Source organism: Mytilus californianus, unplaced genomic scaffold (assembly GCF_021869535.1).
Source record: "Mytilus californianus isolate M0D057914Y unplaced genomic scaffold, xbMytCali1.0.p SCAF_6, whole genome shotgun sequence".
In the NCBI taxonomy this organism is placed as follows: domain Eukaryota; kingdom Metazoa; phylum Mollusca; class Bivalvia; order Mytilida; family Mytilidae; genus Mytilus; species Mytilus californianus.
The window spans coordinates 8,808,852-9,054,821 of NW_026262712.1; the positions used below are offsets into that span (position 1 = coordinate 8,808,852).

General features: G+C 32.6%; 1 protein-coding gene and 2 pseudogenes across 7 annotated transcripts; 1 reads left to right on the forward strand and 2 right to left on the reverse strand.

Annotated features, from left to right (window-relative positions):
- Positions 1-13,886: 13,886 nt before the first annotated feature.
- On the reverse strand, positions 13,887-16,706 carry LOC127706968 (uncharacterized; annotated as a pseudogene).
- Positions 16,707-34,131: 17,425 nt separating this feature from the next.
- Positions 34,132-70,520, forward strand: LOC127706962 (daf-12-interacting protein 1-like). 7 transcript variants are annotated; one of them, XM_052211695.1, is made up of 9 exons: positions 34,145-34,258; positions 48,035-48,114; positions 48,792-48,912; positions 49,231-49,283; positions 52,398-54,221; positions 55,534-56,484; positions 57,807-58,757; positions 66,797-66,843; positions 69,485-70,520. In XM_052211695.1, the coding sequence occupies exons 5-9, from the start codon at positions 52,400-52,402 to the stop codon at positions 70,220-70,222; spliced, it is 4,509 nt and encodes a 1,502-aa protein (XP_052067655.1). In that variant the 5' UTR covers positions 34,145-34,258; positions 48,035-48,114; positions 48,792-48,912; positions 49,231-49,283; positions 52,398-52,399; the 3' UTR covers positions 70,223-70,520. The 7 variants fall into 7 exon arrangements, with proteins under 7 accessions (XP_052067657.1, XP_052067661.1, XP_052067655.1 ...); XM_052211700.1 differs by having other exon boundaries at positions 58,533-58,757; XM_052211699.1 differs by having other exon boundaries at positions 56,260-56,484.
- A 4,264-nt stretch (positions 70,521-74,784) lies between these two features.
- On the reverse strand, positions 74,785-229,161 carry LOC127705503 (uncharacterized; annotated as a pseudogene).
- Between the last annotated feature and the right edge of the window lie 16,809 nt (positions 229,162-245,970).

Here is a 245,970-nt window from a genome sequence, read left to right on the forward strand (position 1 = left end):
GTGTACGCTTGACAATGCTGACTCTTTTTGACACGAGTATGCATTAAAACACAACAAATATTGTTCAAGAGCACATTTCAATATGTTGAAGTCTATGATTCGATAAAGAAATGTTCACTTATGTTAGATATGCAGTTGCTTTTATTGCTTTATTTGATACAAGGTGTATAATGGGATAAATAGTGGCCATATATCGAGTCTTATATAGCTGAAATTATTTTTATAAATACTGCGTTGAATACCGATCGAACAGCAGATCGAAGGAGGTTTTATACAGGTATATTGACTTAACTTAAACTCACATTTTAATCAATTCATTGCACTTTTATATCGGTTAATGTAAACATTACAGTTATGAAGGTGAACGACCTGAACTTGTCATTTTATTTTTAGACGCGATTACTTACAGGTTAAATTACGCAATCGTTTAGTGAAGATACTGGATTAAGCATGATAAGGGAGGAAACTCTAATTTCAAAGCAAGTCTCGTGACCTTGATATAATATTTTTTTTAACTTGTATACTGCTATTGGAGATATATTTGTTAAAGGATCTTAAAGTTCATAAAGGCCATAAAACAACCATTGCTATTCAGAGAATTGTGTCTTGAAGTAGGAAAACTTATCTTCATCTTTAATATGTGCAAAACAAGAAATGTACGACTAAAATTCGTAGTTTAACCATTACTAAGAAAATAATTTTTACAGAAACTTCGATTTAATCCGGGGGTCACTTACTGTGTACTAAGGGGTAGGGATAAGCAACTTGAACAGGCAGTTAATATCAAGCATTGTACCACAAGAACTCGGTTAGCAGATTAAAAATGTTTTTCAAATCTTTTTTTGTATTCCCTGTCTATTTGTATTACGTTATTGAAGCCCTCATGAAGTGTCCAAGTCATCATATAATCACAATTTTTTGGCTAATATAATCACATAAAATCATTTATTATTATTAAATTATCATCAAATTACTATGAAATATTTGGTTTGGTAATCAAATAATCACTATAAAAACGGCCAAGTAATCACATAATCAAAAACCCCATTAGGAGGTTCATTATTAACGTTAACTTTAGCATCAATATTTTTCTGTTTTGTAACAATGTGCAGTTTACTTTTCATATCCGTATACTGTACTTAAAATTTTTAAGGGATCTAAGTCACCATTTTGAATAGCCTACCCTTCTTTAAATATTTCTTTTTTACAAATATATCTATGTGACTATATACCTTACACAGACACTCATTTCCTTCCTAATTGATTCTTCTTTCAGAAGCATGCATTGATTTTTCGATCAACGACATGCACCCTTACTTGGTTATCGCTTCATTCAGGCCAACATTTTAAAATTTCCTGGCGAAAGCAATATTAATGGAGGGAAAAAATGGAGATAACTCCGATAAAACTTCCGGGTTGATGGGTTTATTACAACGATAATTATCATAGATTGACGAGAGCTTTCCCTGACTTGAAACCTTCATTTGTTTCGGTATATTTGTTTTAACTTTTTATGGCTTATTGTACGGCTTTGTATTGATCATTACCGCATGGTCATCTGCTAGTGTGAATAACTTGTTAACTAGTATCCAGTTATCCAAGCTGCACAAACTTAATCACGTGCACGTTGTGTTTATCTTATTCAAAATATATTGAAGAGTTATAATGTTAAATTGTATTATACAGTTGTGGATCGCTAAATGTGTTTTCCTTAAACATACAATCTTATCGTCGTCAAATTTAACAAATTTCCGTATGAGTTACCATAATTTGAAAACTAAAGTACATCGATACAAAACAATTCCAAGAGAATATACAGTTTTAGACATGCAAAATCATTTATAATATTGGAAATACTCATATATAACCCATTATCCTAATCTAAACCAGACTCACTCAAACTGTAAATATAACGCTATTTTAGATTCAAACAAAGATATTTTGTCTATTGTTGTAGGGTTCATAGAGAAATTCATGGAGTTTCGAAAAAAGTCCACAATGTATAATTATAAAATTACTAACATGACAAATTTAGAATCTTGTGCTGTGTGCTTCTTTTCTACATAGCTGTAATTGACATAATTGATTGATTATTTATGTGTTAACACCACTTTTAAGCGCCACTTTTGGACTATATCGTAGCAGCCGGTTTAAATTTAAGGAGGAAGCCGGAGTGCCCGAAAAAAAACCCACCGATTATCGATACATGTAGGAAAACTGACAATCCTAGTCAATTAGGATTGGAGTCGAGTGCACCCGCACGAGCGTGATAAGAACTCACAACCTCGATTTTAACTAGCACATAATGATTACATTTAAACCCATGAGGGTTTTTTTATAATAAAAATTAAGCAGAAGATAAAAAAAAATCCACAAACCATCGGTAAATAATATTTTGTAATGTTAACATCTGTGAATCATTGGATTTTACCTTTAGGTTCATGTTAGTTCATCTTTAGTTTTAATTATATGCTCTTTATCAATCTTTTTAATCTTTCATCTTTGTTTTAGAAAACGAAAACTTAATCAAACCAAGCATCGGTCCATTAAGGACATGTTACTTCTGATGACAATTAATACATACACTAGTATGTATGGACTATAAATACATATATATCATGGATAGATACCCATATCCTTTGTTTTTCTATTATATAAGTAAAGAAATGATAACAGTAATGTATATGTATAGTCTCACTTGTAACTATATTTTAGCGTTCTCCTATGTCAAGCTAATGCACTGTTCAATTATGCAACCTACATTTTCTCTGCATGACTTTTCATGTTGAAATGTTGAAATGTTTAATGTAATGGGTTCATGTTAGTTATCAAAGGTACCAGTCTTATATTTTTATACGCCAACGCGTGTTTCGTCTACACAAGACTCATCAGTGACGCTCAGATCGAAATAGTTATAAAGCCAAACAAGTACAAAGTTGAAGAGCATTGAGGACCCAAAACTCTAAAAAGTTGTGCCAAATACGGCTAAGGTAATCTATGCCTGGGATAAGAAAATCCTGAGTATTTCGAAAAATTCTGGTGGAGAGTTGTTTCATTGGCAAAAATCATACCACATCTATTTATTTTTACATATATTGATCTGATCAGCTTTTAAGAGCAATTTACACATTTGATTTTGATAGTTACTTTGAAAAAATAACTATCAAATCATTTTAATTCTTCTGAAGTTATGTAATATCAGTTTCGCAGATAACGACGAATATGGTCAAAATATCCTATCCAGAATGACGTTCTCTTTTCATCGATTTTAGACTTTCTGAACTATATTTTTATACTTATACTCAAATGAGCAACAGGACTGGGCCACATGTTTAGCAGAATTTGGTTTCCTTCCGGCACCTGAGATCATTCTCATTTTTTGCCATTGTATTGTCAGTTTATTTTTCTAACAATAAGTTAAAATGTCCCTCTTCGATCTTTAGCCTTTCTTTCTCATGCAATTTCCAAATGCATTCATAGCGGAAAATTCATTGCTGTTCAGACAATCATCTTGCAGTAAAAAAAAAGATCGGTATAGGCTATTTTAACACTGTTTAGAAGATATTATTTATACCTATAAACATCAGAATCATACTGAAATAATCTGATTAATTACTGAACGCAGCTGAATTGACTGCAAACAAAATGTCTCAGCAGTACTGAAATTGCCGCTGTGGATAAGTTCGAAAATTGAATGAAAAACTAAATATGACTGAATAATTTATTGTTTTGAGTTTTCGGTTGAGTTTTAGAAGAAAATGACGGTTATAGGTTGCAATTCTGTAAATATAGACAATGCAATTTCCCATAGGAACTCCCTTTGCGGCTAAAACTGTGACACTTTTACTATTAAGTTTCGTGAAAAATTATATCCCAGAACGGAAAGTTAATATGCACTACTATTTTATTCAAAGTTCAAAATATAGGACTGTGCGGCATATTTTCAACATGTATTTGCCCTGCACTTCTAAGAGTTTAAACTTATACTACCCTTACCTCCATGTTTGGACCTCCTGAGAATTAAATTTCAGGCGCTACCATGTTTTTCTATACTGGTAATATTCCTAAGTTATGTCTCTATGAGATGAAACACAGAGATCATATATAAGAACCAGTACGTCAACAAATTAACATATCTATGAATATTATATATCTCCCCAAAAGAGGCGTGGTTTGAGAAACAGCTGTATTTACAAAGTGCAACCTGTACAAACATTTATTCAAGTAGAAAACTCTCTAAAACTCTTTTTCTCACAACAATACTTATCTATCAGAATTATTGCCTTAAAGAAATCATTGCATATACTCTAAGTTTCCTTTCACAGTACTTTCATACCCTACCCCTGTTTCATTTTTTTTTTAATTTGAAAACAAGACTTTAATTATTGCCAGCTTACCCACTGTCTAAAACTTGTTTGAAACTATTCTGATAACAGATTGAAAGCATTTAAGAATACAATCAATTTAATGTTTAGAAATTAATCATTCAAACATTCAATACTATAAAAAGTATCCAATCCTGCTTCTGTTTCCAGTCCACATCTTACTGTATGCCTATTTGCCAATGAAAGTTCACAATTTAGGCCTCAAATGGTCAGTTTAGAATTCCTGTCACAACAGTATCATCCCTAACCATATATCTAACATAAGTTAGTTTATATATGAACTAGAAGTGTTTTAACAAAGCCATATTTGCAAAAGTTGTATTTATGAAGATATCGGTCTGGTGCATAAATTCACTAAAAGTTTGATAGAAATGACTGCTTACATCTGCTTTTTGCATACCTTCCTAGCACAGCTATTGTTTTCTATACAAAAGACCTTTGAACTAAAAATATGGTAGCATTTACAAGTTAAAATATCTATTTTATGAGAGGCATTTTTCTCTGTTTTTTTGTCCCTGGGGCCTCACATTTCCTAAATTATTCCCCAGTTTCTAGCAATGTGGAATATTTAGTACATATTTAGGAAAGAACATACTATTGTAAGTTTAATTGAGGTCTTTTTGTAATATTATCTTGTACTTTTTTATGCCGCGGTCATAAAAAAGCACATTTAGGTGTTACGGCTATGTTTGGGTTATCGACAGGACACAAACACCCCACTAAATTATTTAGGAAGGATCAATGAGTTGCAATGACTGGGAACAGTAAATATAAGCACTTCTAAACAATTTAAATTACAAATATGCAAATATTATGAATTTATTTTGAATTCAGGGCTTTAAGTAAACCATGCATACTGTAATGTGTAAATTTATGCTGAATCATCATAGTTAAGGTCCAGGATTTTTTCAATCTTCATGAAATATTAATAAAACTTCATGTTTGAGTTAAATTCTTTAAAATCTCTGATATAAATCAGATTTTGTGAAATTCTGTATCTTCTCTTTTTAACCCTATTTATAATAGGTTGCAATTCTGTAAATATTGACAATGCAGTTTCCCATAGGAACTCCCTTTGCGGCTAAAACTGTGACACTTTTACCATTAAGTTTCGTGAAAAACTATATCCCAGAACGGAAAGTTAATATGCGCTACTATTTTATTTAAAGGTCAAAATATAGGACTGTGCGGCATACATTCAACATTTATATGCCCTGAACTTCTAAGAGTTTAATCTTATAATTAAATTCTATACTACCATTACCTCCGCTTTTGGACCTCCTGAGAATTAAATTTTAGGCACTACTATGTTTTCTATATAGGTAGCATTCCCAAGTGATGTCTCTATGAGATGAAACACAGAGAACATATCTGGGAACCAGTACGTTAACAAATTAACATATCTATGAATATTGTATATCTCCCCAAAAGAAGCGCGGTTTGAGAAACAGCCGTATTTACAAAGTGCAACCAAAAGACTCAAACTCATTTACACATTTCATAGCACAGATACTCAAAGCACAATACCAGCTAATAAATACACTACAGATACAATGTACCGATCTTAGAATGTTCGCAGATCCTGACAACTATTTCAAACAAATATCAATAACCAATCATGTTTTCAAGAAAAAAAAATACCCCTTTACTTACAGTTGAAAAGATGTCAACGAATCTTCCTATTCGATAAGCATGATCACCGACATTGACGAATAAATCGTGTAACGCAAATAAATTGCAACAGATAAAACAGACATAATAGTTGATGTGTTCATTTAATGCAAATAACAGGAAGTCATCATCGTGTTTCTTGTATTTTTATGTGATATCATTTGTTTAGTATAATAAGTATAATTGTTCTCAATTCATTTAAAAATTTGAAATCACTCGTTTAACAACTTCCCTTGATCTTTTGGTGAAATTATTATTTAGGTCTTTCAAAATATTATGTTTCAAATTGATAGCTATAAAGGTATAACGAACATACATTTCTTTTTTAAATTAAAAACAATTTTTTTGTATTAACTGGAGTTTTGTAGGAAATTATATTCCTTATATCGTTCGTGGATTATTTTGAATTCATTTTTGTACCTTTTCTAGCAGATCAACTAAATAAATATTCGACTAAATATTTTTTCAAATAGTAGCATTACACAAACGAAACTAACTTATTCAATGATTTGACGCTAAGGTGATACATAACTATACAGGGAGATAACTCAGTAAAAATCGGCTGAACATTTTAATGACGTGCTATCGTTACGGATATATTAAGCCTCTGAATGAACAATATTATTGTTTGTCAAACTGCTATATATTCAATGAATCTTTTTTTTTATAAAGTCATGAAAGTGTGTGGTTTAAATTTTGAATTTGTTCTTTTTTTTTTTCGTCATAGGATCAAAGATTTTTTTTTAAACCAGCCAAACTATCTAGTCAAGTATCCTTGTTGGTAGTAACACCTTAATATAATATACAATTTAACAACCATTCATCAAGTTCAGTTCACTTTATTAAAGTTTCCAACCAGAAAATGATGATCTAGACCAACCACTGCTCCATATATCTCCAATGTCATAACTTTGAGTTGGTGCAGTTCGCAGAAAACAGGCATCGCCTTGTTTCAAATTAACAACAACTATTGTTGAAGCAACTGGATAAAGGGAACTTGAATAGCTGTCAGCTGTAACAGAACCAACAACATTACTATTCACTACTAATTCTGTCGGAACCCTGTGTCCATGATAGGAAACTATGGTAAAGGAAAAGACGTAAATACCTTCAGTAGGAACTAAAAATGTTCCGGTATGCTTGTTGTATCCGTTTCCAGAATTGGTAATTTCAGTATCGAATATAATGGTATGATGGTGCCCTGGGTCGACTTCAGTTTTTGTTAGGTATGCGTAAAATGCGATCTTCTGTGATGTATCGACAGCTGGACTAGAAAGTAACATTCGAGCTTGCCTTCTTATTCCTAAAATGTAAATACATATAAATATTTTTTATAAATGAGAATTTTGATTTTCAAAATAAATGCAATAATCTAATTCCTCAAGCTTCTCAGTGAACGAACTCCTACATGTCCTAAAGTTAATAGACAGATTTTACCAAGGGGGCAATGAAATACTGTATGTCAATAAAATGAAGATGATTTTATGTTTAAAAAAATTAAGAAATAATAACTATGTGTGTAGATAGAGTTTTAACTAAACATAAAGGTAGTTCCAGAAAAGTGCTTCGGACGGATGAACTCTATACCCTGTTGTTTTCATTTATTACAGCACTGAGTCGACACTTCTGCTGGTGGACTATCAGTCCCCGAGGGTATTATTAGATCAGTAGTTTATACTTTGGTACTGACATGACTTATAACAAACTTTCTGACACTGTCCGTTAATACATTTTGAAATTGTTAAAAACTAAGATTTCAATACCCAGGCAGGTTCTTTTTGGTTGGATAGCTCTTCAACTGTTTCGTTTCATATACATCCTTGGCTTTCAAATATTCGGATTTGAGTGTTCCTGATGAAGGTAAATCATATACAGCTCTTCGAACGCATGATATTTGTATTTTTTTTGTACAAATCCACAGAAATATTATATGCTAGATAACTTTCGTTGCAATTTCAAAAAAATAATTACTAACTTCAAGAGCCTTTTTAAACATACCTATATCAACTTCTTCCTTCCATGTCTCTTGATTTATTCCATTCTCGAATTTTTTGTTTAAGTACGGTGTAGTTGTCGAATAATCTGGTTCGCAAGTGCAATTTGAAAGTAATTGGATAATTCCTAATTGAGTTTCCAAATGTTGGGTTTTCAACTTTTGTCTCCTTAATTCTTTCTTCAAGTCGTGAATTTCGGCAAGGTGTGTTATAATATTCCCATTAAATTTATTTTCCAAAAACTTTATTGTGTTCTTCAAAACTCTAACCTCGGCAACCTCATTCCTCAATAACATAATCTCGGCATTCTGCGATTCCACAAATGTCTCCAGCCGTGCAATTCTGTTGTTATTATCAGACTCTGCAGAAGATCGTATTGTACAAAGAGAAAATAGCAAAAAAAAAGAGCCGTTAACATTCCTACAATTGAAGGCATTTCAATCAAAAACTATTTTTTCTTCTAATACGAACTGTCAACGTACTGGATGCTTTACACTATTTAAATTGAGGTATCAAAAGCAAAATATTCTTAAATCGTGTCACAAGTTAAAGCGACTATCTCAAGTCACTATTCTTGTGAGTGCTTATCTTCAATCACACCGTATTGCATATTCAATTTAAGGTATATGGCTTGATAACAGTAGATAAGTGTCCATTTTTATTCAGGCATTTCATGGATTGTGGCATTTTAGCATTATTGTTGTTAGATATTTTCAAATGGCAATTTGTTTAAAGCCCAGTTATAAACTTTTCCCTTTTGGATTTCAGGTAATATCCTTGTCTTTAGATCATTAGATGACCTCCTGATATGAATGTATATATACTTTGTGGCAGGTGTGTTTAAATTCACTTATTTAAGAAGGGTGCTTAATGCTCTTTTTGGTTATGCATGCAAAAGCAATTATACTTCGAACTTTTCATCTGAGAAGGCAAATGACATTGAATGCGGTCATAAACTATTATAAGTTAGCAAAGCAATGAAATGAGGAATACAAAAAGCAGTTTCCTCCGTCACTTGTTATGTTCAAAATAACAATTTTTTTCTATGATAATATATTAAATTAAATCAAAATGATTTTAAATTTTTTTTTTTCAAATTTAGTATCGATGAACAATTTTGTTATATTTGTTACCTGAGAAAACATTTTTAGACTCGAAGCTCGTGTCAGATTGTAAGCTTGACACGATAAAACACCCTCTGCCCAATCACTGTTTGATACGTCACCGACATGCATAATAACGCCATACGGACTTCCAGTATGTCATGTGCTCCTCTGAAAAACGCTACTTCAACAGAGATATAAAAAATATGAATAAAAAAGTATAAAAAAAGTACCAGACTCCAAGTAAGTACACAGGACTGATCAAATGTTTAAACAAGGAACGAATGGAAACAACTGTCATATTTCCGACTTCGTGCATGCATTTCCAAAGACAACGGTGTGTTAAACCTAGTTTTATAGCTAGCAAAACATCAAACGTGTATGTCAGTTGTTTTAGTTTCGTTATATTGATAAATTGGGTGATGAAGCCAAACGACATCATATATTAATATAATGTGACAATAATTGGGATCCAGCAGCCAAAAACTGGGAAAACATACTTCAAAGAAACACAAAACAGTGACATAGACGTCAACAAATTATGTTTGTAGTTGATAGTATATAATTTCTTCAGACAGTGCAAATTAAATTAAGTACAATATAAATACAAGCGTAAAATAAATGAAAAAAAAAATTAACTCCCTCTTTCGTCAGAATCGCACCTCAGGGCCCACCAGCAACAAGAACACCATAAAAAGTCAAGAACCCAATAGCAGGATATATAAATACCAATTAATAAACACAAATCATACCAACAAAAGAACTATAATAGCACAAAGTCAAATAAAGAAAAAACTATTAAGTTTATTAAAAGATACACAAATACGGCACACACAATCTATGTTTTAAAACCATCTTGTAATGCTGGTGTTTGAAAAAGTAAAATAAAAAAATATATACCAAACTCCACGGAAAATTCAAAACAGAAAGCCCATTGTGAAATGGTAAAAAAAAGCTTTAGCATATCAATCGATAGAAAAAAAACCTGTCATATTACTGATTTGGTACAGGCATTTCCGTATGTAGAAAAGGTGGATTAAATCTTGTGTCTCAACTCCGCAGCGACAGGTTTTCATCACATGTTTTGCCGAATTGTTTCCCATTCCCCATATTTACATTTTAAATTCATGGGTGGTGTATTAATAGCTGGAGACGTTCGGCCTTTTGGTGTAACTTGTTTCGCTCCTTTTGAATGTTTTGGGGTTCTTGCGATTGTCTCAGTTTGTGTTCGTTACATTGATTTTTCCTCTGAATCTGTTTATGAGATTTTAAATGGGTAAACTACTGCCACTTTGATTCGGTCAGAGTGTAGTTCTCTTATCTTCTCTCCTCAACCCTGGAGATATTCTCATGCAAGTATGAACACTACTGTTAAAAGACACTTACCGGTACTTATTACGATGACCATTTTGATTTGTTAGAGGTTTTGTTTAATGCACAATTAACGACAGGAAAACATATATCATACCAACTAAGTATGTAAACATAGAAAAAGACCTCCCAAGCTAAGTTCGTTTTGATAAACCATGAAGGTAATACATTAAAAAGTCACAAAAATCATAGACTGAATGAAATATAAAAATGTTCATGAAAAAAAAGTACTGTGATTTGTGCAAAATACTAAGGATTTTCTACTCCAGAATTGAGTACTAGTATCTCAGCTCTATTTTGAGAAATCCGTTCGAAGTTGTTCGTCCTCAATACTGTTCAACTTTGTACTGTATTTGGTTTTTAGAAATTTGTTAATCTAGTGTCTCTGATGATTTTGATGTAGCTAAACGCTCGTTATAAGCCAGCCATATATTAACATATTCTTTAAAAAAAATGCATACTAAGACGAAATATAGAATGTGATAATAAATTTATATATGATATAAACTTTTCTATATAACAAGAGCCTCTTGAATTTTCAAGCCAAAATGGGTATGGTTTCAAAGGAAAACATTTTTGTAACGTTTTGCAAGCATAAGGTTTTTTTTATAAAATCTGTGTTCTTCGAAGTTCTATACTGTATTATTAAAAGCTGATGTACACAATATGTGGTTTATTTTTGTTAGGAACTGCTCCTTGTATTTGTGTATTTTATCTGACTTTTTTCAACTTATAATGTTGCTTGTCTATGTGTTTTTTATAATTTCCTTTTTCTCTTCTACTTGCAGTGTACTGTCATGATGTTCACCGTAATCGATTGTATCTGTCATATTTTTTAAGTCAACTGATGTTTTTGGCACTATTGAACTCTTATATAGTTACAAAAGCCGTTAGGCATTCATCACATTCGCACGAAACTGTATTTATTACCACTTTCAAAACTCTTTCTCTGTTTAATTTATGTTTGGAAACCACTGTTACAAACCCTCATTCAAACCAATACAAACTTACAGCTATCATTTCGGATATGGCAAGTCACATTGGAAAAGGTGAAAAAGAGAAAAGATCTTTTCTTAAACTTTCCTTTGCCAACAAAGGTCTCGATGGCGTCAACTTAGGCAATATCCTTCATCACAAATTAGTTCAGTCGAAAATACCACCTTATTTTAAAGATCAGTCTGTACCAATAATTACCGGAGACCTCAACATTGTCAATAACACTTCCCTGCGAAATTTGTTATCCAAAGGTACGAAATATCGTGAGCCTAAATCCATCAATTGGAAATACAACTTCAAAATACTGATGAATTCAGTCGAGGATTATGCCAGGCAATGGGCTAAACGCGAGAAAGAAGACGTAGATACTCTTTCCGAATGGATTAAGGCTGTGAGGTCGTTGATACAAATCCGAATTAAGAAACTAAATGGGCATATCAATACCCACGCTACGTCAATTTTTAAAGACCCAAATGTTGCAAAACACTTGTCCTACCTCCATGACAAATATGTTGTTGTTTCCGCAGATAAAGCCCCAAACAACATCGTTTTTGTGTGTAAATATCATTACATAGACTGCTTGATAAATGAATTAGGTATTGACAATTCACTTGGAAACTCAACATATACCCTCACGACACTTACCAAAGAGGAAATCCTGGATATTCATAGGTCTGTTCTATGTTCCTTTGGAACTTCAACCAAAGATGAAGAACTGGATCTTCCATCACTGTATTGGATACCTAAAATACATAAGTGTCCTTACAAACAACGGTATACTGCAGGGTCTTCCAAGTGCTCCACGAAACCTCTTTCTAAATTATTAACATCCATTTTATCAGCTATCAAAGCCGGGCTCCAAAGTTATTGTGAAACTGCCTATTCTAGAGGTGGCGTGAATTGATGTTGATACTAAAAAATTCCAAAGATCTTTTAGAGTACATACAATCTAAGACTCTCTCATCTTGCAATAGTATTAAAACATTTGACTTTTCTACACTTTACACAATAAATCCCCATTCCAAACTAAAAGACAAATTGAAAGAGTTGGTATTACTTTGTTTCATTAAAAAGAATGGCGAACGTAGATACAAGTATCTTGTCTTGGGGAGGGATAAATCCTACTTTGTACAGAATCACTCTGATTCAAACAAAAAATTCTCTGAAACTGACATTATCAAGATGCTTGATTTCTTGATTGACAACATATTTGTTACGTTTGGAGGACGTGTTTTTCAACAGACTGTCGAAATTCCAATGGGAACCAATTGTGCCCTCTTCTTGCCGACTTGTTTCTTTATTATTATGAGGCTGACTTCATACAGGAACTTCTTAGGAAGAAAGATAAGAAGTTAGCAATATCCTTTAACTCTACGTTCCGCTATATAGATGATGTTCTCTCATTAAATAATACAAAATTTGGTGACTATGTTGAACGAATCTATCCCATCGAACTAGAGATAAAGGATACTACAGATACAGTTAAGTCTGCCTCATATCTTGACTTACATCTAGAAATTGACAATGAGGGTCGGTTAAAAACAAAACTTTACGACGAAAGAGATGATTTCAGCTTCCCAATTGTGAACTTTCCATTTCTATGTAGCAACATTCGATCAGCGCCTGCATACGGAGTATATATCTCCAAATTGATACGATTTTCCCGGGCTTGTGTTTCCTATCATGATTTCCTTGATAGAGGATTGCTGCTCACAAGGAAGCTATTAAACCAAGAGTTCCAAATGGTGAAGTTGAAGTCATCCCTTCGTAAATTTTACGGACGCCATCACGAGTTGGTTGACCGTTATGGAATAACCGTTTCACAGATGATATCGGATATGTTCCTTATGTCGTAACTACAATACCCTCCATTTTCACGAATGTGACTTACCGAATTAGACTATTTACCGGATTTGTAATAACATAAGCAACACGACGGGTGCCACATGTGGAGCAGGATCTGCTTACCCTTCCGGAGCACCTGAGATCACCCCCAGTTTTTGGTGGGGTTTGTGTTGCATAGTCTTTGGTTTTCTATGTTGTGTCATCTGTACTATTATTTGTCTGTTTGTCTTTTTATTTTTGGCCATGGCGTTGTCAGTTTGTTTTCGATCTATGAGTTTGACTGTCCCTCTGGTATCTTTCGTCCCTCTTTTATATATTTAGTGTAGACGTTTTCTATTAATGTCTTGAAATAATGCTTTTACACGAATAATTGTCTATCTTGCTCTTTTTGTGGTTATGATCCGGTCGTTTTTTAAATTCCTTTGTTTTATCCTCTTCAAAATGACATGTCCTGTCAACTATTAAAACAGACAACTTCTTTTAATAATGCATTTTTTATTAAAAAATTCGATTAATCCAAATCAAAGCTTCCATGCAGAAAATGATGATCTAGACCAATCACTGCTATACAAATTGCCAACAATCGAACCGGTAGTTGCTGCAGTTCTTAGAAAGCAAGTATCACTGTGGTTCAAATAAACAACGACTACAGATGAAACTGATGGGTACGGAGTATCTGATAAACTATCTGTGGCGGTAGCGCCAACAATGTTACTGTTTACAACCAACTGAACTGGCATTCTGCTACCTGGGTACCCAACGACGGTAAAAGCAAAAACGTACATTCCATTTTCAGGAGCAATGAATGTCCTTGAGTGATTATTGTAGCCATTCCCGGAATTCGCAAGTACAGAATCAAAGATTATGGTATGTAGTGTCCAGGGTCTATTTCCGATTTTGAAAGGTATGCGTGAAATATGATAATCGGTGGGGAATCAACGTTAGATCCGGACAGCAGTAATCGTCTTTTTCGTGTGAAATCTGAAAACCAAAAATAAATATATTTGGAATATGGAAGTGAAAAGCAGAAAGATTACTGATCTGACACTTCAAAGGAAAGATTTTTAGCCCATATGAATGAATTTAAGCTAAATGAAAATCACACATCTATGAACCTCAATAGTCTAACATCAGTTCCTATCAATGCTAAATTATATAACTCTTGTGGAATTTGTGGAAATCACTAGTCAGTTTAATAGGATATGTTTTTGATAATTTTTATATTTCTAAATATATACTTTAATACCCATTTGGTTAGCTATGGTACGATCAGATACATTCCTTTGCTCAATATAGGTGATTTATTAGTAGCTGATAGTGAAGCCAAAACAGCTGACCATTTTTAAGTTCACCTCTGTGTTATCGCCTTAATCGTTTTGTCCATTTATCTAATTCTTAAGTAGGTCTTTGCCTTTTTTCTTTAAGCATGTTTTTTTTTGTTTATTTTTCGAATATTACTGTTTTAATGACCTATTGGTAACTTTTCCCGTCTTGAGTTCATTAAAGGACTTTTCTCACAAAAAATTGGGTGACTCCCATATATGTGCTATGGTAAAAGAGTTAAAATTCACATATTTCAGAGGGGTGCACGATGAAAGCTGATTTTGTTCTGCTTGCAGGTAAGCAGACAGGCAGTGTTTTCTTTGATCATTTTGAAGTTGATAAGACTTTAAATGTCTCTATAGAGCTTTATGGACTGTCGTGTCATCGTCATTTTTTTTTTTTTGGCTAGGGTGTTTTCTTCCTGTTTCTGACTTTGGTACTGATTGCTCAATTTTGAATTATCTTACGTTGTAAGATTACACACACACACACAATACTTAGATAACACACTAGACGGGAATTGAACCAAGAATAACCCGAATCGAGTTAAAGACGTTGCCATGAGACTACCAATGTATTCATTAATGTGGGATATTTGTCTACTAGTATTAACGTTAGACATAAATCTGTGAAGGTATGATATTTGTCTACTAGTATTAACGTTAGACATAAATCTGTGAAGGTATGATATTTGTCTACTAGTATTAACGTTAGACATAAATCTGTGAAGGTATGATATTTGTCTACTAGTATTAACGTTAGACATAAATCTGTGAAGGTATGATATTTGTCTACTAGTATTAACGTTAGACATAAATCTTGTCTACTAGTATTAACGTTAGACATAAATCTTGTCTACTAGTATTAACGTTAGACATAAATCTGTGAAGGTATGAGGCTAATCTGAATTATGTTCAATTCCAATTGCAATATGTTTGATACACGATCCGTTGTACAGTAAATGGCCAAGCACATGCTTAAGGATAATTGCTCCACTTGTTTTTGATCTTTTGCCAGTTATTCGGGATCCTATGGTTTTATCCATTTAGTGCCATTAAAATCTTTTACCCACTAACCCCTACTGTTCGTTTTTTAATCTTATTACACTTCTTTAAAAAGCCGTATATGAAAATGCTATGAAATCTTTGTTATTTGGTCTTAATTTTGTAAAGAAAAATGGTGACAATGTTAAATTTATAAAAAGTCTAGATAGAATTATTTGCCACCAAATTTTCAATGGCTTATATCTCGAAAACAAGCACACGGACCCTTAATCATTCTGTTTTTCTATTTCCTTTACTAATATATACTATCAATTTATTACAGTCTGTTAAAAAGATTGTTATTTTGAAACAGAGTAGCGAACATCCTTAATGATGAGTTCAGCATTATAACTTATAATCATATGAACTCTACTTATCAATTATATATTGAGGATTGATTTATACCCGTTGGTTTCTGATTTTCTTGGATTTCGTAGGAACGCAGTAATTGCAAATATAAGTTTTACCGATATTCAGAAAATTTTATTAGAAATAGCTAAGTGTTCTCCAATCACGAAAGTCGAAACCAACGAAAATAAATGATTTCACAATATTACCTTTCTGCAGTCGGTTGGTTTGAACACTCACTTTATGTTGTGGTGTCTCGACATTCAGTTTATCCCGAGATGGTTAGATAGGTTTAGAAAGCGGTGCACCAGTGGTATTGGAACCCTTAAAATCAAAACAAGCCTTACAGCTTTGCAATTGATTTTCCAAGCTGTCAATTTTGATATTTTGAATCCTAACGGTTTCTTTCAACACATCAAATTCTATCTTAAATCCAAGAATCATAACATTCTGTGCTTCAACAAGCTTCTCAAGTCTAGAAATTCTATCATCACTACCAGAAACCGAGTCCAATTTAATGCAGCAAATTACAAATAATACAAAGATGACTACCATGTTTAGTTTCTCGCTAGATTACAAGGACACTGATAACCTATAAAATGATGATAAGAGTTATGCGTATCTGTTAGCGTTTAATATAATGTCAATACAAAAGAGAGGCGAAAACTACGAAAGGGGCATTCATAAAAATACACTTGCAATGCCATTGCAAAAAATGAAACGACGCAAAGACAAACAATAGTACAGAAAACACAATATAGAAAACCAAAGACTGAGTAACACGAATCACACCAAAAAATCGCTGGTGATTTCTGTCCTCTGCAAATGTAAAGAGATACTTCTGCACATGTGGGACCCGTCCTGTTGCTCATGTAATTACAAACCGTGATAAGTCTAATTCGGTAGGTCACATTCGAGGTAAAGAGGACAGGGTTCTGGTTGCAACATATCCGTCGTCATCTGTGAAACAAATATTCCATAACGGTCAACCAACTCGTAACGGCGTCTTAAAAATTTTCGAACGGATGATTTCAACTTCAACACTTGGAACTTTTTAAATATAAATTAGAGTTTATATCAGAACAAAATAGAAAACAATTGAATACATTAAAATATAACATGAATTAGACAAAAAAGATATAGAGACACGGAAACAAAACAAACACTTCATAATAGTTTAGACTTATCTCATTTTCACCGGAAGTCGCAAAGAAATACGTATTGGTTGATTTTTCGGACGAAAAGTATTCCACGATCAGTATATAAAACAAATAATATGGATCCGTGGTCAAGGTGGCATTGAGTAAAAATCCAAGATTACAACTCAAACATCCTGATCAAAGACACAACATAGCGTGACTAATTAAGGAATAACTGTAATATTTTTTCTGTCTATGAAGAAATAACATCAAACATGTGATGCACACTGAATAACCCGCGTAGCGGGTTATTTTAAAGTGTGCATCACATTTTTTATGTTATTTCGAATAGACAGATAAAATATTACAGTTATTTCTTATAATTTAATTCTAAATTCCATTTTAAACCGGAGTAAACAATGAAAAAACGTTGATGACGTCACGGTCACATGACTAAATTATGTCTATGAGCTGATAAACAAAACAACGTCAGCCAATCAGCAGACGCGTTACATCCAAAATTAAATTATATATATATATTATTATTTGTTATCAAGGCTTGTGATGTTATAATAGCTTCATCAACATGATTTGGAAAACTATAACCGACTGACAGTATCACGGAAATATATTTACAGCTTGCTTTTAAAGTACAGTAAATGAAAGTCACTTTTTTCAAATCGTGCTCTTCTGAACGACCACAGTCATCAGAAACGTACTTCATGTATAGTGACAGGCAGTCGTATATATAAATATACTTTTAAATGTCCAGTGGTGCATATTTCTTGCATATTCAAGGTGATTATCTTATCTTGTTTATATGTTCTTTTATTTTTTTTAAATATATCCTACTTTGCTAAGAAAAATAACATTTGAAGTGGGTTTTTCGCAGTGCGAACTCATGATGATAGTCCATAAGCAAACATGCATATGTGACCCTTCACGTATACATTATTCTAAATTCCTTACTCATGCATGTCTCTTGTACGACTGAAAACCAACACTTACCAGTTTTAGATTTATTTGTAAGATCCGGCAGGGATTCGAATACACCCCGACTAAGATTCGAATACACGACCGCCTTCATGTGAGAGTGTCATGCTGTCCCAAGACCTCTTAGGCGGTTTCTTTTGTATGAACTGTTGTACTTTTATCCTCCCATATATATTTACGTCTCAAAGTTTAAGGAAAGGGTTCCATAGACCACCTCCATGTAACAAACATTAAGTTATGTTAATTTCGTAGGGCGGGGTACCAAAATGGAACTCTTACCAATGTAATAATGCATGGAGTTTTTTTCTTCTTGTTATCATGGTTTCTTAATGATTTTCAGCCATTTAACTGAATTTTTTTTAAAGTTCTCTGTAAACGTAATAGTACAATATCGATTCACCGTGTCAGACCAATACACAGTCACTGTGGTAATATATCTAACAGATCATAGAATGTGAAACATTGTGAAAAAATTGCAAAACAGTAAATTAGTACGTGACACGAGCAGCTCTCACTGTAAGCTTGGTATAATAAATAAACAAATAACACAATATTCTTCGACTAAAAATGTAATTTTTTAATTCGTCTTCAACGTCATATGATGACGTATGTTGAACACGTGTGTGTTGTGTATAACACTTGCTGATTGACATGTATGCCAAATTCTAATTCCCTCATTTTGCATTAATTTTCAACAATATTGTTATGAAAATCTAGCATTACTTTGTTATTGACGTGTATGAAATTCGTCACTTTTTTATAGAATGATACTTTTCATTCAGCACGTTTTAAATATATCTGCAATGAATGTAAGTGTGACGGTTAACCAAACAAAATAACGATTACGTGTAATACAATCTAAGGAATTATGTGTAGCGCTATGGGGTGGGGGTGGGGGTAACAGTTGTTTATTATTTTCTGTTTAGAAGTTATGCTAGAAGTGGATTTGGGGGGATCTTCATGTCTGTAATATGTCTGTAATGTTTTCTCCCATTTTTCTGAATTCTAATTTTTTGGCCCACTATTCTCTATTCTTTATATATAAGCACTCCTTTTTTGCTAATACATGTAATGCTCTAATCTGTTAACACCATTGAGACCCACCAGTTATGGGTTTTTTTCTGTCCTTTTGTCTTATAGTTTTGATTGTCTCCTGACTTTTTTGTCTGATTTTAAGATAGTACCGCTAAGATTTGATATCAAAATATCGCTTAGTCTATAAAAGGAATGAAAAACAAAGAACGGCTTACTTCCGTAAAGGGAGAGAATATCAGACTATCGCTTAATTCTGAAAAAATAGCAAAAATCAAAGTACCGCTTCAGTCTACACGAGAGAGTTGTAAAAATACAATAAAAGGGAAGCATGTCTACTATAAGGGGAATCAAAGGGAAAAGCCTACAGTGTAATCTGTTACAAGAAACTATAAAATTGCGTAGTATTGTAAAGATGAAATATTCTCTCATGAACAAAAAAAAGTAACTGTAAAGTACATTGACAGCAAACGCATCGGATTACGCCTGTTTTTAAAACAACAAAACAAACTAGTGTTATAAAAATCAGATCTAAACAAAAACTAACTCACCCCCTCAATTTGCAAACTCCCTTTATAAATGGCAGGGGAAGAGAAAGCAGAATGATTCAGTATAACGCAGATGCTCCGGAAAGATAAGCAGATCCTGTTCCACGTGACACTTATAGCACTTTTAGTTTCGTTCTTCATCTAAAATGTATTTTAAGGTCATAAATTCATAGGCTATTTAACAAACATTGCCCATAATAGATATAGAAAGATAGTTTTTACGGTTATCATACATATTCACGTTTTTTTCTGAATATCATAATAAAAGTACTTTAAGTTGACTGTGTATGCAGGTCCTGGTTGAGTGTAAGAAAGTGATGAAAATTCTAGGCTATCATTATCCTTATGGACCAGAAAATACTACTGTTCCGCCTATATGTATACGCGTCATTTAAACAAAATTTCAGGTCAAATAATTTTTTTTATGTCAAATAATTTTTGTTTCGGTATTTCGTCTGTATATTTCTAACAGCTTAAATTCTTATATTAGATCTACCATTAAGTGAAATGGACATAAAATCGATGTATTCGTGAACTAGTTTATGTCTTAATGAAGATAAATTCTCCCAATAACGCCCACTGAATGACGTCCTAAGCCAGTATTTCTGAGATGAATAAAATGAAGCCAGGTCAATGCCAACAGATCAGAGACTGTGATTGTCAATCTTCGCTTTGATTGATAAAAACAATTGTCAATTAAAAAAGAAGTACATTTACATTGATGATAACTTGTTTTCAGACATTACATTCGAATTTATATAAACTTTGGGCTCAGTATAGAGTAGAATGTAGTATGTTTACTGCTTTACTAAGTCTGTATTTTTCTGACCTTACATGTGAATTGATATGAACACAGTATAAAATAAAAACTTATATATTTACTGGTTTGTTAAATCTTTTATTTTGATTTAAATTGAAAATGTTGATCTCCAGAATATTTGATTTATAGATAAAAAAAACATCTAACGTGAAAGTGACACAACGTTTGGTTAATGAGGGTCTTTAAGAAGGGTTTTACAATTCTGTTTTCTGTTTTATCCCATTTTTCTCAACTCTTTATATTTTTGGACCATTATTCTCTTTTTCTTTATATTTTAGCACACTAATTCTAGTCTATATCTTTATTTTACACATTTCTTCTCTAAAATTGTCATTAATATTTATTGTTTCTTTTGAAAATACGTGCGTTTTTATGATAATTTATCTTCTTTTCAAAATAATCATTATGTTTCATTTATCATGATTATTACGCTCAATAGAGTTTATGACACATTTTATGATAATTAATTTTCTCTTTCATTTTTGATTGCTTTGCATAATAATCGTTATAACTGTTTGTCACAATTTATTAAGATTCAAAGTCAGCTTCGTATTTAAAGAACATTGGATTAAATTCCTTTAGTCGTACAGTATATTTAGAAACAATAAACCAATTAATCCTTTTGAATTTGTTTCACACGTGTATATAAACACTGAGCATTTGGTATCAGAAATAGACTTTGGATATTTAACTTTTTTCACGGTTTGGTCATGATGTATTATATATTTTATGATATATTACGAAATCAGAAATGGGATGTATTGTTTGATTTTAATACTTCCAATTGAAAAAAAACCAACATATATCGTAACATAAACATGAAGTATATAAAAAAAATAGTAATAAAATTGAGAAGACATTTTTGTATTATTTTTTATTTTCCGTTTGTTATCTTATTTTGTGGCTGTAAGAACAGAAGAATATAAATTTGCTTGTAAAAAATCGAAATATTGAGAGAGAGAGAGAGAGAGAGAGAGAGAGAGAGAGAGAGAGAGAGAGAGAGGTGAACTTTGAACAACGCTTGTATTTTTCAATCCTTTGAATTCACTTTGTCATTTCGGACTTAAACAATCATTAATTTACCGTATCTTAAAATCAACAAACCCATTAATAATGTTGAATAATAATTTAAGATATATTTCAAATATGGCGTCTTTAAAAAGCAGTGATCAAAATTAATTTGCATTAATTTCAAAATGTGGAATAGCGGTTGGAAATGCATCGTTCACCTAAGGTTCAAAGTCCACGTCGTAATTAAAGTTCATGGCTTTTTAATTAGTTTAAAAACCCGTTTAATATATATTTAGTAACAGTTTATTCATTTCTTACTATATCTTTATACGTTGGTTATTTGATTTCAAAATATCTTTGGACTTTGAACTTATTTTCGATAGTTTTGTCATGCTTTCAGCGTGTACGGTATATTTCCTTATTTCAATTTGCATACACTTATTCTATTATGAGCAAATGTATATATTGTTCAACTTCAAAACGTCTATAATACAAAAAGATAGAACAATGTTTTAATTTAAAATATTTCAATGCGAATATAATTCGAAAAACAAAATAAAAATAGGTCTATCATTTCATGGGAACAAAATGGAAACTGTAGCTTCTTTTAATATTTTATCGAGTTTAAATAAATTAATGGAGAAAGTGGGTAAACGTCAATGAAACAGCAACCCATGCCAAGGACTGAAAAATTACACCTTATCTAGACGACAACATACTATATTTAATGATAGCCATATGAAGAAAATCCATACGTTGGGGAAAAACCGAACCGAACCCAGATCCTCAAATTGGAAGGTTGACTTTACTAGAGAAATGTAAAATAATACATGTACTTTCATTGACGTTGATGGACGTTAAAGATAGCAACACGTCGGATGTGTGTTAGATGAGGGTCTAGGTTGGTGGGCCTTTCTTTATTCTTTAACCTTTTAAACCGTTTTCCCTCTATTTCTTATTTATTATCTATTCTTTATATTTCAGATCCCTTTTATTCTCTACTCTTATTTTTTTTTTGGGGGGGGGGGGGGGGGGGGCTATTTTTCTCTATCCTTTATATCATTTGTCCTTTATTCTGCACTTTTTGCCTATTATTATTTATTATTTAATCCACATCCAGACCCTCTTATTTGATATTGTTCGTAATGATAAATTAGCCAAGGCTGTATAAATTCAGAGAGCAATTGCAAATCGATAGTAAAATGGTTATTTCTTAAAATACATTGACTTTATAATTCTTTGTTGACCTAATATTTAAGGCAAAACACCGTTATTGTAGTTGGTTAGTTTAAACATATTTTATTTGCTAAATCTAAGCAAATGGACGAGACACAAGTAAATCATATTTGTGAAGTCGTCTCCATATTATAATATAAGTATATATAAAATGATAATAATGCATATAAAAAGAACAAATTCATTAGATATCGTACGAACTATAAATAAAAAGAAGAAAAGAAAAAGAAGCAAATCATATTATTCTGTGATGATGACTAAGGTTTTGATGATGATAAAATTGAGAATGGAATGGGGAATGTGTCAAAGAGACAACAACCCGACCATAGAACAGACAACAGCAGAAGGTCACCAACAGGTCTTCAATGCAGCGAGAAATTCCCGCACCCGGAAGCGTCCTTCAGCTGGCCCCTAAACAAAAATATATACTAGTTCAGTGATAATGAACGCCATACTAAACTCCAAATTGTACACAAGAAACTAAAATTAAAAATAATACAAGACTAACAAAGGCTAGAGGCTCCTGACTTGGGACAGGCGCAAAAATGCGGCGGGGTTAAACATGTTTATGAGATCTCAACCCTCCCCCTATACCTCTAGCCAATGTAGAAAAGTAAACGCATAACAATACGCACATTAAAATTCAGTTCAAGAGAAGTCCAAGTCTGATGTCAGAAGATGTAACCAAAGAAAATAAACAAAAGACAATAATACACAAATAACAACAGACTACTAGCAGTTAACTGACATACCAGCTCCAGACTTCAATTAAACTGATTGAAAGATTATGTCTTCATCATATGAATATCAGGCACAATCCTTCCCGTTAGGGGTTTTGTATCATACCATCAGAACATATATGAGAAGAACATAACCCGTGTCATGCCAACAACTGGTTTTTAAATTAATGTGTTTAGTGCCGATGCAAAGACCCTATAAGTGAATCAATATTAACGCCAAAATATGCAATCTTTAATGACCTGACAACAGTATCGTAACTATATCCCTTCTTAATAAGTCTATTTAAAGGTTTTGTTAGCTTCAGAGGTGAATACTGACATTTTTGTGCTTTATAAAGAATATTTCCATAAAAAATTGGATGTGAAATACCTGAACGTATAAGAAGTCTGCATGTTGAGCTATATTTACGAATGATGTCCTTATACCGATGATAAAATTTAGTAAATGTTTTGACTAGTTTGTGATATCGAAAACCCTGGTGTAATAATTTTTCAGTAATACATAAATTTCTCTCGTTAAAATCTAAAACATTGTTACATACACGAGCGAATCGTACAAGTTGAGATGTATAAACACCGTAAGATGGTGACAAGGGAACGTCACCATCTAAAAATGGATAATTAACGATAGGAAATGAAAAATCATCTCTTTTATCATATATTTTAGTATTAAGCTTTCCATTAATGATATAGATATCAAGATCGAGGAAAGGGCAGTGGTCATTGTTAGTATTAGCTTTATTTAAAGTTAGTTCAACAGGATAAATTTGTTTAGTATACATACTGAAGTCGTCATTATTGAGAGCCAAAATATCATCCAAATATCTAAAAGTATTATTAAATTTGTGTATCAGATGTTGTTTCGATGGGTCTTTGCTGATTTTTGTCATAAATTGTAACTCATAGTAATACAAAAAAAGGTCCGCAATAAGTGGTGCACAGTTAGTCCCCATTGGAATTCCGATATAACCTGACGATATACGGAATCTCTCAAGCGAACAAAAATGTTATCTAGTAAAAATTCAAGGGCATATATAGTATCAAAGCATGTCCAATTGACATAGTTTTTTTGTTTATTGCTACTAAAAAATGACCTAAAAGGTTTTGAACATATATATTCACATTCTGACTATTTAAATGCCCATTTAATTAGGTGTGTGAATTTTTTCTTAATGAGAATGTGAGGCAATGTGGTATATAGGGTAGAAAAATCAAAACTTTGAACAGATTCAAAATCACCAATATATGCATGTAATTTATCAAGTACTTCCAACGAGTTCTTGACACTCCAAAAGTAATTAATTCCACTATTTTCGAAGGCCTTATTTGAACAATTTATTATCAGGTTTTTGATTGTACCAAGTGTACTGGTAAGAAGAATAGACAATTTAGTAGTGGAACAATGGCTTGAAGACGAAATAAATCTATATTTGTAAGGTGTTTTGTGTAGCTTCGGAAGCCAATACATAGTTGGGACTTTCATTGTATTTGGTTCTGCTTGTAAAGCGGTAGCTAAAAGTTTATGTTTGTTACAGATGTCGTTTTCTGAAAATGGAGTCAGTTGGAATGTTGGTGAATTGGTGATTTCTTTTTTCAGAACCTCAATGTAAAATGTACGTCAAACAATAATAATATTATTAGCAGCTTTATCGGCCGGGACAAAAACAAATTCCTTGGCTAGTTCTTTTAGTTTATGTTTTATGATAATCTGTTCCAGTATCAATAACACTTTATGAACAGTACTAGAAATCAGTTTGACCTTTTAATAAAATCTTGACCATGTTTGAAATTAAGGAGATTTTGTTCATTCGAAAGTTCAAAGTCTCTGCAAGTTAACAGTTTAGTATCTATAACAATTTTTTCGGTAAGCCAATTAAGATGGTTGTTTAAAATGTCTCTACATGTAGTGTATTTTGGGCAAAAAGAAATGATGATCATTCTCAATATCAGACCCACACTGACACGAATGATCCATTATAATGTTATCTTTGACCTGTGGATTGAATAAAAGATTCGGTGGTAGGAGAAGGTCTACAAATGGAATAATGATATTTTGACCGTTTCGCAACGGATAGTTGTTTGTAATTTGTACACATGAAGGGACAAGATAACAAAGGTACTCAGGTGCATGTTTTATAAACCATTGTCTTCAAGGTATTTATAAACTGTAAACTGTAAGGTGATTATCCGATTTCTTATTATAACATCTTCTTTATTGATTGAATGATTGGTTGATCGATGGATTGATATGTTGATTGATTGATTGGTTGGGTTTAATTTGTTGTCCTGACATGCAACAGATAATGCATTGGCCAAATATTTTGAGTTGTTTTTTATACGTCAACAAGGAAGCATGCCAACAACAACCAAAACACAGAGAGATATTTTTTTACCTTATGGACGACCATTTGATTTACGGGGTTGTAGAGGGTTTTCAGGAGGACATTGTTTCTGGCTTATGAAATATGTTCACCTGTTGGTAAGTCTACTTCCTTATTTATGTTTTACTTTTGTACACAATTAACTCCTGTTTTTTGTGGGTCAGCATTCATTTCTCAAGTCTCGGTGAAGATTATTTGAAAACCTATACAGAAAAAACTAGATGTGTCTGAACGACACGAATGGCCCCGTCGCAAAAAGTCGAAAGTCCGAAATTTCAACAACAAATGTGGACACAGACATGACATAATCTTTCGATCAGTTTAATTGAGTCTGGAGCTGGCATGTCAGTAACTGTTAGTAGTCCTTTGTCAATTTATGTATCATTGTCATTTTGATTAGTTTCTTTTGTTACCTATTCCGACATCGGACTCGGACTTCTTTTAAACTCGGTTTTACTGTGCGTATTGCTGTGTGTTTCTTCATTCTACATTGGGGGGAGAGTTGAGATCTCACAAAACATGTTTAACCCCGCCGCATTTTTGCGCCTGTCCCAAGTCAGGAGCCTCTGGCCTTTGTTAGTCTTGTATGTTTATTTAATTTTAGTTCATTTATATGTTTTTGAGTTTAGTATGACGTCCATTTTTACTGAACTAGTACACATTTTTATTTAGGGGCCAGCTGAGACCCACCTCTGGGTGCGGGATTTTCTCGCTGCGTTTCAGAACCATTTGTGGCCTTCGGCTGTTATCTGCTCTTTGGTCGGGTTGTTGTCTCTTTGACATATTCCCCATTTCCATTCTCAATTGTATGGATAGTAATCAGCATTCAAGACCAATACTGGTTTGACGAACAATTTCCTTTAACAACGAGTAGTTAAATTTCAAACTATCGGCAAACAGGAAGTAGATGCACTGTAGATCTAAAAATTGTTAATGCAGTACAAATCAACATGATCAAGCTCTGGGCCAAATATATAATTATTCCCTTTCATAGAAGCCAAGAAAATTTGATGAAAATTTTACTTGTACATTTAGATAAAGTTCAAGGAAAAATTGGATGTAAAGAAATCATTAGCAGTATTGCGTATTACATTAATTAATATTACTGAGTTCAAAGTAACAATTAAACTTATCCTTAAATGTTACTTGGTGGCATATACATTAAAAACATGCATCACACGAACAGAGAGTGCATACAAAATAATTACCTTTCGCAACTGCTTGTGTGAAAGTTCTAAGCCTATGATATCGGTGAAAAATAGCGGAGCGCAACAACTTGATCTCTTTGTCATCATGGAAAAATCACATATCAAAAATGAGCCCAATATCTGAAGCGGTGTTATTTTCAAGAAATTTTCTCTTGGGGAGAGTTGTCTCATTGGCAATCATACCACATCTTCTTTTTATATCACACACCGAAAATCAGTCCAATATCTAAAGCGGTTATGAAAAAAAGTCCGTATAACTATTATTTTCAAGAAATTGTCAAAGTCTAAAGCCTGTTATACCGGCTAAAATCAGCGGAGCGGAACGAAACGTAAACTTGATATCTCATCATGGAGAACTCACATACAAAAAATTATCCCAATATCTGAAGCGGTTTTGAAAAAAACTCCTCCGTATAACGACAGAATGACAGAATGACGGAAAGACAGTCAAGGTCCCCGACCACTAAGTGGCGGGGCCATATAAATTATCATGTGCGCTCAAAAGATATTTGAGCGCATCAACAAATAATGTTGTGCGCACAAAATAGTATATTGTATTCCTACATAGTTCCCTAACAGGATTCCATACTTAGGAAACATGATTTTGCAAAAGGTATACAGAAATCATGCATGCGTAACCAAATAATTGTACATTTCATTTGCTTATTGAACATAATTTACAATAAAATAATAATATATGACCTCGTAAAAATTATTGACAAATTCAATGCATGCCACTGAACTTGGAGATATATTTCAGTCTAACCCAGTTTTGAAGTATTTTTGGTGCACATTTTATATCGGTTAATGTTCACAATTTCTATTGCCAAGTTATTTTTGAGGCAGATTCCTCTATTGAAGATTATGTAAGATAAACGCACTCTTCTTTTTTCTTGCAATTAGTTTTTCCAACCATGCACAGAACAGACGAATGCAAGAAGAGAGACAACTCAATTATTTTTAGTTAACTGTAAAATATGGATGTTAGCAATCAGTGGCGGATTTAGAGGGGCCGGGTGCCCGGGCCACACCCTTTTGTGGAAAAAAATTGGTTGATTATTTAGGGAATCACTAAAGCATGACTGGCAGTCAAATTCTCTTCAAGTCGTTTTTCTATATTTCTATAAAGTATTCGTTTTGAAAACCTACTTTATGAAGTATGATCTTAATAAATGTGAATATTGAAATCTTTAGAGACGTCGATTTACCATGTATACGTAAAAATGCTGGAGAGAAAATTTCATTCCGTTGTACATGTTGTAAGCATGTGTAACCGGAGAGCATGATTTTTCATTACAAAATCACATTGTCTCCACCGGTACTCGAACCTGGGACCTCTGTGTTACAAACTAAGCAGCGCGTTAACTTACTTCCTTAGCTCAACCGCTTACGGCTAACTAAGTATCTACTATGCAAGGGAAGCAATCTCGTCACACATGAATGAGAGAAGAATATTGTTGGTCAATATGTGTGCTTCTTAATTTATCTTCCTTTTAAAGATTAATGATTGTTAAGACGTGAACTAAAAAAAAAATATTATCAAGGCCACAACTTTGTCCGACAATAACATATAATTTACATACTACACCCAAACAGTGAATCAATAAACTTACTTAATGTACTCTATTTGACCCCAATGAAGGGCTTACCGTTGTATCCTTGTATAGTATTAAGATAAGGAATAAAGAAGGAACCATACCAAAATGATTTTTTTCCTATTTAAAGATTTGTTTCGGTTGTGATCAACGATAGGAAAAAAGGGATATGTACGTTCTGTTTTTGTTTATAAGTAACACATGTCGTGGCCTCAGAGTGACACACGGGTGAGAGACAATGTTGTTTCCTGTTTATTTGCTCACGTTTCCAAATCATCACACCACGTGACATACATCATCTAAAAAATATGCCACAAACAACTTTATATACAAAGCCTTAGAGCAATCATGATTTTTATGTAAACAATAATATTGCTACACAATGATAAGAAAAATAAGAACAGAAAGACTCACGAGCTAAACTTTAACAGTTACAATTCAAACAGAACGTTGACTTTAACAGTGCTTATTTGTTTTCAAGGAGGGGGATTCGTACGAGCCCCTTGAAATCTCCTGGCTACGGTTGTGATTGGAAATGCATTCGACCTTTTGTTCGTCATGAGTCCATATATCTTATCAACCTCTGTTCTTATATATTTAATTCTCGAGACGAGATTTAAGGGGGCGACAATTGGATATTTGGAGGGCATGAATTCCATACGAATTTTCTGACTTTGAAAATATTCTGAGCTGAAAAAAAAAAACAGTTTGCCCAAAACAGGATGGAAATGCATATTTTGCCCTGATGAATACAGGAACAAATTGTTTCAAGTGAAAATATATAAATGATCAGCCTAACATCAAGTGAAGATGAAATTCCTATTTGAAGAACAACCTCCTTCTCCCCCTCTCCCTAAAATCATATGGTCGTCTACTAAATATCAGTCTCCAATTTTTGACAGAATGATGTTTGATGTCTTTACATTACAAATTAAAATACTGACTTCGCCATATCTACAATAGGGGCTACGCATCGGATGTGAGGGTCTGGGTGAGGGATTGGAATATCTTCATTCTCTCTTTAAATTTAGGTCATTTTCTCTATTCTTATTTTTTGTTCATTATCCTCTATGGTCTATATTTAGACATCTCATTATTCTCTTCTCTTTTTTTGCCACCCGAGGGTCACTGGGTAATAGAAATATGATATTTTTTATTCCTCCAACCGGCATTTAAACCCTTGTCAAAATTGGGCGACAACGTTAGGTTGTGAGGGATGTATAAATACGCAGACATGTCCGTTCCGGTTAGGAACTTTACATCCGACGAAGAGAGAGTGTCATGCTCTCTTCACGTTGAGAACACTTCCAACAACTCTTTGATGTTCCTTATGTGACATTTTGCAATGTCAAATTTCTATTCCTATCTTCTATTTCCCCCATTTTCCATTGGCATTCCAAATTTACTGCCATTAATCATTTACCATCATGGTCGACCCGTATTGCAGGACCTACCCCACGAATTCATTGTAATATGCTTTTGTCCTAAACATGTAATATTTATTACTTGTTACTGGACATAAAACAAACAACTATCAAGCAATTAATTTATTTTTTCCGGAATTACTTGTTTTATTGATTACTTGCCTATAATATTCTATTCAGTTATCTTAGTACCAAATTGTATCTATAAATCATCGATAGATTTCAAATAAACTTTGAACACATCTTGTATTAAATTTCCGGGAGAGAATACAGGAATCATCAAATATTTTACCACAGCTAATTAACATGTAGACACGATGAGGCTTTGTTATATTTTCATATGCAGTTATATTTTATTATTATGAAAAGTAATGAGGTCTCTATAGAAAAAAAGGATTGAGGCAATTTTTCCCCCTTAAAAATATAATTATAAATAATAGCAAAGGGTGTGGTATGACTTCGAATACCAATTAAATTTGTTTGAAGTTTTCTTGTTTCCGTACATGTATTAGATACAATACAAAGGTAACAAAGAAACAGGCCGGTAACAACCGTTGCCGGATAGTTTTTCTGCAAGAGAAGTCATGTCAAGGTCACAGGCGATAGCCGAGGACCTTGACCTGACTACAAGTGCAGAGAAACTATACGGCAGGTTGTTTCCGGCCTGTTTTTTGTTACCTTTGTTTTGTATCTGACTTGTACGACGTTTCGAGAAAGAATTAGTACATTTTGCATTTAGAAGAGGTAGCAAAACTAAACATATTGGAAACTTAAATGGACATATACCAGTTAATGTAAGTTACAGTTCAAACATTCAAAATAAACAAGCTTAATCCTTTTTTGGTTGAAAAAGTTCAGGATGTGCCATTCCATCCCCCCATTCCCCCTTAAAAAAATCGTACGTTTGCCGCCAAATAAACGATGAATTCAATAACAATATAAATGTATCAAAAGAATGAATTTACTATCTCATTAGTGAATGAAATGATATGGAAAAAATGGATTTTGTCTTGTTATAAGATAAATATAGGCATATATTTTGGATTTTTTTTTAAATGTTCAGGTTTTTATATGTCTCTGATAGTGTTGATCAGGATTAAACACATGTCACTATATGATCCAATCGCAGCTTAGTATACCGTCCAAAATTGATGACATAAGTTGAATGATTTTCTTCAAGATTTGCTGCATATTTGAACATGTATTATGTTACACCGACACTTTTTATTCATAGGATCAATCGTGCATTGGTGAGTTGATAGGGATTTTACCTTTTGATTAGATTTGATTTTTTTATATATATTTCCTGTCTTTTTTTATTGATATATAAACGTCGGTACCAGCATTTCGTTACCATTTCAGCATTGTCCAGAATACTATTTATGTCCATATTTAAAAAAAAATACATTTACGGACCGACCATTTAGCTTCAAAAGGGGGTTATGTTCTTTTCTGAGTAAGAAAATTATTTAGTTTTTTCAACGCTATCACACATTTTTTTTCTCTCGAAATTACAACTATTATATACGGTATTCGAAAAATCAGGAATCAGAACATTATTTTGTTATCTGCTTGACAACATTATATTTTTTCTCACAAAATTGGGGATCAAAATATTTTTTTAGGAAAAAACCATAACCCCTCTTCTGAAGTTAAATAATCAATCCCTTAGTGTACTGATATGAATAGTCATTTACTGGAATTGTTTGGAAAACAATATTTATTGGTGCTTTAGTAAATATTTTAATCAAAAAGACAGGAATTATGTCGGTGAAACAAAAAGTTCAAATCTAATTGAAATTTAAAGTGACGATGAACTCACTGATCATACACGGGTGATTCAATTCATAAAAAGTGTCCGGTAACAACTAAAAAGTGTCCGTGTATCATCTAAAAAGATTCCGTGTAACACCCGTTAATGTACTGTTTTTCTATAGCTCTGCTGGGGGCAAAGTCGTACAATGCAGTTTTATACAGTTTTGTGTCTTTCTCTTTTGATTATGGCGCTGTTATATCTAGACAATAATAGAGTACTGACTTGACATATCAACGATATAAAGATGAGGCTTAGAAACGGGGAAATGCGAGGCTCTGCCGAGCTATTTCCCCGTTTCGGGCCGAATCCTTATATCGTTGATATGTCAAGTCAATACACTATTATTGTCTTAATACTGCAATTTAGAAAAAAAAATCATTTTCAATTGTTGTTTATTGTGTTATTGTTATTTATTTCATTTAAATATTGGGGGAAATCCCCCTTTAAAAAGGCCTCACATCTGGCGGAGAAATATTCAACACAATGAAATGTACATTACCTGTTGAAACCAGTCGATGGTGAACGAATTCGTTTGAGTATGGACTAAAATATCAACAATAAGCATAAAACATAATGATTTATAGGTTTTAAACAAAAAATATAAACAAGTGAAATATGTTATTTCCAACAATTGTAAAAGAAATAAGTTTGAGCCGTTCCACGCTAGAGGTTGAAGCGGTCGTCATGAATATTTAAATATAGTTGCGGCTCTACTATTTAAATATTCATGAGGAAAAGTGATATTGGGTCAGTGACTGTATATGACATAGAAATATACAGTCAACGCATTTTGACTGCTCAAATAGAACGAGTGCAGTATAAATCGTATTGTATGTACCTTTAATCAGTCCAATGATTTATATCAAATAAGGTTCAAGAGGGGGCGAGGATGGGGAAGGGGGATAGAGATTAATAAACTATAGGTTAAGTTAGAAAACAAATTCTTCAGCCTGTCACAAGTCAGAAATTACGTCATTTTTTTTTTATTTGGACCCCTAAATTTTGTTCTTACATGATGATTTTGTGATTATAGGGTATATCTTTGATTGTCTGTTTAATTGACTAATGTCTGTCTCAGGTTCTGATATAGAGCTGATACTATGGGATCGACACCCTTGTAGTGGTGAAGAATGATTACATTAATGGTGGTCTCTAGATGTCTTTTGGAATTTTTGTAGTTGGGTTGCCAATTCATTGTCCAATATCCAGACCTATTATGCGCGAGTTAGTTAGCACCTAACAACTAATTTACATTGGAATACAGCGCCCTCTGGCGGTCAGTGTCCAGAGGTTATTATGACTTGTAGTGATCTAAGTGAGCGGAAAAGAACGATTGGATTATTCGGGTTAACATCATCACGAAAAAAAGGAATTAGCTTTCAGTATTTGTTGACCAAGTCTTATTTGATATTGTTGTATTTATTGCACTACGATGTCTTTATAATTCGCACCAACGCTGGCGTAGTAGAAACGAAACTAAGGGGATGGTCATTCGATTTTTAGGGGTGGGTAGGAGGATTTTGAAAATGAATATCATAGCCTGTAAGAGCTGATAATAAACAACATTTCGTAAGACAGAATGAAAATGAATATTCTGCAACAATCTTGAATCAATCGTTTACTAAAGTGCAAATTAATTTTCGCACAGCGAAGCTGCGAAAAAAAGCATACACAGCAACAGATGAAAATAGATAGCATTTCAGAAATAAAAATCCTCCTCCCCTCTTTCTTCTAGAATAGCAATGGTCCCCCTATTTAAAAGAAATGAATTTTCTACAATCACTATGAAATGTTGCAGGTCGAATTTTTTCCCGATTTATTTTAAAAAAAATGTCGGAACAGAATTAGCATCCACTACATGTATATACATTACAATATGCACTCTGTTTTGTTTTGTTTTTTTTTGTTTTTTTTTGTTTTTCTTTTGCATAATTATGAGATAGTTTCTGTGTTGACATGGTTGATGAACAGAATCCCCGATTTATTTGTAAAAAAGAACAAAGAAAAATTAGTTACGAAGCGAACATTATAAATAAATAAATACATTACAAAAGAAGTTTAGACAAAATGTGAAGAGCAAATATTGTACTTTCGTATTTGTGTTGCGTTCTTTGGTATCAAGTTTTATCAATTTATTTTTGCGGAAAAGACAAATCCAGATTGAGTTTTCATACTAAGTATCCAACAACTATTTTGATATCTGCTTTATAAGGGAGCATACGTTTTCAACTTAAAGGTAACCTTATCCTTAATTGTATTTACTTAATTGTCGCAATAAACATTTAAAATTTGAATATAGGTTTTTTAATTTATAAATTCATTTTCTTTAAATAGATTTTATCACTGAGTCAGACATTTCAAGTTATTTGACCTAGATTTGATTTTCGGAAAACCTTACTAAGGATGTAATGTTATCTTGAAGACAACACTGTTATATTTTAAGAGAAAAGAACTATTAAAACAACATATGGAAAAATGAATAAACGGTGATATAAGATATACATCAAAGACAGCAACCCGATTACACAAATAACCAAAAGACTGTTATAATCTAAATATGAAATTACATCTATGCTACTCGAGATCTACAAGTTGTAAACAGTGCGGTTAAAATTAAGTTTGAAATTGAATGCCTTTTAAAAAACAATTTTAACGTTGGAAAATTGTTACAACATACTAATCCTTCATATATGTGATTCATTATAACGACATTGTTATTTACAAATATGAATAAGACGTCACGTGGGGTATATATATAGAAAGAGCAATCTTACAACACACAAAGTTAAATATTGAAACACATCTTTTATATACTCTTCGCCGGTATAGAATAAGCCGCCTTGAATCTAGAAAGTTTCAAATGCCTTTAAGAGAGACTATTAAGAGTGCTACAAAGACAAAATTACCAGGCTGAGCGTAACAAATAATATAAATTTATTTTTTAAGATAAAAATATTACCCGTATTTGTCCGAAACATAATTTCGTTTACGGTTACCTCTGCCTAATTTTCATGTGCGAAATTTTCGTGGCGTTGCATATTTTATTTCTTGAATACTACACAACTAGAAAAATGGATAGCAGTTCTTTTTTGCAAAAAATGTCAGCGATGCTACAGCCAAAAATAATAATATGAGCATGCAGCAAAATTCAAATTAATTAATGGCAGTTGAAAAACATCATCTAATTCTTTTGCATAACGATAAAGGAATTTTTTTAACGGCTCCTGTGTGCACAAATTGAATTTATTTTGTATAATATGAATTTGAATTTCTGGATTTTTTAAACATAATTAAAATAAGCTTTCGATTAAAAATATTAATGTAATTCAAATCCTGTCTAATCCAATAAGAAGCCGCAAAAGATTATATTCTTACCAACTTGAAAGAAAAATTTCGGTAAAATTTTGATAGATAGTTGCGCTCTTGTAACCTGATATACTATGCTGCGTCTTTTAATTTTTTAAAATTTTTTTTTGCCAACGCCGCGGCGGAGGGGGACATTAAGTGTTACCCTTGTCAGTCTGTACGTCCGTCCGTAAGTAAGTCCCGAAATAGGGTTCTCTAACATTAGTTAACCTCAAAAAAATATTTATGGAATTATACACAACGCTTATAACTACAAAACACAGATCCAGTTTGAATTTGGGTGGCGTAACTTTAAACGTTCTAGAGTTATGCCCCTTTACAAACGAAAAAATGCTGAAATTTTCGTTTCCGTTTTCAAACTTAAGTTTGCCTCAACCAAATGTTATGACACTTATACAATGCTTATTACCACAAAACTCAAGCCAAGTTTGTATTTGTGTGGCGTCACTTTTATCGTGTTTGATTTATGTCCCTTTATTACGTTACATGTAAGAGGGGACATCATCTGTGTACCATTGATGTATTCTTCATTTTTTATTATGTTTATGAGAATCAAGGTATTGTTTCTGTATTTAACATCCGAATTGATGGTCAGTGTATTACAGTATTCGTATAGTTCGATCAAAACGGCGGCAAGGTCAGTCTTGAACTTGCTGTGACAGTTTTTGATCCATGATGATGCGTGTAATTTCAAACAAGACTAAAAGCCCTCTTTCTTTCCTTTTGTGTGTTTTGATTTTGTATCCTTTGTATCCCACCATATCCCTTCTTTTCTATCGTATCAAAGAATCTACATAGTAACTAAAATTATAGTGGCAGTATTGTCTTCTATTTTGAAACTGTCATACAAAGAGAAAATCTGATACGGTAAAACTGTTAAAAATCTGCATCTATATCTATTTTACCAAATTTTAAGACGACATTTTATGGGAGTTTTTTATTGCCCTGCTAACTAAAGGCAACAGTAGTATACTGCTGTTCAATAGTCATAAATCGATTAAGTAGAAACAAAACTGAATCACAAACAAAAACCGAGGGAAACATATCAACTATAAGAAGAAATGAAATAAAGAATTAGTCCCCAGGGGTCACCCCCTCCTGCCATTTTAGAAGATTTTAATATCTTGTAAATGGTTGAGATCCCCACCCCAAAACCATATATATTCCTGTTCGTCATGTCACAAAGATTTGAATGATATAAATAATGTCAGTCACCAGGGTTCCCCCTCCCCCAATATTCATATATCTTGTAAATGGTCTAGATCCCTACCACTAAATCATATATATTCTGGTTTGTCATGATACAGCACATCAAATTAAATAAAGGATTAGTCCCCAGGGATCACGCCACCCCCTTCCATTTGAGAAAGTTCTAGCATCTTGTAAATGGCGAAGATCCCCACCCCTAAACCATATATATTCTGGTTTGTCATGCCAAGATGATTTTAATGATATACAGGGTAAGACCCAAGGGGTCATCCCCATCCCTGTCATTTGAATATGTTCAAATATTTGTTTGTCATGTCACGAAGATTTGAATGATACATAGGGTCAGTCCCCAGGGGTCACTAATGCATATCACTTTACTGGACCAAACCAATTTTTACAACATAATAACATGATTTTTCTATGACTGTTAATGACGTCTTTACACTAAATCCGATTGGATGTTGGATGTGTACTGATTGCTAAGCTAGACTTAGATACATGCATTTTTTATTAGTTGTTACTGGCTTTGGACTTGCTGTCAGTAACTGTGAGAACTCTCAGATCTGTACTTAGTGTTTTTTTGTTGTTGTAAGGGATGATGGATGGATAAATACCCTGCCATGTCCGGTCTGTGTTTTTGTTTTTTGTTTTTCAACTGATTTTTATAGTTTGTTGTTATGTTGTGCTGTTACACCACAGTCACAGATAGGGAGAGGGTTGAGCGCTCACAAACATGTTAAACCCCGCCACATATTTTATGTACCTGTCCCAGTCAGGAGCATTTTTAACAGGATTTTCGAAGAAAAAATCGGTTATTGATTTGGGGATGTACGGCTGGTGGGCGGCTGCCAAACAGTGTCCGTTCATTTACATGAAAATACTTTGATAAACTTTTTTCAAATTTTGATATGTTGTTTCCTGTGACTAAATAAAGGTCAAGTTTAATTTTCACGACTTTAGCTTTTCTTGAATTTTGAACTCTTTTAGAAACCAGAAATTTACTTATTGTGTGATTGAGTTATTTCCCTTTGAACAGAAATTAATAAGTCTGTAAATAGCTGAGATGTATAGATAGTCTATCAATGATTATATCTGTTCACTTGATTAGTCAGGATTTGTCAAAAATGTCTTTATAACTATTTTTTTAAGTCATGTGTGTTTTGAAGGTAGATGTCACAGTTGTTATGTGGTATTTAATTTTTTTTGTGTGTGTTAATGTTTAATTTTTACTTGAACCTGTTTGGGTGTCCTGCAGATTTGCAAATATCATTTTCATTAGATAATAATCTATTTTTATTATAGGATATATTTCATTTCATTACATTGTGTAGGTAAAGTTGTTGACACTGGTTATTTATATTTATTTATAATTTGAAAACATCATGTCTAATTTTAGAGAACAAAATTAACTTGTCTATCAGTTTGAATTAAAAATTCAGGATTAATGCGCTCCATAGTATACTAATTTAAGATTTTCAGAAAACCAGGGATTATTTTTTGTAGTTCTTGTGTTACGAAGGACAGTTCTTTCTTATAAGACTTTAAAGGTAGGTTGAAAATTGGCATGTAGAAAGGTGATACATGTACAATTCAGAATATACCTGGTTTCTGTGAAGTTAAACTTAAGGTAAAATGTTAAGAAAGCTGTGAAAATTGCAAATTTTGGTTGAATATTGCAAAGTTTGGTTGAATAGATAGGGATTTTGAATTGGTGGTCTGACACCTTAACGCCATTTTCAACTGGTACCGTATGTCGACGTTCGATGTCATCATTAGCTCATACCGACTGTTAATATTTGTATATTCCTAAGGCATAATGATTTTTTTACGGCGGGAACCAACCTAATCAAATACTAAGTAAACGCTCATTAAATTACGATGTCAATGATCAATGGAAGAAGTTTCCTCGCAAATGTCATGTGTTAAAAGGATAGACCGAAAAGAATTTAAACAATATACATTATCTCGTCATTGAATCTGAAAATCCCCAAAACATAATGGTTTATGGTATCGAAACAGGTTTTCCTAACATTGATAAAGGTGAAATCCGTAGAATCAGAATTGTGCACAAAGAAAAAAAAATCGGAGATAAAACCATATGTAAAGTGAAAAAAAAATTGCATTGAATCATTGTTTTATAATTTGCTACCATAAGAACCTTGAAGTTGAAACTACGAACGATTACTTGTATCCTGTCAACCCCTAAAAAAATAATACTGTCTTCTTGTCTACTTCCGCGCGCCACTAACTGAATTTTTGATATATTGTTATAGAGTTTGTTAACAATAAAAAAAGGATTGAATGTTACGTTGCATTAATGAGATAAACAAATAAACTCAAAACTAAAGTAAATATAAAAGAATGAGACTCTTTCTATTATCAAGTTTCAATGAAAAATATAATTACACAATATAAGATAATAACCTTAATAAGATAATTATATTATCGAAAGGAAATTGATTTATCCTTTGAAGGTGTTAAATGTGTTTGTATATATTATCATTTGTTGTAAACTATATGATACGACTTCGGTGTTGAGACAACATCAACTTCGTTTCTGCTTTTAAGAGCCAAGCCAGTTCCACCAAAAATCAATATACGACAAAGGTAACAGAGTCCGTTAAATACGACCAGGACAAAAAAAGTCATAATTAGTTTTAAAATCATTCCAGGAGAGCGCCATGTACAAAAGGTACATGATAAAAAGCTTTATAGGTTTCACTTCTGTAAAAAAGACAATGAAATTCCCCTTTGGAACTCCTTGTACGGCTAAAATTTTGCCACTTTTACTATGACGTTTCGTAAAAAAATATATCCTGGAATTGAAAGAGCACATACATACTACTTGTGTTTTGCAAAGGTCAAAATATAGGGTTGTGCTTTCAATGTATATTTGTTCCGCCTAACAGAAGTTCTTCTGGAAACTTTGGTATAAACAGTGCCATAATATCTGTTCTTGTATGAACTAATATTTCTTCATTTTTCCGTAAGGAACTAATTTTGTAATAATTGTCCCATTGGAAAAATATAAAAGACTATTTCACCTGGAACTTATATTATGAAGGAACTTATATTTCGTGACAGTTCGACATATTTACAACAATTTCATGCCTCGAACTCCTAAAAGTTTAAACCTTAACCAAAGTTCTGTACTTCCCCTTACTTTGAGTCTTCCTGAACATTCAATTTGTCCGCTACCCAACATTTTATATACTGGTTATATTCCTAGGTTCTGTCTCTATGAGATGAAACATGGAGATAATATCTAGGAACCAGTAGGTAAACAACCCAATTTATCTATATACAAATATGTATTTAAAATGCAATCTATAAAATTGAGGATGGAAATGGGGAATATGTCAAAGAGACAACAACCCGACCAAAGAGCATATAACAGCCGAAGACCACCAATGGGTCTTCAACGCAGCGGGAAAATCCCGCACCCGGAGCTGGGCCTCGGTTGGCCCCTTGATAAAACTGTGTGCTAATTCAGTGAAAATAGACGTCATACCATACTCCAAAACATATACATGAACTAAAATTAATAAAAACATACAAGACTAAAAAATACCAGAGGCTCCTGACTTGGGACAGGCGCAAAATTGCGGCGGGGTTAAACATGTTTAGTGAGACCTCAATGCTTTTTATAAATAATAGTTTTCTTTCCAGTGTTAAGGTTTGTGCGTTCCTGATGAAAGGAAAACTATAACATCGTTACGTACTCACAAAGTTTTTATAAAGTGTTATGCTATTTGATTAAGGAAACGTTAAGTTTGTATTTGAAATCCTCATGTCTAGTCACAGGACTTATGTTCTAGTGTTCATCAATGCCAAAGTCTCATCAGACTGTGCACATCAGGCACAGTCTGGTAGGCCTGTCAGTCTATACTCATTTGGTTTGTATCCTGGTCTATTATGTTGATAAAATATTGATTATTATGATTAATGCCTTACTACAATCAGCTTTGTTATGTATATATAAAACTGTTTATTCAAACAAAATCAAATATTGTTTGTCTAAATATGATCAAATATGATTTTCTGAATTCTATGGTCAATAATTTCTTCATTTTTACTTTTGAAATATTTTTATTGAATAAAATTTATCATATATATATTATAAAGCAACATAATAACGTAGGGAAACGAGGTACTGGTTGTCTTGGTCCCGAAATGTCTCCAATAGTGCCGAACTGTCTATTAAACATGGAGCCGAATTGGTTCTTTGACGGTGCCGAATATACAAAGCGCACGGCTACTTCCGATTGGTGAAGACTGGTTTTCCTGAGAATAGAATGCCTTTTATCTGTTATAAAGTATCTGACAAAGAACCTGTTTTAAATTATCGATCCGAATTAAACATGTCAAATTAATATTTGTTTTTATCTTCTTTTCTTGTTTTTTTTTATTACTTTGACCATCAATGTTTGATTTAATTCATTTTCGAAAGAATGACTTTACTTGTCAGAAGTTCCTTAATAATATAAGTTCCAAGAGGAAGAAATATTCTGTATTAGTATTTCCATTGGAACAAATATTACAGTATTTTTACGGAATAAAGGGTATAGAATATTTGTTCCAACAGGAACAGATAGTATAACATTGTTTATAACAAAGCTTCCAGTGAATCTTATGTTAGGCGGAACAAATAAACGTTGACAGTGGTTCGGTTCTCTTGCAGTGTAGCATCGAGTTTATGGGCTCTGAATAGTTGCTCACCACATTTTGTCAATATAAGGGAACTATAAACAACTGTCATACAAGTTGGAGATTTTGCTAGCTATAAAACAAGGTTTAACCCTCCATTTTCTTCTGAAAATGTCTATACCGAATCAGGAATATGGCGTTTGATTTTGTCAGTTTTTATGGATTTCCTATTTTGAATTTGCCCTGGAGTTTGGTATTTTTGTTATACTTTTTTCCGACCTCCGGAAATATCAATCATTACACATGAAGTTTGGTATTTATTGCTACTCCTCTTCGAAAGAGGCATTTGGTAATGAAAGTTTGAAAGGCACAAAATCAGAATCATATGTTAGAAGAGTGTAGCATGTCTTTATTATGACTGTTAATTGAAATTAAATAACCTGGCTTCTTTGATCTTCTTGTTTTTTTAAAAGTGTCTGAAGGAACTCCGATTCATATGAAAATTAGATGAGGACGGCAAGGAGAGGCGCACAGTTCGTTCCAATAGGAATGCCGACAATTTGTTGAAAAAGTCTACCTCCAAATTCAACAAATATGTTGTTCAATAAGAAACTCAAGCATACTGATCATTTGTTCCTCTTTGTAGCATGTTTTACCCTTTTGTTCCCTATTAACAAAATATGGCTATGGTATCCCAAAGTAATTCATTTATAGCATATGGTACCATTTTTGTCGAGCCTGCGACTTTTGTCGCAGAAAGCTCGACATAGGGATAGTGATCCGGCGGCGGCGGCGGCGGCTACGGCGGCGGCGTTAGCTAACTTCTTAAAAGCTTTATATTTTAGAAGGTGGAAGACCTGGATGCTTCATACTTTGTATATGGATGCCTCATGTTACGAAGTTTCCGTCAGTCACATGTCCAATGTCCTTGACCTCATTTTCATAGTTCAGTGACTACTTGAAAAAAAAATTTAACATTTTTTGTAATGTTAAATTCTCTCTTATTATAAGTAGTAGGATAACTATATTTGGTATGTGCGTACCTTGCAAGGTCCTCATGCCCGTCAGACAGTTTTCACTTGACCTCGACCTCGTTTCATGGATCAGTGAACAAGGTTAAGTTTTGGTGGTCAAGTCTATATCTCAGATACTATAAGCAGTAGGTCTAGTATATTCGGTGTATAGAAGGACTGTAAGGTGTACATGTCCAACTTGCAGGTGTCATCTGACCTTGACCTCATTTTCGTGGTTCAGTGGTTATAGTTAAGTTTTTGTGTTTTGGTCTGTTTTTCTTTTACTGTATGCAATAGGTCTACTATATTTGGTGTATAGAATGATTGTAAGGTGTACATGTCTAGCTGGCAGGTGTCATCTGACCTTGACCTCATTTTCATGGTTCAGTGGTTATAGTTAAGTTTTTGTGTTTTGGTCTGTTTTTCCTATACTGTATGCAATAGGTCTACTATATTTGGTGTATGGAATGATTGTAAGGTGTACATGTCTAGCTGGTAGATGTCATCTGACCTTGACCTCATTTTCATGGTTTAGTGGTCAAAGTTTAGTTTTTGAGTTTTGGTCTTTTTTTCTAATACTATATGCAATAGTTCAACTATATTGGTGTATGGAAATATTTTATGATCTATATGTCAGTCACGCAGGTTTTATTTGACCTTGACCTCATTTTCAAGGTACATTGCTCAGTGTTAAGTTTTTTTTGTTTTGGTCTGTTTTTCTTAAACTATAAGTAATAGGTCAACTATATTTGTTGTATGGAAGAATTGTTAGCTGTACATGCCTGCCTAGCATGGTTCATCTGACCTTGACCTCATTTTCATGGTTCATTGGTCAATGATTAATTTACTTGGTTAATGTTAAGTTTATGTGACAGTTGTAATAAAGCTTTATATTTAGGACTATCAACATAATATCAATGATTAGTAAAGAAGGCGAGATATTTCAGCGTGTGCACTCTTGTTATGTTGAAAAGCATTGTGGATTATTTCTTTTAGACAGTTTTCCAATTTCACATTGGGAATGGTGGTATACAAGGTTGAAAAATCAAAAGTTTTGATAGAACTAATTTCAGAAAAAGACCGAGATTTAAAATTATCCAGAAGTTCTTTGGAGTTTTTAAGAATCCACATATGATTAATACCATTACGCGAGTAAACAGTTTCACAGTATTTCTGAAGACCATCTTTCACTGCGGACAGAATTTTAGTCGATATAATGGACAATTCTTTAGTGGAACATGCAGATGAGCCGACAATGTACGGATTTTTGTGAAGTTTAGGAATCCAATACAAACAAGGTAAGTCCTCCGATTTGTTGCTCAATGCAATGTTCATTGAAACCATGAAGGACTTATGATTCGCCAAATATTCATATATTCTTGACCTTTGTTATTGAAATTCACGACAAGACGTGAATTTCACGTCTTGTTGTTAATTTCACGTCTTGTCGTGAATTAGGTAAGTATATATATAAACGTTCTAGAGTTTGCTAATCGCTAGTGACTCATTGGTTCTTTTGCACTTGGTTATAAGACGAATGATCTTGAAAAAGGTCAACTGTAAATTTGAATGTGTGTTTAATAACTGTGTTAATAAGGTCCCATGATATCGATTGATCAACGTCAATGTCATGTGAGAGTTTACCTTGAACACCCTGCTGGTTACCGCATAGATAGGTAAGTATATATATAAACAGAAAGTAAATATGCATTTTTTTCTTTATTTTTCCAAGAAGTTTTATATTTGTTTTTCGAACACAAAAAATATAAATATGTTGTAAACATTTAAAACATTTTTTCAGGCATTGTTCAAAATAATCTTTTCAAAGATACCAGGTTTATTATTACCATGTAGGAAATCGATTTGGACAAGTTCTTTAAGCTTGATTAAGGATAAGATTGAGTTTATTAAAATCTCATCTGTTTCTGCGGAATTTAGTAGACTCTATAAACTGTCGTTGTGGTGACTTGGAAACAAATTATCATTTCCTATTATCCTGTCCAGTATATACCAATTTAATTCAGGAACTTTTGGCTTCAATTTCAGATCTTCTAGTTTAGTTTAACATAAATACCTTGCTACTTGGTTTAACCGTACTGTCGGACTAGCAAAAAAAAACCTTATTCATTTTAGTACTGACATATATAATAAAAACCAAACGATTCAATCCTAGATGTAAATGCTCGATCATTTATAAAACCAAAGTATTTCATTCTGCACACAACACTCTATGCTATTTTCCACGTTTATTCAGTTTTTTTAAATTTTTATTTCAATGAAACTTCAATCTTATATTTTCTTTTCTTACAATCTGACTATCTCAGAACATGCCATACTTATGACCATACAAGACATTTATTTGTATACCAGGAGACCGATAAATAAAAGCAATTTTTGTTTGTTTCTGAATCCTATTTATTTCATGTATTAAAATTGTATACCATGTTTAATTTATTTGAATAAACTATTGTTTAAACTATAATTTTGTAAGCCAGAGGCGCATTTTGTCTACAAAAGACCCATCAATGGCGCTCGAGTAAACACAAATTGTAGTTTATTGATGTTTTATTTTTAAATTCGGTTTTGAAAGATAAAACAATCATATTTTTAATTTAAAAAAATCATCCTGTTTATATATAATCACAGTGTCCTTGATTGTATTATTTTCAATTATAGCCATTAAAATTGATATGCAATCACTTGCTTGTCCATTCATGGGTTTTAAATCTTTCGCAAGTCATCGTCTATCTCTTTTTTTAATTTCCTAGACTTTTTTGTACTTGCAAAGATTAAGTATCTCATTGAAATCAATCGTCTTTAGCTAAATTATTATGTTGATTGCCTCTTTTGTATTATTGTACATAATGCTTATCTATCCCTTATCAACATCATTTATTACATGTTAAAGCATACCAACAAAAATACGCGTCATAAATAGTGCGATGTCTTATATAAACTTTTATAAATAATTTCAAATCATACATGTATCATTTCGCTGAACTAGTATACATAATTGTTTAGGGGTCAGCTGAAGCACGATTCCAGGTACAGAATTTTCTCGCCTCGTTGCAGACCCATTTGTGGCCTTAAACTTTTATTTACTTTTTGGTCGAGTTGTTGTCTCTTTGACTTATTCTCCGTTTCAATGCTCTAGTCTATCATATTATGTTTTGTTTTAAAGGTTTTGTTGAGTAGTTACAAAATTGTATTTTTAACTTTTTGGAACAAGAGCTAATTTCTGTTTGTACCAGAATAAGCCTTTATTGATGTTCGTAACTCTAATACAGGTTTATGCCAAGTTTGTTTGAACGACTGGACATATGATTTAACAACTTGATTTGAAGCCTTATCATGAAAGTAATTTGTAACCTCCTTATTAAGGAAGTTCGCTACTCAGTTTCAAAATAACAAGCTTTTCATAACACTAGTATATATTGATAGGGGATTAATAAAAGAACAAAAAGAGCAAAAATAAAATATAGGTCAATGTGCTTGTTTTCGAGATATTAGCCATTGAAATTTTGGCGGAAAAATATTCTCTCTTGATTTTTCATAGCTTTATCATTAACAATTTAAAGTTCTCAAAAACTATTAAAAAATAATTAAGATTTTATAAGACTTTTACAGATGGCTTATAATTATGCATGTAAAAGATTTTTAAAAAGAAAAATGGGAGTCAATGGGCAAAATTTTTTAAGGCATTCAAATAGATAAAACCAGAGGATTCCGAAAATCTGACAAAAATTCCAAAACATGACAAGCGAACTTCCTTAATCTATGATCTATAATTTATTGATATTTTTATAGATATATTTTTATCCGAATAGAAACAGAATGCAATATCTATAATTAGTTCAAACAGTTTTCGTCAGATATAGTCCAGACTCTTGACAATCATTATATGTTTCAGTGATGAATGTGACATTTTTGTCAATATGTCAGTTTCTCGAAACCTAATAGAGATTTAAAATAACTGTCAGACCCAGAACAATAGTACAAGTATGGCTATCTATCGTACAGGTAAATACTAGGGACATTCTCGTGAAACCCTTGACGCAAATTAATGCACCATGCTCAATGTTTGTATCAGAATGTGGTCGTTAATGAGACTATAACTTAAACTAGCTTATCTGAATAAAGGTTTCAGTACTTAAAGTTTGATTTTATAGAAAGTGGGTAAGCTTTTCGTCATAAACAGTTTTTTTTTCTTCAAAATTACACACCATTCCTTTGTTAAAAGTCTACAACCATATTTTTTTTCCTCTTGTAAGATTATTTTTTGTCGTCCAAATCTTGAACAAGAAAAAAAAGGAAAAACACCCTTCCTAGTTCAATGGTCTTAATTGATTTCTGCATAATCAATCTAGGATATAGATGATAGTAGGATATTGTAGTTCATAGCAATTTATTTGTTGTTGTTTGTCTGACTGTTTGTGTGTTTGTTCGTTTGTTTTTTTTTTTTATTTGTGTTGGTTTGTTTTTTAACTGTATTCAAACTTGGAACAAAATGTTTACAATTAAATGATTGCCAATTATATCGAACCGTTTTTAGGTCCAATCAGTGATCTGCATTTTAGTCTTCCTTTTTGCAATAATGTCAATGCTTTTTTTCTTCATATTTCAGTCAGTGAGATTACCTCCTTAGCCGTGGAATTAATTATTTAACTCATAAACCTGGTAGAGGCAATGAAAATAATCATTCAATCAGTCTAGCTTACAACTGGTTGAATATAGATGATAAAATACTGTTTAAGATAAACATAATGAAGTTAAATAGAAAATAATATGATCCTCCAGAGAAGACATTTATAATAGCTTAAAGAATCTGATAGAGTGTCATATGTGACTCATTTTTTCAAACTTCTATTTCTATGCGACTATGATATATCATCCAATCGCTGTAGCTCTTTTTACTTCATCCACATTAAAACAATTGAAAGGATGTCTAATGAAAGCATTCTTGCATAGTGTAAAGTGCCGAGATAATTTCAAAAGAAAAGGCTAGAAACAATACACAAAGGAACTAAACTAACACAAACTGATGAACTTACAAAGTCCTTAACAAGATATAATTTAACAAGGGGAATGATAAAAACAAGTTAAATTCAACATGTTAATGAGATGGACAATAATGAGAAGAAAATATTTCGTTTGCTGTTTTTGTCGTTGGGGTATGATTTAGTGGGCGTGGGAGGTGATATTAGAGGTGCTTGAGATCAAACAAAATTACGTCAATTAATTCAAAGCCATAATATGGTGTTAATATCATAACATTATTTTTTCGAAGTATCACGAACCACTTTTAAACAAAAACGACCACACAGTTCTCAATTACACCACACTTAGCCACAATTTACTGCTTGATACAGCTTGAGTGTATTGATGTTTTGTCGGCATTAACTTTTTTTATTAAAAGTTCCAGCCTGCAATGTTCTGTGAAGCATGGAGAACAAACTTTATTAATAAATTTGGTCGAATATCTTTAAATTATGTTCTTTTAAAATTTGTGATACATATTTAAAAATATGTAGATAGGTAAAAACTACATTTAATTAGTTCAATTTGTAATAAGGTAATTGATTTAGATTCATTGATAAGATTATGTAAGAAAATATTATTTTACTTCATACATGACTAGATTTTTTCTTTATGACATATAATGCAAATAATACCCATTGTAACTCAATCTCAAACTAAAAACAAATCATACTTTTTTAAAATTCGAATTTTCTGGATATAAATATAATCTTTATTTTGACTGAACAACACTTTTACAGAAAAAAAAACATGGAGATAAAACAGCAAGGTTTTTCACAAATCTTCTGTTGGAGGAAATTACCGTAATTTGATATTACAGGTAAGATAATTGTTAAACAATGTTGTATTAGATTGAAATATAGTATTGTAATATTGTCATAAATATTGAAAAGGAATGACAGTCATGCTCTCATCGTAAATGAATATAAACTCAAATCAAATAAATGATGTCCTTATTTTCTACGCAAACGATAAGAATACAAAGGCATCGTTTTCAATTTTTACATCATTTGTTTTGTCCTATCGAAGTAAAGCCAGACAGATTAAGAAATAATTCATTGGGGCTTGAATTTATCGTAATTTTACCACGTCTTGGCCCATTATGCTGAATATTGTAACACGCGCGAAAGCAAACCCGTGGTACAATCAATATATATTCAAGCCTTCATGAATTATTTCTATAATTATAGGACAAAGACAGCAATTTCTTTCGGAATGAAGATCTACATATGAAGGCAAACGTTTGCAGTTCCAGTGATTGAACACACAATATATATTATATCGACATTAACAACGTCAAAAATTGAATAAGTGACATTTGTTTTAAAACAATGATAATTGATTTATTTGTCTAAAGCTGTTACAAGTTGGTAAATAATTATTAGTTAATTGCACATATAAATATAAGCCAATATAAACATATATAATTGTAAATCATTTAAATGTTTTTATAATATTTATTTTCCGTATTAGACCTTTACTTTTAAATCCTTATAGCATAAAATCTACCTGACACTCGTGCGTGTGTCCAGTGTGATCAAATAATCGTAACCTGACATGATTGAAGGATAATATAGTTCTTGTGTTAATCTTTTCGCTTTTTGATTATTATCAAAAGGTAAGATATTATATGTTTATTGTTATCGAAATAGAAATTTATTGTCTTTCATAATATTGTTTGAATTTTTGTGTTATGATTTAAAGTTTTGGAAAAAGTATAATTTAAGGGTTTTCCAAAGGTTCACCTAGTATACACTTTAACAAAAATGGCTGTGTTTACACATTGAAATTTTCTCTGAAGGCAGACACAACTGTGTAATTCTAATAGTTTTAAATCCTGGCAGCACCTAGATATTTACAAATTGTATACATTTTGTGTTTTAAAAAGAAAAAAACTTTTGTGGATTTTGCTTAACATTTTCTTTGCTTTCCACAGGTAGTGTAAAAAAGAACAAAGTCATGTGAAATCTTTGAGATGATCCCCCTCAGGTAATGATCGTATTGTATCATTGATTGATATGGACAATAGAAATCTACTCACAACAAAGGTGATTTAAATAGTGTAAATGAGTGGACTGTATCAAAGAAAACTCAGGTGTTTGTTTATTTCACCATCTTGTGTGGCAAGGAAAGAATATGTTCATCAAAATCCATAAAGTGTTTTAACTTTTTAGAACATAAGTTGGATGTAACAATAATTTATCTAGGTGGTGCCAGGCATTAAAACTTTTTAAATTACACAGTTTTGTCTGTACTCAGAGAAAATTTTATGGTGTAAACACAGCCTTTTTTATAAAAGTGTACAGTAAGTCATAAGGAATTGACAAATATGGCAGTGTTTACGCCTTAAAATTTACTTTGAGTACAAACAAACTAATATATTTAGCAAAGTTTTAGGGCATGGCAGGAACTAGATATATAAAAGTTATATGTAGTCTACGTTTCAGAAAATTAAAAACTTACCTGGATTTTGATGTGCAGTTTTTTCCAGTCTGCAGAAGATAGCAAAATAAACAAACACCCGAGTGTCATTTGATACGGTCCACTCAGTTACACAGTTTAAATCACCTATTGTTTGCAGATGTCTATTGTTCATCTATTGTCCATTTAAATCAATACTACTCACAACATGTGTTATATGAGGGGAGATCCTCAAACCTCTTTCCCACCTTAGTTAATTTTGGCAACTTCTGCATTGAGGTCCAAAGGGTCCCAAATTAAACTTAGTTTGATTTTAACAAAAATCGAATTCTTGGGGTTCTTTGGTATGCTGAATCTAAACATGTATTTAGATTTTTGATTATGAGCCCAGTTTTCAAGTTGGTCCAAATCGGGATCCAAAATTAAACTTTGTTTGATTTCAACAAAAATTGAATATATGGGGTTCTTTGATATGCTGAATTTAACCGTGTATTAAGTGTTTTTGGATTTTGGGCCCCGTTTTTAAATTTGTCCACATTGAGGTCCAAAGGGTCCAAAATTAAACTTTGTTTGATTTCATCAAAAATTGAATTATTGGGTTTCTTTGATATGCCGAATCTAACCGTGTATTTAGATTCCTAATTTTTGGCCCCGTTTTCAAATTGGTCTACATTAAGGTTCAAAGGGTCCAAAATTAAACTTAGTTTGATTTTAACAAAAATCGAATTCTTGGGGTTCTTTGATATGCTGAATCTAAACATGTATTTAGATTTTGGATATTTGACCACAATAGGTAAATGTCCAATATAAAATTTTTAAGTCTTTGACCACATTCATTCTGTGTCAGAAACCTATGCTGTGTCAAATATTTAATCACAATCCAAATTCAGAGCTGTATCAAGCTTGAATGTTGTGTCCATACTTACCCCAACTGTTCAGGGTTCGACCTCAGCGGTCGTATCAAGCTTCGCACTGCAGAGCATTTTATTCAAATTTCAAATATTGAAAAATTTCAAGAAGTAATCTTTAATTGCACAGTATTGCGCATTAGATTTGTAAAAATCTTTGACCACATTTATTTCGTATCAGAAACCTATATTATGGCAAAAATTTGATTACAATCCAAATTCAGATAGTATCAAGCTTGAATATTATGTCCAAATTTGCCCAAACTGTTCAGGATTCGACCACTGCGATCGTATTAGGCTGCGCTCAGCGAAGCATTTTATTTTGAATATTATTATAGATAGTTACCAATTCAACACTGTAATTAGATCATTAAATATTGTTTTTATTGGTACTAATATTGATTTTGTTATCAGTAAATTAAAAGCAAACTAAATATTATTGTTATATACATATACACATTCATGGATCTACAATCTGTCGATACCTGTATCTTGGCATTGTACAAGGTCATGTTTTTCTCTGACTGTTTATGACGTCTTTAAACTGAATCCATTGAATGTTGGATGTGTACGGAATGATAATTTAGTCATAGATGCATAATTTTTTTTTATTAGTTGTTAGTGGCTTTGAACTAGCTGTCAGTAACTGCGAGAACTCTTAGATCTGTACTTAGTGTCTTTTTGTTGTTTGGATGTACAAGTACCCGGTCACGTCCACTTGTATTTGTAGTATTTGTATTTTTATCCATCTGATGAGTTAAGCCTCTTTCAACTGATTTTTATAGTTCGTTCTTATGTTGTACTGTTACACGACTGTCCTAGGTTAGGGGAGGGTTGGGATCCCGCTAACATGTGTAACCCCGCCACATTCTATATGTATGTGCCTGTCCAAAGTCAGGAGCCTGTCATTCAGTGGTTGTCGCTTGCTTATGTGTTACATATTTGTTTTTCGTTCATTTTTTTGTACATAAATTATGCCGTTAGTTTTCTCGTTTGAATTGTTTTACATTGTCATTTCGGGTTCTTTTATAGCTGACTGTGCGGTATGGGCTTTTCTCATTGTTGAAGGCCGTACGGTGACCTATAGTTGTTAATTTCTGTGTCATTTGGTCTCTTGTGGAGAGTTTTTTCATTGGCAATCATACCACATCTTCTTTTTTTATATAAACTGTAAACAGCAATAATGTTCAGGAAAGTAAGATCCACAAATAAGTCAACATGACCAAAATGGTCAATTGACCCCATAAGGAGTTATTACCCTTTAAAGTAAATTTTTAACAATTTTTCGTTAATTTTTGTAATCTTTTACAAAAGTCCTCATCTGAAACAACTGAGACAAATTTAACCAAACTTGGCCACAATCATTATTAGGGTATCTAGTTTTAACAATGTGTCCGAGGACCCTGCCTGCCAACCAACATGACAGACATGGCTAAAAATAAAACATAGGGATAACATGCAATTTATGGCTTATATCTCTGAAACTAACGCAAACGTATAACAGCTGCATTGATTTATGCATCAATTGTAAATAAAAATATCAGGTGAGCGACACAGGCTCCTTGGAGCCTCTAGTTTCAATTTACCGGAAAAGATATTTTGGATTCCCATAATAAAATAATAAAGCATGGACTTTAAACTTAAAGCTGTTAAAACTATGTTAATATATTTTTATGTTTGAATTATCCTTCTTTCTGAATCAATTTTATCTTTGTAATTTTTTTACCTGAAATATTTATGAAACTATGTTCAACTGTATTTTTCATGCTTTAAGAAATGGACGAACAAAGAATGAAAGAAGAAGAGAAACAAAGACAAATAGAAGAAGAAAAAAAGAAAGTTTTTAGAATTTCAAAGAAACCTCGTCCTCCAGAAGAAATCACAGAGCAAACAGATAAAAGTGCAAAATTATCTGCACAGGAAAAACTTGAGAGAGCTAAAAAACTAGCTGCAAGTTTTGGAAAAGCTAAAACTGTTGTATTCTCATCAAAGTTTGATTCAAATAAAAGTTCAGCAGTAAGTGACAAAAGTTCCTCAGAACATAAACACGATAAACCTTCTCATTCAGAGCAGAAGAGAAAATCTGGAAATGACAAACATTCAAATGACAAAGATGTTTCTAGACAGACAGTCAAGAAACCATCAAATGATAAACATTCAAATGACAAAGATGTTCCTAAACAGTCTGACAAGAAACCATCATATAAAGATAATTTAGAAAAAATGTCAGACCAGGAAAAACTTGCAATTATCAAAAAGATATCAGGGAGTCTTGGGCGTGTAGGTGATAAAATATCGGATACAGAAAAACTTGACAAAATTAGGAAGATTTCAGAAACAATTGGAAAGGGGTCATCAAGTAATAGTGACAAGAATGAAAAACCAAACGGATATCCGAAGTATTCTCCTCTATCCAGTAAAATAGACCGAGATAAAATGACAGGAAATTTTGAAAGTCTTCAGAAAATAAAAAAAAAATTCAAGGAAGCTGAGGAAAGAGTGAATGGAAAAACTATCACAATGCTTGGGAAAACTGATGAAGGAATTAAAAGAGAAGTTATATTTGACAGAACACATGCTGAAACAATGAGATATGCATTGCAAGAAAAAGCAGCACAAATAAGGGCCATGATAAACAAACCTGAAAAACCTAAACCTAGAGAAAGAAAAAAGGGTAAGAACAGAGCATCTGAAACTGAGGCAAAGGGAAAAAAATCTGAAACTTCTAAAAATGAAGATGATGAACAAAGGAAATATTCTGATTTTAAGAAATCTTCTAGTCATTCCAGTGATACTAAATACAATTATAAATATAGTGATGATAAAAGTTCAGACAGATCTTCAAGGGAGGAGAAACCTGTTAAGAAGAAAAAACCTCCACCGCCTACATCAATGAATTTTAATCATAATAATGATTTGTTAAAAATTGCTGAACAAAAATCACAAGAACCTGTCAAAATTGAAGTAATTAAAAAACCCAAAAAAGAAGAGGAACGATTTTTAACTAAAAGAGAGATGGCATCTCAAAGAGAATATCAAGAATATTTTAAAAATAAGAAAATAAGAAGAGAGGCTGAAATTGAAGAGAAACAAACTGTGGATGTTAAAAGAGAAAAGCAAATCTCTAATTCATTAAAAAGTAAATCCACTTCAAATTTAGTGACAAAATCAGCAAGTTCTTCACAAAATACTGTAAGGAAAAATCCTTATCCAGAAAAATTAGATACTAAATCTTCGTCGCCTGTGCCTAGTTCATCTAAACTGTCATCAAGTAGCAAGTTAGGTAAATCAATGTCATCTTCTTCAATTCCCTCAAAACCTTTTATAAAACAGTTCAAACTACACTCAGCAACAAATTCTCAACACAATTCAGACTCAAATCCAGCAAAGAAAATAAAACGGGAACATATAGAAAAAGAAAGAATTTCCCAAAAAGGTGAGCATCGGAAGAAATCAAATGGTGCTAAAAGAAGTAGTCATGATGATGTACGTGAAAATGTGCTGGTGTGTGGACCACCAAAGAATGAAAAACCAGTATCTTCCAATCCGTTTGATAGAATATATGGAGAAATTAAGAAAAATCAACCAACAAAGCCAGGTATTTAAATATAAACACCATTCAAAAATGTAAAGCACACTTTTAAAACGGTAATTCAGAGCAATGAAATTGATTTTAAAATCGCCCTTACAATGAGCAATGCTTTGTAAGTTTAGTTGACCAAAGGTTAGTCATAATTTTCATTTTAGTAAAAATACAATGAAGAATTTAGCCATAGTCCTTTGATTTTGAAATAGGGATTATTCTGTTATTTGAAAGTTGCTTAATATGTATTTGTCAATGAAGCAGCAAACACAAAACAAAAAATAACCAACGGCTATATAAACATTAGTCTTCAGCAATACCAAAGCATCCATACGGGTGTCAAGAACTGAATCACTATGAGAGACTCAGTGAGTCTAGACATGCTAGAGAAAGTGGTAAATGTATTTAAAAGAAGCTATCCTTCATCTATCAATGACAATAAATTTTTCATTATACATGTACATGTAAACAATTCCCTAGAAAGTTTCCTGATATGGGAAAGGCACATCAACAAATAGTTTGGTTCAACTAGTTCATTTTCTGATCAAGGAGTTGAAACGCCCCCCCCCCCCCCCTTTTTTTCCTCTTTTTTTTACTCATGTGAAAGTTTCATGGTGTTCCAGGGATGGAACCCCCCTTATCAAAATGTCTGGATCCGAAACCTGTAGTTATTTAAGCACTCACATTCCCCATATACATTGATATAGGACTTGACTAGTTGAAGAACAAAAAGTAAGTTGTAGAGGAGAGACGAAAGATACCAAAGGGACATTCAAACTCATAAGTCAAAAAAACAAATTTGACAATGCCATGGCTAAAAAAGAAAAAGACAAACTAACACCAGTACACAAAACATTACATAGAAAACTAAAGACTAAGGAACATGAACCCCACCAAAATTGGGGTGATCTCAGGTACTCAGAAATGGTAAGCAGATCCTGCTGCACTTGTGACACCGGTCGTGTGGCTCATGTTACTAAGTACAACACCCATGATAACTCTAATTGGGTAGGTTACATTCAAGGAAAATGAGACGGAATTGCAGTTACGACAATTGGAACATATCTGTTGTCATCTGTGAAACAGATATTCCATAAAGGTCAACCAATTTGTGATGTAGAAAAGTAGAATATATAATAATCAGTTCAGAAAAATTGCCTTAGAGTTCAATGATACTGATATAATAAAGGACAAAATCATAGATATTGTGCATTTATTATTGGGATTGTTAAACAATGGACATTTGACACAAACGAGGGATTGATAATTATTATTCCCAAAAATGCTGCATAGAAATAGTGTAATCAAAATTTTTACATGCATAAAGAACCCAAACCTAGAGAAAGAAAAAAGGGTAAGGACAGAGCATCTGAAACTGAAGCAAAGGGGAAAAAATCTGAAACTTCTAAAAATGAAGATGATGAACAAAGGAAATATTCTGATTTTAAGAAATCTTCTAGTCTTTCCAGTGATACTAAATACAATGATAAATATAGTGATGATAAAAGTTCAGACAGATCTTCAAGGGAGGAGAAACCTGTTAAGAAGAAAAAACCTCCACCACCTACATCAATGCATTTTAATCATAATAATGATTTGTTAAAAATTGCTGAACAAAAATCCCAAGAACCTGTCAAAATTGAAGTAATTAAAAAACCCAAAAAAGAAGAGGAACGATTATTAACTAAAAGAGAGATGGCATCTCAAAGTGAATATCAAGAATATTCAAAAAATAAGAAAATAAGAAGAGAGGCTGAAATTGAAGAGAAACAAACTGTGGATGTTAAAAGAGAAAAGCAAATCTCTAATTCATTAAAAAGTAAATCCACTTCAAATTTAGTGACAAAATCAGCAAGTTCTTCACAAAATACTGTAAGGAAAAATCGCTATTCAGAAAAATTAGCGACTAATTCTTCGTCGCCTGTGCCTAGTTCATCTAAACCTACATCAAGTAACAAGTTAAATAAATCAATGTCATCTTCTTCAATTCCCTCAAAACCTTTTACAAAACAGTTCAAACTACACTCAGCAACAAATTCTCAACACAATTCAGACTCAAATCCAGCAAAGAAAATAAAACGGGAACATACAGAAAACGAAAGAATTTCCCAAAAAGATGAGCATCGGAAGAAATCAAATGGTGCTAAAAGAAGTAATTATAATGATGTACGTGAAAATGTGCTGGTGTGTGGACCACCAAAGAATGAAAAACCAGTATGTTCCAATCCATTTGATAGAATGTATGGAGAAATTAAGAAAAATCAACCAACAAAGCCAGGTATTTAAATATAAACACCATTCAAAAATGTAAAGCACACTTTTAAAACGGTAATTCAGAGCAATGAAATTGGTTTTAAAATCGCCCTTACAATGAGCAATGCTTTGTAAGTTTAGTTGACCAAAGGTTAGTCATAATTTTCATTTTCGTAAAAATACAATGAAGAATTTAGCCATAGTCCTTTGCTTTTGAAATAGGGATTATTCTGTTATTTAAAAGTTGCTTAATATGTATTTGTCAATGAAGCAGTAAACACAAAACAAACAATAACCAACGCCTATATAAACATTAGTCTTCAGTAATACCAAAGCATCTATACGGGTGTCAAGAACTGTATCACTTTGAGAGACTCGGTGAGTCTAGACATGCTAGAGAAAGTGGTAAATGTATTTAGACCAAGCTACCCTTCATCTATCAATGACATTAAATTTCATTATACATGTACATGTAAACAATTCCCTAGAAAGTTCCCTGATATGGGAAAGGCACATCAACAAATGGTTCAACTAGTTCATTTTCTGATCAAGGAGTTGGAACCCCCCCCCCCCCCCCCCCCCCCCCCCCCCCATTTTTTTCTTCTTTTTTGTAATAATGTGAAAGTTTCATAGTTTTCCAGGGATGGAACCCCCCTTATCAAAATGTCTGGATCCGAAACCTGTAGTTATTTAAGCACTTACATTCCCCATATACATTGATATAGGACTTGACTAGTTGAAGAACAAAACGTAAGTAGTAGAGGAGAGACGAAAGATACCAAAGGGACATTCAAACTCATAAGGCAAAAAAACAAATTTGACAATGCCATGGCTGAAAAAGGAAAAGACAAACTAACACCAGTACACAAAACATTACATAGAAAACTAAAGACTAAGGAACATGAACCCCACCAAAGTTGGGGGTGATCTTAGGTGCTCAGAAATGCTAAGCAGATCCTGCTGCACTTGTGACATCGGTCGTGTGACTCATGTTACTAAGTACAACACCCATGATAAGTCTAATTGGGTAGGTCACATTCAAGGAAAATGAGACGGAATTGCAGTTTCGACAATTGGAACATATCTGTTGTCATCTGTGAAACAGATATTTCATAAAGGTCAACCAATTTGTGATGTAGAAAAGTAGAATATATAATAATCAGTTCAGAAAAATTGCCTTAGAGTTCAATGATACTGATATAATAAAGGACAAAATCATAGATATTGTGCATTTATTATTGGGATTGTTAAACAATGGACATTTGACACAAATGAGGGATTGATAATTATTATTTCCAAAATATGCTGTATAGAAATAGTATTATCAAAATTTTTACATGCATAAAGAACCTAAACCTAGAGAAAGAAAAAAGGGTAAGGACAGAGCATCTGAAACTGAGGCAAAGGGAAAAAAATCTGAAACTTCTAAAAATGAAGATGATGAAGAAAGGAAATATTCTGATTTTAAGAAATCTTCTAGTCATTCCAGTGATACTAAATACAATGATAAATATAGTGATGATAAAAGTTCAGACAGATCTTCAAGGGAGGAGAAACCTGTTAAGAAGAAAAAACCTCCACCACCTACATCAATGAATTTTAATCATAATAATGACTTGTTAAAAATTGCTGAACAAAAATCCCAAGAACATATCAAAATTGAAGTAACTAAAAAACCCCAAAAAGGAGAGGAACGATTATTAACTAAAAGAGAGATGGCATCTCAAAGAGAATATCAAGAATATTTAAAAAATAAGAAAATAAGAAGAGAGGCTGAAATTGAAGAGAGACAAACTGTGGATGTTAAAAGAGAAAAGCAAATCTCTAATTCATTAAAAAGTAAATCCACTTCAAATTTAGTGACAAAATCAGCAAGTTCTTCACAAAATACTGTAAGGAAAAATCCTTATTCAGAAAAATTAGTGACTAAATCTTCGTCGCCTGTGCCTAATTCATCTAAACCGTCACCAAGTAACAAGTTAGGTAAATCAATGTCATCTTCTTCAATTCCCTCAAAACCTTTTACAAAACAGTTCAAACTACACTCAGCAACAAATTCTCAACACAATTCAGACTCAAATCCAGCAAAGAAAATAAAACGGGAACATAGAGAAGACGAAAGAATTTCCCAAAAAGATGAGCATCGGAAGAAATCAAATGGTGCTAAAAGAAGTAATTATAATGATGTACGTGAAAATGTGCTGGTGTGTGGACCACCAAAGAATGAAAAACCAGTATCTTCCAATCCATTTGATAGAATGTATGGAGAAATTAAGAAAAATCAACCAACAAAGCCAGGTATTTAAATATAAACACCATTCAAAAATGTAAAGCACACTTTTAAAACGGTAATTCAGAGCAATGAAATTGGTTTTAAAATCGCCCTTACAATGAGCAATGCTTTGTAAGTTTAGTTGACCAAAGGTTAGTCATAATTTTCATTTTAGTAAAAATAAAATGAAGAATTTAGCTATAAAACTTTGATTTTGAAATAGGGATTATTCTGTTATTTGAAAGTTGCTTAATATGTATTTGTCAATGAAGCAGCAAACACAAAACAAAAAATAACCAACGGCTATATAAACATTAGTCTTCGGCAATACCAAAGCACCCATACGGGTGTCAAGAACTGAATCACTTTGAGAGACTCAGTGAGTCTAGACATGCTAGAGAAAGTGGTAAATGTATTAAGACGAAAACGAAGGACGAAAGATACCAAAGGGACAGTCAAACTCACAGATCGAAAACAAACTGACAACGCCATGGCCAAAAATAAAAAGACAAACAGACAAATAATAGTACAGATGACACAACATAGAAAACTAAAGACTAAGCAACACGAACCCCACCAAAAACTGGGGGTGATTTCAGGTGCTCCGGAAGGGTAAACAGATCCTGCTCCACATATGGCACCAGTCGTGTTCCTTATGTTATTACAAATCCGGTAAATAGTCTGATTCAGTAGGTCACATCTATCAATGACATTAAATTTCATTATACATGGACATGTTAATAATTCCCTAGAAAGTTCCCTGATATGGGAAAGGCACATCAAAAAATGGTTTGGTTCAACTAGTTCATTTTCTGATCAAGGAGTTAGAACCCCCCCCCCCCCCCCCCTTTTTTCCTCTTTTTTTTAAAATGTAAAAGTTTCATGGTTTTCCAGGGATGGAACCCCCCTTATCAAAATGTCTGGATCCGAAACCTGAAGTTATTTAAGCACTTATATTCCCCACATACATTGATATAGGACGTACTTAACTAGTTGAAGAACAAAAAGTAAGTAGTAGAGGAGAGGCGAAAGATACCAAAGGAACATTCAAACTCATAAGTAAAAAAAGCAAACTTGACAATGCCATGGCTAAAAAAGAAAAAGACAAACTAACACCAGTACACAAAACATTACATAGAAAACTAAAGACTAAGGAACATGAACCCCACCAAAATTGGGGGTGATCTTAGGTGCTCAGAAATAATGGTAAGCAGATCCTGCTGCACTTGAGAAACCGGTCGTGTGGCTCATGTTACTAAGTACAAAACCCGTGATAAGTGTAATTGTGTAGGTCACATTCAAGGAAAATGAGACGGAATTGCAGTTACGACAATTGGAACATTTCTGTTTTCATCTGTGAAACAGATATTCCATAAAGGTCCACCAATTTGTGATGTAGAAAAGTAGATATATAATAATCAGTTAAGAGAAATTGCCTAAGAGTTCAATGATACTGATATAAAAAAGAACAATATCATAGATATTGTGCATTTATTATTGGTATTGTTAAACAATGGACATTTGACACAAATGAGGGATTGATAATTATTATTCCCAAAATATGCTGCATAGAAATATTGTATCAAAATTTTTACATGCAAGTTATTTTTTGCATACAACCTGTCGCAATTCTCACCACAATATCTGATCAAAGGAAACACCAAAATCACTTAAATAGGTGATAACTGAAGTTATCAAATCAGTTAAATAGGTGATAAATGAATTTATCAAATCACTGAAATAGGTGATAATGAAATCACTTGTATAAGTAGTGACTGATTGTTGAATAGTTGAAAAGGCAATTTTTCTAAGCAATGAACTTTATCAAAATTGATAACAGCTATATTATTTTTTTTGTAATTTATCCACACAACACTAGAATTCTGAATCAATGTTTTAAGTAAGGAGGGTATAAGGCTTACCTTTCAGAAGGAAATGCTGCAGTTAAAAGTTGTATTCTTATCACAAGTGCATATAGTACAGTACACATTTAGACTTTGTGTGTGAAATATGTTTGGCATTTATTGTATCTCTGACATGCTGGATATATCTTGTTAGACCACCTGTTGTGATCAAATGACCAGGTGACCTTAGGTGAACTATAATTGTCAGATATTAATTAAGAGCAATAGATTAACAACTGGGATTATGACAGGTAAAACAGTGTAAAATTTCATATTCAAGAGTTTTAAGCAATTAAAATATCTTGTTCGGAATGTCATCTTAATGTTTACAGTTATTAGACAGTTTTATAATCTTTATCATTATTACATTTTTTTTTCTAAGATTTATAAAGAAATATATACACATGCAATATAGTAATAACTGTTTATACATGTTATATATATATATATAATTGAGAATGGAAATGGGGAATGTGTCAAAGAGACAACAACCCGACCATATAACAGACAACAGCAGAAGGTCACCAACAGGTCTTCAATGCAGCGAGAAATTCCCGCACCCGGGGGCGTCCTTCAGCTGGCTGAATATATTATATATATATAATCAGTGATCAAAATAATGTTTCCCAAAGTAGTTAGTATTGTTTTAAATTGTCTGCGATTAAACAAATGGAATATAGGACAAGAAGTCACAGGACAAAAAGTTGCAATTCAGTTTTGAGATGATTTTTTTTTCAATGGAAAACGCTTATGTTTTTAAAACACTTTTGTATTTTTCTTTGAACTATTATATAAAGCAACATTGTGAACTAAATTGGTTCTAAAAAAATCAAAAATGAAAAGAATTGTCAAAGTGGCTCATGTTACTAAGTACAAAACCCGTGATAAGTTCAATTGGGTAGGTCACATTCAAGGAAAATGGGATGGGATTGCAGTTACGACCAAAGGAACATATCTGTTGTCATCTGTGAAATAGATATTCCATAAAGGTCAACCAACTTGTGATGTAGAAAATAAACTCATCATAGATACCAGGATTAAATTTTGTATTTACGCCAGAAGCGCGTTTTGTCTACAAAAGACTCATCAGTGACGCTCGAATCCAAAAAAGTTAAAAAGGCCAAATAAAGTACGAAGTTGAAGAGCATTGAGGACCAAAATTCCTAAAAGTAGAATATATAATAATCAGTTCAGAAAAATTGCATTAGAGTTCAATGATACTGATATAATAAAGGACAAAATCATAGATACTGTGCATTTATTATTGAGATTGTTTAACAATGGACATTTGACACAGATGAGGGATTGATAATTATTATTCCCAAAATATGATTTTTAAAGAAATATATGCATGCAATTTATTTAAAATAATGATCAAAATAATTGGATTTTTCCCCAAAATAGTTGGTATTGTTTTAAATTGTCTTCCCTTAAATAAATCGAATGTAGGACAAAAAGTCACAATTCAGTTTTGAGATTATTTTTCTTTCAATAGGAAAACGCTTATGTTTTTAAAATATTTTTGTATTTTTCTTTGAACTATTATATAAAGCATCATTGTAAACAAAATTGGTTTTAAAAAAATCAGAAATTGAAAGAATTGTCAAAATGGCTTGGTAGATTAATGACTTCATGGTGCAAAGAAATATTACCTCTGCATTCATGTAACGTGTACATGCAAGTGTAGTCAAAATTGATAGTCATAATCAGGAATCAATATATGAATATTTATGGGTACAAGATATTTAATACTTAAATTAAAGAATGTCAAAATGTATATAGCAAAATTTAATTACCTGTCAAAAGATGTGATTAAGGTCATCTCCCTTTGGGGTCAGCTGTCTGTTATAAATGTAGGACAGAAAGTCACAGGACAATAGTCACATTTCAGTTTTGATATTATTTTTATTTGAAAAAAAACACTATATTTTAAATAAACATTTTTGTATTTTTCATAACTTTGATATATATAAAGCAATTTGTACTTGAAATTTATTGAATAAATAGAAATTGAATAAATATCAATAACAAGCAAATAATTGTTAAGAAAACAAAATGTCAAAGTGGCTTGGTACTTAAACGGCTTAGTTGTGCCAAGGAATTATATCATTTGCAAGATTAAAATTTAATAAATGTTCATTTATCAAGGCTAATGAACAATTTTCAAAACTGTAAAATGAATATATGTAATAAAAAATATTTCAAGGTTTTTTTTCTTATATATTCAAACAATTATTATCAAATTATTTTTGACTTTTTGTCTTATTAAATTTGTTACTTTTTGTCCTGTGACTTTCTGTCTGTTTATCGTTTTTTATACGCACCGAAAGGGTTAGCATCTATAATTGTTAAATTTATGCTTGTATAGTTATGATTGACACATCTTTCCTGTTCTCAAGCCTCTTTTTTCTTCAAGTTTTTATACGACGGCAAAATTTCTGCGGTCGTATATTGGTATCACGTCGTCGTCGTCGTCCGAAGACATTTGGTTTTCGCACAATAACTTTAGTATAAGTGAATAGAAATCTATGAAATTTAAACACAAGGTTTATGACTACAAAAGAAAGGTTGGGATTGATTTTGGGAGTTTTGGTCCAACAGTTTAGGAATTAGGGGCCAGAAAGGGCCCAAATAAGCATTTTTCTAGTTTCAAGACAATGACTTGTGGAATGGTGTATGAATCTCTCTGAAATTATACAACAAGTTTCCATACCACAAAGTAATGGTAAGAATTGGCTTTTGGGGGTTATGGCTCAAACCATTAAGGAATAAGGGGCAAAAAAGGGGGAAAAACAAGGGTTTCTAGGTTAATTAACAATTTCTTAAGTAAAAAACATGATTTAAAAGCAGTGTAAGGGAGGTTATTCAAACACATTTGAATTACTCCACTTACACTGCTTTTAAATTATGTATATTGGAAATTTGCCAATAACTTTAGTATTAATAAATTCCATTGGAAATTTGCCAATAACTTTAGTATAATAAACTCCATTGGAAATTTGCCAATAACTTTAGTATAATAAACTCCATTGGAAATTTGCCAATAAATTTAGTATAAGTAAATATAAATCTATAAAATTTAAACACAAGGTTTGAAACCACAAAAGTAAGGTTGGGATTGGTTTTGTGGGTTATGGTCCCTATGGTTTAGGAATTAGGGGTCAAAAAGGGGTCCAAATAAGCATTTTTCTAGTGTCCAGACAATAACTTGTGGAACAGTGTATGGAATTGTCTGAAATTGTATCGCAAGTTTCCACACCACAAAAGGATGGTTAGAATTAGCTTTGGGGGGTTATGGCTCAATCTGTTTAGGAATTAAGGGCAAAAAAGGGGCAAAAACAAGGGTTTCCTGGTTAATGGACAATTGCATTAGCTTTGTTGCTATATATGTTGGTACTTTTTGCTATTTGTTTGCTAGTTCTAGTATGAAATATTTTTTAGCTGCTTCTAGAAACATCAAATACTGTGATTTAAATACATATAATATTACACTAGTGTATATCAAAGGGTTCTGTGGTAATAAATTTTTACTCAGAATTGATTATGCTTTGTTTGGTTTTTTTTTTGCATTAGAGTTACCTCCCTTACAATGGTTCCATGGCTCCAAGGGGGATTCGAAAAGTTTGGGGGGGGGGGGGGGCGGGGGTGTTCCGATTTTTTTTAAGGGGTTCATATTTTTTTCCAAATTTTTCGACAAAGTGCCACACCAACGCCTTTTGTACAAGCTAGGATTTTATGGGATTAGAGGAAACAGCCAAAAAGGGATTTCATCATTTTTTCATCTCGAACACAAACAGTGATAGTAAAAGGCTCTACCTCAGAGATGCTAGATGTTCTTGCTGGAGATCCTTAAGGCACCGTCCTAGGTCCGCTCTTGTTCCTGGTATACATTAACGACCTGCCTAATTGAGTTTCATCTTCCGCAGTTCGCATTTTTGCTGATGACAGCTTGTTATATAAGCACATCAGGAATCAAGCAGATGCAAACAACCTCCAACAAGATCTGGCTGCCCTAGAGCATGGTAACATGTATGGCAGATGAGCTTTCACCCTGCTAAATGCACAGTCATCAGAATAGGCACCAACCGAAAAAAAAATCTTAGAGACACAGTACCACCTACATGGACACCAACTCGAAGTTGTGGACAGCAGCAAATATCTTGGCGTTACTCTCAGCGAAGATCTAACTTGGAAAAAGCATGCAGAGATAACTGCAGCCAAAGCTTCAAGAACTCTAGGATTCCTGCGCCGCAACTTCAGAGACTATAACAGAACAGTCCGAAAAACAACATACAGATCCATGGTCCGACCATCATTGGAGTACGCGTCTGCTGTGTGGAACCCATACAAAGTGGAAGACATAAACCGCCTCGACAAAGTGCAAAGAAGGGGAGCCCGTTATGTCTAATAACTACGGAGATAAAACCCCTGGATGTGTCACCAACATGATTCAGCTTCTCAAATGGGAATCATTACAAGACCGAAGTAAAGACCATCGCCTGTTGATCATGTACAAGGCCATCAATGGCATGCTTTTCATCCCAGAAACCGACAGTATCATCAACAAAAGTGACAACAGAACCAGAGGGGCAAACAGATTGAGGCATATATACACCAAAACAGAAGTGTACAGACAATCCTTCTTTCCACGCACTATCCAGAATTGGAACCATCTGCCAACAACGGTGACCAACTCAACGACTCTGGACGACTTCAAGGCCAGCCTCCATGCAGCTGCGGCCCTGAGGACAACCACATAAACCACCATTTGATGTAGATAGTTTTAACTGTAAATACCAGCTTTTTATTTGTACATATTAAACCTGTGTGGAGAGTGGCTCCCTCAGACCTACGCCTGGTCAATATTCATAGTTGTCTACGACTCCTGACAATTATTGGAAGATTATGAAGATGTTTCTTTCAGTCTCTATGTTTGGTGCATATATGTTAATGAGCGAATAAATTATATTTTCGATTTCTGTTTAACATTAGTAGTCTGCCGTCTTTGTCTTTGTTTTCATTGATTACTTTGCCATCTAGTCTATTATCAATTATAATGGCTACACCTTTACTTTGGGTTGTACCATGACTAAAATAGAAATAGTTAGTAGTTTCAGTATATAATTTTTGTTCTAGATTTCATCAAAATTACTTTCTTGTATAAAAGTTATAAGACTTTTTTTGAATTTTTATCCATTGATAGAATCTGGTTCTTTTCTCTTTATCTCTTAGTCCTTTAACATTAAGCGTACATATATGGATGTCTTTTATCATATTGGGTATTGTTTTGATTGTTCTTAAATTTGTTATTTACTTTATTTAAAGTACGCTTGACTGGCTTGTAATTACATTCTTGGTTGATAAATTTGAAAGGTTTAACACGTGACAAACTGATGATAAAGTTGTTTAAAGCTGCCGGCTTACTTATAATGCCATTCATTAAAATCTTAAAGTTGTTTATAATTTTGATTTTTATCTTAGGTGGTTTAGGTATTCTTTCCTTCCTAAGCACACTTTTACTTTTAAAAAGTAAAGATTCAAATAAGCGTTGTATTATTTTCACACATACACACTTGTTGACTTATAATTTAGATTTTTTTATTTCATTAGCTTAAATATGTCTAGTTTAGTTGAGTCCCCGGGTGAGGTGTATGGTATTTTAACATGTTTGTTCTTACTTTAAATATAAACTTTATGATGTTTTCTAATCTTATACATGTTATATGAGTTTTACATACTATACAATGTATACAATATATAAATACGAGTAAATAGTAAAAGCGCAAGCATGCAACCCATGCGCGTACAATGAAGGTAACATACAAACTGTAACACATGATGATAAAAACAGAGAGTACCTATACGATGTTAAAAAGTCTTTTGGTTTTTCTGTTGTGTTCTCGTAACGAAGAGTATTCAACAAATTACATATTAACCAATGTCTATATAGCTGTAGATGTTCACATTGCGTTATAGTGATACAACAAGTTCTAAAACATAAAGTCATTCGTTTACTACACGATTTCATTACCGTGATACATAACTTTTGTTTATGTACCTGAACACATCTATCTACAAACAGTATCATCATGTACAAATAATATGAAATCTTATTTATATAAATATGTAATACTTTAGTTACTTTAATTGATTTTTTGTAGGTTCATTAGACCAGATTAGACAAGCGGTAATTGTCAAAACAGATAATGTAAGTATTACCGTTGTTTTCATTTCTTTAAATACTTTTTGTCGCGATTTTGTTACATTGTACCTGTTGTTAATAATGTTTGATTTGTTACTAAAAATAGTTATGGGAAAACCCATTTTTGAAAATGTATTTCAGTTGATACATTTCTAAGAAGTAAATGTGTTGATAAAATACAAAAGTGCTTGTATCATCAATGTTAAATACTTGAGATAGGTGACATTCTTAGACGATATACAATAATATACTATGACTGATTTGGATTATTTTGACTGACTTTCTTACTTTTTTTAAGAATATAATGAAATTATACAAATTATTTGCACCGTTTGTTTATGTGTTCGTGTCTTCAGTTTCCCATTCATGCATTTTCCCGTAAAATCCGTACATTCTTACGTTATTTACACCATATGACGTGAGGTTATCATTCATAAAATGCATACGACATGGGAGTACGATTGGAACAGCGCAAACAAATCATGACGTTGTCTATCAGCTGACATATATAGATAGATATAAGAAGATGTGATATGAGTGCCAATGAGACAACTCTCCATCCAAGTCACAATTTGCAAAAGTTAACCATCATAGGTCAAAGTACGGTGTTCAACACGGAGCCTTGGCTCACACGGAACAGCAAGCTGTAAAGGGCCCCAAAAATACCTAATGTAAAACCATTCAAACAGGAAACCAACGGTCTAATCTAAGAAACGAGAAACGAGAAACACGTATGAGCTACATCAACAAACGACAACTACTGAACATCAGATTCCAGACTTAGGACAGGTGCAAACAAAGTTAGCGGGTTTAAACGTTTTAATAGGTATCAACCTTCACCCTTGTCTGAAACTATAGTGTAACATCACAACATAGAAAAATATGAATATTTCTGAATCTTATCACCAGTGTGTAATCAAAGCGTTTGAAGAACGTCATATTAGAATGATGTACATGTATTATCATTTACGGATCAAAGATTTTGTAAAGCAATGCACTTTCCTATGAACAACCATCCAAAGTTGAGTTCCTTCACCTAGGTACACAAAAGGCCATACTAAAGCAAGGAAAATGAAAAACTACTTTCGGTTTTATAAAGTTCAGTATTCAATTCTACAATATCAAAGAGGGGCGAAAGATACCAGAGGGGCAGTCAAACTCATAGATCGAAAATAAACTGATAACTATATATTAAAAGAATGTAAACTGCTAAAGGTTTTTAATGAATTATGTGTAAAAGCTTTACACAAATAATTTATTATAATAAAACCTATTATTTGACACTGCCATATATTTGGGTATACATTTTCAAATTTATTTATCAAAAAATGCAGCGTGTTTATGAACAATATAAATGTTGAAACATGACAATACTTGATTGGAATTATCTGTAAAGGCTTCTGAATCTTCTATATTTTTTTTATATTTAAGCTTGAATTTGATCGTCTTTAATGACCAAATGAGTTCAAATCTTTCACAAAAACTAATTGAATCGAATGAAGTAGACACTTGAGTGTTTAAAAAGTGTCCAAAATCTTTCATCAGATGAAATTGAAGTTTGAGGCCAAAATCTGCCCTTACTGGATCTACTCCTTTGATGTAAATGACGGCTGTCATGAATAGGTATTATACAAATCGCACTAGGAAAGGGATCATATCCACGTGGTCATGTCACCATTTGTCTTCAATTTCTAAGACAGAATAATAAAGTTTTGATATAATAAACAACTGTATCGGTGTGGGTTTATGATAAAAAGCAGCCAATTAAAAAATGTTACTATAATGTCTTCTTTGCAGTAATATAAAGCTAGTTTAAAGCCAATTGCAACTGATAAATAAACCAGGTTCTCCCAGACTAAAGTATCAATCAGTAAACATCAAACTGATTTAGTGTTAAAACACAACAAATAATCTGACAAATGCTCAACCTTGTGCAGTATCAAGATAAAAGTAAAGAGTATAGACAGGCTTAAACTACAATAGCTGAGACAAGCTATTAACAGCGCATATTGAAATAAATCACCCGGAACTACTACACATCTGGTATAACAGCGTAAATTGTACACATGAACATGCATCTGGGGTATTTATGTATACGTGACAATGTATTTCTAAAATTATTTTGATAACATTTTGGGTTCTGTATTTAAATTGGGTACAGATTAACTTTTGATATGTGAATCACACAAGGTTGTGTTATTCTGGTTTTTTTTTATCACATTTCTTTATGACATTTACATCCAACGACATTGTAGTAGATGATAAAATGATATGAAACCACTAGATCTTACCTCACTTTTGGTAACTGTGGGATTATTTTATGACAGAAAAGAATTAATATGGTGCATCATTTCAAGGTTTACTTATTCAGGAAGAGGGCTTTTATTGCTGTTTTTCATTTTAAAACCAAAACAAAAATGGCCCAGAAACGTTCACATTACTGTCAATCTAAGCCAGGCCGAACCACCATTGTTTTGCTATTTAGAACCTGGCTGCAATGAAATGTAGTCATACCGCCAAAAATATCTAATAGTTGTAGTGACCATTGTTGAAGATGCTCATTGATATAGGTATGCGATACTGGCTCTTTAGGGCCATTAGTTTTCGAGATGACCGTTAAAGTAATTGACGATTTCTGTTGTTGTAGATGGCTACAAGTAACAAAAGAAGGGCGACAGATACCAGAGGGACAATCAAAGGTACCAAACGATCCAAAGGTACCAACGATTTGGATCAACCAACTCCACCAACATCCGAAATTGTATTGAGGATAATTGCAAAGACAAACATGAACAATGGTTATTGTTACTTAGGATTCGATGAAGAACATGAGAGAATATTCAGACCAATTTTCAACACAAATACTTGTTGTTGGCCGTTTGAGAAAGACTTCTGTTGGAAAAAATCTTATCGTTTTCTAGTGACCTTAAATCCAGATGAAGATAAGGTCGATTTCTTAACTCCATATCCACATTGCAATGAAGATATGGTAGTTACTTCAATTGTTAAGGAAGAAAAAACAGTACCATTCAATGTCCAAGTTCTAATTAGCGTAGCAAAGCTTGATATCAATGATATTTATTTAGATATCAAGGAGGAAAAATATTTGTTTAATAATGCCCAGTCACCATCTGTGGGAATTTTGAAATGCAGGTCTAGAAATGTATCAATATGTTCAGACGATCATTCTAAAGATAGCAGATTTAAAATACATTTACCATCAGGTCACTACGTCTTTCCAATGAAAGGAATTAACATTGACGAAATACCTAAGGTTGACAGAGAAGTGCTTGTCGTTTTTGGCCTAGGTCGACCATACACTAATAGAAGGTCATTCCACCCTGCGAGATGCTATATTCTAGTTGTAGGTTTATTTGTTGTGTAAAACATTAGTTTTACTTTGATACTTTGATTACAAGCTAAATTCTTATATGCTTATCATCTCAAAATTAAAATATGCATATCTGCCTAACCTTTCCATATTTTAAATTTGCTTTGATAAATGATGTTTATTTTGTTCCAAAGTTTATGTTTCTTTAAGTGCACTCAAATCTCATTTTGAATTTTCTTTCACATATCTAAAAGCGAGATTAGATATATCGTTTAAATGATTCAATCGATCAAATCATGTTGTTGCTGATTATATAACATATACTTACTAATAAACTCCTCATATATACAAGGATTATATTTTTGTACGCCAGGAGGGGTTCAATCTGACATACACATAAAGAAAAGTTGTTACTATATCATTATATCATCGTATGCAAATATTTAAGTTTTACAATACAGAAATAAGAAGATGTGGTATAAGTGCCAATGAGACAAACCTCTATCCAAGTCACCAAAAAGTAAACCATTATAGGTCAAACAAGGAGCATTGGCTCACACCGAACATCAAGCTATAAGGGGCCTCAAAATGACTAGTTTAAAACAGTCAAACAGGACATCCAACGGTCTAAACTATACAAAAAAATACGCAAAACATTTATGACACAGGACAGGTGCAAACAAATGCAACGGGTTTAACGTTATAACAGACATCAACCTTCACCCTAACCTTAAACAGTAGTATAACATTACAACATGGAAAGACACACTTTAAAATATCAATTGAAATGGCTGAATTCGAATAAAAAAATATTAACAAAAACGAGTAATCACACAATGAACGAATAAATTTTATCTATGACACAATATAAATACAATATGTAAACAACGTCAAAAAGACAACTATAACCTGTTACAAAATGTCGGTAAATAAGATAACGTACACAGGTAACAATAAATATGATAATTTTTCCATGGTGTTTATCAATTTATTTTGGAGAACACCATGTCGAATCAGGTGGACAAGTGATTCTTTTTTAAATTATAAAGCAAATAAAACAAAATCATAAACATTTCTTTCATGATATTTTTTCTTCAAATTTTAGGTTTTTAGCGTAATAAAGGTAAATCCAGAAAAAGCATTCCGAACGCACATAGTTTAAACTAACTTTTATTCTCATTCGTTGACATCTTCAAACTATTTTCTCAAAAGTTTGTCTTTTTAGTAGTACGATTTCATGGGTCCTAGGTTTGATAAACGGCAATGAATTACACATGAATTATAATATTTGTTGCTACTCTCTTTAGAAATATGTATTGGGAACATAATCAAATGGAAATGTCGGAGTATGATGTCGTGTATTCCAGTAGAATTTTACCTTAAAATTAAACGTTCGAAACCTGCTCGTCAGTTGAGTACAAAGCGAGGTCTATATTCATTTTACTTCGACAACTATCTACCTAAACTGCATAATATATTTTTAATTAAGCTAATTATGTCATAAAAATGAAATAACTACACATATAACACTTCAGTAGAACGATGCATTAGCTGAAGACCAAAAAATATGTATCACAAAGTGACATGCAAACAGCTATCAAATTCTATCCAAATGTTTTTATTCCAACATCAAATGAAATCGGATGAGACACATAGATTCATCCAATGCTGTGTTGGCAAGACAAAGGTGAGACATTTCAAAGATCCTAAGAGGACAAGCAATTACCTTAAGTGTAAGGAAGACAGAAAGCACTTCAATCCAAGAAAAACGACTAACAATAGTGAACTTCAGTCTAAAACTAGACAAATAGTTAACAAAGGTACCAGGCTTATAATTCAATACGCCTGACGCGCGTGTCGTCTACATAAGACTCATCATTCACGCTCAAAACAATATTGATGCCCCCCACCCCACTCTGAAGTAATTGTTTTATAACAAAGTCAATGTGAGACTTCTTCGAGATATTATTGTGTCTGTGAGACGTAAATGAAGCCCTCTCAGATGCAAAATTTTATTTTAAAATACATCAAAGTTGAGCATAGGAGCACTTATGTTTGTGATTCACTTTCGGACTATTTCTTATACAAATAAATACTCCAAAAATGACAAAGATCAACTTTCTCCCAAAAGAGCAATTATTTATAAAAATCAAAACCCTAACCACATGCACACCTTTAATATATGTACAAACAGCCAGCAAAGTGAAAACTTCCTTGCATTCAAACTGTAGGAGGAGTTATGCGGAATAAATATATAACCATAATGGTTAGGACGGAAGGACAGACGGACAGGGGTCAAACAAAATGCCCCCCAACTTTTAGTTGCAGGGGCATAAAACTGAAGATTGAGGAACTCTGGCACATTCCGAACCAGAGAAAATGAAGATGCTCCAAAGCGTCAGGTTTTTTTTATCCACAAGTGACACTGTGTTTTCTACTCATATAATACAAATTGTTGATGAGTCACAAAAAAATGCTCTAACCTGAAAGATAAGTGAAAAAAAAAGAATACTAAAAATACGAATACTAAAGATACTGCAGTTCCTGTTTCCACTCTCTAACGTCCAGATAACAGATTGACCTTAAGGAAAGAGTGTTGAAATTTCTTATGTATGTATTTTGCTTGGTAAGCGATAAATTCTTTATGTTGATCCATTGCAAATTGCAAAAGTTGTCTGGTATTGTATAAAATAACACATGATTTTTACTTTACCAATAATTTGATTCTATCTTTCAATAATTTGATTCTATCTTTCAATATTTGACCTAAACAGTCTTCACAATGATTGATACTTCATATACAGAAGCTAAATGTCAGACTTAAATCATCTGCATCAAATGAAGTGTGTACATTTAAAAAGCCTAAACATCATTCTGTAACAAAACTTTTTTTTTTTAATTTATACAGCTGTGAGGTCTCTTTATGTTATTGTCCCGACAACATTTAACTGACTTGTGCTTGTTGTATATAACAAAGACTTGCTCAAATCATATATTCATCTATGTTAAGACACTTAAATATGATACAGTTCTGCTTTTATACAGTATTCATTAAGCAATTTGATTTTTTATTAATATTTTTCTATATTTTAACGTTGTGAATCATTCGTTTGATTAGTGATTAGTTATCTACTTTATTTAATTTCAATTTATCTAAAACCATTAGCTTTCGAACCTTTTCAATCTCGAAGCCAACATTATTTTTTTTTAAAAAAGAAAACATGAATTTAATCAACGCATTACACATAATACATTTATGATCTATTCGCAAAATCATAAGAAAAGGATCAGTGCTATTAATGTTGCCATATATCTAAAATCACAATTCGGTTCTATTACAATGAAGTAAAAGCTCAATCCCCACTGCACCTTTAACAGGCCCTACCAACGTCTTAAATAAAGTCGCTTCAAACAACAGAATTTCTCCCAAAAAATAAACACTTAATAGACAAAGACAACAGTAGTATACTGGTGTTCAAAAGTCATTAATCGATTGAGAGAAAACAAATCCAGGTATTATACCAAAATTAAGGGAAACACATCAACTTAAACATGTTAAAGAGGAAAACAAAGGAACAACAGGAACACAAAAACAACAACAAACGAAAAACACACATAAACGAACTATTTGAAAACAACTGCCATATTCCTGACTTGGTTTAGGACACTTTTAGAAAACATGAAGGATTGAACCGGGTTTAATGGCTAGCCAAACCTCCAGCTTTACGAAAAAGTTAAAAAGTATCGCTTAAAGACTACGCGAATAATAATTCAGTTTTAAACAAATATAATTGTTTAAACACTATCGTCGGTGTATATGGTTATACAGAGTTACCATTCGATTTCGAGTTAACCTTTCACATGTTTCACTAAAGGTTAGACTTATTTTTGTTATTTTTTATAGAGGATGTTAATGCCGTATTCAACAGACCCATGTTATGAATAAACTCATCATCGATGAAGGCTATGAAACGTGATGGGCCTTTCCAACTCACATCAAAAACATGATAAATGAATAACGATAGAAAAAGGTAGATAATTGATGTTTCTCTATTTAAAGCAACTAATTGTCTGATTGTAGGACAGTTACTATCTTCGGGAACAGTATAACCAACAGCTGTTGATGCCTTAACTATTTTCTTCTAGTTTCAAACTAATTCGGACCCTGTTTTATTATTATAATGTGTTGTCTATTACTTCCTTGTGATTGAATGGCGATTCTGTTCGCAGCTGCACGGTGTTGTTAAGAATAAAATAACAAGAAGGTAATCCATATATCACAATCAGTAAAATTGAGATAACTGTCAGACAGTCAATCTATCAGTAAAATGAGTAAATCACCGTCAGACAATCAATCAATCAATACAGTGCAAAGATAATCGTCAGACAGTCAATCTATCAGAACATTGAGTAAATAACCGTCAGGCAGTCAATCTATCAGTTCATTGAGTAGATAACCTTCAGGCAGTCAATCTATCAGTACATTGAGTAGATAACCTTCAGACAATTAATCTATCAGTACAGTAAGTAGATAACCTGTAGACAATCAATCTATTAGTACAGTGAGTAAATAACCGGCAGACAATGCATCTATCAGAACAGAGAGTAGATAACCGTCAGACAATCAGTCTATCAGTACAATGAGAAGATAACCGGCAGACAATCAGTCTATCAGTACAATGAGAAGATAACCGGCAGACAATCAGTCTATCAGTACAATGAGAAGATAACCGGCAGACAATCAGTCTATCAGTACAATGAGAAGATAACCGGCAGACAATCAGTCTATCAGTACAATGAGAAGATAACCGGCAGACAATCAGTCTATCAGTACAGTAATGAGATAACCGGCAGACAATCAGTCTATCAATACAATGAGAAGATAACCGGCAGACAATCAGTCAGTCAGTAGAGTGAGTAGATAACCGTCAGACACTCAATCTATCACTAAAGTGAGTAGATAACCGGCAGACAATAGTCTATCAGTACAGTGGGTAAATAACCTGTTGGCAATCAATCTATCAGTAAAGTGAGTAAATAACCTCTAGCCAATCAATCTATCAGTACAGTGAGTAAATGAGCTGTAGAAAATCAATCTATCAGTAAAATGAGAAGATAAACTATAGAAAATCAATCTATCAGTACAGTGAGTAAATCACCTGTAGGCAATCAGTTTATCAGTACAGTGAGCAAAGAACCTGTAGACAATCAAAGAGGGGCGAAAGATACCAGAGGGAGAGTCAAACTCATAGATCGGATATCAACTGACAATCTATCGGAATAGTGAGTATATAACCTGTTTAAAATCTATCTCAGTACACTGAGTAGATAACCTGTAGAAAATCGATCTATCAGTACAGTGAGAAATAACCCATAGACAATCAATCTATCAGTACTGTGAGTGAATAACCTCTAGACGATCGATCTAACAGTACAGTGAGTACAAAACCTGTAGACACTGAATCTATCGCTAAAGCTAGTAGATAACCGTTAAGACAATCAATCTAACAGTACACTGATTAAATAACCTAGAGAAAATCAATCTATCAGTACAGTAATAAAAAACCCATACATAATCAATGTATCAAAACTGGGAGTGAATAACCTGTAGACAATCAATCTATCAGTACTGTGAGTACATAACCTGTAAACAATCAATCTATCAGTTAAGTTAGTAGATAACCCGTAAACAATCAATCTATCAGTACAGTGAATAGATAACCAGCAGACAATCAATCTATCAGTGCAGTGAGTAGATAACCTACAGACAATCAATCTATCAATACAGTGAGTAGATAACATACTGTCAATCAATCAATCTAACAATACAGTGAGTAGGTAACCTGCAGACAATCAATCCATCAGTACAGTGAGTAGATAACCTGTGGACAATCAATCTATCAATACAAAGAGTAAATAACCGGTAGACAATCCGTCTATCAATATAGTGAGTAGATAACAGTTAGACAATCAATCTATAAGTACAGTGAGCAGATGACCTACAAACAATATATTTATCAGTAAAGTGAGTAGTTAACATGTAGACAATCAATAAATCAGGACAGTGAATAGATAACCTAAAGACAATCAACCTATCAGTACAGAGAGTAGATAACTGTTAGCCAATCATTCTATCAGTACAGTGTGAAGATAACCACCAAACAAACAATCTATCAGTACAGTGAGTAGATAACATACAGACAATCAATCTATCAGTACAGTGAGTAGATAACCGACATAATACATTTATGATCTATTCGCAAAATCATAAGAAAAGGATCAGTGCTATTAATGTTGCTATATATCTAAAATCACAATTCGGTTCTATTACAATGAAGAAAAAGCTCAATCCCCACTGCACCTTTAACAGGCCCTACCAACGTCTTAAATAAAGTCGCTTCAAACAACAGAATTTCTCCCAAAAAATAAACACTTAATAGACAAAGACAACAGTAGTATACTGGTGTTCAAAAGTCATTAATCGATTGAGAGAAAACAAATCCAAATCTACAAACAATATATTTATCAGTAAAGTGAGTAGTTAACATGTTGACAATCAATAAATCAGGACAGTGAATAGATAACCTAAAGACAATCAACCAATAAGTACAGAGAGTAGATAACTGTTAGCCAATCATTCTATCAGTACAGTGTGAAGATAACCATCAAACAAACAATCTATCAGTACAGTGAGTAGATAACATACAGACAATCAATCTATCAGTACAGTGAGTAGATAACCGACAGACAATCAATCTATCAGTGCAGTGAGTAGATAGCCTATATACAATCAATCTATCGGTACAGTGAATAGATAACCTACAAACAATCTATCTATCAGTAAAATGAGTAGTTAACATGTAGACATGTAGACAATCAATATATCAAAACAGTGAATAGATAACATAAAGACAATCAACCTATCTGTACAGTGAGTAGATATCCATCAGACAAACAACCTATCAATACAGTTAGTAGATAACCAACAGACAATAAATCTATTTGTACAGTAAGTTGATAACCTACAAACAATCAATCAATCAGTACAAAGAGTTGATAACCGTCAGACAATCAACCTATCAGAACAGTGAGTAGATACCCTGTAAACAATCAATCTCTCAGTACATTCAGTAGATTACATGAAGACATTTAATCTATCAGTACAGTGAGTAGATAACCTAAATATAATCAATCTATAGGTACAGTGAATATATAACCTACAAACAATCTATCTATCAGTAAAGTAAGTAGTTAACATGTAGATATATATATATTAATATATAAGAGCGGTGAATAGATAACCTAAAGACCATCAACCTATCAGTTAAGTGAGTAGATATCCATCAGACAAACAACCTATCAATACAGTTAGTAGATAACCAACAGACAAGAAATCTATCAATACAGTGAGTGGATAATCTACAAACAATCAATCTATCAGTGCAGTAAATAGATAATCTGTAGACAATCAATCTATCAGTACAGTGTGAAGATAATCGTCATACAATTAATTTATCAGTACAGTGAGTGGATAACCTACATACAATCAATCTTTCAGTACAGTGAGTGGATAACCGTCAGAAAATCAATCTATCAGTACAATAAGTAGATAACCTAAATACAATCAATCTATCAGTACAGTGAATAGATAACCTACAAACAATCTTTCTATTAGTAAAGTGAGTAGTAAACATGTTGACAATCAATATACCAGTACAGTGAATTGATAACCTTAAGACAATCAACCTATCAGTACAGTGAGTAGATAACTGTTGGACAATTAATCTATCAGTACAGTGATTAGATAACCTACAGACAATCAATCAATCAGTAATAAGTTGATAACCGTCAGACAATAAATCTATCAGTACAGTAAATAGATAACCGTCAGACAATCAATCTATCAGTACAGTAAATAGATAACCGTCAGACAATCAATCTATCAGTACAGTAAATAGATAACCGACAGACAATCAATCGATCAGTACAGTGAATAGATAACGTACAAATAATCTATCTATCAGTACAGTAAATAAATAATCTGTAGACAAGCAATCTATCAGTACAGTGAGTAGATAACCTACAGACAATCAATATATCAGTAAAGTGAGTAGATAACCTATTCAAAATCAATCTATCAGTACAGTGAGTAGATAACCTGTAGACAATCAAATTCAATCTATCTGTACAGTGAGTAGACAGTTCATCTATCAGTAAAGTTACTAGATAACCGTCAGACAATCATTCAATCAGTTAAGTTAGTAGATAACTTGTAGACAATTCATCTATCAGTTAAGCTAGTAGATAACCTGTAGACAATTCATCTATCAGTTAAGTTAGTAGATAACCTGTAAGACAATTCATATATTAGTTTAGTTAGTAGATAACATGTAGACAATCAATCTATCAGTAAAGTTAGTAGATAACCTGTAGACAATCAATCTATCAGTAAAGTTAGTAGATAACCTGTAGACAATCAATCTATCAGTAGAGAGAGTAGGTAACCTACAGACAATCAATCTATCAGTAAAGTTAGAAGATAACCTGTAGACAATCAATCTATCAGTAAAGTTAGTAGATAACCTGTAGACAATCAATCTATCAGTAAAGTTAGTAGATAACCTGTAGACAATTCATCTATCAGTTAAGTTACTAGATAACCTGTAAGACAATTCATATATCAGTTAAGTTAGTAGATAACCTGTAGACAATGCATCAATTAGTAAAGTTAGTAGATAACCTGTAAGACAATTCATCTCTCAGTTAAGTTAGTAGATAACCTGTAAGACAATTCATCCCACAGTAAAGTATGTAGATAACATGTAGACAATTCATATATCAGTTAAGTTAGTAGATCACCTATAGACAATTCATCTATCAGTTAAGTTAGTAGATAACCTTTAAGACAATTCATATATTAGTTAAGTTAGTAGATAACCTGTAGACAATCAATCTATCAGTAAAATAAGAAGATAACCTGTAGACAATCAATTAATCAGTACAGTGAGTAGGTAACCTACAGACAATCAATCTATCAGTAAAGTTAGTAGATAACCTGTAAGACAATTCATCTATCAGTTAAGTTAGTGAATAACCTGTAAGACAATTCATCTAACATTAAAGTCTGTAGATAACCTGTAGACAATTCATATATCAGTTAAGTTAGTAGATCACCTGTAGACAATCAATCTATCAGTAAAGTTAGTAGATAACCTGCAGACAATCAATCTATCAGTACAGTGAGTAGATAACCTACAGACAATCAATCTATCTGTAAAGTTAGTAGATAACCTGTAGACAATCAATCTATCAGTAAAGTTAGTAGATAACGTGTAGACAATTCATCTATCAGTTATGTTACTAGATAACATGTAAGACAATTCATATATCAGTTAAGTTAGTAGATAAGCTGTAGACAATGCATCTATCAGTAAAGTTAGTAGATAACCTGTAAGACAATTCATCGAACAGTAAAGTCTGTAGATAACCTGTAGACAATTCATATATCAGTTAAGTTAGTAGATAACCTGTCGACAATCAATCTATCAGTAAAGTTAGTAGATAACCTGCAGACAATCGATCTATCAGTACAGTGAGTAGATAACCTATTCAAAATCAATCTATCAGTACAGTGAGTAGATAACCTGTAGACAATAAATTCAATCCATCTGTACAGTGAGTAGACAGTTCATCTATCAGTAAAGTTACTAGATAACCGTCAGACAATCATTCAATCAGTTAAGTTAGTAGATAACTTGTAGACAATTCATCTATCAGTTAAGCTAGTAGATAACCTGTAGACAATTCATCTATCAGTTAAGTTAGTAGATAACCTGTAAGACAATTCATATATTAGTTAAGTTAGTAGATAACCTGTCGACAATCAATCTATCAGTAAAGTAAGTAGATAACCTGCAGACAATCAATCTATCAGTACAGTGAGTAGATAACCTATTCAAAATCAATCTATCAGTACAGTGAGTAGATAACCTGTAGACAATAAATTCAATCTATCTGTACAGTGAGTAGACAGTTCATCTGTCAGTAAATTACTAGATAACCGTCAGACAATCATTCAATCAGTTAAGTTAGTAGATAACTTGTAGACAATTCATCTATCAGTTAAGCTAGTAGATAACCTGTAGACAATTCATCTATCAGTTAAGTTAGTAGATAACCTTTAAGACAATTCATATATTAGTTAAGTTAGTAGATAACCTGTAGACAATTCATCTAACAGTAAAGTATGTAGATAACATGTAGACAATTCATATATCAGTTAAGTTAGTAGATCACCTATAGACAATTCATCTATCAGTTAAGTTAGTAGATAACCTTTAAGACAATTCATATATTAGTTAAGTTAGTAGATAACCTGTAGACAATCAATCTATCAGTAAAATAAGAAGATAACCTGTAGACAATCAATTAATCAGTACAGTGAGTAGGTAACCTACAGACAATCAATCTATCAGTACAGTGAGTAGATAACCTGTAGACAATAAATTCAATCTATCTGTACAGTGAGTAGACAGTTCATCTGTCAGTAAATTACTAGATAACCGTCAGACAATCATTCAATCAGTTAAGTTAGTAGATAACTTGTAGACAATTCATCTATCAGTTAAGCTAGTAGATAACCTGTAGACAATTCATCAATTAATAAAGTTAGTAGATAACCTGTAAGACAATTCATCTCTCAGTTAAGTTAGTAGATAACATGTAAGACAATTCATCTAACAGTAAAGTATGTAGATAACCTGTAGACAATTCATATATCAGTTAAGTTAGTAGATCACCTATAGACAATTCATCTGTTAGTTAAGTTAGTAGATAACCTGTAAGACAATTCATATATTAGTTAAGTTAGTAAATAACCTGTAGACAATCAATCTATCAGTAAAATAAGGAGATAACCTGTAGACAATCAATTAATCAGTACAGTGAGAAGGTAACCTACAGACAATCAATCTATCAGTAAAGTTAATAGATAACCTGTAGACAATCAATCTATCAGTAAAGTTACTAGATAACCTGTAAGACAATTCATATATCAGTTAAGTTAGTAGATAACCTGTAGACAATGCATCTATCAGTAAAGTTAGTAGATAACCTGTAAGACAATTCATCTATCAGTTAAGTTAGTAGATAACCTGTAAGACAATTCATATATTAGTTAAGTTAGTAGATAACCTGTAGACAATCAATCTATCAGTAAAGTTAGTAGATATCCTGCAGACAATTCATATATCAGTTAAGTTAGTAGATAACCTGTAAACAATGCATCTATTAGTAAAGTTAGTAGATAACCTGTAAGACAATTCATCTATCAATTGAGTTAGTAGATAACCTGTAAGACAATTCATCTAACAGTAAAGTATGTAGATAACCTGTAGACAATGCATTTTTCAGTTGTGTTATTAGATCACCTGTAAGACAATTCATATATTAGTTAAGTTAGTAGATAACCTGTAGACAATCAATCTATCAGTAAAGTAAGAAGATAACTTGTAGACAATCAATATATCAGTACAGTGAGTAGGTAACCTACAGACAATCAACCTATCAGTAAAATTAGTAGATAACCTGTAGACAATCAATCTATCAGTAAAGTTAGTAGATAACCTGTAGACATTCAATCTATCAGTAAAGTTAGTAGATAACATGTAGACAATTCATCTGTCAGTTAAGTTACTAGATAACCTGTAAGACAATTCATATATCAGTTAAGTTAGTAGATAACCTGTAGACAATGCATCTATCAGTTAAGTTTAATAGATAACCTGTAAGACAATTCATATATTAGTTAAGTTAGTAGTTAACCTGTAGACAATCAATCTATCAGTAAAGTTAGAAGATAACCTGCAGACAATCAATCTATCAGTAAAGTTAGTCGATAACCTGTAGACAATCAATCTATCAGTAAAGTTAGTAGATAACCTGTAGACAATCAATCTATCAGTACAGTGAGTAGGTAACCTACATACAATCAATCTATCAGTAAAGTTAGTAGATAACCTGTAGACAATCAAATTCAATCTATCTGTACAGTAAGTAGACAGTTCATCTATCAATAAAGTTACTAAATAACCTTAAGACAATCATTCAATCAGTTAAGTTAGTAGATAACCTGTAGACAATTCATCTATCATTTAAGTTAGTAGTAAACCTGTCAGACAATTCATATATTAGTTAAGTTAGTAGATAAACTGTAGACAATCAATATATCAGAAAAGTTAGTAGATAACCTGCAGACAATCAATCTATCAGTAAAGTTAGTAGATATCCTGTAGACAATCTATCTATCAGTAAAGTTAGTAGATAACCTGTAGACAATCAATCTATCAGTAAAGTTAGTAGATAACCTGTAGACAATCAATCTATCAGTAAAGTTAGTAGATAACCTGTAGACAATCAATCTATCAGTAAAGTTAGTAGATAACCTATAGACAAACAATCCATCAGTAAAGTTAGTAGATGATCTGTAGACAATTCATCTATCAGTTAAGTTAAAAGATAACCTGTAAGACAATGCATATATCAGTTAAGTTAGTAGATAACCTGTAGACAATGCATCTATCAGTCAAGTTATGAGATAAGCTGTAAGACAATTCATCTATCAGTTAAGTTAGTAGATAACCTGTAAGACAATTCATCTAACAGTAAAGTATGTAGATAACCTGTAGACAATTCATATATCAGTTAAGTTAGCAGATCACCTGTAGACAATTCACCTATCAGTTAAGTTAGAAGATAACCTGTAAGACAATTCATATATTAGTTAAGTTAGTAGATAACCTGTAGACAATCAATCTATCAGTAAAGTAAGAAGATAACCTGTAGACAATCAATCTATCAGTACAATGAGTAGGTAACCTACAGACAATCAATCTATCAGTAATGTTAGTAGATAACCTGTAGACATTCAATCTATCAGTAAAGTTAGTAGACAACCTGAAGACAATCAATCTATCAGTAAAGTTAGTAGATAACCTGTAGACAATACATCTGTCAGTTAAGTTACTAGATAACCTGTTAGACAATTCATATATCAGTTAAGTTAGTAGATAAACTGTAGACAATGCATCTATCAGTAAAGTTAGTAGATAACCTGTTAGACAATTCATCTATCAGTTAAGTAAGTAGATAACCTGTAAGACAATTCATCTAACAGTAAAGTCTGTAGATAACCTGTAGACAATTCATATATCAGTTAAGTTAGTAGATCATCTGTAGACAATCAATCTATCAGTAAAGTTAGTAGATAACCTGCAGACAATCAATCTATCAGTACAGTGAGTAGATAACCTACAGACAATCAATCTATCAGTAAAGTTAGTAGATAACCAGTAGACAATCAACCTATCAGTAAAATTAGTAGATAACCTGTAGACAATCAATCTATCAGTAAAGTTAGTAGATAACCTGTAGACATTCAATCTATCAGTAAAGTTAGTAGATAACATGTAGACAATTCATCTGTCAGTTTAGTTACTAGATAACCTGTAAGACAATTCATATATCAGTTAAGTTAGTAGACAACCTGTAGACAATGCATCTATCAGTTAAGTTTAATAGATAACCTGTAAGACAATTCATATATTAGTTAAGTTAGTAGTTAACCTGTAGACAATCAATCTATCAGTAAAGTTAGAAGATAACCTGCAGACAATCAATCTATCAATAAAGTTAGTAGATAACCTGTAGACAATCAATCTATCAGTAAAGTTAGTAGATAACCTGTAGACAATCAATCTATCAGTACAGTGAGTAGGTAACCTACATACAATCAATCTATCAGTAAAGATAGTAGATAACCTGTAGACAATCAATCTATCAGTAAAGTTAGTAGATAACCTGTAGACAATCAAATTCAATCTATCTGTACAGTAAGTAGACAGTTCATCTATCAATAAAGTTACTAAATAACCTTAAGACAATCATTCAATCAGTTAAGTTAGTAGATAACCTGTAGACAATTCATCTATCATTTAAGTTAGTAGTAAACCTGTCAGACAATTCATATATTAGTTAAGTTAGTAGATAAACTGTAGACAATCAATATATCAGAAAAGTTAGTAGATAACCTGCAGACAATCAATCTATCAGTAAAGTTAGTAGATATCCTGTAGACAATCTATCTATCAGTAAAGTTAGTAGATAACCTGTAGACAATCAATCTATCAATAAAGTTAGTAGATAACCTGTAGACAATCAATCTATCAGTAAAGTTAGTAGATAACCTGTAGACAATCAATCTATCAGTAAAGTTAGTAGATAACCTATAGACAAACAATCTATCAGTAAAGTTAGTAGATGATCTGTAGACAATTCATCTATCAGTTAAGTTAAAAGATAACCTGTAAGACAATGCATATATCAGTTAAGTTAGTAGATAACCTGTAGACAATGCATCTATCAGTCAAGTTATGAGATAAGCTGTAAGACAATTCATCTATCAGTTAAGTTAGTAGATAACCTGTAAGACAATTCATCTAACAGTAAAGTATGTAGATAACCTGTAGACAATTCATATATCAGTTAAGTTAGTAGATCACCTGTAGACAATTCACCTATCAGTTAAGTTAGAAGATAACCTGTAAGACAATTCATATATTAGTTAAGTTAGTAGATAACCTGTAGACAATCAATCTATCAGTAAAGTAAGAAGATAACCTGTAGACAATCAATCTATCAGTACAATGAGTAGGTAACCTACAGCCAATCAATCTATCAGTAATGTTAGTAGATAACCTGTAGACATTCAATCTATCAGTAAAGTTAGTAGACAACCTGAAGACAATCAATCTATCAGTAAAGTTAGTAGATAACCTGTAGACAATACATCTGTCAGTTAAGTTACTAGATAACCTGTTAGACAATTCATATATCAGTTAAGTTAGTAGATAAACTGTAGACAATGCATCTATCAGTAAAGTTAGTAGATAACCTGTTAGACAATTCATCTATCAGTTAAGTAAGTAGATAACCTGTAAGACAATTCATCTAACAGTAAAGTCTGTAGATAACCTGTAGACAATTCATATATCAGTTAAGTTAGTAGATCACCTGTAGACAATCAATCTATCAGTAAAGTTAGTAGATAACCTGCAGACAATCAATCTATCAGTACAGTGAGTAGATAACCTACAGACAATCAATCTATCAGTAAAATTAGTAAATAACCAGTAGACAATCAATCTATCAGTAAAAATAGTAGATAACCTGTAGACAATTCATCTATCAGTTAAGTTACTAGATAACCTGTAAGACAATTCATCTATCAGTTAAGTAAGTAGATAACCTGTAAGACAATTCATCTAACAGTAAAGTCTGTAGATAACGTGTAGACAATTCATCTATCAGTAAAGTTAGTAGATAACCTGTAAGACAATTCATCTATCAGCTAAGTTAGTAGATAACCTGTAAGACAACTCATCTAACAGTAAAGTCTGTAGATAACCTGTGACAATTCATATATCAGTTAAGTTAGTAGATAACCTGTAGACAATCAATCTATCAGTAAAGTTAGTAGATAACCTGCAGGCAATCAATATATCAGTACAGTGAGTAGATAACCTACAGACAATCAATCTATCAGTAAAGTTAGTAGATAATCTGCAGACAATCAATCTATCAGTAAAGTTAGTAGATAACCTGTAGACAATCAATCTATCAGTAAAGTTAGTAGATAACCTGCAGACAATCAATCTATCAGTATAGTGAGTAGATAACCTACAGAAAATCAATCTATCAGTAAAGATAATAGGTAACCTGTAGACAATCAATCTATCAGTAAAGTTAGGAGATAACATGTAGACAATGCATCTATCAATAATGTTAGTAGATAACCTGTTGACAATTCATCTATCAGTTAAGTTGCTGGATAACCTGTAAGACAATTCATATATCAGTTAAGTTAATAGATAAGCTGTAGACAATGCATCTATCAGTAAAGTTAGTAGATAACCTGTAAGACAATTCATCTAACAGTAAAGTCTGTATATAACCTGTAGACAATTCATATATCAGTTAAGTTAGTAGATAACCTGTAGACAATCAATCTATCAGTAAAGTTAGTAGATAACCTGCAGACAATCAATCTATCAGTACAGTGAGTAGATAACCTGTAGACAATTCATCTATCAGTTAAGTTACTAGATAACCTGTAAGACAATTCATATATCAGTTAAGTTAGTAGATAACATGTAGACAATGCATCTATCAATAATGTTAGTAGATAACCAGTAAGACAATTCAACTATCATTTAAGTTAGTAGATAACGTGTAAGACAATTCAATTATCAGTAAAGTTAGTAGATAACCTGTAAAACAATTCATATATCAGTTAAGTTAATAGATAACCTGTAGACAATCAATCTATAAGTAAAGTGGGTTAAATACCTGTAGGTAGTTAAACTATCATTTGAATGACTAGAAAAAATAGAAATCGGTATTACTTTTAATGAATATCACAGAATATTAATACAAAAAACAAAAAGAATTGTCATCCTTCATCTTTAAAAGATTTTAAATAATATGGAGTGGCATGCAATGCTTTATAATCTCTAAATATCGAATTCTATATTATCCTTAAATATCCAGGAAATATAACAAGTAAAAAATTCTAAAACTGCTAATACGACAGAAACGTAATTACAGGAATATGTAAAACAAAACACGAAAGTAATTTATTTTTCAAGCTGAAATGATTAACGCAAAAATAGCAATAATTAAATGTGCTCTAACATGTGATTCAAAACGACAGGTATAGTGTTGACAGCTTCTCTTAATAATAAGGCGTGTCTTAGAAGGCGACGTTAATGGTTAGATCGATAAAGTTGTATGTGTGTTGCTGAATCAATGAAGCTTTCTCTTTATATATTCAAGAACTGCTGTTTTAAGATTTTCCACTTAAAGTCTTGCTGTGTAGGCAAAATATAATTGTTAATTTGATGTTTCATGCATTTATTATATAAGGAAGACTGACTGAAACGGAATGAGAGAAAGATACTATATATTCAAAGGAAAAACCGAATGGATATACACATAGGAACATTCTACAAGCATAATTGATAATTGTCAATACGTTATATTCTTGTACATAAGGAAATATATTCACACGGGATTTATAGAAAGTATATATTGCGCTCGTGGGAAGAGAAGATCGTCTGAGGTTATTTGACATTCAGGAGAATAATGTTCGTATTTCCTTTATTACCGTAGAAAAATATAGATGCAAGAAAATATATTAAACTTAACTGATTTTGATAGACATAATATTTAAGTTCAAGTTCAAATTTTTGATTGACAGTATGATGTTATTCAGATTATAGTTGCAGTAAATATCACTGTGGTCAAAGAAGATTTTCATATGTTAGATGTGTGTCAATCTAATATAAAGACCTAATATGAAGGTCCGCCAAATTACTTCAGTCTGAAGAACGCGCCTGTTAATCATAGAGTAGCTAGCGGATATAATTGAAGACAATTTGATTCAAAAGAGAAAAAACAAGCACACACCTTGTTTGAAGAACAGATCATCGTTCAGTTGAATATTGAAGAACACAGAAACCTGGATATAATTGAAAACACAGAAACAAGAACATTTTTGAGAACACAGAAACCAGAACGCAAGTGAGAACACAGAAGATCCAACTTTCAAAAACAATATGCGGAACACAACCTCAATGTATGAAATTGGAGTGTATAATGTTAGTAGTAACTATGATATTTACGATTTTAACACCAACGTGAAGGCAACAGTTCTTGTGCAAAATACAAGTGTGAGTTATGTAAATATATCACCTGATATGTCACATGACGAATTCGCATCCACTAGTATGTATTTGATACTGATGTTCTTGGGTATTATCATTATATCCACTTGCAGTGTATTTGCTATGAAAATTTTAACAAACATCAGACTCCGGGCTTCAAAGTGTTAAATGTACGTGTATAGCCATTAGTTTTCTATGGTAACAATCAACATTTATCATCGGATAATCTGTGTATACGTGTATAAAGTGTATGTAAACTACTTTTTATTATTTTGGAAAAGTCTTAAAACTCACGTGCATAGCCAATTGCGTTTAAAGGGAAGGGCGGAGGTCACGAAAATTCGGGTTTGTACAATATGTGAATAAGTGTATTACTTGTTTTGAAAACCCATGAATGCTCGACTCGGATTCAAGTAAGGGCTGAGTTGACTTCTGAAAAATATTTTTATATTTTACTTATTTTACACTCTTATAATGAAATTAGTATAAATGTGGAGAAAATGTTTAGCTGGTAAGATGCATATACAATGTAAGTAAAGTGATTTGTTCTCGCGAATTTGATTTCAAACCATTCTATAAAAAGGCAAATTGCCTGTTATGCATGTTGACATTTGTAAATTTGTAAACAAACGATTTAGTGTTTACAAAATGATCTCACTGTAAATAATTATTCATTTTTGTTCGATAAACTCCAATGCAACTTTGTCGTTGGTTTATCCCATCAACGTGTATACACGATATCTCCTCTTATTTATGATAAAACGTTTATATTAAAAATTTGCAGTTATTTAATTTGTTCTAACGTGAGCGACAGTTATAGTGCTGATGTAAAACCAATTTGTCAATGAGTGATGAACTAATAAGGCTTTTCTGTGAAGACGACCTTAACGGTTCTATCGAGAATCTTATAATTTTCCATGCTGCTATATCGATAAAGATTGTTTCTGAATTATTACCGTACTGCTGATTTCAGATTTTTCACCTAAACTCTCATTATGTAGTGAAATATAGTTGTAATTTTGATGTTTTTTCAAAAATCATTGAAATAATCAAGGCGGACTGAAACCGACAGCGAGAACGATACTTATGCATTCATTATAAAAACAAGATAAAACCACACAGCGGAATCTTTCACACAGATAATTGACATACAATATATGTAATATTCTAATCTTGTACATAGGAGTTACCTTTACAAAGGATTTATAGAATATTTCTATTGCCATCATGAGAAGAGAAGCTTGTCTAGTTATTTGACATTCAGGAGAATAATTTAATCTTTATTTTTTCCTATCATTACTAGAGAAATAATATAGATGTAAGCAAATCTTAGTTGTATTTGGCTTTGAACAACTGTCAGTACCTGCGAGTATTCTCAAATCTGTACTTCGTGTCATTTTTTTGTGGGGATATATAACTACCCTGGCACGTCCACTCGGTGTTTTTGTTATATGTATTTCTGTTTGTATCCATCTGATAAGTTAAGCCTTTTTCAACTGATTTTTATAGTTTGCTTTATGTTATACTGTTACACAATTGTCCTAGGTTAGAGGGAGGGTTGGGCTCCCACTAGCATCTATAAACCCTGCAACATTCTATATGTGCATGTACCAATTCAGGAGCCTGTAACTGAATGGCTGTTGGTTGTTGCTATTGATCAGCTGTGTTTATTGTTTTGTACAGTTCTTATTGTGTTCTGTTGTACCCCTGTCCCATAATTAGGGAGGTTTGGGCGCCCGCTAACATGTTTAACCCCACCACATTCTGTATGTGCCTGGCCAAAATCAGGAGTCTGTAATTAAGTGGTTGACAGTTGTTTCTGTGTATTATATTTATTTTTGGTTAATTATTTTGTACATAAAGAAGGCTGTTAGTTTGTTCCTTTGAATTTATTTTACATTTGTCATTTCGAGGGCTCTTTTCTCATATGTGTATAACAAAAGTGTGAATTATGTAAACGTATCACTTGGTTTATCACATGACGCATCTACTAGTATGTATTTGATGCTGATGTTCTTGAGCATTATCATTATATCCAGTTGCAGTGTATTTGCTATGAAAATGTTAACGTACATAGCCAATTGCTTTTAAAGGGAATGTCAGGGAATATTTAGTTTTGTACAATCTGTGTATAAGTGTATTACTTGTTTTGAAAACCCATGAATGCTCGAATCTGATTCAAGCAAGGGCTGAGTTGACTTCTGAAAAACATTTGTATACTTTACTAATTTTACAACCTTATACTGTAATAAGTATAATTGTGAAGAGAAATGTTTACATGGTAAGTTGCATATCCAATGTAAATAAAAAGATTTGTTCTTCTGACTTGGTTTTCAAGCCATTCTATAAACCAGCAATTTGCCGGTTATGAATGTTGACATTTTAAATTTTCTTAACCAAAATGATTTATGATTTAGGGTTTGCTAAGTCTTCTCACTGTAAATAATTAGGCATTTTGTTGATTAACTTCAATGCAATTTTGTCGTTGGTCTATCCCATCGATATGTATACATGATATCTCCTCTCATCTAAGGTAGATCACTTAAGGATGTTCGCGCCACTTTTTTTGGGGTTTTTTGAATTTATGCCAGATATTCTGAACCCTCTAGTTTTATCCATGTAGTGCCATTAAAAAAAAATTCCCCACTAACCCCTACTTTTCTTTACATAATTTTATTACACATAATTTAAAAGGCCATATTTGAAAATGCTATAAAATCCTTGTATTTTTTTTATAATTTTTTAAAGAAAAAAGGGTGTCAATGTTAAATATATGAAAAGTCTAGATAGTATTATTTCCCGCCAAATTTTCAATGACTTATATCTCGAAAACAAGCACATGGACCTTTAATTATTTTCTGCTTTTTTATTTCCTTTATTTATATACCATTAATTTATAACAGTCTTTTGAAAAGCCTGTTACTTTTAAACAGAGTAGCAAACATTCTTAAACGCAACATTTGCAATAATTAAATTTGTTCTAACCTGTTCGACAGTAACAGTGCTGACAGTTTCTTTTACGAAACCAATTTGTCAATGAGTTACAAACTAATAAGGATGTTCTAAGAAAACAACCGTAATGGTTCAATCGATAAAGTTATTATTATGCGTGCTTCTATATCGATGAAGATCGCTCGTTGATTACACACGTACTACTGATTTAAGATTTTTCACTTGAACTCTCGTTATGAAATATACTTGTAATTTTTAGGGTTTTTCAAAAATCAATGAAGTTAGCCAGTCGGACTGAAACCGAATGAGAGAAAAATAGCTATGTTTTCACGATAGAAAACAGGTTGTTGCTATTGATCAGCTGTGTTTATTGTTTTGTAGAAAACAGGCAATATACACAGCGGAACCTTTTGCAAAGATAATTGACATAGAACTTTAAGTAATATTCCTGTACATAGGGAAGTTTGTCCAGGTATTTGACATTTAGGAGAATCACTGAATTTATATTTTCCTATTCTTACCAGAGAAATAATACAGATGTAAGCAAATATATTTAGTTGATTTTGATAGACAAAAACTTTTTGCAAGTTCAAAGTTGAATTCTTGATTGACGATGTTATGTTATTATGATTAGAACATATTGGAGGGGTGTGTCAATCTAACAAAAAGACCACAGATGGCGGAACCCCAATTTACTTCGTTATGAAGAACGTCCCATTTAACCATAAAATTCCTAGTTGATATAATTGAAGACAGTTTGATTACAGAGAAAACAAAAATCATACCTTTTTTTAATACCACATCATCGTTCAGTTGCATATAAAAGAACACAGAAACAAGAACGCCATTGAGAACACAGTGGATTCAACTTTATATAAAAATAATATGTGGAGTTCAACCTTAATGTACACTATTTGGGCGTTAAATGTCAGTAGAAACTATGATATTCACGATTTTGACAAAATGTGAAGGCTTAAGTTGATGTGTAGATAAACTCATCATAGATACCATGAAATTTTGTATTTGAGCCAGACGCGCGTTTCGTCTATAAAAAACTCATCAGTGAAGCTCGAGTCAAAAAATTATAAAAAAGCTAAATAAAGTACGAAGTTGAAGAGCATTGAGGATCCAGCAGTTCCTTACAGTTATGCTACATACAGCTACGGTAATATATTCCTGAGTTAGAAAAAACCTTAGTATTTCAAAAAAATAGAGTTTTGTAAACAGTAAATTTATAATGATGACCATATCCATGATAATTCATGTCAACACTAGTGTGAACTATGTAAACGTATCATGTGCCATATCACTACTACTACTAGTATATATTTGATACTAAAGGTCTTGTGTCTTATCATTATATCTGGTTGCAGTGTATTTGCTATGAAAATGTTAACGTACATAGCCAATTGCTTTTAAAGGGAATGTCAGGGAATATTTAGTTTTGTACAATCTGTGTATAAGTGTATTGGCTATGAAATTTTTGACAAACGTTAGCCTCCGGGCTTTAAAGTCTAAAATGTATTTGTTTAGCAATTGGGTTTTCTTTAGGTAACGAACAACATTTAGTTTTGAACAATCTGTGTATACGTGTATTAAAAAGTAAAATCACATAAATACTGAACTCAGAGCAAAAGTCAAACGGAAAGTCCCTAATCAATGGCAAATTCAAAAAGCTCAAACACATCAAACGAATGGATAACAACTGTCATATTCCTGACATATTATTAAATGTGTGTTAAATAATTTTGATTGTTTTGTAAAAGTCTTAAAATTCACGTACATATCTAATGGCTTTTTAGGAAAGGGGGGTTATTCAGTTTTGAACATTATGTGTTAACGTGTATTACTGGTTTTGAAAAACCAGGAACGCTCGTCTGGTTCAAACAAGGTGTGAGTTCGCATATGGAAAAATATATACTTTGCTTATTTTACACTTTAAAACTGAAATGAGTATACATGTGAAGAGAAATGTTAACATGGTTTGTACAATGTTAGTAAAGTGGTTTGCTCTTCTGAATTCGTTTTCAAGCCATTCTATACAATAGTTATTTACCTGTTAAGCATGTTGACATTTTAAACAAATGATTTATTTTTGCAAAGTGTTCTCCCTGTAAATAATTATGCATTTTGTTGGATGAACTGTAATGCAACTTTGTCGTAGGTCTGTCCATATCAACGTGTATACATGATATCTCCTCTCATTCATGTTCATAAATATATAAAGGACATTGCGTAATCTGTATTTGCGTAAATAAAAGATATTAATAAAAGTACTAATTTTTTTTTTTGTGTGTGTACATGAACTGACAAATTATGGTTGTACCAGATCTTGTTTGTGTAAATCACGAAAAAATTTATCAAAATATCACTTGAAGCCTATGGCAGTCTCCCTTTTTCAAAATTTTCTGGATTTGTCTCTGGTGATGATGATGAGGATAAGAAAGGAGCAGCAGGATGATGCTGATGATGTGTAATTTTTAACACAATTTTGCCAGCACGGTCGGCTCCAATACAATAACTACTATAAAATGTCCTAATGAGTGCGTATAGATATGAAAAACCACGATTTAAGTATTCTGCTGATATTTCATTTTGAATAAAAGGAGATATGGAGTATATGTGTATGAGACAGCAACCCAGTGACACAAAACACTTATCATAATATTCGTACCACAATACATAGTAAACCTTTAAAAAAAATATATAGAAGATGTAACAACGAAAATATTACATTATATATAAATCATTTTTGTTTCCTTCAGTAAATTACGCAGCATGAAGTGTGAACCATGTGACAAGTACGATTATTTTGTTGTTATGTTATAAGAAGGTAAGCATCCGTATTCCATTCCTATTGAGAGTTCATTATCTAATTGGCAAATCTAGAAGGGTCGGAACACACTCTTTTCTTCAGATTGTTTTACATAGATCCATAGTTAAACTTCAACTTACTATCCCTATGAAACTTCCCTGATCTGCGCTTGACCATTAAGGAGTTTTATTCAAAGAGGAAGTATTTTGTGGCTAGAATTTTAAATCAAGTCGTGCTTTCAAGCCCCAACATGTCACTGATATTTGCACGAATAAAGCTCTTTATCTTGCAATCAGCCAACTATTGTTCAAATAACAGATACACAAATAAATTTTTGCTCTGTGTGAACTTGTACAAATAAAGTCTCCTGTTACCCCGATCCATGTTGAGAAAGCGGTTATGTGGATAATTCTTTTTGCGTTACAGTTTATTTTGAGGTCCTCTTGTCGGCCTCCGTTTAAAATATGTCGATTTATTTTAAAAAAATTACAGTCAATGATTTGGATTTTAACAACCAAAGTTTCAAGTGTCGGGTGTAGATTGCAGAATAAAAACAATATATGTACATTGTCGGAAACTATTAAATATATTAGTACTCGCTGCGAAACAGGAGAAAAGCTTGGCGAGACTCGCTTTTCGTGCTTTTTTTTTAAAGCTCATACAAATACATTTTATAGTTTCCGACATATATTGTACATTTATATACTCTTCATGACTAACTGAGGTTGAAATTAATTTATAACTTTGCTTGTATCATGTTTGTGACATCATTCCTTTAGATAATAAAAGTAATTTCAAGCGGCATAGTGATTAGTAAGAAATCTATTTAACGCATCAAATGAATTGCTAATCCTTTTAGGACGTCTTTCTTTTCCGGTGAATTTATAAAAATTACATATAATCAAAATATCGATTCCTCCAAGGTTATACTGGCAGGTAAAACAATCTCCACTGAGAGACAATGCGCCTATGTTTTAATTATAATTGCGTCAACAATGTGGAGGTAATGTCAAATTTTGGCAAATCCTCTATGATATCGTAAAGAACAGAAAGAAAAGAAAACAGAACGCTGTTAATTTCTTGTCATCGAAGCGTAACCAAAGGTTATGAAAGGGAATATTCCACCACTGCAACAAATGTGTTACGATATTTCTCCACTCGAGACAGTTCAATTCTGTTACTTAAAGCGAGGCTTGTCGAGTTTTTTGAATAATTAAATTTTAATGTTGGGAGCGGAGAAATATCATAATACACAAGTCATAGTGGAGGAATCTCTAATGATTTTTTTCCTTCCTTTTCGAAGAATTGCAGAAAGTTGTGTTCTGTTTAATATGTGAGGTCATTAGGCATAGACATTCATTTGCAGGGAACAGATATTTCACTAGTGGGAAGAAATATTTGTTCCCACATCGATCAAGAAATGTGATAATAGCAAAGAAATTAGAGAAAATAATTTTTTAATTTGTAAAATGCAATTTCTTAATTTATAACATGTATTTTTTCCATCCGTTACATGACTTTCTACATTTCTTGATTTGAAAAATGTAATTTCTTAATTTATCACATGTATGTTTTTCCCTCCGTTACAGGATTTTCTACAAATCTTAATTTTTGAAATGAAAATACTTTATTAATCAATTAAATTTCTAAATTATAAATCGTAACTTTAAAATTATAAATTTCTTAATTTGTAAAATTGAATTTCTATGTTTGTATAGGAAGTATATTTGTTTTTCAAACGAGATATTTAAACTATCCCGCATCTGTGAAATGTAATTCTTGCTTAAAGTCACGTTTTTTTTTAAAATATGTGAATGTAATTGTTATTCCTGGCAGACAATAATAAGTTCCGTTTCTTAGGTAAAACTACAATTCACACTATCAAAATTCAAGATCATGTGACCGCAACTTCGTGGGAAACTACCTTTACAATAAACTTTAACTCGTGATTTTGGCATAAATGAATAAGTTGACTTCAAAATGAACATGTGAAGTAAGATTCTATTGATAAGACAACTCGAACTTCATGGTGAACTATCTTAACCAAAAACATGTAACCAGAGAATGTATTTATTTTGCACCATCACATGACTATATTCTTGAACAGTGAAATAGGCGTAGTTTGATATATATATTAAATAGTGCTAACCATAATGATCATGTGTACTAAGTTTAAAGTTTATGTGACCTCAACCTCATGATAAACTTCTATTAGCCAAGCTCTGTTCTTTACCTATAAATAAATTAAATAAAATTTTAGAGGATTGCAACACAATTTCATATTGCAGTCCTAAGTATGAAATTGTTCAAATTATAATGGCATATTGTTATTCTAAACTGTTTCCCAAAATTGATCGCCCTGAAGATCATAAAAAACATTTTATTAAAATAAAGTATGTCAATAAAGGTTTTGATTTTGTAAATATTGCCGGTATTTTTAACGACCATTCTGTTAAAAAACAAATTCCTGGATATTTTGATAATACTGAACTCCCTCTTATTTGTTACATTTACAAGAAATCTACCCGAAAATTTGTGTTTAATTATAGCCAAGTTTGTAAAGATGTAAATATCAGTGAAAATACACCTCCGTCATGTAATTGTAGTAATTCCGAATACACTTATGGCCCCATTTCCCATGTTATAACAGGAGATCTTAACATCGTTCGCGACCGAGAGTTAAAATCATTCCTCAGTAAAGGACCTAAATATCGTCCCCCGTCAATTATTAATTGGAATGAGTGTCGTAATATCATCCACGACTCACTTCGTGCTTACTGTTTGAAATGGATAAAACGGGAAAAAGCTGACAAAAAATCTTTGGACTCTTTTTTTAATTCAGTAATGAAGATAGTTGATATACGTATACAACATTTTAAAGAACATTTTACTCTTAACAACAACCATAAAAATCCTATTTCTCGTATCAAACATAAACTAAAAGTACTAGCCAAGGAATTTGTTTTTGTCCCGGCTGATGAAGCTGCTAATAATATCATTATAGTTCGACGTAAATTTTACATGGAGGTTCTGCAAAAGGAAATCACGAATTCACCAACATTCCAACTGACTTCATTTTCAGAAAATGATATCTGTAACAAACATAAACTATTAGCTACTTCTTTACAAGCAGAACCAAATACAATGAAAGTCCCAACTATGTACAGGCTTCCGAAGCTACACAAATCACCTTACAAATATAGATTTATTTCGTCTTCAAGTAATTTTTCCACTACTAAATTGTCTATTCTACTTACTAGTACACTTGGTACAATCAAAAACCTGATAATAAATTGTTCAAATAAGGCCTTTGAAAATAGTGGAATTAACTACTTTTGTGGAATGTCAAAAACTCGTTGGAAGTACTTGATAAATTGCATGCATATATTGGTGATTTTGAATCTGTTCAAAATTTTGATTTTTCTACCCTATATACCACTTTGCCTCATATTCTTTTTAAGAAAAAATTCACACACCTAATTAAATGGGCATTTAAAAAGTCGGAATGCGAATACATATGTTCAAACTCTTTTAGGTCATTTTTTAGTAGCAACAAACAAAAGAGCTATGTCAATTGAACATGCTTTGATACTATATCTGCCCTTGAATTTTTACTTGATAACATTTTTGTTCGCTTTGGAGATTCCGTATATCGTCAAGTTATCGGAATTTCAATGGGGACTAACTGTGCGGACCTGTTTTTGTATTGTTATGAGTTACAATTTATGACTAAAATCAGCAAAGACCCATCGAAACAACATCTGATACAAACATTTAACAATACTTTTAGATGTTTGGATGATATATTGGCTCTCAATAATGACGACTTCAGTATGTATACTAAAGAAATTTATCCTGTTGAACTTACTTTAAATAAAGCTAATACTAACAATGACCACTGTCCTTTCCTCGATCCTGATATCTATATCATTAACGGGAAGATTAATACAAAAATTTATGATAAAAGAGATGATTTTTCATTTCCTATCGTTAATTATCCATTTTTAGATGGTGACGTTCCCTTGTCACCATCTAATGGTGTTTATATATCTCAACTTGTACGATTCGCTCGTGTATGTAACAACGTATTAGATTTTAGCGAGAGAAATTTATGTATTACTGAAAAATTATTACACCAGGGTTTTCGATATCATAAACGAGTCAAAACATTTACTAAATTTTATCATCGGTATAAGGACATCATTCGTAAATATAACTCAACATGCAGACATCTTATACGTTCGGATATTTCACATCCAATCTTTTATAATAATATTCTTTACAAAGCACAAAAATGTCAGTATTCACCTCAAAAGCTGAAAAAAACCTTTAAACAGACTTATTAAGAAGGGATTTAGTTACGATACTGTTGTCAGGTCATTAAAGATTGCATATTTTGGCTTTAATATTGATTCACTTATAGGGTCTTTGCATCGGAATTAAACATATTTATTATAAAACCAGTTGTTGGCATGACACGGGTTATGTTCTTCTCATATATTTTATGATGGTATAATACTAAACCCCTTACAGGAGGGATTGTGCCTGATATTCATATGATGATGACATAATCTTTCAATCAGTTTAATTTAGGTCTGGAGCTGGCATGTCAGTAACTGCTAGTAGTATTGTCATTTTGTTTATTTTCTTTTGTTTCCTATTCTGACATCGGACTCGGACTTCTCTTAAACTGAGTTTTACTGTGCGTACTGTTGTACGTTTGTTTTTTCTACATTGGCTAGAGGTATAGGGTTAGGGTTGAGATCTCAAAAAACATGTTTAACCCCGACGCATTTTTGCGCCTTTCCCAAGTCAGGAGCCTCTGGCCTTTGTTAGTCTTGTATCATTTTTAATTCTAGTTTCTTGTGTATAATTTGGAGTTTAGTATGACGTCCATTATCACTGAACTAGTATACATATTTGTTTAGGTAGGGGCCAGCTGAAGGACGCCTCCGGGTGCGGGAGATTCTCGCTGCATTGAAGAGCCATTTGTGGCCTTCGGCTGTTGTCTGCTCTATGGTCGGGTTGTTGTCTCTTTGACACATTCCCTATTTCCATTCTCAATTTTACCTTAACCCAAAATTTTAACCTAAAGGACGAACTAGAAAATAAAAATGCTACTGTACTGTCGTAGACAGGGCATTAATATGGATCGATGTCAGATCGTTTTCAGCGAAACGTGGTAAAGAGAACTGTACTGCAATCGAACTGGACATCTTCTCAATATAACATTCAATATAAATAATTTAAATGGTTTTTTTTTCATAAAAGAACTTCCTTTCCAGAAACCCTTAACATCCCATGTGTGGCAGACAGATATTTCATGTATATTTCATATCTTGATCGTATAGATTAATTTAAAGCAAGAATTTACTAGTTTAGATTAGTCTTTTCTAGTGAATGTTTGAAAACTTTAACCCAAGACTGGACTGTATTGTATTCTTACTGTATAATTTCAATCTATTAGTTAGTCATGTTTTATTCAACTATTTCTGGTTTCTGATTGGTTAGTTAGTTTTGGGTCTCAAGTATTTTACCGAACTTTTGAGAACTCTTTGTTATGAAAAATAGATGGAAAAATTACAAATACATACCATATATATTGCTTTCATTGAAATTGACACAGTTTGTTGATTTGGAATCCTTATTCCTAATCAAAAAGTCAGTTCTTACATTTCTAATCTGTCATGGTTCAAGATTTTGATGCATCTGCTGGTGGACTGTTAGGCATGAAAATACGGATTTTGTATTATTCAAATTAATGTTACAATATTGTGGAAAATATATTTTAAATCAAGGAATATATCATCCTCATGCAAAGCTCTGATTCCTTGTCCGACTTTGGCTACACTTTTTTGGTCTTTTTTTTTTTTTGGTTTATAGCTCTTCATCCTTTTATAATACACTTTGGATTTTCAAATTTTTTGGTCTCTAGCATCACTGAAGAGACATTGATTGTCTCATTGCGCATCTGGTGCAGCAAAATTGGGACCGTTTATTTTATTGTTAGAAAACTATTTGTGAATAAATGGATGCCAGCCTGATTTTATTAATAATAGTACATACTAGTAATAGATTATATTAAACAAAAAGAGGTTGAATAAACACAAAGCTTGTAATATGAATATTTATATTTATATCTATGTATTTGAACCATATCGAGTTGTCCGAATATTGATAAGCTAATGCTGATATATATCAATGTAAAGGTGATTGTATGTTATACTCCTTTTAAGTGTTATGTTCTACTTTGTATAGGACAGGAACACTAGGTAATACAAATGATGATGTAAAACAAATTTAGAAGTCATAAACTTTGCACCATTTGTAGGCTTGGCATTGTTCGTTTAGTATATGTCAGTGTTACTGTTTATTTAAGTCCTGTTTCATAATTGTATCAAATACATTGTCAATTTTGTTTATTTGTTTATTGTCTCCGATAATGGCCGTTACGTGAATGTTAAATGAATTATTATTTAGACTTAGTGCTGTGCAGATTTCTAACTTGGTGTATAAAGTTGATACTATGTATCAGGTTTTTGTGTGTATTTTAGTCTAGACGCCATCTATTTACCCATCGAGGTGACCTCCGAAGACTGCCGACAGATAAAGAATTCAGGCAATTGAATTTTCTAGGTCTGTTTGATTTCATATTACAGTTTGAAACAATATGTTAATAATTGTTTTTACCTGTATGTGAATGAGTTTTTGTAGACTGAATCATTCAACTAAATGGTTTATCCTTGTTTCACTTACAATGTTGACTTCTTTTCCTTTTAATAGCTGAACACCTTTTTCATGCGTAACCCTACTTTAACTTAGTGGTTCATTTGAAGTTTACATGAATACGGAATTTATGAGGTCGAATTATTCACTTGCAAGTGAATAATTCATTAGAGATGTTTCTTTGCTTGATTAGACAAAAATGAACCAAACTAGCAGCTCAACGCGAATTATTGTTTCACTATTTCCATTTCATTTATGTTTAAACAAAAAAAAACATATTTTATTTTTTTCTATATTACGTAGCTAATGCCCCATCAATGTTTATAAGGTTCCAACTCACTGAGGCAAAGTTGTGTAACACAACAAACGAGGTTATAAGGGTTCGTTTAATCATGCACAAATATATAAACCCTTAAACATACACCTATTCACATGACGAGACAGTTCATGTTTCATATTGCCAAACGGAATAACTACAATTTCACAAATAATGCATGATGGTCTTAAAGTAGATTCTGCTTATCATCTTAATTTCGTGTTATAGTGCTCTTTTATTTGTCTTAGTAAATTATCAACCTTTACTGTTTAGTCCATTTTTGATAAAACCCTTTATGCGTGGCTCGTTACTTATTCATCTTGTCAATGTGTTGTGCTGAAGTCATTTTGTGTATTTGTGTCTTTCATTTTTGCTTATGTGCTTTGTCTATATACCTTTTTGTTTTTCTTTATTGACATACTTGTTTGTTTTTATTGGGATTAAGATTATAATACAATGGTGACTGCTGTCCCCATATTTTTGAGATTTTTACCTTTTGGTCTGTTTGTTTTGTTCACACATTGTTGTCAATGTAATGCAATTTTTACAACTGTCATACAAGTGAGAAGTTTAGTTACCTATAAAACCAGGTTTAATCCCCCATTTTAGACATAAGAAAATGCCTTTACCAAGTCAGGAATATGACAGTTGTTTTCTATTCGTTTGATGCGTTTGAGCTTCTTATATTGTCATTTGATAAAGAACTTTCCGATTTGATAAAGAACTTTCCGATTTGAATTTGCCTTGGAGTTCGGTATTTTGGTTATTTTACTATTTATATAATTCTTATATGTATATATGCCCTTTACCCTTTGGATACATTGCGAACTTGGGTGATCCTTGCCTTTTTTTAGGTACCGTTTGGTCACATAGCTCCTCAAGAAGGGGTTTACAGAATAGAAATAAAGGACTAAAACAATGAAGAATTCATTGATTGATTGATTATTTGGTGTTTAACGCCACCTTCAACACTGTTATGTTATTTCTTGACGGTAAGTTTTTATTGGTGGAGGAAGCCGGAGTTGACTGGTTAGTGATACAGTAGTTCAATATTTTTTGTTGTTATCTAAGACTCATCTGTCAGTGTATAAAATAGAGAGCCACTCTGTACAGATTTATAAGAGACTATAACATTAAAATATCACAGCTTTCTCTATTAGAAAACAACTATAATTGTTTATCATATACTCAAATAAATCTCCAGACATTCCAAGTAGTACATGGTTTGATTATTTTAAAGAGCTAAATAACAGTAAAATTAATACAAGCGATAACAATTTTATGCGATTTAAGCAATTGGAAAAGGAAAAAAACATTTTCGGAACTTAACTTTCAAATTAATGATAAAGAAGTAATTGCAACTATATATACTTTAAAAAATAAGAAATCAAGTGGCTTTGACATGATCTTAAATGAAATGCTAAAATGTAGGCAGTCATTTCTATTAACAAGTTTAAAAAAAATATTTAATCATATTCTTTTATCTGGTTCCTTCCCTACTACGTGGGCAAAAGGATTTATAGTGCCAATATTCAAAAGTGGTTCTACTGATGACCCCTCAAATTATAGGGGGTTTAACCATTAGAAGTGCACTAGGAAAACTATTTGCAAAATTATTAAACACAAGGTTAGATAATTGTTTATCCAAGGGAAATATAATATGTAAAGAACAGATTGGTTTTTGAAAGAAAAAGAGAACACGTGATCATATGGTTTGTTCTCAAAACATTAATAGAAAATATACTCAAATGGGTCCTAAGCTTCTCTTTTCTTGTTTCGTCGATTTCAAAAAGGCATTTGATGCAGTGTGGCATATGGGACTCTTCTATAAATTAAGACAATATTGCATAAGTGATTTATATTATAATGTTATTAAAAGCATGTATAAAAAGACTGAGTTGAATGTGAGAATTGGCAAATCGCGCATGACAGACTCCTTCTCATCTAATATAGGTGTTCACCAAGGGGATAATATTAGCCCTAACCTTTTTAAAGTATTCATTAATGACCTCCCTAAAATATTTGATAAAACTTGTGACCCAATTCAACTTGACTCAATTCAATTGAACTGCTTATTATATGCTGATGATGTAGTTTTGCTATTTAAAACAGCAGAAGGCTTACACAATTGTTTAGATAAGTTATGTCTGTACTGTAATAAATGGGGATTAGAAATTAACCTTAAGAAAACAAATAGTTTGGTTTTCAATTGTACAGGAAAAATGCATTACTCAACTTTGAAATTGAATAATTGTCCTAAAAATAAAGCTAGACAGTAAGAACATACAGACTTTTTGAGAGAAATGAGTTTTGAACCTTATCTGTCTATAGGTAATAGGAATCTGAGAATTCCGATAACAAAATTCAGAATAAGTAACCATAATCAAGAAATAGAGAGAGGAAGATACAGGGGATTTAAGGCAATGGATAGAATTTGAAATCTTTGTAAAAAAGGAGTGGAAGATGAACTCCATTTTCTACTACAATGTTCATCTTTAGAAAGTGAGAGAGTTTCCATCATTTCAAACGTAGTTAAAAGTTATAAAAATTTTCACAATTTAGATTATCAATCACAATTTATTTGCATAATGTCCAAAGAAGATAGTCACATTTTTAATCAAGTGAGCAATTGAATTAATAATTTAAATATTGTTCGAAAACAACTATTAGAAACTTAGTAAATTTAAAGATTTTACCGTTAAAAAGACAGATGCATAATTTAGATATTTATACTTGTGCTTATTATTGTGTGCTTACACACATCGGACATTGATAAATTTGTTATCGTTTGTAGTTGTAATTCTAATCTTTTAGTTTTCTATTCGTATGTAAAAGAAAAGATAATTAATCATCCAGTTCATTTATAAGATTTTAGTTTGGGGCAACTTAACGTACACGATTTATTTGTTTTATAGTTTGATTTAGAAGAAATACCAACATAGCTAGATAATTCAATTAATTATCTAATTATTGACACAATGCTATATTAATTAAATTGTAATTGTTATAGTATACATTAAATACCATAATTACAAACCTGATTTTGAACTATATCCAAATTTTAGAAATTTACCTGTGACGTCACTTTTGTAGCGTATTCAGTCGGTGAAAATGCATGGTTCTTTTGTGCTGTTTTATGTACAGTCCTATTTTGTTTTGCGTGTTCGTTTTTATTCTGTGGTTAGTCACCACTTCTGTGTTGACATGAACATCAATTATATGGTCATTTTTTTTAACTTACTGTTTGCAAAAGTAAGAATTATTCTAAATATTAAGGATTTTCTTATCCCAGGTATAGATAACCTTTGCCGTATTTGGCAGAACCTTTTAGAATTTTGGGTTATCAATGCTCTTTAACTTTGCACTTGTTTGGCTTTCTTTACTATTTTGATATGAGCATCACTGGTGAGTCATGTGTAGACGAAACGCACGTATGGTGTATTAAACTATAAGCCTGGTACCTTTGATAACTATTAGCATGTCGAAATGTCCTATTGTAATGTTTATTTGTGTATTTCTCTGTCCTGAATGTTCTTCCATTTTGTTTTACGTGTTCGTTCTTATTCTGTGGTGAGTCACCACTTCTGTGTTGACATGAACATCAATTATATGGTCATTTTTTTTTTAATTTACTGTTTTCAAAAGTTAGAATTATTCTAAATACTAAGGATTTTCTTATCCCAGGCATGGATTACCTTAGCCGTATTTGGCAGAACCTTTTAGAATTTGGGGTCATCAATGCTCTTCAACTTTGCACTTGTTTGGCTTTCTTTACTATTTTGATCTGAGCGTCACTGGTGAGTCATGTGTAGACGAAACGCACGTATAGTGTATTAAATTATAAGCCTGGTACCTTTGATAACTATTAGCAAGTCGAAATGTTCTATTGTAATTATAAAAAAGAAGATGTGGTATGATTGCCAATGAGACAACTCTCCACAAGAGACCTAATGACACAGAAATTAACAACTATAGGTCACCGTACGGCCTTCAACAATGAGAAAAGCCCATTCCGCACAGTCAGCTATAAAAGGCCTCGAAATGACAATGTAAAACAATTCAAACGAGAAAACTAACGGCCTAATTTATGTACAAAAAATGAACGAAAAACAAAAATGTAACACATAAACAAACGACAACCACTGAATAACAGGCCCCTGACTTGGGACAGGCAAAACATACAGAATGTGGCGGGGTTAAACATGTTAGCGGGATCCTAACCTGGGACAATGGTGCAACAGTACAACATAAGAACGAACTATAAAAATCGGTTGAAAGAGGCTTAACTCATCAGATGGATAAAAATACAAATACTACAAATACAAGTGGACGCGGTCATGTACTTGTACATCCAAACAACAAAACAACACTAAATACGGATCTGAGAGTACTCGCAGTTACTGACAGTTAGTTCAAAGCCACTAACAAGTAATAAAAAAAATCATGCATCTAAGACTAAATTATCAATCCGTACACATCCAACATCCAATGGATTTAGTGTAAAGACGTAATAAACAGTCAGAGAAAACATGATCTTGTGCAATGTCAAGATAGAGGTATCGACAGATTGTAGATCCATGAATGTGTATATGTATATAACAATAATATTTAGTTTGCTTTTAATTTACTGATATCAAATTCAATATTAGTACCAATAAAAACAATATTTAATGATCTAATTACAGTATTGAATTGGTAACCTTTTAGAATAAGTTTATTTAAAGGATCGAGAAGTTTACCAGGATCGTTTCTAAATTTCCGGGCACGGTAAACAATATTGCCGTAAAAATGGGGATGTGCAATCCCATTTGAAGTTCATCGGAAGGTATCAAGACCTTGCTGATAGATATTCCGTATCAACTTCAAAAATAATACACTATGGTCTTGATGTATAGATTCTGCGTGCTGACGTTGCTTATCATCTTAATAACGTCTTATATTGTTCTTTTATTTGTCTTTGTTCTATTATTAATATCAATTTTACTGTTTGGTCTGTTTTCTGTGATATCCATTTGACGTGGCTAGGTACTTAAACATCCCGTCAATGTGTTTGTATTATCTTTCATTTTTGCTGGTGTGTTTTGTACGTGTGACTTTATGTGTTTCTTTGGTACATATGACGTGGCTCTGTACTTTTAAAGATCCCACAATTTTATTATTGTTCTATTATAATACCATTATGTTATTGTTCTATTATAATTTTGAAAATACTTTGAACGACAAAATTATTTTACTCGCGTAGTGGTATTAACCATATGTGGATTCTTAAAAATCAAAGAACTTCTTGATAATTTTAAATCTCGGTCTTTTTCTGAAATTAGTTCTTACAAAACTTTTGATTTTCAACCCTGTATACCACCATTCCCCATGTGAAATTATGATTTTGAAAATACTTTGAACGACTAAATTATTTTATATTTCTTTCTGTGTTACTTTTACATTTTCTGGCGTCAAACATTGTTAAATTTGATGCTTTTTTGTGCTTCTTTGTTAAGTGTTTGTTTGTTTTGAGATTGTGACACAGTGATGACTGCTGTACTCATATTTTGACAATGTTACCTATTATGTCTGTTTTGTTAACGCATCGTTGTAAATACAATGGAATTTGATGCGACTGTCATACAAGTGAGAGGTTTAGCGCTATAAAACCAGGTTCAATCCACCATTTTTCTACATTTGAAAATGCCTGTACCAAGTCAGGAATATGGCAGTTGTTGTCCATTCGTTTGATGTGTTTTATCAATTGATTTTGCCATTTGATTAGGGACTTTCCGTTTTGAATTTTCCGCGGAGTTCAGTATTTTTGTGATTTTACTTTTGAAATAAGTTTTCTACAGGTACAACCAAACTTCAAAACCAAATCTTTATATCTGTGGAAGAATTTAGTAAAGATTTTAAGTAATTTGTGGTAACGAAATCCCTTGCTCAATAATTTATCAGTAACTCATAGATTACGTTCGTTAAAATCAAAAACGTCACAACAGATACGGGCATAGCGAACGAGTTGTGAAATATAAACACCGTAAGATGTTGCCAAAGGAACATCACCATCCAAAAAGGGAAAATTAACAAAAGGGAACGAAAAATCGTCCCATTTTTCGTAAATTTTAGTGTGGAGTTTAACGTGTAAAACCGAAATATCTAAATCTAGGAAAGGACAGTTGTTACCGTTTAAATTTGATTTATTTAAAGTAAGTTCCTTTGGATAAATTTCGGCAGTATATTGAGAAAATTCTTGATTATTTAACGAAAAAATATCATCAAGATAACGGTAACTGTTGTTGAATTTATCAATTAAATGCAATTTAGACGGGTCTTTACTGAGTTTGGTCATAAACTGTGATTCATAACAGTACAAAAACAAGTCTGCTATTAAAGGGACGCAATTAGTGCCCATAGGAATACATACAACCTGTAGATAAACTTTGTTGCCGAAACGTACATTAATATTATCAAGGAGAAAATTTACAGCTTCAATCATCTCATCACACCTCCAGTAAGTATATCTAGCATATTTACCTTTCTCATTAGAGAAGAAGGCTCTAAATGAGTTGTAGCAAATATATTTGCATTCAGATTTACCAAACGACCATTTAATTAAATGGATTTTGTGGAAGTGTAGTGTAAAGAGTAGAAAAGTCAAAACTGTCAACAGAATCAAAAGGACCATTAAAAGCACGTAATTTATCTAAAACATCCAAAGAATTTTTTACACTCCAAAAATAGTTAATTCCTCTATTTTCATATATTTTATTACAATAGTTTATGATAAGCTCTTTGATAGTAGTTTAGGAAATTGTTAAAAGCACTAAAAGATTAGTTGTAGAACTCTTACTAGAGGACGAGAGGAAACGATATTTTACTGGGTTTTTGTGTAGTTTAGGTAACCAATACATAGTACGGACCTTCAAATGTTCAGAAGAAGCCTTAAGCTGTAATGTGGTTATGATATGTTTGTTAAATATATGACTCTCTGTGGGGCGCATGGACTTGAATGTAGATGAATTTAAAATTTCATTCTTAAGAACGTCCGTGTAGTATTTACGGCAAACCACCACCACATTGTTGGCTGCTTTGTCGGCCGGTACAAACACAAACAGCTTTGAAAGTACTTGAAGTTTATTTCTTATTCTGGAAATAGGCGTATTATGTACTCTATTATTTACTTCTAAATTATTTTCAAAATGTGATATTCTATTATCTACCACATTCATACATTTATTCAAATAAGAATCAAGAGATTTTTTAGCAGAATTTTACCGTTTACACCAATGTTTACAAAACGGGGAAAGAGCATCTTTGGTGACCTGACGACACCGTTTGCAATCTATTTTAGATGGAGGACGATATTTTTGGTCCTTTTTTCAAAAAGTTTGTAACCTCTCTGTCCTGGACGATATTGTAATGTTTATTTGTGTATTTCTCTGTCCTGGATGTTCTTGCATTTATTTGTACTGTAATCCTGTCATGTAATGTTGTCATTTTAGTGTTATTTTCAACATCGCCATAAAAGCGCGAGGTTTTGCTAGCCGCAAAACCAGGTTCAACCCACCATTTTTTCTTAAAATGTCCTGTACCAAGTCAGGAAAATGGCCGTTGATATCTTATAGTTTGAATCTGTGTGTGTTGCATTGTCGTTTTGGTTTTTTGTTGCACTCAGTGTTTCTGTTGTTTCGTTGTTTTCCTCTTATAGTTGAAATGTTTACATCATCTTTAGTTTGTAACCCGGATTTGTTTTTTCTCTCAATCGATTTATGACTTTCAACCAGCGGTATACTACTGTTGCCTTTATTTACAAAAGCACCAGGGGGAAAACCGGAAAATATAAATTCAGTTTTCTATATATTTTTTTAGGATCCCTGTATTTGTGAAACATAATATTCATTAATATACATTACTGTGTGCCTTCTCGTGTCATTGTTTTCAGATAAAATTGTATTCAAATCATTTTAATCATTTGTATCAAATTTAACTTGATTATTCTGCCTGTAATGGGCGTCTTTAATTGACAATAACATATATTTGATTTGATTTATACATGTAAACAATAATATACTGTAAAATAATACAAAAAATCAAACTTTAGAAGCTGTCGTTGAACATTGGCCTTAATTTGCAAACATTTTAAGATTTTAAATATTGGTTTTCGAACTACAAAGTATGATTTTAGTGCAAAATTTATGTCTACAAGCCCCTACTCCTTTTATCACATGCCATTTCTATGGCAGTTGTGCAGTTGAGTACTCGGAAAATAACTTCACAATTTCTGCATGCCGATTTTCTAAGGCTACCTCCATTGGAGTTCTACCATCTTTGTTACAAATATTAACATCAGCATTTCGCATTAATAAGCATTTAACAATTTCTACATAATTGTCATTTGACACTTTCATCACTATGATAGTAAATATACGTAAAGTCATTTCAAAAGTTTCCCGTACAGTAGAAGTAGGGTCATATTTATATTCAATACAACCTATACATTTTGAGGCAGCATGCAAGGGAGATTCCCTCTGTTTATTTCAAATGTTTATATTGAAATTGTTGTCTAATAATAATATTACAATGTCAACATGTCCCCATTTTGAGGCTACAAACAAGAGGGATTCATTATCTTCATTACACATGTTTATATCACATCCATGCTCTAACAATATTCCAACAATTTCTACATGATTACAAAGTGTTGCTACATACATGGGTGTAATAGGGAACCAGTCATGCAGATTAATATTACAACTTTGTTTTAATAATAATTTAACAATATCTGTATGGCCAAAAGCTGTAGCTAAATATAAGGATGTCTCCCAACATGTTCCATTTTTTAAACCTCCATCAGTCTTGAGTAAATGATTGACAATTTCAGTACAATATATCTTTTTTTTCAATGTCGACGGAAAGAAAATGTGTTTTAAAAAAACAGAAACAAGTTGTGCTAACGCGAAATTCGAATTTAAAGAATGCTCAGGTTTGTGTTGTTTATTTAAGAGAGCATTGTTTTTTAGCAATAATTTTACTGTTTCAAAACAACCTCCACCGGCTGCATAAGCTAAAGGAGTTAATTCAAAACCATCATATGCATTAACATTCATCCCCATATCTAACAAGACCTTTATGATATCAGTATAACCTCTTGCTGCAGTTATAAATAATGGTGAAGATTCAGTATCAGATAATGATAGACATAAATCATAGCATACTAGGTCTTCAATTAAATATTTAAGAAACTGCCGACGAAATGTTTTGTATTTCAATTGATTGTGCCAAAATATGTTGGCAAAATAACCTGAATCAGAAACATGAAATAAAAGTACTTTGCTTCTTTTTCCACTGGGATTTTGATCACAAATTCATTTGTTTTTTTAACAGATTGTAATTGGAACCTTGTAAATATAACAGGGTAATTACAGTGAGTAAGAATTATGTCTAGAAGATGTTCACCATAAAAGGACAGAAAAATATCAAATAGTTTGTCATGCATTATCATATAACTAGATCCAATTTTCTTCACATACGAATGAAGAAAAATTTCTAAGTGTTCCCTTACAACTTTGATATTCAGTTGGGCTGACATTTCACATTCTTCAGCAATGTCACTTAGTATGGTTTTAACACCAGATGTTGGAGACAAACTTTCATCGGTTATACGGTTGTTATAAATTACAAATAGTGCTAAGACAGCAAAAGACGTTTGATCTTTTTCCTCTTTCATTAAGGTCAATTCTTCTTTGATAACTTTCACAGGCTGTGAGAAAAATTTCTCAATGTTTCTTTTTTTTTCAGTAGCAAATATTTGACACAGAAGGGGAAAGAAATCATACCTGTTAAAAAATTTTGCTTTTCTGAGGATTTCAGCTGTTTTAGTTCCTATATGAGCTTTTGCAATAAGAAAACGTTCATTGTCACATAAGTTATATTCATTTGACAACACATCGAATTGTGTTGTGAACAGAAATTGCACATCTTTGAACTGATAGAATATATCTGACCTACCTGACACCAGTATTATAACAATTCCACACTGTTTGATTTTGTCTAGCTCTGTACTTAATTTTTTCCACTGTTTAAGAAGATCATAATCAAGCGAATATTTGCCACAAACATCATCAAAGACAAACACTTGTTTTTCTGTTTCATTATAATAATGTGTGATGTCTGTGGGAAAGTTTGAAGGTATGATCTGGTAACCTTCATTTCTATGTAGCAAAAGAGCAATATGATGAGCAGCAGAAGACTTCCCACAACCAGATGGTCCAATTACAGCTATGAAATTACTCTTTTTGGTCACCTTCATCAACTTTTTTATGGCATTTGTCTTAACCATTTTTATTTCTATTTCTTTCCAATCTTCAATAATTTCTTTATGAATATCTGTAATATAATGTTTATTATGATAAAATTATCGACATCCTATGGATATTAATGTTTTTCCGTGAAGTGATACAAACGAGTAAAACACTCAAGGCATACGTCTACGCAACATGTATTTGAAAAAGTATCGAAAACTGTTATCTTTCTAACAAGTAATCCAATCAACAATTTCTACTTCAAATTAATTAAGTGGACTATTGCATAGAAATTCTATTAACTATACAACACATATATTCATTAAAAGAGGGGCGAAAGATACCAGAGAAACAGTCATAGAGACTCATAAATCGAAGATTAACATGCAACGCAATGGCTAAAAAAAATACACGTGTTGAATGTATATAAAAGGATAAATGTTTTTCATTGGTTGAGTTAGAACTGACCATGATATATGAATAAGGTCAAGTCAAATATTTTGTGCTATACTTTTGGCGGTGTGTGAAGTTAAGTTATTGTCATTCGAGGTCCGCATTTGGTGCAGTAAAGTTGTATTTTTCTTATGTTATTTTTTATTTATATGATCAATATTGTGTGTAAAGATTGAATCCTTAATTTTTATTCTTGAAGATTAGTTTTTGTGCTTGTTACCTGCAGCGACCTAGGCAGACAGTAACCGATTGCACTTTCTTTCATTTGTCTTAAATAAAATTTAACCTTTGGTGCACACTGTCAGACGAGCTGCTGATCCCTTACAAGGGTTGAATTTATTTTGTAATTATTTCATGGTCGTTTGAAGTTTTGAATAAGAACATAACAGAAGATTCGTCATATAAACTTTTTAATACATCGTTTTAATACAGACGATGCATTTACAATCTATTTCCTTTGTAATTTGCTTAAAATGCAAAATGATTTTGAACAAAAAAAATTGAAGGACAATATCTCTTTTGGGAATAATCATAAAAAATATTTTACCATACTGATATTTTGCCAACATTTACAATCTTATTTTATTGATCATTATGCCATTTACATTTTCTATTTATCAAGTAAAGGCTTGACGATAATAGCCCAAAACTGCAAAATTTGCTAAAAGTGAATATTTCAGGGGTTATTATATCTGAAATAGGTTGACTTTCAGCCATTCATTTTATATAACCATTCAGTTGACACATGTTTACTAAAAGGTCAATCTGACAGATTTATACAGAATCATGAACCAAGTATAATTTTTGTATACTGTAAATTCAGAAATTAGTGCATTCATTTAATATTGCGAATCTCTGATGACCGTCCAAAATGTTTGTTTTAATAAATTTGAATCAAGTCCATATTGATTTTTTTAAAAAGAATAAAAAGATCATAATAGTTTCTTATTTTCAATAAGCCTTAAAGGAGTTACTACAACGTCAGAGTAAACTGGTTTTGGAATTTGACACATCCCAATCACATGTTACTATTGCATACAAGGTTTCTAAAATTTAAGTCTCATTTTAAGTGCTACGATACAAAAGTTATGCACCGAAAGCAAATCAAATAATGATTTACTATCAAAGACGGGTTACAGTTACTGTACTTTGAAACATGACACCCCCAACCATTCCATGATACATCAGAATACCAAGTTAGATTAACCTAAGTTATGCAGTACCAATACACAGGACACAAAGCCGAAATGTTTTGATGTCATAGGATCAAAGGTCAAAGTCCAGGTCAGAGTGACTTGACTTTCGTAAATGACATACCCCAGCCCAAGATACATCTGCTTAACAAGTCTGGTAACTTATGTTTTAAAGTTATTAATCAAAAACTATTCGGACAAGGATTTTTTTATTAAGGGTCACATGTCAAAGTAAATATGGATGACCTTGATTTGGTATATGACACACCCCAGGCCCATGATCCATCTGCTTACTAGTTTTGAATAACCTATGTTCAAAGTTTCATCACCAGACACATAGTAGGACGGATGGACGGAGACACAGACGAGCGTAAAAAAGGACAGACAGATGGACAAACAGACATTCAGATAGATAATTCAAATAAAGCTGACTGAATACTATGCACATGATGTAAAAAATATTGCTTTTTCTTTATTTGGGTTAGTGTTGGTTTTTAAGCTTATAAATAAATCACTGGAAGTAAATAAATGTTTTTTATAAACATATTATAAATACTAAAACTATGAAATTAAATAATTTTGTAATAATTAAACATGAACAAAAATAACTTTGAAGAAAGATAATAATAAGTTTGTTTAAGAGAGACACTTTATAAAAATATCATACTAATTCTCACTTCTCATTCCATATCCTTTCCCACTTGATAGAGAGGTAACTCTAAGTTGTGCACATATTTCTTTGTAATTTTCACCACCAAGTCTTACTAAAGCCTGTTAAAAGTGATTAAAAAACATTAGAAATTATACTCTGTTATGATATTGTAACTATCGTATTTATTTAGTTGGCCTAATTTGATTTGTGTCGCCTATTATATAATTTTACATTTTGTACAAAATAATACACATTGTGTTACAACTATGCAGTTTAGAAATCACTGGAACAATCATAGATACTCATTGAATGATTAGAACTTTCTATTTACTTACACAACGTTTCCAGAATGCTCATAACAACAGATGCGTAATTTAAACATCTCCAGTTGTCTAGAAGTTTCCTTTGCAAGCATATATAAATGCAGACCATTAACTTAGACACAGACATAGATATAGACTTAGACATCAATAGACATCAACATTCTCAGCAGTTGGATTGACACTTTTTATTTGCAAACTACATCATACTACATTGTGACCCATTGGACGTTATACTCTCTGTGGATTCCGAGAAGATTTCCGGATAAAGAAAAGATAAAAGATTGGACTCGTATTTTGACAGTTAAGTTGACATTACTATTTGTGTAATACTTCTTGTAAACTTGTGTATAATAAATCTTGTTAAATTTTATTATTGATTTGTGTCTTTTGTTGGCTACAATTAAAAGTCGATTTTTCTGTCGTAACAACTCTGAATGTTCAGAGTGTTGTCGTCTCTTTAAAACCATTTGCAAAATACCGGTAATAAGCATGAAAGGTCATTGGTTTTGCGTTTGAATTGGTTATAGTTTATTATATTTTAGCTTTTAAGAATGTACTATACAGTATGGATTTGATCATTGTTGAAGGTTATATAGTGACCATAATTGCTTTTTTAACATAATTTCCTCTCATATTGGTAGTTGTCTCATGTGCAATATTATCATCATCATAAAAATGCATTCTTAGTTGTATAAAGACAAGAACAAACGTTTTTATAAAGTAAGTCTTACATTTTCACAAGGGCAAATATAAGTAGTCAACAGATGGTCCAAGTTCTATTACATTTTCTGTATATCTTGTATTATTGATTATTTTTTGCTGTTTTAAGTTTGTGCTTTTTCTAATAAAAGTATATTGATGGTTGAGGCCATGCTTAATAAATGTTATTTTCCCCTTACACTGCCAGTTCAGTTTTTACCCTCCGGGTCCACTTTTTTTAACAGATGAATAAAAGTGCAAAACTGTCTATTAAGACAATATTCAATGATCTTTAATTTTATAGAGGGGCATTAGCTGTCAAATTTGTGTTCACCAATTTGACTCTAATTCTTATATTTGATTTATAATATACTGAACCGTATATCCAAATTATAAAACGTCTAAAATAAACGATTTACAATGCATGGGCACGATAGTATGTATCAGCATTTCTTATGATTTGATTGGTGTTTGCTTAACGCCGGTATTTCGTATGTATTCTAGTCTAGACGTTTTCTAATTAACTATCCACGTGACCTCCGAAGACTGCCGACGGTCATATTATCCGATGTCAACATAAATATAGATATTAATAGATATGGCGATCTCGTGCAATTGGATTTTTCTAGGTCTGATTGATTTCATATTTAAAGTTAAAAATATATAAAATCATCGATTTTACCTGTTTAAAAATAAGTTTTTGTGGATCGAATCAGTCAATCAAATGGTTCATCCTTTTTTCACTTTCAATGTTGACATTCTTTCCTATTCAATAACGTAACACGCATAGTTCATGCGCAACCAATCTCTAGCTAAGGGGTTAAATTGAAGGCCACATAAATACAAATTCAGTGAGGTCTAATTATTCACTTGCAATTGAAAATTCATCAGGGATGTTTTTTTATCTTATTTGACAAAATCGGACCAAACTGTCATCATAACAGTTTGAATTAGCCTATATCACAAAATTTATGATATATATCAAAAAATTCTTTCGTCAATAGTATTTGTAATTGGTTTAAGAAAACAATCTCGGAAAAACAAAACTGTGTGTCCCTCGTTTGATTTTTGCCAAAAAAGTGAAACGAAATAAAAGGTTATTCCTGTCTGTTGGCCATTTAAAGTATCTTGTGTTAGGGGAAACTAAAATTCATTACTTATTGCTTCAGTATTCAAGAAAATATGCGAAAAGTCACATTCGTTTATTAATAAATACAATGATATAAAAAATCGCTCGATTTACATTTTCATAGATCTTTTTACCAATTGAGCATTGCTGATATATTTGAATATAACTGCTTTTCATCTATCCATCTAGTTTTTAATATAAAAGACATAACTGCTGAATCTGATAAATAATAATATGTCATTTAAGGGCAATATTAGTAGGCAATGAATTATCATAAGTCATTTGGCATTCGAATCCCAATCTTATGCACTCAAGGGAACCAAGCTACCATAAGACCACAGAGGTGGTAACAGGCTTTGGTCAGGTATCTCAATATTAACATATTACCAGGTTAATTAAATCAAGAGAAGCACAAAAATAATTGAGATACACTGTATATTGGATAATCATGTTGCGACAGTTTGTTTGTTTGAAGTACATTGCAGTCCTTTCAATAACATACCTGACAAATTTCTACCCATTGCTGCTCGAATTCAATGTCAGATATGATCCCATTACCATGTGCCAACTCATTTCTATAGTATTTTATCCTAGAAAGATCTGCTCCTGAACTTATATCATTGGGAACAGGAAGTATGTCTGATATTTGAATCGGTGTTAGATTTCTAATCAATAATATCATCAATGTCAAATCAAAGTCACTGGAGCAAACTGGTTTTTGATCTGAAATTACAATACCTCAGTTGAATAGAAAGGAATGGGATATACCCCCTTGGAACCCTTTGGAAAGTGGTGAACTATGTATTGCCTACCCTTCCTTTTGATTTTTTTTTTTTTCAAATTTGGTTTAAATTGACCTTGTAGTGTAAAGGGTGGATGTAAGATTGTATTCAAACTTGGTTCTCAACAATTGTGTTTTTGGCAAATGAAATGTTGAATAGATGCACTTAAACAAAACATTGCAATATTGGTATACAATGTATCCCTTTTATGGGTTAAAACAGGTCATATAAATATTACAAAAATGCACGTAATCTATTTGCCTTTCACATGCTTACAAATACTTTAGACTTAATGAATGATCCCAACCGTCGCCACTATGATGTTTAAACAGCAAGCGTTTTGATGTTTATTTAAGTAATTGTGGATGTTACTATTGTTCTATTCTAATTAAGTAAATATTTTGCTAAAGCAAATAGTTCTTTACGTTGTCACGTTTAAGACATCATAGATAAATTGTGTCATCAACCAGTATTCGCATTTTCTGAGAGCATTTCTGTTCAAGCTTAAAGAATTTGATTAATTGTGATTATCTTAGTTACTGTTCATTTTAAATAATCCCTAAAAACATTTAATTTTCTTTAGACGATTTTAAACAGTAAGTTATATAGAGGCAGACATAAAGAAAAAAGATGCCAAATGATGCTGCTATCTCGAATGACCTGCTGTATAAGTCAGAGGTGAGCAAAAACAAATGAAAAATTTATGGAATAAATGAAAAGGTCAGCTCAGTATGCGATACTTCAGTACTGATATCATTTATAAGAAACTTTTCTTAAATTGTCTATTAATTTTATCATTTTTATAAATTTAGGAATTATTAGGAAACAAAGGGTTCAATCCGTCAAGCAAATTTAACTTGAGATGGATTTGTCTATCATTTTATGTCCTTTTTTGGTCTTTATACATCCTTCGCTCTCAAATAATAGGTTTTGGTTTCAGTTGAACGTCAATCCAGAAAATTGCTTCAAATGTATGAAATTCATAAAGTGTTGTCTTAAATCTTTTTTGTCACATATAATAATGCAAGACTACTCTTTAAACAAACCAACAAAACCCATTGTAGAGTTTGTATGCAATGGGCATTCTGTGAGTATTTCCTGACATAGTCCCCTACCGGTTAAAAATTCTTGTACTCGAACAAAATGCTAACTTGATCTATAACTTGTCATGGTGTAAACTATATAGCAACCTTCAAGCATGACGGAAAACAAATGTGGAAAATTGATTAATTGAGTGAATTTTGTATGTTCAAGGGCCATAACTCTGCACAAAATCATCAGATTGGAACAAAATTCGAACTTGACCTGTAACTAGTCATGATAAAACAATACACCAAATATCAAATCAAGCACGAAGAGAAAAGTGTTGGAAACTGATTTGCCGGACTGACGGACGGACAGATAGACGAGACGGAGTGCAAACCTAACATCCCCTTCGACTTAGTCGGTACGGGACTAACAACACCGATCATACTTTTTGTCAGTAATAATCAATGACATTTATTCTAAAAAAAAATATTTACCTCGTGTTGGGAATAATATGTTCCATTGTTTTCTATTTACAAGTTTCTTTAATTTCAATGACTCTTTATGTAAGGTTTTCTGTAACGCTGACGGATCAAACTCTATGTCAAATCTTTTCCTAACCACTGTTTCAGCCACGTCCTTCAAAAGTCTGTCCAATGTTACATAGTTTTGAGTTTCTCTTGGACGTGGTTCATTTAAACACGAAGCCATCTCACCTAAAACATAAATTGATAGAATTTAATCAGTTAAAAGAATATTATTGATTTTTTTTTTTTTTGCCAAATCGTGCATGAACATTTAGGACATGCAGAAATTAATGTTCAAATAGTTATCAAAGGTACCAGGCTTATAATTTAAAACGCCAGACGCGCGTTTCGTCTACATAAGACTCATCAGTGACGCTCAGATCAAAATAGTTAGAAAGCCAAACAAGTATAAAGTTGAAGAGCATTGAGGACCCAAAATTCCGAAATGTGTGCCAAATACGGCTAAGGTAATCTATGCTTGGGATAAGAAAATCCTTAGTATTTTGAATAATTCATACTTTTGTAAACAGTAAATTTATAAAAATGACCATATTATTGATATTCATGTCAACACCGAAGTGCTTATAAACATGTATATAAATATTGTCTTAAATAGCATCAGAAAAGATAATTCTCGAGGACAAAAGGCAAATAGAAGCGTAACACAATGATATATTTGGATTTTTGGTATTTGTAAACTTGTTTTCCTTTCTCTGTGTCTGTAAACAATGGTGTTACATAACAGATGCATAATGCTGACGATACTTGCAGTTTAATTCATGCAAAATTGAGGATGAAAACATGGGAAATGGGGTATGTGTCAAAGGGACAACAACCCAACCTAGGAGCATAAAGCACAGTAGAAGGTCACCAATAGGTTTTCAACACAGCGAGAAAATTAAGACTTTACAAAGGCCAGAGGCTCCTGGGTTGGGACAGGCGCAAACATGCTTCTACTTTTGTCCCATTTTGTTTGGTCTATGGCTTGCACGTAAAAATTGATATTTCAAAACCATTCTACTTAAAATGAAACGGGAAAAATGAGAATATGTGAAATGTCTTAATCCTTATGAAGCCCCTGATATGTGAAATACAGATTAAATTAAGTACTCAGAGTTATTTACAAGAATTATTCAAAAATGATAGGAATTCATTACTTTATATATCTGTTAAATGCAGCTCTTGTAAATTTTGTTATTTACACACATCATCGATGAAAAGTGCCACATTTATGTGAGAGGACTTAAATATCACTGTGAGGGATCATATTTGACTTTCAGTTGGTTAATATGTCAATAGACTGTAATATATCATTAGATAGTATTTTGTGAGTTAATCGCCCCGGTATACACATCAATAACCTCTAGAAAAAATGTGTTTAATCCTATATTAAATTAGTGAATTGAATATTCATTGTAAACAATATAAAAAAATCAATACACAAATCCTGCACCCATCTTGAGGCACCCATACTCCTGTTCTGATTTAATAAATCGAAGTTCGAAATTCGCCTTTTCAAATCTAAAAGACTATGGGTATTTTCATTGTTCGTACACGAAAATAACGCTACGTCATTGGTTGACATTACATTGGTAAGAACGTTTTAAGCCAATAACAACGTTTGTGTGCACGATTTTGAAAATATTTCCCAAAATGCATTAGATTCAGAAACGGCAAATTATGTAAGGAAGAATCCGGTTTTATCAAAATAGTAAACATCTTCCTGGTTTATATCATCGTTTATACTGCAACTAGTTGTGTTTATTTCCTATTTGTGCAATGTCAATTTCATCATGGAACACTTTTTCAACAGTCAGGGATTCATTCAGGGATGAAAATAAGTTTGAAATTTGTGTTCCAATTTAATTAGCTATCAATTAATAAATCTTAGTTGCAGCATAAAAACAATATTAGGTCAATGTCAGAAAAAATATAAATTTTTTTTGTACTCGGCACAAAACTGGGGAAGGGCTCGGTAGAACCTCGCCCTTCCCCAGTTTTTCAGCCTCATACAAAAAAGTTTATATTTTTCTGACATTGACCTAGTATTGTATATTTATTATCTTTCCCATTCAACTAACTATAGTACGTCTACTTACCAATATAATGTCGTCACAGAAAATCATCAGTTATGCGATCTTTTCACTTGGTCTGGTCTTAAAGTCTTTAATACAAAATGTATAAACTATTTCTCTGGTACGAGTTAGCCATTTTGACGATCGGAAATGTGTCACTGTTGAATAGTAAGGTATAAAACGAACTCGGCCTTTAATAAACTCGACCCACTATTAACTATATAGAAATAACATGAATAAACTCGGTCTTTGTTCGTATATTTGTTTTGTGTTGAGTTTATCTAGTTCGGTTCTTTTTTTGAATTTTCATATTTTTAACAACTTTACATACAAATTAACGAGATAAAATCTGAAAAAAAACAATTTGCTATTTACTAGTAATTCTAAGTTTTCTATCCACAGCGGTATATATATATATTAGCGACCGCTGTGAATTGTAAACCTCAGACCTCTTTTGACTCATTCCTCTTGGATTGCATTACGGTTATGTGGTTCATCTAATTTAATGAGTGATTGAAGCTAATGTTTCAATGGTATACCTGCCAGGTATGAGTTTAAAGGTAATCAAAAGGTATCGACAGTAAACATGGCAGTATTAAGTATTATTAGGTCATGTTTATTAAAAAAAATCATGCATATCACACATGATTTAAAAGAATAAAAAAAGAAAATAAAGGAAAAGATGGGAAAAGAAAAGAAAAATAAGCGGTTTCTTTAATATAATAGTATACAATTATTTAATAGCTTTTCGGAGAATAACAAGTTGTCCCCCCTTGACACTAACTACATCAACTATATAATATTGCCCCCAGCTTCACATTGGGAAAGTGTTGGGGACTCCTTAGCAAGTAAATAAGTGTTTTATTTTATATAAAGTATAGATTTGCTTCTAATAAATATTTTTTTGAAATTATCAACCCGAAAATAGTCTACAAATGGGAACATGTAAAACTTTGCTTCCAGTAAATACTTTCTACTAAGTAAATTTTTCAAAACTATTAACCCGTAAAAAAGAGATGTGGTATGATTGCCAATGAGTCAACACTCTACCAGAGACCAAATGACATATAAGTTAACAACTATATAGTCTTTTGAAGACAATTTTGCAAAACCGTTCATGTATTCGTCTATAATTTTTTAGATAAAATACATACTGATGTACAATAATAATGTTTAATATTTGATGTAGCCTTATGGACATATGTTCTCGTGTCCTAATATCAACAACGTAAACCTTTTCCGTTACGTTCTAAACATAATCAAGTAAATAAACTCCTCATAGATATCAGCAAACGTTTTCAGTGCTCTGGTTTTTCAAACACCTCTCCTTAGTTTTCCGTGTTGCAGAATTTGAGGCTTCATATGCAAGTATAAAAAACTGCTTTTGACAATTTTTCCCGTATGGTTTCAATAGAAATTAATTCCTATCACGGGATTTAACCAAATGCCAGCTTCTTAGTTTAAAATTATTGGTTTTAAACCTATTTTCATCAAAATATAACGTGTCCCTCGGGGTGTCCGATTTTGCGTCTCAAAGGGTTGAGGCACTTACTTAAAAAAGAATAGATTTGCATTTAATTCGGCCTTTATCTGATACTTTGTAATTCAAACGCACCTACTTTGTTATGACAAATTACATACTTTGGGTATTTAATTTTGCCCATTCTTTAAGGTAATATTGGAATGGACCATCTCTTAGGGCTGTCAGTGCACCCTCCAAATAACAGTTTGAGAAAAACAACTATAATGTCAATGTATGAACTGTGTATGGTTGGTGACTAACATTATAATGTTATATATACATTGTAATCAAGATATTTGAAATGAGAACTTTATAGACGAGGCATGTTGTCAAAATAGTATTGTAATAAATATTAATAATCTTTATTTTTTCAATGCTACGTGTTTGTATTGTTTTCTGTCTATCGTTTTGTTATTCATATGTTTTTTTTGTTTGTTTGTTGTTTTGTTTTGTTTATTTAGTAACAATCCTATTGTTAGGATTTTAAACTAATAAAATTCTTAATCTTGTTCCTATTCTTATTCTTATTCTTATTCTTATAAATTTGTTTAACAAGTTTACATGTAAACGGATCATTCGGTATCAAAATTAGACTATGGACATTGAACTTTTTTCTCGGTTGGGTCATGATGTATTATATATGTACGTTCTGGTATATTACTAAATCAGAAAGGAAATGTTTTATTTAATATTAATAGTTCCAATGGAAAAAGAACAGCAAAATGTGGTTTACGTAACGGTAAGAAAAGCATCGTCCTCTGAGGTACAAAGTCCACGTCGTAATTAATCAATTTAAAAACCCGTTTAACATAATATAGTTAGTAACAGATTATTTATTTCTTTAATATATCTTTATGCGCTGGTCATTTGATTTCAAAGTATCTTTAGAGCTTTGAACTTATTTTCAATAGTTTCGCCATGCTTTAAAGCGTGTTCAGTATATTTCCTTATTTCAATTTTCATACGCTGATTCTGTAATTAGCATAATTATGTATATATTGTTCACCTTATTGTGTTATAACCATAGAAAAGAACTGTCTGGTTGTGATTTATTTTGTACTAAGGGCAGAATTTCAAAACGTCTGTGTTACAAAAAGAAAGAACGATGTCTTTAACTGAATTAATTCAATGCAAATTAAAATGAAACTTTAACTTCTATGAATATTTATCAGTTTGAATTAATCAATGACAAAACATAACATCAGTGAGACAGCATCCCAAGGACTGAAAAAGTTGTACATTATCTAGACGAAAACATACTGTCTTTAATTAAAGGAGAGGCGAAATATACCAAAGGGACAGTCAAACTTATAGATCGAAAATAAACTGACAACGCCATGGCTAAAAAAGAAAAAGACAAACAGACCAAACAATAGTACACAAGACACAACATAGAAAATAAAAGACTAAGCAACACGAACCCCACTAAAACTGGGGGTGATCTCAGGTGCTCCGGAAGGGTAAGCAGATCCTGCTCCACTTGTGGCACCCGTCGTGTTGCTTATGTTATTACAAATCCGGTAAATAGTCTAATTCGGTAGGTCACATTCGTGAAAAGGGAAAGGGATTGTAGTTGCGACATAAGGAACATATCCGATATAATCTATGAAACGGTTATTCCATAACAGTCAACCAACTCGTGATGGCGTCCGTAAAATTTACGAAGTGATATTTCAACTTCACCATTTGGGACTCTTGGTTTAATAGCTTCCTTGGGAGCAGCAACCCTCTCTCAAGGAAATCATGATAGGAAACACAAGCCCGGGAATATCGTATCAATTGGGAGATATATACTCCGTATGCAGGCGCTGCTGGAATGTTGCTACATAGAAATGGAAAGTTCACAATTGGGAAGCTGAAATCATCTCTTTTGTCGTAAATTTTTGTTTTCAACCGACCCTCATTGTCAATTTCTAGATGTAAGTCAAGATATGAGGCCGACTTAACTGTATATGTGGTATCCTTTATCTCTAGTTCGATGGGATAGATTCGTTCAACATAGTCACCAAATATTGAATTATTTAGTGAGAGAACATCATCTATATAGCGGAAAGTAAAGTTAAAGGATATTGCTTACTTCTTATCTTCTTCCTAAAAAGTTCCTGTATGAAGTCAGTCTCATAATAATAAAGAAACAAGTCGGCAAGAAGAGGGACACAATTGGTTCCCATTGAAATTCCGACAGTCTATTGAAAAACACGTCCTCCAAACGTAACAAATATTTTGTCAATCAAGAAATCAAACATCTTGATAATGTGAGTTTCAGAGAATTTTTTGTTTGAATCAGAGTGATTCTTTACAGCGTATTATTTATCCCTCCCTGAGACAAGATACTTATATCTACGTTTGCAATTCTTCTTTATGAAACAAAGCAATACCAACTCTTTCAATTTGTCTTTTAGTTTTGAATGGGGAATACTTGTGTAAAGTGTAGAAAATTCAAATGTTTCAATACTATTGCAAGATGAAAGAGTCTTAGATTGTATGTACTCTAAAAGATCTTTGGATTTTTTAAGTATCCACATCTGATTCCCGCCACCTCTAGAATAGGCAGTTTCACAATAACTTTGAAGTCCGGCTTTGATTGCTGATAAAAGAGATGTTAATAATTTAGAAAAAGGTTTCGTGGAGCATTTGGAAGATCAAGCAATAAACCGTTGTTTGTAAGGACACTTATGTAGTTTAGGTATCTAATACAGTGATGGAAGATCCAGTTCTTCATCTTTTGTTAAAATTCCTAAGGAACATAGAACAGACCTATGATTATCCAGGATTTCCTCTTTGGTAAGTGTCGTGAGGGTAATTTATTTATTTAGTTTAATTATTACGAAACAAACAAAAACCAATTTTGGTAATAGCAAATACAGAGAAAAAAAACCAACATACCCATATTAAGTAAATTCATGCATTGAAGAAAACCCGAACCTAAATCTTTAAATTGGAAGGTTGACTTTACTAAAGAAATGTAAAAAAAAAATCCATGTACTTGTTGGACGTTTAAGGAAGAAAGACGTCAGATGTGTGAAATATGTGGGTCTAGATTGGGGGTCTACCATATCTGTTTTCTTTAACCGTTTTAACCATTTTTTCTCTTTTACTTTATTATAATGACACTTATTTCAGTTCCCTTTTTTCTCTACTCTTATTTTTGTGTGGCCTATTTTTCTCTATCCTTTAAATCATGTGTCCTCTTTTATGCACTTTTTGACAATTACTATCTATTATGTATTTCACATCCAAACCCTCTTAATTGGTGTTATTCCTAAGGATTAATTAGCCAAGGCTTCATAAGTTCAGAGATCAAATGCAAATCGGTAGCTACATGGTCATTTAAATAAATTGCATGACTTCCTAGTCCTTCGTTGACCTGAGATTAAAAGGGTAATGCCATCATTGCCATTGCAGTTGTTTGTCTATAGACTACAATTATAATGGCCACCTGTCAAAGTTGACAATGTTGAGACATCACCAAATACGACGTATCTCCATGTAATTGACAATAAAAGCCGATACTAATGTGAGAGCCGATACTAATGTGAGAAGGACTGCGGCCGGCGAAACTTCCTTGTGGATCCTGTATGTTAGTGTGTATTCTGTCAACCGAGGGGAGTTCAAAAGGAAGACTGTACGGATTTTTTTTCATCCTTTCAGAGAACCTGAGTTGACCCCTTATTTTTGGTGCAGTTCCGTGTTGCTCAGGCTTATTTTGTGCAGTGTATTGTGGACTGTTGTTTGTCTTATTGTCGTTTTTCTTTTGGCCTCGGGTGTGTTTGTTTTTCTTCGATCTTTGGTTTTTGATTGCTGCTTAGAAACATCTTCCCCATGTTTGGTATTTTTTATTACTACCTGACCTAGTTCACGATGAACTTTTAGCATAAGTACAGCGTGGTAATTCATACCTTTTATTTATTTATTTATTTTACTCATTGAAAATGTATAATTGATTTCTGCATATAACATATAGGAATTTGGTTAACTTATTTGAATTGTTTGTACACAATTTAGGTAAATGAAATAGAAAGGTAACAATAAAAACTTATTTTCTTTTTGATTTTGTATTCATAGCTTATATTGAATAAAATGGGAAGACGATATATATATATCAAGAACCTCATGTCTGAAGGATATACCACAGGAACCTTTGATCTGTTCTCACATATCTCAAAAGGCGAAATGCCGCGATCAATCCTAATAATTATAAACAGACTTATTACAAATTTAAAACAGGGACCTATACAGACAAAAATATATTATGCGCTCAAATTATAATAAAGCGCACGAAATTGTCTTTCGTGCGCACAATATATGTGTTTTCTGCATCGGTCCCTAACAGGAGTGGGTTTCACAAAAAATACTTACAACTAAGATTGATCTTAAGTATACCATGGAAGTATTATATTGACAGGAACTCCAACAAGCGGACTTCAAACGTTTATAGTGCGATGCCGCAAAATCGTTAAGTATCTGTTAATTAACTCGACATGTCTTATGGATGCATGGGTTCCGATAAAATTTTTGGAACCTCGTGAATGATCGTAATTACGGAACCCGAAATAACCGGATGTGTACTTAATTGTCAAGGAAATGACATTTACCGACCATGTGAATTACAAATATAATGTCAGTTTTTACGGGTTTTGCTGCTTAATAACAAATAAAAAGAAAAGAAACGAAATTCCCGCGACTGTTTTCACCGATTAAAAAAACAAAAAACAAAAAAACTGAAGAGTAAAAATACTCACAAGCCATAAACATTTCAGTTTAAGTTACAATCAATTTTAAAATAGTAAGATTTTTATTCACGAGAGGGCCGTTGGCTAAACACGCGTAACTGTTAGATACATGTTAGGCTTGAAAATCATAAAAATTCTCACGATGTCTGCACGTTGATTTATATTTACGAATGATGTCCTTGTACCGATGATAAAATTTAGTAAAAGTTTTGATAAGTTCTTGATATCTAAAATCCTTGTGTAATAATTTTTTGGGTTAAAGAGCTTTAATCCGAAAAAATATCAAATATTTTGATTTATTGTTTACTGAAAGTCCAATGGCAAATATTTCATGCAATTAAACAAGAAACAAAAACATAAATTGTTTAGCATACGGTGTAAGATGTTTCAGAACTGTTAAGCTTTTAAACACATAAATAAATTCTAATTTGGTTTCCATGATAAAAAAAATTAAACTGCTTAAGGCCCATCATCATGGTGATCGTTCTTTAAATGCATCCATAAATATTTAAAGCCATCCGTAAAAATTAATCTGTCAGACGTCAGAGTAATCTCGGACTAGGTTGAATGTTTAAGGTTGTTTACAACTTTGGATTAATTATAAAAGGTGTAACAATTCATCTGCATGTCTCGTAACCTGATATTGCTATGTAGAGGTCATCACATGCGTGTAATTATTAACCTCTTTTAGTCTTTAAAACATATTTGATAAATAAGTTAATAACATTTTACGATATTTTACGATAGAGAAAACCATAAATATTTGTGTTCCACTCGATAACAGTTTACAATCTTTAACTTAAAATTTGAGTTATCAGGCACCATCCGGCTCCCTACACGCGCATCACATTATTTTCTGCAAACACTCTACTTCAGAATCATGTAATTTTAATAATCGGATATTTCCCGATTTCCAAGTTCCAATGATTAAAACATACTCAACAAAACTAAAAATAAGCTTGCCCTCTTTCCGAATGCAGTTAATTTTCTTATGTCATTCTGTTAAATATGGACCGATTTTTTCGATCTTTTCAGCTTTGTTCTTCATTTATTGAACGGAAACAGGTGTTGTTATTCATGTGGCGATTCACAAATAACCACGGGAGTTTCCGTGTTTATTTACATTGGTAGGTAGATAAGACAATCGATACCAAATCACGTGATAAGACCAGCTTCAGTTTAAAGAACAGGCGAAGGCGGCATCACAGATACCCCACAAAGGAGTTATCACGTACTTGACAAACTGAGTCGGAACCTTTTATTTTCTTAAAGAAATCAGTGGGATGGGAATGTGCTAACTTTTCGTTGGAGTTCCTGTCAATATAATACTTCCATGAGTATACTAATTGTTCATGTCACTTACGATCAATCTTAGTCGTAAGTTTTTTGTGAAACCGACGATTTTGTACAAAGCATACATGAATAATGCATACGTAACAAAATTATTGTACATTGCATTTGCTTATTGAACATAATTAACAATAAAATAATGATATGACCTCGTACAAATTAATGACAAATTCTATGCAGGCGACTGAACTTAGAGATATATTTCAGTCTAACCGATTTTTCAAGTATCTTTGATGCACATCTTATATCGGTTAATGTCCACAATTTCTATTGCCAAGTAATTTTTTAGGCAGATTCCTCGATTGAAGATTATGTAAGATAAACGCACTCTTCTTTTTATTTTTGCATTTAGGTTTGTTCCAGACGAATGCAAGAAGAGAGACAACTCAATTTATTTTTAGTTACCTCGCTGTAAATTTAATACACTAAAAATAACATGTGAAAATTAAAAGATGTTGTTTGATCGCCAATGAGACAATTATCAGCAAGTGCAAATGATGCACACGTAAGCAACCATTAAAGGTCAACGTAAGGCCTTCAACCAAAAGTAAAACGTCTTCTTCACAGTCACTGAAACATAATAACAATGTAGGAATGCACGAACTTTTCAAAATAAATTAAAAATTGAAAAATTGAAAAATTATTTATTTTCAAATGCCTAAAGGAACAATCGTGCATAAATCAGGAATACATTTAGAAGTATGGTCATTCCTGCCAATAGAAAAAATTAATTTAAGTTTGTGATGTATAAATTTGCTACAACATCTGGATGGAGTCAGACTTTAAATTCGATACCTCATTTAGGATAAGTGCAAAAATCTGTATAGCTTGCTGTTCGGTGTGAGCCAAGGCTCCGTGTTGAAGACTGTACTTTGACCTATACTGGTTTACTTTTATAAATTGTGGCTTGGATGGAGAGTCTCATTGGCACTCATACCACATCTTCTAATATCTATTAGCACGTTAAATAACCATTGGAGAAACTCTCAGAGGGATTCGTCTGTAGTCTGTTGGATGGCACTCCGCTTTATGCATCCAGCGTACCTTTATTTTAACTGGTATTTCATACTTCCAGCCCTTCATTCCAATTGTTCCACCGTGCACAACCTACCTATTGCGTTGTAGTGTTTTTTTATCTTTTTTCTTGTTCTGAAATTGCCTGAAATATTGGCCATTGGACATAGTACAAGCAGAATCAATCATTACTTCAACATTACCGAGGCCCCTCACGAGGGTGTCCAAGTAATCACATAAACACAATTTTTTTGCCAACATAATCGCATAATCATTTATTTGTTTTGTAAACAAGATAATCAAAGAATCAAAAATACAGTCCTATAGATTATCAAATAATCAAATATTCAAGAAATATTTCGTCTGTTTATCGAATAATCACTATGAAAATGGCCAAGTTATCACATAATAAAAAAACTCGATTAGGGGACTCATTATGTGTATCTCAGCCTCTGCCGTCTCGTAGTAGCTAGTGTACCATGAATGCAAGAAGACGTTTTTCTATATTTCTATTAAGGTTTCGTTTTGAAAACCTACTTTATGAAGTATATGATCTCAATAAATATGAATTGAAGCCTTTAAGGGTTCGTGCTGCTCAGTCTTTAGTTTTCATTGTTGTGTTTTGTGTATTATTGTTTGTCTGTTTGTCTAGATCTTTTTCTTTTTTAGCCATGGCGTTGTCAGTTTATTTTCGACTTATGCGTATGACTCTCCCTCTGATATCTTTCGCCTCTCTTTTAGAGACGTCCATCAACCATACGTAAAAATGCTCGAGAGAAAATTTCATTCCGTTGTACTTGTTTGTTATCATGAATGAGAGAATATAGTTTGTCAATATGCGTGCTTCTTGATTTATCTTCCTCTTAAATATTTATGTTTGTTAAGACATGAACTAAACAAGAAATATTATCAAGGTCACAACTTTGTCCGACAATAACATATAATTCATATACTACACCAATGAACTCGGTTTGACCTCACAAATGAAGGATTTACCGTTGTATAGTATTAAAATACGAAAAGAAGGAAACATTAAACAAACGAATAAAACTTTCCTATTTACTTAAATATTTTTTTTGGACAAATTAGATGTTTTAGTCAATTTTGGGAAGAAAGGATATCTGAGTTTTGTTTTTGTGTAAATAGCACAGGGAGTGGCAGCATAGTGACACGTGGGAGAGAGACGATGTTGTTTCCTGTTTATTTGCTCACGTTTCAAATAATCTCATCACGTGACATAAATCCTCTGGAAAATCTGTCATAAACAACTTTATATACGAAACATTAGCATGATTAGGGCAATCATGATTTCTAAGTAAACAATTGCTACAGAATGATAATAACTATAACAATAAAAACGAAGAGCAATAATTATGATAATAATATTGAGGTGAGTGATTCGAGGTGCTCCATTCTGTTTTTTTTTTTTTTTTTTTTTGTTTAAGGACATTTTCTCTATTATCCTTTTTTTTGTGCATTGATTATTCTCAAATTTACTAAAAAATAAAAAAAATACGAATGGCTTAATCATTTTTTTGTCAGATCTCACTACTATTTACAATAAAAAAAAGTTAACTACTGCTATGTAAAAAGCAAAAAGAAATTCACAAGGAATACAGAATAGAAATTTAGATCAGAAATATAGTTATTAATTATTATAAAGCCAAGCGAGTAAAAACACGAATCTATCACTTCATTGGTCAAAATTCGATTATGAGGTCAAATTTTCTTGCTTGAAATCCTCTGAATTTCCTATTGTGACGTCATGAAAAAAAGGTGACCATGCATGATGACGTCACATAGAAAGAACACAAGATAGGGTTGCATTATGGGTCGACCGGGATGAATGCCGGTAATTTTGGACTGCCACTAGAAAATGAGAGTATATTGAAAAGGAACAGAAATCTAGCCTTGTAACAGGTCACCTATGAACCCCTTAGAGAGTTGTTGGAAGCGATGTTCTTAACTTTTATTGGGCGTGACACTCCCTCTACATCGGATTTAATGTCCGCCATTCTGACCGAACGTGTCTGCGTATGTATACAGTATACACCCCCCACAACCAAACGCGCGCCCCAATTTGGCAAATTTTTAAAACCTGATCTGAAGAGGATCTTTTCTATTCCTCAGTGATCCTTGGAGCAGGGGTAGAGTTTTTGTCTTTTTAATTTCATCAAGAAAGAGCACAGGCAATTGTTTCTTAAAATATGGGTATGCCCTAAAATAACTACATGTGTTATATTATAGGGTTTATATGATTTTTTTCAGGGACTAGTGCTTGTGGTAAAGTCAGTTATCACGTCAGGTATATTCTTTTACCATACATTAAAGTGTTTATGCGATCCGTACGATGATTCGGTTTTGATGGTAAATCTTTGATTAAAATTGAGAATGGAAATGGGGAATATGTCAAAGAGACAACAACCCGACCAAAGAGCAGACAACAGCCGAAGGCCACCAATGGGTCTTCAACGCAGCGAGAAAATCCCGCACCCGGAGGTGGTCCTCAGCTGGCCCCTAAATAAAAGTGTGTACTAGTTCAGTGAAAATGGACGTCACACTAAACTCCAAAACATATAAATGAACTAAAATTAAACAAAACATACGTCTAACAAAGGCCAGAGGCTCCTGACTTGGGACAGGCGCAAAAATGCGGCGGGGTTAAACATTTTTTGTGAGATCTCAACCCTCCCTCTATACCTCTAGCCAATGTAGAATAAAGAAACACATAGCAATACTCACAGTAAAACTCAGTTCAAAAGAAGTCCGAGTCCGATGTCAGAATAGGTAACAAAAGAAACTAAGCAAAATGACAATGATACATAAATGAACAAAGGACTACTAGCAGTTACTGACATGCCAGCTCCAGACCTCAATTAAACTGATTGAAAGATTATGTCTTCATCATTTGATTGATTTGACTTTGATTGTCTATTTAATTTTTTTATGATTTTTCAGGTGCGGATCCAGCCCTCGGGGGGTCCACTTCCTATATACAAGGTGATAGGACGTGCCGCTGGAATAGGTCACCTCTTCAAGCTTGAAAATATGTGAATAGGTCAGGAAAACTATCAGAAACATATGATAAGGTCAATAAAGTTATCATAACTTCGTCTGTCATCTTTCTTTATGTTCCCGACTGTGTTTTATCAACAAATTTTCTGTCTTTTGGCACTTTGTTATTCCACTGTTACATTACAAACCAAACAAAACCCAAACAATATGAGAAAAGGTAACATTTTTACCTACGCAATCTATGAAAAGGTATACATTTTTGAAATCTAAATTATATGAAAAGGGTGGGGTAACAGAAACCCATCGGCACCCCCTATCAATTAAGTATTGAAGTGGTCCCCCCGAGATCAAGCCATATCTAACAGGGAAGGGTTCCAACACAACACATGCAAGTCATTTAAAAAAGGGGGTTCCAACCACATGTCCCAACAATAAAGCATTAGCTGTCAAACAAAATGCGGGTTCCATCCCCCGGAACATCCCCCTGGATCCGCCACTGTTAATTATTTCATGATCGGGAATTCATAGAGGAAAACACCTATATATTGGTGATGAATAAATAAATAATGGTTTAGACAAAATGTGAAGAGTAAATATTGTACGTTCGTTTTAGTGTTGCATTTTTTGGTTAATAGTTTTATCAAATCATTTTTTGGCGGAAAAGACAAACACAGATCCACAATACAACAACACAATTTTTATTTAGAAATCTGCTTTATCGTGGAGCATAAGCTGAAACTCATACACTTGAAGGTAACCTTATTCTTAATCTGATTTGCTAAACCTTTTAACGATATATTTAATTTAATAAATTAATAAATGATATCACAGCTTATGTTTGTAAATAAATTTATCGTTATTAGTCAGACATTTGACCTAGATTTGATAGTTTTCGGAAAACCGTACGCTGATGTTATTGTAAACATCAGTTATATAATCAAAATCCAGAAATATTTAATATAGAATACATATAAACAAATGAATAAAAGTCGCATAAGTTAATAACAGTAACCCAACAACAATACAGTTTACATTTTATCTTCTCTTATCTTCTCTTATCTATTCATGTATTTTTATAAATGCTACTGTTACAATATACAAACTTGATAGTAAATAAGTTTAGAATTGACAGATTTTTTCTGTATTGAGTGTAAGAAAAAACAAAACGAAAGGTGAAAATGATTCAAAAAGAATAAATGTCTAGTTTATTTTTAACAAAATTGTTATTGAAAATGAAAATGAAACGTATGACATGTGTAGTAGACGTCTTCAAAAGAGAAACATTACGACATATAGAGATGATTTCAGCTTCCCAATTGTGAACTTTCCATTTCTATGTAGCAACATTCCAGCAGCGCCTGCATACGGAGTATATATCTCCCAATTGATACGATATTCCCGGGCTTGTGTTTCCTATCATGATTTCTTTGATAGAGGATTGCTGCTCAAAAGGAAGCTATTAAACCAAGACCTTCAGTCCTGGATAGATCTTTTTGAGGAGGAATTTAACGCAGCTCTTTCAGAAAACAAAGAGATCATTTTAATGGGAGACTTTAATATTGACTTGATAAAAATTGAAAATAAAAAATGGATGAATTTCATAAACCATTTTAATCTTCAACAACAAATTTGCACTGCAACACGTATTTGTGACAAATCAGAAACTCTTATTGATCATATTTACACTACTAATCCTGAAAATGTTGCTCATTGTCATGTTCCTTCATATGCTTTAAGTGACCACTACCCTGTATGCTTAAATAGAAAAATCAATATAAAGGTAAAGAAAGAACATCATATCGAAATAAAGTATAGGTGTTTCAAAAACTTTAATGAGGATGCCTTTTGTGCAGACCTACATCAAACCCCTTTTCATATTGTTAAAATGGAAGAAGATATTGATATTTCTGTCGACAAATGGTATGAACTTTTTAATCAAGTTATTAACAAGCACGCACCAATGAAAACTAAAAGAGTAAAAACATTTAAACAAGCCGAATGGTTCAATGAAGAAATTAAAAATTCCATTCAATGCAGAAATATGTATCATTCAAAAAAAGATTGGGTAAACTTTAAAAAGTGGCGTAATAAAACAACGTCGTTAATATTTAATGCAAAAAAGGAATATTATCAAAACGCTATATCTAGTTCCAAAAATAGTAAAGAACTTTGGAATCACATTAAAGAGTTAAATCCAAAAATGGATAATATTTTTCCACCTAAAATGCAGTATGAAAATCAAACTGTTTATAACCCCAAAGATATTGTTAATACACTAAATGTTCATTTTTCTTCCGTAGCTGAAAAACTTATTGGAAATAATACTTCAGATACGGATTTTTCTAAGCTACAAACTTTTACTAGTACAAAATTAAAGGAAACTGAATTTTTTAAATTAAACTCATTTCTGTTGGAGAGGTGTGTTTACAACTAAAACACCTTAATATTAATAAATCCGCAGGTTTAGATGGAATTGGTCCAAAACTTTTAAAGCTAAGTGCAGAGATAATATCGCCATCACTAACTTTTCTAATAAACAAAAGTATAACGTCGAATCGTTTTCCGCAAAAATTTAAACTTGCAAGAGTAACTGCCATACATAAAGGAGGACCAACAGATATTCCCTCCAATTATCGTCCAATTTCTATTTTAAATACCATATCTAAAGTTTTTGAGAGACATGTATATGCATTCTTAAATAATAAAAAATTGTTACATATCGCTCAGTCAGGTTTCAGGCAAGGTCATTCATGTCAAACAGCGCTGACTAAACTAATTGATGAATGGTTAAAATATTTAGACAATGGAGAAATAGTTGGTGCTGTGTTTTTAGATTTCAGTAAGGCTTTTGACCTTATTAACCATGCCATACTTTTAGAAAAGTTAAAATTTTATCATATCGGAGAACATTCGATAGATTGGATAAACTCATATTTGTCTGAGAGGCAACAAGAAGTTCAATACGCTAACATTAAATCTGATAAATCGTTTGTAAAATATGGAGTGCCTCAAGGTTCTATTTTAGGTCCTCTGTTATTTTTAATTTATATAAATGATTTACCACTTCATGTTAAACAATCCGACATGGATTTATATGCTGATGATTCAACATTGCATTTTCATAATAAAAACATTGAAAAAATAAACAGCATATTGCAAAATAATTTAAATGCTATACAATCTTGGTGTAACAATAACAGTATGAAAATTAATGCACAAAAAACAAAGTGTATGAAATTGGGTTCAAAACAAAAACTTACACAACTATCAGAATTATGTATTACCGTCAATGAAACATGTATTGAAAATGTCCATTCTTTCAAATTACTTGGAATTGACATTGATGAAAATTTAAGCTGGGAGGATCATGTTGATCGTCTATGCAAGATTATCTCATCTAAAATATCACTTTTGTTTAAAATTAAAGTATATTTGCCTATACACACAAGACAACTATTTTATAATGCATATATTCTACCATATATAGACTATTGTAGTTCAGTTTGGGGAAATTTATTACAAAAAGATTCAGATAGAATCATAAAACTTCAAAAAAGAGTAGCAAGAATTATACTTGAATGCGATATTTCTGTTCCATCTAATTTTATGTTTTCATCTTTAATATGGCTATCTTTTACAAAAAGAATAAAATACCAACAATCAATTCTAATGTATAAAATTGTAAATGGACTAACACCTGATTACTTAACAATGCTAAATATTAATGATGTGCAACACCACAACTTACGATCTGTCTCTAATAATGATCTATTTGTTCCAAGACCAAACACAAATTTTTATAAAAAATCTTTTCATTTTTCTGCAACAAAAGTATGGAATAATTTACCACTCAAAATAAAAAATTGTCGAAATGTGGAATTATTTAAGAAACATTGTTATAATCATTTTCTTGAAAATTCTATGCAAGTCGAATAATTTGTTTTCTTTCTTTTATTGTAAGAATAAGAAAATTTAATCAAAACTTTACCAATTATTGCCATTTGTATGTTTGAATGATTGAATTGTGTATATACTAGTAATATATATTGTATTTTAATGTATGAATCGAATGTATGAATGTTAACTGTATACATGTATTTTGTTTGAGGGCCTCAATGAAAATTAGACTACTTCTAATTGAGTTACCCTCTTTAAATAAAGAATTTATTATTATTATTATTATTATTATTATTATAGTTCCAAATGGTGAAGTTGAAATCATCCCTTCGTAAATTTTACGGACGCCATCACGAGTTGGTTGACCGTTATGGATTAACCGTTTCACAGATGATATCGGATATGTTCCTTATGTCGTAACTACAATACCCTTCCCTTTTCACGAATGTGACTTACCGAATAAGACTATTTACCGGATTTGTAATAACATAAGCAACACGACGAATGCCACATGTGGAGCAGGATCTGCTTACCCTTCCGGAGCACCTGAGATCACCCCCAGTTTTGGTGGGGTTCGTGTTGCTTAGTCTTGAGTTTTCTAATTTGTGTCATCTGTACTATTATTTGTCTGTTTGTCTTTTTATTTTTGGCCATGGCGTTGTCAGTTTGTTTTCGATCTATGAGTTTGATTGTCCCTCTGGTATCTTTCGTCCCTCTTCTATACATATCGAGGTAATAATACATGTATGAGGGTGTTGATAGAGTTTACAGTGTAGAGAATAATGGTAAAAAAATATAAAGAATAGAGAAAAACGAACCAAACAAATAAAGAATAGAGAATATTGAGGTGTTAAATTATAAAAATAGAGAATAATGGGCAAAAAATATAAAGAATAGAGAAACATTACCTTCATTACGCGTAATAACTTAGAACAGAAGAGAAATTATATCTGCTTTCATGATTTTATATTCTAGTTTTAACCTTTAATATTTGATTGCAATATTTATCGAAAACTGCTACAAAATTTAAAGGGAAAGAAAAAAAACCATTCACACTTTTACACATTTAAAATGAAAACAAACAAAAGGTGGAAGGAGAAGTTCTCAGATCCAGAGATGCGCTCCATGAAGTTGTGTGAATAATGCAAGGTAATCGAATACCTGTAGATAGTATTGTTATTAGCATTATATTACCGCTGAAAAATTATTCGATTTCATTGGTGACTACATAGGCGCAGCTGAGTTTACACAGGTTTTAGGGATCTCGTAATGTTCAATCTTTTGTTTTCTGTGTAATTTTCTGTAATTGTTATATATGTCTTTTCGTCGTTTTCTTTGTTGCTTGGTTTTGTCCGTTTTAATTGGACATATGATTTTTGATTTTGTTATGTACCGTACATCCGAAGGATGATCTCGTTTAAAAGTTTTAATGAGTAAGACACGTGGTATATATAATTTGTAATATAAAAAAAAATGATTGACAGCTTGAACTTGTATTAAATACTGAGTGTGATATGAATAAGTGATACGAACATTTCTTAATTTGGTTGGTCTTTATATATCCTGCAATACGTTATCGGGAAATTGCGATATTTCCATTGGCTCTTCGTCAGGCGACTTTCAAAGGTCACATTTTTACTTTGGCAACAGATTTATGATTTCTTGAAAATTATGCAAATCATTCAAAATAAACTTTTTGTCGTTTCCATTCGGAAGCGTACAACAAAGCATTTTTTTTTTCGTGACATATAGGCCTAACTCGAAAATATGTTAAAGCGTGCAATCTGCTCGACTTAATTGTGATCGAAAACCTACATTAAATATTTGCTTACTTACTGCGCGTACGTAGTTTTCCATGTATTTTTTATTAGGCCAAATGTTTATTAGATTGTATGTACATGTAAAGCATGTACATATTTGAAATGAATAAATAAATATCTAGGAAGACGTAGATTATCCCCCTTAAAATGTATACGTACAGTATATCACAGAGTCACAACTTGCATTCACACATAAAGAAAAATAAGCAGCGAAAGGCGTGATATAGAAAGAATTTCCAATTAAACGTTGATTCAGGTTATTTGTGAGAAAAAAAACGAAAACCTTCCCATTGCATTGAGCAGCGGACGAATCAAAAGTCTATGTCATCATCAATGTGCATTTTGACGCGGCAGCTGTCCATATGACTTATGTTAGTACTTCATACAAACGATATTCTTTTTGGCATTGGTTTTCATTTTGCAAGTTTACTCGTATATACCTTTGAATATGGATACTACATGCAATCAAATAAATAGCTCACACCTCCTATCATGACATGCATCCAGGAAAAATAATAAAACGACGAAAATGTGTCCATGACGAATATGAGTCATCCACTCTATATGTCTTAGTATTCCTTCATTTATTCATTCTTATGTTTGTATACGAGTTTTTATAACAATATACTGTATGTGGTTTTTTGTACTGAAATTATACCATGACTGGACAGTGTTTTGAAATAGAAGTCACTGTTTCTTCGATCATTATAATTTTTTATTTAAAAGAAAAAACACCAAAAAACCATTTCTGGTCATAGCGATACAGACACAAAACAAACATAAGAAAAAATAATAAGATACATTATAAAATTAACGTCAATAGCTCAGTGTTTGAACTTCTTGTTCTAAATAATTTAGTTCAAGGAGCACATAATTATTTCTTTTGATATTATAATGTTTCATTATTCTAGATGGCCAGCATCATAAAACAGTCACCATATAACCTGGAGCGACAATATTCTGAAGATTTTAGTTTAGAATCATTACCATCAACTCCATCTATATCCGAAATTGTTTTAAGAATCATCGCTAAGACTAGAATGAACAACGGTCACTGTTACTTGGGGCTAAATGAGGAGACCGGGAGGATTTACAGGCCTATAACAAGCACACAGCCCGGAACTTGTTGTTGGCCTTCAAGCAGAAGTTTCAGTTTACAAAAATCATACCGTTTTCGTGTAACTTTCAATCCCGATCACCCTATTGAGTACTTCTTCACTCCACTTCCTCACAGATTTGAAGACATGGTTGTTGCGTCATTTGTTTCTGAGGAGGATACCGGGCAATTTGATACACGATGTCTATCGAATGAAGCAAAGAGTGATGTCGATGAAATATTTTTCGGAATCCAGGAAAAAAGATATCTGAAGCAAAATGCTGACTCACGTTCAACGGGAATATTGAAATGTAGGCCTTCAAATGTTTCCATATATTTAAATGATTGGGAAAAGAGAAGATGCAGCATACAGATGGATTCCGGAAGTTACGAATTTCCAGTGACAGGGATTGACATGAAGTACATTCCGGACGAAAGAAAAGATCTTTTTGTAGTCCTTGGGCTAGCTCGCCCCTACGACAAAGATGGCGAATACGTTCCTGCTCGATGTTACATTTTGGTTGTTGGTTTATTCATTCTGTAATAACACACACACATATGAGGTGTTCAAATCTTATAACATCAAATCAAGAGTTGCTATATTGTTTATAGTGTATATGGCAATAAATATTTGAATTGAATTATAGAAGTACAAATTTGCTTAAATGTTCACAAAGTCGAGTTTTCTGAAGACAAGTTATATTTACGTGTTTCCTTATCAATCTTTAAACTTGAACAATTGCAAGAGGATGTTTTCACGAAATTGGTTTCATCGAGAAATAAGTGAAAATAAAATCTTTGGAAAATATGCAGTAGTATCTTTGAATTTAAAAAAAAGCTAGAAGTACTATTTAGATAACACCAGAGCTGTATATGGTCATAAATTCATTTATTTAAAATTTACTTTTGACTTGCTTTTTTATTATTGCGATTGCCTTGCACTTTCATTGCAAATGTTCTGTTTTTTATTAACAGATTTTAATTCCTTGTAATTATATTCATGTAAAAAGACGATATGTTGTCCTCCTGTTTATGGTGCTTGAAGGAAAAATAAATAACAGCTTTATTTATTTCGTTGAACTCGCTATGAATATGTTTAAACGACATAAATTAATTCGCATTTTTAAATGTATGCGTCTAATTTGTATCTTCAACCGCATAACTTATTTTAAACAGCTGGTTATTTCATTGAGACAACAATCACAACATCGACGATTTTATTGAATATAGTTTACTACTTTACTAGTATAAGCATACAACTTAAAACCGATTAAAAATACTGTAATTGAAAGTCCTTTGAGACTAAGAGTGAATGTTAGTATTGTATTAACTAACACTGTAAAAATAAAGATTCCATATCAAGAACAAAAATATTTAACGTTTCTGATTTCCTCATGCAAAGTTAACCTGCGATCTGTTTGGCTGTCTTTTAATGTCCCTGTTGATCAAATAGCTCCTTAGGTTTACACTCCTTCCACTGCTGGACTATTCTTGTGTATTACTGTGTGATGTATGAATTTTTATGCCCTCAGAATGTGTATACTTTCTGCTCACACACTCGACTGGAAACAGGAGTAATAGCTCGCCGAAGCTTGAATTACAATTGTTTCGTAGCCATGTACAAATACATCTGATATTTAAAGATACTAAGAAGTTATTGCTTAATTAATTGATAAATACGCTATTGGCTTTCAAAGTTTTAGGTTTAAGCGTTCCTTTTATAGCTAAACCTAGAAACAGCTTCATACTCGCGAGATGTTAGTGTAATTTTCATTTACTTGCACTTGGTCGGGAGTGATTATCATCAGCTCTGACATAACGTACAGTACTAAATTTTCATTCAATTTCCCGCTGATAAAAAAGAAATGATAAAAAAATAAGGTTTCAACTTTCGTAGGCCCAATTTGCCTTTGATGAATTCGGCTGTTCTTCTTAAGTTCTTCGTATAACTCTTCGCGATTTTAGGTAATTATACATCCTAAGCTTTACATTTGTTAATTTATAGCGCTTCTGATGAAGGTACATACATTGTTATTACCGTTAAAAACGGTTCTTTATTGTATCCATCATTGAAGGATTTGGTTTTACAGAATAGAGAATAAAAGATTATAGAAAAAAAATTAAGAACAGATAATAGCGGGATGCCAAAGGCTAATGAAAAGAGGATGATGGAGAAAAAGCTAGAGAAAATAAAAAAAATCTAAATATTTTTTATTTGAAAAATGACGATTCCGGTCTATCTAGACCCCCACTATCGACGACTGGATGTGGTTATAAGAAGTAGAAGATGTGATAGATGCAAATGAGAAAACTATCCAAAGTTTTGTCCCTGCTTGTGTTTATTTTGTTAACGAAAAAAACAGGCGAAAGATACCAAATGAAATGGACATTCAACGCAAGTCGAAACCAAACTAAGAATGACATGCCAAAAAACCCGACAAATAACGGTACACAAAACACAAGAAAGAAAACTATACACTGAGCAACACGAACCCCACCGAAAACTTAAAATCTCAGTGTAAGCAAATTGTGCTTCAAATTTTGCACCCGTCGTGTTGCTCATGTACGTACAAACCCGATAATACGTCTAATTCGATAGGTCACATTCAAGTAAAAGTGAATGAGACCTTTGCAACATATCCGCTGTCGTCTGAAACAGATTTTCAATAACGAACAACCAATTCATGATGGCGTCCGTAAAATTTAAGATGGTGTTGAAATCAACTTCACCAACTCACCACTTAAAACTCTTGATTCAACAACTTCTTGTTAACAGCAATCCTCTTCCAAGGAGGAAATAATGAGACAAGGAATATGTTGCTACATAGATATGGATCACAATTGGAAGCTGAAATCATCTCTTTTGTCATCAAGTTTTGTTCTCACCCGACCCTCATTGTCAATTTATAGATACATATTTTTAAAAAAAACTAGAGGCTCTCAAGAGCCTGTGACACCTTATTCTACTTTGGTTTTGAAAATCATGTAAAAATAGTTTAAAATCATAACAGATACCCTAATAATGATTTAGGTTAAATTTGGTTTAATATTGGCCCCGTAATTTAATAAAAAAAATCCTGATGACCATCTTGAACAGTAAATTGACGACAAGGTAGCCACACTTCATGCACCTCAAAAGGAACATTTATGCAATGTTTGGTTTCATTCCATTCAGTGCTCCTCTAGAAGAAGCATTTGTATGTATTTCCCATAGGGTCTTGTGTTAAACCAAGTCTCCTGTTGGTGGCCATCTTGAATGATGGTTCGGCTACAAAGTAACAACACTTGGCCAGCACCCCAAAAGAAACATTCATACCATGTTTTGTTTCAATCCATGAAGCGGTTTTCCAGAAGAAGACATTTGTATATATTTCCCATAGGGTCCTTTGTAAAACAAGGCCCCCCATTGGCAGCCATCTTGGTTGATGGATTTGCTACAAATAACAACACTTAGTCAGCACCCCATAAGGAACATTCGTGCCATGTTTAGTTTCATTCCATTCAGTGGTTCTTCAAAGGAAGACTTTTGTATGTATTTCACATAGGGTTCTTTGTTAAACTAAGTTCCCCGCTGGCAGCCATCTTGGATCATTGATTGGCTACAAAGTAACAACACTTGGTCAGCACCGCATAAGGAAAATTCGTGCAATGTTTGGTTTCATGCCATTCAGTGGTTCTCTAAAAGAAGACATTTGTATGTGTTGTCCATAGGGTCCTTTGTCAAACTAGTAAGTTCCCCGCTGGCGGCTATCTTGTATGATGGATCGCCCACAAATTTACCACAACTGGTCAACACCTCATAAGGAAAATGCATGCCATGTTTTATTTCATTCCATTTAGTGGTTCTCTAAAAGAAGACATTTGTATGTATTTACATTGGTGTCCTATGTTAAACTAAGTCCCTCTCTGGCGGTCATCTTGGATGATGGATCGGCTTCAAAGTAACGCCACTTGATAAGCACTTCATAAGGAGCATTCATGATATGTTTGGTTTCATTCCATTCAAGTGTTCTCTAAAAGAAGACATCTGTATATATTAATGTTAAACGAAGTCCCCCTTTGGCGGCCATCTTGCATGATTGATCGCCGACAAAGTAACAACACTTGGTCAGCACCCCATAAGGAACATTCATGCCATAGATATAAGAAGATGTGGTATGAGTGCCAATGAGACAACTCTCCATCAAGGTCACAATTAATAAAAGTAAACCATTATAGGTCAAAGTACGGTCTTCAACACGGAGCCTTGGCTCACACCGAACAGCAAGCTATAAAGGGCCCCAAAAATTACTTGTGTAAAACCATTCAAACGGGAAAACCAACGGTCTAATCTATATAAAAAACGAGAAACGAGAAACACTTATGAACCACATGTTTGGTTTCATTCCATTCGGTGGTTCTCTAAAAGAAGACATCTGTATTTATTGTCCATAGGGTCTTTTGTTAAAGGAAGTCCCTCTTTGATGGCTATCTTGGATGATGGATCGGCTTCAAAGTAACAACACTTGGTCAGCACCTCATAAGGAACATTCATGCCATGTTTGGTTACATTCCATTCAGTGATTCTCTAAAAGAAGTCATTTGTATGTTTTGTCCGTAGGGTCCTATGTTAAAGGAAGTCCCCCGCTGGCGGCCATCTTGATTGATGGATTTGCTACAAAGTAACAACACTTGGTCAGCACCCCATAAGGAACATTCGTGCCGTGTTTGGTTTCATTCCATTCAGTGGTTCTTCAAAGAAAGACTTTTGTATGAATTTCACATAGAATTTCCCAAATATAAATTAAAGTCCCCCTCTGGCGGCCATCTTAAATAATGGGACGGCTTCAAAGTAACAACAACTGGTCAACACTTCATAAGGAACATTCATGACATGTTTGGTTTCATTCCATTCAGTGGTTCTCTAAAAGGTGACATTTGTATGTATTGTACATATGGTCCTATGTTCAACGAAGTCCCCCGCTGGCGTCCACCTTTGATGATGGATTGGCTTCAAAGTAACAACTCTTGGTCAGCACACTATAAGGAACATTCATGTCATGTTTGCTCTCATTCCATTCAGTGGTTCTATAAAAGAAGACATTTGTATGTTTTGTCCGTAGGGTCCTATGTTAAAGGAAGTCCCCCGCTGGCGGCCATCTTGGATGATGGATCGGCTACAAAGTAACAACACTTGTCAGCATCTCATAAGGAACATTCAATGCTATGTTTGGTTTCATTCCATTCAGGAGTATTCTAGAAGAAATTCAATATGTAAAAAGTTAACGAAGACGACGGACGACGACGATGGACGACGAACGCCAACTCATGAGAGAAGGTCACTTGGGTGAGCTAAAAACTGCTGAAAAGTGAATTTTAATTACGTACCTACATGTACCTATGTAGTAGACATACAGATACATAAATGCAGGTTCTACAGACATTAACACCCTCAGACAATCAATCTATAAATACATTGAGGAGATAACCGATCAATCTATCAGTATAGTAAGTATATAACCTACAGACAACTAATCTAAAGATAAGCTGCAGGTAGTCAAGCAATCATTTGAATGAGTAAATAAGGTAGAAAATGGTAATACTTTTAACGAATATCACAGAATATTGATTAAAAAAAACAATAAGAATTGCCATCCTACCTCTTCAAAAGATTTTGAATAATATGGCTTGGCATGCAATGCTTTATAATCTCTAAATATCGAATTCTATATTATCCCTAAATATCCAGGAAATATCACAAGTATAAAATTACAAAACTGCTACTACGACAGAAACGTAATTACAGGAATATGCAAAACAAAACACGAAGGTAATTTATTTTTCAAGCTCAAATGCTTAACGCAAAAATAGCAATAATTAAATTTGCTCTAACATGTGATTCAAAACGACAGTTATAGTGTTGATAGCTTCTCTTATTAATAAGGCGTTTCTCAGAAGGCGACGTTAATGGTTCAATCGATAAGGTTATATGCGTGTTGCTGAATCAATGAAGAATTTTCGTTATATATTCACGAACTGCTGATTTAAGATTTTTTCACTTAAACTCACGTTGTGTAGTGAAAATATAATTGTTAATTTGATGTTTCATGCATTTATTGAATAAGAAAGACGGACTGAAACGGAAAGAGATAAAAATACTATATATTCAATGTAAAAACCACACGGATATACACATAGGAATATTCTACAAGCATAATTGATATTTAACTTTAAGTAATTTTCTTGTACATAGGGAAATATCTTTACAAGGGATTTATAGAAAATATCTATTGCCATCGTTGGAAGAGAAGCTTGTCTGCAGTTATTATACATTCAGGTGATTCATTTACGTATTTCCTTTTATTACCAGAGAAAAAAATATAGATGTAAGTATGTATAATATACTTAGCTGTTTTTGATAAACAAACTATTTCTCAAGTTCAAGTTTAAATTTTTGATTGACTGTATTATGTTATTAGGATTATAGTTGCAGTAAACATAACTGTGGTCAAAGAAGATGTTCACATGGTGGAAGTGTGTCAATCTAATATAAAGACCTAATATGACGGAACGCACATTTACTTTAGTCTGAAGAGCGCCCAGTGTAATCATAAAATACCTAGTGGATATAATTGAAGACAGTTTGATTAAAAAGAAAAACAAAACTAGATCCCACCTTTTTTGAAGAACAGAACATCGTTCAGCTGCATATTAAAGAACACAGAAACCAGAACATAATTGAGAACACAGAAACCGGAACGCCATTGAGAACACAGAGGATTAAACTTTATAAAAAAGTATGTTGAATTCTACTTCATTGTACCAAATTGGAGTGTACAATGTCAGTAGTAACTATGATGTTTACGATTTTGACACAAACGTGAAGGCAACAGTTCGTGTGCATAATACAAGTGTGAATTATGTTAATATATCAAGTGACATGTCACATGACGAATACGCATCCACTAGTATGTATTTGATACTGATGTTATTGGGTATTATCATTATATCCAGCTGCAGTGTATTTGCTTTGAAAGTTTTAACAAACATTAGACTCCGAGCTTCAAAGTATTAAATGTATGTGTATAGCCATTGGGTTTTCTATTGGTAACCAGCATCATTTAGCTTCGTATAATCTGTGTATACGTGTATTTAGTGTATGTAAACTACTTTTTATTATTGTGGAAAAGTCTTAAAACTCACGTGCATAGCAAATTGCTTTTATAGAAGGGAAGGTCAGGGTCACGAAATATTCAATCTTGTACAATCTGTGTATAAGTGTATTACTTTTTTTGAAAACACATGAATGCTCGACTCTGATTCAAACAAGCGGTGAGTCGACTTTTGGAAAATATTGTTTACTTTGCTAATTTTACACTTTAATACTGAAATGAGTATAAATGTGAAGAAAAATATTTTCATGGTAAGTTGCATATATTATATAAGTAAAGTGATTTGTTCTTCTGAATTCGTTTTCAAACCATTCTATAAAATAGCAATTTGCCTGTTGTGCATGTTGACATTTGTAAATTAGTAAACAAATGATTTAGTATTTGCAAGTGTTCTCACTGTAAATAATTATGCATTTTGTTGAATGAACTCCAATGCAACTTTATCGTTGGTCTATCCCATCGACGTGTATACCTGATATCTCCTCTCATTCGTGATATAACGCTTAAACGCAAAATTTGCAATAATTAAATTGTTCTAACGAGTGCAACACTTATAGTGCTGACAGTTTCTTTTATGAAAACAATTTGTCAATGAGTGATAAACTAATAAGGCGTTTCTAAGAAGACGACATTAATGGTTCAATCGATAAGGTTATATGCATGCTGCTTTATCGATGAAGACTGTTCGTTAATTATTAACGTACTGCTGATTTCAGATTTTTCACTTGAGCTCTCATTATGTAGTGAAATATAGTTGAAGTTTTGATGTTTTTCGAAAATCATTAAAATTAGCAAGACGGGCTGAAGCCGTAAGAGATATATAAACCACACAATATACACATAGGAACCTTTTACAAAGATAATTGACATATAACTTTAAGTAACATTCTTGTACATAGGGAATTATCTTTACAAAGAATTTATATAAGATTTCTATTGCAATCATGGGAAGAGAAGCTTGTCTAGTTATTTGACATTCAGGAGAATCATTTAATTGATTTTTTCCTATTATTACCAGAGAAATAATATGGATGTAAGCAAATATACTATAAGCTGATTTTGATAGACAAACTATTTCGCAAGTTCAAATTTGAATTCTTGATTGACGGTGTTATGTTATTTAGATTAGAACATATTGGAGGGGGGGGGGGTGTCAATCTAATATAAAGACTAAATATGACGGAACGCCAATTAATTTCATTATGATGAACGCCCCAATTAATCATAAAATACCTAGTGGATATAATTGAAGACAGTTTGATGAAAAAAAAACCCAAGATCATGCCTTTTTTGAATAACACAACATCGTTCAGCTGTATATTACAGAACACAGAAACCAGAACGCCCTTGAGAACACAGAGGATTAAACTTTATAAAAAAAATATGTGGAACATAACCTTAATGTACAATATTGGAGCGTACAATGTCAGTAGAAACTATGATATTTACGATTTTGACATAAAAGTGAAGCCAGCAGTTGGTGTGAAGAACACAAGTGTAAACAATTAAACGTATCACGTGGTATATCACATGACGCATCTACTGGTATGTATTTGATACTGATGTTCTTGGGTATTATCATTATATCCGGTTGCAGTGTATTTGCTATGAGTTTTTTAACAAACAAACTCCGGGCTTCAGAGTCTTTAATGTATTTGTATAGCCATTGGTTTTCTTTGGATAACGAACAACATTTAGTTTTGGACAATCTGTGTATACGCGTATTAAATGTTTGTTGACTACTTTTTATCATTTTGGAAAATTCTTAAAACTCACGTACATATCCAATGGCTTTTTAGGGAAGGGGGTTAATTTAGTTTTGTGTTAACGTGTATAATTTGTTTTAAAAACCCATGAATGCTCGACTTTGATTCAAACAAGGTGTGAGTTCACTTTTGGAAAATATGTTATACTTTGCTAAATTTACACTTTAATACTGAAATGAGTATACATGTGAAGAGAAATGTTTACATGGTAAGTTGCATATACAATGTAAGTAAAGTGATTTGTTCTTCTGAATTTGTTTTCAAGCCATTTAAACAATAGCAATTTGCCTGTTATGTATGTTGACATTTGTAAATTTGTAAACAAACGATTTAGTGTTTGCAAAGTGTTCCCACTGTAAATAATTATGCATTTTGTTGGATAAACTCCAATGCAACTTTGTCGTTGGTCTATCCCATAGACGTGTATACGTGATATCTCCTCTCACTCATGATTTAACGCTTAAACGCAAAATTTGCAATAATTTAATTTGTTCTAACATGTGCGACACTTATAGTGCTGACAGCTTCTTTTATAAAACCAATTTGTCAATGAGTGATAAACTAATAAGCCTTCTAAGAACACGACATTAATGGTTAAATCGATAAGGTTATATGCATGCTGCTATATCGATGAAGATTGTTCGTTAATTATTAACGTACTGCTGATTTCAGATGTTTCACTTGAATTCTCGTTATGTAGTGAAATATAGTTGTAATTTTGATGTTTTTCGAAAATCATAAAAATTAGCAAGATGGACCGAAACTGAAAGAGAGAAAGATAACTATGTATTCATAATAAAAACAAAACAACATACACAGCTAAACCTTTTACAAAGATAATTGACATATAATTTTAAGTAATACTTTTGTACATAGGGACTTATATTTACAAGGGATTTATAGAAAATTTCTATGGCTATTGTGTAAAAATATTTTTCCTATTATTACCAGAGAAATAATATAGATGCAAGCAAATATACTTAGCTGATTTAGATAGACAAACTATTTCCCAAGTTCAAATTTAAATTCTAGAATGACTGTATTATGTTATTAGGATTAAAACATGTTGGAGGTGTGTCAATCTAATCTAAAGACCAAATATGACGGAACGCCAATTTACTTCATTATGAAGTACGCGCAACTTTATCATAAAATACCTAGTGGATATAATTGAAGACAGTTTGATTAAAAGGGAAAAAAACAAGATCATACCTTTTTTGAATAACACAACATCGTTCAGCTGTATATTAAAAAACACAGAAACCAGAACGCCATTGAGAACACAGAAACCAGAACACAATTGAGAACACAGAAACCAGAACGCCATTGAGAACACAGAGGATTCAACTTTATATAAAAAATATGTGAAATTCAACCTCAATGAATAAAATTGGAGGGTACAATGTCAGTAGTAACTATGATGTTTACGATTTTGACAACATACTGTAACAGTTGTAATGGCAACAGTTCATGTGTATAATACAAGTGTGAATTATGTAAATATATCGTGTGGCATGTTACATGACGAATAGGCATCCACTAGTATGTATTTGATACTGACGTTCTTGTGTATTATCATTATATCCGGTTGCAGTGTATTTGCTATGAAAAATGTAACAAACATTAGACTACGGGCTTCGAAGTATTAAATGCACAAGTATAGCCAATTGGTTTTCTTTTGGGTACAAGCAACATTTAGTTTCGGACAATTTGTGTTTACGTGTATTAAGTGTTTGCTTTCTACGTTTTATTTTTTTGGAAAAGTTTAAAAACTCACGTGCATAGCCGATGGCTTTTAAGGGGGTATGGTGGCATGGGGCGGTCACGAAATATTTTGTTTTGTACAATCTGTGTATACGTGTATTAGGTGTTTTAAAATCCAGAAATGTTCAACTCTGATTCAAACAAGGTGCGAGTTCTCTTTTGGAAACTTTTTTATAGTTCGCTAATTTTACACTTTTATACTGAAATTTATATAAATATGAAGAAACATGTTTACATGGTATGTTGCATATAAAATGTAGGTAAAATTATTTATTCTTCTGAATGTTTTCCATACCATTCCATACAATAGCAATTGTCTGTTATGCATGTTGACCTTTGTAAATTTGTAAACAAATGATTTAGTGTTTGCAAAGTGTTCTCACTGTAAATAATTATGCATTTTGTTGAATTATCTTCAATGCAACTTTGTCGTTGACCTATCCTATCGACGTGTATACATAATATCTCCTCTAATTCATGCTAATAAATATATAAAGGATATGTGTAATCTGCTTTTGCGTAAATAAAAAGTATTAAAGTAATCATTTAATTTATTATATGTGTAAATATACTGACAAATTATGGTGGTACCAGAGCTAGTTTTGTGAATCACGTAAAAATCTGCATGAATAACTCCTAAACCTAATAATAGTCTGCCGTTTTCAACGTTTCCGATGATGATGATGATGATAGTTTTGACAGCAAAATCGACTCTAATTCAAAAAGTATTTCAGTATGCAATGAATAAAATAACGCAGCACTTCGTCCCATATAGTTGTCACAATATATTGTTTATGCTAAAAAAAATCAAAACTCTAGTATATGTTGAGCTTAACCTTGATATTAACCCACGCTTTGCAGAGAAATTTTCAATTTAATGGCGACAATGGGGATTATCTCCATAAATATCAAAAATCAAAAGTCTGACATAAGTCTATTATGGTCATTCGAGAAAAGATCGATTATGAAGCACTCGGTTTCAGTTTCCACAAATTTGTCAAAATGTTTCGTGTTTAGGTTGAAAATGTAAAGTTTATTTAAAAGAAAAAAACGAAAATTCAGAAAATCTTCATTTTCACAAAATTTCATGTTTTTTTAATTCCGAAAAATTGTGTCAAAGTTTTGATTCATTTATTCCACGTTTTAAAAAGTTATAAGCGATATAAATTTTTAATGCATAGATATAAATGAGGACGGTGTGTTTCTTTTGTTGTTGAGTATACATCGTATATAAGGACATAACCTAAAATGAATTAACTTTATATAAATTATTTGGGATCAAAGGTGATGTTGAGCATACGTCAATGAGACAGCTACCGAATAACACAATCTCAAATACTTATCACCATACTAATCTAATCACAATACCTACTGAGAAATGTAAATACAAAAGATGTAACAGAAAACAAGATACCAATTAAAAATATAGATCAAATTAGTTTCAGGGGAGGGGGGGCAATTAAATCATTTCACTGTAGGGGTGAGCAGCTGAGACATCCAGTACCACACCCTCTTCTTATACTTTAAGTAGAAAAAATACATACCTTATCATATATTTTAAACAAAAAATATGCCTATAGCTACCACGATTACGCTATTTCATGAATGAGATAAACAGATTTGACAAATATCTGATGCATATACGACTGTGGTTTGAATGTCATCCGTGAGAAATATCAACATATGTTAAGTTTCAGATACTATTGTTTCAATCGGTAACCTTGCCATATCACAATTTCTAGATCTTATTATATATCATAAAGCTTGAAATAGTGACCTATTCTAACGCCCTAACACTCATTACATAGTAAGTGGCCCCGAGCAACTCTGTTACAAGTCCGAGTATGTCGTTGTTATGTAAATAGAAGGAAAACACCCGAATTTAATTGCGATTGAAGGTTGGTTAACCCCGTGGTGGATCCAGGAGTGTTTAAAACAGACTCTTTTACCTCGGATTTCTATTTTAAATCAAACAAAAGTTAACCTAGGACTCGACAACCCTTGATCTGTGCCAGAATATTCAATAATTTGAAGGGGAGGTATTTTCGTGGCAAGAATACTAAAAGCCAGTCGTGCTTACAGCCCCCACATGTCGTTGATCTTTGCATGAATAAAGCTTTTATTACACTCTTCATGACCAACTGAGACTACTTTAACATAGTAGTAGTCTTGGGATTGAAATTATTGTATAATTATGCTTTTATCATTCATGTAACATTCCTTCAGATGATAAACGTAATGTGTAGCAGCAAGTAAGAAATATAGTTAACACATTAGATAGATATGGCTAACCCTTTAAGGACGTCTTTTCTCCTGTCCATTTTGTAGAAAAATTATAGATAACAAAAAGTTGATTCTTTCAAGGTTATACTGGCAGCTAAGACAATCTCCGTTTACTGACAATGCTCCTATGCTTTTCTATTTTATTATTGCGTCAACCATGTAGAGGTATGAAACATTTTAACAAATCCCAGAGGATGCCAAAAAAGGTCTTAAGAACAGAAAGAGAAAAACACGGAACGCTTGAAATTTCTTTCATCGAAGCGCAACCAAAAAATAACTTAGATATAGAAATACGTTCACTTTGATCTACTTCCCATCGGCAGTAAAACCCTTGCCAAAGTAGGGCGTCCATTAAGTTGTGCGGGATGTCCAAATTCGCATCCACGTCAAGTCAGAATGGGGGCGTTAAATTTTATGTCCATTGTAGAGAGAGTGTCATGCAAAGCACAAATATCCCGACCTTCATCCCAACCGTCACCTCTTACAGAACCTGGCTTTTGTGATTATTAATAGTTTCTTGTCCTGAATATGCATGAAATTATTGCCACTTGTAGTTACACTAGCAGCACTCCCCATATCGGAGAGGGCTGCAACTCATTCAGATTGAACCAATTACGAGTCGAAAGCATATTTGATTAATATAAGCAATATAGATATGCTTTTTGATCAATCTTATTGACATACAGAAGCTGTGAGCACTTCGCTAACAATTATCTGGCAATATTCTGTTCTTATGAGTTTGGTTGTCCCTTTGGTATCTTTCGCCTCTCTTCTACAATGTTCTACTTATTTACTTATTAATTTAATCATCAATCCGACAAACAATGAAATTCCTGACGCAAAATTTGTAAAGATTTTATGTATCACTATAGCAAATACTGAGGGTGCCGAAAAGGTCTTCAGAACAAAAAGTGACAAGAATATATGTCAATAGAACACCATGCCCCGCTCGAATCTAATGTGTCCACGTTCAGTGAATCGTGAAATTGTCATTCAAATTGTTATTTGGCATAACATTTGGAAAGTTAGCGTTACTATGGAAATGTGTATTAACTTTAAAGTTGATGTGACCACAATTTCAGGGAAAACTACCTCAACCAAAAATTTAAACTTGACCGGGGATTGTCTATGTCCGTCAGTGAACCATGAAATCGAGGTCAAAATCGTAATTTGGTATACAATTCTAAGTTCGCATCATAATGATCATGCGTACTAAGTTTCAAGTTGATGTGAACACAACTTCATTGTAAACTACCATAACCAAAAACTTTATCTTGATACGGGACGGACAAGCCGGACTAAATCGACTGAAACACATAATTTCCCATACTGTCATAGGTTAGGCATAAAATGAATCGTTGTCAGATTCCTTTCAGCGAAGGTTGAAAAAGGAACTGTATTGCAATTAGGCTGGACTGATAATCAATTTTGTTGACTTATATAAATATGTAAAAAAATGTTTTTCGATAATAATTTCTTTCCACAAAAGAACCGTTTTACTTGATCAGTTATAGTTCAATCATATAGATCCACAGTTTCGATATACCGAAAGACAAAGTATGTTAGTATAACTTGTATGACGGTTGTAACTAGTAGAGCAGGAACTGATTACCCTTCCGGGATTAATCTCATTGGAACCACATGAAGATGTTTTATGAGAACCTATTGTACATCTTTTCTGACAAAAATGGTTAAATTGGCCTAGTAGTCAAGAGAAGTCGACATTTGGACTTTCCATAAAGTTATAATGGAAACTATATGCCAACAATGCCGTCGTATTAGCCACCCAATCGACATTAAATAAGGATCATGTGTAAACGGTCTCCAAATCATCAATCCTATTACAGTTTCTTAGGTTTCAACTCCCTCATTCAAAGTTGTGTAACAGGGTTTGAAAAAAGGGGGGGGGGGGGTAAAACACAACACACGATGGACTAAGGATTCGTTCATTTATTACACAAATATATTGACCCTTATTCAAATGACAAGACAGTATATATCACATATGAGCAAAGGGGTATAACTACAATTTGTAAACATTCAAATATGCCCATTAAACACAAAACTCGAGTCAAACCTTGAAATACCTTGATAACTTAGGCGGACTTGACTTTTCTTTTTAGGTCCTGTTTGGTCACATAGCTCCTCAAGGGTTTAACGATTAGAAATAAGGGACCAAAATAATAAATAAAGATAACTTTTTTTTAAAAGGGCACAGCTTGATACAACCGCAAAGGTCGAACCCTGAATAGTTGGGGCAAGTATGGACACTACATTCAAGCTAGAGAACCCCTCATATTTCAAGATTATTTAAACCACATTGAAATTGGTCAGAAATCAGCAATTCAAACAAAGTGTAAAAAATTGCTTGTTTTTTACCCCTTTTTGGCCCCTAATTCCTAAGCGGACACGGTCATATCACTCAAATTCAATCCAACCTTTCTTTTGATGTATGGTACCTTGTTGTACAATTTCATACAAATCCATACACTTATACACAAGTTATTATCCGGAAACCAGAAAAATGTTTGCTTTTTGCCTCTTTTTGGCCGAAAATTTTTAAACGGTTAAGGCCAAAAACCCCAATAGTACAATTCAATAGAGATCCATACTCTTATACTCAAGTTATTGTCTGGAAACCATATGTCTGAGGAGGAAGACGACATCGCAATATACAGCCGCAAATTTTACAAAAAAATGAGCAAAAATAAAGAAAAGAAAATATTTGGGTACTAAAATAAAAAGATCCGAGAACAATGTACCAACAAAAAGAGAAAAATGGACTACAAAATATATAAATACAGAAATGAAGATCCCCTTTCCGGACACTCTATTCAAGTATTTATACATCATTAAATTTTAACTTTAGGGATTCAAACATTGTTTTTCGCCTTGTCGTTTTAGGGAAAATTTTGTTTTTAATTGGCCCATCAGAATAACAGATTGCCTCTTGCAGTAATGTCTTCCATCCAATCAGTACCCATAACTAGATTGTATTACATCGTTTCTGCCGAGTCTATTTCACATAATCCCAGTGGTTTCAGAAAGACAAACGTAACACTTTATACAGTATTTCAATGGTTACTATGTGGCCACCAAATCAACATGAAGAAGATACCTAAATCATCAATTTCCTAAAGTTTTAAATATTTTGCCTCGTATTTCATAGAAGACAATCATTGAAAATTAACCATTCAGTATCAAAGATTGCCTCTAGTGTTCGTTGTTATTTTTTGTTTTTTTTTTTATTTAATAAGAACTAACTTTACATGAATGAATGAAAAATGACAATCATTCAAATGTTGCTGCTGATTAGGAAGAAATTTCTGTCCTTCTTTTGTAAAATTTCATGAAGGTTGAACTAATTAATTCAATTTTATAAGTCTTTAACCTCAGACGGTATCTAAATCTAGACGCAAACAGAGCTGTGAAATACATAAAAATGGGGATCAAACGTTCACTAGATGGTGTTTCTTGACTGAAGATTCGAACCTTCAGAAACGTTTCCTGATTTTCCATGAAGTTTTTCAAAGATTACTAGTGCTCAAAAACTTAAACCCTACACAGTATCTAAATTTTAAGTAAAAAATCTATTTATTGGTAAAATATGAAAATTAAAACAAAAATTCAAAAGTTTTCTTTAGTTGCTATTTCTAGAGCATGAAGGAGCATCTGTCCAAGTTTTCCAAAATACCATGAAGGTTTGGGAAAGTTAATGATGTTAAAAAAACTTTATCTTCAGACTGTTCCTTAATGCCAAAAATGTGTCCAAAACAGAAAATGATTCCAAAATTTGCTCCAAATACTATCTCTCAATAATGGAGAAGCTTCTGGCTAAGTTCCATAAAAAGCTGTGACTTTTGACAAGATTATTGAAATAATTTGTTTTTTTATACAACTTATCCTTAATTTTGACAACACGGCAATGTCAACGAAAGAGGGTGTAGGATTGCTTGTCTTGTCTTTAAGACTTATGTCACAGGTGAGACAAAAGGTGATTTTTTTGACAGATGAAAAACGTCACCATGTGATAGCAAGAACTCATTTAACCATCACGAGTTGGTTGGCCGTTATGGAACATCAGTTTCACAAATGACATCGGATATGTTCCAATTGTCGTAATAACAATCCCGTCCCCTTTTCCCCGAATGGGACCTGTCGATTAAAACTTATATTTTTATCACCGGTGTTGTACTAACATGAGCACCACGACGGGTGCCACATGTTGAGCAATATCTGCTTATCCCTTAGAAGCATCTGAGATCACCCCAAGTTTGTTTGTGGGGTTGGTGTTGCTCAGTCTTTTGTTTTCTATGTTGTTTTTGCGTACTGTTGTTCTGTCTTTTTCTTTTTTAGCCATGACGTTGTCCGTTTATTTTCGACTTCTGAGTTCGAATGTCCCTTTGATATCATTAACCTCTCTTTTAGGTCAGGTGGGCTACAAATGGTAACAGTGATAAGAGACAGCGGTATTCGGTATTTGTAATATCATAGATATTGTATGGTATTATAATAATCAATCTGTCATTTAATTGATATTTTTATAATTTTTTTAAAATTAAAAAATACATTAAAATATTTACTTTTTTCGAATGAATGATATGATAACATGTTTAAATGACTATCAGAAACTCATAAACATATGTTTTAGATATAAATAACGCTTATATTTGAAACTGAAAGACGTGACATGTTCACTTGTCAAACCAAAGGTTCAAATTTAAAATAAACACTTTAAATCTAATTGATTTTTTTTCAAACTTCAAAAAGAAAATTTACATTAAATTTAGAGAAATGGTATAGGGTCGTGAAGGGTTATTATTGGTCCTAATATATCCTGAATTTAAATCAGTAAAAATAATAAACAATCCGATAAATACAAATCAGCAAGCTCCGACGCATTTCAACAGTAATGCTATAATTATAAAATCATAATTTTGACTCATTTTGTGTTAAATATTTTGTTAGTTTTGCTTCAGACAACATAGTCCAAATGCAAGAAACACCATAATTTTATTATTCGGATGTGTATCTCACCTATATAAATCATTATATAACAATGTTCCATTGATTGAGTTTTGAAAAAATAAATGGGGAATGTGTCGATGGCACACAGATGATGCCCCCGCTTGCATATAACGTTATAAAGGGACATAACTCAAGAACGATAAAAGTGCCACCCCCAAATTCATACTTGATCTGAGTTTTGTGGTAATAAGCATTGTGTATAAGTTTCATAACATTTGGTTGAGGCAAACTTAAGTTAGAGAACGGAAATAAAAAATTCAGCAATTTTTCCATTTGTAAGGGGGCATAACTCTAGAACGGTAAAAGTGATGCCACCAAAATTCAAAATTGATCTGTTTTTTGTGGTAATAAGCATTGTGTATAAGAGTCATAACATTTGGTTGAGGCAAACTCAAGTTAAAGAATGGAAACGAAAAATTCAGCATTTTATCCATTTGTAAAGGGGCATATCTCTGGAAAGGTAAAGGTGACGCCATCCAAATTCAAACTTAATCTGTGTTTTGTGGTAATCATCATTGTGTATAAGTTTCATAACATTTGGTTGTGGCAAACTAAAGTTAGATTACGGTAACCTATTTTGGGACCTACAGACGGACAAGGGTAAAACTTAATGCCCCCTCCACTACGGCGGGGGCATAAAAAAGATGTTCAAAATGCAATTCAATTCATTATTGTTTTTTATTATTAAGTCTCATCTCTATAATACAACATTACAGTAAGTGTATAATATAAATACAAACTAGAGTGCAATTCTATACAGAATTATAAGAGGCTAAAACATTAAAACGTAACATCATTTGTCTATTTAAAAATAGAATGCAATGAAATAATACATATATATATAATATATGTGTACATCATTATACGTATGTAAACAAGAAATATGGTTAAATACTCCAAAATCATTTTTTTGAAGCTTTTAAAGTTGATCCAAATTTGCAAAAATTTTGAGGACGTCAATATTAGTTTTAGTATGTGATATTACAAAGAACAATTATAAGGGCAAAATTTGGTCTTCATGTCCCTACTTCTTTCATTACACGTCATTCCAACTGCAATTGAGCAGCCGAGTGTTCGAAAAATAACTTCACAATATCTGCATGTTCATTTTCTAAGGCTACTTCCATTGAAGTTTTATCATCTATATCACAAATATTAACAGCAGCATTGCATATTAGTAATGCTTTAACGATTTCTATATAATCGCCATTTGAAACTTTCATCTTTTGGCGACCGAATAAACGTAAACTTCTTTCAACAACTTTCTCGATAGAACCAGAAATTTTACGTTCAATACCCGCAATGCAATCCATACATTTTGAGGCAACATGCAAGGGAGATTCCCTTTTTTTATTACAAATGTTGATATCACAATTGTTGTCTAATAATAATTTCACAATATCAACATGTCCCCATTTTGAGGGTACAAACAAGGGAGATTCATTTTCGCTATTACAAGTGTTGATATCACATCCGTTTTGTAACAATATTCGAACAATTTCTACATGATTACAAAGTGTAGCTATATACAGGGGTGTAAGATGGAATAAGTAATAGTGATCAACATCACAGTTTTGTTTTAACAATAACTTTATAATATCTGTATGGCCAAAAAATGTGGCTACATATAAGGGTGTCCCACAATATGTCCCACTGCTTAAATCTACATCATTCTTTGGCAAACGTTTGACAATTTCATTAAATCTCTTGTATTTTTTAATGTCGGTAAAAGGGTACTGATGTTATCGAGGACAGAAAAAAGTTGTGCTATTGCGAAAAGCAAAGAATGGTTGGATTGAATGAATGAAGGTTGTTTATTTTTGTCACCATTGTTTTCTAGCAATAATTTAAAAGTTTCAGAACAACCACAACCAGCTGCATAAGCTAAAGGAGTTAATTCCAAATCATCACATACATTAACATTCATCCCCATATCTAACAAGAACTTTATGATATCATTATAACCTCTTGCTGCAGATATGAACAATGGTGAAGATTCAGTATCAGATAATGATTGACATAAATCACGGCATACCGGGTCTTTAGCTAAAAATTGAAGAAACTGCTGACGAAATGCTCTGTATTTTAATTGACTGTGCCAAAATATTTTGGCAAAGTCACCTGAATCTGAAACATGAAATAAACGTTCGAAGTACTTTAGTTCTTTTCCTACTGGTACTTTGATCATGCATTCATCTTTATTTTCCACAGATTGTAACTGGAACCGTGTAAATATAACAGGGTAATTACAGTGAGTTAGAATAATGTCTGGAAGATGTTCACCATAAAAGGACACAAAAATATCAAATAGTTTGTCATGCATTATCATATAACCAGATCCAATTTTCTTAACATACGATTGAAGAAACATTTCTAAGTGTTTCCTTACAACTTTGATATTCAGGAGGGTTGACAGCTCACATTCTTCGGCAATGTCACTAAGTATGATTTAAATACCAGATGTTGGAGACAGAATTTCATCGGTTATACAGTTATTATAAATTACAAATAGGACTAAGACAGCATAAGAAGTTTGGTCTTTTTCTTCTTTCATTAAAGTCAATTCTTTTTTGATAACTTTTACAGGCTGTGAAAAAAATTTCTTGATGTCTCTTTCTTTTTTCAGTGGCATATATTTGAGAAAGATGGGAAAAGAAATCATACCTGTTAAAAAATGTACCTTTTCTGAGGATTTCAGCTTTTTCAGCTCCAATATGAGCTTTTGCAATGTGATAACGTTCATTGTCACATAAGCTATAGTCGTTTGACAACACATCGAATTGTGTAGTGAACAGAAATTGCACATCTTTGAACTGATAGAAAATATCCGACCTACTTGACACCAGTATTATAACATTTTTACACTGTTTGATTATGTTAAGCTCTGTACTTAATTTTTTCCACTGTTTAAGAAGATCACAATCCAGGGAATATTTACCACATACATCATCAAATACAAACACTTGTTTTTCTGATTCATTATAATAATGTGTGATGTCTGTGGAAAAGTGTGAAGGTATGATCTGGTAACCTTCATTTCTATGTAGCAAAAGAGCAACATGATAAACAACAGTATCCTTTCCACAACCAAATTCTCCAACTACAGCTATGAAATTACTCTTTTTGGTCACCTTCATCAACTCTTTCATGGTATTTGTCTCAACCATTTTTAAAGATATTTTCTTCCAACGTTCAATTATTATTTGATGAATATCTGCAATAGAATGTTCATTATGATCAAATTAGAGACGTCATATGAACATTGAAAAAAGTATAATAACAAAAATACTGAACTCCGACGCTAATTCAAAACAGAAAGTCCCTAACACTACACGAAATCCTGGATTTGAAGAGGTATGCAAATGTTAGTAAATGTATTCAGAGACCGACATTTACATATATTTACAAACCGCTGCATTTAGTTTATCTTGTCTTTACATGTAGTAAATATCAACATTTCTTGTGCTATACCCTCCTATGGGCGGTTATGAGAGACCGCGGTTGATAAAATATACTAACACCTAATCAAACCATTTTAAAGTTTAGAATTTGCATATATTTATGACCATCTCAAAACTTTCGCAAACTTATGTATTTGTATACCTCTGCAAATGGAAATCTTTGTCATGTATTTTTCTATGATGTAAATTTATCCGCAAATGTGTTTCTTTGTCTAGGTAGCAAAGCATCATCATTCAAATAGTTTTATAGGGGTTATAAAGTGTAAGGTGCATCTACATTTGCCTGGTATGTAAACCAATTCAAAACGAGAACTTTATAGAGGGGTGTAAAGCACCATTTCCTTTAATATGCAGAGACCTGTCAAATGTATTGTAAAGGAATATATTTGTTAGTCTTTATAGTCGGCTGAAATGTATGTCAAATCAGAACATATCAAAAGCCTTTGAACATATTCCTAAATGTATGGTAAATACATAGATTTGCAGACAATTTGTTTAATTAAGAAATGTGGTCAAATAATAATATCAATGACATGTGTAAATATATTGGGCATATGTAACTTTGAATACATATGCAAAGAAATGATAACGAAAGATATTTCAGACAGCTAGAAGTGTATGTGTAAATATATTGGGCATATGTAACTTTGAATATGTATACAAAGATATTATAAAGAAAGATATTTAAGACAGCTAGTAATGTATGGTAAATAGTTATATTTGCTTTCAATTTGCTGATATATTTGAAAGGTGCAGAGATTATATGGACAAATATTGCCATAGCTTTACTGTTCAAGCTATGATATGACAAATATAGCTGCTTTGGGATTGGTTGTGGCATATTGGTGATACCATTTATTTTACATGTATTTTAATAATTTTGTTTTAATAAAAAAAAATCGGGTCTACAAAATCGATTCTTGATCTCTTCTCTGTTTGATGTACTGCGTGAATTTCTTTATCCATCAAACTCTTCTATTCTCGGGAAGTTTTGATGGTTCATTCGCATAGCATAAAACGATCGTTTCCTTTGAGTATCTCTTTGAAACTTCTGGAATTGCACGAGTCATAATTCACTTTGTTTATAAAACATAGAATTTAATTTTTTTTAAAAGAAACATATACTACAATATGTGTTATATGTTACTGCAGAGACATATATACTATATGTATATGTCTCTGGTTACTGGTAGAAATAATACACATATACAAATTAAGCCTAAACAATACTAGATATGCGGCCTCAGTATCAAATTTAAAATCGGTAGCATTCGGAAGGTTATCGAGCGATTTATCAAGTTTTTATAAAAAGTCCAAGTTTCTGAAATAGTCTAGAAATATTCCTTCATCGGTAGATTAGTTGCCACATAATATTTGACACAAAACACATCTTGAGAGAATGGTTTTTTTTTTTTTAAAGAATCGGCTAATTTGCACACATATATAAACGTTAAATCTATTGACGAATATTTGTAATATTTGTTTTCCTTATCCGTTAAGTCCAGTCTGTGTGCTTCAAAAAGCGTCCTCTGCAAAAACTTGTATGAGAAAGAAAGTTAAAAATTACAAACAAAGAACCAATGAGTCACGTGTCATAATTGACACACAATTTACCAATGAAATCAAACAAAATCGATAGATAATATTATTCCATCGACGAGATGTCGCCCTTCCTCCGATCAACGGGGTTTATCAGCAGTTAAGTGTGACAATTATCACCTTTTACAGAAAGATCTGGTCCGAAAAGATCAATAGAAGACCACCGCTAGTATCAATATTCATCAATATAATAAGGCACAAATCATTATCATTTCTTTATGATTTATAAATTGTCTTAAAACAATGTTCCCGTTGTCATTAGATTGTGTTGTTTTTAAATACGCAAAACTAAAATAAGTTATCGAACTATCAGTCATTCGATATCTCATTTACCGCCTATTTTATCCTAAAAATTTACAGCTTTCATATGTACTTTGACAGGAATCGTTTTTTTTTATATCATGATCAAATAAGTTGGGTTTGTTTTTTTTTTTTTTTTTGCAATAATTGTATTTAACATATACGTTGCACACATTTCAATTGAAATAACATTGAAACAAGATTGAAGGTCATATAAGTCACAAAATTGATGTGACGAAGTAAATTTGTTTTAACATAATTCAAGAAGATTTGTAAACGACAAATAGATATTACACTAATGTTGATAGGGGCTCGTATCATGGAAAACCTATCTTTAAAAAATATAAGGCAATTGTACCCTGTACAACAAGACGAAGTCTAGACATATAGTTTAAGCGGAAATGAATATGATTCGTGTTTGAATAATGGAATGTCTTGCACTTCTTTCTTATACATATTTTACCCAAAGTCTTAAAATAACTTCTATTACATGTATCATTTGTCCTTTAACAGCCGAGTCTAAAAACATGTATCATTGAACTTGCTTTCAACACAGACGGAAAACAAGGAAAGAGGGGCAACATACATAAACTACCGTTATTGTTAAATCGCATTGATAAGTGTTTAAAACTCTAAATATGTTGAAAAATTAAAGAATATTTTCCAATAAAAAATAAAACAAAAAAGGTGACAAGCCCCTGTGTCTATATATATATATCTAGGCACATTTCTGATTTTACAATCTTTAACTCGCATCATGCTTATCGTTGAAGCTGTTAATATCAATTCCTTATGTCCCTGGCAGATAAAAGTATTCGTCCCATTGGCTATCATACGACATCTTTTATTTTACATACAACTCCCCCGTTCACGATGTTGTAATACCTATGCAGGTTGAACTTCATTTTAAAGGTTTATCTATTGAAGTTTTAGTTCTTTGGGTACCAAACGTGACCTTAATAATTTAATTAATTTAAAATTTGTAATTAGTTAATTACGCAAGTTGCAAATCTGCAAGAATCTATCAATGCAAATGCCTATATATTCAAATGACTATTCAAAATGTGAGGTTATAATATAGTTCATAATAAATTAATAGTCATTGTAAAATATGCTTCAAAAATAAAAAATCACAGGTGGATCAAATGTAAAAAGAAATGTTAAAGTGAATTGCTTTTAGCAAGAGACGCACACTCATTTCATGATTGTATCTACTAATCAATGCACATAAGTTATGGACTAATACTGCACCCGTATTAACTAGCATTGGTTGGCGCAGGTCATCTCCAGGTACTAACAACAGTGATTTTTTCTTATTGTATTTTTTTGTGTTTGTAATTTTTTTTTTTTTTTGGGGGGGGGGGGGGGGGAGGAGGTGGGTATGTGAAATACTGCTTTCATGTGAAGCATCTTCTTGTTAAGTTTGATGAACTTAGGTTCTAGTCTAGTTTATTATGACAACAGTTATGCGCTGGAAAAAACTGCAGTTGCTATTTTCATTAACTAGGATAAAGATTGGGGTGCCCCTGCATGACCATTCTTACAATTTTCTGTAAAGTTTTCAGTAAAAAAAGAATGTGGACACATATCATATGCTATGAGAATTCAAAGACGATTCAAGTAGATCAAATAAAAATTAACCGAGCGTTCCGAGAAGGGTAAAGAGGTTGCAAGCGCAACATGAGTTTAAAGGCTTCCAATCCTTCTAAATTTGCTACTAGATACACTCTTAGCAGATGAGATTAATCTTTAGCACTAAGATTGTACCAAAACTAATTTAGGAGGGAGGTGTGTGTTCTTCAATTCTTAATATTATTTACGCCATTTTTTCTCTATACTATATAAATTTTGCCCATCATTCTCTATTCTTTATATTCTAGAAGCCCACTATTCTCTATTCTTAAATTTTTGGCCTATCCTTTTCTTTTCTATTCTTTATCTTTCTAGCCCAATTTTCTCTATTCTGTAAACTCCATCCACACCCTCATAGAAGATGTCATTCTAGTTATCTACGTCTTTTTTATTTGCACTAAATTATTATGATTTTATCTCTTAGAGTTAATTTTTTTCATTTCTTTTTTAAAAGTAGTGTCTTTTTCTAACCTAGGTTTGTATGTTTGATTTTGCTCCAGATTTTTTTCATTTTCAATGCAGTTTCGTGTTCCATGCAAGTGGGCAATTTTTCTTCATAATCCAAAACTGTGTACTTATATATCAAGATAACACGATACCGAATGGCATATCTCTCGATTTGTAAAATTTTCGGCACACTTGTACTTTGAATCGAGTTACATCGGAATATGTAATAAAAAAATGAGGGTCATCATTTTTGTTTTTTCGTAAATTTGATTAGAAAACGTCAATTTTGATGACAAATTTACATAGGGAAAATGCCTTGTTTTAACTTTTTTTTTTATTTTTCAATACATGGATTTGTTCTTATATACGGAGAAAGGTCTCATTGTCACTCATATCACATCTTCTTATATCTAAAGACTAAAAACTAAAAACTAACATAATATCCAGGATTGTATACTGAATCCATGCATCTAAGATGCATGATTTTTGTATTAGTTGTTATTAGCTTTCAACTAGCTGTCAGTAACTGCGAGTACTCTAAGATCTGTACTTAAAGTCTTTTGGTTGTTGGGATGTATAAGTACCCTTCCACGTCCACTCTGTTTTTGTTATATGTATTCTATTTATATCTATCTGATGAGTTAAGCCTTTTTTTAACTAATTTCTACAGTTTATTCTTATGTTGTACTGTAACACCACTGTCCCAGGTTAAACTGGTTCGCCATCCCATCTTAAGCTTAGCACCGTTAGTGTAGCAATAAGTGAACACAACAGGGGTCCAGTTTATGTCCCAGGTTAGGGGGAGGGTTGGCGCCTTTAAACGAAGTTAACCTCGCCACATTCTGTATGTTCCTGTCCCGAGTCAAGAAGCCTGTAACTCAGTTTGTTGCTATGTAACATAATTGTTTTTCGTTCATTATTTTGTTCATAAGTAAGGTCGTTAGTTTTCTCGTTTGAATTGTTTTACATATGTAATTTCGGGGCCTTTTATAGCTGCTTATGCGGTATGGGCTTTGCTCATTGTTGAAGGCAGTACAGTGACCTAAAGATGTAAATTTCAGTGTCATTTGGTCTCTTGTGGAGAGTTGTATCATTGGCAATCATACCACATCCTCTTTTTTTTTATATATATATATATATAGAAACACATATGTTATCATCCCTGTTTTTTTTATATACATTGCTTCAAAGTTGACCGATACGCTTAGAATTTGACAGAAAACGTGTGACGTTACAGAATAACGTAATTTGGTAAACAGTGATATTGAGGTACAATTTGAATTGATTGATTGATGGTTGCTCAACGTCCGGTGGCAAATATTTCATGCATTTACAGGACGATAAAGTGCAATTTGAATTGTTGTGTCTGAAAAACCCATTTGGTGCAGCAGTCAAGAAAGGTTGAACATTCTGTTAGTTGTGAAAATTAAAAAGAAAATCAACATCCTGATACAATACACTATCTAAATATAGGATACTCCGTATGATGTAAACGTGTGGGTTGTGTGCGTAGTTAGTCGGACAAACCTTGCAAACTGTATGCAAAATTTCACTCAAATACACGAAGTTCAACATTCTGTCGTTCGTGAAAATTTATTAAAGAAAAAATTGTCCTGAGAATATATATTCACCCTCAATATAGGTAAAAAATAAATCGGCGCAATATATTTCAAAATGCCAAATTTAGCAACCTGTCATAAAAAAAAAGAAAAAAAATGACAAGATGCGAATCTTTAGTGTATGTACTAACACCAGGTACATCATTTAAAAGTTTAAGCTTAAAAACTGTACATAATCCTACGAAATCAGCCGTATAAACCTATACTAGTATACCAAGTGCGGGATGCATGGACTGTCGAAAGGATACTGGTTAAACAATATGATCCCATTTAGCCAAGGGAACACAATTTATATTAGCATATATAATGATGTTCTATTTTATAAATTATTATAAACCATTTGTTGACAAAATATCTTTTTGTATAAGCAGTTCATAGTGGGATGGTAATTGGGAGATCTCAAATATAGCAAGCTAACATGTACGTCATTTGGTCTTTGATGGAAAGTTGTTTAATTGGCAACAATATCACATCTCCTTATGTCATAATGGTTTGAGGTTTTTCAAGACTAACAAATACGTACTAGGAGACTGAACTATGTTGCTGTTATAGCTTAAATTTGACTATTGTTGTGAACATGTGATGTTATAATTTGATATATTTAATACTGGCTATACTAAATATAGTTATTAACTTTCATATTCAAGAGACCAACGAATTTTTACTAAAACTACTGTAACAGATTAGCAGTAAAAAAATACTTGTCCATCCTGCATTAGTCACGTGTTATCTATATGTCTTTGGTTTTGATTGTCGTTAATTGACCGGTTGCTGTGTATATCCCACATTTCCATTTATGCAAATAAAGAAATAGCAACCCTTTTAATTTGCATAAACACTTGTATACTTGTTAGAAAAACTTCTTATTAGACTGTGAATACTCTCGGGATTTTCCCGACGCCTATGTGACAATATGCCCCAACAAAAAGGCACCTCTGCTAATCAGCTGTACCAGGCCTGTTCATCATGTCAAAAATAAAACTCAAAACACCAAAAACACACCCATCCCCGAAGACCAAAGTGCAAATTAATATGAATCTATCACAATTCAAAATGATTTAAAGATGTCGTGAGATTTTTGTCCCCCGCGCGACGCGTTGATGGGGACATAGAAATACCGGGCGTCCGTCCTTCCGTCCGGTCTTGTTAGCTCTCTAACGTGTACAATTCTTGCCAGATTTTTATTAAACTTATATATCAGGTATATATCAGCCTTGTTGCTGACAAGTTTCAAAAATCAGTGCCGACACACTGCTTATTGCATTGAGTAAAAACAAAAGGCGACTCAAAGACAAACACCAGTTTACAAGTATACGACATAAACATGAGGATGTCAGATGTTGACAGTAAACCGGATTTATTTTACATTTATTAATGACTTGCTATTTCTATTACCGGATTTCCCGTCCCGTTATTGATTTATTGTTATACTGTTATACTGCGGACGAGCGGGCGGGCTGCTCCAGTCGTTTCCGTGCGATGACTTATGAACCTTTCATCCAAAGGTTTTCAAATTTTAATATGTTGTCACTGATGACAAAATGGAGGTAGAGTTTGATATTGACGATTAACTTTACACCATTCAGTAAGAACATTATTTTGATTTGAAATGAAATGCTTATCTTGATAAGAAATGTTTTAAAAATTTTGAGCCTTCGATTGGAACAAATACATGTACTGGGAATTTTGTTTTATATCATTATACCTTTAAATAGGATAAAGTCAAGATCGGGAAACCAAGGGGCACCAATATTTTTTTATTAAAATTTTGAATTGATTAAATACTTGCATATATCATTAGAATAAAACTGATACAGGAGCAGGAAGATTATTGAATTCGATGAAGTTTTTTTCATTAATGTTGGTCATTTTTTATACTTGTTAAAACACGAAATACAGAGATTATACCTGATTCAAAAATTAAATTACTTGCTTTGCATCGAATCTATTATATCTGCTATGAGAAGCGGGGAAACGAGAATGTTTTTATATACAAAAGATAATTGTTTAAAAACAGTTTTACTGTATATAATTTAAACATATTTTTAGATACAATGTTACAGTAACTGTTCTTATTTCTTCTTTAATTTTCTAGCATGTAAACTTTTAAGTTATTTGAGTTTTTCAAAGTATTAACACGTTTTCACGAATACAAACTGCATGTTTAATTACAGAATGATACCGATGTCTTTATCTGGCATATTCTTGGCTTGCGTAATTGGTATATTTGTATATTATCAATCTCTTTACAACATCTGGATTTTATTATACACAATTATCGTTATTAGATCAATTTTGGTAATTAACACATACGGTTTTCCTTTTAAGGTACCCCGTAGTGCTAAATGATGAACCTTTTCACAGTCAGGAAAATCCCTTCATTTACATACAAGTGACACTTTTATCACCTAGTAAGGGATAGTTGATTCATGCTCCTTCTTTATTGTATTATTAGACAATTTCAATTGTAAACATAAACATTCTGATAAAATACATGTACATGTATGTGCATACTAGTGTATTTTCAAATTATAGAATCATGCAAAACACACGCCTTGGCTCAAGTTATATTGAAATAATTAATTTGTATTCTCTTGTTTAAAATGAAAAAAGATCACAAATAAGCAGAAGCTAAACTAACTTTTTTCCAAGTCTACACCAAGATTGATAGACGTAAGCTTGGGTTGAGAAAACGTACCGTGTTTATCGATTTGATATTATTTATTCTAGTTTAGATTTCATTCCTGAATGACATCGTTCTTTTCATATTTTGAAGTACAAAAGGTTAAGCTGCTTACAATTTAGTACAGTGTTATTATAATAGTGCATTTCTTCCAACACCTGAGATTCATGTAGTATTTGCAACTGGACGTTTACACAAATCAATCCATCAACCCATTTATTATGTGTCTATAAGATGTGAAAAAAAAATATCAGTTTACTGTTACAATTCATCGTCTCAGTTAAAGTTTCCGTTCTGATACAAGCATATCGAATTGTAAACTCTGTTGTAAAGAAAGTTATGAACATTTTAAAGCATTTGTGTTTTGCAAGCAAGATCTTAAAAAAAATCCCCATTACTGTTTTAAATACTTTCCATGGTTCTGGAGTAAAGCTTTGGAGATTTTCTAATTTATTCAAATAGAAAAAAAAATATTATCGGTCCGACATTTAAAAATAACCCTGCCATTTTTTAATATGATTAATTATATCTTCAATCAATTCTGTTTTGAATCGGGAAGAGCGATATCTACTTCAATTCAAATATTCGCTCGGTGTGCCTCTCTGATACGTGAACTTTGCTGCAAAAATTACTACACAATACATGGATTTTTTTTTTCCGTAAATGCGAAATAATCGACACATCTTACAGCATTTACTAGGGTCTGGATGGGGTCTTTCATATCTGTATTCTATGATAATTTAGGTAATATTTCTCTATGTTTTTTATATTTTATGTCCATTGTCATGATTATTTTCTATTCTGTATATATTAGACCCCTTTTATCTAATTTTTTGGGAGTACATTATTTTCTTTTTTTTTTTCTTCTTTTAGCTCTAATCACGACCCTCATTTACGTTTGTTGTGCATGCGAGATATACACTGCAGTCTCGTAAAACTATACCTCTGTAAAGATAACTTAACAGTATCAATGTTTAATATGATAACTATGGAGTAAATAAAATGCATTTCTTTACGTACATGAATACATCCGACAAATGTTTGCAAAAATAAGCAAATATTTGTCAGCATTTACTTAGGTTGTAAATGTTTTATAAACCGCGGTCTCTCAAAACTTTGCATACGTCTGTAAAGATATGTAGCAAATATCGATATTCATCAAAATATTTATGATAATGGAAAGTATTAGTAAATAAAATACACTTCTTTACATACATAAACGATATCGACAAACGTTTGCAAATATAACACAAACATTTGACAGCATTTACATTGGTTGTAAATATTTTTTAAACCGGGGTCTCTCAAAACTTTGCATACGTCTGTAAAGATATGTTGCAAATATCAATATTTATCAAAATAACTATAATACTGGAAAGTATAAGTAAATAAAATACATTTCTTTACATGCATGAACGATATCGAGAAACGTTTGCAAATATAACAGAAACATTTGACATCATTTACATTGGTTGTAAAAGTTTTATAAACCGCGGTCTCTCAAAACTGCCCACACCTCTGTAAAACAGTTATGCAAATTTTAAACTTTGCATATATCTCCTATCCTGGAAAGTGCATGTAAATCTAAGGCCTATCTTTACATATCTTTGGAATATGAATAAAGCTATGGAAATAAAATAATTATCTTTAGTATATCTTTGAGGACGTCCTAAATAATGCCAAAGAAATAATACATTTACATATACATTAGTAGGTCCGCAAATATATCTGGCAGAAAAGTAGTTATATTTGTCAAACATTTACATGACTGTCCAAATTGTTGTAAATCTGCCTTTTCGTGTAGTGTAATCAAATGGCAAAATCAAAAGCTCAAACACATCAAACGAATGGATAACAACTGTCATATTCCTGACTTGGTGCAGGTATTTTCTTATGTAGAAAATGGTGGATTGAACCTGGTTTTAAAGCTAGCTAAACCTCTCACTTGTATGACAGTCGCACCAAATTCTATTATATTGACAACGATGCGTGAACAAAACAAACAGACGTAATAGGTAAAAATGTCAAAAATAGGGGTACATCAGTCAACATTGTGTTATTATCTTAATCACTATTAAAAAACAAATATGTAGCAAAGAAGCAGAAATAGGCATATATCAAATTTATCAACCATTCATTGCTTTTTTATTATACAATTTGATTTATCTATGTTAAAAAAGGTAAAATCACAAAAATGCTGAACTGCTGAATTCAAAACGGAAAGTCTCTAATCAAATGGCAAAATCAAAAGATAAAACACATCAAACGAATGGATTAGTTTTGAAAGTTGAGACGACGTTGAAATTCTGACGTTGAATCAACGTTGCAGTTACAACTTTGTATTGACGTTGATAACATGTTGAAATCAGGTCAAGTGAGGTTGATAACATGTTGAAATCAGGTTGAAATCTAGTCAAGTTAAATTGACATCAGGTCGAGTTGCGTTGAAATCAGGTTGAGTGAGGTTGAAGTCAGGTCAGACTAGGTTGAAATTAGGTTGAATTCAGGTCAAGTTAGGTTGAGATCAGGTCAATTGTAGGTTGGATGAAGTTAGGTAAGTAATTGTTCTCGATGTAAATTAATCCTGATTGGCACTTGTTCAAATACAATAGAGGTATCTAAACTATAAAATAACAAAAGCCATTTTTTTTTATTTCACGTTAGTATACCATCATACTTTCTTTATATCTCTACTAGATTTTTATTTCACGGTAGTATACCATCATGCGTTCTTATCTCTACTAGAGACTAACTAAATAAAGAGAATAGAAAACAATAACAATCAAAACCAAGGAGTAAAGACAGTAAGAATATCAAGATAAGTACCTCAATATTAACAAAGCCTTTTATTCTAGCACATTATTAATTTCTCAAAGCAAAGGAAAACATGTATCATGCAACTCCAGCACATTGTTTCGATTCTGGTTGATCCACGTTTTCCCACTTACTCCAAAACTCCAAAATCATGTAAAGGTGTAATACCATCATTGATTTTCCCCTATTAGTCTTTGTTAAATTTGCACTTTTCAAAAAATTTTCCCCCTTTTTTAACCTGTGTACAAGCTTCAGTAACCATGTAACCTCAAGTTTCCAAAATATTCTATAGAAACCCCAAATAAAGAAATAATGGTGCTTTGAAATACCCAAGATATATGTTTATGACTCAGAAATGTTTTACTGCAATGAAATGTAGGATCAATTACCTACAATTGTCAAATTCAAGGGAATATTTTTTTTCGACCTATTTTCGTATGCAACCGGATGTGACGTACTATGATTTGGTGGTATTACACCTAAAGAAGACTTTTTTGTTAAATAAACTGAATGTGACTTTTTTCCTTTGTAATACTGGTTATTTCAAGCATTCCTGTCAAGTTTTGTCATAATCAGTTCAATAGTTTGAGAAAAATCTAGTATAATGTAAGACGACATCTACAGCGATTCGAGCAAAATTTCTTTGAAAAATTCAAACCAAGCCGCATCATGATAGAATATAGTGTGGACCAATAAATGATCAAATATTTATCTCATCTGCCTACAAACAGTTGAATATGATACAAAAGATGACTTTAGGATGATAAATACTACTAATGGACCTCTTATTCTTCCTTATAAAGTCTCTTTTGGTCCATTTATACCTCTCATTTCCTCAAAATTTCTACTTTTTAGGCCAATAAATAAAAATTTTGGGGTAACTTTCACTCATTTATGATAGAAATGTTATTATAAATGATTAATTGAAGTATTCAAGCTGCTTGAACTATCCGTATAAAAGTTTACTGTCTCCAAGGAGGTTTCAATAAGTCCTTGCGTAAAACTTAAATTTACGCTGCGTTCCAGAGAGGGACATTAAAAACTTCTCCTTTTGTGAATAATTTGTTGTTACTGCTTTTAAAATAATTTCATTTACTTAAAACTATATATTTATTAAAGTATTTCTTAGGAAAAATTTTCTAGTATAGCAGAATATAAGAAATAAGGAGAAAAAGCTCCCCAAGACTCTAAGTATGGCTTGTTCTGTCAACTTATATTCATGGTAAAGTCCTATTTCAAGGAAATTTTCTCATAAAATGTATTTTGGAGACTCAATCCACTCAGAATATTTCATTATTTGTAATATTTCACTTAAATAGCAAGAAATTTTAACACGTGAGAGTACTCACAAGGTCAAAGGTGCATGTACAGCTTCCCATATTAGGTGTAATACCACCATTGATTTTCCCCTATTAGTCTTTGTTAAATTTGCACTTTTCAAAAAATTGTGCAGAATTTATCTTTGTTTCAAATAAAGAAATACTTGGCACGAGTAAAGTTTTATCCTGTCCAGTACTATAGAAAAAATTTCACATAACATTTCATTGCATATAAGAAAATAACCATCACTGGAAGTTAACCAATCAAATTTCCTCCCTTTTTTAACCTGTGTACAAGCTTTAGTAACCATGTAACCTCAAGTTTCCAAAATATTCTATAGAAACCCCAAATAAAGAAATAATGGTGCTTTGAAATACCCAAGATATATGTTTATGACTCAGAAATGTTTTACTGCAATGAAATGTAGGATCAATTACCTACAACTGTCAAATTCAAGGGAATATTTTTTTTCGACCTATTTTCGTATGCAACCGGATGTGACGTACTATGATTTGGTGGTATTACACCTAAATGCAGCAAGTTTGGGACAGAAACACAAATACATAGCAAGACAATTTCAGATATCTCATCTTATTAAAATTTTTTGGTTGTCAGATTTTATGTAGGTTTTTAGTGTCTTTTTTTCTTTTATATGGACTTTTTGTCAATCTGAATTTTACTTTTTGTGTGTTATTTCTGCATATGTGGTTCTTGAGTTGTCTCATTGGCACTCATTCCACATCTTCTTATATCAACTTATATGTATCTTGAAGTCTTTGGTACGACTGGTGATCAAAACTGCAATTTAGCAGAAACTATAACATCACCAAAGCTGTGTACTTAACAATCATTATATAAGCAGCTTGAGTAAACCAAAAAAAAAAGATGAAGAACACCAAGTAATGTATTTCTAAATTTCACTGCACTTTTTTTCCTATCAACTAACACTCAACTGGCCAATGTTAAAAAAAAAGTTTTTAAAAAAAAATTTTTTTTTTTTGAAAAGAAAAACTATACTTTAGTTTCAGTTGACTCTGTGTGGCAGGTTAGAACAGCATCTGACAGAAAAGAGAACATAAATTTGACTTGCATAATAAAAACTGTTACAAAAATGTGATAGAAAAATGAACATCATAGCTTTAATACATAACAAACAAGAATGTGTCCCTGGTACATGGATGCCCCACTTGCACTATCATTTTCTATGTTCAGTGGATTGTGAAATTTAGGTAAAAAAACTAATTTGACATTTAAATTTGAAAGATCCTACAATAGGGAACATGTGTACTAAGTTTCAAGTAGATTGGACTTCAACTTAATCAAAAACTTCCTTGACCAAAAACTTTAACCTGAAGCAGAACAGACGAACGAACAGTTGCACAGACCAGAAAACATAATGCCTATCTACTATAGTAGGTAGGGCATAAAAAATACTTTGCACAATATCATGCCCAAAAAAAATTTTGAATAAAATAATTGTACATTAATCTGATATGAAGAAGTTTCTACCATTAAAAAATAAAAATAAAACAGTAGACATGTCCATTTGAAACCAATGTCCAAGCTTTTTTATGGCATAAAATTTTTTTCTATGCATGAATTTTAACTTAAGTTGCACTTTGTGACAATAAAGGTAATGTTGAAACAGATGATGACTGAAAATTGACTCACTAACAGAAAAGAAAAGAAATAGCAGTTGACATTAACATAATGATTTCAGATACTATAAAACTGAAACAGAATTCCAATGGGAAAGTTTTTTACAATTATATCAAGACTTACTTACCTCTTATTATCTTGAACAGATTGGAATCACCAAATGCCTCTTTGTTTTTCTTCCCCTTCATATTCATTGTGGACATGGGTTTTTTGGTGGGACACCTTTAAACAAAAACAAATGATGCAAGTTTTATTTAGTTAAAAATATCAGCATTTACCTTTAAAAACATTAATGAAAAATGTGGTAATGGTCATAAGTATACTTTTCCAAAATGATATGAACCCCTTGGAACCATTTTTTTCTTCATCACAATGTTTTTATAAATTTCAGCAGACAGTCACAGTTCTGGTGTTTAGTTTCAATGTTTTATCTATGTATTTTGCAACAAAAACAAAAAAAAAGAGGATGTAAATAACCACTGCAGCGATTAAAGGATGTATTCAGTACTTTAATGTCACAAAGATTTTTTTTCATTATATGGTTTTACATCCAATTGTTTGAGAATGGTTGGATGGATTGGTGTTTAATTTCCAATGGCATGTAAATTCTGTCCAAAAACATGATAATCAGAAATAACAACTGACCCTGTTTTCACTAGACTGACTGGCCGAGCAGGGTTTTAAACTAGTAAGTCTGCAAGAAGACATGGTTCCCCACCTGGCCACCATATCTAATACGTTAATGGTAGGTGCTTAGCAAAGAAACAGCAATACCAATTTTCAAGTCTTTGGTTTGCCAGCACGCTAACCATTACATCACTGCGACTGTATTGTTTTTAGGTAGAATATACACATATCAGATGTTTACCTTTGCATGGCTTTATGTATGTGCTCTTTATAGTCCTTCCCACCAATCTGCATGATGAAAAAAATGCCAGTACATTAAACCTTTATTTGCAATGAAATTATTTACAAGTATATATAAACTTACTCTGAAATTCATAGTATTACATAGTAAACATAACTTATAAGCATCGTTAATTTTCATACCTCATTGGTTATAATTTATACCAACAACTTTTAATCAAAATTTTAGATTGAGGAAGTTACTATTGTTGTTATAACTTGAATCCATTCCCTTTTGCTACTTTTGCAAATAATATAGATTTAAACAATCAGGATTTTCCCTGCTGTTAAGGCCATTTTATCAAATAATAACATTTGACTTCACAAGTTTCATAACGTACAATTTTAAATACTTTACTTACGCATAAAGCATACTCTTTTTCTTCACCCAATTGTATGTCCTTTTCTTTAAGTATGTCGATCTCATCTATCTGTTGGAATCTATATTACTTCTGACCTCTTATGTAATCCTTCTTCAACAAATCCCTTATCTCGGTCAGAATGTACAACATTCTTCTACACTTAATTATTGAATTTGTAATATGAGTTCATGCTAAATTAAACAAATACAACTATTATCTGTTGTATTCAAGCTCAACGGAAATGACGTGTCTTGGGGTAACGTTAACTATAAACATTTTTTTGGGGCTCAAGAACGTGGATTTCTACAGCCACCAATCTAATACCAAAGCATTGTAATTTAAGCACCAGGATCTTGACAGTCACCCATCTTATACTAAAATATTGAAATGTAAGCACCAGGATCTTGACAGTCACCCATCTTATACCACAACATTGTAATGTAAGCACCAGGATCTTGACAGTCACCCATCTTATACCACAACATTGAAATGTAAGCACCAGGATCTTGACAGTCACCCATCTTATACCACAACATTGTAATGTAAGCACCAGGATCTTGACAGTCACCCATCTTTTACCACAACATTGTAATGTAAGCACCAGGATCTTGACAGTCACCCATCTTATACCACAACATTGTAATGTAAGCACCAGGATCTTGATAGTCACCCATCTTATACCACAACATTGTAATGTAAGCACCAGGATCTTGACACTGACAGTCTACCATCTTATACTTGGTCTAAGATAATAAGGATAGAAGGTTTTTTTTTTACTAATATTGTTAAATCGCATTGAAAAGACTTGGAACACCGTAAATAAGTTAAACTAAGTTTAAATATAAAATAAAAATAATATTTTCAAATAAAATATCCAAACCAAAAATGAAAAAGGGGGTCCACTCCACTAACACCTGAGATTCTTGCTTTTATTAATACCAAGCCGACTAGACTAGTTTATCAAAACAAAACGTTGTTTTAATTATTAAAGTAAATCCTTCAGCTTCACATGCTAGTATTACAACAATCAGTTAGAATTATTGTCATTTAAACATTTAAATCAATATTTAGCAAAAATAGAGAGAACGAACCCAGGGCGAACGGACTCTACAGACCACCAAACTCAGAGCGAACATGTAATCAGGGCAAACGGATCCGACCCCCCCCCCTTTTCTGGTATGATTGGATACATGTCCAGATATTTTTTGTTAATGTTAGTTCGTTAATTGGTGGATACATACACACGATATAAGTAGGTTTCTTATAGTAAGTCATGTTTATTTCTAATAATTTGTTAGGCTTGTTAGTTTTAACCTTAAAGGTCTCTGAACAAAGTCAAAGACAAAAGTAAACAAATATAAAGATTATTTTATTATTTGCGGTATATCTCATGATTCATCGTTAATGTAACTGTACAAAAACTTACGCTAAATTCCAAAAGGTTTTTAGAGATTAATCTTCTTTTGTCTTTATATATATCGTTTTAAATATGGCGAAGTTGTGTATTCTTTGTTTCTCAATCTTGCGCGATAATTTTCAAAATGGACGTCGAAAGGATTTGCCCGTGGTGATTGCGTGCGCATCCGAAAGGAAATTTTTTTCGGAACTCAACTTGAAATACCGCGAAAATTTAAAATTGCTCTAATGATTATACTGCGTACAAACATTTTTTAATAAAACAAATCCTTGCATTTATTCATTTTGATAAGAGATAGCAGCAGCAAAAATCGATTTGTTTTAAAAACATAAATCGTAAAAATATAAATTGAGAAATGATTAAAGGTCATTAAACACAAATCGGATAATAGTAGTTTTTATTGTTGTTTTTTTTATATTTAAAATACCTTAAAAAATAAACAAAGAAAAAAAATGAAATGGAAAAAGCAGAAGTTTTATTGGGGAATATCTGAAGCATGACTGGACGGGCCCTTCTTAATGGCAGTCAGTTGCCCCATCAAGTCTTATAACAAGTTCTGGATCAGCCAATGATCATTATCCTGCAATCGTTTACAATACTACTGATCTTCCCCTTCACGTCTGCTCTGCTCATCACAGGGGCGAATCTAGTCATTTTCAAAAAGGGGGATGGTCCCAACCCTGGATTAAAGAGGAGTTCCAACCATATGTCCATTCAAGTGCATATTGATCGTCACGGACCACCGCCACCCCCACCCCCTTCCCCAATCTGAATCCGCCACTGCCTCAATAATATTTGTATGTTTCAATTTTAGCAACTATATATACATTTGTCTGTCCTGAATGACTGACGTTAACCCGACGTTGAATAAACGTTGTAGTTTTAACGTTGATTTGTAAAACGAAAATTCAACGTTGATTCTACGTTGAATGGTCAACGTTGAATAGCTTGACGTTGAAACAACGTTGAATTTAAGTTGATCAACGTCACGACCAAATTTCAACCAAATTTCAACGTTGTATCAACGTTGAGTGCCCACTGGGCTGACAGGCACATAGTTAGGTTAACATTAACTCTGACGTAGGACCGCGCGTTTGACGTACATCAGTTGATCAGCATGTAAACGTCATACAGGTAGATATAAAATATTTTTTTCGTTCAAAGTATGAACCAAATATAGTCTATAGTTCTTTCAGGCATATCCTCTGCAGAATCTAAATTTGAAGTTTCCCTTGACTTTCTTGCCGCTTGAGGTTTTACCGTAAAGTAAGACAAACTAGCAAAACAAACTAAAGGCATGCATCTATGCAAAAGGTATTTGAAAAATTTACGAAAACTGTATCTCACAAGTACTCAAATCATCAATTTTTACTTGCAATGAATCTTTTAAATACATCGTCTTCAATACACAAGATATATTTTTAATTTATTTCTAATGCATTTTGAATGTTTGAAAAAAGTACTGAGGTACTGATCATTTGACACATGGTTACTGATAGTTCAATGTAACATAGTTATGATGACTCAGAAACAAAATATTAGGTTTGTATGTACTGTAAATTCAGAAATAATAAATCCATTTAATATAGCGAATATCTGATGACATTCACAAAGGACAAGGTTCACTTTAGGCTAAATTTGGCCTTAAAATTCAACTAAATTCATAAATAATCATAGTGGCTATAATTTTTTCTCTTAAACGGATCTATTTTAAAATACTTGTACTATTATATTAAACGAATCCCTTCATTAGAGTACATTCAAGGCCTCAAAGTCAGCACTTTTAAAAGAAAAACCATTAAATTCAAAGGACCAATTTTAACCCTTTGTAAACTTACTCCTTTGAGTTTTAATAGATGAGAAAACATTCATTGTCACATAAACTATAGTCAATTGATGACATATGGAATTGTGTTGCGGACAGAACTGGCACATATTTGATCTGATCAAAAACATCCGACCTACTTGACATCAATATTATAACATTTTCACATTTTTTTATTGTGTTTAGCTCTGCACTTAATTGGTTCCACTTTTTAAGAAGATCCATATCAACCGAATGTTTACCACATACATCATCAAAAACAAACACTTGTTTTTCTGATTCATTATAATAATTTGTGATGTCTGTTGCAAAGTGTGAAGGTATGATTTGATAACCCTCATTTATATGTAGTAAGAGAGCACCATGATGTACGACAGTATCCTTTCCACAACCACAATCTCCAGTTACAGCTATGAAATTACTCTTTTTGGTCACCTTCATCAACTCTTTCATGGCATTTGTCTCAACCATTTTTAAATCTATTTCCTTCCAATGTTCAATAATTGGTTTATGAAATCCTGCAATATAATGTTTATTATGAACAAATTATAGACGTCCCAAGGACATTGGAGTTTTACCGTAGAGTAAAACAAACTAGTACAAACACTTCAGGCATACATCTATGCAAGAGGTATTTGAAAAATTTACGAAAACTGTATCTCTCAAGTACTCAAATCATCAGTTTTCACTTGCAATGAATCTTTTAAATACATCGTCTTACATACGCATGATATATTAATAATTTCATTCTTATGCTTTTTGAATGTTTGAAAAAAGTACTGAGGTAAATGCTTTACTGGGCAAAACATATACACGTAACATGGCAATGCAAAAATGCTAATTTAGTGCCAAAATGACTAAGCTGTGAATTATACTGATTGATTGATTGATTGGTTAAAACGCCACTTTCAACAATATTGTACTATTTCATGGCGGTGATTGATACAGGTTGATTGATTAGTGTTTAATGCCAATTTTAACACTATTGTACTATTTCGTGGCGGTGATTGATACTGAAAGGAATGGACTAAAGATTTCAGTAATGCTGACTGATTTGTTACACATGTTTAGCTGATCGTCTTTGCTGTTAATATTACATTCTAAATAATGGTTTGAAAATCATATTTCAAGGGCAATATATCTTTCGAGAATAACCATAACAATGTTGATCATGCTGATATCTATGAAGATATTGTTTTGTTGATCATTTTTGTTATTAAAAGTATCTAACTGTCTATTAAAATCTTCAATATGATGGCCAAGCAATGCAAAATGTGCTGAAAATGAATATTTAAATGGTACGAACTTCAAAAATGGGTTGCCTTCCAGCCATTCATTTTATATAATGATTGCTTCTGTGTTCAGTTGACACATGGTTACTGAGAGTTCAATGTGACATAGTTATGATGACTCAGAAACAAATTATTAGTTTTTTATGTACTGGAAATTCAGAAATAATGAATCAATTTAATATAGCGAATATCTGAAAACCATCACAAAGGACAAGTTTCACTTTAGGCTAAATGAAGCCTTGAAATTCAACTTAATTCATACAATATAAAAGTGGCTTTAATTTGGTTTTTAAATGGATCTATTTTAAAAGACTTACTACTAGATCAAACAAATCTTTTCATGAGAGTACATTCAAAACTTCAAAGTCTGCACATATTTAGAATATGGTATAAAAAAATGATGATTTGGGGCATTTTTCTGAAGTGGTAGCTTGCGGAAACCCTTGTCCGCCAACAAGGATCCAAAATGTTCTGTAGCCAAAAGTTGACAAGAATTCAATTGAATCCCGAGACGCAAAAACTTTCTGGGTCATGGTTGGCCAAAGTAAATATAAAATTATCAATCAGTACACACCTAACATCCAATGGATTTAGTGTAAAGACGTCATAAACAGTCAGAGAAAAACATGACTTTGTGCAATGCCAAGATACAGGTATCGACAGATTGTAGATCCATGAATGTGTACATGTATATAAAAATAATATTTAGTTTGCTTTTAATTTACTGATAACAAAATCAATAGTAAAACCAATACAAACAATATTACGTTAAAAAATGATACGAATTATTGAAAACTAGACAAAAACTGACATTACAACACAAACAATGCATACTTGAGAGGTCGTTACTTTGTCATTTTAATATGCAAAAAAGAAGTTATTTCTGCATGAATCGTTATATCACAACTATTTCTATGTGGAAATTGAGGTTTTTTCGCTAGAATAAAAAAAAATCAAATTTTAAGGGCCAATTTTTAACTCATTCCTTTGAGTTTTATATTAAATGTAATTCCTGTCCATGTTGCATTTTTCATATGAATAAAAATTTCTCAATTAATTCTTAAAATTACCATCAGCTTGTAAGAGTCAATGGTCAAGGTGAGATTGACCTCATTTTGGAATTTGACACATTCCAATTCCATGATGATTCTGCATACAAAGCCTTCAAATATACATGGTAGCGTACAAAAGTTAGGCACCGTATACAAGTCAGACAATGTTTTCACTCTATCTAAGGGGACGAAGTTCAAATCATGGGTAGCATGATTCTTCTGAATACCAAATTTAAACAATGTACAAGCTATTACCAAACTACAGCGATAGGAATATCAACTTCCCATGAGCAGAAATAGGGTAGATAAACAGACCATGGTACAGATGGTATGTGGCAGATGCACTTTCCTTGACTGGTAGTCAGTCCTCAGACTTTTTGACAAAGTCAGCTAAAATGTATGTATCAAAATATTGAATTTTCGTAAAGTTGGTTCATAATGTTTTAAGCTAATAAATATATTGCTGCAAGTAAATAAATGTCTTTTATAAACAAACGGTAAATACTTAAACTAATGAAATTTTGAAATAATTAAGCATGAACAAAAATGACTTTTAATAAAGCGAAAAAGTGATTTTTTTTCAAGAAAGACAACAAATTAAATTATGTTACACTTATATTAAAATATCTTACTTTTCATTCCATATCCTTTTCCACTTGATAGACAGGTAACTCTAAGTTGTGCACATATTTCTTTGTAGCTTTCACCACCTAGTCTTACAAGAGCCTGTTGAAACCATTAGAGATTTGTATTTGGAATGTTCATTGTTATACATTTTTTTCAATCTGGAAACTCATTCCAAAGTAAAACATTAAAGGAAGAGACTAATTCATGAATAAATGGACTATGAGTATAACCATTGTGTGAATTTGAATATTTTGCTTATAAATAATAACTTATGATAAATGTGAAGGTATAAATTATACCCCCGATTACATATACTATTATGCAGTGGTAAGGCAGGATACATATATAGCAGTGCTCCAGCTAGGATTTCAATAGGGCCGGAAACCAATCATGAAAAGCGCACTTTAGCACGCTGATTGATAATTCAAAAAGGGCATGTCAAACATTGTCTTTTATTATGTAAACAGTAATAAACATTGCATCTATATAAACTAACATGGACAATAATTATAAAAAAGAAGATGTGGCATGATTGCGAGTGAGACAACTCTCCAAAAGACACAAAATGACACAGAAATTAACAACTATAGGTCACCCTACGGCCGTCGACATTGAGCAAAGCCTATCCCGAATAGTCAGCCGAAATGACAAATGTAAAACAATTCAAACGAGAAAACTTACGGCCTAATTTATGTACAAAAAATGAATATGTCAAAAAATAATGTCAGTTGTTAAATTATCTACCAAGATATAATTGATCTTTTCCGTTTGGTTGAGGTACACTTAAGTTAAACAAAAAAGTCAGCAATTTTACCATTTGTAAAGGGGCATTTAACATTGTGTAAAATTTTCCTTCCAATTGATTCAAAATAGAGAACAGAAACAAAAAAATTCAACAATTTTCCATTTGTAAAGGGGTATAACTCTAGAACGATAAAAGTGTTACCATCAAATTTCAAGTTTTGATCTGATTTTGTGGCAATAAGCATTGTGTTAAGGTTCATAACAAAGTGTTAAGGCAACTAAGGTAAGAACAAAAAATTCTGCCATATTTCCATTTGTATAGGGCATAACTCTAGCAAGATAAAAGTGACGCCACCAAAATTCAAACTTGACCTTTGTTTTGTGGTAATAGGCATTAACGTATAAGTTTTCTAACATATAGTTTTGAGGCAACAAACTAAGAGAACGGAGACTAATGTTAGGACGTAGGACGTACGAACGTACAGACGTATGGACGTACGAACGGACGTAAAGACGGATACTAAAATTTGTACAAGGTCGTGTTTTTTTTCAGATAACATCTTTACGCTAAATATATTGGTAGTTCACTAATTGATAATTAAGTAAACATTATTTTATGTATCAAAGGTTTAATTGGCTTTGAACTAGCTGTCAGCATGTTCAGTAACTCCAATACTCTTAAATCCATACTTTGTGAATTTTAACTTTTTTTGTTGTTTGTTGGTTTTTGTTGTTTTTTTGCTTTTGCTTTGAGTAGAGCTTAAGATTCAAGAACTTTCAATAAAATTTTCTAGTTCTTATGCCGTTCTATTACACCCCTGTCCAAGATAAGGGTTGGGTTTTGCACTTGTAAACAGTCTTAATCTTGCCAAAATATATAATATGTGCATGTGTCAAGTTAGAAGCATATAATTCTGTAGAAACTGTTGTTGTTGATTGCTGTCTTTTAAACATGTTATTTATTTATTGTTTGGATGGATTTGGCACATTGTTGAAGACCAAATATTAACTTAGATTATTTTACTTTTTACATATGCACATTTTGGTTTCTGAAAGTTAGTTGTCTAAGTGCCAATCCTACCATATTTCTTATTTTCTTACTAAGAAATGCAGTAGTAACGTACTGTCAAACTATTGTACTCTTTAGTTACATAATTTTACAGTATTTAATTTGTACTACAAATCTTAAGATCAAGTTCAGTACTATGAAGGTACAATAACAATCAGTAGTTCTCTTATACTTGCATTTGTTAGGAAATTTTAACTTTGCATGTGTACAAATTTAAAAGTACAGGACTGATACATCAAGGTCTTGAGCCTCAAGTGTACAAAACATAAAAACGGTAAATACTATTGACCCAGACATGTCTCTCAATATTTCATTTTGATAGTTAACTGCTTATGTTGAAATTAAAGAAGTTATATATTTGCATATGTTTCGGGGTCAATGGACAATGACTGAGGTCAAAAGGCTATTTAATCTTCATGGAAATAATTTGAGCCATACCACTGTAATACAACTGCACACAATGAATAGAAAGACAAAGGATACGGGGTATCCATCCATGACACAAAATCAGTATTATGCACAGCTAACAACACACAAAAAGCAAAGTTAAGTATTTATTTTTCTAATTGATCTAATCTAACAGTTTAACATGTAAAATATGAAAAAGTTTTAAAGTCAATGATTCATGCTGGAGGACGCAATTACATATAATAGCCACGGACATGGGATGTGGTAATAATAATACAACTGCATACCAAAAAGCAATGACATACCAAAGTGATTCCCTTAAACTGGCCTTATCAGAAACTTTAACACGCAAATAAGGCACAAATTGCAAGGTCTAATAGGGCATGACTGAGCGGACAGGGCCAAATAGTTTCTATGGAAATGACATATGCTAAAACTGATATAACTGCATACCAAATAGCTTTGACTTTCCATTCGCGGTTCCCTTTAAACTGACCTTATTACACACTTTTTGAAAAATGTCGAGACTGAGGACACAGCCACCACCAAAATTTTAAATCTTAGGCAAACATGCTATATTGATGTATAAGTAAGTGCTATAATTTCTACGAAAGGTTATTGGGTTTAAATAAAAAATAATATTTGCCAATTGAGTTTTCCTGATATATTTGTTTATAACAGCTTTTCGCCTATCCATCTAGTTTTTATCATAAAAGACATGTCATAACTGCTTTATAATCTGATAATTAACTGTAATTAAAGGCAATATGAGAAGTCATTAAATTATTTCAAGTCATTTGAAATTCAAATTCACGATGTCATGCACTCAGGGGAATCAAGCTTCCATGAAATCACATAAGCGGTAATGGACTTTGGTCAGGTATATCAATATTAACATAGGATCAGGTTAATCAAATCAAAAGTGTGCACACAAATATTTGAGACACATTGTACATTGCATATTCATTTTTCAACAGTTTGGCTGTTTGAAGTACATTGCAGTTCTATCAATAACATACCTGACAAATTTCTACCCATTGCTGCTCAAATTCTGAAATTACAAAATAGCAGTTGAACAGAATAGAGTAGGATAGATATCTCCTATGGAAGACTTTGAAAAGTTGAGACCTATGTATAGTCTCCCCTTCCTTTTATTCTAATTCAATTTGGTTTCAATTGACCGTATTGTGCATAGAATTTACAATTTAGGGCAAAATTGGTCCTAAAACAATGTTTTTCAGAGTAGAAATGCACCCCTTTTACCGGTTAAAACAGGTTAAATAAAATTCGCGAAATAATACATAATCTTTTTGCCTTTCACATGCTTTCAAATACTACCGACTCAATGGCCTAGCCTGACCGTCGCAAAAAAAATGATTTTTCAACAGCAAGTGTCCTGGTGTTTATTTATTAAATGGGAAAGAAGTACTTTTGGTTGTTGCTATTGGTCTATAAAATTGAGAATGGAAATGGGGAATTTGTCAAAGAGACAAATACCCGACCAAAGAGTAGACAACAGCCGAAGGCCACCAATGGGTCTAAAATGCAGCGAGAAACTCCCGCACCCGGAGGCGTGCTTCAGCTGGCCCCAAAACGAAAAAGCATACTAGTTTAGTGATAATGGAAGTCATACTAAACTCCGAAATATACACAAGAAACTAAAATTAAAAATCATACAAGTCTTACAAAGGCCAGATGCTCAAGACTAGGAACAGGCGCAAAAATGCAGCGGGGTTAAACATGTTTTTTTGAGGTCTTAACCCTCCCCTATACCTCTAGCCAATGCAGAAAAAACAAACACACAATACTATGTTTATTTCGCAAAATTGTTCCTAAAATTAGCCTATTTTGCTAAAACAAAAACTTCTTTACATTGTCACTTTTTAGGCATCATAGATAAATTATGTCATCAAAAAGTCGTTGCAAATATTAGAATATTTCTGAAAGCCTTTCCTTTGATTCATTTAAGAATTTGGGAGATTCAAAACAGTTGGTTTGATTATAATAATGGCAGACAGATGCATATGACATGTGTCAAGACAACAGATGGCATAGGATGTTACTATCTCAATTACCCTGTTTTACAAGTCAGAGGTGAGCTAACCAAAATGGAAATAAAAAAGCAAAGCAAAACAATGGCAACAGTAGTATACCTCTGATCAAAAGTCTTAAATCGATTGACAGAAAACAACGAAACAACAGAAACACTGAAGTGCAACAAATACAAACGTCAATGCAACATACATAGAAACGATCTATTTAAAAACTGCCATATTCCTGACATGGTACAGAACATTTAAAGAAAAAAATAATGGGTTGCACCTGGTTTTATTGCTAGCCAAACCTCCCGCTTAATGGCAATGATAAAATTACCGTAAAAATGACAACATAAAATGACAGGAATACAGAACAAATAAATGCAAGAGCACTCAGGACAGAGAAATACATAAAAAAAATAGTATAAAAGTATATTTCGACATGCTAACTACAGTATAACAACGAACATCTAAAATTAATTTACGAAGTACACAACAGCAGAATGATAGAATTGCAAACTGTGCGTCACACGAATGTATCAACGGCACACAAAATGACGTCAGATGAGAATTTATGAAAGTTGAATATAAATCGGGATTAATGATGTTATTTGATGTATACATGATATTACGACACCTAACTTGAATAAGCCGTTTAGAAATTTGAAAATTTTAAGAAACTAAGATTGTATATCCTTCAATCGAATTTGGCTAAGATGGGTTTGACTATTATGTTAGGTTCTTTTTTGCCTTCAACTGTGTTGGTTTTTATACATCATTCGCTTTCAAGTATTATGTGATGGGCTTTCCAGTTGAATGACAAGCCAGAAAATTGCTTCAAACGTACGAAATTTATAAATTGGTGTCTTCCATTTTTTGTCACATATAATATTTCAAGTCTACTCTATAAAAAAAAACTCATTATAGACTTTTATTTTATCAAATGCTGTTATAATTAAATAACACTGACATACGTTGTTATAAATGGTATTCATTACAATAAAACATAGTTTCCTCGGAAATATAATATTCCATTGTTTTCTATTAATTTTTGAAATTTCCCTTTTTAAGTTGATTTTTTTTTAAGAGTTGCCTTATATTCTGTATCAAATGCTGTTTTAGTCAATGGCATTTTATTAGAACAAAAACCTTTACCTCGTGGTGGGAATAATAAATCCCTTTGTAATCTATTAATTTGTGAAATATTTTTTATCTTAGATGATTCTCTATTCAGAGTTTTCTGCAACACTGCCGGATTAAATTCCATATCAAATCTATTCCTAACCACTGGTTCAGCCACCTCCTGTAAAGGTTTGTCTAATGTGACATAATTCTGATTTTCTTTTGGATATCGTTCATTTGAACCAGTTATCATCTTATCTAAAACATAAATGTATGCAACTTTATTATTAACATGTATTTGATTGATTGTTGCTTTTTCCATTGCGAAATGTTTCATGCACAGGGCATGCAGGCGATTATGTTCAATACATCTATATAGAATAATAATGCGTAAGTTGCGAAAAAGGGATTCTCAATGACAGGAGGCGTTACATGTACTTTTTCCCTCTTTTTTAGTTGGGGAGGGGAAATGGGAGAAAACATAATCTTAAACATCTTATTAGTAGTAACACAAGAATATATTTTGAAATATTGATATTTGAATCTCTTGTTTTTCCTTCATGTCATGTCTGTAAACAATTATCTTAAAAGATATTAAATGTATTTTTCTGATGAGCCCTACTTATGTTAGCTGACTTTTTCCAATCTTTCATTTGCATCCCTATAACATGCATGTAGAAAACATATAATTCTGGACAATTCTGGTGGTTTTATGATATCTTTGAATCAGCTGGGGAAATGAGGTAATGTGAATTAAAGATTGAATTGACAAGTCAAATTATTTTAAGACTTCACGAATCAATTGTTTACAATTTATTATTTTATTTATCAATTACAGCTCAGGTGAATATAGTTATTAACAAACATCCTCGATTGAAAGTTAAGCTGATTTGGCATATATTTAATAGATATTGTATATGAAATATGAAATATATATATACAAGTCTAAATTGAAACCAACGTTCAAACCTATGACTGCGTTGGATAAAAACCGCAATTTTATACGTGTGCATGCAAAACAAATTTCTGGGTAGAGGGGTTTAAATACAGCACAAACAACATTTTCCACATGCACATATATGTACTGTTTAATTCACTTAAACTAATTAATATGTTGACAGTATTTCAGGTATTTAGAAAATGTATCGTTCAATCAAAAAACTATGAAGTCATGATCAGGTGACCTCCTACGTTTGGTTTGCACACCTTACATTGCATTTGTTTGTTATCTAGCTGACCTAATAATTATAGCTAAAGGGAGAATAATCTTATGCAAGATAATCTGTTAACACAGAGATAAATGTCGCTTTTATCTAAGTTTGATAGCATAATGTAAATGTTTTAATAAAAATGACATTATTCAAACATACAAACAATACAAATCATGACTTCCGGTGTAGAGCGAAATAACCTCTATGGAAATTAGAAATATCATGCTTTTTTACTTCATATCAAATACCATCGATTAATCATGAGTAATTCCCTTTAACCTATAACCTAAACACAAACTTTCACACGTAAACGTTGCAAAAATGTTTTACTGTTGAAAGGATTTCTGAGTGTTTTTGCTACCTCAGCATTAGTTTGTTAATCACTGTTTTTGACTACTAACGAACATATACATGTGAAAAGAATTACTTTTGTAGACTTTCTATTTTAAATTATTGTAGTAGTGTTACCATTGTTGCGTTGTGTAAACCAGAATATCGGAATAAAATACATTCTAGACAATAATACCTTCAAATTATCGCACATATATTATTCATTATTGTCTTCAAGTTCCCTGCAACAAGAAAGGCCATTTCAGGACTAGTAATAGAATGAAATAATATAATAAAGTGTTAAACCTGTTGTTATTTGGTTCACAGAAAGTGAAGTCACAATGAGAGAAGTCATAATGATTTTATTGTTAGAATAAAAGTGAAAGTAAGTTGCAAATGAAAACAGTTATTTACACAAAAGTTAGTTTTTTCTTGTTTTATAACTGTATATGATAATGATTGGTGTTTATTTCTTATATGTCTATATCAGGATATACAATCAGCAGGTGCCGATACTTCCCGTTGTCCTAGTTACAAGAATATTGCACTATTATGAGGTGATGTATTTAAAGTGGTGACATTGTGAGTATAATGAATTGATTACAGTGTTATTCCTTGAAGTATACCAAGAGTTTTTAGTATACTGATATGGATAGTAAACATAACAAACAAATTTTGGTTGCAACGTTAATGGTTTTATACAAATCATATAAATAGACATGAAATACGAAAAAACGATGAAATTAAACAAATATGTATCCCGTGACGCTTACCTACCCTATGAGATTATTTACATCATACAGTGTACGAATGCTTTCACAGACTGATTACTCAGGTGCGAAATGAAAGTTCTTGTCTCGCTCGTGTCCCTGATTACATAGACACTTGGGTACACGATTTTAATATTTTTCATTGTTTGTATTTCTTACTTTAAACCACATGTTGAACACTTCTATATTTGTCTTACCTTGTTTTATATATCAATTTTAATACATACATTTATTTTACAATTCATACATAAAGATGTCTGATATATCGTTCAAGAAAATAATGTCTGATAGAGGAAAACCGGTCATCGTTGTCGAAGAGCACAAATTTCGTCAAGCATTTGATAAGAAAAACGGAGAAACAAGAAGTAGCTGTACAGTTAGGTGTGTGCTAGGATTTTTACAGACGAATCTTGTACGGTTATTTTGAGTGGTGAATTAGATCATTTGCATAAAACTAATACTCAGAAACTAGAAACTAAGACAGATTCTGAGAACAGCATGCAAAGGAAAAGCAACTGATATGTTAATAATTAATTCTGAGCTCTTTAAAATTGACGAAAAAGATTTAGAAAAAGATTTGGAATATGTTTGTCAATCCATATACAGAGTTAGAAGGAAACTGAAAATTATGTAAAAATGATTACATATAAATAAATTCATAAAATTGGCGCAATAAGATGATTTTTAAATTGGCGCAAATGATGCCTATAGTTTTTAAAATGAAGTGGCGCAAAAGTAGCATTGGCACAAATTAGTTGTGGCGCAAATGAGTTCATGTTTGGCGCAAAACGATAACACCCAATTTTATTTCCACCACTGCATGAATAATCACCTGGAGACCTTCACCTTTAACATGTTTAATGGTAATATACCACTTTTTAATTGGATGTTATTTTAAGGAGTTTGTCGAAGGTTTTTGATATAGTAACAAATAGACTTTTCCAAATAAAATTGACCTTTCAAAGAGATATCACTCTTGTTCATTTTTGTCGAGCCTACGACTTTTGTCGCAACAGTGAAACATACAATATAGCGATCCTACATTAAAGGGAAATCACACTTTTTATACTACTAATAATAATTCATTGAAATTTTGCATGTAGACAGATCATTTTATCACGATGTTTTAGGCGAAAAAAATTGGGGTCACCGATGTTGTTTTCGAGATATGACGTCATCAAAACTTTAAGAATCACGTTATACCGAAATATAGAAATAGCGCTCTAAATTGCTAAAATAAGACAAAATTATTAAAAACGATGTTTAACTGAAACAACAAAAACAGTCAAATGTAACTTTTACCTTATAAACATTTATTTGTCTCTGTTTCCTTATTTTTGAAGGTTTTTGAACATTTCCCACCATTTTAAATTGTTATTCATAATAGATTTTTCTTGAAATAGAAAACAATCTACTAATGAATTTTCCTTCAAACTTCTGCATAAGTTGCAGCTTCAGGGAAAATTTTAAAAGCATAAATAAAAAAGGGGGGTCACCGATGTTTAAATCTTCTAAAACGGAAATATTATAAAGTAATTGTCAAAATCGAAGTCATCTCATTTTTTTTATTACATTTGTTGTATGGGGAAAACGAATGTTTGCCTCATGCCGTATAATAGAAATAATTTTCGGTTTTCAGACAAAGAATCTTCTACCTCGGAAGAGCGAGGGTATCCGGGCTGAAAAGTAATACGTTCATTTTAGACTGCAGGCAGAATAATTTCAATTGCTTGTCCATTCGCACCGGGAAGAAAAAACCTGAAATGGCGTGTTAAAAATATCACAATCTCAGCACGTTTTTCAGAAGGAATTTAAAATTGGTTAACGTTTCCAGAATAACACATCGCTTCATAATTTATTCGAACTGTGGAAACCAAATTTTGTTCAGAGTTCTATCATCCCGCACCAATTTTTAATACATCATTTCATGTTCATTGTACAAAATAAGTTCAATGTTCATCGCTTGGGTATTAAGGCTTTAAATAGTACTTATATGTTATTACCGTTCATTTAATCGCTCAACTTTGGTATGTTGTGAGAAATACGTACAATGCATCTGATAATTCAGTGTTAATACAGATTGACAATAAAATACACATCGCCAAATTGATATCAGGAACATATAATGTTCCCAGTTGATATGTGCAAGGAAGTATTATATTGACAGGGTCAATATAGTACTTCCATGATATATGATAAAAAAATCTTTTAATTTGTAATAAACGGATCTAGTTTTTTTTCTTGCTCTTCTACATCTTTCCGTGTTTCTGTGGACATAATGATATATTTCATCTATCTCTAGTTTTTAATCAGATGACAAATGAGAGTGTGGATAACCTTTGAGGTAGAATAAGAGATTTTAATAAGTTCGAGTTCCAGTTAAATTTTGAGTTAAAGTTCGAGTTTGATTTTGAGTTCGAATATAAATTCGAGTAAGAGTTCTATTTAAAGCTTGAGTTCCATTTAGAAACTTCCGAGTTATACTGTGAGATAATATAAAAATCTGGTAAGAGTTAAAATTTTGAAATCCGATGAAATTAAATGAAAGCCTTGCAATTTCTATTTTCTTTTGGTGCACCTCTTTTTCTTTGAATGTATATTCTTTTATCACATCTATGTTTCAGTATGATATATATATACTTTTTTTTATATACCGATTAATGATAGGCAATTTGAAAATAACTGATTGATTGTGTGTGCCACTTTCAGCACTCTGCTATATCATGTTGGCCATTTTTTTTAAAGAACCAAGGTATCAAAAGTAAATCAGCTAACTTTGTATTAAAAAAATGGTTGTCCTTTTCAGTAATGATCGGAATCCGACAATCTCCCTATATCACTGTTTGTTGTCAGGCAAGTGATCACATTGAATGATCATAACACGAACCTACATCTGAACTAGAAGATTTTGTTTTGGGTTTTTTTTTCCGTTTTTTCTTTATTTTTGCAAAACTTTCAGTGGCAAATATTACAGGAATATCAGCACAAAAACATTTTTCTATATGTGTTGAATACTCTTTCACATGCCGGATCTTAATGTGATGGTTACAGTTTAGCACTCTGAAAGACATGTTACTCAACATAAATACAAGTGTGTGTGTACAATATTTCTCTTGTTGGAGACTTGTAAAGCCAAATATCCAGTGTGGAATTTTCGTTGTTGTTGTAGGCAGTACGGTCATCAATAGGACCAAAATACTAGGCATAGTTTCTGATATTCCTAGATTGCTCTGACGTCTAGCGGCCTTATTTTTTAACTTGCTGGTCGTAAAGTTAGCTATAATTGACAATTTGAAGAAATACTACAAAATATGATTTTTTTTGTGCCCAAATTATGAAAGCCTGTACAATGCATTTAAGATAGATTGAGTATAATTTACTATATTATACGGTGCTAAATTTTCTTTGATTTCGACAGCAAGCAACCGATGTAAAATTTTGTATGCTTCTTTTACAGTGAGTTTTTACTGGTGTTGTTCTAAAAACGTTTGATATTTCAACAAATATGATAACTCTACGAATCACTCGTGTTCATGTGTTTGTGCCCCCCCCCCCCCCCCCTCCCCCCCCCCCCCCCGCCACATTTCCCCAAAAAAAAACAGAAGAAGAGAGAGAGAGGGCGTTAGATACAAAAGGAACATTTGGGAAAGGTGGACGACACTTGGATCATTTCTGTCGTCACATGTGAAATATGTAACATTTCAATTAACATATAGACAATCAATCTATCAGTACAATGAGTAGATAACTGGTCAACAATCAATCTATCAGTACAGTGGATAGATAACATATAGACACTCAATCTATCTGTACAGTGAGTAGATAACCTGCAGACAATCAATCTATCAGTACAGTGAGTAGATAATTTACAGACAATCAATATATCAGTACAGTGAGTAGAAAATCGTTATACAATCAATCTATCACTACCGTGAGTAGATAACCTACAAACAATCAATCTATCAGTACAGTGAGTAGAAAACCTGCAGACAGTCAATATATCGGTATAGTGAATAGATAACCTGAAGACAATCACTCTATCAGTACAGTGGATAAATAACATGTAGACATTTAATCTATCTTTACAGTGAGTAGATAACCTGCAGACAATCAATCTATCAGTACAGTGAGTAGATAACCGGTTTACAATTAATCTATAAGTATAGTGAATAGATAAGTGTCAGACAATCAATCAATCAGTATAGTAAGTAGATAACCTGTAGACAATCAAACTATCTGTATAGTGAGTAGAAAACCTACAGACAATCAATCTGTTAGTACAGTGAATATATAACCTATAGACAATCAATCTATCAGTACAGTGAGTAGATAACCGTCAGAAAATCAATCCATCAGTATTGTGAGAAGATAACCTGCAGACAATCAATATATCAGTAAAGTGAGCAGATAACATGTAGACAATCAATCTATCAGTACAATGAGTATATAACCATCAGACAATCAATCTCTCAGTACAGTGAGTAAATAGCCTGTACACAGTCAATCTACGAGTATAGTGGGTAGATAACCTATAGCCAATCTATCTATTAGTATAGTGAATAGATAACCTGTAGACAAACAATCTATCAGTACAGTGAGTAGATAACCTATAGACACTAAATCTATCAGTACAATGAGTAGATAGCCAACAGACAATCAATCTATCGGTACAGTTAGAAGAAGATAACTTGTAGACAATTAATCCATCAGTAGAATGAGTAGATATGCTGTAGACAATCAGACTATCAGTCAGTGAGTAGATAACCTACAGACAATCAATCTGTCAGTACAGTGAGTAGATAACCTGTAGACAATCAATCTATCAGTACAGTGAGTAAATAACCTGTAGAAAATCAATCTTTCAGTACAGTGAGTAGATAACCGGCAGACAATCAGTTTATCAGTACAGTGAGTAGATAACTTGCAGACAATCAATCTATCAGTACAGTGAGTATATAACCGAGACAATTATTCCAGAGATGAGCTGCAGGTAGTCAAACAATCCTTTGAATAATAAAAGAAAATTGTAATACTTTTAAATCACAGAATATAATTAAAAAAACGAATAAGAATTGTCTTCCTACCACTTCAAAAGATTTTAGATAATATGGCTTGGCATGCAATAAGTAATTTATTTTTCAAGCTCAAATGCTTAACGCAAAAATAGCGATAATTAAATGTGCTCTAACATGTGATTCAAAACGACAGGTACAGTGTTGATAGCCTCTCTTATTAATAAGGCGTTTCTTAGAAGGCGACGTTAATGGTTAGATCGATAAGGTTGTATGTGTGTTGCTGAGTCAATGAAGCTTTCTCGTTATATATTCACGAACTGCTGTTTTAGGATTTTCCACTTAAACTCTCGTTGTGTAGTGAAAACATAATTGCTATTTTGATGTTTCATGCATTTATTATATAAGGAAGACTGGCTGAAACGGAATGAGAGAAAGATACTATATATTCAAAGGAAAAACCGAACGGATATACACATAGGAACATTCTACAAGCATAATTGATAATTGGCAATAAGTTATATTCTTGTACATAGGGAACTATAATTACAAAGGATTTATAGAAAGTATATATTGCGATCATGGGAAGATTGTCTGTAGTTATTTGACATTCAGGAGAATCAATTTCGTATTTCCTTTATTGCCGGAGAAAAATATAGATGTAAGCAAATATAATGTACTTAACTGATTTTGATAGACAAAATGTTTAAGTTCAAGTTCAAGTTCAAATTTTTGATTGACTGTATGGTGTTATTAAGATTACAGTTGCAGTAAATATCACTGTGGTCATAGAAGATGTTCACATGTTAGATGTGTGTCAATCTAATATAAAGACCTAATATGACGGAACGCCAAATTACTTCAGTCTGAAGAACACCCCGTTTAATCATAGAGTAACTAGCAGATATAATTGAAGACAATTTGATTAAAAAGAAAAAAAAACAACAAGATCACACCTTGTTTGAAGAACAGAACATCGTTCAGCTGAATATTAAAGAACACAGAAACCTGAATATATTTGAGAACACAGAGACAAGAACATTTTTGAGAACACAGAAACCAGAACGCAAGTGAGAACACAGTGGATTCAACTTTCTAAAAAAATATGCGGAACACAACCTCAATGTATGAAATTGGAGTGTACAATGTCAGTAGTAACTATGATATTTACGATTTTAACACAAACATGAAGGCAACAGTTCTTGTGCAAAATACAAGTGTGAATTATGTAAATATATCACATGACCTGTCACATGACGAATACGCATCCACTAGTATGTATTTGATACTAATGTTCTTGGGTATTATCATTATATCCAGTTGCAGCGTATTTGCTATGAAAATTTTAACAAACATCAGACTCCGGGCTTCAAAGTGTTAAATGTACATGTAAAGCTATTGATTTTCTTTTGGTAACAAGCAACATTCTGTGTATTCGTGTATTAAGTGTATGTAAACTACTTTTTATGATTTTGGAAAAATCTTAAAACTCACGTGCAGAGCCAATTACTTTTAAAAGGAAGGCCGGAAAGGGAGGAGGGGTCAACGAAATATTCAGTTTTGTACAATCTATGTATAAGTGTATTACTTGATTTGAAAACCTATGAATGCTCGACTTCGTATGTAGCAAGTGCTGAATTGACTTCTGGAAAGTATTTTATATTTTACTAATCTTACACTCTAATAATGAAATAAGTATAAATGTGGAGAAAATGTTTAGATGGTAAGATGCATATACAATGTAAGTAAAGTGATTTGTTCTTCTGGATTCGTTTTCAAGCCATTCTATACAATAGCAATTTGCCTGTTATGCATTGTTGACATTTGTAGATTTGTAAACACATGATTTAGTATTTGCAAAGTGTTCTCGCTGTAAATAATTATGCATTTTGCTCAATAAACTACCATGCAACTTTATTGTTGTTCTATCTATCGACTCGTATACATGATATCTCCTCTCATTCATGATTCGACGCTTAAACGCAAAATTTGCCATAATTAAATTTGTTCTTACATAGATATCTCCTCTCATTTATGATACGACGCTTTAACGCAAAATTTGCCTTAATTAAATTAGTTCTTACATAGATATCTCCTCTCATTCATGATACGACGGTTTAACTCAAAATGTGCAATAATTAAATTTGTTCTAACATGTGCGACAGTTGTAGTGCTGACAGCTTCTTTTATGAAACTAATTTGTCAATTAGTGATAAACTTATGAGGCTTTTCTGTGAAGACGACATTAATTGTTCAATCGATAAGGTTATGTGCGTCCTGTTATATCGACGAAGATTGTTTGTTAATTATTAACGTACTGCTGATTTTGGATTTTTCACTTGAACTCTGGTTATGTATTAAAAAAAAATTGAAATTATGAAGTTTTGTTTTAAACCATTAAAATTAGCAAGACGGACTGAAAGCGAAAGAGAGAAGACAACTATGTATTCATTTTAAAAACTACACAATATACACAGCTTGACCTTTTAAAAAGATAATTGATATATTATTTTAAGTAAAAATCTTGTACATAGGCACTTTTATTTACAAAGGATTTATGGAAAGTTTATATTGCCATCGTGAGAAGTGAAGCTTGTCTAGTTATTTGACATTTCGGAGAATCAATTAATTTATATATTTCTTATTATTAACAGAGAAATACTTAAGATGTAAGAAAATGGACTAAGCTAATTTTGATAGACAAACTATTTCGCAAGTTAAAATTTAAATTCTTGAATGACTTTATTATGTTACTAGGATAAGAATATGTTGGAGGGATGTGTTCATCTAATATAAGACCTAATATGACGGAACGCCAATTTACTCCAGTCTGAAGAACGCCCCGTTTAATCATAAACTACCTAGTTGATATAATTGTAGACAGTTTGATTAAAAAGAAAACAATAATCATACCTTTTTGGAATAACACATCATCATTCCGTTGTATATAAAAGAACAGAGATACCAGAACGCCGTTGAAAACACATAGGATTCAACTTTATATTAAAACAATATGTGTAACTCAACCTTAATGTGCACTATTAGGGCGTACAATGTCAGTACAAACTATAAAGGCTTAAGTTAATGTGTAGATAAACTCATCATAGATACCATGAACTTTTTTATTTGAGCCAGATGCGCGTTTCGTCTATAAAAAAACTCATCAGAAAAAAGAAACCAATTGAAGTACGAAGTGGAAGAGCATTGAGGACCAAGAAAATCATAACAGTTATGTCAAATACAGCTAAGGTAATCTATTCTAGAGGTAGAAAAGCCTTAGTACTTCAAAAATTCAAAGTTTTGTAAATAGTTAATTCACAATTATGGCCAAACCAATGATAATTCATGACAACACAAGTGTGAACTATGTAGACGTACCATGTTGTATATCACATGACACATCTACTATTATGTAGTCGATACTGGTGGTCCAAGAACACAGTTATCGTCCTTTGGTTTTCGTTTGTCTACGAATATAGTTCCTAGTGTGAACAGTGTATAAATTGCCTTTTTTATACCCTTTCCCAATTTATTTCTTGATATTTAATGCATGAAATATTAAGTAGAGGGATGAAATGGGTGCTGAATCTTTATGCTAAGGAGTGATTTGGTCCAGTTAAAAAAGGTCAAAGATCAGTACGTCTAAAGCTGTCAAACTGAATTTTAGACCCCCTTAACACAGAATTGTCAATATTTTGAGTTAGAGCTGGTAGAAGTTTCTATAATTTTAATATTATTTGTCCCAGTAGTAGTACACTACAATGTAAAATCTTTTTGAGATAGAGCAGGTGCGATTTTTTTTAATTTGAATCTATTGTCTAAAACAAATGCATTACGAAATAACTGTGTTCTCGGGCCTGATTGTCTTTGAACTCATCATTATATCTAGATCTGGCTGCAGTGTATTTGCTATGAAATTTTTGAAAAACGTTAGTCTCCGAGCTTCAAGGTCTAAAATGTAATTGGATTATCTTTGGATAACAAACAATTTTGTTTCGGAAAGTCTGTGTTTACGTGTATTAAATGTTTTTAACCAAATTCCATTGTTTTGTAAAAGTCTTAAAATTCACGTACATGTACATTGGCTTTTAGTGGTTTTTATAGTATGAGTTCACATTTCAAATATATTGTATACTTTGATGATTTGACACCTTAAAACTGAAAAGAGTATACATGTGTAGTGAAAGTTTACATGGTTGTTACATACAACATGTACAATGTTAGTAAAGTGATTTGTTCTTCTGAATTTGTTTTCAAGCCATTATATATACTAGCAATTTATCTGTTAAGCATATTGACATTTTAAACAAATGGTTTAGTTTTTTGCAAATTGTTCTCATTCCTATCCCATCGACGTGTATGTATGATATCTGCTCTCATTCATACTAATATATTTATATAAAGGACATGTGTAATCTTTTTTTCAGTCAATAAAAAGTATTGAAGTAAAAATCTATTTTTTTTATGTGTGTAAATGCACTGACAAATTATATTTTACCACATCTTGTTTGTGTATATCACGAAACATTTTATCAAAATATTACTTGAACCCTGATAACAGTCTCCCTTTTTCCATTTTTTTATTTGCCACTGGTGATGATTATGAGGGAAAGAAAGGAAGAGCAGGATGATGCTGATGATGTGTAATATTCTACACCAATTTTGCCAGCAGGGTCGCATCCAATACAATAACTACTACAAAGTGTCCTCATTAGTCCAATTTAAGTATCTTCCTATTATTTTATTTTGAATAAAAGGAGATATCGAGTATATGTGAATCAGACAGCAACCCAGTGATACAAAACACTTATCAAAATATTCTTACCACAATATATAGTAAACTAACCTTTAGAAAAAATATATAGAAGGTATAACAACGAAAATACCATATTGTGTATAAATCATTTTTGTTTCCTTCAGTAAATTGCGCAGCATGAAGTGTGAACCATGTGACAAGTTTTTTGGTTGTTATGTTATAAGAATGTAAGTATCCGTATTCCATTCATATTGAGAGTTCATTACTCAATTGGCAAATCTAGAAGGGTCCCAACACACCTCCTTCCCTGCAGATTATTTTTAACATAGATCAAAAGTTAAGCTTTAACTTACTATCCCTTCGAAACTTTCCTGATCTGTGCTTACCATACTGGAAATTTATTCAAAGAGGAGGTATTTTTTGCCGAAATTTTTAAGCCAGTCGTGCTTACTAGCCCCCACATGTCACTGGTATTTGCATGAATAAAGCTCTTTATCCTGCAATCAGGCAACTATTGTACAAATAACATGTACACAAATATTCTTTTGCTTTATTTGAACTTGTATAAATAAAGTCTCCTGTTACCCCGCTCCATGTTGACAAGCGGTTATGTGTAAAAGTTTATTTTGGGGTCCTCTTTGAGGTCCGCGTTTAAACTATGTCAATTTGTTTTCAATAATGGAGACAATGGTTTGGACTTTTTTAACAACGAAAGTTTCAAGTGTCGGTGTAAATTTCAGGATAAAACCAATATATATACATTGTCGGAAACTGATTCTAAAGCTCATACAAATAAATTTTATATACTCATCATGACTAACTGAGGTTGAAATTAATTAATTATGTTTGTAACAACCTTCAATTAATTTCAAGCAGCAAATCGAATAGTTAGAAATCTATTAAACGCATTAAATGAATGATGCAAATCCATTTAATTTAGAACTTCTTTTTTACGGTTCATTTTATTAAAACTTACATAAAATTAAAACGTCGATTCTTTAGAGATTATACAGGTAGGTAATAAAATCTCCACTTAGAGACAATGATACTATGTTTTAATTATAATTGCGTCAACCATGTTGAGGTATGTCAAATTTTGGAAAATCCTGGATGATATCGTAAAGAACAGAAAGAAAAGGAAACGGAACGCTGTCAATTTCTTTTTATCGAAGCGTAACCAAAGGTTTTGAATGGAATATCCGACATAATAATACATTTGTTTATTTTCAATATACATTTTTTTAACTTGTAAATATAGATTCCACCACTGCGACAAGTGTTACGATATTTCTCTGCTTTAGACAGTTAAATTTTAATGTATATATATAGCGCGAGGCTTGTCGAGCTTGCTAAATAATTAAAATTCAACTGTTGAGAGCGGAGATATTTCATCATACACAAGTGATAGCGATGAAATCTGAATCTCTTTGATTGTTATCCTACCTTTTCGAAGATTTGTAGAAAGTTGTGTTCTGTATATGTGATGTCAGTAGCCATCGACCAATGATTTGCCGAAAACAGATTTTTGACTATTTTGTTCTTACATCGATCATCACAAACATTTGAGAAAATTCTTAATTCGTAAAATGTAGTTTCTTAATTTATAACATGTATTTTTTTCCATCATTTAAATGAATTTCTACATTTCTTGATCCGTAAAAAGTAATTTCTTGATTTGTAAAATGTGAATTTCAATAGAGTTTTAACTTGAACTATATGCAAACAATGGCATCATATTTGCCGACCACTATATTGAATAATGATCATTTGTATATAGGGTTCCTAATCATCAGTACTGTTAAAGGAACATTTGCTGGCAGAATTGACTCAAATTCTCATTTACGACTTACAACATACTAAAACGTATATCCACATTATAAAGTCTAAATTAAACAATTTTTGATGCTAGAAGTCGTGTGTATTTTAGTCTAGACGCTATCGAAATAACCATTGAAGTGACCTCCGAACACTGCCGACGTCTGTTTGATTTCATATTTTAGGTTGAAACACTATATTCATATTCGTTTTTTACCTGTATAAGAATGAGTTTTTGTAGATCGAATCATTCAACCAAATGGTTTACCCTTGTTTCACTTCTAATGTTGACATTTCTTCCGCTTTTAATAGCTGAACACGCCTAGTTCGTGCGTAACCCATCTACAGCTAACGGGTGGAAGTGAATACGGATTTAATGAGGTCATTATTCACTTACAAGTTAATAATTCATTTTCAATGTTTATTTGCTTATTTTGACAAAACTGAACCAAACTGGCAGCTAAAAGCGAATTATTGTTTCACAATTTCCATTTCATTAATGATTGAACCAAAAAAAATCATATTTTTTTTTCTATATCTCGTAGCTTATGCCTCTTTAATGTTTCTAAGGTTCCAACTTACTGAGGCAAAATTGTGTAACACAACAAACGATGGTCTAAGGGTTCGTACTTTTATACCAAAATATATTACCCCTAAAATATATACCTATTCACATGACAAAACAGTTCATGTTACATATGGGCAAAGGGAATAACTACAATTTATTATAATTCCTATCTGTATGCCTATATGCCCTCTCACTTTGGAATACATTGAGAACTTGGGTAAATCTTGCTTTTGTATGTCCCTTTTGGTCACATAGCTCCTTCAGAATGGGTTTACAGAAGGGAAATAAATACCTAAAACAATGAAGGATACATTTCACTGGTGTTAATCTGATAATAACTAGAATTACGACGGTACCAATATGGCGACGGCAGAAATAGGTAAAATCTTTTCAGTCATTTTTCTCAATATAGCATGTTTTTGTCAATTGTTACTCAGCTGCATGGTTTTTTTATACCATTACATCATATTTGAATCGTAACGGTGCACTATAATTGTCTAAGCTCTTAGAAAGTTGCCGTCGTAAAATTCGGGATGATAACTCCAAAAAATGATAATCGTAATTTCGGTAATAAAAAATTAGAAGATGATCGTAACTGGATAGTGTTTCATTGATATTAACACTACAAACTGTCTATCTAATAGCAACTGATGAAAATATGGTGATGAATTAATCACGGTAACGTTCTAACATCATATGACATATCTTTTTGTGCATATGATATATGATTAATAGTTCTAACAGCTACATACTAGTATATCTGAAAATTGGAATAGAAAGGGGGGATGTTCTGGAACTCATTCATCATTTGTTCTTCATGTGATCATCATTTTTATATTGTTTATGTTTCATTGCGTACATCACTTTATGTGCTCCAGTTTTAGGAGTTCTATACAGGACAGTATTGGAACCCGTGTTACTTTCCCCTCTCTTCTGAGTGACGAAAACTGCTCAGCAGGCCGTGTGCACAACTGCAAGGAACATTCAGCGGACACGTTGTCCAAAGGAACAATTCGTGGCTAACCACAGCGTGAGTTACCTTTAAAACATTACAAATTATGTCTTTACATCGGCGATGAGCTGTTTTAATATATTTCCTTACGTTATAAAGAAACTATGAACATTTAACCGTTCGAACTGTTCGTATCTGTGATTACACAATTTAATTCAAGACAGAACCCGACGTGTGCAAGAATATTCATCTATTTATTATTTTAAAGAACATTAACAGCTTTGTATATCTACGAACTGTTTATCCGTATTTTTAATGGACTTTAATTATCATTGAACACATTGTAAAATTGTATTTATATTTGTATTTTCAGTTTTTCACCATTTGGATTGGTAGTGAAATAAAAGTCAGCTCCTGATTGTTTTATCTTTACTTAAACCCAGTCACCTTGGTTACACTCACTAGTCCGGCCAGTACAGTGAAAAAGCTACAACTTGCTTGTTGTTTTTTATTGGATAACGTACGCCAGTTTCAACGACAACGTTTCGTGCTAGTAAATTGACAACAACTTGTCTACACATCTCCTGGACAGGAAATACACAGAGCATCGTTCGTAACTGTTACCTTGACACTACGCAACACAGCTTGTGCGTCCTAGGCAGCAAACCAACAACGTTGAACAAACATTGCCTACAGTTAGTTGATTTACATCATGGATCCCAGTAACGCGGAACAGCAAGGAGAGGTTCAGCCCCCAGAGGGAGATGTCCCGGAAGAACTTCCGTCTAATACCACAAATTTAGATGAAATGCCGAGACTAGGCGAGTGCGCGAACTAACTGAAAAAGGACAGGGAACCCATATAGAGAAACGTGACAAGTTCTATCACGACTTAGAGGCCCTTTGGTCAGACCTACATTCGCAGTTATTGGAGACTACCAAGCCTCCTAACGACCTCCAGCAATTGCTAACAGCACAAGATAAAATTGTACAAGCCTGTACTTATTATCGCAGGCTCACAGACGAGTACTTGACATTTCTTAAAAATACAAGAACGTTAGACAGCCTTCAAGACATTGATACGTGTAAATTTTCAACGGATATCCGAATGTCTAAAGTTGACCTAGCAATTGAAACCCTACACGACCATCGCCTTACCCTAACAAAGGCTAAATCTACAATAAAATGCTCCGCTGGGCGCAGCCTGATACGACCGCAGAGGTCGAACCCTGAACAGTTGGGGCAAGTATGGACACAAAATTCAAGCTTGATACAGCACTGAATTTGGATTGTGATTAAATATTTGACACAGCATAGGTTTCTGACACACAATGAATGTGGTCTAAGAACTTAAAAAATTTTAATTTACCTATTCAAACCATATCATTATTATTTGCTTTGATATATAAATCAGAAATAACCAATTTAAAATGGAAAATTTTAAAGAAAAAAAATCCCTCCCCTAAACTTTTTGAACCCCGTTATGATTCATCACCCCCAAACTCAATCCCAGCCTTCCCTTTGTGGTATGGTACCTTGCAGTACAATTTCAGAGAGATCCATACACTTGAACACAAGTTATTGTCTGGAAACTAGAAAAATGCTTGTTTTTAACCCCCTTTTTGGCCCCAGATTCCTAAACGTTTAGGGCAATTATCCCCAAACTCAAACCCAGTTTTCCTTTTGTGATATGGAACCTTGTAGTACAATTTTATAAAGATCCATACACTTACACACAAGTTATTGTCCTGAAACTAGAAAAATGCTTGTTTTTTGTCCCATTTTGGCCCCTAATTCCTAAAATTTTGAGGCAATTACCCCCAAAATCAATCCCAGCCTTCCCTTTGTGGTATGGTACCTTGCAGAACAATTTCAGAGAGATCATACACTTGAACACAAGTTATTGTCTGGAAACTAGAAAAATGCTATTTTTGGCCCCTTTTTGGCCCCTTATTCCTAAACGTTTTGGGCAATTACCCCCAAACTAAATTCCAGCTTTCCCTTTGTGATATGGAACCTTGTAGTTGAATTTCAGAAAGATCCATACACTTACACACAAGTTATTATCATGAAACTAGAAAAATGCTTGTTTTTTGCCCCTTTTTTGGCCCCTAATTCCTAAAATTTTGAGGCAATTACCCCAAAAAACAATCCTAGCATTCCCTTTGTGATATGGAACCTTGTGGTACAATGTCAGAGAGATCCATACACTAACACATAAGTTATGTCTGGAAGTTACAAAAATGCTTATTTTTTGCCCCTTTTTGGCCCCTAATTCCTTAACTGTTGATACCATAACCCCCAAAATCAATCCCAACCTTCCTTTTGTGGTATTGAACCTTATGGTAAAATTTCTTGGAGATCCATTCACCTAAACTAATGTTAGAGTGCGAAAACCAATGTGTCTTCGGACGACGACGACGACGCCGGACGACGACGACGACGACGACGACAACGATGTCTTGCACGGAGGAAGCGTGCCAAAGCAGAGGCTGCCAGATCTCAGATAGCCTTTGCTAAAAAACAGGCCATGCTTCTAAAGCAGAAAGCAATGATAGAAGAACAGACTCTTTTCAAGCAAAATGAAATAAAGGCCGAAGCAGAACAAGAAGCCATCAGAGCAGATCAAGAGGCCATGCGTAAAAAAGCCGAGGCGGAGCAAGAGGCCATACGTAGAAATGCTGAGGCTGCACACCTGAAAGCTGGAATGAAACGTGAGGCCGTACGCAGGAAAACTTTAATAGAACAAGAGGTTGCACGTGCAACACGGGAAAAAGCCGAAATTCAGGCTGCTATGAACGTTCTAGAAGCACAGAGAGAAGCTGCAGCCGCAGAAGCCGAGGCTCGCATTCTGGAATACGATGACAGCCAAGCGTTTAGCGATCTCCCTGACGAAACAGAAGACCCGCTCCAGCGTGTGCAAAATTTCGTCAATAAACATCCTGTATCAACTGCTGTAAAGGAGATAACAGGACCTCAAAAGATAAAATAAATTCCTGTTAAGATTGAGCTGAGTCATGAAGCACCAGTGTTCGTGCCATCCGTGGCACTGAACTTGCCGTCACAGACATCTGCTGTCCTGCATTCAGAGACTAAGTCATCGGAAGTTACCTTAATCCCAGATCTGAGAATAGTAACTGGCATACAAAAACTAAGCCTTTCAAATGAGATCCCTGCTGAACACCAAAAACAGGGTGTTAAAGAAGCGATCCCTGTCTTACGCACAAAACAAGACGTTAAAGAAGAGATCCCTGTTTCACACCAAAAACAAGGCGTAATAGAAGAAACCCCTGTTGCACACCAGCAACAAATCAATCCTACGTCGGAGATAACCAGATTCTCCTACGTAAGGACCTGTTGTTTTCCCGGTTAACAAACTTTAATGACCAGGCAGAATCCTTCCATACATGGAAATCTAGCTTTAAAAACGTCATAGACGAATAACAAGTTTCGGACTCGGAACAAATAGACTTACTGATTAAATGGCTAGGGCCAGAGTCTGGTAAACATGCTATGAGTATAAGAGCATCAAATGCCAACAACTCTACAAGAGGCCTACAGAGATTATGACAAAGACTGGATGAGCGACATGGTGCTCCAGAAATGTTGGAAGTCTCTATCACGAGTAAACTGATCAATTTTCCAACCTTGACAAATAAGGACAACGCACGTCTCTATGAACTGTCTGATATTCTATCAGAAATAGAATATCACAAGGAAAATCCCAAGCTGGGATGTTTGCTTGCTTATTTTGACTCTTCGTCCGGGATAAATCCTATTGTGGAAAAACTGCCATATGGACTCCAAGAAAAGTGGATAACAAGGGCTTCAAGATAAAAGTCTAAATATGAAGTTGCCTTTCCACCTTTCACAGAATTCTCTGCCTTCATCAGGGAATTAGCAAATTTAAGAACGATCCTGGGTTCATTTTTGGGTCAAGAGTCACACCAAGTACAAAAGGTGCTGCGCCTAGGTTCACACCTCAGCCTGGAACAAAAACCAACGTTCACAAGACAGCGGTCGAACAACGATCTGGAGAGACTGCACAGCAACAAAATCTGTGCATAACACACAATACCGAACATTCGCTAAATGAATGTCGTGGGTTCAGAGCTAAATCTATAGAGGAACGCAGGGAACTGTTGAGGCAAAACAATCTTTGTTACAAATGCTGTGATTCGACTATGCACAGAAGTCGTGATTGCAACGCAAGTATCAGTTGCAATGAATGCGGAAGTGAACAACACACCACCGCATTACACACACATCGAGTGTACCAACCCAAAGGTGCACCGCCTTCACCGCCTAGATCAGTCGACGGCGGGGAGCCAATTGATACAGGCTACGGCGGGGAGCAACCTGAGTTAGCGGAAACCAAGCTAACCTATGTTAGTTCAACTTGCACAGATATCTGCAAAGATGGCAACAGTAGTAAATCTTGTGCAAAAATAACTTCCTGTGAATGTCTTTCACAAAAATAATCAGGACAAAGTAATTCGCATGTATGCAATTATTGACGACCAAAGCAACCGGTCTCTCGCCGCTCCTGAATTTTTCAGCCTATTCAATGTACAGGAAGAAACAAAAGATTATATGTTATCCACATGCTCCGGCAGCAAGGTTACTTCCGGTAAACGAGGAAACGGCTTTGTCGTAAAGTCTGTACAGGACAATATTAGATTCAATCTGCCTGAACTAATTGAATGCGATAACATTCCCAATAATCGGAACGAAATTGCTACACCTGATGATATATTGCAATATCAACACTTGCAAGAACTACAAAAACATATTCTCCCGATTGATGGGAAATGCAAAATCCTATTGCTCATTGGAAGAGACCTAATAGAGGCACATCACGTCCTTGATCAACGTCTAGGACCACCAAAGGCTCCATTTGCGCAAAAGTTAAACCTGGGTTGGATTATCGTTGGTGAAATACGCTCCGATAATCAACATGTTCACCTCGAACTCACTACGAAGGAAACAAATCCAAATTGCAGTGTTGTGAAACCACATACAAAGAAATTACCTGAGTGTAATAAAACCAACGCCCAGTCAAATGGAATTCAAACTGATTCGTTTAAACATTATTCCCGTTTACAAGGGCAACCGAAAACGAAATCAGCGACTTCGATCGTTAGATTTGCAGAAGCTGAAAAGTTCATTTCGGAAGCAACACCACCAAAAGTGAATCCGGACAAAGAAAACTACATCCGACAATATTCAATTCCCAAGGAAAACTTCAAATCACCTTTGGAAACGCAAGGACAGGAGGAAAGTAGAATAGACAATTCCAACTTAAGTCACAGAGAAAAGGAACATGGTACCGGATGGTCAACTGTATGCCGTAAACGTAAAGGAAAGCGTCCGTTTCGCAAGACGTCCTCATTGGATCGCATATCTGTGTCGAAAGGAGATTCTTCCATCAGAACTACAGCCATGGAGTTGGATCTTAGATCGCCGCGATCTCGTCGGAAACACCGCCTTGTCTAGGATAGAAGCTGTGAAATACCCAGCCTCCAGTTGGATTACTTCCGAGTTCATATAAGTGGAACTTTGGATTGTAGTTATATACTTAACATTTTATTTGTTTTTAATAATGGAATAGTGATGTCAGATAGACCTCAGACGTGGAGTGTTCTGAAACTCATTCATATATTGTTTATGTTTCATTGCGTACATCACTTTATGTGTTCTATACAGGACAGTATAGGAACCCGTGTTACTTTCCCCTCTCTTCTGAGTGACGAAAACTGCTCAGCAGGCTGCAAGGAACATTCAGAGGACACGTTGTCCAAAGGAACAATTCGTGGCTAACCACAGCGTCTGTAACCTAATGTAAAATGCAGAAAAATAGTTCATTTTTCAGGTTAGTACTGAAAAGAAGCACAATTATTCAAAATGTTGCTCCAGATCCTGTCTCTAGGTCCTGAAGATGCGTGTAAGAAATTTCAGAAAAAACTTTTTGGCAAATAGATTTTAATCAGTAATTATAAAACACATTTAATGACACAATATGTAAAACTCTCTTTTATTTACAAAATAAAGTACAAGCAAATACAAAATTTACAAGCTCTAACGCATTCTACAGAAATATTCCAATTTTTTACCTGCACTATGTTGAAAAAAATCAGAATGCACTCATATTAGCTAAATTTTTGTAGTTTTTGCTGCATATGACATAGACCACATCAATATATAGAACACCATAATATGGTACTGTATATTCAGAAACTATTTCCTGCAATCTATTGCGACTTATTAAGAATGGACAAAATGCTAGATTATTTACTGCAATTTCGAGAAAGCTGCATACAAATATATGTATTAAATTAAATATCAAAATGCGAGTTCTTGTCATTGTGATACTCACATTAGTACAAAGGTTGCAATTATTTTTAAATTAACAGTTCTTGTATGTGTATTCTATCCATTTAAATCTGATAACAAATGTTCAAGGGGCTTGCCAATCTTTTTCAGAAGAAAACAATTCTTCAAATTCAATTACTCATCTTTTAGTGAATAAAAAATTATAAAATATAGAGCCATTCTGTACAGATTTATAAGAGCCTATCACATTAAAATATCATAGCATATTCGTCTTTTAAAAAACATCCATATTTGAACATCATATGCATGTAACAATACATTGCTTCGCTGAGCGCAGCTGGATACGACCGCAGATGTCGAACCCTGAAAAGTTGTGGCCAAAATGGACACAATATTCACACTTGAAATAGGTCTGAATTTGGATTGTAACTAAATTTTTGACACATAATAGGTTTCTGACGCAGAATAACTGTAGTCAAAAAACTTCAAATTGGTTATATGATTTGAATTTATATTCATTTTTTCTTTTGTGCAATACACTATGCTGTTGCGAATTGACCTCCTTCCCCCGAAAAAAAAAAATTTTACCCCGGTTTTTTTGCTTTTGTGCAATACACTATGCTGTTGAATATTGTCCCCCCTCCAATTTTTTTCACCTCCCCCTTTCCCTTATTCCCAAAAAAACATATTTCCCTTAAGATATAGTCAGTATCTCAATTCAAATTTCTAATGGAGTTTGCAACCATAATTACCCATTTAAATACATCATAACAGTTTTAAACTATAAAATGACATACATAGTCATGGCAAAAAATTAATATTAATTATTAGTAACTGCTACAAATAAATTGACAGCTAATCACTTCAAGACAATCATCATTTCTTATTACATAATTTACAAGCAGTGTAAGGGAGGTAATCAAACAGTGTTCTTTAAATTGATTTGGATAACCTCCCTTACACTGCTTTTAAATTGTCTCAATTATCCTTTAACCAGAAAAACCCTTGTGTTTCCCCTTTTTTTGCCCCTAATTACTAAATGGTTTGAGCTATAACCCCCCAAAGTCAATCCTAACCATCCCTTTGTAGTATGGAAACTTGTGGTATAATTTCAGAGATATTTAACACAAGTTATTGTCTGGGAACTACAAAAATGCTTATTTTGGGCCTCTTTTGGGGCCCCTAATTCCTAATCAGTTGGGACCAAAATCCCAAAAAACAATCTCAACCTTCCTTTAGTGGTTATAAACCTTGTGTTAAAATTTAATTGATTTCTATTTACTTATACTAAAGTTATTATCCGGAAACCATTTGTCTTCGGACGACGCTGACGACGACGACGACGATGCCGACGCCGGACGACGACGACGACAACGACAACTTCATACCAATAAACGACCAAAAAAAATAAATTTTGCAGTCGTATAAAAAAATACTGTGAATTATTACGAAAATATGATACTTTAGAAGCTGTCATAGAAAATTGATCTTAATTTGCTAACATTTTTAAATTGTGAATATTGGTTTTTGAACTATAAAATATGATTTTTAGGGCAAAATGTATGTCTGCAAATTCTATTCCCTGTGCATTTGTACAGTCGAGTGTTCGGATAATAACTTCACAATATCTGTATGTTCATTTTCTAAGGCTAACTCCATTGGAGTTTTACCATCTTTGTTACAAATATTAACATCAGCATTCTGCATTAATAATGCTTTAACAATTTCTACATAATCCTCTTTAGACACTGTCATCCTTTTGTTTTGTATTCTTAATAACACTCTTTCAAAACCTTCCTCGAAAGAATTAGTAAATTTACCTTCAATACCCACAATACAACCCCTACATTTGGAGGCAGCATGTAAGGGAGATTCCTTCTTTTTATTACAAAGGTTAACATCACAATTGTTGTCTAACAATGATTTTACAATATCAACATGCCCCCATTTTGAGGCTACAAACAAGGGGGATTCCCTCTTTTTATTACAAAGATTTACATCACAATTTTTGTCTAACAATAATTTCACAATATCAACATGCCCCCATTTTGAGGCTACAAACAATGGGGATTCATTTTCTTTATTACAAATGTTTATATCACATCCGTGCTCTAACAATATTCTAAAAATATCTATATGATTACAACGTACTGCTAAATACATTGGTGAAAGCTTGCACCAGTCATGCAAATCAATATCACAGTTTTGTTTTAAAATTAATTTAAAAATATCTGTATGGCCAAAAGCTGTGGCTATAAATAAGGGTGTCCCTATATGAGTGCCACTGCTTGAATCTTTATTAATTTTCTGCAGTAATTTGCCAAATTCAACAAGCATCTTGTGACGCTCATTATTGATATCGGAATAAAAAATATAATTGTTAAAATGGGCAGAAAGAAGTTGCATTGCTGGCAAATCCGAATCTAAAGAATGCTTATGCTTGTGTTGTTTATCTATGTCACCATTGTTTTCTAGCAATAATTTTACTGTTTCAAAACAACCCCCACCGGCTGCATAAGCTAAAGGAGTCAAATCAAAATCATCACATACATTAACATTCATCCCCATATCTACCAAGACCTGTACGACATCAGTATAACCTTTGGCTGCAGATATTATTAGTGGTGAAAATTCAGTGTTAGATAATGATAGACATAAATCACGACATTCCTGGTCTTCAGATAAAAATTTGAGAAACTGCCGACGAAATGTTCTGTATCTTAATTGATTATGCCAAAATATGTTGGCAAAATCACCTGATTTTGAAACATGAAATAAACGTTGGAAGTACTTTGCTTCTTTTTCCACTGGGATTTTTATCATATATTCATCTGTTTTTTTTACAGATTGTAACTGGAACCGTGTAAATATAACTGGGTACATACAGTGAGTAAGAATTATGTCTAGAATATGTTCACCATAAAAGGAAACAAAAATATCAAAAAGTTTGTCATGCATTATCATATAACTAGATCCGATTTTCTTCACATACGAATGAAGAAAAATGTCTAAGTGTTTTCTTACAACTTTGATATTCAGTTGGGTTGACATCTCACATTCTTCCGCAATGTCACTAAGTATAGTTTTAACACCAGATGTTGGGGACAAACTTTCATCGGTTATACAGTTGTTATAAATTACAAATAGTGCTAAGACAGCAAAAGACGTTTGATCTTTTTCCTCTTTCATTAAAGTCAATTCTTCTTTGATAACTTTCACAGGCTGTGAGAAAAAGTCTTTAATGTTTCTATCTTTTTCAGTAGCAAATATTTGACAAAGAAGGGGAAAGAAATCGTATCTGTTAAAAAAATTTGCTTTTCTGAGGAATTCAGCATATTTAACTCCTATATGAGCTTCTGCAATAAGAAAACGTTCATTGTCACATAAGCTATATTCATTTGACAACATATCGAAGTGTGTTGTGAACAGAAATTGCACATCTTTGAATTGATAGAAAATATCTGACCTACTTGACACCAGTATTATAACATTTTCACACTGTTTGATTTTGCTTAACTCTGTACCTAATTTTTTCCACTTTTTAAGAAGATCATAATCTAGTGAATATTTACCACAAACATCATCAAAGACAAACACTTGTTTTTCTGATTCATTATAATAATGTGTGATGTCTGTGGGAAAGTTTGAAGGTACCATTTGGTAACCTTCGTGTCGATGTAGTAAGAGAGCAACCTGATGAGCAGCAGTAGACTTTCCACAACCAGATGGTCCAATTACAGCTATGAAATTACTCTTTTTGGTCACCTTTATCAACTCTTTTATGGCATTTGTTTCAACCATTTTTATTTCTATTTCTTTCCAATCTTCTATAATTTCTTGATGAATATCTGTAATATAATGTTTATTATGATTAAGTTATTAACGTCCTATGGATATTGTGGTTTTACCATATAGAAAGACAAACTAGGAAAACACTTAAGGCATACGTCTATGCACCAGGTATTTGAAAAATTAAGGAGAACTATTATCTATATCACAAGAAATCAAATCAACAATGTCAACTGCATTCATTCAAGTGGAATAGTGCACAGACATTCCAATTACTATACAACAAATATAATCTAGTAAAGGCTTAAAAGACAATGGCCAAACTCTGTGAAATTTGCTAAAATTGAATATTTCAGGGGTATCAACATCTGAAATGGGCTTTCAGCCATTAATTTTATATAACCATTGTGTCTAGTTGACACGTGATTACTGATTGGTCAATCTGATAGATTTATACTGACTCAGGACCAAGTCTAAGGTTTGTATGCTGTTAATTCAGAAATTAATGAATTCATTTAATATTGCAAATCTCTGATGACCGTCCCAAATGTTATTTTTAATAAATTTGAATCAATAAAATTGAAAATGGAACCGGGCACTGAATAAAAGAGACAACAACCCTACCAAAGAGTAGATACATATAAATGAACTAAAATGAAGAAAATTTACAAGACTAACAAAGGCCAGAGTCTCCTGACTTGGGACATGCGTAAATATGCAGCGGAGTTAAACAGTTTGTGAGACCTTAACCCTCCCCCTATACCTCAAGCCAATGTGTAAATTGAATAAACAAACACAAAGCAAAATTCAGTTTAAAAGAAGTCAGAGTCCGATGTCAGAATAGATAACAAAAGAAACTAAACAAAATGACAATGATAAATAAGTTAACAAAGGACTGCAAGCAGTTACTGCCATGCCAGCTCAAGACCTTTACTAAACTAATTGAAAGATTATGCCATACGTAAATCAAGCACAATCCCTCCCCTTAGTGGTTTAGTATCATACCATCATAAAATATATGAGAACAATATAACAAGTATCATGCCAACGTTATTTACGTTATACGTACTTACATACACGAGCGCATCGATCAAGTTGAGGTATATAAACCCCATCAGATGGTGACAAGGGAACGTCACCATATAAAAATGGATAATGAATAATAGGAAATAAAAAATGATCTCTTGTATCGTACATTTTGGTATGAAGCTTCCGGTTGAAGATATAGATAAAAAATCAGGGAGGGCAGTGTTCAATACTAGTATTGAATCAAGTCCATATTGAATTTTTCAAATGAATAAAAAAAACACAATAATTTTCAATAAGCTTTAAATGTGTCAAAGTTAAAGGTCAGAGTGAACTGGTTTGTGAATTTGACACACCCCGATCCTATGATGCTACTGCATACAAAGTTGGTAAAATCTACTTGCTACGGTACAAAAACTATGCAATTGCTCTGCACACATATCAAACAATGTTTTACTATCTTAGGGGAAAAAGGTCAAAGTCAAGATATATGACCCCTGCCACCCCTCATTGCATGATGCATTAGAATACCAAGTTTGATCGATCTCAGTTATACGATAACAATATTGTATGCAGAACACAAAGCCGAAAGGTTTTATTATCATAGAATCAAAGGTCAAAGTCCAGGTCAGAGTGACTTGACTTTTGTAAATGACACACCCTAGTATCATACTAATTCTTACTTTTCATTCCATATCCTTTTCCGCTTGAAAGAGATGTTACTCTAAGTTGTGCACATATTTCTTTGTAACTTTCACCACCAAGTCTTACTATAGCCTGTTAAAAAAAGATTAAAAACATACTCTGAATGTTCAGACTGTTACCGTCTCTTTAAAACCATTTACAAGATACCAGTAATAAGCATAAACAAAACATTTACGAAGCATTAGTTTTCTCGTTTGAACTTTTAACATTTATTATTTTAGGGCATTTAAAACAACTATGCGGTTTGGACGATGCTCATTGGTGAAACAATACGGTGACCTAGTTTTGTTAATTTCTGTGATGTTTTGGTATCTTGTGAAGAGTCGTCTCATTGGAAATCAAACCAATTTTTTTTATATGAAAGGTCATTTGTTTTTTGTTTGAAATGATTATATTTTGTCATTTTGAACCATATTAGTGTGTACTATACAGTATGGATATGACCATCGTTCAAGGTTATACAGCGACCATAAATGCAACATAATATTGTCTCGTGTTGGAAGTTGTCTCATGTGCAATATTATCATCATCATAACCATGCATTCTTAGTTTTATAAAGACAAGAACTAACGTTTTTATAAAGTAAGTCTTAAACTTAAGGACAAATATCCCCTCTAGGGAGTCAACAGATTGTCTCAGTTCTACGACATGTTCATTTAAAGATTTTGCATTTTCTAATGCTAGTATATTTATGGTTAAGGCCATGCTAAATAAATGTTATTTTCCCTCCTCACACTGCCAGGTCATTTTTAACCTCTAGTTCAACTTTTTATAACAGCTGAATAAAAGTACAAGACTCTCTATTAAGACAATTATCAATGATGCTTTAATTTTGTAAAAGGGCATAAGCTGACAAATTTATGTTCTCTGATTTGACTCTAATTCTCATATTTGATTTATAACATACTAAAATGTGTATCCAAATTATAAGAAGTCTAATATCATGAATATAAACGATTTACAATGCATGGCACGATAATATGTATCAGGATTTGGTATGTATTTTAGTCCAGACGCCATCTAATTGACCATCGAAGTGATATCCAGAGATGACCGACGGTCATATAAACCAATTAAAAATTAAATAGAGATAGAGATAGAGATAGATAGATAGCGAACTTATGCGATTGACTTTTTTTTAGGTCTGTTTGATTAACAATTTATGATAATCATCGTTTTTACCTGTTTATAAATAAGTTTATGTGGATCGAATCATCAATCAAATGGTTCTACCTTGTTTCACTTTCAATGTTGACATTCTTTTCCATTTAATAACTGAACATGCATAACTCATGCGCAAAAAGTAAAATCACAAAAAAAAATTAACTCCGAGGAAACCCATCTCTAGCTAAAGGGTCAAATTGACATAAATACAAATTTAGTGAGGTCGAATTATTCACTTTTAAGTGAATCATTCATCAGCGATGTTTCTTATCTTTTAATGATAAAATTTATAATAGCTTATATTACAATAGTTATGATATAGATCAAGATATGATGTCAAGCAATTCTTTCGTCAAGAGGATTTGTAAGTCGTTTACACAAAACAATATCAGAAAAGCAAAACTGTGAGTACCTCGTTTGATTTTTGCAAGAAAAAGGAAATAAAACAATAAGTTGTTCCTGTCTGTCGGTCCTTTAAAGCATATTGTGTTAGGGGAAACTCTTGTCTAACTTTTCAAGTTAAATTGCAATTAAGTTGCATTCAGTTAATAATAATACAATCATTCCTATAAAATATTGCCCGATTTACATTTGCATAGATCTTTTTACCAATTTAGCATTGCTGATATATTTAACAGATGATATTGGATATGTTCCTTACGTCGTAACTACAATCCCCTTCCCTTTCATGAATGTGACCTACCGAATTAGACTATTTACCGGATTTGTTATAACATGAGCAACACGACGGGTGCCACATGTGGAGCAGGATCTGCTTACTCTTCAGGAGCACCTGAGATCACCCCTAGATTTTGGTGGGTTTCGTGTTGCTTATTCGTTAGTTTTCTATGTTGTGTCATGTGTACTATTGTTTGTCTGTTTGTCTTTTTCAATTTTAGCCATGGCGTTGTCAGTTTATTTTCGATATATTAGTTTGACTGTCCCTCTGGTATCTTTCGTCCCTCTTTTAAATATAACTGCTTTCCGTCTATTCATCTAGTTTTTATTATAAAGAACATAATCACTTCATCTGATAAAAAAATGTCTTTTAAGGGCAATATAAGAAGTCAATAGAGTATCATTTGTCATTTGGCATTCGAATCTACGATATCAAGCACTCAAGGAAATCAAGCTACAATTGAACCACGGAGACAAAATTAATACTCGAGACACATTGGACGTTGTATATTCAATAACATACCTGACAAATTTCCACCCATTGTTGCTCGAATTCAATGTCAGATATCTTCCCGTTACAATGTGCCAACTCATTTCTGTAGTATTTTATCCTAGAGATATCTGCTCCTGGACTTATATCAATGGGAACAGGAAGTGTGTCTGATATCTGAATCGGAGTTAGATTTCTTATCAGCAAAATCATCAATGTCAAATCAAAGTCACTGGAACAAACTGGTTTTTGATCTAGAGTTAAAAAAACAGCAGTTGAACAGTAAGCAGTGGAATATGTATCCCTATGAAACCCTTTGAAAATTGGGAACTGTGTTTAGCCTCCCTTTCCTTTTATTCTATTAACTAGTTCACTTGTTTTTAAAGTCATATGAAACTTAAAATTTTAAAAAATGTTGAACATGTTTTATATACTTGAATGGCTAAAATTTACTTTAAAAAAGTGAACGTGTACTTTTGTTTAAAAACAAATCCTTTATATTATCAAAATCTTCATAAATGTATCAATATTGAATTATTGAATTCCCATACACTAATTCGACAATATTTTCCCGGATGCAGTGACCTTAACTACGTGACCTCACGTTATAACTTCGACCACAACACAGGGCAAGTGCGAAGGGAAAATCGTAATGAAAGAATGTAAAAACACGTGCTCTTGGAGGCAAATATAAATAACAGATTCTTAAAGAACAAATCAAACACAAAAAATCCTTTAACAACTGTTAAGGAATAGTTTAATTAACCAATTGGAACATATGAAAACAAATAGCATGGCTCTTTTAGTCCACTTATCTGTCACGCTTTCCACGTGCTCCGTTTTTATTGTTTGTTATAATTTCACGATCCGGTAAACTTCGGTAACAAACTCGAAAGTTAATTAGCTTGCTATCAACAACCACTGAATGAAATATTATTTTCGATAATATGTTAAAGATGTGTAATTAATATAATATTAACTGTTATCGCAGAGATATGTCTCGCTTTTTTGTAATTTCAACAATGCAAATGTTAAAATTAAAATAGCAACACTTTAACATGTAAGTTTTGCAGATATTCAAAGTCAATGAACCATGACTGAAGGTACATGGCTAAACAATCTCCATGGAAATGAGATGTGCCAATGCTAATACAACTGCATACCAAATACCATTGACTTATCATAAGAAGTTCCCTTTAAACAAACCTAAACACAAACTAATACATGTAAACTAAGCAAAATTTCAAAGTCAATAACCATAACTGAGGGGGCGGGGTCAAATAATCTCAATGGTAATGAGATGTGCCAATGCTAATACAACTGCATACCAAATATCATTGACCTACCACTAGTGGTTTCCAATAACCGACCTAATCACAAACTAATACATGAAAACTTAGCAAAAGTTTCAAAGTCAATAGACTATGACTGAGGGGGCGGGGTCAAATAATCTCCATGGAAATGAGATATGCCAATGCTTATACAACTGCATACCAATTATCATTAACTTACCACTTAGTCTAGTGGTTCCCTATAAATTGACCTAATCACAAACTAATACATGAAAACTAAGCAAAAATTTGAAAGTCAATAGACCATGACTGAGGAAGTGGGGCTAAATAATCTCCATAGAAATGAGATATGCCAATTTTTATACAACTGCATACCAATTATCATTAACTTACTACTAGTGGTTCCCCATAAACTGATCTAATCACAAACTAATACATGAAAACGAAGCAAATGTTTCAAAATCAATAGACCATAACTGAGGGAGCGGGGCCAAATAATCTCCATGGTGATGAAATGTGCCAATACTAATACAACTGCATACCAAATATCATTGACTTATTACTAGTGGTTCACCATAAACTAGACCTAATCACAAACTAATACATTGTCGACGCCGCCGTCGCCGCCGCCGCCGCCGCCGCCGACTCCGGAAACAGCATACCTATGTCTCGCTTTTTGACTCCGTCAAGCGAGATAAAAAAGTGCATACAAGATTTCGTTAAACATATATGTTTGTATCGGTTCAATATCAAGCAAATCGTTTCATATGACTTTAAATTTTGTTAAATCGTGTAAACAGGTAAAGGGAGAATATACGATTTTTGGACAAAACCAATGAAGTTCAAACGGTTCTCAATAATATTTGAAGTGTTTTCGCAGATGAAATGTTGAAAATATGTAATTAATCAAAACTTTGCATTTTTGGTATAAAACGCTCCCCTGTCATGCGTTGAACCAGGTCATTTTAAAATTGCAAAATTACACATGATTTATATTTCACATGCTTTCGGATACTATCGACTCAATGAGCCTAACCGTGGACATAAGGTTATAAAACAGCAAAAGTTGTTTGTGTTTATCTAATAAATGGTAACTTAAGTAATTTTTAATGCTGTTATGGTTCATTAAGCAAAAATGTTCCTTGAAATTAGCATATTTTGCTAAAACAAAATCTCATTAAAGTGATTATTTTTAAGACATCATACTAAGATTAATATTTCTAAAAGACTTTCTTTTCAAGATTAAAGATTGGGAATGGAAATTGGAAATGTGTCAAAGAGACAACAACCCGACTAAAGAGCATAAAACAGCAGAGGCACCAATAGGTCTACTATATGGACAAACCAACCAAACCCATTGTAGTTTTTCCATCAAGTATATAATAAAATCTTTACCTCGTGGTTGGAATAAAATATTCCATTGATTTCTATTAATTTGTGAAATGTTTTTTATTTTTGATAATTCTCTAATTAGAGTTTTCTGCAACACTGCAGGATGAAACTCTTCATCAAATCGTTTTCTGACCACTGGTTCGGCCACTTCCTTCATAAGTTTGTCTAATGTGACATAATTCTGATTTTCTTTTGAACATGTTGGACGTGGTTTCTTTGAATATGTCGCCATCTGACCTGAAACATAAATTGATAGAACTTTATCAATAACAAGAATATGATTGATTGATGGGTTTTTCCATTGTTATATCGTTTAAAATAGAGGGCGAAAGATAACAGAGGAACAGTTAAACTCATAGATCGAAAATAAACTGACAACGCCATGGCTAAAAAATAAAAAGACAAACAGACAAATAATAGTACAAAAGACACAACATAGAAAACTAAAGACTAAGCTACACGAACCCCATCAAAAACTAGAGGTGACATCAGGTGCTCCGGAATGGTAAGCAGATCCTGCTCCATATGTGGCACCCGTCGTGTTGTTCAAATTATTACAAACCCGGTAAATAGTTTTATTCGGTAGGTCACATTCGTAACCAGATGCTCCGCAGGGCGCAGCTTCATACGACTGCAGAGGTAGAACCCTGAACAGTTGGGGCAAGTATGGACACAACATTAAAGCTTGATACAGCTCTGAATTTGGATGGTGATTAAATAGTTGACACAACATAGGTTTCTGACACAGAATGGATGTGGTCTAAGAACTTAAACTTAAAAACTTAAAAATTTTAAGTTGGACATTTACCTATTATGGTCCAATATACAAAATCTAAATACATGGTTAGATTCAGCATATCAAAGAACCCCAAGAATTCAATTTTTGTTGAAATCAAACAAAGTTTAATTTTGGACCCCGATTTTGACCAACTTGAAAACTGGGCCCGTAATCAAAAATCTAAGTACATGTTTGGATTCAGCATATCAAAGAACCCCAAGAATTCAATTTTTGTTGAAATCAAACAAAGTTTAATTTTGGACCCCGATTTGGACCAACTTGAAAACTGGGCCCATAATCAAAAATCTAAGTAAATGTTTAGATTCAGCATATCAAAGAACCCCAAGAATTCAATTTTTGTTGAAATCAAACAAAGTTTAATTTTGGACCCCGATTAGGACCAACTTGAAAACTGGGCCCATAATCAAAAATCTAAGTAAATGTTTAGATTCAGCATATCAAAGAACCCCAAGAATTCAATTTTTGTTGAAATCAAACAAAGTTTAATTTTGGACCCCGATTAGGACCAACTTGAAAACTGGGCCCATAATCAAAAATCTAAGTACATGTTTAGATTCAGCATATCAAAGAACCCCAAGAATTCATTTTTTGTTGAAATCAAACAAAGTTTAATTTTGGACCCCGATTTGGACCAACTTGAAAACTGGGCCCATAATCAAAAATCTAAGTACATGTTTAGATTCAGCATATCAAAGAACCCCAAGAATTCAATTTTTGTTGAAATCAGACAAAGTTTAATTTTGGACCCCGATTTGGACCAACTTGAAAACTGGGCCCATATTCAAAAATCTAAGTACATGTTTAGATTCAGCATATCTAAGAACCCCAAAAATTCAATTTTTGTTAAAATCAAACTAAGTTTAATTTTGGACCCTTTGGACCTTAATGTAGACCAATTTGAAAACGGGACCAAAAAATTAAGAATCTACATACACGGTTAGATTCGGCATAACAAAGAACCCCAATTATTAAATTTTTGATGAAATCAAACAAAGTTTAATTTTGGGCCCCTAATTCCTAAACTGTTGGGACCAAAACTCCCAAAATCAATCCCAACCTTCCTTTTATGGTCATAAACCTTGTGTTTAAATTTCATAGATTTCTATTTACTTATACTAAAGTTATTGTGCGAAAACCAAGAAAAATGCTTATTTGGGCCCCTTTTTGGCCCCTAATTCCTACACTGTTGGGACCAAAACTCCTAACATCAATCCCAACCTTCCTTTTGTGTTCATAAACCTTGTGTTTAAATTTCATAGATTTCTATTTACTTATATTAAGTTATTGTGCGAAAATCAAGAAAATGCTTATTTGGGCCCTTTTTTGGCCCCTTATTCCTAAACCGTTAGGACCAAAACTCCCAAAATCAATCCCAACCTTCCTTTTGTGGTCATAAACCTTTTGTTTAAATGTCATAGATTTCTATTTACTAGTACTAAAGTTATTGTGCGAAAACCAAGAAAAATGCTTATTTGGGCCCTTTTTTGGCCTCTTTTTCCTAAACTGTTAGAACCAAAACTCCCAAAATCAACCCCAACCTTCCTTTTGTGGTCATAAACCTTGTGTTTAAATTTCATAGATTTCTATTTACTTAAACTAAAGTTATAGTGCGAAAACCAATGTGTCTTCGGACGACGACGACGATAACAACGACGACGACGACGACGACGACGACGCCAACGTCATACCAATATACGACCGCAAAATTTTTTTGCGTTCGTATAAAAAGGGAAGGGATTGTAGTTACGACGTAAGGAACATATCCGATATCATCTATGAAACGGATATTCAATAACGGTCAACCAACTCTTGGTTTAATAGCTTCCATCTTCCATGTGAGCAGCAACCCTCTATCAGGAAATACAAGCCCGGGAATGTCGTATCAATTGGAAGATATATACTCCGTATTCAGGCGCTGCTGGAATGTTGCTACATAGAAATGAAAAGTTCACAATTAAGAAGCTCAAAACATCTATTTTGTCATATGGTTTTTTTTTCAACCGACCCTCATTGTACATTTCTAGATGTAAGTCAAGATATGGGGCAGACTTAACTGTATCTGTAGTATCCTTTATCTGTAGTTCGATGAGATAGATTTGTTCAAATTAGTCACCAAATTTTGAATTATTCAGTGAGTATTTTTTGATAATTCAAGACAATTCTACTTCAAATAAAACGGGAAAAATGAGAATATGTGAAATGGCTTAATCATTATGAAGCCCCTGATATGTGAAATACAGATTAAATTAAGTACTCAAATTTATTTGCAAGAATTATTCAAAAATAATAGGAATTCATTACTTTATATATCTGTTAAATGCAGCTCTTGTTAATTTTGTTATTTACACACATCATCGATGAAAAGTGCCACATTTATGTGAGAGGACTTACATACCATTGTAACCCAGCAGGCACTCAACGTTGAACCAACGTTGAAAATATGTTGAAATTTGGTTGTAGCGTTGATCAACATAAAACCAACGTTGTATCAACGTCGATCCTATCAACGTTTAAATCACGTTGTTGAATCAACGTTGATTTGTGGTTAAAAATATCAACGTTTAACTGTCAACGTTGAATCAACATTGAGTTTAAGTTGATGCTTTCAATGCTTTAATTGGTTGAAAATAAAACGTTGATAAAAGGTTTCTTTAAGGTCGATGACTTTAAGTGTCGACCAAAAATTTTATTTAAGATGAGATTGAACCAATTTTGTATAGTCCTTTTTGCTTTAATTTGCACTTTTTATTTATATTGGTTTACTGATGTTTTTGAATAAATTCAATAATTACTGTTGCATATATAAATTAATCTTCAAATTGCGATACAATATTTCAATAACGCGAAACAGATTTCTTTTTCCGATTGGCGCATGCGTATGAAGCCGACATTTCGAATTTATTTGCGCCAATTTGATTACCACAACAAGTTAACAGTTGCTCTAAGCAGTGCAAAGTAAGTATAATTTTCATTTATTGTTTGTTTTAATGATAGTTATATGATTATTTAATGTAAACATTAATGTAGCCGTAATTATTCGCTGTCCCAGCAAGTATGAGTATATAGTGATTTAAGCAGATCTATCGGATATAATTTATAGTTATACATGTACGTAGTTATCATTATCCAGCAGGCAAGATACAAATTTTTGAAGCATCGGGGAACACCTTGACCTTAAGATATATTTGTACATTTAATTGGGTGAGGCAACTTATAATGTAAAAACTTGAAAAAGGGGGGTGGGGTTTATGAGCAATTATTTGGTAAAAAGCTAAAGCGTATGGCAAAGTATTCTATCATTGCAGATACGTGAGAAAGGTGGATTTTTTTAAATACCATGGAACATCGTAGAAATTGAAGAATTTAATTATTCATCTGGCAAATAATTAAAACCAATTATTGAAATTCACCTATCAAACTCGCTCTTTTATATAAAAGTAAAAAGATTTACAACACATGGCATTCTTGACCTAGAAACACATTTAAAACAAACAAATTCTTTTCTCTTGATCAGAATAGATGTGATTGTCACTCACAGCATGTATTCAGAGGATTTATTAATCTTGGTATAAGTGAAGCAATACGACAGATAAGAAACACGTGTGACCATAACAAATTAATACACAATCTTACTAATTTCAAAGTTGGTATGATGCAGGTATATATGTCTCTAGTATATGATAACGCCAAAATAAATGCTTTATCAATTGACAGTATTGAATTATTACAGCACAAAAAAATCAAGGAAATAGTAAATATTCGATCCTTTAGTTTTGATATCTAAACATAACCTATATGCATGAATACGTTAATTTTATAACACGTACATCACGAAAGACTGGAATTTATTACAGTTTGAAGAAGAATGTAAACAAAGTTTCAAAGTTGAACTACTTCTTGCGTTAAACAACCATGCCGAAAGTATCTATTGATGAAGAATTTAGGTATAAAATGACATGTATCATTATAATTAATTATACGTGAATAATATTTATTTTGAATATTATTAAAGTAAAGCATTTAATTAAGATGACCATCCAAAACTTTATCTGCGGAAACACTAAAAAGTGTATGGATCTTATCATGCAATATAGGATGCGTTGTTTTATAGATGTTTTATAATAACAATTGGAGATGCTGTAAAGAAATCAGTGCTTGTTGGGCAGTATTGTATCTTAAGAGGAATAAGTGTCAAGATCTCGGTGCTTGTGGTGCATTATTGTTTCTCAAGATGAGTGACTGTCAAGATCTCGGTGCTTGCCAGTGTGGTCCATTTTTGTATCTCAAGATGAGTGACTGTCAAGATCTCGGTGCTTGTGGGGCATTTTTGTATCTCAAGATGAGTGACTGTCAAGATCTCGGTGCTTGTGGTGCATTATTGTTTCTCAAGATGAGTGACTGTCAAGGTCTCGGTGCTTGTTGGGCATTTTTGTATCTCAAGATGAGTGACTGTCAAGATCTCGGTGCTTGTGGTGCATTATTGTATCTCAAGATGAGTGACTGTCAAGATCTTGGTGCTTGTGGTGCATTATTGTTTCTCAAGATGAGTGATTGTCAAGATCTCGGTGCTTGTGGGGCATTATTGTTTCTCAAGATGAGTGACTGTCAAGATCTCGGTGCTTGTGGGGCATTTTTGTATCTCAAGAAAAGTGACTGTCAAGATCTCGGTGCTTGTGGGGCATTTTTGTATCTCAAGATGAGTGACTTAAGATCTCGGTGCTTCTGGTACATTATTGTATCTGAAGATGAGTGACTGTCAAGATCTCGGTGCTTGTGGGGCATTTTTGTATCTCAAGATGAGTGACTGTCAAGATCTCGGGGCTTGTGGGGCATTTTTGTATCTCAAGATGAGTAACTGTCAAGATCTCGGTGCTTGTGATGCTGTATTGTATCTCATGATGAGTGACTGTCAAGATAAAAAAGACTGAAAACCCATTAGCTTATTGTGAGACCTTGAAACTATGATTTAGGATTAAAATTAATTATAAAGCCCTTGATTCCCGGAGGCCGAGTTAGGGACGTTGCCGGCCCAATTTGAGAGAACAAAATGGTTGATTATATAAGGAATCACTGAAGAAGACTGGAGCAGCCCCCCCTTATGCAGTCAGATGACCCCCTTATGAAAATTGCTGGATCCGCCACTGATTCCAGAATCTTGCTGGATTCTGCAGGATAAATTTCCTGTAATGCTATAATACAAATAGTTGGACTTAAAGGGTTTTGAGCCAATTCATGAAAAAAAGTAAAATCACAAAAATACTGAACTCCGAGGAAAATTCAAAACAGAAGGTCCCCAATGAAAGGTTTTGGAAGTCCAAATTTTGTACGCGTTTTTTATTTTAAAGTTAAAGAGGGAGTTAACAATTTTGAAATGCTGCACTTAAAAGTGTTTTTTTTTTGTATATGATGTCTTACCAATAAACCCATGTCTGAAAAATACATATCGGGTAAACAGAATAAACATGCCTTTGGTGGTTCAAACTTGTTTGAAATAATAAGTGGGTGAGTATTGAAATATATACCATTGTTTTTCCACATTAAAAATGTGCGAGATTTTGTCACAATTTCTTTAAAATGTGCTCTAGCATCTTTGTCTACTAAAATCTAGTATAGGTTTTTTTTATTGAAAATATTTATTTTTTACTATCTGAACTCAAGTTTTTAAAAAAACCACATGGTCGCTCTTGATAAATTTTTAAATAAATAACAATAGCATTGCACAGAGATTATTTGTTCACATATGACAGTAGTGTTCTTTATTTGAGCTGCATAATGATATTAATCAAGTTATGATAAAGATAGTATAATATGTTGTTTTCTGTTGCAGATGCTGTAGTTACGAATGTGCAACGGAAACCACAATATGGAACTACTGTGCAAGATGCCTAAAATATGCCCCTGAAATATCTGGGAATGTGTCTAGCAGAAAGACTAATTTTTTAAATAAAATTAAGTATTCAGTTTGTGTTTTTGTTTGAAATTGTAAGATGCATATGTGAGCAACTTGTTGTACAACTACTATTTTATGTCACAAACATATTTTGTGTATGACACAACAATAAAGTTTCAGATTATCTATGCCTGGTAAGGTTAAAAGTTGTGCCTGTTCTTCTTGTCAAGTCTTGTATTATAAATACCAGACTCAGAAGTGAGTGGTCTCCTTACCAGTATTACCGAAACAAAGGGAATGACTTATTTTCCACTTACAGCTAATTTCCTAATGCTCGTAGAGTAAGACTTTGGTTAGCTTGCTTGCTATGTTTGTATAAACGTTAGCTCAAACTTTGTAATTAAGATTAACATCTGCTAACAATATAGACAGGCATAGTTATTCTGTATAAATTATATTCAAGTTTGATTGGACGTTATCCCATTAACAGTTGTACAATATACAAACAAAGCAAGCAAGCTAACCAAAGTCTTACTCTACATGCATTAGGAAATTAGCTGTAATCATAAAATGTAGAGAAATATAAAAAGGGAAATATTCGAACAAGCAGAAATCTCATTGAAAATACACTGACAACGGTTCAACCATCATTCGACCTGATTTCAACATACACTTACCACAGTAAAAACAACATTCGACCTGATTTCAACATACACTGACCATAGTTCAACCAACATTCGACCTGATTTCAACATACACTGACCATAACTCAACCAACATTCGACCTGATTTCAGCATACACTGACCACAGTATAACCAACATTCGACCTGATTTCACCTTTCATTGACCACAGTACAACCATCATTCGACCTGATTTCAACTTTCTTTGACCACAGTTCAACCAGCAATCGACTTGTTTTCAACATACACCGACCAAATTTAGACCAAAATTCAACCTATTTTCAACGTTGGAAGCTGACGTTGAATCAACGTTATGTTTTCAACGTCATATCAATTTTCAATCCAACACTACTTTTCAACATTGATTCAACGTTAAAATCTGACGTTTATTCAATGTTGAATCAACGTTGTTGTGCCTGCTGGGAAGGGATCATTTTTTACATTCAATTGGTTGATAAGCCAATAGAATGTACATATCATTAGATAGTATTTAAACCGTACGTTTGTTTCATCTACTGATAATACACATAAAAGAACTAGGCTTATAATTTTGTGCGCAAGCATTTGTTTCGGCTACACAAAACAGGCTTACGATAGTAATGTATTTCTTATGTGTTTGACTATTAATATTGTCAATAATTCAATGTTTGATTGTTCAGTCAAGTGCCACTAAGGGAGAAAATATTAGTATTATGACCTGTTCTGAAATAATATCAATAGCATTACCCCTTAAAAGATAGAACACCAATTAAATGAAAGTTACGGATAGTAAAATATGTGATGTTATCTAAAATATTGAAGGTGCTTGGTATACAGGAGGGACTTCGTAGGGTACGGTATTCATCAGTTATGTACAGATTATACAATCAAAGCGGAAGGTATCCTGATATACTTGATTACAGGGAAGGTTACATAGCTTGTCTGGATTGCGGAACAGTTTTCATATTCTAGGGGATGGTCAGATCATAAACAGAGAGTTTGTAGAAAGAACAACTCTCATTGTCCTCCTGGTGACAGGAGATAAAGTAGAAGAAACTCAGAGCAGATTGTCCGTTACCGTTTGTGGTGAAAACGACTTCATGAACTTTATGAGGGATAGATCAAAAAAGGTTCGTGGTCAATACGGATAACTGGGATAAAAAGGGCAATAACTGGGTCGTCTTCTATTTTCCTGCATCGGGTTCGACAGAACTGTTCGTCTCACATGGCCAACAATCGAAAACTTAACAACGATATTTTAGAAATGTACTCCTTCTAATGGTACTTTTTTTAAGATGCAAATTCAATCCGAAATCGAGATACATGTGGACTATATAATTCCAAATGAGGTGTCTAGTTCAAGATGAATGATATTTACAAAGATTTTTTCTGCAGATAACTTGGATGGTAACGATAGCAAATTCGGCTGGATATTTCAGTAAGCAAAATAAATAAAGCGAAAATTACAGAGAATGATATAAAATAATAGAAATAAAAGAAGAACAATAAAGTAAAATAAAATAATTTTTTAAAACTCTTAAACTCCCGACATGTGGGTGTAGCAAGTTTCTCAAGTCGTCAATCGAATCTTGGATCTGAAAGCGTGATAGAGAATTTCAAGGGTTCTGGATGAAAGTATAGTGTATATCAATAATAAAATTGCGTTCCGGATTTAGGGTGTCGTGACTCATACGTACCACTTTTGATTCTTAGTGGTACTATAATCTGATTGATTGATGTTAGGATTTATTTAAATATTTGACATTCTAGTGAGGACTATCAGGGACTATTTACCTGACGAATTCTATGACAATGAATGATTTCCTGGTTGATTTTTAGAACAGGTTCCAGGTTTATAAATCTCCGTCAAATATGTATCAGTATTAGTACACTGAATTAGAAAGTTATAGACGACAAAAAAAATGTTTTAGAAAATTGACTAAGAAAACCTAGATATTTTTTTTGGTATTTATCTAATAGTTTCAAAACATATTTTCTAGAGATGACCTAGTTACTAGAATCAACCAAAACTGCTCATCGGTTAAAACGTTAAAAAAACTATTTACCGGAAGGACCTATTGGCTTGTTGTTTCTGTATAGTATAACAATTATTTGGCCGATATACAAGTATTAACGATTATTCCAAAGTTACCACTTATTTCTTTTTCTTTTGTATCTTTTCTTTACTTTATTTTATTTCATTTTCCTTTTCTATCTTTTCTTTATTCTCGTTTTTTTAAACTATAAAGTGTTAGCTTGACTTATTTTAAGATGTCCTTTGACAACGTAATACTGCCATGCGTACTGTTGGTACCTTTTTATCATCTTTAAACTCACTTTTTGTAAATTAATGCTATGAAAATTAGTCACGATGTTGCATTATAATATTAAATATGTGGTATAATATTAGTGAATTGAATATACATTGTAAACAAACAAAACAATCAATACACAAATCCTGACCCAAACTCCTGTACTTTCTGATTTAATAGATCGAGGTACACGAAAATAACGTTACGTCATTGGTTGAATTTCCATTGGTAAGAATGTATTAAACCAATGACAACGTAGTTTTTGTGCATGCTTTTGAAAATATTACCCAAAATGCATTAGATTAAAAAACGGCAATCATGAAAGGAAGAATCCGGTTTTATCAAAATAATAATCATCTTCCTCGTTTATATCATTGTTTATTTCCTTTGTCATTCAATTAACTATAGTACGTCTACTTACCAATATAATGTCGTCACAGAAAATCATCAGTTTTGCGATCTTTTCATTCACTTAAATTCGTCTTAAATTCTTTAAAACAAACTGTTTTAACTATTTCTCTGGTAAGAGTTAGCCATTTTTACGATCGGAAATGTGTCACTGTTGAATAGTAAGGTATAAAACAAACTCGGCCTTTAATAAACTCGACCCATCATTAACTATATAGAAATAACATCAATAAACTCAGTCTTTGTTTGTATATTTGTTTTGTGTTGAGTTTATCTAGTTGGTTTTTTGTTGAGTTTATCTAGTTGGTTTTTTGTTTAAATTTTTATTGTTTTTTCATATTTTTAACAACTATATATACAAATTAACGAGATAAAATCTGAAGAAAAAAAACAATTTGCTATTTAATATTAATTCCAAGTTTACTATCCACAGCGGTATATATATATATATATATACGGTATATATATATATATATATTGGTCTTTTGGAAAATGTTGTTTGTGCTGTATTTAGACCCCTCTACCAAGAAATTTGTTTTGCATGCACACGTATAAAAATTGCGGTTTTTATCCAACGCAACCATAGGTTTGAACGTTGTTTTCAATTTAGACTTGTTTATATTTTTTCGTTTGGGCTTGTATTATATTTGCCTTTGGGTTTATATGATCCGTTCATCCTATTTTGACTCTTTCAAAATTCAAGAGTCTATCCTAAATTGAGGTAAATTATATGGCCTTCCAAATACCGTTTCGATTCCTAACATCACTGAAGAGACATTAATTGTCGAAATCCGGATATGGTGTACAAATTTTTGCACCTCATGTTTGCGGTATACCATCTTTTCATCAAGTTAATTGTTTTCTGTTTGGTAATAATTTAATAATAAGATCTATTTTATTACATCTTGTGATCCGTTTATTTGGCAATCGCCAATGGCAGTCAGCAGGGTTTAAGAACATCAGTTGTTCGATCTGCTAGTCAAATGTATATATATATATATAAAGTCTAAATTGAAAACAACGTTCAAACCTATGATTGCGTTGGATAAAAACCGCAATTTTTATACGTGTGCATGCAAAACAAATTTCTTGGTAGAGGGGTCTAAATACAGCACAAACAACTATTTCCAAAAGACCAAAAAAAAGTGAAAAAGTCTATTTTAACAAAACGCATTTGACTAACAGGTCGAACAACTGATGTTCTTAAACCCTGCTGACTGCCATTGGCGATTGCCAAATAAATTGATCACCAGATCTAACAAAATGGACCTTATTATCAAATTATTACCAAACAGAAAACAATAAACTTGTGGAAAAGCTGGTATACCGCAAACATGAGGTGCAAACATTTGTACACCATATCTGGATTTCGACAATTAATGTCTCTTCAGTGATGTTAGGAATCGAAACGGTATTTGGAAGGCCATATCATTTACCTCAGTTTAGGATAGACTCTTGAATTTTGAAAGAGTCAAAATAGGATGAACGGATCATATAAACCCGAAGGCAAATATAATACAAGCCCAAACGAAAAAATATAAACAAGTCTAAATTGAAAACAACGTTCAAACCTATGATTGCGTTGGATAAAAACCGCAATTTTTATACGTGTGCATGCAAAACAAATTTCTTGGTAGAGGAGTCTAAAGACAGCACAAACAACATTTTCCAAAAGACCAAATGAGTGAAAAGTATATTTTAACAAAACGCATTTGACTAGCAGGTCGAACAACTGATGTTCTTAAACCCTGCTGACTGCCATTGGCGATTGCCAAATAAACGGATCACAAGATGTATCAAAACAGATCTTATAATCAAATTATTACCAAACAGAAAACAATAAACTTGCGGAAAAGATGGTATACCGCAAACATGAGGTGCAAAAATTTGTACACCATATCCGGATTTCGACAATTAATGTCTCTTCAGTGATGTTAGGAATCGAAACGGTATTTGGAAGGCCATATAATTTACCTCAATTTAGGATAGACTCTTGAATTTTGAAAGAGTCAAAATAGGATGAACGGATCATATAAACCCGAAGGCAAATATAATACAAGCCCAAACGAAAAAATATAAACAAGTCTAAATTGAAAACAACATTCAAACCTATGATTGCGTTGGATAAAAACCGCAATTTTTATACGTGTGCATGCAAAACAAATTTCTTGGTAGAGGGGTCTAAATACAGCACAAACAACATTTTCCAAAAGACCAAATGAGTGAAAAGGTATATTTTAACAAAACGCATTTGACTACCAGGTCGAACAACTGTTGTTCTTAAACCCTGCTGACTGCCATTGGCGATTGCCAAATAAACGGATCACAAGATGTAACAAAACAGATCTTATTATCAAACTATTACCAATCAGAAAACAATAAACTTGCGGAAAAGATGGTATACCGCAAACATGAGGTGCAAAAATTTGTACACCATATCCGGATTTCGACAATTAATGTCTCTTCAGTGATGTTAGGAATCGAAACGGTATTTGGAAGGCCATATAATTCACCTCAATTTAGGATAGACTCTTGAATTTTGAAAGAGTCAAAATAGGATGAACGGATCATATAAACCCAAAGGCAAATATAATACAAGCCCAAACGAAAAAATATAAACAAGTCTAAATTGAAAACAACGTTCAAACCTATGATTGCGTTGGATAAAAACCGCAATTTTTATACGTGTGCATGCAAAACAAATTTCTTGGTAGAGGGGTCTAAATACAGCACAAACAACATTTTCCAAAAGACCAAATGAGTGAAAAGGTATATTTTAACAAAACGCATTTGACTACCAGGTCGAACAACTGTTGTTCTTAAACCCTGCTGACTGCCATTGGCGATTGCCAAATAAACGTATCACAAGATGTAACAAAACAGATCTTCTTATCAAATTATTACCAAACAGAAAACAATAAACTTGCGGAAAAGATGGTATACCGCAAACATGAGGTGCAAAAATTTGTGAACCATATCCGGATTTCGACAATTAATATCTCTTCAGTGATGTTAGGAATCGAAACGGTATTTGGAAGGCCATATAATTTACCTCAATTTAGGATAGACTCTTGAATTTTGAAAGAGTCAAAATAGGATGAACGGATCATATAAACCCGAAGGCAAATATAATACAAGCCCAAACAAAAAATATAAACAAGTCTAAATTGAAAACAACGTTCAAACCTATGATTGCATTGGATAAAAACCGCAATTTTATACGTGTTCATGCAAAACAAATTTCTTAGTAGAGGGGTCTAAATACAGCACAAACAACATTTTCCAAAAGACCAAATGAGTGAAAAAGTATATTTTAACAAAACGCATTTGACTAGCAGGTCGAACAACTGATGTTCTTAAACCCTGCTGACTGCCATTGGCGATTGCCAAATAAACGGATCACAAGATGTAACAAAACAGATCTTATTATCAAATTATTACCAAACAGAAAACAATAAACTTGCGGAAAAGATGGTATACCGCAAACATGAGGTGCAAAAATTTGTACACCATATCCGGATTTCGACAATTAATGTCTCTTCAGTGATGTTAGGAATCGAAACGGTATTTGGAAGGCCATATAATTTACCTCAATTTAGGATAGACTCTTGAATTTTGAAAGAGTCGAAATAGGATGAACGGATCATATAAACCCGAAGTCAAATATAATACAAGCCCAAACGAAAAAATATAAACAAGTCTAAATTGAAAACAACGTTCAAACCTATGATTGCGTTGGATAAAAACCGCAATTTTTATACGTGTGCAAGCAAAACAAATTTCTTGGTAGAGGGGTCTAAATACAGCACAAACAACATTTTCCAAAAGACCAAATGAGTGAAAAAGTATATTTTAACAAAACGCATTTGACTACCAGGTCGAACAACTGTTGTTCTTAAACCCTGCTGACTGCCATTGGCGATTGCCAAATAAACGGATCACAAGATGTAACAAAACAGATCTTATTATCAAATTATTACCAAACAGAAAACAATAAACTTGTGGAAAAGCTGGTATACCGCAAACATGAGGTGCAAACATTTGTACACCATATCTGGATTTCGACAATTAATATCTCTTCAGTGATGTTAGGAATCGAAACGGTATTTGGAAGGCCATATAATTTACCTCAGTTTAGGATAGACTCTTGAATTTTGAAAGAGTCAAAATAGGATGAACGGATCATATAAACCCGAAGGCAAATATAATACAAGCCCAAACGAAAAAATATAAACAAGTCTAAATTGAAAACAACGTTCAAACCTATGATTGCGTTGGATAAAAACCGCAATTTTTATACGTGTGCATGCAAAACAAATTTCTTGGTAGAGGGGTCTAAAGACAGCACAAACAACATTTTCCAAAAGACCAAATGAGTGAAAAGTATATTTTAACAAAACGCATTTGACTAGCAGGTCGAACAACTGATGTTCTTAAACCCTGCTGACTGCCATTGGCGATTGCCAAATAAACGGATCACAAGATGTATCAAAACAGATCTTATAATCAAATTATTACCAAACAGAAAACAATAAACTTGCGGAAAAGATGGTATACCGCAAACATGAGGTGCAAAAATTTGTACACCATATCCGGATTTCGACAATTAATGTCTCTTCAGTGATGTTAGGAATCGAAACGGTATTTGGAAGGCCATATAATTTACCTCAATTTAGGATAGACTCTTGAATTTTGAAAGAGTCAAAATAGGATGAACGGATCATATAAACCCGAAGGCAAATATAATACAAGCCCAAACGAAAAAATATAAACAAGTCTAAATTGAAAACAACATTCAAACCTATGATTGCGTTGGATAAAAACCGCAATTTTTATACGTGTGCATGCAAAACAAATTTCTTGGTAGAGGGGTCTAAATACAGCACAAACAACATTTTCCAAAAGACCAAATGAGTGAAAAGGTATATTTTAACAAAACGCATTTGACTACCAGGTCGAACAACTGTTGTTCTTAAACCCTGCTGACTGCCATTGGCGATTGCCAAATAAACGGATCACAAGATGTAACAAAACAGATCTTATTATCAAACTATTACCAATCAGAAAACAATAAACTTGCGGAAAAGATGGTATACCGCAAACATGAGGTGCAAAAATTTGTACACCATATCCGGATTTCGACAATTAATGTCTCTTCAGTGATGTTAGGAATCGAAACGGTATTTGGAAGGCCATATAATTCACCTCAATTTAGGATAGACTCTTGAATTTTGAAAGAGTCAAAATAGGATGAACGGATCATATAAACCCGAAGGCAAATATAATACAAGCCCAAACGAAAAAATATAAACAAGTCTAAATTGAAAACAACGTTCAAACCTATGATTGCGTTGGATAAAAACCGCAATTTTTATACGTGTGCATGCAAAACAAATTTCTTGGTAGAGGGGTCTAAATACAGCACAAACAACATTTTCCAAAAGACCAAATGAGTGAAAAGGTATATTTTAACAAAACGCATTTGACTACCAGGTCGAACAACTGTTGTTCTTAAACCCTGCTGACTGCCATTGGCGATTGCCAAATAAACGTATCACAAGATGTAACAAAACAGATCTTATTATCAAATTATTACCAAACAGAAAACAATAAACTTGCGGAAAAGCTGGTATACCGCAAACATGAGGTGCAAAAATTTGTACACCATATCTGGATTTCGACAATTAATATCTCTTCAGTGATGTTAGGAATCGAAACGGTATTTGGAAGGCCATATAATTTACCTCAGTTTAGGATAGACTCTTGAATTTTGAAAGAGTCAAAATAGGATGAACGGATCATATAAACCCGAAGGCAAATATAATACAAGCCCAAACGAAAAAATATAAACAAGTCTAAATTGAAAACAACGTTCAAACCTATGATTGCGTTGGATAAAAACCGCAATTTTTATACGTGTGCATGCAAAACAAATTTCTTGGTAGAGGGGTCTTAATACAGCACAAACAACATTTTCCAAAAGACCAAATGAGTGAAAAGGTATATTTCAACAAAACGCATTTGACTACCAGGTCGAACAACTGTTGTTCTTAAACCCTGCTGACTGCCATTGGCGATTGCCAAATAAACGGATCACAAGATGTAACAAAACAGATCTTATTATCAAATTATTACCAAACAGAAAACAATAAACTTGCGGAAAAGATGGTATACCGCAAACATGAGGTGCAAAAATTTGTACACCATATCCGGATTTCGACAATTAATGTCTCTTCAGTGATGTTAGGAATCGAAACGGTATTTGGAAGGCCATATAATTTACCTCAATTTAGGATAGACTCTTGAATTTTGAAAGAGTCAAAATAGGATGAACGGATCATATAAACCCGAAGGCAAATATAATACAAGCCCAAACGAAAAAATATAAACAAGTCTAAATTGAAAACAACGTTCAAACCTATGATTGCGTTGGATAAAAACCGCAATTTTTATACGTGTGCATGCAAAACAAATTTCTTGGTAGAGGGGTCTAAATACAGCACAAACAACATTTTCCAAAAGACCAAATGAGCGAAAAAGTATATTTTAACAAAACGCATTTGTTAAGTTTAGATTCTGCATACTGACAACAACGTGTAATATTGTTCTTTCATTTGTATTTGTTCTATTATTAATATTACTTTTACTGTTTGGTTTGTTTTCTGTGATATCCATTTGACGTGGCTAGGTACTTATACATCCCGTCAATGTGTTTGTATTATCTTTCATTTTTGCTGGTGTGTTTTGTATATGCGACTTTTTGTGTTTCTGTGGTTCTTATAACGTGACTCTGTACTTTAAAAGATCCCGTCATTATGTTATTGTTCTATTATATGTCATTTTGTTGTTGTTCTATTATCAATTTGAAAATACTTTGAACGACAAATGACAAATTTATTTTACTCCCGTAGTGGTATTAACCATATGTAGATTCTTAAAAATTCTAAAGAACTTCTGGACAATTTTAAATCTCGGTCTATTTCTGAAATTAATTCTAACATTACTTTTGATTTTTTAACCCTGTATACCAACATTCCACATGTGAAATTATAAAATTGTTTTGAATAAACATTGAATGACAAAATTTCTTCTTATGTGACGTTTACATTTTCTGACGTCAGACACGCGAAGAAATGAATGTGGTTTTTAATTTGATAGATGCTTTTGTTCTTTTTTGTAAATAATTGTTTGTTTTGATATTGTAACACAGTGATGACTGCTGTACCCATATTTTGACTATTTTATTTATAATGTCTGTTTTGTTCACGCATCGTTGTAAATATAACGGAATTTGATAAGACTGTCGTACAAGTGAGAGGTTTAGCGCTATAAAACCAAGTTCAATCCACCATTTTCTTCATTTGAAAATGCCAGTACCAAGTCAGGAATATGACAGTTGTTGTCCATTCGTTTGATGTGTTTTGTCATTTGATTTTGTCATGTGATTAGGGACTTTCCGATTGAATTTTCCTCGGAGTTCAGTATTTTTGTGATTTTACTTTTGACTAGCAGGTCGAACAACTGATGTTCTTAAACCCTGCTGACTGCCATTGGCGATTGCCAAATAAACGGATCACAAGATGTAACAAAACAGATCTTATTATCAAATTATTACCGAACAGAAAACAATAAACTTGCGGAAAAGATGGTATACCGCAAACATGAGGTGCAAAAATTTGTACACCATATCCGGATTTCGACAATTAATGTCTCTTCAGTGATGTTAGGAATCGAAACGGTATTTGGAAGGCCATATAATTTACCTCAATTTAGGATAGACTCTTGAATTTTGAAAGAGTCAAAATAGGATGAACGGATCATATAAACCCGGAGGCAAATATAATACAAGCCCAAACGAAAAAATATAAACAAGTCTAAATTGAAAACAACGTTCAAACCTATGATTGCGGTGGATAAAAACCGCAATTTTTATACGTGTGCATGCAAAACAAATTTCTTGGTAGAGGGGTCTAAATACAGCACAAACAACATTTTCCAAAAGACTAAATGAGTGAAAAAGTATATTTTAACAAAACGCATTTGACTAGCAGGTCGAACAACTGATGTTCTTAAACACTGCTGACTGACATTGGCGATTGCCAAATAAACGGATCACAAGATGTAACAAAACAGATCTTATTATCAAATTATTACCAAACAGAAAACAATAAACTTGCGGAAAAGATGGTATACCGCAAACATGAGGTGCAAAAATTTGTATACCGCTGTGAATAGTAAAACTCAGACCTCTTTTGACTCGTGCATCTAGAAGTGCACTATCGTGTCATGTTTTCAACTAGTTTATAATAAATTATTGAAACTAATGTTTCAATGGTATACTATACGTGTCAGGTATTAGTTTAAAGGTGATAATAAGGTATCGGCAGTACACACAGAGTACACATGACAATATTAGGCTTTAATCTTAGGTCATGTTTATTAAAAAAAGTTATGCATATCATAGATTATTTAAAAGAATAAAAAAAGAAATTTAAAGGAAAAGATGGGAAAAAAAAGAAAAATAAGCGGTTACTTATATATGATAGTATACATTTATTTAATAGCTTTTTTAGAAAATAACAAGTTCATTGTCGCCCTCGACACCAACTAATGGTATTGACCCCAGCTTTGCATTGGGAAATAGTTTAGGTATTGGGCCGATAGACTCAAAAGCCAGTATATAAGTATCTTAATTTACAGAAAGTACAGGTTTACTGCTAGGAAATTTTTTTTTTAACTTGCTTACCCGTAAATAGTCTTGAAATATGAAAATGTTTGCTTTCAATAAATTTACACTTCGAATGCATACCCAGTTAATATTTTTCAAAACTATAAACCAGTAAAAAAAAGGATGATATATGATTGTCAATGAGTCAATACTCTACCAGGGACGAAATGACATATAGGTTAACAACTTATATGCAATTTTGCAAAACATTTGATTAATTCGTCTATATTTTTTTTAAATAAGATACATACTGAGGTACAATAATGGTGATTTATATGAACATGGCCTTGTGTCCTAATATGACCCAGGTAAACCTTTTCCGATAATCAGTTAAATAAACTCATTATAGATACCAGGCTTAACATTTTGTTCGCCAGGCGCGATTTTCGTCCAAAAACGACTCATCGGTAAATTAAAAAGCTCGAAGTAAAAATAAAGTTAAAAAGCCAAATAAGCCAAATGAAGTACGAAGTTTTCTATACATTTCATTTATTTTCGCGTTTTTCTGTATTATAAAAACATTAAAATACTACAAATAACTTGTAGTGAGTTTGACTGTCCCTCTGGTATCTTTCGTCCCTCTTTTGTATTTGCTATTCACTAATAAATCCAAGTTTACTATCCACAGCGTTATATATATATTAACGACCGCTGTGAATAGTAAACCTCAGACCTCTTTTGACTCATTCCTCTTGGATTGTACTACGCTTATGTTTTCATCTAGTTCAATGAGTGATTGAAACTAATGTGTACATGGTATACGTGCCAGGTATTATTTAAAATGTGATAAAAAGGTGTCGACAGTACACCTGGCAATATTAAGCTTTAATATTAGGTTAAGTTATTTATAAAAAGGGATGCATATCATACATTATTTAAAAGAATAAAAAATATACATATAAAGGAAAGATGGAAGAAAAAAGAAAAATAAGCGGTTACTTTTATATGATAGAATACATTTATTTAATAGCTTTTCAGAAAATAACAAGTTCATTGTCGCCCTCGACACCAACTACAACAACTATATGGTATTGTCTCCAGCTTTGCATTGGGAAATAGTTTGGGTATTGGGCTGATAGACTCCATAGTATGTAAATAAATGTTTTGATTTACAGAAAGTATAGGTTTATTGCTAGGAAATTGCTAACACGTAAATAGTCTTAAACGGGAAAATGTTGCTTCGAATAAATAATTCATACTCTGTTAATATTTTATTTTTCAAAATGTATTAACCAATAAATAAAAAAGATGTGGTATGATTGTCAATGAGTCAACGCTCTACCAGAAATCAAAATGGCATATAAGTTAACAACTATAGTGGTTTTTTTTGCAAAACAGTTAATTAATTCGTCTATAATTATTTTTTTTTTAAATAAGATACATACTGGTGTACAATGATACTGATTTATATTCGATGGAGCCTATGAACACGGCCGCGTGCCCTAATATCAACCAAGTAAACCTTTTCCGTTATCCTAAAAATAATCAGGTATATAAACTCATCATAGATATCAGGTGCGACTGAGTTTCGTCCAAAACGAATTATCGGTGAATTAAAATGCTCGAATTAAAAAAAAAGTTAAAAAGGTCAAATGAAGTACGAAATTGAGGAACATTAAGGAGCCATAATTCCGAAAGGTTTTGTTAAATACAGATAAAATAATCGACAAAATTAGTAGTTTTGTATATAGTAAACAGGTAAGTATATCATGATATTCCTAGCTCTGAAATCTTTCAGCTTACTTTAAAACCAATGAATCAAGTAAACTTTATACCTGGACCCAACATCTATGTAAATATAACTCAAGTCGTCAACCTTATCTTGGGTCTCAAAGTATTAACGAGACTTTAAAATATTCCGAATAAAAATATCCTGTCCCGAATTAAGAATATTGCGTTCCGGATGAACAGTGTCGTGTCTCATATGTACGGCATGATAGAACTCGCTTTATATAACTCTGTTGGTCCTTACTGTATTGGATGATAGGTCCAGATGCAAGATTTACTTGCACGATTGATGTTAGAATAAACTTATTGACATTCGAGCCGGGAATATCAGGGTTCATTTACCTCATTACTAAGTAATTTTAAGGCAAGGAAAAGGTTTACTTGGTTGATTTTAGGGCTATGTTTATATGTTTACATACCTGATAAATTCAATTTCAGGGCCAGGAATAAGGATAAACATGCAGTTTGGAATTAGATCCTGGAAAAGGGTAACTTTGTTGATTTTAGGACCAGGGGCAAGGTTTATAGGCTCCGTCAAATCATTAATCACTATTAATAGTATATCTCAGTATGTATTTTCATTATCAAATTATAGATGACAAAACTAACTGCTTTAAGAAATTGCTATAAACGAACTATTTACTTTTTATAATTTATTTAATAGTTTCAAAATAAATATTTTCTAGGTATAAACTATTTACTAAAATCAACTATTTTCTCGTAACAAAACTGTTTTTCGTTTAATAAGTTCAAAAATTATTTACTGGAAGCATACATTGGCCTATTATTAAGCTGTAAACATAGGCCATGGGTATTAAAAAGTCAGGCATATCATACATTGTTTTAAAACTGAATAATAAATACAAAAAATAAAGGAAACCCAAAATCCTGAACGCGATATTCTTATTTCGGAACACGATACTCTCATCTGGAATACTTGATAATTTCTCTCACACTTTCAGACCCATGATCCGCTTTAGATTTGAGACATGCTATACATACTTTTTTTTACTATAGATATATTTATTTACTCAAATATATCATAATGAGTTTTTCTATCGTTGCAATTCAAATCATGTACAGAAAAGTCGTTCAAAATGTTTTCCATCTTAAATCCCTGTATTGACCACGAACTTTATAGGCCTATCCCTCACAATGACATGGGTATGGACGTCGTTTGCACAGCAAATTATCACGGGTAATCCGTTTCCTTCACTTCCACTCTTGTCATCAGGAGGGAATATCGGGTCTCTTATCGCAACCTTTCTATACATTGTTTGACAATCCGCTCAATGTGCAAAACCCATAACGCAATTCCGACAAACAATGAGATATTCTATGTAATGAAGTGCATCAGATCCTTCCGGTGTGACTGTAATGTTTGACGAGTCGTCTTCTGGTGTGTCGATAATCATATCGTCTTCCATCTCTTCGTTATGTAGTGCCGTGGTCATAGTGGCATCGCCTCCTTTGTCGGTGTTTCAGACGCCTGTGCACAATCTCAACGCTTATGGGTTGAACTTTCATGTCAACAATGGGGGAACCCAACAATTTCTTCGTCGCCTCCTCGAATTTTCAAATAAAAACTCATTATGATATTCGAGTTAATAGATATATACTCTTGAGATCGATAGGGATACCGTGAATAAAATGGATGAAACAAAGATTTGTAAGATTACTATCTAATTATATATGACATTCTATTGACATATTTACCGTTACAGTGATATGATCCCCTCAATTCCAGAATTATGATAGGTATATATATTACCCTTATGGAAAAATATGGCTTCTTGCAACTATTTGCAGCAATATTGCCGCAACTATTTGCGGCAATATTGCTGCAAATATTCATTTTTCGTATGCAAATGAGTTTTCTTGCAAACAGTTGCCGCAACAAATTGCTGCAACATTGCGGCAAATATTTGCAGGAAAATTAATAGCTGCAATGTTGCCGCAATATTGCGGCAAATATTCATTTTTCGTATGCAAATTAGTTTTCCTGCAAACAGTTGCAGCAACATTGCCGCAACAAATAGCTGCAACATTGCGGCAATGTTGCAGCTAATTTGTCAGCATTTTCTTCTGAAAAAGGAAAGAAAGACATAATGTACTATAAAGCAAATTAACTTTTATTTTATTCTAACCATCTAAAAAAACAGACATTTGACACAAATGCACACAATAATAAAATAAACAGTTTGAGAAAAAAGAACTATAGGATAAATAACAAAAATTGTTGATTTTTGTATTTCTACAATAGTAGGTCCAGATGCATTTAAATGATCTTTGAAATATTTGACTTTCTTGTTTTTCTATTCATTAAAGGATTTAAAAATGCTGATCAATGCCCTATAGAAGATACTGTATTAAAAAATAAAATTGCTATTGTATTATGGGGGCATATAATTATTCACTCAGCAAATGAAAAAAAACACCTCCAAACCTTAAAATCTACTGCTCAATTCAAGCTAAGGACCATCTTATAATGTTGCCATATCACTCATCAAAAAAATCTTTCCAACATTTTTTTTTGTGTCATTTGGTTGTTTGGTGGTTTTTATTTCTTACCAGGCACACCTTATTTTGATTTAAATCTGATGCATTTATAAGCTTTTCACTTTCATATTTCTTTGATCAAAATCATATATTTTTACCTCTGACAACATGAAACAGTACGTTGTATGTGACCATTCATTAAATAGGTTCAGTTGAGGTTTTAAGTAAATGTTAGTGCTCAAATCCTTTAATTAAGATCTCTCAAACAAGTCAAAGGATAGCAAAATGAAGCCATGCAGATTAAGATTAAAAAATTAATAATAAACATGAATAAATAGTAACTATTTGTCTCTTTGTTCTTAACATCATCAAATAAGTATAAAATGTCACATTTAATTTTTCACCACCCAATATGTAACTGTTCTATAACAGGGACAAATGATAATCCATAAAAATAACTTCAATTGCTCTCCATTGAAACACTGTGACACATCTTCTTGTGTAAACATTTCAAATTGTCAAATATTAAGTAAGACTCCATTGCATGAAATTGAAACAATCATTTCTTCTCTATAATCTTTGTCGATGCCCTTTTGCAGGTGTGTATCTTGGAATTTAAAGCACTATTAAAGTCACTGTCTTTGACATTAAATTTGTTGATTATATATACTGAAAAATAAAAGTAGAACTATGATCCATCTAGCATATGAAAGTATAATCATACAAACGTGTTATTGTGTTAAAACATAATTCAGAGTTGGAAATTATAGCCTGCCCGAGACGGCCTATTTTACGATCGGGCGGTCAAAAATTAAATTTCAACAGTCCGGTGGACGGTCTATTTTTTGCAGGTGTTTGGGATTACTTTTTTTCTATTTTTGGAATGAGTTCTCAGTATTACCCCATTCATAACAGCACGTAAGAATCATGACTGCCAATTAACCTTTTACTACCACGTGTTTCCACACGATTTCTGCAGGGAACATGGTGATACCTGTTGTTTGTAAGATCCTCACTCATTGGCTAGTTGGTATCGAATCGTCCAATCGCGATCACGTTTATTAAATAAAAAATAAATATAAGAGGAAATCGAAAGTACAAATTTGTTTTTGTAAACTCATGTCTTTACGACAGTACTTGGGCCTTTCGTTGCCGAAAAAGCGAACTGCTGTTGACTCAACAGGAAAAAATAAATTGTACGATCAGTCTAAGAGGAAGCGGACAATTGTTCCTGGTTGAAATTATGAAATTATGAAATTATGTAAGGATCAATGTATTTGTCAGTGATAAACATGTGATATTTATATATTAAATATACATTATTGTGTCTTTTCTTTTCATTTTATTCATTGTAATCATTTTTACTAAATTTAATTGATCATTCTGCTTGTAATTGGCATGATATTTAATTGACAATAAAGTATTTGAACTTGAAATTGTTAATATGACAAATGAAAAGAAAATTAAATTAGATTAATGTAATCAAATATATATTTCAATACTTATAAACAGGATTAACATTTCCTTTTTAAACAAAACAAAAAACACACTTAAAACTTTGCTCCTCTATCCTTATAAAATACTGTTCATAAAGACAAGATGGTGATTTTTATAAATGAGATTGTTTATATACATGTACATGTATACATATAATACATGTAATAATAAGATGTGGTATGATTCCAAATATTAAGACTTTCCTCCAGAGACCAAATGACATAGAATTAACAGTTATACAGTTACAACTGTAGTATATGTCATCATAGCAATGGTCAAACCCATACTGTATAGTAAGCTAGAAAAGCCCAGTAAGGACAACCCTTTCAAGAAAATAACAGCCTGATTTTTGTACATAACTATGAATGAAAAAACAAATATGATGTATAGTAAGGACAACCACATGTATTTCAAAGAAAATTTCTTACTACATTTTTGAAAACCATCAATACATATATACATAATATATATATATACCCGGTAGCTTAAAGATATGATTCTTGCGACATTCTTGCAAACAATCTTGTTCAAAATTTTATTAAGTACATTTTCTCGCAACATTTTTGCAAACAATCAATTCCTATATCTTAAAGATATGATTCTTGCAACATTCTTGCAAACAATCTTGTTCAAAATTTTATGAAGAACATTTTCTTGCAACATTGTGGCAAATAGTTTCTTTCCTGCAACATTGCCGCAAAGTTGCTGCAATTTTCCCGCAAACAAAAGTTGTTGCAGCAATGTTGCGAGAACTTTGCAGGTAGCTGCAACAACCTGCAACTTTACTGCAAACATTTCTTGCAAACAGATTTGTTTGCTGCAATATTGCGGCAATATTGCTGCAATATTGCAGCAAACTTTTCATTTCTGTAAGGGTAATTCATATCAGCGGTATATCAAAATACATATAGGTACAGTAACTGTACGATAAGCATTAAAGTGCTATGAGCATCATACCAATTATTTAAATTAATTTATTCGGTTGTTATTTGGTGGCTTTTTTTAATAATTTTAGTTTGGATATTTTCATTTGTTGTTTTTTCGTATTCGTTTGTGAAATCAGAAAAAAATAATTAAATAGAATAAGTTATTATTTCTAATGAAAGGAGATGGAAAATATCTTATATTGCAGAGTATAATGTTTGTGTACTATGTATTCATTTACTACCAGGAAGATATATATTGACGGTACTTGCCACTACATAATTGTAGCCTATTTTATCGTTAGATATACTGTTCCCAGCAGTATACATAGATATTCTTTTGTAATTTTCAGCTCCTTTCAATGAAAATTTTAAATTATTCTTTTAAACTTAATCTTACTATAATGCCGCTGAAACAATAGTACGTAGTCCTAATAATAGCTAAACCGATTCAGTAGCAATTTCACATATATACATGTTTTTTATACCAAGAACATATATATTAAAATACTGTTCCCAGGGTTAACGTGTCCCAATAACCTCATTAACGAAAACAGACAAATATTTCGCCAAAAAAATTTCCTTAACCTCAACCATTTAACTTCTCAAAACACATTCAACATCTAAAACTTGTACAATTAACTTGCGGTTATAACGGCTTCTCACCCATACCCCCAATTCTATGTGGATATGATACCATCGAAAACATGAATTAAAAATTGAAAAGAGAAAAGAGTAGTTTAACAGTTAATGATAACAATTTTACTAAAATAAATAAATAAATAATAATACCATGTTACCAATAAAATATAAAAAGTAAACTGAATCTTCAAGCGGCAAGTTTTTTATACTTACATGTATGCGGAAATTATCTCTTTTTCTCTCTATTGATCCTGTCACTTTTCTTTCTTCCATAGTATTATTTCAGCACCGTATTGAGTTTTGAGTTTTGAGATTAATTTTAATTTTGTAACATGAATGTTAATATTGCTGTACCAGAGACATATATACGTGTATAGTCACGGTCAACCTGGGACTATTATACTGTTAGTATAATAGTCCCAGCGGTCAACTGAGACTCAGTACTATAGTCTCAGGTTTTGACCTGGAAAACTGGAGGTGTTCGTTTGATTCGAGGTTTGATTCATTTTAACACTAAATAACACTGTACTTACTTTGCTCAAAGAATCGATTAAAGCATTGTGACCAATACATCAATATATTGTAACTTTAAGGATGGAATCCGTTAAATGTTTCCTTAGGCCAAAACAAATTAATATATGTGTTCCGCTAACCCTATACCTACCCTAATTTTTAGTGCCTACCTTAACACTTTTTATGTCATTTTGGAACAAGCACTGTTCAGTAAAATCAGACTGATTCGCTAGTAGTAACCAGCTAAAAAATATTTGTAAAATAAAATGATATTGCCTACCTACTTACCCAGAGACATATAATACAATTATATGTCTCTGACTTACCCTATATGTTTTTCAAGGCGTTAGCGG

Excerpts from the sequence above, each read along its gene's own strand:
- LOC127706962 (XM_052211697.1), top strand. The coding sequence starts at position 52,400 with ATGGACGAACAAAGAATGAAAGAAGAAGAGAAACAAAGACAAATAGAA. Across the intron at positions 54,222-55,533 it reads AAATCAACCAACAAAGCCAG|AACCCAAACCTAGAGAAAGA; the intron begins GTATTTAAATAT and ends ACATGCATAAAG. Across the intron at positions 56,485-57,806 it reads AAATCAACCAACAAAGCCAG|AACCTAAACCTAGAGAAAGA; the intron begins GTATTTAAATAT and ends ACATGCATAAAG.